General features: G+C 41.8%; 4 protein-coding genes and 1 long non-coding RNA gene across 7 annotated transcripts; 3 read left to right on the top strand and 2 right to left on the bottom strand.

Annotated features, from left to right (window-relative positions):
- Positions 1–18944: 18944 nt before the first annotated feature.
- On the bottom strand, positions 18945–26129 carry MAIP1 (matrix AAA peptidase interacting protein 1). Its single transcript, XM_064717766.1, has 5 exons — positions 25748–26129; positions 23708–23779; positions 21797–21923; positions 20641–20791; positions 18945–19372 (listed from the first exon to the last, which is right to left on the bottom strand). Exons 1-5 carry the CDS (start codon positions 26063–26065, stop codon positions 19294–19296), a joined length of 747 nt encoding a protein of 248 aa, XP_064573836.1. The 5' UTR covers positions 26066–26129; the 3' UTR covers positions 18945–19293.
- A 22-nt stretch (positions 26130–26151) lies between these two features.
- TYW5 (tRNA-yW synthesizing protein 5) lies at positions 26152–36180 on the top strand. 2 transcript variants are annotated; one of them, XM_064717764.1, is made up of 8 exons: positions 26153–26930; positions 27787–27941; positions 30901–30970; positions 32169–32213; positions 32689–32826; positions 33435–33522; positions 33990–34106; positions 35788–36180. In XM_064717764.1, the coding sequence occupies exons 1-8, from the start codon at positions 26853–26855 to the stop codon at positions 36042–36044; spliced, it is 948 nt and encodes a 315-aa protein (XP_064573834.1). In that variant the 5' UTR covers positions 26153–26852; the 3' UTR covers positions 36045–36180. The 2 variants fall into 2 exon arrangements, with proteins under 2 accessions (XP_064573835.1, XP_064573834.1); XM_064717765.1 differs by lacking the exon at positions 32689–32826 and having other exon boundaries at positions 26152–26930.
- A 2197-nt stretch (positions 36181–38377) lies between these two features.
- C7H2orf69 (chromosome 7 C2orf69 homolog) lies at positions 38378–43813 on the bottom strand. The gene is made up of 2 exons (XM_064718865.1): positions 43477–43813; positions 38378–41831 (listed from the first exon to the last, which is right to left on the bottom strand). Exons 1-2 carry the CDS (start codon positions 43795–43797, stop codon positions 40992–40994), a joined length of 1161 nt encoding a protein of 386 aa, XP_064574935.1. The 5' UTR covers positions 43798–43813; the 3' UTR covers positions 38378–40991.
- Positions 43814–44063: 250 nt separating this feature from the next.
- On the top strand, positions 44064–53956 carry LOC135450494 (uncharacterized). Its single transcript, XR_010441080.1, has 3 exons — positions 44064–44198; positions 45246–45415; positions 53858–53956. It is a non-coding gene; the product is annotated as an uncharacterized LOC135450494 (long non-coding RNA).
- Positions 53957–131990: 78034 nt separating this feature from the next.
- Positions 131991–259673, top strand: SATB2 (SATB homeobox 2). Of its 2 annotated transcripts, XM_064718735.1 has the most exons (11): positions 131991–132114; positions 132594–132812; positions 152205–152381; positions 187441–187567; positions 189619–189742; positions 194424–194526; positions 206917–207389; positions 218212–218424; positions 222947–223102; positions 234756–234953; positions 256713–259673. In XM_064718735.1, exons 2-11 carry the CDS (start codon positions 132644–132646, stop codon positions 257166–257168), a joined length of 2196 nt encoding a protein of 731 aa, XP_064574805.1. In that variant the 5' UTR covers positions 131991–132114; positions 132594–132643; the 3' UTR covers positions 257169–259673. The 2 variants fall into 2 exon arrangements, with proteins under 2 accessions (XP_064574805.1, XP_064574804.1); XM_064718734.1 differs by lacking the exons at positions 131991–132114; positions 132594–132812 and adding an exon at positions 144796–144870.
- The last annotated feature ends 28685 nt before the right edge of the window (positions 259674–288358 follow it).

The raw sequence follows: 288358 nt of genomic DNA, 5'->3' as shown, positions 1-288358 counted from the left end.
AACCAGTGTCCCAGTTATACTAAACCTATTCAAACCATCTGTGACCCACAAACTTCTGTGCTCCCACAAAGGTGCACAAGTATATCTCAAGCAGACAGGCTCATTCTTGCACTCTGAGGTCCAAGGTGCAGTAGGCAGTGAAAAAAAAGTGATGTCACAGAAGTATCAGCAAAGCAATATTTATGCTTGAGATGGGCAACTGCTAAAGACTGGAACAACCTCCTGTTAGAATTATTGGGAAAAATAAAAAAGCCAAACAAAACCCACACTCCCCTTTCAACTAGTTTAATAAGAGAGTTCCATAAGGTTACAACACATACCCTTAGCTGGTGCCAGAGATGAAGTGATTATTCAGGGGACAACTTCCAGCTCCAGGTCAATAGTCTAAGCCATCCCCTCAGTGTCCTAAAGGTATCTGAGATGAAGAAAATTAATTCTGGGAGCACATTTGGCAACTCACTTAGCACAGGTTGTGCCACAGCTGCTCTCTGCCCAGCTTTGTCACTGAAATGGGAGATGCCCCCAGAGCTCTCTGCACGCTCTCCTGCAGGAGGAGCCAGCCAGGCTGACCTGCACTGCTACTCAGAGCACAGGCACTACAAACAGCATGGCCAGAACCACATCCTGGACATCTGCATTTTCCCCTTGCTAGCCCACCTCCATAATGTGCTCTACCATCAGTCTTGAGCTCCCATTACTAACCCCTGTTTTATTTAACTGCTCAGAGCAGAGATCAGAAAGGAAAAATTCCCTGTAGGGAGTATTACTAATTTAGTGAAATCCTGCAGGGACTCAAAAAATCTGCACTAAAATGAAGCATGCCCTGGAGTTTTCAAAAGACTAGCAGAGTTTGAGAGAAAACAGGTACTCTCAAGCTGTCACTGCTTTTCTTTGCAGAGATCCAGCTTTGTGGAAAAATGCAACATTTTGATTTGTGAATCTGATCCAATTTTCTTAACTGGGCTGCTGTTCAAAGTAATGTATTAAAGAACTTCCTCACTTCAAATTATTTTCCCATTTTAGCTTTCTGGAAGTAGATGCTCTCCACTGACTAGATTTGTTATTTTGGTTATTCACTATTTCCAAAAGCAATGACATGTTATTCATTTAAGGGGCTCAGTTCTCAACTCACTATTATGCAGTCACGATTAAATCAGTCAATCATTGGTGTGAACTTGAAAACCTCAATTTTATTTTTAAAATGCTGGTCCCAACTGCAGTATAGGCAGGTTTTGGTGTGTAACAGGACATTGCATTGGAAGGATGGCAGAATTTAGCCAGAAGCTTTTTGGCACAGAGCCTCTCACACCTCTTGCCCTTTTCCTGGATTAGGCATATTTCCTGGATGATTTTTAGGCACATATAACTAATCTCAGTAGCCATCTATCAAGAACTGAAAGCACTGAGCTGGCTGATACACATAGATTACTTCATAAATCACACCAGTCTCAAAGGCATTGCTTGCTGAGCAGTTTTAGAAAATACATCCTGAGTAGTTACACGTGGCTTTTGGAAGCTAATGCAGTATTTACAGAACTGAACTAATAAGACTAACAGCTTCACTTTGTGCATCAAAATGCTGAAAACTGACACATCAATTCTCAACATAACAGCTAAAGAAAAAAAAAAAAGCCACTTCACAGAAGCTAAATTCTGAAGTCCCAGATAACATCATGATATCTCTTAAAGGCCAAGCCCAGGATCACAGAACACAGAAGCACAAGTCCCTTTTGCCCCACCCAGAGATCAGAGGCCTGGACATGCAAAGTTGTTCAGACATCTTCTGAGACTTCCAACAGCACCTAGCCCAGTTTTGTACTTAAGTGAAAAAAAAAAAGGATTTTAAGATCCCATCCTCTTTGAGCCCAATCTGAAATATTTGCTAGCAAATATCAGCTTCAGTGACCTGTACTGTGTAAGACCAATTTCTGGTCTCACAGCTAAAAGCTGATCTGAGTGTTGATACATACCCGTTTCTGTCCAAAACAGGTGGCAGACAACCACACTCTATTTTCCAGCATGGGCCAGTCATGTAGAGTCTAAGGGTCTGAGTACCTATTTGGTGCAGAGAAAGCCTATTATTTTTTATTGCTTTTCACTGTATATAACATGGACAGAGATCATCTTGAAGAACAGTTGCATGTCAGAAGCAATACAGACTCAAATCCTAGCATTCCCCTAAAAACCTCATCCTAGAAACCTCATAGATGTGATCAGAACACCCTTCCAGGAAATGGTCCCACTAGACTGCCCCTGGTAACTTCAGAAGACAGCTCATGGGAGCTCTGCCCTGTTCTGGCACAGCAGCTCATGTAAGGACATGCTTTGTGTTTGTATCAACACAGCTTTAAAAGACACTAAGTTAATGTACTGGGGATTTCTGTACCTCCAAAAAAGCCAGGACTAAAAGCAGAAACGATAGTCCAAAACACTTCTGTTTTTTTCCAAAGCCTAAAGTTGCAAGTCAGCTACAATTTCCCTGAGGAGGTAATATCATGTTTGCACTGCAAGTTTTGTCTAGAAGAGATAAGTGATGGTTACGCAACAGTGCAAGAAATCGCTCTAATCTACCTGATGCCTCTAAAATTGCTTCCCTTGCAGCCAGCCTCCAAGACAGAAATAAACACTGTTGCCACAACCATGAAGAAAAAAAAGTGCAGCAGCAATAGTTATAGAGGGTTGAAAATCCCTCTGAAGGTCCCAAAGCTCTGTCCCATGCCCAGAACTGCTCTTCAGGCTCTGTGTGGGGGCCATGGGCTACTGCCCAGAGCCCAGCACAGTCCACTTGCTCTGTGCTGCTCACACTGCACAGTGAGAGAGAGCTGGTGCTTCATAAACTGTCTGCTTTCATGCTGAGCAGGCAAAGGAAGAGCTTGCTTTGTGCTTAAAGAAACAACAAAATTTGGTATTATTAAGTTACTAAGGTTAACTATGCTTTCAGTGAGCCACTGTCTAGCTTCTTATAAAACACAGCAAAAAATATAACCAGAAAAAGGGAACTCTCTTCAAGATGGCATTGTGTGATTTTATACTTTAAGATTAAAGAGGCACATTGCTAGAGATATAAAATACATAAACACAGTCATAAAACCCTTCTTCTGCTTGTACCTCTAAATCTTTCTCTGGGTTTTAAAATGGAGGACTCCTCCTTTGTTTTGAGCACATTTCCTCTGCATTTCATAAGGTGGGGGGCTCCCTTTTGCTTGAGAAGGTTCCCTTTATAGAAAGTTAAACAATGAGTTTGGAAAAGTTTTGATTGATAATAGCTTACATATGGTGCTACAGAAAAGGAGTCTATTTTAAGGATCCTTCTTCTCCAAGAAGGGATTCTAAAGAGGCACCATGTGTTCCGAACTTGCTGGCAACACTTGAGCCTGTTCTCAGAGCCTGCCTCTGGAACTGCTCCCTGGCTTGTGATGGAAACCATAATCCTAAGAGCAGTACATTTTATTTCCTATGCTTGTGAGGCTTTGAGAATACAGCAGGAGTGGTGTGTAACACATGCTGTTCTGGAGGAGATTCCTAGGAAACATTCATCCACTGGTCTCAGGTACATGAATACAGAGCCACAGATGTATTTCTTCCACACATAAACCCAGAGAAAAGGGAGGGACACTTCGTTGTCTACTTTCCTCCCCAGTGTTTGCTTGAAAAAAATTTATTTAGAATATATTATTACAAGGAAATACATTTTAGCTAAAGAGACATTTTGCAATCTATTTGACTCAACTATCTGAGAAATAAAACTGCATGAAACCTTATATATTAAGATGAGTCTTCAGGTCTTTCTCACTTTTCATCAAGATCTAATCCTAAACCATAATGTTAAGGGCATCAGGCACAGTGGCTTCCAGATAAGAAGCTTGTGTTTCTGGCCATAATCAAGAATTCCAGGAATTCTTCTTTCAGCAAATAACAGGCAGGAAGGACATAGTGACCTTGCAACATTCAACCTGCATCAAGAGCTCTCTGCCAACTTAAATCTTGCCTATGATTTCTATGATGACACAGCATTTCCTTTTCTAAACAGTTGCATTGCTTTGTGTAACTGTTTAGGATGTTATTTACAGAAGGGTGAAATAATTCCTATCGACTATTCCTATTTGTAAGTGATTACAAAACTTGCCAAGAACAAAGTAAGATTATCCTAATAAAATTTTGTAAGAAAAGAAGTACTAGCTTATAATCATTTAAAAACACTTTTGTAATGTCTACGGCTATGACAAGTCATTTGAAACAAAACTGGAAAACATGCAGAAGGGGGTTTTTGCTTATAAATCCTCTGAATTAAATATGCCTTCTATAAATATATTATCAGCATTGTTCATGTACAAAACCATTTGATCATGGTAACAAGAGTCCTAATAATTATCTGTCATCTGTGACATGTCACTTGATAATGCAGATCATAGTGTTTCTGTTTTCTGGGTATCTGCAACTATGTATAATGGAAGCAGAACTATGCATACAAAGAGTTAAAGTTTAAAACATTATCAGTTACCCTTTTCCATTTTCAGTATAAGCTGAGATATAAGAAAGCACTAAAAAAAGCTGTCTGCCTTACTTACCCCAAAAGGCTTTTGACATAATGATCATCAAATGTCAGAGGTTCATAAGATGACCTTCACTGTGATGGAAAAAGATAGTGGTTATCAAAACAGCAAACCACGCTGCCTGGTTTTGGTTAAATTACTTCAGTGCTTGCCTACTTCTTCCTAGCAGCAGCATGAATTAACTGCCATGGAATTTCATAAATATACAAGGCCAAAGTTACCTCTAAGGTACAACAAAGATTACTTTGGTGTAAATTAAAACCACCTGAATTTGAATGCAAAATAATGAAAGTGTCATGTGCAAATCCACTCATCCAAAGTTCAATATTTTTGAAATTTCAAATCAAAGACTGGATTGGAGCTTTCTGTCTGACTCAAAGAAATGTTTTACTAAGGATATTAACTTCATTGACTTCACAATGCATGTAAGTGAACAAAACAACTTGTCATTGGGCAGTTCATAATTCAGCACCACCGTTCACATCAGTAACTAGAGACATTCATGTTCCTCAGTCTTTTAAGTGAAGAGGTGACTGTGCAGTATTTATAGCAAGAGCTTGTACTGGGAACATCAAATACATTAGGCAACAAGCTTGGTAGAAGGGCACCCTTCACATCATAATCCTGGGCAATTAATGCTGGCATTGTGCAGGATTGTGAGATCAATGTCTCGCTGCCAGGTCTTGTCATTTTAGAGATATTTAACATTGTGATATTGCTCTCACCCATGTGAGAGCTTGTCCTAGGTAAACTGTGACAGAGCTCTTCCTTGCTCCTCAGTAAAGCTTCCCTTTTCCCTTATGGCACAAAGGTATTTTGCAGATCCAGGCGATTTCCAAGTGCCCACCCACAACTCCTATCCCTTGATACTTCCAGCTCCAGGAGTGATGTTTACTACAAAGGCAATTCATCTCCCTCGAAGAAAGCAGGGAGTGGATAAATGCCACCACTAGGGAGCATTTCACACTCTTCATAAACAGTTAATTCTAGTCAGTGCATGCAGACCCACAAAATGCAACTGCTAAGGAAGAACATATGCTTTCCATACATAAACAATAAAAACTTTCCAAAACTGTCTTTCAAGATTGTCTTTCTTCTTCAGCCGGAGCCAATGCATTCTAATCCCAGGGAGGTGTCTGCCACAAGTGATGCTGCATGGTTCCTTGCAGCCTTCTGAAGCAGTTTCCTCCTCTGTGAGCTTTGCTCATCACATCCTGTGCCTCATTATGTTTCCAGGAAAGGTTCCCTAGCACAAGCCAGTTTCTCTGAAGCCCTTTTGCTCCATTCCTTTCCTCTGCTGCTTCATCACATGAAGGAAGTACAATCACCTCAGGGAGGAGAGATACACCATGGCTGCTCTGCCCCCCTTTATTACAACCCCAGCTGGTAGAGAGGCCAGAAGAGAGTCTGGGTCTTGCACAGCTTGAAACTTCACATCTCAAAACCTAGGACTTCAGCTGACTGATAGCTTCAAATCAACACTTCCATCCAACTGTTTCTCTGCAACATCCTTCCTAAAGCACTTTAAATGCATAATGTCCATGTAATTATTGTACATACACCCCCCCTGTGTCTGCCCCGTGGAAAATAGGTGGTTTTATTTTTTAAGGAAATAAAGAGAGTAAGGTAACTTTCACAGAGAGACACCATTTGTCACCTGAGAAAGCAGCACATGGAGCTCCATACAGAGATGTTTACTTACTCAGGCAGCCAGGAGCACAGTGTTATGGTCATCAAGATAACCCCCTTCCAAATCTTCTAACAGTCACATTAACCAACAGTAACATTCTAACAGTTTGATCCCTGTTACCTTAAGCTATTCAAAATGCACAACTTCTCAGCTTGGAGCCTGGCTCTCTCAGTCAAAACTCCAGAAGTGCTAACAAATTCTAGGTAACAGACTGGCTGAGGGTTAGGAATTTATTCTTAAAAATTCCCTAGATTACTTTTATTAATTTCCTCAACCTTCCACAGATGTATGCAAGCATGTATGAGTAGAAGTAAAGCCCACAGATTATATTCTAGGGCAGGAACTAAACTGGTCAAGAGGATTTCCTGTTCGTTGAAAAGAAGTTGAAAAGATCCAGTTTCATTTGTAGCTACTTCTTTGTCTAGTGAGAAGTAAATTTCATAATTGTCATTAGAAGTGTAATACTCTAGACAGGGAAATACAAACTGAGTTAAGTTAAATACAAAGATATCCTTTTTTTTATTTGGACACAGATCAAACATTCAGGGGAACAGCCTGCCATAAAAGAACACACTTCTACACTCCTTTCTTTCTAACAGAAAAAGTAATGGCTGGGTGCTGATCTTGCTTATACTCAAGGGACTATTATGAATTCTGGCCTTGTTTTATGGAAGATGCAGTGTTAGTAAATAGTGGGAAGATTTGTTAATAGTTATATATATATATATATATATATATATATATGGGGAATACTGAGAGACTGTCAGTGTTCCCAGTGCATTAAAATTCTCCTGAGTTGGAAGGATTAGAAATGTTTTCCCTTCCTAAGTCTGAAAAATGCACACAGGTAAACTACTTTCAAGACTATAAAACAGAAAAGGTGGACAAGTTTAAGCCTCAGGAGACAGCAACCTGTAGAATTGCATTTAGATGGTTTTGACTTACAAAGTATAGTTTGGGCAAGAATATCACCACCTCCTTGAAGAGGTATGTGCTGCTTAAGAAAAGAGAATCTCAGCTGCCAACACACAGATGGAAAGATCTGAGGATTTCTTTTTTCTTTCCACAGGCAGGGTTGGTCAGCTGGCTCATGCTTGTGTATTGTCCCCATCTGCAAACAAAAGTAAACCCTGCTATCAACTCCTGGGATTCTCATCATACCTCACATGGATCCTAAATGCTGATTTCCTACAAGCATCTGAACTAGGGACAGTCTTGGTGGCACTGGAAGACACCATCCTTGTCTTCAATATCCCAGAGAAAAGCGTTCCCAAATGTGCCTTTAATGAACATATAAACTCAGAAAGTCAGAATCAAACAAACTGAAAGCAGTCAGATCTCAGTTTAATTCATTAAACAAATATTAAGCCACTGCTATAATTTTTACTGTTTGTACTCAGGAACACTGGATCAGAACAACAACAAAAAACGAAAGGGGAAGATGAGTATCTAATTTCAGGATGCCAGCAGCTATGCAGGTGATGGTCTGATGTAACAAGACTCATTTGAGGACAGGAGGCTGCCTAAGCACTGGTTCAACTGCAGAGACAGGCTCCACAAGGGAGAACTGCTGCTGAAACAAGGCAACCCAGTACTGCAGGGCTGATCACATGCAGAGATGCAATAAAACTGGTTTCTCACATTTTCACAACATGAACAACTGATGAGCCAGGGCAGTATCTGAGCAAAGAACCCAATAGCCTCTGAGCATTTGTACTTGAAGTCCAGCCTAGCAGTTCTTTAAAAACTAAAAACAACAAAGAAGTAATAGAGGCAATATGTAGCCAACGGTGAGGCAAGGAGGATGAGTAAGCCTTTCTTTGGCCACAATAAAAGTTTTCAGCAAGCTGCACTTGAGAGCACTGTAGTGAGTGCTGCTATGGGAGGATCCTGGGGAGAGGCAGCTCACACTGCAGCAGTGCTCCCAACAAGGGCGAGCAGGGTGAGCTTTTATCACTACTGGCTATTTTCTCCTTCCTCTAAGAGGCACAGCTGTTAACCAGATACATGAAGCAGGAAGTCCTTCTACTTTCCTTTTCTAGTGCTTTGGGAACACTTAATGAGAAGTCTGGGTCAGAGCTTATAAATAATATGAAACTTAAAGTAAACTAACAAATTCCTGCAGGAGAGAGCTTTCAAGAGAATGAGAGCTGTGTTTCTTCTTTTTTGGCAAATAGTACAGTACACAATTTGATTGCTGAACCAAAATACTCTGTGAGTTGCATGGCAATTCAAGCTCTGCCTCTTTTCATAAACGTCCTTCATGTGCTTTTCCCTGCTCTCATCCTGGCTGCTAGGAAGGCCTCACTATGGCCCTCTGCATATCCCAGGGAACTGGTAAATAAGAAAGAGAATGATAATGTAAAAAAATAAGCCACTGATACTTAAGTCTTAAATCAATATTAGAACAGGAAGCTTTAGTCTAGTGTATAGGTCAGGGCAGTATTTGAAATACAAACACTGGACAGCTTAGTTCATGGAGAGGGCTGGCTCAGAGAGCTCTGCTGCTCTGAGGAAAGCAGGATACAGCTGCTCTGGCTGTAGATACAGCTCTGCTCCAGGCTGCTCCCCACAGAACACCAGAGAGACTATTTTACTGCTCCAAGACCACGATAGGGTAGAACAGGCCAGGTTTCATGCAAAGCTGGGGTTTGGACTGCACTCAGAGAAAAGAGGAAAATCATTGCTCCTGCTCTGAGACAAAACCCACATGGACAGTAAGGCTCGAAAACATGTTCCTAGCAGTACTTAAGAAAACTTATCAACCTGGGAAATTAAGGCTCTGATTTATAAAAGGAATCTGAAACTGGAATTATAAAGTCAGCAATGTGACAAGCACTGTGGTCATAATTTTGATTTAAAAACCCCAAACAAACAAAAAGCCAAACCCAACACAAACAAGGAATTCCTAGGAACTCCCAGAACTTAAAAGCAGAAGTGAAACCTGTAATCCATGGTACTTCTATGGAATATTGGTAGCATTGGGGCTAGTACATGCAGCAGCACCTTACCTTGTTGAGTGCCCAGGTTTATCAGTGAATTGCAGAATATTCTGAAGCACACTGAAATCAGTCATTTAGAGTCATTTTTTTTTCACAAGCTGTCTTCAGTGAATGGTATTGGGCAGCTGCAGTGCTGAAGTCACTGCAAAACTTCAGGTACTGAGGCTTTTGGAAACAGTCCTCAGGCCTCAAACAAGCAAAACTCACACTTTAAAGGCACAAATACTGTCAGGGAGGCTCTGACCCCACAGAAACTGTATTAACCTGAGACTGGAGAACTGTATTCTCCCATGGACATCAGCAAATGAACCTGGATATAGTCAAGAACTCCTCCACCCAACCCCATTTCCATCTGTAAATAAACATAATAAAATGCTCTGAAAGTTGCACATGAAAAACAGGTTTTTCCTTTCTCAGTGGTTTAGAAAGACCAGTTACCATGGCTAGCTTGCAGGGCAGACATACATAAACATTTCTGTATGAACACAACACCTTTTTAGGGGTGATATATATGTTAGGTGTCTGTTGCATATCCTCACTGAAAATACACTAAAGTGTTGGTGCATGAGATGCACTGTTAAACCACTCTCTGTGATCTGGTTAAGCAGTCATAACCAGGAAAACTCCAAGTTGTGTAGAAAGCAAAAAGGGTAATTGTTCTCATTACATCCAAGAACTAAGCATGAGAAAGATGAGCAAAACTGAAACAATACTTTAAACACCAGGATTATTGTGCCATTATTATGTCATATCTTTACATGTGCTTTCTGACCCCTCTGAAGTGTTTAAGCCTTATACCCCATGGGGATTTACTTTGGTACCTTTTATTTTAAAAACTGCCTAAGGATGCCCACACACAGCTCTACAGTCCATGGTTTAAGAATTCTGGCAGACCCATCCCAGGATATTCTTAACTGTGCAGTAGCTTGCACAGTGCCTGAAGAAACTCCAGGCAGCACAATCTGCTCTTTCCTGGGAAGACAAAACAAAACAAAACAAATCCCTATCTCTCATCAGCACTCTCTGACCAAGGACAGTATTTCTACATTTCCAAAGTGACTTTTCTTCCACGTTTATTTGATTTTGCTTGTTTGCATTGGTAGAAATTGCCATTAATAATATTAGGAAGGAATATGGCATTGAGAATAACAGGATGTGAATAATGGAAAGCTATTCAAGCAAATTATAGTAACCATGCTACATCTAATCCCTTAACACATACAGTGTACTCTTTTTTGGAATTTTGATCTCCATTTAGGACCAGTATCTACTGAAAAGTATCTACTGAAAAGACAATCTTTCTAGACAATTTCTTGGGGAAAAAACAAAAACAGAAGAAGAGAAAGTGAAGCATGGAAAACACAGAAGCTAAAACTCAAAACCAGAGCTGTTTCACAAACTAACAAGCATAAGAAATTAATCCAAGTTAAGCTGCTACAGCAGACTGTACAACTAATGTGCAAGTGTTTGATGCATACCAGAGAACCTTGAAAGAGAAAAGGCATGTGAATAAAATATGATTCAATAAAATAATTCATGCTGAAATGACAGGATTTTAATTATGTGCAACTTCAGCCCTGTGAATATGAAACAGGAAGCACCTCAGGCATTTAAGGCTCCAATGACAGAAGTTTACATTTATTCAGTTATTTACTTTATGAAATACGATGTTGGATGCAGCATTCGGAAAAAAGAAACAAAAATCATAACCAGCAAATCCAAACCAAAACATAAAAACCAATACACAAGCAAATCCACAAAGACACTATACTTAGATCTGGTCTTCATCAATAATCAGGACTACCAGTCAGAGAATAACTGAAGTGACAGCATAAAGCCACTTCCCTCAGATACCTGTGTGTTCCAAACAGCTGCAGCATCAGCACAGACACTGCAATAGTGCTGTCAAGACTCCACAAGGAAATGCAACAGAAAGGCAGGCCAGAAAAAACAAAATATGTGAAAGTGCATACGCGGACTTCAAAACAGTCTTGTTCAGGACTAACCTGGGAACATAAGAGAGCTCACACTTGGGAAAGGGATGTATATCTGGATAAAGGCTCCAAAATAGTTCCCAAATCATTCAGGAAGAAAGCAAGAATGGTAAAGCAATTACATATGGTGATGTTCACAAAGAAAACAGGAAATATAGTCCACTGGGGAGAAATATAAAAGACTACTAAAACAGGCAGCCTGTTGTGAATGCAAACATGAAATTAGAAGAGAAAGCGATTCAAAACTCCCACACAACAGCTCTTCCAAACCACAAAGCCCAGCAAACCAGCTAAGAAGCAAGCAGGCAACATTATGTATCTAAATGAATCCTTCTAAAATCCTCTTTGCTTTGTAGCTCATACTACGCCCAAATGGTACTGAGAGGGTTTTTTAAGTAAATGTCTAGTGAAAGTTCAAGAAAAATTCAAGCAAAAAGTAACGCTCATGTAAATACAAGTTAAAGGGTAACTGCTTTAGTAAAGCAGCAGGGAAGCTACAGCAAACAATTAGGTCTTTTGTGCTCAAACAATTGGCTGGATTAGTGCTTGAATGGACACAGAAATTTTGCGTATCAAATAAACTGTACTGAGAGTTGGGGTATCAATTTACATATGAAGAATATGACAAGAGATCAGTGCAGGAAGGGGTACACAACTGTGACATGGTACACTGGGCAATTTTCAGAATCACTGGCATCTAGACAGGCCTTGACTTCAAGAGACACAGCTCTGCCTGTCCCAGCAGAGACATGCAGACAGGGAGCAAGATAAGAGCCCATGAAAATCTGAGTACAGGAAACTAGAGCTGGCCTTTCTCTGGCATTTTTTGGATGTCTGAATCACCAAATCTTTTTTTAAGTAGCTTTGGGCATAATCTTTGAAACACAGATTTTATCTTTTTTCTGGGCACAGGATGAAAGAAATAATCACTTAATGAACCATAAAGAAAGCAAAAGCAACAAGAAAGAAAGGAGAGCATACTGAATATAGTAGAAAGAGTAGGAATGCACAAGGTTAATAACAAGGGGAGAACAAATCTATGGTGGTAACGTATGATTGGACAAAAGAACCCCAGCTAACTAAACAAGGAAAGAAATCCCTACTGGTCGTGCAAAGGGTCAGAAATAATGTTGGGGAGAAATCTCAAGCACTCTGCTACTACGCTTAACAGAAGAAATTTGATCCTGCAAACTAAGCTTGAGAACTCTTAAATATGAAATTAGAGGAAATTATTCCAACACACTGGATAAATACAGTTGGCTCATCTGCAGCAGCATGCTCAGCTTTGGGTAGCCTGTTAGAGATACTGAGAGTTTTGAGAAAAGACAAACAACTGATTCTGAGACTGCAATGGCAATAATGTGTCTGTGAATGAGTGTCAGCAGCTCATCTTCTCAAATACCCCCTGCCAGATCTACAAGGAAAGAAGAGGGCTGTGTGACAGTAAGTCACAAAGGCCGTTTGACTACAGCCTGAATGGATCAGACAGTCTCATGAGAAGGCAGTGACTACTGTGGAGAGAATTAATCCCTGGTTTTTGCAAGTGAAGGTTTCATGTGTATTCATTTTATAAAGTGTTCTAAAGACCTTTCTCACAACTGAGGAAAGTCACTATAAATCCACCAGAATTTGCTTCCTCCTGATACCCAGGACACTACATCAGAATCCTACAAGAAATTCTCCCTGCCTTAGGTACAAGGGAGTTCTCTTGCCTTTTATCTGAGAGAACAACCTCCAGTCAGAACACCAACCTTCTCATAATTTTTCTCAAGTTTTCTAAACTTTCTTGAATTTCGGGGCTGTTTCAGCTTCTGCTCTAGAGACAGAATACATAGAGCTTCCCTCTTATATGAATCCTGCATTACCACCCACCTTTGATCCCCTTCCTCTCTCTACTTCTGCTATTTTAATTTCACAGACTTTGCCAGGAGGAACCATTAGATCACTTAAGCAGACCTCCAGTATAATGCAGGCACTAACTTTCACCCAGCTACCCCTGCTGAAATCCATATACTTCAGTGAAATAAAAGCAAGAGATTAAATTGTACACTGCAGGAGACCCTGCAGCACAAGCTGCACTGGCAGAAAACTGGGCAAAAACATATGCAAATGATTCCATCAGGAAACAACAGACTTCACTGCAGAGAAAGTCAGTCAATGTTACCAATTTGGCATTAAACCCCCACTTCTTTCCAACACAGAATCTAAAAGTAGAACATGAAATATGTAAAAATGACTGAAAATCTAATTTTCCCTTAGACGTCTATGCTATGTCTTATGCAATGAACACTTTTTCTAGCCTTGACTAACTGCTGGTGTTTAGGAGAGAATAAAAAACAAAATACAAACAAAAACCACCATAGAACAACATGAACAAAGGAAAACGCCCTCCCTTATTCACAACAGAAATTATGCAAAGATTTTGTTATAATTACTGTCTTAATGCAGCTGATACAAATTCAGACTTAACATCTGATCTGTAGATTTGCTTCTGAAACTTTTAAGTATATTCACAGTAAGTTTACAATTCAAGCCACAGTGGTCCTACCATATTTACAAGTATTGGTACAAATGCTTTATTACCTTCTCAGATGGAGGGCTGGAACCTTATGGCAAGATGGAAATCATCTTGCCTTCATCCTTGGTGAAATGGCACCTCCTCTGCACTTCTCTCTGCTGTCTTGCCCCCTTCCCTCACGGTGCCTCTTGGCACTACAGTACCAAGCTCACTGTGCAAAGCCTTGTGCAGAGGAGGGCTGAAATGGCACACAAGAAAATACAGCATATCTAACTTCAGCTTCCCTCTATTTCTGATGGAGTAACTTCAAAGGCAGCAAAGAAGTCTGCTGCCATTAAAATGCAGAACAGTTTCCCCTGAACAACTTCAATAGGAGAACTTTATATTAGGAAAAGCCACTGAAATCAGACAAAACACACATTAAGAGAAGCACTGTGATTAAGGGAGTGTTTTCAATAGTGTTGCACAAGTTCACAGGAACTTACCCAACCCCTATCCTATGGCAATACTACAAATATCAAAAGGCTGGCACACCAGCAATGGAAAATGAAGGTAAAAGACAAGGAGGGGAACTCCTATGACTTAGGGTAGCCAGTACTCACTGTGCAACAGCATTTGCCCCAGGTGCTTTTCCCTTAGAAGAACAAAAGCACAGCTGTGTAGGCAATGCTTGCTTTTTTAACAGCTCTTAAATACCTCTTCCTGTGTCTACATGTGGTCAGTGCCTAGAGATCAGCTATCACACCCATGTACAAGGGAGAAATGAAACTAAAAGCATTTTAAATGAAATCACACCCATTTACAAGGGAGAAATGAAACTAAAAGCACTACACACTCTTGTATCCCATCTCTTTTAAGCTGTGAGCCATCATGTCACTACAGCCTAGGAGGAATCTCAAAGCCCCCAGCTGCAGCCAATAGGGCACATGAGGCAGAAATTAAGCTTAATCACACAACAAACAAAAAAAGCAGGAGAGCTGTGAAGTTTTGAAGGAGTATGATCACTACTGTGATAAACAATATGATTTCTACTACTAAACAGATTTCCAGCCATAAGACCTCAAAATAATTAACTAAATATAACCTGTAGTGATGATAAGGTCAGGCTTGAACATGTCTTGAAAACTGGGGAAAGCTGGATGTGTCCCTTGAAGTAATCAGACACTGCTGGGACAGGAGGCAAAGGACCCACAATCAACATAACAAACATATTTTAAAATTTAAATATTAAAAATTAGCTTTGCCACTGTCAGCCACAGAGGTGCCTGTGTAAATTCACACATACAGCACATCTTTCCCACATTAAGAATGTAGATAAATTGCCACCTTAAAAAGGGCAGGCACTTTAGAGAGAACACAAGACACTATCGTTGACTCACAATGCAAGTCAGGGAAAATATCAAGACTTTTTAATAAGACAAATCTGAATTATTGAAATAGCATTTAATGCTTCTACCATTTTATCCTTTACCCTGCTTACAGTTTCCTTAATATCACTTACTTCCCAGCCACAACAGCTTTGTGACCAAGGCCATCTACTGGTGAGTGGGGTGTGTGAATTAATGGGAGGTTTGTTGGCCTGATTTAATTAGTGCTTGTCAAGATTTAGGCACATGTATCGAAATTTTGCCAGGCAACTGTCAGGAATTATTAAATATGATCACAGTTTTGGATGAACAAATAAAAAACTCCCAACTCCACACGGACCTAAAGAACCATGACGTTGCCCAGGGGAGAAGAGTGTGGAACTTTGAATCTGCATCGTGTTGTAGTCCAGAGACCATGTCACCTCACTGCTCTGTGTAAAGTCAATCAGACATGTCAGTGTTGCTAACAGAGATATGAATTTTACCCCCAAAATCACTACCAAACTGGTAACATTGTTTTCAAGAATTAATGGGGTCTGAATGGAAACATTTGTAGGCTAAAACTGCAAACATTTGAAATGGGGATTTATTTATTATGGCTGCACACCATAGTTACAATTGTACTTGTCCCCAGGCATTAGGCAACAGAAATGGACACCAGGCAAGGAAACTGAAGGGAAATGAAGCTCACCCTTATCCTTACACACTGTCATTTCCAAGGTGATGTCTGAAACTGATCAGCAAGGGAAACTGGGAGCAATAGCAAGCTATGACACAGAGCTCCCCACACTGCTCTGTTGTTACCTGCTGAGCATCATTATTCCCAAATCAGCCAGATGTTTTTAATAAGACACTTTCTTTAGGTCTTTTTTTCAAATTCTGTAACACTTAAGATAGCATTATGATTTTTAGAGTAAGGTATTTGAGTGGCAGCTCTGGAAATCCCCAAATTACAAGACAATATTCTCTCCATCTTTGAGATGAAGTAAAGTTAACCCTTTACTCATCCTTTTTGCCATAAGAATTTCTGGCCACCTCGATAGCATAGAGAAATATATTCACTAGGAGCCAGCTTGAAGGAACTAAAATAACTGCTTATTGCTACTTTTTGATAGCAATATAGAAACCAAAAGTTCTTGTTTTGCTAGAACAAATGACACAGAAGAAAGTATTTCCACAAAAGAAAATGTGGATGCCATAAAACGACAAATGCCCTTCAGTGGCCATCACTTCAGTCTGATTAATAGCTATGATGATCAAATTTATGACAGAGAATTTATGGATGGCAGGTAAAATGAGGCAAACCTTCCACATTTGTCCATTAAAAGTTGGGTTTGGGGCTGGTTTGTGAAGGTTTTTCTGGGGTAGGGTGGTGTTTTTTTCTACTGGCACCAGTGTGAGACTACAAATCCAGTTTAACTACACCAGTTTTATTCAGTGGGGGAGAATGCCATTTTCCAATACAGCAAGCTTAGTAATTTATATGCCTTTCTGATTTATTTATGGTGCAATAAATCAATGGGTAGTTCTGTGTCTGTTGGAGATTTGCAGTGTCCAGGATAAGTTTTTAACTGAAGATCAGAAGCAGGGAAAAAACCCCAAACCTCAAACTGCTGCCCCCTTTGGCTCCAACCCACAAGACATAAACAACTTCAAAAGAATAAAATGGTGCATGTAAATTTCCAATCACATCTTTCACAGCAAAAGTATGTTATCAACTAGTTGATAAGCTTTAGATGTTCCTCTCATTAAGTCACTGGATCAAAAGAGCTGAACTATGGAAAATTTAATTTATACCTTCAATTACAATTACTATGAATCTTAGTAATTACACTTAACACTTTCAAAACACTGCACTAATGTCTACAACATGCCTTGGCAGAAAGTTAGCTTTATATTTGAAGATGATATAGGGGATGAAGAAACCTGTTATGATTTCCTGTTGATCTGCATAGAAAAGCCTCCAGCTACTTACACCAGGATTCTCATGTTCCAGAAACCAGAGAGAAAGTGGCAACTAGGAAATTGTTCAGTTGCAACATCTCATTGTAAGGATTTGATAATTTCTTTAACATACATTTCAAACAGAGGACTTAACTTCACTGTCAGGTCCCCTTTAAATTAATGTTTTCAACTGATCTTTCTTCCATAATTCTCTAAACTTGGAATTGCCCATTGTGGTAGTTTGACCAGGAAGAAGTGGGAATTCTGAGATGCTGTGGTCAAACTAATGGATGTTCTGAGTTTGAGACTGGCACTTGGTTTAGCTAGTGGGGTTTGGACACACCTCCGAGAATACACAGGGGTTAAAAAGCAGAGCTCTGGCCCTAAGAGGTTCTCTTAAGACGTGGAGGAGAAGAGGTCAGATCTCCCTCCCCTGTCCAGCCGCTGCTGCTGGGCGGGGGAGGGGCAGCCATGCGATAGGCCCGGGGCCTGGACAGAGATGGGGGTGAGAAGGCCCTCAAGGATGGAAGGGTGGAGGGGCAGCCCCAAGAGACATCGGGCAGACATTTCCCCCCCCAGGAGGGAGAGTCGGCGAGATAGAATGTGATAGCAGCCGGCCCAGGAGGAGAAAGGGAGGAGAAGGGTGCAGCCCGGCCGGCCGCAGCAGCAGCACGTGTGGGAGTATCGTCGTTCTGAGACAGGCAGAGACTGAGATTTTTAACCCCCTTTCTTTCATGATTAAGACCTTGCAAAAATGCTGATCCTCCTCAGAGCTGACTAAGAAGAGAGATAAAAGATAAGATGAAACAAAGACCTAGCCCGAAAGACGTAAAGAAGACTGGCTGAGTGAAGAGAGAGATGCTTGGAGTGGCCTTGTGGCTGGACTTTTCTTGTAGCCATAGACTCAGTTTGTTCCTGTGACACAGAGACTGCACTTAGGGGGAGGCAGTGCCTCAGAACCAGGAGGGTTCATCATAGAGACCCCTCAGCCCCAGGGGGTTAGAAAAATATGAGGGGGACAGATGTCCCAAAGCAGAGACTGTGCCTTTTTAGAGTGAGACAAAGCATCCTTAAAAGACAACCCTAAAAGCAGCTCTAGTCCATGCACAGTGGTGAAAGCACTGAGCATGGAAGGAAGATGTCACAAGCGGCAAAAGAACTTTCCGAGCAGTGCCGAAGTAACATAGAAACACACGAAGTTTCAGCGTGTTTCCAGGGGAAGCCTATAGAACAAAAAAGACTCCTCTCCTCTTCATAAACTGAAGTTTGAGTATACTAAAGTGTAGTGCCAAGCTGAGCAGTTAGTGATTTTGAGAGAATGTATCAGATTGAGAAATTCAGGTAGTGGGGAGGAGGAAAGTAAGTTTTTTTTGTAAGGTTTTCAATTTTTTTTTTCCTTTTCCTTATAGTTTTTCCCTATTTTCCTGTAGTTTAAGTAATAAAGTGTTCTTTATGTTTAAGCTAGAGCCTGTTTTGCTTATTCCTAGTCACATCTCACAGCAGACACCAGAGTGAAAACATTTTTATGGAAGCACTAGCTCTGTGCCAAGCTCAAACCATGACACCCATATATTACTGAATTGAAAGGAATGGTTTTTTTAAATTTTCCAAAACATACATATGTTTGATCCATTTTCCCAGTGCAATGCTAAAAGCTTTTTCTTTCTCCAATCCTGTAGCGAATACAAATAGCAGCTCTAACTTTCTTAACCTCAAATATATTCAAAAGCAAGATTACCTCAAAAGGAACTGCTGAGGCTAGACAAGCTAAGAAGTCCATCTACCTCTATTTCATCTTGCATATTATTCAGTTATATATTGTACAGTCCCTAGGGAAAAAAAAGAAACATAGGAAAGTAACTCAGAAAGGCCATCAGTCATTTAAGTGTTGTTTATTTTCAAATAGTACCATTTCTTGTCAGAATGTAAGAAATTGATATCCATCACATATCCATTACACCTGCCTCAATGAAACTGTGCTGTCTAAATGCCTTGGATGAGCACTGGAACCAATTAAATTTCTACCAGCCTGTTCCAGAGAAAAGGCTTTGCTGTAACACTGCAGCACAGTGCAAGCTTCAGAAAGAATTTTTGGAGATCATACATAGAAAATTTATCCCTCTTTTGGAGGAAAGGGCAGGAAGGGAAAAAAAGACCCCCAAAAGCCTGGTATTTGTTACATCAAAACAATTACAGTGGTACATAAAAAGGCTGTAAGAAGGCATTTATTCTAATAGCCTTGGATGTTCAATCCGTGTAATAGTCCAGTCTGGTTTTGCTCCTTCTGTAAACTCCCTTTGGAACCTGAAAAGGGAAAGATAATAAGGGAAGAGTTGTTAAGATTTACTTGACCTTAAGGAGCTACAGGGCATGATGAAGAAATATTTTACTTCAAACTTATTGCTGTAAAAGCTACTTAAACTTTAATGCTTATGCTCCAAAATGGAAGATAAAAATTATTCCCATAGTAAGAAACAGAATTCACTGACTTCAGAGCATTTTGGTTCAGATCCCACAGCATCAAGCAGCAACTGCAAAGACCCTGATACCAAGAAAACACTCAGCTCTCACAGCAGGAATATGAGTAAACTTTAGAGAAGATCTTGATCTGTAAGTAAAGGGTCTCATTTAATGGGATGGTAAGTGAAAGAAAATCATGTGCTCCACATTTTACTTGAAAATTTTCCTCTTTCCTGAAGTGTAGTTTAAAAGATAATACATTTTCAGAATTACATCAAAGATTGAGCTAACAGTAGCACTGAGTCTCCCCTGTGTAGAGACAAGTCTGAGCTTCAAGGTGATTCTCATGTTCTCAAATGATCTGCATGTCATGGACAAGAGCAGTATAATACCACTGCTTTGCAATCCTGTGCAAATCCACTCTTGCAAAGTGGGATTGGGAAGATATTTAGGCTTAAATGGAAGGCTCTCAAGGTTAATGGAACTTCAGAAACCTCCAACTCTAAGGAAGATGCTGAATTCAGCTGAGGGATGGATCCACAACAATCCAGGCAAAAAGCACTGGTCTCCTCATGAGTGTTACCTTTGTTTCAGAGCTCCTCATCACCTAGACTCCAAGTTTTCAATTTCAAATGTGGGTGTAGAAATCCTTGATCATACCACATTTGTCACACAAAAATCCTCACTTCTCCCAGCTTCTGAGAATCTTATTTTCAATACATTTTGCCAACTGTGTAGACATTTTTTGCACTACTCTGACATCAGTACCCCAACACAGACATTACTTATAAGCATTCCTATGAAAATCCATCTTCCTAATGTGTGCTTTGAGGATCAGAAATCTCATTCAGTGCTCCAACTCTTCCTTACAGAGGAAGAGTTCTCATTAATATCAACCCAGAAGCAAGGAAAAAACATAATGATATTAGGGGTATTTAAAAAAACTGGCCCTAAAACCAAAACTGAAAAGCTGGATGAGAATTAACTTAGACTAGAATCAGAGTAAATGAAAAATAGTGGGGTCTGCAGCAGCACAGTGGGAGTGCTTGCAGAACTGCCTACCCCACAGGTACCTCATGGACACGGGAAAAGAAAGGGACAAGCAAGCTTACTCATAGTTAGCCGTTAAAAGATGTTTCTTTTCTTTTGTGTTTTCATCTCCAAACACAATCTGGAAGACTTTGGCTTCACCTGGTACTTCGTCAGGTAGATTAGCACCATTCAGATACCAGAAGCACATCAGGATGCTAACAAACTTTCTTCCTGTTGGAAATAAATCAAAACTCAAGTTAGATCTCGTGCTTCTCAGCAGTCAAATGCTCCTATTTGCTACCCAGCATATATTCTAGTGAGACCCTGGAAGGACAGCTGACTTCAGCCATAAAGAATACAGGTTAGAATAATGAGTGATCAAGCTATTTTATGCCATACTTATGCTGTTTAGCAGTAATAAAAATACACTCTTTAAAAAAAACACGTATTTTATTGTGAACGTGGTGTGACAGTGTATATAATGAAACTGTATTAAAAAATTTGGTTCCCACAAATTCCAAAGCTAACTACTAATACAACAAATGTGTGCAGAGTAGTTCAAACATGGGAGCAATCTAAGAGGGGAAAAAAGAAATTCCTATTTCCCAAACCAGGAAAAATGCTTACTGGGTCTGACAACTTGAAGTGCTCAACTTCAAGTTGAAGACCCAGGATTAGATCCACACATCATCTCCCCTGTGTCTGATAGTGAACAGAGCACACAATGCAGGTATCCAACCAAAATAAAAACATACCTGAGCTCAGCATGAGCTTAAAAAATCCCAAACCAATCAAGGAGTCCTAGAACAAAGTGTATTTCATGACAGAAAGACTAAACCAGCAAAATTTACTTAATTATGCAGCCTTCACTATTCCTCTTGCAGGATGCAATTCAGGATGCATTTTCAGTGTTGAAGCAAACAGCTTTCCGCATATATTAGAATAATTGTTTTTGAATAATTTTTTCACATTACTGAGGACTAATAATATAAAATTCTGTTCAAAAGAAGGGAACACTCAGACAGAAGTCAAAACAGTACCATGATGTATTAACAATAATCTCTGTCTCTGATTAAAAAGGAAATAAAGAAATTTTATATGGATGAATTACTAATTGAGAAATAAGGGATGAGAAACAGTACTCAAAATCACATCTGCATGGAAAATGTCTGTTTAGTAGCAAAACCAGGAAATAAGACTGCTCACTGCTGGAATGTTTTAGGGTTCTAAACATACCATCATCATCATAGTAAATGCGAACATCTCCTTCAGTTGTGTACATGATTGCATCAATGTCAGCTGCTAAAGCATCCCTGTGGCTGTCAGGGAGCAAAGAAATCTTTTCCTTCAGCACCTGAAGTACCTAAATTCAGAAAAACTGTCACTTAGTTTTTCATTAGGAAATGTAAGTAACAATCCATTTCTACTGCAGTTAATAAAATGAGCTGTATTGCTAAAACATTTGTCTAACACATGTAACAGCTAAAGTGAAAAAGCACTGGGAATTTTGGGCACTCCTAAAACCTAATTCAGCAGCATCGAAGAAGCTCCATTTACTGCTCAAAACAAATGAAAACCAAGCATCTCAAAAAATGTTTAGGAAAGGTACTGTCAAAACAGCAGCAGCAACACAATCCATGTGAGCCCAGAAGAGGCCAGTGAAGCTGGCTCCACAGTCACACTCTGCCTTCTCACTGCTGAATCCTCGCTGTGTGCAGGTTCCTAAGCTTTGGATTCCGTATCTTTGAGCTATCTCTCACAAATTTCCTTGAAAATCAGTTTCATTACCAATGAGATTATCTTTGCCATTTTGTGATCCATATTCCATTTAGAAAAAGCTTAAACACTTGCAAATCAGTCCTGGCTGAAAATTGTTCCCCTGGTAATTAATGTCCTTATGACACTCACATCCATATTATCTAAGTGTCCTGCGATCTACAATGCTGTGTAAGTAGAAAATGGTGGGGTGCAAAAACTGCACAGAGGTAGCACCCAAACACCACATGAGAAAGTCAAGTCACAAGAAAGGATGAAACTACAGAACTTATTTTTAACTAATACTAATTTTTTTACCCTAATTTGATCTGCTATTTTTGAATAACAAACAAATGCAGAGGTTACATGGAAGCAAGCAAGAGGCAATCTTCACAAGGAGACATTGATTTCTAGTACATTTTGCAGGTACAAAATTCACTGGCCAAAGAAATGAACAAGTAGCCTGGGATCACAGCCTCATCTACTGCACCCTTGGCTCACATGAAATCTCTGCATCAATGTAAACCTGAAAAATTTACAGCCACCACAGCAAGTTCTTTCAAGAGGGAGCAGAGGAGATGCCCTTTCAGAACAACTGCAAGAAACAAACTCACGTTTTATTGCTATCTGTGTTCAGAGAGAGGAGACAACACTGTTCAGAGGGGATGCACTAGAACAGCACCAGAGTTTTTGCTGCAAAGGCATGGGTGGCAATAGGACAGGCCATGCTGACATCCTGTAACAAGGCAGACAGACCTGGAGTGTCTCCTCCACTTGACTCTGATGCATCTGTTACCCCCATGCCCTGAGAAGGCCAAGACAACTTCAGCAATTAAAAATTCATAAAAACACAGAAAACACAGCACTGATGTTTAACCAGGTCAGTCACATCCCTGAGACCATGACACAAGACTGAGGCCTTCCAGCCAAAACCAGTAATCAGCTCTATGATCTGATGGGGGAGGGAATGTATCATTGCAGCAGGGATGAGCACAAACCAGTTTCCTTCTTCACATGAATTCTGGTGCACACACTGAGTCAGCTTCAGCCACCTGCCTACACCTAGAGACACACAATTCCACCTGCCATCCAGAGCCTGCAGCCTTTCAATCCTTCCTGGTACACCAGCAATCCTTCTGGCATTTGGGCCTTATGCTCAACAGCTAAAATATATTTTATTTTAAGTACAATAACTTCAAATTAAGTTTCATGCCTTGAAATTAAACACAAAAAAAGCTGCAGGACAAAAATTTGCCCACCCTATGTCGCATTATGCTGTTTTTCACAAATTGAACCAAACTGGCAACTTGTAGGTAATGCCAGGCTGAATGCATCCATGTTAACTTTGTAACAGACAATCAACTGCTAGGATAGGAGATGGAAAGCATTTACCTCTGCTGATACAAGTTCTTCCAGCAGGTCAAGTTTACGCTGAGACAGCAGCTTTGAAACAACAGAAAAGGCCTACCAAAATAAAACAGAATCAAAAACCAAACATGAACAAGTAACTCTAGGTTGGCTTACTTTTCAGACAAATCCATAAATATATGACAAGCTACCCAAATATTCTGTGATTTAAGATTTCAATACTTGCAGAGGGTATCGCCATTGAAATGTAACCCCTAAAGCATTACAAGAGTGATTTAATGAATTGATGAAAATCTGAGTTCTTTTCTATTTCTTATTTAAAACATCAAAGCTTCCAATAGGTGAATTCACAGTTTACAAAAGAAAAAAAAAGCTTTGCAGTATTTTGCATGTTGCTTTTACTCATTCAAACACTCTATGTCTTTCCCTGTAGATATTTTGTTCCCCTGCCCTCTCTTCTCATTCATCTTCTGGTTTCAATCAAAACTGATGCTGCAATTTACAAATTTTCTTTAAAAATCTGGTTTAGTCTCTAGACTTCAGGAAGCTCAGCTCTCCTTTCTCCCCTCAATTTTGCAGGCATATTTACATACAATTATGCCTCTACACATTCAAGTAGTGCACTTGTGAAGGACAGTGTATTTAGGACTCTACACCAAGTAAAAACAAACACCAAAACAAAACCTCAAAAAAACAGACCAAGGTAAAACAGGTGGTATCACACATGTGTCAAATTATTTGTTGTGGGTTTTTTCCTCTCTTGAACTGACCCTAATCATTTTAACATTTTTTCCCCCAAGGTGTTATTTCGAGCTGTTTTTTTTTTTTTTGTAAATGTAAACATAATAATAAAATGTTTCCCAACAGATAACTCTGTAATTTTGATATGACTAACTTTGAGATACTTACCTCTCTGACACATTCTGTTGACAAGGCTTACTGGGCTCATAAATTTGGAGAAATAAATATATATACACCAGCTCTATCTGTCTAAGCTTGATCATTTCAGAAAAACCTGCTAAGTGGAGACACACTGCTCCTTAAAGTCTCTACAACATTTGGAAGCACCTTCCTTTGTGCTACTTTGGGGGATGGCTTAACCAGTTCATTTTAATTGTGGAATCTGGGAAAACAAGAAATTCCTGAGGGAAAGTAAAGCTCTGCTTATATCATTTGCCTTGAAGTGTGGTGCTTGGAGCCGGCAGGGGAGAACTCCATGTATTTTACACACAGGAGCACATTTGTGCTATGATGTCCACACATAATAAATAACATCAGGCTGGACAACAGGAGGAATTTCTTCATGGAAAAGGTTGTCAAACATTGAAATGAGCTGCCCAGGGAGGTGGTGGAGTCATCATCCCTGGAAATGTTTAAAGAAAGAGTGGACATGGCACTGATGCCAGAAACTGGCGGATAAAGTGGTGTTTGGTGATACGTTGGACTCAATGTACAACACAGCCACAGAGCTCCTGGAGTGGGTCCAGCAGCAAGGATTGGGGACTGGAGCATCTCTCCTCCAGGAAAAGCTTATGGGACTTGTTCAGCCTCAAGAGGAGATGGCTGAGAGAGACCTCATCAATGTGTATAAATATTTAAAGGGGGGGAGTGCCACGAGTATGGACCAGGATCTGCTCCGTGGTGCCAAGCAACAGGATGAGAGGCAATGGGCAGAAACTGATGCACAGAAGTTCCACCTGAACACAAGGAAGGACTTTACTGTGAGTGTGACCAAGCACTGGAACAGATTGCCCAGAGGTTGCAGAGTGTTCCCACTGCAGACATTCTAGACCTGTCTGGACACAATCCAGGGCCATGTGCTCTAGGACGACCTTGCTGGAGCAGGGAGGATGGAGCAGATGACCCACTGCGACCCATTTCTACCTCACCTGTTCTGTGAATCTGTGACTACCCCAGGAACCTTCTCCAGCCTAACTGATTCTATAACTCCACGAAATTAAAGAACCAGGGGCTGCACTGGCAGCCCCTGTGGAGGGTCAGCAGGACCCTTCCTTCCCCTCGGGCCGGCCGCGCTCCTCGCCCCGAGACCCCAGGCCCGCTCACCTGCTTGGCTCCCCGCGTGAACTCCTCGATGCTGAATTCGTGGTCGAAGTAGAGGCGGATGAGCAGGTAGTAGAAGCGGGTGCGGAGCCAGGCGAAGGGGCTGGTGATCCTCACTACCACAACACGCCGCTGAGGGCCCTCGGTCCCAGACCCGGCGCTGCTGGCGAACCGAGCCTGGGCGCTGAGCTGGGGCGGACGGGTGCGGGCGGGGCCCAGCGGGCCCGGTGCGGCTGCAGCCGGCGGCAGGAGCCGGGCGGAGCCCGCCAGCGCCCGCGCCAGCCAGCGGACACGGCCCGGAGCCGCGCAGCGCAGCGCCATGATGGCCCGGCGCGGCCCCGCCCTGTCCGCAGCAACTCCGGCTCCCCGGAAACGCGGCTGCGGCCACCGCTGTTCCGGTGCAGGCGGAGCGGTCCCGGCTGCCGGCGGCTGCGGCCGAACCGGGTCAGGGGACCCGAGCCCCGGTCACCGCCGGAGAGGGGCGGCCTCCCCTCTGCTGGCCCTACTGGGACCGCGTCTGGGTGCGGTGTCCAGTCCTGGGCTTCTCAGTACAAAGAGACAAGAAGCAGCTGGGGAGAGGCCAGCGGATGGCACAACGATGCCGAAGGGGCTGCAGCATCTCTGCTCATGAGGAGAGATTGCGGGAGCTGGGCCCGTTCAGTCTGAGGAGATTATGAGCGGATCTCATGGATGCACAGAAATACCTCAAAGACGGGTGCCGAGAGATGTTGCCAGACACTTCTCAGAGGTGCTCAGTGACAGGACGAAGAGTTACGGCCATAAACTAAAGCATAATAAGCTCCACCTCAGCCTGAGAAAGAACTTACTTACATTGAGGGTGGCAGAACACTAGAATAGGCTGCCCAGGAAAGCCATGGAGTCTCTGTATCTGGAGACATTCAAACCCCACCTGGACATGTTCCTGTGTCACCTGCTGCAGGTGACCCTGCCATGGCAGGGGTTGGACTCGGTGCTCCAGAGATCCCTTCCAACCCTGACAATTCCTTGATCCGCGGGTCCCGGCCCTTGCCCAGGGGGCGAGGCAGGAACGCTTCTGCGCGGCTCTTCTTTCCGGGGGAAGCGGCGGGGCGGACGCGGTGCCGGCGCCATGGAGCGGCGGGCGGAGGCCGTGGAGCGGCTGGAGGGGGTGACACGGGAGCGCTTCCTGCGGGACATCTACCCGCGGGTACGGAGCGGCCGGGCCTCCACGGCGACACAGGGCAAGGCAGGCGGTGTCCGGAGACTCCCCCTCAGCGGGCTCTGCTGGGGCAGGCCAACCCCAGGGTTTGCGTTTGGGTGTTCCCGGAAAGGTGCCCTGATCTATTGAAGGAGTTTAGGAGCAAGGAGCTTCTGTAGGCAGGTCCTGTCTGAGCTGCTGGCAAGTTCTGACTGGTGATCTCTGTAAGAGTGCAGTACGTTTGGCAGTGGTTAAAAAGTGTGATCGTTAGTTTTGTTGCTTTGTCATCTCTTGTTTTATCCTCCCCACCCTCCGAGGATCCAATTAAAAGCAAAAGTGTCTTTCTGCTTTTTCTGTGCGGGCTGGATCAAACCTGTTTGTGGTTGTGAGCAGCGAGGAACCTGGTACAGGTAGAAAGAACTTCTTTCTCTCATGAGAACATAACAGCATCACCACAGCTCACAGGCTGCACCTTCACTGTGTCAGCTTTTACATGTTTTGTGCTAAGCCTTGGCTAGAAGGATTAAATCTAGTTCTTCATCTGGATGGATTCCTAAATGGCCCCAGCACAAAGTGTGGGCTATAATTGTCTCTGCCTCTCCATATCCTTCCTTGCCCAACTAGGAAAGAACATGTAGTTAATAGAGAAACAGTTCCATAATTTGCTGCATTTTGTTTCAACCTTCAGCATTTGGTTCACACTGCTTGTGAACAGATTAGTTGTAACCTTGTGTAAGAAACATTTACAACAATTACAAAGAAACATTTCCTTCGATGTAATTTGAAAGATTCATTCTGTTTTTTTTTTTTTTTTTCTGTTGGATGCTGTGGTAATTCACCACTGAATTTTGTTGTTGTTCCTTAGAGAAAGCCAGTAGTGCTGACAGGACTGGAACTGGGCACTTGCACCACCAAATGGACAACTGATTACTTGAGCCAAGCTGAAGGATCTAAAGAAGTAAAGATTCATGTTTCTGCAGTGCCACAGATGGATTTCCTCAGTAAGAACTTTGTGTATAGGTACTTCACTCCAAAGCCTCTTACATTTTAAAGGCATGTGCTTGTAACTTACAGACACAATGCATCTGTTTGGAGCTGAGGGTGGGAATGGGAAGATAGTTTGTGAAAACATTACATTATGTGTCAAAGGGTTGTCCTGGGTTTCTCCCTCTTCTGTTAATTCTACAGCCTGAATAAACACAATGAGGGTGAAATGAGGGGCCAAACAGCACCTTTAAAATGGTGTCATGAAGTGTTGCAAAGGTATTTTGTCAGAGCACTGTTTTAGGAAATTTGAGTATGGCATTTGCAGATGTTCATTAAAAACAAACCAAACCACCCTTGATATCTATGCTTGATAGCCTGGTATTTGTTGTAGTTATGTGGTGCATTCTCAGTGTTATTGAATAGTGGCAATTTCTGACTCACTGTGTGTCTGATCCCCTTTGAATGCTGGTGTGTGTGTGCCAGCCATGGTATTCCACTCCAGAAAGGGTGTAACTAGTTAAATCCAAGCTCCTTTCAAAGTTACCATATGCAGCTTTCAGAATGCTCAGACCACTGGATACCACACATTTCACCAGCTCTTCAATCTTGATGTGGGCCACAAAAAACCTTGATCTCCTCTGGAGCTTCTCTTATGTAACTGCCAGAACATTTCTTCAGAGTTCATCTAGTCTGAGTCATTGGATTGTCTTCAAGGGTAAACGCCTTAATTTTAGCAGTTTTTGTTTTCCCCAGGTGGGAACAGGATGCACTCAGTGTGTTAAACTTCTAAGCAGGTGGGAGCATATGCTGTAAACAAGCCACAAGTCAGAGTGGAGCCTGTTGTTCAGGGAATAAACACCAATTACAACCATGATGCATTCTGCTCACTGCATAATGAACTACTGAATCTCTGAAATTAGGGAGAACTTGAATAACTTTGCCTTATCTCCATTCTTCATACTCCCTGCTCTGTTCTGGGTTTTTTTAAGTATACCTTGCTGTGAGTTCACATACAGTTGTTCTGAAGTCTTAGCTTTAGCAAGTTTGTAGACAACCAAATGGACTCTCTGATGCTCTGATCGTGTTTCATTAAAGCAGGTGTCAGGACTTTCACATACTTCACTTGAAATTCAGGAAACTTTGACTTTTTCCACAGCAAGTCCCTCATGCTAATCTGAAGGGACAGTAAGTAGAAACGAAAGAATAGAAACTCTGAGGACTCAACATGCAGTTCCATTAGATTAAACTGGTGAACATTAGTACTACTGCAGTTCTGTTGTGAGTTGCATGCTCCTAGCCCTGTTTTTGTGTTGGTTCTGGAACTCATCCAGCCAGGTTGTGATGTGCTGCAGAAATCTGAATGGTTTTTTGCTGTTTTAGCTTTGTAAGCAGGTTCACATGGGGGTCAGATGAGTGCCAGTGCTATTGTAAGGGGGGAGATGGGGTGATGAGGGCAGATAGCAAGGGCAGAGCTGTGGTAGCACCAAAATGCATCAGTTTAAGCTGTAGTGAAAGCTGTGCTCTTTCTTCAGCAGCAGACATGATAGAACAGTTTGCCTGAAGTCAGAGCACTGGGTTTTGTTTGGTTTTCCATTGACTTCAGTGGGTTTTGTATTTGCCTATTCCAAGCAAGCCTAAAATGTTTAGAGAACTGGTTTAAGTATTGTCAGATGCAGGTTCACATTCTAGTAGAAAAGATAACAGCATCAAGAAAAATCTTGCTTGAGAATGGTTTCTTCTTAACCCTGGGTACTTGGTGGTTGCTGTGAAATGATATTTACGTGCAATAGTTAATTATCCTACACTTAGTGTGAGATGGTGAGCTGCATGAATGTAACATTGAATTCATAATAATGAATGCATGTCCTGTTGCTGATTGTGTTTGGTTTGCCATTCAGCTATCAATTGATACCAAAATCTGTAATCTGCATGAAAAGCCCCCATTATGTAGATAAATATGTAACACACTTGCTGACTTCAAAGGAACCAGCTCTAAATGCCCAGTTACTCTTCTTGAATCTTCTGAAGCTGTGTTTAGTACATTTAAGGAAAACTGCAAAGAAACATTAGAAATATTGAGATGCCTGTGTTTTGAGGAGCTGAGAAAGCATATATTTTAAAAAAATCCATATAACTGAAATAAATTTTATAGATGTACAAATGAAGGTAATTACCTGTATTCCTGCACAAATTCATAGCAGAAAATGCATAGATACAAACATGCATCTTCCCTGCTAGAGTTTTCTTGATGCTGAGCTTTAATAAAATTTATGAAAAGGTACAGTAAACAAGCCTAAAAATGACACACCTAAACAGTTAAGCAAGTATTGCCACAGTTTGAGTCTTAATTTGACTGTGGAAAATGTTTTGTTCTGTGACTCAGACCATTCAGAACTCCTAAACTCAAGAGGGGATCTCAACAAAGTGAATGAACAGTTGATGGAGCCAGATTCTCTGTGGTCCATGGTGACAGGACAAGAGGCCATGGGCACAAGCTGAAATACAGGAAGTTCTGTCAACCCCTTTAACACACACAGACACACTTTTACAACCAGGTTACTCAAACAGTGGGACAAATGCAACATGTTTCCTAGAGAGATTATGGAGTCTCCATCCTTGGAGATCCATGAAACAGAACTGGATGCTGCCCTGTGCAAGCTGCTGTAGTGAACCCTGCTCTTTGCAAGGGGCTTGGGCTGGAGGAGCTCCAAGGGTGCTTCCAGCCTCAGCTACTACAGGATTGTTCGGATATATACTGGAACAAGTCACTAAAACAGAAGTTTCTAAGAGTAGGATTTCTGTCTTGGGAGAACTCTTCAAACACCTGCTGCAAACACTGATTAGTCATCATATTATTTTAAAAAAATAAGAGAGCAGCCTATTGCATCTGCCATTGCACTTGATATGGTAAGGGAGCTTATTATAAATGTAGAGTTTAGACTGCGTGTTGTTACACTGACTCATGATATAAATTCAAATATTTCTATTTCAGAACTCTGCCTTTTGATTCATTTGTGCGAAGAGCAGCTGAAGTCAAGCATAAAGAGTACTTTCTTACTGAGGTAATTTCCTTAGTGTCACAGTTTCTTCTGTTGGTTATTTTGCTGGTATTTGGAGAAAAGTGATGAACTGTAATTTAAAGTCTTACTTCAGGAAAAGACTTGATCTTAAATTTAACTTTCTTGCGTGTGGATGCCAAAGGAAAACACATGAGAAGTAATTCTCAGAAGTTTTTTTGCATGTCTACAGTGTGGTTAACTTCAGTCATCCTGTTTCTCTTAACAAAAAACTGCTTACGTGAGCAAAAATTCCAGTATGAAATTTAGAAATCAAACCTTGCTTTAGAATAATAACCATATAATTTGTGTGGTTTGCAAGAAAATGTCATGAAGATATTTAGAATTTGATGACTATTAAAATACAAATCCAGATATATTGTAACATAATTTGTGAGTAGCAAATGTGTGATTATCTCTACTTATCATTGTTCAGCCTAAGTATTTTTCAGATAACTGTGATTAGGAAGCAAATAGTTTTGAATAGAGACATGCTTTTTTACCTTTTATGCTGCATAGGTTGCTGTAAATTTTGAAGGCAATAAAATAATTTTCTGCATCAATATGTTGAAGAACTTAAATTATAATCAGCATTTACTTTGAGTCTGCTCAGTAATAGCAATACTGAAGCAGTTAACCAGTCTCCCCACACTTTATTTACTCTTCTCTTTTCAGTTAATTTATTTTTCCCTTTTGTCAAGATGAGCTGCAGGGATCTGTTGTCATTATATTACAAAGGTTTATTGTCATTACAGTGCAAGGGTTCCATATTGCTAGAGTTTCATACCTGATTGATGTTTCTGGTAGGCAGCTCCTCTAAGTACTGACTCTTCCTTGTCCTGACAGTAGCCAAAGGACTCAAGGTCTCCCCAATCCACTCTTTTATACCACTCTTCTTACTGGCTACAGGTGTGGCCTGTTAAAATTAGGCCTGCTCCTAAGCCTAATAATTGACCCAGCTGCAACTCTTTAGGGGGTAAGATTACATTCTATACCACCTTTATTTACTCATCCTGTATCCCTCTACAGGGATCAGTAAATGGCAGTATAACAAAGTAGCTGAATTTGTAAATGACCTTTATTTGTACCATATTTTCATGAAATTCTGCATTAGATAAATGAGAAAATATAAGCTCTCTATTTATGTATTTTGGTAATTCTTATTAAAAAACCCCAAATAATTCTCTTTTTGTGTTCACTTAAGGATGAAAAGTACTATTTGCGATCAGTGGGTGAAGATGTTAGGAAGGTAAGTTACTGGAGATTACAGGTCTAATATTGTAAAGTTGCAGTTTAGAAATATTTTTTAAAGTCTGTTGTCATACAACTTACTTAGGGTCACATGGTTTGTGAATCTGACTGGATTTAGGTCAGAGTACTTTAATGTGTCTAGAATAGTTGCTGTTGCATGGGAGCTGAGCTGGCCACTGAAGAGTACATTGCTAAACTGCCTTTCTTTAGCTTTTGTTGTAAACTAATGTAAAAGGATTTATGCTGATCAATTGCTCCTGCAGTGTGAATCCTAGCAGCCATGGTTAAGAGAAGCTCTCTGGCTGTTCTTATTAATGGCATTTGGCAAGTCAGTGCTGAAAAACATTGCTGATTTCAGGTTTTTGCCAATGCTGAAGTTCTAACTCCATTTCATGTGATTGGAAATGATTGTGAAGTGCTCCCCCATTTAAATGCGCATAGATGGTTCTCTCTCTATGCCCTTTCTGTTTCAGGATATTGCAGATATCAGGAAGCAGTTTCCTAATTTAGCAGAAGATGTTCATATTCCAGAGTATTTTGAGAAGGAACAGTTTTTCTCTAGTGTCTTCCGCATCAGCTCAGCTGGATTACAGTTATGGACACATTATGATGTAGGTAATACATGGGTTTAGCATAAAATGTTGCAGATGGCATTACAGAATTGAGAGGATAAGGTGAAAATCTCTGTCAAAGATTAGAGAATAATAACAAACTTCGCATATTTTGAAACAGTAAAATGAACCACATTCTGTGGTGAGTTTTAAATGTTGCATTGCTTAGGCATAATATCTTAACTGGGTTTATGTCAAATGCCAGATTTGCAAGATTAAAGGATGTTTTATTTTGTTTCCCTTTTTTAAACTGTTTTGAGTTTTAGTAGAAAATCTGAAATACAGTAACTTTAAACACTTTTGTCTTCAACATTGCTTTCCTTTTTTTTTTCACTGTAATGGCCAGATTAGGATAAATTCTAGTTGTACAATACATTGCCAACTGTGCAATGCTTGTAGTGGTTTCTGGCTCCAATGCAATAGATTCCAAATAAGGTTGTCTTCTAACACTGTGCAGTGAGTTCTGAATAAATTTATTTATAAGATAATTCTTAACATGTGAAGGTTTTATTAATATTCTTTTTTAAGCTAATAATTACATCAGTTGAAGTCTGTATATTTATTCAATCAACTTTTGGCTGACATCTCTATTATTACACTCATCCCAGGTGATGGACAACTTCTTAATCCAAGTCACAGGGAGAAAAAGAGTTGTTTTGTACAGTCCTCGAGATGCACCGTATTTATATTTATCAGGTATGCATGTCACGGGTATCTAGATTGGAGTTTGGTGATCTTAGCTTTTCAGCTCACAACTGTTGCACTGTAGAAAATAATCACTAACAGATGACTCGCTATAAAAGAATATAATTTGTTCCTTTAACTCTGATTCTTTGTGCTTTAGTCAAAGCTAAGGAAAACAGCAGCTTTGCCTGATTATTTTCAACACCTAACTGAAGGAGTAAAATGTTCTGTCTGGGTTCAAAATAGTTTTTTAGATTTCAGGAAAAGAGGGTTTTAGTGTTAATAAGGTTGCAGTTACAGAACAAGTACAGACAAGAGGAGAACACCTTTTCAATAAATGAGGGCTGCCATCAGGTTTTCTTGGTTTTGAGAAATAAACCAGGACTAAATTTGATTCAAGAACTGCCATCTCCAGCAATATGATAATGCTTTGTTACTATTGGAAGAGTGGGACTATTTATTCACTGAAATTTTCCTAGGTACTAAATCAGAGGTACTGGATGTGGATAACCCAGACATGGAGAAATATCCCCTTTTTGTGAAAGCCAAGCGCTATGAGTGTGTTTTGGAAGCAGGAGATGTGTTATTTATTCCAGGTAAGCAGTAAATAGTTCCTGACCATGGCATGGTATTAAACAGTCTTGTTTCTAATTTATGATTTCTGGAGATGGTAAGAGATTGTTAAAGCATTTCTCTGTTATAAGTAGGAGCATTGAAAGCCAATGTTGGCAAAACTAATTTACTTCTTCCAACTGTTCAATTAACCTGAAAAACAGTATTATTATATCTACCTACAAATCTTGCTTTCCCTCAAGTGTATGCTCTATGCTCCTGAATTTGTGTCTTAATAGATTAATACTATAAACTTAACTTCTGAAATCTGAAATTACTTCAGTGACCTGAGTTTTTTAGTGACAGAATTTGAGTGAAATAAAATTTCTGTTCTTCTGTAGCTCTGGCACTTGAGGCACATGGTCTGATGAGAATTATGGATGATAAAGTTATTGGACCTTCTAAAGGTTAATAATCATCTTTGGGGAATGGAAACACAAGTCTTAATAATTTTTCTGCACAAGCAGAAAGCTGCTTCCTGGGCTGACATGACAAATTCTGGTAGTCAGGAAAAGGCGTTTGAATTACTCCTACTGACTCCTCCTTGTTACTGATTTTATTTTAACTCCTTGTGAGCTTGCAGCAGATATGACTTACCCTGTCACTTTTACATCATCAGGTCAGTCAACAAGAAGGTAGTAAGTTTTTAGGAAGTTATTTTATAATAGTTTCTTAGCCTTTGACTTGTTACTTAATTTTGAACTTACCTTTGTTTCTTCCTGAATAAACTTTTGGTTACAGTTAGACAGTTAGATGTCACTCTGCTGCTGATGTCAGCGTCCCTGTTTTCTGTTTATGAAGTCCAGATACACGTTTGCCTTTGCCAGTGGGTGAGCGGAGTCAAACTTGAGTCACATTCAGCTCTCTTAAGACTGACTGGGGAGTATTGGGGTTTTTGAGTCCAGAGAATGGTGCTTTGTCAGCATCCTGCAGTGCATATCACTGAAAAATAACATGTTTTTGGAGGAATGTGTGTGGTTATTATGAAGAAGGTAGAAGCAGTTTCTCTTCCTAACCTGGAAGAAACTTCATGTTTATTTCTCAGAATAAACTTTTCTATGTCTTCAGCACCTACAGCCAATAAGATGCAATAAACACAGCATTCAGACTTTTACCTTAAAATACACATATCCTAAATATACCATATTAAACTGATTCTTTAAATGTACTCAATGAAGCAAAGATATCTTGGCTTCCTTACCACAGTCACGATGATTCAGCTGAACAACCTCATGCCTTCATTATGAGAAGATTAGCAACTTTGCCTGGGTGAGCTGGCTGATGCTGGTGGTTTAGATTAATGCCTGGACAGCATGTGCAAGGTTAGGGACTAAGTGAAAATAGATACCTGCATTTAGAGTGGAGGAGAGCAAGGGAAGGTGTCTTTCTTTCACCCTATGCTTATCTTTTGCTTACATTTGAGTACCTGTGTGCTTCAGCAACTGTTACTTTTATAAGAAGTTATGGATCAGCATAAATGTCCTGAAAAACTTCTTAAATTTGGTACAATGCAATACATTCATATGGATGTTTATAAATAAAGAAAAATACAGTAGTTGAGGCTTTTCCTTAACTAGATTTAGTTTGGGCAATTCTGACACTTGTTTGGAGTCACATGGAAGTTTTGGACAGTAATTTTTATTTTAGGCACTGTTCTTTCTACAGCTTTGTGGTTCCATAATGTAATTTCTGAGGAATTTGGAGTGGCACTGAATGTCTTTTGGAAGCACCTTCCTGCTGAGTCCTATGATAAGACTGACACTTATGGAAATAAAGATCCCATGGCAGCCTCTAGAGCTATACAGATCTTGGACAGAGCCTTGAAAACACTTGAAGAACTACCTGAGGAATACAGGGATTTTTATGCTCGGAGAATGGTGTTACGGATCCAAGAAAAGGCCTACAGGAATGATTATGGATAAAGCAACACACTGCAATTCAGCAAGGTTCCTTGCAAGTAAAAAATTGTATGTTAGTATGGAAACTCTCCATCTGTACTTACATCCACTTGTTGTGAGACCAATAAAAACTGTCAATAAACATTCTTTTATAACAAAATTCCTCTTGTAGATTTTGTTCCTAGTTTTTCATGTGCAATCACAGTCTGCTTGATCTGGAGATGGTCTCTTTTCTATAACGAGACAGACATTTGCAGTGCCTCTACTTATAACTGTACTTTTTTGGAACACTCTACTTAAATTTTTCCGAACAAAAGTTTTGGTATGTGGGCTGACAGCATGTATGCTTAGAAGTAACTGCACGTATTTGTGAATGCAGCCTCATTAAATTTTAGCAAAGCCATAGTGGTTTCTGAGGAGGTCCAAGCAAGCCATTGGTGGTAGCTGTAATGCTCATGGTTTCTTTTTAAGTGATAACCTGGCAATTAGTGTAGGGAGTTTCTTCTCCCCCTTGTAGTGAGACAGAGTGCGTATGAGAAAAAAAGCAAAAACTAGCCATGCCAGATTACACTTAGAATTGTGCAGCAGCTTGAGTGCAATGTAAATGATTTACCCTTTTCCTAGCTCAGTAGTGTGTCACTGGGGGGAATATCTTCTTTGTCACTGCCTGAGTGCAGTCAGACAGCATTGCTGTTCCTGCAGCTGTGAAACACTTGGCACTAATGAGCCCACAAATCCATTCAGACACAGTCCTGCTATCTGCAATGGAGTTCATAGTTGTGGAGTAGACACAAAACCTGTTTGGGCTGTTTTGTTATCATATGAAAGGGGGTTTGCATAGCACCTTTTGGGATGGAGCCTGCTGTTTAGGCATGGTAGGTTACTTTTTCAGCAGATGGTAGTGCTTACAAAAGCCCTGTGAAATAAAGGTGGGGATCTGACAAAGAGGATAGGCTAGGCATTGTTTCTTTGAAACACCTATGATGTTACTACTTGTGCTGTTTGGGGAATGCAGCATTTATCTGACTTAGGTCAGTCTGTTACTTCTAGCAACGTTTTTTGAGAATTGTAACTTGTCAAAAGCTCTTAGACAAAATAAATGTGTAGTGTTAAAAAAGTGCTGGAAAAAAGCTTTCTTCAGAAGAGCAGGAGCTTGAACACTGTGCAGATTATTCTTCTAAACCTGTTCCTCTTGGCAGTTCAACACAGTGAAAATAGTCTGGTACCATGTGAATGGGCACCCGGCCACCTCAATGAATAAGCATGAATGGAACCAGCCAAGCGATTCTGACGGGCATCATTGTACGTTCTGAGGGTAGAATTTCAATTTGGGATCACAAATAGGTCTCCCAAAATTTTTGTTCAGAAAGGAACAAGGATTGCTTGTGCATACTGCTGAGACAGAATCTCTCTGCCCGTTAGGCTGGGGTAACCTCTTGGCTTTGTTGGCTTGGTAATGTCGAGGGCCCAGTCTGAATTGCAGAGGTGAACAGAGCATATTCTTTGTGTGTTAGGACTGAATTGAGAGGTTCAGAGAGCCTGCAGGGCTCAAGAAAGCTGTGTTCCAGCATTGTGCCTGCACAGCCATCATTCTAGCTGCCAGCAGCCTCTCAAGGTACTGGTACAGAGAATTACTGTGCTGATTGTGTGCCTCCTGCCATTCCTTGGGTCTCCATTCACAAAAGGGAGGTGGGCAGCTTGGTATTCTCAAGCCCCCTCTACACTCAAGTGTAAATTTTATCTTCATGCTGCCAACTTTTGCATTTGCAGAGATCTGACTAAATCAGTCTCAGATGGAAAGAAGTTTATCAAACTTTTTAGTATTTTAGACTCATACAAAATAAAATTATTTCAGTCATCTGGACAAGTTCATAGACTCAAGCCTTGCTTTAAAAGAATTTAGCAGCTTACAGTTTAGTACATGTTAGCATGTCTCAAAATGTACCAGAAATAAGGATGTAATACAAGAACACCAGTCATTACTAGGTTGTGCTATGGATTGTGTAAAGTTGCTCACTCCATTAGAAAACAGAAGTGTCTTGAACTACAGCACTATTAGCAGGAGAGCCACCTAACTCTAGGCACTTACATCTAAGCTTATTAAAAACTGCCTTTAAAGTTAATGTTGAAAAATGGGCATATGCAAACTATGACCCATTTTATCCTAACACAGAAATGTCCCACCCTTGACTGCTTCATGCCAGCTTTCCTGTGTTTGTGAGATGCCAGAAAGCTGTTTTAAAATTATGGATGCTGACTACACAAATACAAAGCTTCCTTGAAGACAAGTCATCAAATAAATCTGATTTTTAAAACTAGGTCTCCACAAACACCTGCTAAAACTTAATCCACAAAACTGCACATTCCTTGTTTAATGGTTTTATACTCACATCAAAGTGGTTTCACCCATTAGAAATAGTTTATTTTCTACATAGTTTGCAAAATTTATTTTTAGCATGCATTGTAATGAATGACAGAGGCACATTCCAACAGAGTACTACAGCTGTTTAAAGAATGAAAAACAACCAGTCAGTTTTCCCTCCACAACACGAGGTCTCATAACAAGATTAGTTTTACAACAAAGTGCCTATTCTTCAAAGTAATGCAGCAACACTTGAGCCTATTTAACAGTTATTGTAGGCAGCCTCCATCAAACAGGTTAGTATTATTTTAACAGGACAGCCATCCAGAAACTTTTGAAGACAATGTCAATATTTTAATAGCTATTTCCAAAAGCTTGCAGCAACGTAGTTTTGATGTTTTGGCAGGCACAGAATTGTTTAGAAATTGGTCTGTGATCTGCAGTGTTATTAGATTGGGCAAGTGTTAGCACACCCAACTTAGCCTAGTCAGTCTAAAACTGAGGGAGCAAAAGCAATAGAAAATTCTGGGGTTTTTGTTGGTTTACTTTTAAAAATACTATTTTGTAAGGGGATGGTTAAATATATTTCAAGACATTTGCAGGCTTTCTATTAAAACCACTTCTTTAGGTGACCCATATTTCCTTTACAGAAAAATTCCTCACATATGCTGTATGCTGCAAATATTATCAAAAGGACCATAAAGGGAAAAAATGTTCCTTGAAACAAATTAAGAAGTTGTTATAAGCCTATTAAGATGGTAATCAACAAATAGGATTGAATGTAATCTCCAAGAAACAGCCTAAAATAAAAAAGCAGATGGAACTAAATTTCAGGTTCTTTAGAGTTTGTTCGCATATTGCACTTTTCTCCATCAATTAAAACAGATTTCTTTTGATGAACTAGGTACATTAATCTAATTATTAGTGATAGAGTTCTCTTTCAAATTGTAAGGTGCACACTGCATGCATAATCCTTTGTATCACCCTTAATCTTTTGAGTGTTAAGAAAATTTTCTTAGGAGTACAACACACTTTTCTCATTATTCAGTGATCACTGATGTGCACAATTTCTGCCAAAAGATGTCTACAGGGAACCTTATAAGTTTTAATGATGCCAATAGAAGAAACTTCCTTTCCACAGTGTAAGAGTCATGGGAAACAAGGAGCAGGGCAGAGATGTCACTAAGCCATCAAACATACAGCCAAAGTTGAATAAAATGCCTTTTTTCAGAACTTAGCCACAATTGTTTGTGTAATCTTCACAGAGGTTTGCTAACTTGCTTTTGTATTCCTATACTTCCAGGAAATCCAAAACCATTTGGAGTTACTGGTTCATTGTTAATAGTTGCAGTTGTCTTTAAGGATGATTTTAAGCTTTGTAGCTAAATGGGAAATTACTTGCAACAGTAGAAAAGTTCCATTAATACCATCATTGTCCATCTTTCAGTATATCTTTCTTAAGTACACTCAGGTTTGGTGTCTGAACCAGATGACATATTTTGTATCAAATCTGGCTGGCTTTTTATTTAGAGGGGCTTTTTTCTGCAGGAAAAAATAGGCTCCAAAAAGGTTTTTGGATGGCTCTAGAAGCAACTACTACAGTACATTTAAAGGAGATAACAGATTTTAAAACTGAGGCATTTTGAAAGAGCTACACTCAAGACAGTCTGAATTTTTTTTACTGCAACTTGTAACAGATTATGTGCTTATGGTTTGATTAAGAGCAACATCAATGCAGCAATTACCAAGTACAACCTTGCCATCCCAAGGTAGGGACATCACCCCTTGAAGTGATAACAAAGGTATCACTGCTGGTCCTTACAGAAGTTAGCAAAGCAACAGCAAGGCATCTTGAAGCACGGAACAAGCTACACCCTAATCAACATTCCTGGTTACTTAACATAGCTACATCACAATTTTCAAACCCCCAGGTGAAATGGCTGTTCACTAGCAGATACTACACAATTCATTCATCAAACTTCAGAGTGACAGAAATGGCGAGGCGCACATAAGGAAGAGAAATGTATTGGCACTATTATTCCAAAGGTGAGTATTTGTGACTTTGTTTCAAACAGGAAAAATGTTACAAAACTGGAAGATTTAATTACCTAATAAAACAAGTCTCCACAAAATATATAACTAACATTCTTCTTACAATCAAGTTCCTTAAGCCAAAAAACTAACCTTACATCTGTTATTGACAAAGAGCAATAATTTTAGCCCTGGAAGCACTCAACTGAAGTATCGACACATCTGAAATTCCCAAGTACTTTATAGTCCCATTAAATGCAGTATATATTAGACATCCAGGACTAAAAATTCTGCCAACAGTTTAGGAATAAATATTCACATTTAACAAAAAAACATGCATAGGATTGTTCTTCATAACACTTTTTCCCAGGAATCATAAATCAACATCTGTTATAGTTATGGGATCCCAATAAGCCTTTTTATGCTACAGAAATTTATATATAGCATCTATTAGCAACACAGAACTGATTTAGTATTCTGTTTAGAAAGCATCTGCTCAAAGCTGAAAATCTAGATGACAACATTTACAGTGTTAAAAGTGGTTCTACAAAGAATATATTGTTCATATATATACAGTCTCAAAATACTTCATGAACTCTGAAGTGGTTGTCTAAGGAGGGAACTTCATCAGCAAAATGCAGTTGATCATTTATTTCCACACCAAATTCTTCAAGTATGTGTACAAATTTCTCATGCTCTCTCCCAATCCATGACCTCATTGTGTCAAACACTTGGTAAGGTGTAACGTGAGCATGAACTTTAATTCCTGTTTCTGCAAGTTCTTTCAGCATTTCAGGGTGAGTAACCCAAGTGTTGCTTCCTCCCGAGTGACCACCATCCAGCCAGTAAATTGCTTTTATGTTTTTTAAGAAGGCATCTGTATTCTTGTCTGTTTTGGCTTCCTTCAGCTCATAAAGCAGCTGGTTCAAAACCACACAGCCTTTACTGAAGCCAATCAAAGTAAAGGATGCTGCACCTACAGCAGAGGGGACCATGACGTTGGCAGCAGAATTATTAGAGCATTCACAATCTCTCTCCCTTTCTTTGGAGGAGCAGCCATTTGTTGTAGGAACAGACTGTGGCTGTGATTTACAAGCAGCTATTTTTGCATCCTTGCTGACACCGTGCACACTTTTCTGGGACAGCAGAATATTCTGAGAGAGTCTGAATGCATTAACCAGCAAAGCACTGAGATGCTTGAAAGCTCCAAAGTCAGTGCTGTGCTCTGGTGCTCCAAACATGTTACTTGTCACAAAATTGTCATAACAGCTGAATTTGTGCAGGTGCATTCGAGAACATTTTATGACCCAAATAAAGCTATTGGGGAACCGGCGAGCCAGTATGGTAGCAACATTTTCAAAACTCCAGTGCTCCCACTGAAAGTTTTCTGGGTGGCAAGACATGATGTCATGATAGTTCTGAAAAATTAAAAAAAAAAAGCATTACTACATTGTGAAAAGATTCAGCTTCAATGTACTCCTGTTCATAAAGGAGAAAGGAGTACTTTTTTACAGAAAGGACTGTAAAAAAACCCCATGCATTAGAGGCTCCTACTTTCTAAGTTTGCACAACAAGAAACACATAAAAGAAACTGGTATATTTTGACTTGCTTACTTTTATATTTTTACAACATATTTTTAATACCCCCAAGATCAATACAATAAAGTCAGCACATGAAAATATTAATAATTTTTGTTGACTTCACACCAAAAGAAAATTAAAGTATTATTCAACTTAGTATGACACAGAATACATAATTTTACTGTATTATCTCTATCTACAGAAATACTGATTATCTTACTACAAAATAAAAACAGACTTAAAACTTTGTAGCAAGTTTTCTGGATTTTTATACAGAAACAAAAATATCCCCTCTCATTCAGCTGTAGGAAATTTTTGCTGCCTTATTCACATGCATAGAGGGCATTTTTGGAAAGAAATTAAACCCCAGGTCTTGAATGAACCTCATGTCTGAAATCTTAATGGCAAAGAATACCAGTTCATTTATTTTACTAAGGAATAATGAAGCCATATGCAAGAATGGCAAACAGACAAGTCTTCATAGGCCATCCCAATCCTTAAAATAAAAACCCACAAAATGCTGCCTCTTTACCTGGCAGAAGGGAAAGCCATTTTCCCTTGAAGAAGAAGGCACTACCCCTGCTTTTGAGAAGCAGTAATGACAATAGAGATTAGCTGGCCACCAGAACATGTTATGTTAGAGATAACACATAACCACATGCTCGGGGACAGCACTTCAGTCTCTGCAATTTCTCGCCAACTCCAGAGACCACAGGTGCCTTCTCAGGACAGGCTGAGAAAGTGTCAGTGCCTGTCGAATTCCCAAAGGGCAGGGTCTGGGATGTCCATACACCTGCACGGTGCTCTGCCTGGGGAGAATAACCGGGCATTGACACTCTCTGCCACGCTTCCAGACACTGCCATCCCTGTCACTGTCACCCTCAGGCAGCGCTCCAGGGCTGGAGCGAGCCCAGAGAAGGGCAGTGGGGCTGGTGACGGGGCTGGAGCACAAGTCCTGTGAGGAGCAGCTGGGGGCGTTCAGCCTGGACAAGAGCAGCTCAGGGGGAGCCCTTGCTGCTCGCTCTAAGTCCCTGAAAGGAACTGTAGCCAGACGGGGTCGGTGTCTTCTTTCAGGCGTCGAGAGGACACAGTTTTAGGTTGTGCCAGGGGAAGTTTAGGTTGGACATTAGGAAGCACCCTTCACAGACAGGATGGATTGCCCAGGAGGTGGTGGAGGAAAGACCGGACATGGCACTCGGCGCCAGGGTAGCAGGTGTGGTGGTGTTGGTCATAGGCTGGACTCGGTGATCTCCAACCTAAGTGATTCTGTGAGGACGACTCTCCTCTCCTCCCCTCCCCTACTGCTCCAGCCGAGGTTTTTCGAAGGGCCCGTTCCCGCTCCCCGTGCCCGACCGTGCGGAGCAGCGAGATGCTCCGACGGCCGCGGCGGGAGCCGGGCACTGCCCACCCGCACAGCCCTTCCGGCGCCGCTTCCCCGCTCCCGCTCCGCCACCCGGGCCCCCATCGCCCCGCGCCCCGTACCTGCACGTCCCCCGGGAAGTACACGACGTGGTGCTGCGGCGCCGCGGCCGGGCCGCGCGGGGCCGGCGGCAGCAGCAGCAGCAGCTCGTTGGTGCGGTGCGGCTCAGCGCCCGGCACCTCGGGCAGCCGCAGCCACGGCGGGCTCAGCCGCGCCGCGGAGGATCCCCCGCCGCTGCTGCTGCCGCCGCCGCCGCCCGCAGGCCCCGCGGCGCAGGCGGCCGGCGCCCCGCAGAGGCTCATGGCGCTGCCTAGGCACAGCGCGGCAGGGCCGGTAAGCCCCCGCAGCAGCACGGCGGCGGCCGAGCGGCAGCGCCGGCTCATGGGAGCACCGCTCCGCGCGCCGCCCGCCCGCGCGCCGCGCCTGCGCACCGCCCCAGCCCCGCCCCTCGAACGGGCCCGTCCCCGGCCCCGCCCATCGGACCCGCCCATGGGCTCCCCGGGAGGGACCCGGCAGGGGGCGTAGCACGTGCGCCCGCCCCTCGATGACGTCACGAAGCTGTTCAAAAGGCGGCGGCGGGAAGCGCGTGGGGCCGCGAGGGAGAGGGTGCGCTCGTGCTTCCCGCGGGGCGGTGCCTGAGCCGGCAGCCCTGAGGGAGCCTCGGGATGGGGCAGCGGCCGCGGAGCCTCCTCCGCAGGGCAGCGACGCCGCGGGGTGTGGGGCTGTGGAACTTACAGAAAGGATCTAGTGCTCCACGTGGAGCAGTTAATTTCCTAACTGGAAGGTATGTGCCTCCTAAAGGTGCTCGTTGTGTGAGAAAAAGTAAATAAAAAGATAGCTTTGAAATACTGGGTTTGGATACACTAGTTCTGCTGCGTTGGAAGAAAAGCTTTCACGTGTGCTGGTGAGAACTCTTGTATTTTACAAGGCAAACAAAGCAAGGAAACAGAGCCTTTGGTTTCTTTTAAGCATTTAAGTTTCCTTTTTCTAGAATTTTGATATTTCACGTGTTTTTTCTGTTAATCTGTTTTCCTAGTCCACTTAAAAACACTTTTATGCAAGCCTACAAAACAGCCAAACACAAAACCGGTCTCCTGTCAGCTGAGGCACTCAAAAAAGGAGAGTTAATTAAGCACTAATTGCTTAATCAAGTAATCAAACTATCGACTGGTTTCTTCTTGTCGGAAAATTCAACAAAGACATATGGTGACGTTAAGGTTATTTGTTAGTGTAGCAAGCTAGAAAGCAGCAGAATACTTCAGAGTGGCTTTTTCACGTTTATATGAATAGCAGAGATTAATTAAATTTTTTGGTGATTTAGGTTTTTTATTAAAACAGCTTTTTTTTTTTTTTTTAATCCTAGCTCTCCCGACGTTTTTGTATGAAAGGTATTTTTTATGCGATTACAGCTTTTTTCTCAAAGACTAGGAAAAAAATCCAATATTTGGTGACCAGCAGGTGGCGCAGTGCGGCGCGGTTTGGAGAGCCCGTGTCGGAACAGAAACACTCAGGTGCTCGCTTCGGCGTTTTCCCAAGCACATCCTCTTTCGCCTGGTTTGAATTCTGGACGTATTGTTGTAGGATGTTTTCCAGATTTTTTTTTCTCTGTGAGTATGCCCTAAGGCTATGATCCGAGTGGAAACTTTCACAATCCTTCTGCTAATGAAGCAAAATTTTTTAAGAAAACATCTCTAGCTCCTTCACTCAACTGTTTGTTTCAGTTCGTGGAGACAGATTTTCTCAGTCCAATTTTGAGCTGTTCAAGTCCATGCTGACACTAAAACTGAATTAGGTGGGCTAATGGAACCTTCTCACTTCTGTTCTCTACTAGGTACTCTGCTGAAGAAATACTGGATAAGATCTTTGAAATGCATGTGCATAAGAAGAAACTAGTGCTCTGCTTTTCTCATATGAGGCAGATAATTTCCAAAAAATGCCTACAGAAATAGAGGAAAATGGCTGTGCTCCGAAAATCTGGATATGTGGACCTTGATTTCTAAGGTTTGTTTGCACAGGCACAGCTCTATTATGATTATTGATAACTGATGAAAAAGCAGGGATCCACTAGAGAGAAGTGGTCAGGCAGAAGAAAGTTTTAAATTTGGTAATTATTGTTGAGAAACATGAATAATTACTGTCAGCACTGTGGAGAAAAATCTGTGCTCTTCTCCTCTGGTGGCCTGTGTTCTCTCCAGTGGTTTCTGCAGATGAGAGATTAGCTTGCCCAGAAGAGTTTTACAGGCATTATTCACATTGTGGGGGTAGTTACAGTAACCAAAAGGGCATGCTGGTACTTCTGCCCAGAAATACTTATTTAACCATGGTGTATTCATGATGCAACTGGGACCAAGCAACTAAAGCTAATGCATAAGGTTGTAGACAGGCTTTCATCTTCATCCAAAATGCTACATGAGCCTTATGGGAGAGCATGGAAATAAGTCCCTATCTTAGTCAGAATTCAGACATAGACCATGTCCAAAATTGTGAAATGGACTCGCTTTTGATTATAGGAAATAATGATGTACATCACCTGTTTTTCCCACTTAAAATAGAAATCACCGATTTATTCCTACTCTCAAGAAGATCCAAGAAATCTTTTGTGACATATTATAAATTATAATGGTGACTGGTTGCTCTGAGTTTGCTTCCAATCTTTGTCATGTGGCTGTTGTAGTATGCAAGTAGATTCAATAACTGAGTGTATTAATCCTTACACATATCACCCAATGGAGGCACAAAATACTGTATTTTTGATAGGCCTTTGTCAGCCTTCATGTTTGTCCTTTTTCTGTGATGCTTCATGTCTCCATTTTTCTATTTACTAATTGTTTGCTTGTTATGCTCTCTATTATTGTAAGAAGGACCTTTTCTTTTTACATGCTACTTCACTTACCACATCTGCTCTTCTTTGCCCACAGCAGCCCTCACAGTTCTCATACACAGGATCAGTCACTGACCTCTGGGCTGCCAGTAGAACAGCCTGTCCTGCATGTGCAGTTCAGTGCCCATTTCCCCCTCCTGTAGGTAGGACAGGGATGTGAAGTATATAGCATTTTTTTAGACTTTGGAGATGTTTACACCTCAGGGAGTTTGGCAGAAAGCATGTCTATCATGGTTGATTAGCAGTGATGAGAGACATGCATATAATAAATAATTCCTCTGGAGTGAGCTAATGGCTTTTTCACCTCTTCAGTGTCTGAGTTCCCATATAGACCCTTGGGGCTGCCTGCAGGGTGGTTAATTCGTTTAACCTGTCAGAGACAGCCAAATCTGCAGTTTCTGAGTAGAAAGGATACACAGCAAAAGTTGTCTTTGCTATACTCAAGGCAATTTTTCTGAAATTGCCTTTATAGCATGTATTCTAATCCTGAGCTTCCATTCAGGGCATATGTAAACAACATAGAATAGAATTCAGGTTGTATACTTTTTTTAGACTAAGAAAACAACCTGTAGTTTGTTTTAATCATAGCACTTAAGTGAAACCACTTTAATATTTGCTTCACCAAAAGTCTAGGTGAAGAACAGCTACCTGCTGATGTGATACCTTTAGCCAAGTATTTAAGGTATTTGAATTTCTATGCCTTCATATGTAGGACATGCAATATTTCAGAGGAACATGCTGCAGAAAAACATTCTTCCTGCCCAACTAATGTGCAGTGTATATATGCACATATTTGCATACCTGTGTACTTTATTTTAGTTTCCTTTTAAACATTTTCCAGTGCATATGTGTTGAAATTGCTAGTTTGCGTTTTGGCAGAGGATGGGAATAGCTGTGAAAACACCTGCTAAATCCTGATGGGAAACTCCTTAGCAGTTGATATCCACCTGTGTCTTTCAGTAGTGAGAGAAAGTGCCAGGCCTGGCTTGTCACTCTCTCAGGTACAGTAGCACTTCAGGACTGAGCTCCCTGCATCTGTGGTGAAGCGTGCACAGAGGGATTCTCAGTGGCTGCACAGTGATGAATGCCCAGGTCTTGGCTTGTAGCTCTATTAATGGCAACAGTTCAAATGAAATTACAGCTATTATGCTGCATTGTAAGTACTAGACAATTTACTTCTGCTGAAATTCCTACTGCCAGCTCTGCCTGCCAGCACCCATCTTTTGTGTAGGTATAAGATATTCAGGAGATCATAGCAGAGAATAAATCACTCTCTGGGCAATTTACTGAGTTGTATGAAAGTGGGAATAAAAGCTTTTGAGCCTGACAAGTAAATCTGTGTTTCTTCTGTGTCAGCTGCATGGAGAAGCTGCTAAAAAACAGGATATAGGGTCTTGGGTTTTTTAGTGCTGAAAAAATTGGCATGTATAAAGTATTTGGAAACTACTGTACTGTTTAAAACAGTACCTTTTTTTTTCTTTTCCCTGTGGAAATTGGTTTTGTTTAATCTTGATTCTGTCCATATTTCCAATACCTTTCTATCAGTCATTTTTCATGTCTCTGTTGGCTGCTGTTAGTGAAGAGTAGGACTTGCAGAACAGTTAATCTGGAAGAACTGGGAAAATTGATGAATTAATAGATTAGGATTATTCAAATGAATGCCTCTACTGAAGGAAAGCTGGGGGAATTCAGCTTTTATGCAGTGTGTTTGAGCATAGGCTGGAAGTTCAGTGTGGTGACTACACACTGGAACCTGCCTGTGCTGTCTCTGTCCTGCTCAGAAGACACAATGAGTAGGAAGCACTGGAGTTACTTTAATAGAAAAAATAAGAGCAAAGGGCAGGAGTTCCTAAAAAAAAAAAAAATTGGTAGTTCTGCTGTTCATGGAACAATGACAAGTTTCTGTGCTTTGCTTTTTATCTAAGTGTACAAAAACCTTAGGATTTAAGGAAGCTCTGTGTTGCCTGGTGTAAATCAATATAAATAGGAAATCTGTTTGGGATTTAAAAGAATGCACAGTGGCCCAAGGAGTGTAATAAAAGGGGATTTTTTTGCTTAAAGAATTGGATGAAGCTCAGTCCCCAATAATTTCTGCAGTCTGAGGTTTGTCAGTGAAAGTTTGAAATTTCGGCTTGTGTGTGCTTGTATCCCAATTTCCCTTCTTTCTTCTTTTCCTTAGAATATTCTGGCTTTGTAGATGGGTATATTTGCAATGTATTCAACATGAGACTTATTTCTGCCATTCCTTTTTTTAACTTGGATTGCCACATGCACAGAAATAAGGTCAGAATTTGGCCAAAGACAGTATTCTTGCACCATGGGTTTCTGGAATTTATATCACATCCACTCTAGTTTTTCCTTCCAAAAATGGTTTGAGATGCTGGTTGCATGGTACGTTACACAAATAGTAGGCAAGTAGATCCTCAACTTGAAATGATTTGTTTGTCAGAGCACAGTATTCTCTTAGGAAGAATACTGCATAAGCTCAGGACTCTGTGCTAGCCCATTTGTTTATGGGATGCTGATAGTAAAAAAATATTATTTAAATATAATATGTTTATATCAAATAATGGACTTAGCCATATGATATCCAGTGGATACTGATTCTTCAACTTCCAGTTATATTCTCCAATATGTAGTGACAATGGAAAGTATGTAACAGGCAATGTTTGTTACTTTAGAGTATCAAGCAATTCTTCATTGTTCTTAATGCAAATAATCCTGTTACAGTTAGTACTTTACATGGATGAGAAATTTCCCTTTTATTTGTAGAAAGACTTGGAATATTTCAGCACATATAATACATATAAAGCTGCAAGTAAAGGTATCTCTAAGTTAGGTATCTCTAAGTTAAGTTATTAATCGAAGTATTTATGCTCATGCTTCTGATCAACTTTATCAAAAGACTTGTTTTTAAATGCAGACAGAAAATTATGTATATGCTTGTGCAGTATGGTGAATTGAAGTTTTTGCTATTTACTGCATACTAGAAATCTCAAATTTTTATCTTCCTCTAGAGCATGAAAGTAGTCAAGCAGCAGTGGTAAGTACATCTCCAGGTGATGCCCATAACAATCTGTTTTTATTAAAGCAACTCCTTTTGATTTAAGACTGTATCTATTTTTTTTAATGTTCTTCAAGGGGTTTTTAAGTCTTGTCCCAAAAGAATTTTCTGTGATTAGAAGATGAGGCTTATTTCCCACTTGTCTGATGTAAAAGAAGCTATATTTAAATATAAGGAAATATTTCTTTCCTGTAAGGGCGATGATACACTGGGCTGGGTCTCCAAATGTGGAGACATTCAGATGTCCTGAGCCATCTGCCCAAGCTCAACCTGCTAGCAGAAGATGCCTTGGTCTAGATGTCTCAGGATGCCCCAGGATGCTACAGCTTCAGCCATTCTGTAATTCTCTAATTCATTTCAAGCAAGCACATGTGACACCTGAGACTGGAAAAGCAAATTGCAGGCCATGTTGACCTAAAGCCAAATCTACCTGTGATAGGAAACTTCTTTAGTCCTCTTGTTGTTCTAAGGCCTTGTGAAGTACATGCAGAATGATGTTTTGTTCTGTTAGGAGGTTCCTATGCAGACATCACTCAGCTGCATTTGGAATAAAAGTCCATCTTCAGAATACCCAGTGACATTCAGTGTTGCTAGCTGGTATAGGTTTGCCCTTTTGTGTTTTTCTGAGGGAAAAGAGCCCACTAAAACCACAAATCAAACAAGCATTTAAAAAATCCCATATCACCAAACAAAAAACTCTCCTTAACTTACCAAGACTTATTTAGTGCTACCTTGGGAGAACTTGTTTTTGTTAAATCTAGCAGTGGAAGCAATGTGAGTGAATTGCAATTGACTGAAAAGGAAGCAATTGACTAAAAAACAATATGAATTGAAAAATTTTGGCAGGATGCTTTGGCTTTCCAAAGCCTCTGCTTTAGCTGTGTTCAGCCTTGTATGGCCTGAAAAGCTCAGAACAACAATTGCCAGAATATTTTTGTGTGCATATCTCACAGAAAAGACTAAGCTGTAGCATGCTTTTATACTACATTAGCAAACACTACAGAGGGCTTCAATAGGAACAGGTGAGAGGACAATTTCACATAGTCCTGCTATAGCCACTTGCAACAGACAGCTGGAATCCATGGATCCTCAATGAAAGGATGCACCTTCAGATACTGATTTAGAGCCAGAAGTCATTTTGGGAGGCTGTCATCTTATTCTTGAGCAACAGACGTTGATGACTTGGAGAGAGAAGTGCTCATTAATTGTATTTCAAAGTTTTGGAGCTAAAATCTTGAACATGGATTCGGTTTTGATCATTCTAAAACACAGTGATACTAGTAAATGAATGCCTCAGTTTAGTGTGAAATGCTTCTTCAAGCTGCATACAGTTTTCATTGTGTCCCTTACTGAAGTTACGAAGCCTCAGTTCTGTGATGTATTTTTTTTGAGCTACAAATTCTTAAACCTGAGTTAATAAATGAAGCCATAAGTTCATCTAGGTTCCTGGACCCTTTAGTACCAATTTATTTAAACTGAAAAATGCTTGAGGAAAATAAGCAAGAAGGGTACTGAACTGTATTTCTCCCTTTTAATAAAACAAGGATTCCCATATACTTTAAAAATATATCCTCTCAGAAATTTAATTTTTATTGAGAATGGCAGTGTTTGGATCCATTTTAAGAAATGTTATACATAAATAACTTTCTGACAGGAGAATACATGATTTTCTTCTGTAATCACTGCTTTTAATTTTCTTAATGCACTTTTCACTGTTGCTTTGTCTGAATACATTTTATTTTTGTTCCTCTAGACAGGATTCTGCCACAAGCATTTTTAAATCAGACATTAATAGCACAGTTCACAGTTGTTACTGCCAGTGCTCAAACACAAATACTGCATTTGTGTTTGGAGGAAAAAGCAAACATCAGATCTTAATTATGTGCATTTGTGCTTCTGTGCTTAAGTAAGCTGGCATAAGGAGTTTACATCACTATCAGTTAACTGTAGTCTGTAGCTATCAGGATCACCAGCTGGATGGTTTGCAGTGGTGGGGGGATTTGTCCTATTTTTTTGCCTGTTTTTAAGTGGCAGCATTGCCAGGGAAACTTGAAGCTTTGTGTTTACTTTATCCGTAAGGAAATTAGTAGGACTTTAGCACTGAATAACTAACTAAAATAATTTGATTTATTTGCAAACTGTTTTCAAACAATTTTTGTTTCTCTGTGGGATTTATTAGGAGTGAGTAGGCCACGAATTAGATATCAGAATTGTGTCAATCTGCAATACAATGTCTTGTGTTTTTCATGAACAGACAAATAATGAGTGGATCTTCAGCCCTTTGCAGCATGGATTAAGTTTGTCTGTTGCGATAGGACTCTCCTCCTGGCACTTTTAGGCACATTTCTAGTGATAAGCTTTAAAACATGAAAAGTGTACATTAGTCATTCAAGCTTTGGATTGCTGGTCAGTTATTAAAACCATTATTGTGATTCATCAGTCTTTGATGGATCACTAGAATCACATAATAATTATTCCCCCTTCCATTTTGTAAGGTGTGGGAGGTGCTGAATGTCAGCATAAGTAAACTCTCTTATAAAGACATTTATTCTTTGCAAAGCAATAGAAATACAAAATCTTTATCTGCTGAAGAAAAGTTACACAAAAGGTTCTAGTGTAGATCTTGGCCAGATGTCATTTGTAGAAAAAGAAGAGAATTGGGCCCAGTAAGAGTTAAGTGCTGGGGATGCTTAGAGAACCTCCAACAAGGACTTCTGATCAAACCAGAACAAAAGAAATATCAGCTACACCTAGGAAGGATTGCCTGACATACAGGACCACAGGCCTTTTTCAATAGAATTATGGCAAATAAATCAGGAATGCAGTGTATGCTTTTGGGTCCATATAATGTTCACTTTGTTTTTCTCTCATTTTAAAATCTGGTCTTCTAAGGTACTGGTATTTTGGTTTGGATTGATACTGTAAACAGTTGAAAATATTTTAATTGTTTTTTATATATTTAATTCAGAAGATGAATTTGATCTAGTTGGCAGTGAATAGCAGAACATTTAGAATTGGTTGACTTATCCCACTTTTCTTATAAATAGGACTCAGCATTTATTCTTTCGGTTAGAAGCTTGATTATAATCTGGAGACTCTTGTTGAAGTGCTTGCTAAAAGGAATGTTACAAGCAAGATGTTTTCATTTTGTGTGCAGCTAGGAAACTTTTGTTAAATGTGCTGTTGTCCCAAAGCCATAAGAATAGTTCCTTTTTTTCTGCAGTGTGAAGTTGAGTCCAGGAGACTGAACTTTAACATCTTATTCTTGAGCAACAGACGTTGGTGACTTGGAGAGAGAAGTGCTCATTAATTGTATTTCAAAGTTTTGGAGCTAAAATCTTGAACATGGATTCGGTTTTGATCATTCTAAAACACAGTGATACATTAATTTAATTGTTCTTGCCTGAAGAAAAGTATATGCCAATCATTACTTGCTGCTGAAAGAAATTTGTGTAGTTATCTCTTAGGCTCCTTTTTGAGTAGTGGAAAGTTTAGTCTTTCTGAAATTAGCTCATTTTTCTTGCTCTTTCATGCAGAACGCTCAACAGGAAGGCCAAGAGGCCCATCTTTGGAACATGAATTATTATTTAGGTGTTACTTTGTAACATGGACAATGAATCTGATGTGGGTGGATAAAAGGGAGCTAATGAAGTACATCTTGTCTGTTTTCAATAAAGACCCGCATTTGTAAAAGGTCTTCATTTTTAGCAACTGCAATAAAGGAAAAGAAATTAAGCATGACTATATTGGATATTTGTGATTAAGATGTCACCTGGAGTCAAAGAAACTAGACTGACTTTGCATGAAGACTGAATATTTTTAATACTGTGTTCTTGAAGATACCTCCCATATGTCTGTCCTCAGTCAGCAGAGCTGTACTTTAAAGAGCAGCTCCTGACCATGGAGAGAAGACTGCTTGGATGGCTCTAGCTGGAGTCACTCTGAAGGACTGTAAGCATAGTGTGCCTTAGTGAAAGGCACTAGGTAGTTTTGCAAAAGGAGAGCAATTTCCATCTCCCTTTATAAGATGCATGTATGTGTAATCATATATTTTTAACATATGGATTTTAAATCTTGGCATTGAAAGCTTTCCTTTATTGAATTGTGAAGTGTATGAACATAAATAGTCCTAAATTGCTGTGTTCGTGGAAGCACAAATGAACCGTGTGAATCCAGAATAATTTCTTGTTAATTACTGTGTTTTATTCCAATGGTTTAATTAGGGAATGGTGTCACATATTGCCATAGAATATCACAATTTACCTGCCCCCATCTGACAATCTTTTGGCTTTAGTAACAAATGAATGCATAGCCCTTTTTGGAATGGCTTTGAAGAGGAGATGAAAATCTTATTTAAAGATGGATAAAATTAATATATCCTTTTGGAAATTCACAATGAAGTTAACTGACCTTCTCAAGATAGATTAGCAAAGTGTGTCAGTAGTCAAGAGCATTTAAATTCCTGACTGTGTCCCTCTTTTTAAATCATTCTTTCCAGATCAGTCTACAGAATGGCACTCTCACCAGTGACTGAGGCAATCAACAGAACTGAATTACTGGGTAGATATGTTTTCCTACAATGAGCTTTCTTCATGTAAGTAATTTACCTCCTTAGTGTTTTGGTTTACTTTTCTTCTGAGAGGAAGAGGATTGGGGTAGATAAAAAGGGTGACAAATCTGAAAAAAATTTTTTTTTCATTTCTTATTGATATTTCAGAAGGAAATGGATGTCTCTGCAAGCTAACAAAAGGGAAATGCATGTATATTAAAAGGATTTTTTTTGTTGTTCTTGCCAGGAATAGAATGCCTTGACTAGCCATAAATGGCTTCATGTCTTGGAATTGGGGTCAGTGGTTCAGGAAGAGTTCTTATAAAAGATTTGTAAGAAATTTCATGTTTCTTCTGGGTGTCTAAAGCAGGACACCATAAGTTACACCTTCTTCAAATAAGCTCCATTGATGATTTACTTTGTGGGATGGAAGATTCTCAGTCTGTGCCTTAAATCCATACTTTTTGGAAAGGTTTTTGAACCTTTGTTAGTTATAGTTTGTGTAGCAGTGCTGAATTATTTGCTGCACAGCAGATTCAAACTGCAGTCTAAAAATTAGGCTTTGAATTCTGGATGAATATCTGTGAAAGTAGGCCCCAAATGACCTGAAGTTCTTTCAAATGATCTTATTTGCCTAAAATTACATGAAAGAATATGGTTTTGCTTTTAAGACTTTATGCTATGTTGCTGTCATTGAGCTATTGCAGGAGATGTTCTTGAATGTACTGTTGAAAAAAAATTTGTTATAAATAATCCTGTGTTTTGTAGTCCTCTAAGCCAGAGAAGGATTATGGTAAATCAGGTGAACTGGATGCTGTATTAGCAAGGATACAATGACCCAAATTACATTTTCTATTGAAATGCTGTTAAGGATTACTCTGTTTTCATCTGTACACCAAACTTCAGACTCATTGAATTTGTAGGTACTGATTCCAGTAGTAAAAAATAGAGTCTGCAGCATGGCTGGGAATTCTGCTGGCTTTTCCTTTGAGTACCTGCTATGCTTTTTAGTACGCCTGCTATTGATAACTTTAGTTTCTTCTGGTTGTGAATGTGTACTTGTTAAATGTATTTTGATGTTAAACACATCCCAGCAGAAAAACAGCAAGTGGAGCTAGTCCACGTAACAGGCATGGAGCAAACCTCCCAGCACACCTTGGTGCCCGGCCAAGTTAGTGCATGCCTTGGAAAAGAATTCATCGATCCCATTCGTGCTGATCTCTGTGGTGCTGGACCTCATGTGGGGTACCCCAGTTCCTTACTATTTCACAACAGTTGATCTTACCTACTTGAGTATTGTTTCTGTGCCACAGGTACTTTTTTTTTACTTGTCTGGGTGTTTGAAATAAGAACCAAATAAAGGCTAAAGTAAGAAACATGTTTGCTAACTTGATTTTGGCTTGCAGTTTGCTTTTGTTTTCTGACACAAGTATTTTTCCTGAAGTCCATTCTGTTTAAATGTAGCCATTGCTCGTATTTTCCACTGTAAACTTGCATAGCCACTGTGGAACAAGCCACAAAAAGTGTGGGTTTCATGACAAAATTGAAGACCAAGAATTTTAAAGTTCAGGAGTCATCTTGAGCACTTAATTAGCATTTATTGATGAGCCAGATTTCCAAATATTATTCTTGTCTGGTAGGTCTGGCACTTCTCATACAGCATTATATGTTTGCTGTAAAACTGATCTGTGAAAAAGCACCAGAAATATTGAAAAGCTAGGGTTGTAAAATGGATCTAAGTCAGGGAACTGAAGTTTTACTTCTGAATTCAAAATTCATTGAGGCAAATATAATCTTCTCAGGACAAATAAACCTCTTAGAGAAATCATACTCTTTAGAAAAGCACTGCCTTGAACAATATTATGCAGCTTCATGTACTTCATGGTTTTCATCTCCATGTGTTTAATAGTTAACAGGCTAACACAGATGAACAAAGGCTGATATGTGCTTTTTGACACCTTGGGATGAAGTGAGTGAAAAGCAGCATAATTCATATGAACAGCTTACAGGGAGACTTTGCGTATTGTCATAGCTGTTACCACTTGGCTGATCCCAAGAGTTTTATCTCCCTAACTTCAAGGGCTGGATGCGTTTTGTGTCAGACATTCTTATTCTAGTAGTAACATGCAGGATAGTTGGGTTCTCAGAGGAAATGAAATTAAAGTATGAGGGAAGAGCAGAGGAGTTTTTGTTGATTACATTTGATGTACAGCTCCTAAATTTCTAATAATACAATTTGTTAAAGGGCTGGTCCCTTCTGGTAGTGCTACATTTTCTGAATCTTTATTGCATGCATGAAAGTTGTCATGTTTGCAGGTCATGTTAATTTCAGTAATCTTTCAGTTTATACCTGGAGCATGGATCTCTTAATTGGATTAATAACCAGTCTAACTTTCTAAATCTAACCTGGCCAAAAGCAGAATTTATTGCTGTGAGCTCCTGAGCAGTTAAGCTTTTCTGCCCCTTCAGTAAGGGAAGCAGAGCCTGGCTTTTACCCTCTTATTGACTAGCTTAATCAAATCTACAGAGAAAAGCCAAGGAGGTGGTGACACTCACCCTAAGTGTGTGCTGATAACTGCTCCAGGATCTTTTCCCAGTACCCTGGCCTGTGTGGTTTTCTCTAAACCAGCATTGTCAGAGTTCCAGTCATGAAAAATTGCTTCTATTTTTTCCAGTTTCTACAGCAGGATGTGGTTCTTTAGCAATACATAAGTTAAAGGTGGTATAGTCCTGTGCTCCTATTTCCATTATTTTACCCTTTCCTGCCAGTGCTCCTGGCCTTTGTGTGGTTAGGGCCTCATTCTGCTCAAGAGTAGTCACTCTTTTGTTGGTTAGTTTTCTCCATTAAAGTTGAGCATGTTTCCTGTGGTGGAGAAATGTGTGGGGCAGCAGCAGCTGAGATTGAACTGCTATGGTACCTCTCACTGAGAACACACTGATGTTATAACCATGGGAGGAACTCTTCTGTCTATTGCAGCATGGTATGGCTCGAACTTTAGAAGTTTTATAAGATCATCTTTCACTTGCACTGAAAAGAACTCTATTAAATTTGTACTGAGTAGCTTAGAACTCCCAAATTTTGCGGAAAGAAGACTAAAAATAATAATAATCAAGATACGCAGATGGCAAAGCTGCAATTTGGAGAAAGGGATTTAGCTATTCCCTCTCTTGCCATTCTGTGAGAAATTTACTTTCTATGGCTTAGTATTCAGAACTGTTAATCAAATAGCTGTAGGCATTTGTTTGTGGTAGGTATTTTGCACATGGGCAACACATGCATTTGATAACTCAGATTCTGAGCTGGTATTTTTTATTGGGTGTTTTGGTCACTGAATGTATTCCTTTCTCAGACTGAATGACTTTCATTTATTTTAAAGATTAAAGTTTCTTGGGTAAATGTTTGGTTATTAAATTATCTATAAATAATTCTTCATACTTCATAAAATGCCCTGTTAATCACTTGGTGACAATTGAAATTACAGCTAAGTATCTATAAACAATGGTTGTGACTGACAGTCTGAGACAAATTTGAGTAAATTTGTGGGTGAAAAAGGAAAACAGATTTTCACTTGTCTCCACATTAAAGTGTGCTGTAGTGTTGCAGTGCATTTTTAGGCAAACTATTTGTTTTTCTGTCCATGGAAAATCTGTGGATTGTAACAATTTAATCTGAACCTTTCAGCTTAGTATTGATTTAAGATTAAAATATTATTGTTGTGACATTTTGTATAAATCATACTGTTATGCAGTCTGTTACATATATGCCTTGTGCATCTGCAGAGCTGCCACTGGAGAGCTGTCTGCTAAAACCAAGCTCAGATATGAAAGGTGAGGAATGTTCACAGCTCCTCCTGACTTCAGCTGGAGCTGACAGTACTTGTGCTTTTGTAGACCACTGCAGGATGATCAGTGCCAAGCAAATCACCATTCTGTGTCTCACTGAAAGTCATCACTGTTTCACTGATTTCATAGACTTCAAAGTAAAGAAAATTTTAGTCAAGTGTTTAACAATGTACTGACTTAAAAAAAAGAAAATCTAAATTTCTTATACAGCGTTCAATTTGATATCAGTGGAATAAATAATTTCTAAAAAGGAAGAAGTGCCAAAGTGCATACACAATATTCTGCAGAAGCTGTAACTACAGGCCTAAATTTTTACCTCTCTTGCAGAAAGCATTTTGCACTATTTAGTAAATGTTTAAAAACCAAATTAGACTAATGTTTCAATTTTATTCTGACATTGATGGGTACATGCTGACATGTATGTCCAAGCAGGAGAGAATGCAAAGTCTCCATCTTATGATGACCTTTCCAGTGAAATCTGGTCATACAAGCAGTTACTGTGACTCTTTGTTGTCTGAGGACATGGCAAACTGCTGCAAACTTATTTTCTGCATATGTGGATGAAAGCAAACACTTATTTTCACATGGTATTTGATTTTGCTTGAAGTTTTACTTTATTTTGATATTGAAGTCTGTAGTACTTGCAGGGCTAACATGGCTTAAAGCAGAAAACACTGTGGTAGAAAGGATCACTGTGTATTCCATATAATATGGCATATTTTCTTCTTCTTCAGGAAAGGGGTTTTTTTTCCTCATTTGTATCTTATCAGCATGGGATCAGATGCACGCAGCTTTGCAACTCTACCTATTACTCTGATTACTAATTGTGAGGTTTGCGGAGTAAGGAGCAAAGAGATGAAAAGCACTGGGCACAGCCCTGTACTTTATGAAATCACTAGAATATTTCATGTGGATTAGACCAAGAGTTGGAGCAGTTTTGCAGAGGTTAAAGGAAATGTAATGGCAATGTCTGAATTAAACATGGCTCTATTTGCTTTTGCAGCAAATTGTTTACCATGTTGCGCTGCAAAAAATGCTTGAGCCTTATGGAAGAAATCAAGGGTTTAAGGAACAAGAGGATGCCAGTCATGTTTGTATTCTATGTAGTGGTTACTTGGAACACTATGGCCTGTGAGGGTAGTGCATCTAGCTTGAACTGCAAGAATTAAACGTTTTTCTAAGAGGAAGAAGTAGAAGCATATATGCTTAGCTTAAACATTTTAACACTGAGCTCTAGGAAGAGGCTTGGTTATAATAAATCTTGTGTATAGGCACTCCTTTTATTGTTATTCAGTTTACAGGTCCTTCAGATTTTCTCTGCTGAATCTTTCTTTTCTTTTATAGATATTTAAGTCTCATCCACATGTTGCACATTGTTATGCTTAATGGCATTGTAGAGCTGTTTCCAATGTTACAATAGTGCAACTTGAATGATTTCTGCTTTACAGGTTTGTGCAGTGGGATCAGACCTGGGTCACTTCTCAGTGTTGTTTCTCACTGTGCTGCCTGACTTAGTATAGAATAGGTTACTGCAAGTAGCTCTTTAGCATCTCTTTGGAGGGAGGTTCATCAGTTTGCCCTCTTTTTGTTCTTCCATTCTATTTGCAGGTAGACTTTGACCAAAAGCATCTAAAACCCAATATAATTTACTTTTTGTAAAGACTTCTTTCTGGATTTGTGACCTCAATTAGTTGTACCTTACAGAACAATGCTGGTAGCAGGGGTCTTGGAGTTGTTTTTTTGGTACAGTACATTGCAGTTCTGGGAAGCGGAGGAGTAGGTGAAGAGGTAGCCCTCTAGACCAGAAACATTGTATTTTAGAATTTTTATTGAAATAATTTCCCAAAATTATTAGTAAGAAATATCTTAAAGTTTTCAGTAGCAAGAGGGGTTTTGTTTTTCTTTTAAAACAGATAATCTCCTTTATAATGAAAATTAATCCTTTCTTATGTTTTACTTAAAATAGGAGCCCATGGTCATGGGTTTCATATAAAATTCCACATTCTAGGAGTAAGCATTTAGACAAGTTCAGCAAGGATTCGTTGGTGATTTTTTCCTTTAACTTGAACTTTGGCTTCTGTTTTGTCACCTGTGTTTTTATTTACCTGTTCTTGCTCTACTTCTGTAATTGAATTGACTTCAATGCCTCCTCATTTATATCTTTATAAATGAGTATTGGGACAGACTTTGAAATATTTTTGCATACGTTAGACTTCATTAAGATCCTAAAAATTAGGGTTTGCTCCTTCTAATTTTTCTCATTTGTTGTGTCTTTTCTGGAGCTGAGTAGCACTGAGGACTTGACTCGCTATGTGGGAAGAGAGTAGTGTGCAACTTGAATTGCAATGCAGACTGCAGTATGAAACCCTTGCTGGTTTGTCAGTCATTTTTTGAATTGGTTTGTAGAGCTATGTGCAACTATAATTACTTTCAGCTTCTCAGCATTTAGTGGATCTAGAAAATGTCATTATTCTGGGGTCTCAGCGTTTACAGAGCTGCTTCTCCTTTCGTTACACCAGAAGGCAGCAGCTGGCTCCTCTTGTGCGGCTCGCACGGGTTTAGCAATCCTGTCTCTCCTTGCCACCTGCTGGCGAAAGGGGGAAGCCTGCAGCGTGTAGAAATAGACTTCTGCTTTTAGGGAAAGCTCTCTCCTGCTTACATTGGGTTCAGTGGACTGAGTCCTACCTCTTTTCCAGCAAATCCAAGCTCTTTGTCTCAAAAAACCCCCGAATTTAAAATCTACAAGGATTTCCAGAGGGATTCAAAGCTGTTAAACCTTCAGCTTGAAAGAAAAAAAAAAAGCTTTCCTACTTATTTTCTCAATATCAGCTTAAAATGATTTTCTGTTCTATGTTTGAGGGATGAGTCTATTTGCTGATATAAAGAGTAAACCTTATGCTTTTGAGCAGTTTGCATGTCTTAGAAGTAAATAGTAAGTTTGCTTCTAACAACTTCAATGTTGTTCAGTAAAGTGGGCACAGGAAATCTTTTCTGTTAATTTTTTTAATGTTGCCACATGTTGAAAAGCATTGAAAGAGTTTCTCTGAATTGAAACAGACAACAGTGCTGTGTGTTGGATACTGTATGCTGAGTTTGGAAGTGTTTTTTTTTTTAATGGCAACCACCATAATACTTTAATACTCATAACTATTTCTAAACTAGTTTTAAATGCAGCCTTCAGTTTGCCTTCAGTTCTTTATAGTGTAGTAGTGAATTGGTTCCTTCACACAGTTGGAACAAATTTTGTAAATGCAGAATAACTGTTCCAACATCTCATGACATTAAAAACTTAATGTTTGTAAAATTTTGTACTTTTTTTGGTTTTTTTTTAAATTACATCATCCTATTTTCACATAATTTTAATTGCTGTTGATACAGGAAAATAAGCTGTATTATTTTAATAGTCTATTTGCTATACTACATAACTAACACAAGCCTTATTGCTTCCCTAAGGATGCTGTAACCAAGGTAGTTATAGGATATTTGTTAGTGACTACAGTAGTAAATATGTACTTATCTGATGCAATGTAAAAATAAAGCATGATGCAGCATCTCAACACTTTCCCATAAGCAAGGCTGCATTCTTTGAAATTTGTAATCTAATGAAATGGATGGTGCAGTGTAAGTGGAACTTTTGAGTTTGTGTATGTATAAACACAAAGCATATGGCTATGCATACAAATATTCAAGCATACCTCCTTCAGTGAAAACTATTACTTCATCATATGCTCAGAAATGCTGCCTTTAGTTAATGCTGTTTTGCTGTTGGTTCTGTTATGATGCTTAATTTTTAATGAAATTTAAATGTAAGTTTCTTTATTCTTGGACTATTTCACATTGAATTCCTCAAGGAACCGTGCAAGGGCAACATTAGGTTTGCATTAGTGTTATTTTTCAGATCATGCACATTTTGCAGTCATTGAGGGTTCAAAGCCCATGACACTTGAAATAAGGTGGCCATTTAAATTGTAGACCTGAGAGGTTTTCAATTTTTAATGTTTGGTTTCTGACTAAGAAGATGCTGATATAATTTGAGTTATTGTGTGGAACACAGTGAACCGCTCATGATGAAGTAGGTTTCACTGAGGTAACCTTGGCAGTGGGGCTGACAGGATTCATGCCAGGTAATCAGTCTAAGTATGTGAATTGGATTCCCCAGTTGTGTGCTGAAACCTGGACATTGGCTTTGGATAATTGTGTCCAAGATCAGATAACTGGATAACAATTATCAGATAGACTGGTTTTCTAATGACAAACAATTACTGCCAGAAGGACATTCATTCTTTCAAAGTATATAGCCATGCTGTTAATCTGTTTCATTTGTTTGAACAAGGCTTTGGTGGCTTCTCAAAGTACTAAAAACATCTTCATACTGCAAAGTAACTTTGTAATTCCACAAACTGCTTAAGCTGGCAAGAAGCAATGCTGCTGCTCAGAGGTAATTATACTCTCATTCCAACCATCTGATCACTCCAATCATTTTTCTCTCCCTTGCTCTATTTCTAACCAACTGTTTATGCACGTAGTTCTCTCTGAACTGATTTGCTATCTTTAGAAAGAGTGAACTGGCTGATCCTGGTATAAAAGGAGCTGGAGAATTTAGAGCTTGTAGCATGAATGAGGAGTTGCTTTCATTATGTGAAAACAGTGACATGGCCAATTTTTGAGTCATTTGTGTAATCAACAACTCCTAAGAAGATGGTATGATGATAAAACAATATTTGTGCTGCTCTTAAGGAGACACTTATTGGATAAATCACCTCAAAATGAGTTTTCAGTTAATGCATAAAGCTAAAGAAGCAAAAGTGAGTTGGTGTGGTTGACCTTTGCAAGGTTAAAAATAGAAACCCTTTGTAAGGTCTGTAATGGAAACCCTGCACACTTGCCTATTTGTAGACTTGTTTGTTGTTGGGCTTTTTGGAGTTAAGATGCATTTTATCTGTAAAACTTATCTGCAGTGCACACTCAGTGTTTTTCTGGAGGCTAATGGTACAGATGTGTAGTGTTGTAAATATCAGTGATACAAAAATAAACAAGCAAGGAACTAATTTCAAGAGAACCATATGTACATTACTCTAGCAAGAATCACATGTATAGGATGGGTCCTCTTTTTGTTGATGGCATTTAAGAGAGAAATGGGCTCCAGCTGGAAGCATGTGAGTAGTCATCTTAGCAAGTTATGTCTGACAATATTTGGTTTACAAATAAGGCACATGCTTCTTTTCTAGCATTAAGAGTGATGATCAGCACCAAAAAAAGGGGTAATTTAACTACTGAATTTTCTTTAAGAGTAAAACTGCTCTTTTCTGTCAGAATGAAGAAATTTCCCCACGGCAATGCCAGAGAGAAATTATTTTCTGATGCATGGGAAGTGGCAGTCAGCAGCTCAAAACTGTGCTTCCATCATGTGGCCACTACTTTTGCCATGCAGCTCAGAAGCGCCTCTTGTCGACGGAAGGAGACCAGGACATCAGGTTGATCATCACAGGCCCCATTTTATTGATCAGCACAGCGGGTTAAATACAGTTCGTAATTAACTTCATGCATATTGCAAAAGTTGAGCTCAGGATTGGTTAGTTACATATCAGCAGTTACACCTACTTTTACATTCCTATGGTCCTACTTTTGATACTTTCTACATATTCTTAGGAGATATTCAGGACTAATCTCTACTCCCTTTCTCCATGTTGCAGCAAGGCCACTGATTGCAAGCTGCTGACATCTCCTTTCAGCTTGCTGACTGCTGATTTCTCAGCTTGACCAGTGGCAATATGTCAGCATGGCCTTTCTCAGCTAACCAACTATTAATAAAGCTCTCCACATTAAAGCTCTCCACAGCCTCTTGCCGGCCTCTTCCAGAAAATGGCTTAGCAGCTTTCCTCAGCTTGGCCTAAGCATAGCTGGGGTTGCAGTCCTTGCCTGGCAGGCCTTCAGCCAAGATATGAAACAGCAAAACTGGTCTGTAAAAGTGGAATACCCTGTTAGCAGAAACCAGAATAGTTACGGGACATCTTATCAAAATAACATTCTTTTAATAAAATATCTCTACTGAACAGAGAAAAATTCTTTGCATAAAGTTTGGTTTTGGGCAGGTCCTAGACAGCTGAAGAGCCCATATACCTGAGCATTGTATATTGCTCATGTGTGCATGATTGTACACAGACTTACATGTGTGCCTGTATATGCACATACGTGCAGAACCAGATATAAATCACCATGTGTATGTACTTAGGCATCATCCCAATCTGTTTTCCCAGACTTTTTCTGGGAAGGAGTGGGAACTCAGTATGATTCTGATACTGATGGTTTGGAGGAGCCATCTGTTGGCTCCAATCCATTTTGTAAACACTTTTGTATTGTTGCTGTGCCAAATGTAAACTATGTGTTAGGAGAGTGACAATTGATGCATTTACAGTAAGGACATTATGTGTAAACTCTGCTTACAGTTTAATTTTGAAATAGAAGACTATGTCTTTGCAGTCATCCAGTACAATTTTCTTAATCCAAATGAGAATTCATGTACTCCTCTATTTATACAGACTGTCAAAGGGCAGCTGATACTGTAGCACAAAGCTGATGGAGATGAGAGGTGTTATATTGGCTGAGGACCTTGTCTTCAGTTTGATGCCATGCTAAATACTTGGGTTGTTGCTCACAAAATAACTCTTGTGCAGAGATGCAAGCTCCAAGAAATGTCTCACATAATAATCTTAGGTATTAACTTGTGTATATACAGTTTATCTCTGCACTGTAGAGAGACCATCAGTAGTCAGTGCATTGGAAGTGACAAAAAAACCCACAAAAAAAAAAAACTCAAAAAAAACCACCAAAAAATTTCTGTTGCAATATCCTTTCAGAAGTAAGAGCAAGTCTGGCTTTTCAGAACACAGGAGTAGGCAAACAACAGGCAGTAGCTTCCCTGAGCTAATCAAACCTTCTTTCAGCTGCCACCTAAGGAAACAATTTTTCCCCTTCAGAATCATGAAGCTAGTGGTTATTGAGACTACACTTGTCTCTAGGTCTCTTTCCTCCTTTTTCATGCTTTGCTTGTCCTATACCTTTATTCACAATTCAAATTTTGGTTCAATTTTTTGGTTGCTCTTGCACAATATGGTACCATGCACGAAAGTTTGAAAACAATTTTCAAAGTAAAATGTAAAGGAATTCCATTTAAACTCAAATGTAATAAACATTACAGTTTCATGAGAGCAGCAGTTTTAACTTCACCACTGTTGCACGTCTCTCACAATGGCAATGTATTTTTGCAGGAATTTCTCAGGAGTGATGTGAAATAGAATGGGAGATTTAATGGTTTTGAGGGGTTTGCCTTGATTCACTTTAGACTGCAATGCGCTTCTGTATATGAAATCAAGGCTTTGTTTTAAGGAAAAGCCTGCTGAAGTCCTTGATTTGAGGCACAATCCAAAGCCACATAGCTTGAAGAAGTAACACTTGTCTGCAAAAGGCTTTGGGTCATGCACTTGACTATCTTGGAAGGGTGAAACTCGGTACAAATTCTTAATTTGGGATGTCTGGTTTCTACGGATTCTTAAGATCTCCTTGTCCTTCCTTTGTGCTAGTGTAACTAAGTTGTGCTTTACAGTATGCATTTTGTATTTATAGCATTATTTTTCCAAATGGAAGCTTAACAGCAAGCCAGTGTTGTATCCTTTAATGCACAGTACCGTAATTATTATTTTCAAGCTATTTTTCTGTGTTACTGCACAGTTCAGTAATGTGAAGCTAGAAATAGTTGTTGCTGGCTGTAGAATCTGTGGTGGTGTGCTACAGACAGCAGTGCCTTCAGCACCCTGTGCCTCTGAAGTGCCTTGTTGTTAGACTGGAACTGTCATCTCCATTGAGCAGCTACTTCACTGTGATTAACAGCCACTGCTGGAGATGTGTTGTTAACTATATCCTGTTGGACTTGTGACTGGCACTCTATTTATACTGAATAAGCAAGTCTATAGCAAAGCTGTCATGGCTGATTTAATAATGTTTCTCCCAGTGAAGCTTGTACTCTTTTCAGTAAGCAGAATCAGGTGTTTAATGATGTGGAATGTAGGAATGAGTAATTTTTTAAGGCAAGCAACCTTGGATTGCTAAAATATCATGGGCTGCTTATGCTGTCAGAGTACTAGGGAGTTTTGTGGTGGTGTATTCTGCAAGGTTGGTTCACATGCTTGAAAGTCTTTTATAAGTAAGCTTTATCTCCACAGCAGAGTGAGGAGAGAATAAAAATGATATGAATGATGATGCATTCATAGCTGGTATTGAGATGGGACTGGAGCAGTATCAGTGGCCTGATCTGACAGTAGCTTCAGAAAGAGATAATGTGCTTGGTTGTTCTACGGCTTGGGCCAAAGGAATTCTTGATTTGTCATTCTGCAGCAACAAAAGCGATCTCCCAGTGACCTGTTTTCAGAGAGTATTAGTTCAGATTTTTGAAATTCTTTATTAGTAAAATAGATATAATAATGTCAGTCCTGAAATGCTGAGAACTGAAGATAGAAATGAATATTGCCTTCTTTTTAAACACAATCGGTTTCAAACCAAAAGATATTATTTCTCCATTCAAGTTGTTCAGAAAAAGAGAATGCCTGGTCATTCTCCACTACCATATTTTGGCCCAGTTTAAACAGCTGAAGGACTTTCAACATAAAGAACTACTGTTTTCTATAACATCCACAATGCCCTTTGTTCTTCAGAATTTACTTTTCTTCATCTATGTGATGAATGGTAATTTTCAAAGTTGGCTGAGAGATGGGAGCACTATAGGAAACCCACTTGTGTTGTCTGGTGCAATGTAGCTCTTCCTGTCACACAGTCCATCAGGCACTGGCCTCTGGTGGTTTAACCTCAGCTGGCAACTAAGTACTGTGCAAGCAGTGGCCACCCACCATGGGGAGGGGAATCAGGAAAAATTTTTAACTTGTAGATTCCATAAAGTTTAATACCTGAAACAAAACAAAACTAATCTAAAGATAATAATAATAATAGTAATGAAAAGGAGAGAAGAATAAAACCCAAAAAAGCCAAGTGATGCCAAACACAGTTGCTTACCATCTGCTGGCTGATGCCCAGCCCATCCCTGAGCAGGGGTCAGACCCTCCTAGCCAGCCCCCACAGTTTCTATACCAGTCATGGTGTTCTATGATATGGAATACCCCACTGGCCAGTCAGCTGTCTCAGCCATGCTCCCTCCCGGCTTCTTGCACATCTCCTCACAGGCAGAGCGTGGGGAACTGAAGTGGCCTTGATTTGGGTAAGCACTACCTAGCAACAACCAAAACATTGGTGTGTTATCAGTTTTATTGTCATACTGAGTTCAAAACACAGCTCTGTGCCAGCTAAGGAGAAAATTAACTCTCTTGTAGCCCAAATCAGGATGCCTGTCCTAGTGGCTTGCCCTTCTAGGGGCTGTTTTCTTTTTAATTTGAAAACTACCAATTATAACCTGCTTTTTCTCTATTATTTCACACTGCAAGTAGGGAAACTTCAGCAGGACAGATCTTTGTACAGTATATGCAGTTGAAAACAAGCACTATAGTTGTAGATGGATCTATTAACTTGTAGATCATAATCTGTGAATAGTACAGGATTAACCTGTTCTTCCACATGTGTGTTATGGAAGGGTTAACAGTGATAAAGAACTGTAGGACTTTTTCCTGAGGGCCAGTAAAGCTTTCAGCATCTAAGCATTGCTTGGATGAAAGTGGCTTCAGAACTGTCAGAAAGAAGTCCCTAAATAAGCGTCCTTGTAAGTCACTTTCATATCGGTTTATTCACTTTTGAAGCATTATAAATAATGCAAATTTAGTGTCCATCTGGACACTAGGTTTTTGCCAACTGCTACCAGACCAGCTGCAAAACTCACTGACTACAAGCTTTGCAGCTGCCATGTGCAGTCAGTGCCAAGAAGGAGCACACTTCAAATTCTCCTTTGAGTGATTGGACTGCTATGCTGGGCTGGAAAACAGGTTAACAAGGAGTGAGACATCGAACAGGAAGAGCAAGGCTTTTTATGTATGGGTGTTCACCTTTGTTTTAAAAAGGCTGCTTGCAGAGAGAAGCCAGCTGAGACCTAATCACCTTTGTTTGCAGTGGCCTTTGTGATTCTTGTTTACTTGTCTCCTACTGTAATGCATATTATCTGCACTGGCACGTTGTGACTATAACAGCTACAAAAATGCATAGAATCTCTGCATACCTGTGATTTTGATGCCTACATCTGGATGCTTTTGTTTTTCAGTTTTTTTTAGTCTTTCCTGACTTGTAGGCTGCTTTCTGAATTTACTGGTAGACATTCTGTCTTAGGGACAGTTTCTTGTCAACATCTTGAGACTGTTTTGGCCTCTATGGTTTTGGATATATATGGCTCTCTTAAATGTTGAGGAAAGCCCCTATTTCCTTGACCAACTGGTCTGCTTTGTCACTCAGGATTTGTTAATTTTGATTTGTTCTTCCAACGCTCAGTATTTTGGAATGCGTGTCCCAGTAGACCTGAAGATGCTGATGAGGAGCCTGGGGCTAATGCTCTGTAAATTGAAACCCAGAGCTCATAGCAAAGGCGATTGAAACTCTGACAACAGGGGAAAATACAAGGTCTAAATTGAAGATGGATCTAAGATTATTGCAAGTTTTTTTTCATTAAGATGGTGTTCTTTACCTTCAGGGAGAGTCCATGCTTTTTGACCATTGATATTAAGTTGGCTAATATGTTTAGATCTCTCCAAACACAAAGCTTATGCTTTGACAACCGCTGTATAGATCAGTTTTATAAAACAGTGTTCAGTTAGTCAAGGAGTACAGCTGTCTAATAAAGAGCTTAGCTGGACAATGGTAGGTACTATAAATTTAAGGCATCTGATATTTAGCCATGTTCTCAAGCTACTTTAGGGTTCAGAGCAGTTTTCTGGTGGCGAAAATCAATGTCAACTTTTTCTACTATATCAGATCTCTGCAGGTTAACAAGAGCTGAGAAGCAAAGCATTACTTTGTTCTCTTGGGGTGTGTGTGTTTGGGTGATTGTACTGCTCTGTTCATGTGGTTCAGCACTCCTAGCATACCACTGGGGAGTTTTCCAGAGCAGGGGGAGCAAGGATCTTGATTACTTATTTTGCCTTCTTCCAGACCACGGTGCATGGTCTGATGGGAATTGAGATTGCTCTTCTCTGCTACAGAAAAGAGCATCACAGAACATCAGTGGGGAGGCTTGCATAAATAGATATACTTAACTGTGACTTAACTAGTTATATTCATAACTAGCCTCTTCAGCATTAAACTTTTTTAGAAGTCTGGATTCTGGGAAGTTGGTATGTTACTGGTGAGTGATTCACAATTTTTCTTAATGTCACTCACATACTTCATGAAAAGAGGGATTTTATGAAGATAATTAGGATAGGAGAGCATAAAGCTCACGATATTTCAGATTTTATGTTCATCTCTCAGTTGCAGTGCTCTGGCTTTTCACACACAGGTTATGAGGGCTACCCTGAATGCTAGACTAATCCTAAACACAGATCATTACCTCATGTTCATGGCTTGCCTCATTTTCACATTTTTTTTTCTTTAGAAGGGCATTAATATTTCAGCATGTAAGTGCTTTACTGTGCTGCAATACTATTAATCAAATAATTTTTGGTCTTATCTGGGAAATTTGCCGTATAATGAATCTGGGTTTATTAATTTTAATAGATCTCTTATAGCTAGAGTTGTATCCTGAATGTTTGTAATTGAATTAAATATTTTATCTTAGTCTGATAGCAGATGTCACTCAGGAGAGCTCAGGTGTTTATGCAGTGTCAGTTGATAAGCAGAGATGTAGAACAAATCTGACTTTACCAATGCACAGAGCAAGGGGAAACTATGGGAATAGATGAGCTGTGTCAGTGTGAGTGCCCTTGGCTTTAAGACTCAGGGTGTGTTTGCCTGCTGTATTGAATGGGAGCCCCAGTTCTGCCATGGAGCTCAGACTGAAGGATGTTGATTTCTCATTTGTAAGCTCAGTGAGGAGAGCATATGAAGTATAGTCTGGGTAATACAAAACATGCATGTCACAATGGAAACCAACAGGCATGAGCAGAAGTGATCTGTTGATACTCCAAATAGTGCAATATGGAAGTATTAAGAAATCATTTCAGTCAAGGCAAATCTTTTATTAACTCTCTATAAACATAACTGTAATGTTTATTTATGTGAGCAGAAAAAAGGAAGGTGGAAAAGTTTTCTTTATGCAAACTAAATTAGACTGTTTCAGATGAACATAAGTCTCCTGCAATATGTATTATATTTGCCTATTGTTGTAACACAAGTGACTATAGGGAGAAGATTACTTTCTAATTGAGACATTATAAAATTTTAGTTCTTCTATTATAGTAATATTCCATTATAGTCAAGTAAAAGCACCATATAGAAAATCAACAGAATTGAATATAGAATTCTTTCAAAACCTAACTCAGCTTGGAAGCATTTACCCCAAGAGATAGGTGCTGCAGCTGACTGCCTTTAAAGACTGGGAACTTCAGCTACCTCCAGTATTATGGCATTCATACTTACCTGTCTAGTGCATTTGGAGACTGAAATGTACTTTGGGCTGTCATTGAAGCAATTTGTTAAGTGAAGTTCAGTCACAAAGCTACTAAACCCTGGGATCTGTGCATACTGAGATTTTACAAAGCCTTCCCAGGTTTATGAGGGACTCAGCCAGCTCTCAGAGCTGAGCTTCCCCAGATGCATTTGTCTTGGCCCTATTTCTATTAAAATCCATTTTGTGAGAACAGGTGCTAATATCAGCTTGTTACTAGGTACAGCTAATTAGTTGGACACCCATCATGATGATGGGGTGAGTGCTGAAGTCCAGTCATGTGCCATTATGGCCTCTAATATGTGCCCTAGAGGACTTTATTGCAGCTGTAAAAATAGGACTTTTAAAATCTGAATTTTATTTCTAAGAATTTACAATTAGTCAAAGATTGCTTTAGAAGAAAAAACTGCAATATAAAATAGCTAATTGAGCAATATAAGCCATAAACACCTCAGGGAAGCTCTTAAAGGACACTTTTAAAGCTGACTTTAGAAATCTGTTGGGCTTTTTAAAAGTATTCCTCCCTCTAGCAACACTTCTTTGAAAACTTGACAGGCAATGAGGGGACTGGAGACAGAACTTTATTTCCGTGAAAGGAAGTGGTAAATTCCTCTGGTTCCTGCTGCCGGTCCACTTTCATAAAAATAAGGAGATGAGGAGAAGGACTGACTGGTACTGGTGGAGTGGGGAATAGCTTTGGGAGCCTCAGGAGGCTCCTTTTTTATGACTTCATAAAATGACTTTTATAAAGTTATTTTCACGAGTGGCGTGGCGAGGACAAAGGATGTATTTTTCACTCCTCATTTTTGGGTCTCAGTCTATATGGCAATAGGACCAGAGATGATAATGAGATTTATACATAAATTTGAGGAAATCTTACCTTCATTGCAGTCATTGATGAAACAGGCTCTTCATGTCTGTAGAGCCAAAGCTTCAACTTCAGTGTTTGTACCTTTTATCAACTTGCCTAATGTCTGCCTGCAGCACATGCAAAATGGAACAATATTTATGTAGATCCCATGAACTGAGTTTTGCTGGCAGCATGCTCTGCAGTCAGTAGGTTGAAGATGTTACATTGTTTGCGTTGGGGAGGTTTTGCCAAACAGATCATTAATCCAAATCAGTGAATTCTAAAACTGCTCCAGGTTACCTCCTGTTGTCCTCACACTATCTGTTCAACAGATTATATTGCAAAAATTAATCCAAGCTTGTAACATGTTCTTGTTTTTAAAAGTATTTCAGAGCTGACTTCACAACTTTGAAAGTATGTTTGCTAAAATTTTGCACTGTTCTCACTGTGTTTTTATTACTTTAAAGTTTCTTAATTTTATATATTATTCCTTAACTACAGTAGGCTTTTAAAGCATATTTGCAAAGCAGTTTTGAACACATTTGAGTTTTTGAGTCTAGTTAGCACTGAATGAATATTTTTGGACCAAATTTATTCTGTTTTCATGTAATGTATAAAAAAATAGCACTTCTACATCAAATAATTTTTATGATACTGAAACATGATGGGCAAAAGCATATTTTGAAAATGTTGACTGACATTGTTCTTTTCATTGAAAATCTTGTTCATTGTAGTGTGCCAAAGTGGTCACTTTGACCTGGTTGCTTTTCAGGTGCTCAGTGTGGCTCCTCACAGGGACTTGTAAGATCATGGCATTCCCTGGTGAAGCAATTCTTCCGATGGTGATTATTATCTCTCAAGGCTGAGATGTGAAAATCATAGAACACCCAGTTTGCTTGCATTCTTCCAGTTTTTGCTCAGTACAGGAAGGCAAAGAAGGTCTCTATGGAAATCATTATTCTCACTTTAACAGCTGCTACATGGGCATATTCAGAACACAAATGGAAGCTGTTGAAGCCCCTGTGATATGCCAGCTCTGGTGTGGTGGTTAAATAACTCACCATCAGTTTAAAGACCTGATTTGATGAACTTGAGGAACTATAGGGAACTGGCTGAGAAATTGCCAGTGTAATTTGACCCATGCCATAGGATTAATTATAAATCCCAATCAAGGTCTCTTTGGCGAGGAAGCAAGTTTCAAATGGGCCTAAAATGAGGATTTGAGCTGAGATTTCCAATGCTACTTAAAGTATTTCTGAATTCAAATCCCATTGAGATGAACAGAAACTGGGCACCAAACACTGTAGGTGGCTTGCAAATCGGAGTCTTGAATATTAACAGTGATCTTTCATTCCTATTAAGACTTATAATAGCAGGTATTATAAAGGAAATAAACAGCTTCTGCCCCGAGTCTGGCATCTTTGTTAAGATAGGCTATGCCACAACACATGTGCAAAACTGCAGGCTCTGCAATGCACGTACTCTGCCTAATGGGTCAGCCCTTTTGAGTTCCAGTGATGTACTGTCTTTATTACAAAGTTACTGCTTGGGCAAGGAGCTTTAATATATTAATAATCAGTGCCTTAGGCCAGGTTATCAGGTGGCTTTTATTATGGCAGTCTGTGTGGTCCCACATCTAACTCCATGGGTAAAGATGCAGGGAAATCGCTCCTACCTTCATTTATTTCTCATATCAGATAGCTGAACAATTTCAGATCTCTGCTCCATTTCTTTTGGTAAGCAATTCCCTTCTGTGTTATTTTAACAAATTTCCAGTTGCAGATGGCTAACTATTTGAATGCACACAATCCTGTTGTTAGCATCAAAGAATTGCAATTATTCTGTCTTTATTCTCTTTTTATTTAATTTCCCAAAGCAACTTAGCAATGTTTGGGTTTAGTGCCTCTTAGCATTGGAGGGGACTTCAAGAATTTATATTAATTATTACTATATATATATATGATGAATTTGTATCCTGAAGAAAGCAGATAATGCTTCATCCTGAAATATTTAATTAGGAAAAGCAGTAAACACAAATTGTGATTCACATTCATACAAGTCTGCTTCAATTTAAATTATTGTACTGGGTGAACAAGAAACTCAGATTCTGGATTGACATTCCAACTGCAAATTGGACTAAAAATAGTTGCTTAGCCTAGTCCTTTCTAATAACTGCTGGTTACATTTACATGAGATTAAAAAAGAGATTTTTGGTTTTTTCTTATTTGTTCTATAACTAATCACCTTCTTTCTGAGTCCTGAAGTTTCTGGGTAGTGAATGTCATGATCTGTTATGTTCAGAAGAGGGCAGCATCAACCTAAACAAGTGGGAACACATCTAATTTAAGGATTTCAACATGAACGGGAGAAGCTCCAAAAGGTGACAAATAGAGTTGTTATGTTTAAAAGCAGAATTTAGTTTATATTCTGATATTATAATAAATCATATCCTTAATTCAGAATTATTTGAGCGTTATAGTGTCTCTGCAATAATGTTTGTTGTCCTCCAATAGTAACACATTTCTCAGAATATTGGTTACCACACCTTAGTTATTATGACACCTGCAGCCTTGTACTTACAGGCATTTAGAAATAAAAATGGAACAAAACGAAAAAAAGGATCAGAACAGTGAGAATTTGTGACTGAAATGCTGCTGAAGTCACAGCTTATATGAACTAGGTATTGATACAGGTGATGGCACAGTGGTCCTGAGGATCTCAGTTAATAGAAAAACTCAAGGATGTCAGTTTGGCTTTGGATATAGGACTGAGTCAGATGCAAGATTTGGACTATAATGGGCAAGTACTTGTGTAATTACATTATGGCCTAAGGCTTAAGGGAATTAACTTGACGTTTTGACTGACCAAGGCTGCTCTGAGTGCAGAGTTATTAGCTTAGCTATTCCTCACCTAGCTGCCTGTGACTAAATGCTGTCCCAATGGAATGGGCCCATGTCAGATTTAGCCATTTTACCACATGATTCTGCTTAAACAAAATGCTTGCAAATTTATGCACAAGTGCCACCGATATCAGTGATGTTTCTGTGAATGCTGGCTTGTTTTGCTGAGAGGAGAGCTGCAAGAGGAATTGCAAATTGTTTGGTCATCAGTACAGGCAGGCTGTCAGCCTGGCAAAAGGTGACCCAGGTAAAACATGTGCTTTTCATGTAAGAGTTAACAAATTGTGTTCTGAATCGGGGCACCAGGAGATAAAATTGGATATTGCATACACTAGTTCTTTTCTGGCTGGCAACATTTTTAAAGTATCTGGGTGATTACAGCTTTTATCCCTGGATGTATTTAAAGTTCCTTGGCTAAGGAAGATGCATTATATTTCACTTGATTCCTTTCTTACAGTCTAAAATAACTAGAACATGTAAGCTCTTCTATTTTTTTTGAATCTCAAGGTGGATTATTTAACTTTGTATCATAATCCTGTTTCAGCATAAAGTCTATGTGTGCATATGCTTAATGAATAAGACCCTAAAGATTTGTAAAGAGCCTAAGTTTATATACTCCATTAAATATGATCTTCACAGGCTAATTAGTTAGAAATTTTACCCTTGCTTATAGTATACAACATTTTATGGTCAATAACAGTAAAATCTATGTAAAGCATGCTCTCTATTAATAAACATTATATGCTTCTGGCTTTCAAATAAGGAAATTGATTACTTGTTTTTCTCTAGTGATTGGACTGCAGGCAGAGTAAAATCCAAGCAGTTAACATTATGGATAGATTGCTTCATGTGAGACATGAAGGCATTACAGATAATTTTGCTTTCTATTAAAATAAATATACTAGTACTGTGAAGAAAAGGTAGATCAGCAATATCCAAACTCCAACAAGATATTTCAGGGAGGTTCCAAAGTCTCTGGGAGTTGATATTGCATGGAATTATTATTAATATTATGTTACAGGTTTGTATCCAACAAAGATTAGTACTAGCTAGAACTGGTTATTAGGTACTTGTAGTTGGATAGCTCTGTCCTGGTTTTAGCAGTAATGTGTATACCCCTAAAAGCTCCCCTGTAAATGGCACTGTTGACCTTTTTAAAGAAGGCATTGAAATGGAGTGATCTGGGATGTGCACCACCCTCCTCATCCCTGCAGGGGCCTCTCTGGGTTAGCATTTGAAATACAAAGGCAGAATGAATGATCTCTGTGGAGCTGTAAGCTTATGTGATAAACTGCTGTTCTGCCAACACACACAGACATAATCATCTTCTGTTCCAGTCCAAGAGCTCCCCAGATGATGAGTACTTTGAGGATGTATATAAATGAGCAGCTCATTTTGACTTTTCAGCTAATAGGATTTGCAGTATAAGCCAGGAGAAAATACCTGTGCTCTAACCTTTACACCCTTTACTTTGCCACAGAGGGACATTGCTGAAACAAAACAGCCTCTCATCCAAGAGTGACATGTTTGATATGTGCACCGTTGTACACAGAAGCCTAAAAGCCCAGGACAGAGAGCAAATATAATAAATAAAAGTCTGCTGTGATAGAGGTCTCTTCATTGACCTCATTCAATGAACAGATGCTGAAAATATTTTAGTAATTTAGTTAGAAAAGTCAGTCTAGTGGGTCTTACCTTTGTACTTTAAAAATGTAGTTGTTTGGCTCCAGAGGAAAACCTTGGACTGAATGAAAAATTGTTTTTTATAAAGGGCATATCATATTGGTCCTGTTTGAAGAAGGCAGAATTTTCAACTGATTTTGTTTAAAACAGTCAGGCTAGCACACAGTGCTGTTCCCTTGTCCTTCCAAAGGTGTTCCCTGAGCACCAAATGCAGTTCATAAATACCTGAAAATTATCTGACCCAATATCCAGTTGAAAACGAATAACTTCAATGCTTAGAAATGGAGCTGTTACATACAGAAGACTTCCCTCTCTCCTGTATTTTATTCTTCTATTTAAGTTTTTATCAAGCATAAGGTATATTTAGAAGCATAGCAGTTTAGGAAGATTTTCCTACCTTTTTCTGTCCTCTAGAAGTTCGTGCAAAATACCTATGCTGAATGTCATTCACAGGTCACAATTATTACTGAGCTGAGAATCTTGATGAGTATGAAGGATAAATAAACTTTTTCCATGAGTGCTTTTCCCTAAACAATTTTTTTCAGTCCCTGGAGCATCTGAGGATAACTTTTTGCATTACTTTATTACTAGGCTATACAGTGGTCTGACCAAGGCAGATCTGACTCAGGTAGAAATGGAGATTTTGCTCCTGGGTGCTTAGAGCAGTGCCTAGTTGTGAAACCAAAGTCTTGTTCTTGTATTATCTGTTCCCAAACAGGAGTGAGTCATTAACCAAGCTGATTTGGTACTCATCAGTTTTAAGGAAAGCTGCTGATTCTGAAAACTTGTTTCCATAAGTAAATCACTTTTTCTCTAAAGAAGTAAAAGGAAGTGTTCAGCTCATGGAGTTGAACTTCCATTGACAATGGAAGCTCTCTCAGTGTGCTAAAACATGAGGGTTGGAAGCTTGAGTGAATGATTTTTCTTCTGAACATGAAAGCAAAAATCCTATTGCTACTTGGATGGTGGAGTTCCCTTAGTAGGTGGCCACCATCTTATTTACAAGGAAATCTCAACCATTAGGGTTTGAGCATTATTGGCTTTTAGCAGGAATGACACAAAGAACAAATGAGGCATATATTGGATTGAGGTAAGCAGTCTCTGTTACCACAACTGTATTATTAACTTATGTTTAATTGCTCAGCATTTATGAGGTTCATAGTTTATTGTCTTTCTTGCCACACAATAGGTTGGGCAAGTCAAAAAAGCTCCAAGTTTCAAAGGCTAGAGTTTTGGGTGCCTGCCAGCACTGATCTGTTTAGCAAACAGGCAGCAGGGTGCTTATTAGTAGGTTGTGGCTTGCAAACCCTGAAGCCTGTGGAGCCAGATGCACTGATCAAATAGTGAATCTATAGATCAGTAAGCTCATTAGATGGAAAAGGGGAGCACCACTGAGTATAAATATAGTTTTCATAGGCTTCAATTAGCTACCATAAATGAATTTTCTCACTCTTTCTGTTTACCCAGCAGTCTAAATATTAAACATTAGTTTAAGCAACATTTGTTCCAAATTGCTTCTCTTAGAATTTCCCAATGACTTATAATTATATACTACTTCATAGTAAAAAAAAAGGTGCCAAATTGCTCTTATTATTTCTATTTATTTCAGTGTAACATATAGTGACTACTTGTAACTCAAGTGCTTATATATTATTCATAAAAACACAATAAAAATTGGCAGTGAATCAACTTCTGTGTAAGATTAGGTGATTAGCTGGTCTGAATCTGTGTGGTTCAGTGGAAGCCAAGATAACTCTGGGAGTTCCCTGAAGTTACTGGGGTTATGAACATTTTCCAGTTGTTAGGGATCTGACAAAAAGACTCTGCAAATGGCATTTCACCCTTTGAATTTTCCTGCTTCAGTTGGAACAAGTGAAACATCAGTTTCTGTAACTTCAGTTTGAAGTTTCTAAGAGCAGACTTTACTGTTTTAATTAGTTCCCTGGCTGATTTTTTAAAAATATGCTTCAGCCTGTGAATCACTTGTTAATTTCCTGGGATGCCTGATGTTAAAAGGAGTTGAAATTTATTGTGTACCTCATCACTTAAGTCATGTAGCAGGATTCTCTCTTCCTCGCCATTTACCTGCTGAACCCTGGAGTGACTTGAGCATTCCTAGTCCTCTTGTTTTCTAGCAATGTACTTGTGAGCACAGTTTTACTTCTATAAATATCTGCAAGGAAGAAGTGAGAGATACTGTAGTGCCACTAAACCATCACTTTTGTTATGAAAAGTCCTGTGAATTCTTTTTGTAGAGAGGCCCCAATTCTGGTTTCAGTTCCCTCCTCCAGGAAAGATCAATAAGAGAAAAATACCTGAAAGAGTATTTTGAAGATCAATCTGGGATTACTTACATAATAAATAGGAAAAAGAAATTAATTTCTACAGCTGAGAATCTTCTGTTGATAATTCTTGGAAGCATAGAGCAAAACTAAAGTACTCTCGTCTCAGCTTCTTTCCACGCTGTTGTCAGCATCTTCTCTTTGTTTCTTTTCTGTTGAGTAACTCAGTGCTGCTCTAAATTTTGAGAGAAAACCACAAAAGAAAACATGATGGCAGTATTTTTTCAGTCATTGTCTCAAGCTTTGCTTAGTTGATGTGAATTAAATTAGTTTGAAGGTACTAGTCATTGACAAAAAAGTCTTCCTCATCTGTGCTTTCAGTGTGGACAAAAGTGATATACTACACCAGTTTGTAAAGGAATTGTTATAAATTGTTATTGGTAAGCTACCTGGTTTCAGGTGTTTGCACACTGTAAGAGAAGCATATCCACATAGTAGAAAAAGTAATAGGAACCCATGAATTGATTTTGCAACTTATCAGGTTGAATCTGTTTCAAAGTCTGTAATGATTTTAGTGCCATGCAGCTTTATTTTGGGTCTTGCACTGGCAAGATGCTGAAGAGCATAGCAAGTGTTACGGATTTCAGTAGTTCCTGCTGGCATGCTGAAGTAAATGATGTGTATAAAATTCAGTGTGTCCTTATATTGCTTAGGCTAGTGCAAACTGAAGCTTTGCACTAGTGGAAGTGAGAGCATGTTTAGCCCCAACTCAGCAAAATTTGGAAGAAAAAGTCAGGTTGGCATTTTCAGAGTGTGTGATTTATTTGGATGTTTCTTACCCTTCAGTCACCAGTCATTTCATCTAAGGGCTACGTTAGCTCTTTTTAGGTGGGAAACCAGAGTCTATTGTTCTGAGACTAAATTAGGACTAGAGGCCAGATTAATAAATAATATGATTCACTTTCTGGAATTCCTAAATGTCACTAGGCAAGCATGCATCTGTGAGATTTATTAGCCTCATTATTCTTGTGCAGAACTGACATCTAAGAGCACAGACAAGAACAAAGACTAACTGAAAGAGACTAATGCTAACGCAGGAATCTTACATACCGTTGAATGTAGGGCAATGTAGAACCCACGAATCTACATTACAAGCATCTTTATTTTTCAAGCAGTAGCATTCCAGGAAAACACAGTCTGTGACACTTACATGAAGCTGGTCCTTAAATTGAGGTATTTTGATTCCATTTTCTCCTTTTGAGGGCCAAGGTTCTATAACCTAGCCAAAGCAAGCACTCCCTCATCCACGTGCTTGAAGCTTGACAATCCTGTATCCCAGTCCAGTTTACAAGAAATCTGTTTTGGAAGCCTGTGAAGTTTCAGATGCATTCAGTGGGAGAAGGGTAAGAGCCAACTGGCCTCACTGTGTGATATCCCTTCTTACAATATTCCCAAACAGAACTGGAGGAAACAGCATTCTCTTTTGTTTATATCAAAGAGTATCTGCAGATGGAAAGACTTTCTGCTTGTACAGCTGGAGTAATAGAAAATCCTTACAAAATGGCTCTGCAGGAGTTAATGTTTTTCAGTTATTCTGGCCCACCAAAAAGTATCCTAAAGAAAAAGCAGTAGTGGTTTTTCTTTGCTGGAATATCTCTGCAATGAATGAATGGGAGAACTTTAGTCCCACACTCTTCATGCTCACCTCTATACCTTCGGCTGCGGCCAGCAGTTAGTCCAGTATGAGAACCTCAGGTTCGCTAAGAAAGCGATGCAGAAATGAACTCGACCCATAGTGTCTCTCCTGTCCTCAGGCTTTGTTTGCAAGACCCCACACCAGAAAAGGGACAGAACTATTGTGAGTGCTTGGATAGAAAAGACTAACACTCTAACACTTGTAAAATCTGCTGTAGCCTATGCTAACTCAGACTTGCTCAGCCAGGTTAACTACCTTGATTTAAAGCGCCAGAGAAAGAAGGCATCTTGGTTTTTATCTTGGGACAGTGCTTGCTTTGAGCTGCTCAATTATCTGTAGTTGAACTGATAACCTCAGTTTAAATCTTAGCTGTCTTGTTTTTGCTGCTGTTGTAGTCTCAGGTAGGAAGCTATTATAGCCTCAGGCAGGAAGCTCCAGCAACCTTAGATAACAACCTTTTTTATTCCCCAACCCTAAGTTGTTTGAGTTTTTTTTTCCTTCTGGTTAGACATATCATTTCAACCAAATTTGCTAAGGGGTAAGTGTTTGCAGCTCCCAGGCATTTTTGCTAGGTTGGAGATGCACAAGATTTCTGAGCTTCAAATCTTTAATGATGCATGGGAAAACCAAGGAAAACATTGACACTCTGAGAATGCCACATGCTGCATGTCTATAGAGAAAGAAAGATGAAAACTGTTTTCTTCTACTAAACCAGTGGATTATAGCTAATGCCATGAAACTGGACCAATGTTTTCTTGAAAACAAGTATTCTTCTTTGAATTCACGCCATCTTGCTTTGCCTCAAATGCTCTGTTTGGCTGAAGTTCAGCAGGGGTATTAAGAACTGCTGCTAGCTGAATGCAGAGCAAACTCTCACAGCCAAAATTAAGAACAGTGCTGTCTTCTGCAGGGTTTTTAAAACTTAATTAAAGTAAATACTTTGGAATGATTAAAAGGCACACACCATTTTAAGATAAAAGTTTATTATAGTTGAAAAAGGAAGCTCTGTAATTTAAAATGGAAAGTTTATGAAGCTTCAGGATAAACCTCAGCTAGGAAAAATAACAGGTTTCAGATGTTCCGAATATCATACGTTAACCCCAAATGATCGCTCTATAACACCAGTTTCCTTAGTCCATGCTGGCTGGAATTAGAACACCCACTCTGCTTAAAGGCACAATGCTCACTGCCACCAGCCATTAATCACCCTGCTTCTGCCCCATATCAAGGCTCCAGGCATCATGATTTAAAAATGGGAGACTGTGAATCTATCCCAACTAGATCTGATTTCATCATATCTAGGCTTGCTTTGAGCAGGAGGTTGGAGTAGAGACCTCCCAAAGTCCTTTCCAGCCCCAAATGATCATAGGGGTCTAATAATAAAACAAATGGCTGCTGGAACAGTATCTAGTGAGACAAACAGCTAGGAAATGGCATGTTGTGCAAGGTTTTTAGTATTCCAAGTAATGCTTATGTATGACAGAGAAAGGGGGAGGATATTCAAATGTTATTTACTTAAGAGTAGCTGTTATTTAATCTACAGAATCAGATTTATTTGGATAGTTGCTATAATTAAATTCCAGCTGACTACTAGAAGCATTGAAAGTTAACAACTATGTAATAAACTTTCTAGGCAACAATTAAGGGTGTTGGGGAGACAAGTCTGCAAATCTTTTAAAGGTACTATGAGAAAGGAGATGGAAAAAATTATATCAGAAAGCAGGATAGTTTAAATTATGATTTAAATTCTAAACATCAGCCCTTGGTTTGTCCTTATGGGAACATCTTCCTGATAGTATGCAACAAAAGACAGTGCAGGAGGATGGAAAGGGAGGAACCTGCTACCACTGTTTGAGGCAATTGTGCTGTGATTGAAATCTCCTGACACATGTCACTACTTGCTGTAAACAAAAAGGAGTAGTTAACAGCAAATTTCTATTAGGTAGCCTACTCAAGCTATTTCCTGGCTCAGAATTTACTCCATTGGTTTAGACCACTAGTGCCTGGCACTTCAGGTTGCAGGAATATGCATACCCCATTTCTCTTTCTCCCTCTCCTCTTCACACTGCTTGAGTGAAAACCCCATCTCTGCTTTTAGCATCCTGCAGAACCTGCTGTTCTGTTGGGCCTGAGCTCTTCTGATTCTACAACAGCACTCTATCAACAGCTCTAAGGAGGTCTTCTGGTGACAGCCATTTGGTTTACCTTGCTTCGAGAAAATCTGGTAAGATAAGTAATTTGTTTCTCTTCCCATATACTGCTGGGATAACACTTGGCTGCCTAAATCACTTGGAAATTCTTGGTGTTTCTGTATGGTCTGATGATTGCCACAAGGGGGTTTTTGTCTCTACTTTTGAAGTGGAGAAAATTGCCTATGCTAAGAGAAGCTTTTGCAAGAGTGGGATTTTATGAGTAGCATGCCAATTTACAGTACTTTTTTGCACTCATCTTTATTGTCCTTCATCATTGGTCCTTCCATTGACTATGCCTAACTTAATCCTGTGACTGCTTGGCATTGGGTATTGTACTAACTGTTGTGAGGGTCTGTATGAGTTGGCCTTCAAAATGTGATGTCCTTGCGGCTGCAAGGTTGTTCCATCTTTTGCTCATTACACTGTGCTGCTTTTTTAAGCAGTAACTCACAGCAACCCTTTGCAGCTACAGAATTCAATGACAGATAGTTGGTAATCAATTACAAAATATTCAAGCATACTATTTATGTCGTTATTAAAGTACAATAAGCTCTCTTGCTAAGAAGGTAGGAACAGTAATGACTTCTTTTTAGTCCAGTCATTGCATTCCTACAGCCCTGCTGTATTTCTTTTGTGCTGCAGTCCCTGGAAAATATGCTGCAAATCCATCATCTTGAAGAAAGGGTGTGCACTGTGCCAATACGAACTTTTTTTTCAGGATCAGGCTTTAGTCACCTGAAATTCCTCATTCAAACATTTAATTAAATGACCCCATTTTTGTCTACTGTTTTAAACAATTAGTTAAGATCCTTAAGCCAGTGTATCCTGACCTATTGTAGCCACCTCCCAACTGAACTTTATGATGAGTATTTGTTAAATGTGGATATCAAAACACTGTCCAGCATATGGAACTTGTGTGATGTACCCTGGAGGTCATATAATCACTCCACAACAGACTCTTTTAACCTGATGAAATTACCTCTTAAAAGAACATTACTGTTTCTTGGCTAAAACTGATAACTAGCTTAAGCTTTTTTAAATATACAATAATACAATGAGCTGCTATAAGGCAATTCTGTGATTATCCAACAAGGCTACTCATCATTTGACACTGAAAATTATCCCTACTCAGAAAAAAATAATCTTATAAAGCAAAGGAGCAAGCAGGCTATCAGATGTTTTACATATATTTATGGATTATTTATTTTACAAATAAAATTTTCTATTTTCAAAATATTTTATCGTGGAAAGATGTTCTGATCATTGTTGGTATACATAGTGAATGGTATAGTGAAGGCTAGTACTGTGTGAATGAATCTATACAAAACAGTGAAAAAAGGATTATCTGCTTTAATTACAATTTAAATTAGTTCCTTATCAGTTAGAGAACCCTGCAAACTTGTCTCATGTACTCTTGTTTCACAACTGGCATACTTACATTTAAATGTTAGACATAGTACAGGGAAAGATTTAATCCTCTGCTTTGCTGAAAAACAATGCAATATTATGACTTCCTGTTTTCTCTCTGCATAAAGGTTATACTGGTATCAGAATTTGGATGTGCCTGTCAGAAGAAATGACACTGAGGGAACTTTTATTATTCTGTTTTTTAATTTGACCATTCTCAGTTAAAGTAGTGTCTTTGGAAAATTGCCTGCTTGTCACTCAGCTGCATTTCTTAGGAGGCAGAAAGTTAATAATTTTCAATACAGATTTGTAAGCTCCGCTCTGAGGCTGTGCATAAGCATATTTAGAACAACTGATAGGTTAGATGAAATTTGGAAGTAGCTTTCAATTTCTCCCATTCACAACAAAGCAGGAAGAATTCACATGGAAGCATTTTCCAGCTTATGAAATGTAATCAGTTTACTGTTCAGTACTTATCACTATGTATTTCTGTAGGCTACTGACTTGAATTCTAAAATCAGCCTCTGCATTTTTTTTGTCCTAAAAAAAAGTCAAACTTCTCTGTCTCTTGAAAATCCACTTACAGACAAAAAGCCCCTGAATTTTCTTTCAAGAGCAGCTGCTCTTCTTTTTTTAGTACTCAAGGAAATAACTAAAAACTAGAGGGAAAAAAAAATTCTAGCTAGCCTACTTTGGCCTAACCAGACCTTCCCACAATTGCTTGCTTAGCACACAGTTTAGCTGTACGGGATCTAGTTTAATGAAAATATGAGGAATAGGGGTTCCTTGAAAATTGTTTTAGAAAGCCAGTATTGTTTGATGGAAAGTCAATATAACTGTCTCCCCTTATTGTTTAATTTCCTGAAGTGTTTGTCTTGCTAATGGTAACTTCTGTATTTGTAGTTGTTGGTATGAGATTTTTGGCTACAGCATTTCTTTTCAAGAAGATCACCTATCAGCACATGCTGCATGAGGATATCACCAGTCAGTTATGATTCTCTTAGGGATGATTAAATTTTGGTACTTTGACACTATAATGCATCTTTGGTGAAATAGCCTAATAAATAAGATGTGATATAAAAACTATCCACATTAATGAAAACAGAGCTTTTCTAGGTTTATTCTAATGCTTGCTGAAGATGGGCTCGATTGGCTTTTTGGACTATAACAATCATAGTATTCTTTATGAATTATCTTCCTGAGCAGTTCAACATCATTTATGCAGAATTAAATAATGAAGTGTAATTTTCTCTGCATGCAATTTTGTATAATCTGATTAAAGGCACAGTTAAAAAAATTGGCACGTGCATCATGATTCCAGGGGTGCAAGTAGTTTTAACAGCACTTCATGACCTGCTGTGAATTCCTGTGTGTCTGAATGGGACTGAGGCCCGTTTTATTCACAGGATCTCAAAACACTCTACAGTGCAGCACATTTTTTTTAAAGTAACTTGATATGAACTGGGAACAGAACGCTAATCAACAGGCTTCTGAGTGCTCAGCTTTATCCACTTGACTTCTGTGTCTCCATGGCCTTAAGTATAAGGAAGTTTATTGATTTCTGGCTAACAGCTTTGACACAGTTTGTGTTGTCAGTAGCGCTCACTGTGTTTGGAGTGGACATCAAAGTATTGACCTGCAGCAGAATGAGTGGAAAAGGACACACAGATTCATAAAGAGAGCTTAGGTTAACGCTTGCAAAGTCTTTCTTCCCTTCTTGTTGGAATCCTGGGGTTTGTTCTAATGGCAGAAAAAGAGGCAGTGTTTCTGCCTCAGAATAAGATCCTAGGCAGCCTGCCCTGTTGGCCCTGCTTTGAGATGCAGTGTTGGACTAGGTGATATCCTGAGGTGCCTCCCAACCTCACCCATTCTGTCACTCCTTACCAGGCAGTAGGAGTAATCAGTCAAGAAAAAGAACTTTGAACAAGCAATGATCAGGCTTTTGAGAAATGCAAAGAGAACATTTTACTGCTTGCAGCCCTCAAGACTACCAGATAATGCAAGTAGAATCCTTTCTTCACACAGAAATGCTGCTTTTCTTCCTCTCATTAATTTACTAGTTTTCTGGCGCAAGGTTTCTTAAGATGTTTTTATTCAGTTTATACTACAAAGTGCCAGAAGTTCATTTGAGATTTAATTAAACTTCAAGTGGCTAGAGAAAAGTGAACCCTGAGGAGCAGCAACCTTATGTTGCTTTGTTTTCTCTATAGGAAGATAACCCTTGCAAAGGCTGAACTTGACAGCCTCAGGAGCATTAGAAGTCAAAAGCAGAAACTCTTGTCTGCCACTGCTGACAAGGAGTATCAGCCATTATTATGATGATGTCTTGTGTGGTAGAAGCTGTGTAGCAATGGTGAGATGGCAGCTTTTGTGCTTTGCTGCCACAGAAAGCTCCATTTAAACACCCATCATTATGTAGACCAGTGTCTGAAGGGTGTCATGAGAGGCTTGCCATTTTTGTACTAGTTTTATGAGCTAAATATATGTCCTTTTATTATAAATCTGTGCTTTTATTTCTACAGATTTATCTGTATTTATCAGGAAGCAACAAAACAAGTAAAATAGGTCAGAGGAGGAAAAGGAAGCATTCCTAATCCCAAAAGGAAAATAATTAAGGTTTAAGAAAGTCTAGGTCATAAGATAGTTATTTGTTTGGGGATGTTTTTTTAGGGACTTCAAAGTTTGAGAGAATTCTACTTTGAAAATTTTGTGTTTTTCCACAGCAGACCTCAGCACAAATGTGACTATGGAAAATTTGAAAAACAAAATACTTCCACCGCATTTGTGGAGTGAGAATGAATATAAATATATTCAATATAATGAATATAAGACAGAAATGACTGGACTACTTTAACTAATTTAGAGAACCTCCTCAATTATGAGTAAGGGGAATTATGAACTTAATGGTGAGGAGGGCAATCCTAAGTGCTGATAAATCAACAATAGTTACAAGTTTCCTTCTGTCTGTAGTCCTCTGTAATATTATGCAGCTTATTCCATCGGAATTATCTATTTACTCCCGAACACTAACAGTAGGGGGACATGATCTATTCCCTTCTTATTTCCAAGTGGCACAGGTGAGACCAGCAGTGAAAATGTATCTAGCTTGGCCTATAGAGTTGTGCTGGTGATTTTGATTTGAATAGAAGTTGGTTAACTGACCTCAAAAAGTAGCCACAAGGTTACATCTATGGAAGCTTATGGTTTCTGCCTTAAATACTGGTTATTACTGCTAGCTTATCAGTAGTTGTTTTTTTGCTGTGAGTCTGGGAGGTTGTGAAGTTTTAAAAGTGTGAATAGCTACACCCTTGGAACTCCTTGAAGCAGGTTATTGTTTTCTTCTGTAGCAGTTCAAGACCTAACACAACAGTGATCTCATACTTTGAGATCCTTGGTGACATGGCCATACAAATGAATAGTTGACAACAGCTGGCTTGCTTGCATTTGGAATTAGTAGTTAGACTTAGTGGGTGGGGAGTTAGTATGTATGTTTGTCTTTTTGAAAATACAGGGCAGGCAAGATGAACAGCTGTTCATACTGCATTTACAAGTATTTTTTGGATTATATTTGGTATGAAGGCATAAGAAGACTGAGCAAAGCCATATACTCAAATTTCTGATGCAAGTATGCATGAACCTTGCCTCTATCTTTTGTATGTAACAGCATTTGGATTTTCCATCTGCTAATGCTCTTAGTTCATTTGAACGAGTAGTTCTTAACTGTGCTGTTGTTGAAAAATGTAGGTTTTTTTAAAGGAAAGGTTATAGTTATGAGGCTGTGGTTAAAATGTTGCTAGCTACTAGTATAGAACTGTTTATCTGGATGGTAGGAGAACTGGTAGTACAGGCTGTTTGCTCTTACTGGAAACCCTCCAAAATCCATGGTCAACATTTTATGACCTTGGGCCTATGTGCAGTCAGCGGACTTCAGCTAATATGGAGATCATGTTTTTGGCAGAATGGTTTTGTACTGCTCCCCTGGTGTCACAGAACCTATGTAGCTCCTCCCTAACTCAACTTGGCAGGAAAGTCACAGTGGTTTTAAAATGCTTTCCACAGTTAGTTTTCTTACTGTGTAAAGCGAGCTGTTGGTAGCCATCAGAGCAGCTACAAAAGATGCAGCTGCAGTCTTTGGCCAGAATGCACCCAGTTCAGCCTCATTCACTCCTTTTTCTGTCAGTAAGGGTTTATTGCAGGTCTGTGCTTACGCTTATCAGCCTTTGATCTGTGGACCCTTGGGGAGGGTCTTTATATACATATATATATATATAAAAGAAAGACCTGCACAGATAACACTGCTCACAAGCAAAAAAAAATTAAATGGGAAAAGAGAGACAAAGAGTGAACCCTTTGCAGTTTGCATCACTTTGTAACCAGGAACAGAGTAACTTTACACAGGATAATTCTTGCTATTCCCACACCCCTGCCACAAGGGTTATAAGATCTCTACATTTTGAGAAACCATGTGCTAGAGTTTGCTGATATTTAAACATACCTTTCCATCTGTGCATACTTTGCCAGAGAGATGGTATTTTAAAACAGGTGTACACATGCTAGAAGGCACAGAGATTGATCTGTTGAAGACCACCTTACAACTCAGTGGCAGAGAGAGATTTCCTAATGCTTGCCACTAAAATGCCCCATTTTTCCAAAGAAGACCTGTTGATGCTCTGTCTTTTGATTGATCACTCAGTAGATCCTTAATCTCTCTTCAGACTGGACAGGTGAAGAAACTGCAGCTCTCTGCCTGCCTCAACAAACAAAAGCATTTCCTTACTCTCAGCATGCACTTAACCCTGGTGTGGAGGGGCCATTAAGGGCAATTCGATCTACATTGTGGATTTGATTTTTGGTTTCTCAGATGAGGCTGCCGAAGCAGGGAACAGTTAATGCCAATTAGAGTAGTGGCTTTTGTGTGAAGAACATCAGTCCAGGAAGAGCTGTCCCAGGACCACCAAGCTCTTTTACAAGCAAAACAAGCTACCCAATGGAAATAGCTTTTAGTTTTGAAAGTACAGCATCATGCCAGAGTCTTTGAAAAAGCTGTCAAAAGCAAGAAATTCCTTGGTAATGTCTCCACCTTGAAATTTTTCCTCATAATGCACTTCTGTTTTTTACATGTACTTTAACACGATCTTCTAAAATGTGATTAACTTGTGTCTGTGCTTGAGGCTGTCATGAACAAAACATATTTTAATGTGACTATTCCTGTTAACATAAAATTACATCTAACTAAGAGGCTGCCACAGCATATTGTGTGAAAGCTTCTGTGCCAGGTATGGTCACATTTCACCAGGGTAGCACTGATTTCTTTTCACTCCTCAGTTTACATTTCCAAACATATCAATACACAAGTACTGGAGGATTAACTTTACATCTTGTAAAGGGATTGGCATTGTTTATGATAATGCACAGCCTTTGGTATAATTACAGCAAGTCATGAGAAGGTTCAACTGCTTCATTAGCTGACTGGAAACAACAAAGTCTTGTGTTTCATTAAAATCAGATGTAATACTTGTGTTCCAAGATCAGTTGGAAACTAATAGGAATAATCCGTCCCAACTAAGGCTGAGCTGTGCTAATCACATTGGGATCATACCACATTGATTCTGTGTTAAAATGTTGTATCATAAGCCCAGCTTCTGCATGTTATCTCCTGGAGACATGAAGAGTGAATGCAGGATGGTGTGGGCTTTGCTTATGAAAGCATGGATGTGGAGCTCTTTGCTGCCTGCCAGATTACCTGAAGAATCACCAGCAGTTTGTGGGCTCCTTAATTTGGAGGCTGCACAGAACTGATGCAGCTTTAATCCCATGAGAGAGAGGGAATCCCTGCATCAGCTCTTTATGTTTGAACGTCTGGACCTCAGTAGCAACTCCTGATGCTAAAGAGGATGAGGGGTCTGATTACTGTTACCCAAAAAAGCCAGGGTCACTTAAACAGCAGCAGTGCTCAGCACTAAGCTTGTAGTTCCCCTTGCTGGACCTTGCTGGGAGTCATATCCTTCACACTAGACAGGGAGAGGGATGCACAACTGAATGGTTATAATGGGCTTTTTCAACTCTGTCAATGTCTACTAAACTGAGGCAAGAAATAAGCTTAGGGGTTAAGCCAAAAATTTAAAAATATAGCTTTTAGCTGCTTGCTAGAGAAGAGAGAGCAAGGTCCAGTTTCCCCATAGTCCAAGCAATATTTATTCTCCCTTATAGGAGGCTTTGCCCATGAAAAGGCAAGATTTTAAAGTAAAGAAAGCAAAAAGTTGTGGTTTTGTTCCTTATATTTAAGGAAAAAAAGGTCTTACCCAGCCTGAAGGCAAGGCTATAATTGTGAAATGAATAAAATAATTACATATAATCTAAGGGGTAAAAAGAAGGAGCCCTTTGAATGTTTTCCTTGGGGTTTTTTTTGAATATTTATTTAGCTTTAGTAGCTAACACAGGGGAGAAAAGAAGGCCTTGTTAGAGAGTGGAGAACCATTATCTCTTGAGCTAAGTTGTGAAAGCTTTCATTTTATATGTTCTGAGGAAATTCAGAGAAATAGGGAATCCTAGGCAATATGCACCTTTAAAATGAAACATTCTGATAGGAAACTCAACAGCCATAGCAACAATGCAATAACATTTGAAACACAACAAAAATCAAGCTTATGACCAACTTGTAGCTGCTCCTCTCAAAAGGTTTGTGTGATTTAAGGGTTTGGCCTTTATAATCTGTTTTCTATTAAGTCTCTAATGCTGGAGCAATGGAGGACAACATAATTTATTGGCTTTTTCTAGAAATAGATTGAAAATTCAGAAAACTGTCTGAAATCAAGAGAAAAAATTCCGAGAAACTGCAGAGGCTTGAATCAGGTGCAAAATCACTTGGGGTCTTTTGTCCCAAATGTAGGAGTTGGAATTTTTTCTTTTCCTTAGCTCCTGCTAGGAAAAAGTCTGCAGTGAAGTGGAATGAAACACAAGAACAAGCTGTGTCTGAACTTCAGCCAGACACCTCCTTTTGGATCCCAAGGGAACTTTGATGTGCTGGTGCAAAACTGATTTGTTAAAAAGTGTGGCTGTGATAAAGGTATTTACATAGTGAAAGAGGTCTGACTGTGTTGGGAGAGAGCTGAGAATATAAAAGCAATGCAATGTAACCTGTGTTTTGATTCAAGACCCCTCTCACGGAATGAGCTGAAGGAATTAAATTTCACAAAGTGTTACAGCCTTAGTTGTGTCTTGGTACCTTTCATCACGCAAAATTATATTCAACCCTGAACTAAAACATTAAATTTGGAGATATGAAATGAAAAAGATAAGCAGCAGAAAACATGACTTTTGACTAAATGAATTGGCTGTAAAAACAGGGGTGAAAATGTGGCATAAAATTATCAAAGCTCTCTGCAATTTTTGCAGCACTTTCTCAGCCACAAATATGCTTTCCCACATAAGACAGTAAGTTGTTTCTTTGTAGAGCTATCATTAAGTACAGCAGAATGCCAAGTCAATGTCAAAGCTTTGAAAGCAAACTATTAGTGTTTTCTTTCGTCCTTCCTTCCTTTGGAAAAAAATGAGAGATTTGTTTCAATTATGCATTTTTAACAGATTCAGATTACAAAACAATATCTTCTACACACATATGAAAATGAAAATGCCAAGGATTTCTTTCAATAAGATCTTTCCAAAAGATCTGTTCTTTCCTTCAGAATTATTATATGAGACCTTTGGAAAGGTGAGGAATATTTTCAGCATACAGATGGCAGTCTGCTTTCTAATTCCATTTTGCCTGACTGGCCTGGCTGAACTTTCTTACTGATCAGTACTGACTGGATCACGCTTGAAAGCGTGCTAATGCACAGTGCTGAAGCAATGGTAGCTGACTGAGAACAGGGATTACAACTGTATGTCTGAGGTGTCTTTCAGTCTGCTATTTTTTGGCCTTGTCAGGTTTCTTCTTCATAATTAGATTGTTGTGAGCAGCATGATTGCTGAAACCTAATTATCATAACTCTATCTAGGAGTGAGGTTGCATTACCAGAAATGTGAGTTATGTTGACATGACACAGTGCAGCGTTGTGTAGCTATAGCAAGTTAGCTCTGAGGACCAGAAATATACCCCTGGTGCTGTGCAGCAGGGAAAGCTCAGGAATGCAGGCTGGTGGCAAGGCAGCTAGAGGGAGGTACAGTGAGTGGGCACTCTGTGTAGCCATGACCTTCCTCCCTCCTGCTGCTCTGTTGACCTGCACAAGGATTTGCTCTAATGTTTGCAATCAGAGACAATGGCAGACACGCATGTGTGTTCTTTCCACACTGAAGGTAAACACTAATGCTGGGCATGCACTGTAAGGAGGTCTTCAAAAAGGTTACATGACATAGTGCTCAAGAAGAGGATTCTCTGGATTCATGGCCTGTGTTCCTCATGGTTTCTTTGTGTTACCTGGCCTCTAGGAATTGGCCTGGGTGTTTCATTACCTCTTAAGCTCACTGAAAAGTTCAGCAAAATGTGATGATTTCAGTGTCTGCCACTGTCATATCTTTAGGAAACACATAAGGTGAAATCTTTTATTAATGTAGTGTTCTATTGGAACTGAAAAATCTAGCAGCCTTATTCACTGCTGCATGTACAGTTTCAGCCATTAAACAAGGAATCTGGAGAGTAACCACTTTGGAACTGGGGTTTTTTATGCATTAGGTCTCATCTGGAATATTTTAGAAGAGGATTAATCACTTCCCAGTTTTGTTGAACCTGAAACAAGACTTTCTGACTAAAATTCACATAACTTAATTTTCCTGCGGCTGCCTATAAAAACCACCAAGAAATCATGCCATCCAGCAAGGATACTTTAATTTGGTTTTCGGGAGAAAGAGACACAGTTTGGCACAGAATCATGGTGCAGTGGAAATACACAAAAATAATAGACAATTTTTTTCTATACCATGTGCCCCTTATGCAGTAAGCTTATTTTCACTTGCATGGACACTCTCCTTGTTCTGAGGGAAGGTGGAATCAGTTGGCAACAATAAGAATCTTGCTTTTTAAGTTCCATGTTTCTTGCAAAGGAAGAAAAGCAACACTGATTCAGCACTAGAGTGAAGTAAGTGATTAGAATCTGAAAATAAGGTATAGAAAAGAGAAAGTAATTATCTGAATTTGGGAGTGGAGCCTGAGTAACATGACAAAATGCTGTGGGGAAAAGGATGTTTTTCCACAGATTATTTGCTGGAGCCTGTCCTATTGCATGTTCGCTGAGGAAAATGAGGGTCTGTCTGAATATGCCATTAGTTGCTGTAATCCAGCTGCAGTGGAACTGATTTACCCTCCATCCCCTCCATGGAGATGCACCAGCACACACAATAAGTCACACACACTAAGAGGCACATTAGTAAGTTGACTCTTACCTCTTGTTTTAGCGTAGTTAGGGTTTTGTTTCCTCAGGGTGCAGTGCAGAGGCACAGCCTCTTCTAAGGTGTCCTTCAATGGGCAGAGCACAATTAGTGCAGGTCCCTGAAACCCAGTGTCCCATGAGCATTGCCCTTGGAGTTGTGGTGCAGGAGAGAGGAGCAAAGCTCTCCGATGTCTGAGGCTGGAGCCAAGTGTCAGACTCTGTACCCACAAGGTGTACTGACTAATCCAATGGCCTTTCCTTTGTTACATGAACTAATGTGTCAGAGGTAGTAATCAGTTCAACAGGATGTGGCACTGTCTTGTGGTTGGAAAAGAATTTACCTTCTTTCTAAAGAGGAATTCGAAATCTGCTCTTGTTAAGAGCCATCATAATTTCATCAGGTAAATTAGGCTTATTTGTTTATCCCAGAGCTCCTCTTGTGATGCAAAGGGGAAAAGCATATCAGAAGCATCAAAACAATCTCTCACTTCTGAAATGCTCAACTTGGGGCAGATATTATTGCTGAAATGTGCTGAGATACTCATTAGGCAATGAAGCACACTACGATTTGCTGTCAGCTCTCAGGCAGCTAATTCTTCACAAATAAAGGATCAATAAGCTTCTAGGAATAGGATTGGCCAACAGTTTCCTGTCAAGAGATTTTTAAACCTAGTATGTTCTATTTTTTCTTAACAAGAATTTTCAGTTTCTGTTAAATGTCTATTTTTTTACTAAAGTGATGTGGGTTTAAGGAAAAAAAAAGATCCTTGTTTTTCTAAAACAAGTGAGTACAGAATGTCAAAATGTTTTCAGGGGAAAAAATGAAATAAATAAAAAAGACAAATTGGATACTTTGGTTTCCCCTAAAATATAGAAGTGAAAACCCTGAGAAAACTGATTCTTCAAGTAATGCAAAAAATATTTTCCATGTTTGAACTTTTCCTATTACTCTGCGTTGAGAGCAAGTCTTTATTTCATCATAAAAATCATCAGCAGCCACATTTATGATAACCCAAGTGCCTTAAAAGCAAATGATAGTTTTTACATCTGGATGATATGTCATTAACAAAACATTATTTTAAAAATTAATTCTTTTCCAATAGTTTTCCGTAATGTACCTGCTTCCATAAAACCCCAATAACATGTCAGCAACTCAGTTTCCACCTCTTAAACTGCTGGGGCATTTGTGGTTTAGTGTTAATAGCTTTATAGGCATAGAATTCTGACTCAAGCAAAGTATCATGTTAAAGGATTTATGCATTTAGTGTACTATCAAGTGCAAATACTGGCATTTAAACTTAGCATTTTCCAGACTGCCAGCCAAACCCGTGTTTAAGATGTCTGGATATAGTCATGTTAGGGTTTTCCGACTATTCTGTCACAGATTGGCTTCTATGACTGACTCTTCAGCTTCGTATGGCACTATGAACATTGTTCTTGAATTTTGGAATATTTGAAATAATTTTCTTGTTTTAACCAAGCTGGATTTTAGACATCTGAAATAGGTGGGTTCACAGTGTGATGCATACGGTGTGATTCTGAGTGTCACAACACTTATTTTAAATTTCGTCAGATTAGGCATGTTTCAAATTGGCCACCACAAAACTGAAACATTAAATTCACTTCATACACTTTCCATATAAACTTTGCCTTGGTCTACTATGCCTTGCTTTAGAAAGTCCACCTGGAATGAAAAGATTAAAGTGGAGCCCTGACAGGCAAAGGGCACATTCCAAATATAAACTCCTGTGGCTCAGGATAATCATGGTTGAAACAGGGACATTTGAAGAGAGCACTTCATGAGAAGTGAGCCCAAAACACAGATATGTTAAGAATTATATATAAATGTAAATGTTCTTCCTTGTGTGTGTCCCATTGGTAATGAGGGCTTTCCCAGCTTTCCTGGTGCTGATCCCTTTCCAGAAATCCAGAATGTGGAGAGGAGGGGTGTCCTGTGAATGCATCTATGTTGATCACTGCATCAGTATCAACTGAAAATTCCTGCTTTTCCTATATCAGGTATTTAGGTACGTAGGCAGTTTTAAGCTATGCAAGCAGATCATGATGCTAAAATAGGATGCATTTCTTGATCTTCTCTCTTTCCTAGAACAATGCAGTGTATTCTCTGTGGTCATGGGTCCTCCCTCTAGAGGGATAGTTCCATCAGACTCCCATCTACCCTCTGACTTTGCATAGATTATTTGAGATACAGATATATGTGCAAAAGTATGGTAAATATTATTTTTAATTTCATGAAAACTTATGCTTCTGCACAAAAATAATAATATAAGTTTCTGTGGGACGTACCATATGCTTGCTTTGTTTCTGCCCAAGTTCCTGGACTGTAGGGGTTGACTGTATTCAAGAATGCAACAGATGATACTTGGAAAAAAAAAGTTATAGCAGTTTTAATACTCAAGGATCTCAGTATGTATGCAAATACACAGCACTTTGCTTGTTCTCTGCCCTTTTCCCAAAGTTTGTAAGAGCTGCTCTTTTAATAAGTGTTCTATTAGTAGTGTTGTAGATGGAAACCAGCATCAGAAGAGCATTATTTATCTCTTTACACAATATGTCATGAACATGATTCTCAAATGCCTTGATGTAGAGCCTTAGCATGTGGCTTCCTTACTGTGTTACACCAAACCCTTGCATTTCTAATCCATTGTGAAGCCAAGCAGGAGCAGGACTGTGTGACTGCCTAAGCCATGATCACAGCCACTGCAGGGAGGGAGAAAGCACCCCTGCCATGCTCTCAGCTGTAATAGCACAAGTGTGAGTTTGCTCATCAAATTCCTCCTGCAGCTGGTTCCTCAGGGGTAAGTGTGGCCCCCTCCAAGTTCGCTTGTACTGACACAGCTGCTTTGAAAGTGGCAAATTAAAATATCTGCATGGAATGGAGATGGCTGCCACCAGGGCACATGGCCTGCATATGATGTTGTGGTGGTCTTGGGACCCCAGAGCCTTCTCTATGGGATGGTAACATGGGCAGTCCTCTTTAGGGCTGATGTGAGAAGGAGTTTCTAATGCTTGCCAGACAGCTAAAAGGCTACAGAGAAATAAAAATGTCTGTGGCTTCCTGGAAAGTTTTCTGCATTGCCCCTAGCTGGTCTGACAGACCTCCAATTGCTCCCTGGGAGGAATGGCAATGTTCTCCTAGCATCCAGCCTGCCTCTGTGCTTGTAAACTTGTGCTAGAGCCATTAGCTGAATAGGAGGCCTCTAGAAAGTGCCAAAACCATGATTTAAAAAAATCCCCTTGGTTGCAGATATTTCTTCCTGCTGGAGGACTTGAGACACTTGTGATACTAATTCAGTGACACAAAAATACTTTAGCACCTAGAAAATATCTCTGTCAATTGCTTGTTGGAAATGTGTTTAGTATCAAATTAACTATTTATGACAGTTCACCACAGGTTATTATATGTTATTTGCTGCCTCTGCTACATTGCAAAAGCCTTACTGGTGGCAGAGTAACATGAATTCATAGCATTTGATACAGAGAGTCTTTCAGAAGAAAGACATGCAAAGAGTTTTAGCTTTAAATTATTTAATTCCTGTCATTTTCTTAAACAGATATGTGAGATTAATTAATCCATCATTTCTCATCAAATCATTCCTTGCTGTTCAGCTGTGGAATTTTAGGATATTAAGAAGCTTGTGAGACAGGGGTGTTGATTGCCAAGCCAGCAGAAACTTTAGAAGTCTATGTCAAAACTAAGCTTGTTTGACATGGAGGACCAAAACATTTGCAGTTGTATAATGATGAGGAGGCTTTGGCTTTTGTTTTCCGTTTGTTTCTAAGTAGTTCTGGATAGCAGTTGAAGTCCTGTTTTGCAAGGCACTAATATTAGACGTCTCTTTGATGTGGGGAGGAGACTGCACTATTTCTTGGGCTGAAACACTAGAGGTTGCTTCATGATGATGAACAAAAAAGAATGAAAGCTGTAGCAATCAGTGTGCTGGGATAGAGGTCTCAGACATATACAGCTCACAAACCAGCATGTGCTGCTTTGAACATTGCTTGTTATTGTATGTGCACTGACTCACACATTCCATGTGTGCGCAGCTGACCCTGGAGGGTGGAAGCTGGCACTAACACATGGGCATGCCATTTCCTTGATTAGATTGCCTAGGCTGTAGGTTTTTAGTAAGCGGCCATGAGGTGTTTTCAGTATGCTAAGCCATGAAGGCTCCTAGTGACTGACATCACTAGGAGATAGAAGGCTAGAAACTAGTCTGGCAATGGCACAAGAAACTCTGGTTTTGGAAATTTTGGCTTGATTTGTTTTAAAATGAATGCTTTTTAAAATTAATTTAAAATTCATAAATGGTTATGAAATTGTTTATCATAGCAGCTACTCATGAGATGCTACCTGGACTCCTGCATCTCAGGTAGGACATCAAGATGTTGGAGAGAGTCCAGAGGAGATCATCACGATGATCAGAGGAATGGAGCATCTCTCCTTCGAGGAAAGACTGGGAGTTTGGTTTGTTCAACTTGGAGAAGAGAAGGCTTTGGGGTGACCTAAATGCAGCCTTCCAGTACCTGAAGGGAGCCTACAAGAGAGCTGGAGAGGGACTTTTTTATGTGAGCATGTAGTGACAGGAGAAGGGGAAATGGCTGTAAACTGAAAGACTGTACGTTTATATTAGATATTAGGAGGCAATTTTTTTACAGTGAGATGATGAGGCACTGGCACAGGTTGTTCAGAGATGCTGTGGATGCCCCACAGGGCTGTCCCTGAAAGTGCTCAAGGCCAAATTGTATGAGGCTTTGAGCAACCTGGTCTAGTTGAAAGTGCCCCTGCCAAAGGGAGAGGAGCTGAAACTAGATGATTTTTAAGGTCCCTTGCAACTCTGATTCTACTATGGTATGTGCTCCAACACTACCTGCAACAGCAATCAGGCCTGACACTTATTCCAGGTGACTCATGTATTCCAAGGGGAAGATGTTCTGGGAAAAGGAAATGAGTAGAGGTGGGTGTTATCCTGTCTGTTTTCATTGTTTCAAACAATGCTATCTTCAGACATATGATTAGTGGGATTGTGCTGCTGTTTTTATCTTCTGCATCACCCTCTCTTCCCTCTCTCCCACCTCCTAAGGAGCCTTCTCCTGGTGAGAGGCTTATATGAGGAAATAGGAAAATCTATACCCAGTATTTGTTCCCCTTGGCAGCCATCAGCTGTCAATCCAAGGAAGCCACAGTCTCCTGCAGGGCTCTGCTTGATGATGCTAGGAATAGAAAATACTGTCTACAGTCTTTCAAATGTCAGTCACAGATCCATGGCTTCTGGGGTTGAGCTCTGTGTTGTTCTGGGTAGGGGTAAATCTTATCACTGCTGGCATCAAGCTGATTAAAACTGTACAAAACAACATGGCAGAGAGATCCCCAGAAATGGTATTTCATCCACCAGAAAATTTATGGTCTTATATAAGCACTTTAGTTAGTTTGTAAAAGGATAAAAAGTCATGCTGGTTAAACTGCTTCTGATTGCTTGAACAGAAAAAAAGCTTTGTAGTTAAATTGCTCAGGTAGAATTTTGAAGATCTGTGTCCATTTTGTTGCACTGCAGAATTCCTAGGTGACCTGAACACATTCTTTAATCTCTGTTCCCATCTAAAAAGGTACAGTGATAAGGCTCTTTTTATTTAAGTTTTCGTGTATGAGGTTTGACAGCAGGTATTTGCCTCACCCTATGGGGATACAAGGCATTCTTTAGGAGGGAATGTCATTTCAGCTGAGCCATACAGGTGTCCTTCTTTGCTATGCAGCTAATAATGGTAGCTGTGAAATACAGCTGTCCTATTATATAGGCTTAGTTTTAAAAGAAAAGGGTACGTACTGACCCCAAGGCTTTTCACACTGGCAGGGGATTTATTACACAATTCAGAAACTTGTATTTTTTACAAAACTGGCCAGAGCTGGAGCCTGAGAACCTGGAACTGCCCAACAGGGAAAATGGGAGAATAGATTCTTGGATTGAAATAAATCCCATCATCTTGTCTGTGGGAGAAGAAGGGAACTGCTGTGCATATCAGAGCAGGTGGGTTACTGAATTTGCTGCACAAAGAGTGGAGATACTGCTGGAAAAAACAAGCTCCCTTTCATGTTTTAGGTGGTAAATGCAGATGTAATTTGAGAGTCAGTGCATGGCTTTTGATTGAACACAAAGGGGCAGACGGTTCCACTTAGTTCTGAAATGAGATGCAATCATATCTGTGGATTGCATGGTGGCAAATCACAGTAATCTGCCTCAGAGTGCATCAAGCTGCCCAGAGTGCAGAGCCCTGCAGCAGAAATCCTCCTCACTGCCCTGGCCTGTCTGTCCAACGCATAGTGCTGTACTGGAGTAGTAACACACAAAAGGGAACTCTTTCTGCCACACAGCAAAAAGTGGTCTTACCAGAGTCAAATCTCACTAATCCAGGACTAGCACTGTTTTAATCAGTTTGCATGGCTGCAGCTCTGAATAGCTGTTATTATTGCTGTTGTTGTTCCAAAAACAGCCCAGCATTTCCTAAGTTGGCTGTTTGAACATTAGTGGGGTACACTTCCAGTGTAAATTGCACTTCTCCTGTATTAGCTGCCACTTCTGATGTCTGGAGACACTGTGAGAACAAATGGTTAATGAATCCTATGTGATCAAGTAGGAATAGGATCAGAGAATACCCCTACAGTTATCTTTTTAGTTCCTTCCTCTTCTCAGAGCATTTATTCTTATTTAAATCATTAAAATAGTAAATCCCGTAAGCAGAATGTCACTAACATGAAAGCCAAGAGATGGCTAATGAAGATGACAGCCCTAAGTACCTGCCCTTCTCACCACTTCCACTAACTCTTTTAAAATAGGAGAATGATATGTAAGTATTAGAGCACTGAAAGACTGGTCACCTGATTTCAAAACCTTGAACTCTTTAAATAAGGAAGTTGAGTATATAGCAGGTAGAGAATAAGTCATAGAAATCTAGAAGAAATCTGTTCTTTTCTGATTCTTTTAACTCTGAAATTTAAGATTATAGATCCTTAGAAGAAAGATATTGGTAGTAGTTTGTCTTTTCTCTGGACTGAAGATTGGTTAGAAAATTTTTCTATTGCAATAGAATTTAAAATTATTCTGCTTGGTGGAGTTTGTTGGAAGATCAGGAATTTTTATTCTCTGGATTTTTTACCAAGTGTTGTGCAGAAAAGTAACTTTTGTGCAGAAGATTCTCATTTCAAAAATAGCCATGCATAGGAATAGTGTGTAAGCAAACCTGAATTTTTATAATAAAAAAACAGATGGAATTTTTTTTTAGTTTTTGAGCAAACACTTCATTGTGAAGTAACTACATAAATTTTTTCATTTGGCTTGATAGTGGCTATTTAAGACAAAGAAATACACGGCTTAATGTTGTAGGAAACATTCCTGGGGCAAAGAGTACAGAAGATTTGTTTCCCTATGGGTCTGTGTGCCTAAATAAATGGCTAACATTTTTAGAAATAGACATTGTAGTCATCAATAATTCTGATAATTAGCACTTGATCTCCTGCCTTCAAACTCCCCTCCTGTCTACTGTTTAAGCAAAAGCAGACATTGCTGTCCAGCCTGGAGGCTTTATATTTCTAGTCTTTGGTCTTAATGCATGATCACATTTCCGAGTCACTCTATTAGAGAGGAGTGTACTTAGCACAATAAGACACCAAGGTCTCCTATGTGTACATTCTTTTATGTTCTAAGCACAGCCAAACAATTTGAAACTAGACATTAGAAAGGTGGACATTTTATTACTACTTCTTCATTTGTATTAAAAAGATGCAAGTTATTTAACAGCAAAAATATTTAAAGGCTCTAGGATATTAGGATAAAATAAGAAGCAGTTGAAAATCTGCATGGAAGTGTGAGAGAAGGTGCGATCCATTGAAGAGTACATTCATATGTAATTCTAGATCCATGGCAGTTGCCTCAGCCTGTTTGGCTTCACAGTGGAAAAAAGTGCTATAAATCCCATTCCAGCCCAATCAAAAAGCCTGTTGATTAATCATCTTTGACCAAAGGTATCTCCTACCTGAGAGGGGAGAGGGTTGGAGAAGAGGGAGGGCACATGACTGTGGGTTTGAAAGGAAGTCTGCAGGACTGGCTTCTGACCCCAAGACCAAAATAAAGCTGAATCTTAAAATGCTGAATCGAAGTTTGTGGAACTTGGTGATTGGTCCACATACCTGCAATGTCCAAACAAAACCAGACCATTGCTGCCAAACTGACCTGTCTGTGCTGCAGTGACAGGAGCAGCCTCCCTGGGAGCCACAGATGGCATTTCATGGAGGCCACAGACTGTATGGACTGAGGCTTGCCTGCTTCACAGTGTTGGTATCGAAGCAGTAACCTGCAGGTCCTGTTTTCTCCAGTGGGAGATATAAGGGAAGGTGTAAGGAATAAGAAGTGACTGAGAAAGTTCTGTTCTTGATGAATTCAGGATTTTAAATTAAGATCTTTCAAAAAGGAAGTTTTCTGTGGGGTGTAATAGAAATACACTCCCCTGGAGAGGATTCTGAAGGCTCTTTCTGATGGTGAGGGAGCCTGTGGCCCTGGGATGCTCATTAAGTATCAGACAACCACACTGTAATTCTCTGGTCAACTGTTTTCTTATTTCTAAATTACTGGCTGGGATGAGTAATAGGCAGAAGCTTCATTACTGTGACTTTCTTTTTGTCCTTCCTTCCTTTCTTGAATGCTGACATGCACTTTTAGTGAGTGCTAGCAGTGCTGCTTTTTTGAGATGATGTGAAGTACTTTCTGATCCTGAAAGAAAAAGCAAGGTGTGCCAAGCCAGCTGTGTTGGATAAACTTTAGACATGTGCTCCTCACTCAGATCAGAGGAAGAGTCTGTGGCAAAGCCTTGTGTAACTCTCTGAAGGTGCAGTGTTGACTGCTGGTAGGAAAGCAAATGGAGAGTGGATGCATCTACTGCAGCTGATAGGCATTGAGGCTTTCTGGCTCTTGGAGTGCAACGCTGCAAACTCATAGCCAGTGGTGTCAGGCCACTGCAAGGCATGTTCTGTGGGGATGGGGAGCATTTGGAGCTGTAGCTGCTGGAGTAGCAGCCTGATTAGAGATGCTGTCAGCTGGGAGGGAGGGCTGCACACTGCCTCTGCTGAGAATTTTTCTATAACGAGGCAAGCAACTATTTTATCTGTTTAACTACACAATGCAAGTGCCTCTTGCCAAGAGCCTGTCTTCTCAGTTTAAAGATGTGTTAATTGAGTAATAGACAATATTTGTCATGAGGGGACTAACTGTATGTCTCAGGAGTGTCTGCCACTGAAACACGACAAGTTCTGCAAAGCTGTATTTTTTCAAGTAGCACATCCTTGCTGCACTGTGTGGGTTCTGCTGTGGCTATTGTTCCAGACAGGACTGGCCATAACCCCTGGAATAGATCAGCAGTGTGAGCTTTATTTTGCTTTTGTGGTAACCCTTGTAACCTAAGAAGTCAATAGCTGACTTTTTTGTTTTAATTTATCTTATAATAAAGAAATAGCAATGTGCTTCTGGTAAAGAAACCCAATTCTGTTTCTTTCTTCCAGTCCATAAAGAAACATTGTGTTCACCAGATCTCACTTCTTCAATAACTTTGAGACTACGGTCTTGAGATTATGTCCCTCAAAACTTTTATGAAAGGTTGCTCAGTCTAAATTTTCACAGAATCTCAAAGTAATTATTGTATGTTTTTAGTGCCTGTCTAAATCTAGGATATCAGTTCACTAATGTTCAAGAACTTTTGGAAATCAGATTGCAAAAGACTGTCTTGAGATGTCTTAAGCAAGTTTGCCTCTCTGATGATAGATACTAAAACATAATACAATCAGTCTCAGATATATCAGATACTCAAAATGACTAGTCAGTTTTGAGAGCTAGAGACCCTCAGTGAGTGCTTTTCCATGATGTATCGTGTTGAAATATTGCTTCCTCAAGCTCATAATAATTTAAGACATCTAGAATTATATGAGCCAATAGTTCATAAAAATGTACTTTAAAAAGTTGAATTTAAATTAAAATCAGACTACTTTTGCTCCTGACATTTTAAAAGCATTATACTGAATTTCTATGAGCATAAGAAGTCTCAGCTGATTTTGATGTTAGCTTCCTATCTGCTGTCTGCAGACACTGATGTGTGTTTACTCACTAAAAACCACCTTGATTAGCCCAAATAGCAAACTACCAACAAATTAGTAGATTTCTAAACCAAACTGGACACACAGGCACAGTTCTGAAGACCTGTGAGGAGACAGAAACAGAGAGCAGACTTGGCTTTGCCTACAGCAGGAGCATTGGTCAAACTTCTCATTGTTGTCACTGCTTCAGTCATGAGGAGCTCATGGGGCAAAGTCCCTGTTACTGACAGTGCCCTAATTTCTGCAGGGATGTATCACTTGACCTTGGGTAAAGTTTGATGACAGGAAGTTGAAGTAGAAGCCTGTTGCTGGAAACAATGAAGGCAAACTCAATTACAATCCAGACTTTCTTCTACATGGCTGATTGTAAAACTGATTTGTTATTATGTGCCTTTGATTTTACCTTTTACCTAATGGATATTGTCCTGGAGGATGTAAGGTATTCTCATCTCTGAGTTCATGGCGTCTCTAACTAAGGGAAAGTTTTTATGCAGATGTTTAAATGTGGTTTTACAGAAGAAAAAACCCACAGTGCATGTCTTTTAAAACACAGGAAAAGGAAGTCCCACACTCATGTAGTTGGGTCAGCCATTGAAATGATTCGTGAGAATTGCCCAAAATCACAAACTTAGAGGTTCGCCCATCTCTAATATTAAAGCTCTGGTTGGTCCAGGCTGAGGGTGTTCCTGGTTTGTGTCCTGGCTGACAAATTGAGCAAGAGCTTCCTAAAGAAACAGCTTTACTAGATGACAATGTACAATGCATTTCAGTAGTGCATGTTTTATATCTCCTCGTTTTGAGACACACTGTTTTTCTTAAGAGTTGTCCAAAGGCCATAAATATTCAGTTAAAATAATTAAGTCTAGAATGTGCTGATTATTTCTAGACTGTTCATAACTGGACCACTCAGTTAAACAATTATAAATTTGACAGTGTGTAACCTCTCCCATTTGGTGTACCTGAAAAGTGTACATATTGGTCCTAATAACAGGGTCTCCTTTCTACTCACTTATACCTTTCTTGTGCCTTTGACCAAATGGCTTTTGTAATGCAACACAGATTATGAAATAACATCAGGGCAGTACTGAGGAATATTTTTATGTCCTTTCATTTTTACTGCTCATTATTTTCTTTATTCCTAATTAAGGTCTTCACTTGAAAATAACTGATATTTTTAATCAGCTTATCATGGAGGTGACAAAAAGGTTTCTGTTGCCCAATAAAATGTTAGCAGTATCATCTACTAAGATCTGGTGTAACAGCACAAGCTTCTTGTCTTTCAAAGGAAATTTCCTGCAAAGGTGAATTCAACTTTTTTTTGTGGGAATGCAAGCCAACAGATCTCATGGCAATGAACACAGTGTCAAGTGAAGGGCTGGATTGGTTGACTGTGGTTGGGAATGCATTTTATGAAAGGAAAAAATATATAGGGAAATAGTTTTGTGCCAAGTCAGCAAGGTGAAAGGAGTTCACCAAAGGGTCCTTGGCCAAGAGGGAGAAAATCTCTGGTCAAGAGCAGTGGCAGAAGGAAGCCTGGTGGGTGTAGGATGAACAGTATCTTTCCTTTTCAGTGATGCAGAGCAACCAGAATGGCACAGCTTTACTGTAGCCCTTTACACTGGTAAAACATAAGGAAAATAATACCTGATGGGAATCAATCCTCATGGAAAAACAATGACTGGAAGTGTTAAGATGCTGGGAAAGCAGTGTTTCCTAAGTGGCCATGGAAGATTCTTCCTGGTTCAGAATGCGTAAGGTCCCTGAAACCAGTGAATGGAAACTGGATCTACAGCCACTTCTCCCTTGATGGACTTTTTATTGCCATCTTGATTATAGATATGAAAAATTATGTGGTTACAGATACAAATCTGGCACATAGAGGAAGCAGCTTTAACTCCCTCTTGCCCCACATGGTTCCAGTGCTGCCTTGAAGAATTCTCACTTGTTCTTTACTTCTTCCCTTGGCAAAGGGTCACTAGAAACCATGAAAATCCCCTATTTTGTATAGTGTTCTGAAAATAAATGCATGAGAAGTGGAAGGTACTCAGGCCCTGTGCAAACAGTGGCCATACTAGGACAGTAGATAGCTGGCATTATGCATAAATTTCTGCTCAGCAATGATGAAGAGGATTTATTTCTCTAATTCTTTTAGTGTTTTACTTGAGTATTGTGTTGTCTCAAAAATATGCATTTCTTTCCATCAAGATTTTCTAAGCTAAGTGATTCATGGAGGAGAGGAACAAAACCCCATATTTTAATATGATTATAGATAATTCAATTTCCATGCTGGTGATCAGCAATTAATTAGTAGCTGAAAACATTAATCCAGTCTGTGAACCACAAAGCTACAGTCTATTCCAATGGCTCCAAGATATAGCAAATCTTTGGAGCCAGTTTAGTAATATAAGTAGACCATAAATCTGACCAAAGCGATCTAATGAAAAGTTGAAGCACGACCCAATGGTCTCTAGAAAGTTAGAATTCCAGAATAATTGAATTCAGAGTAATTTTATCCATTTGTGTGGGCTTCTGTGAAGTGGGAGATGGACAAGAGTTTTATTTCATTCTGGCTCTTCTAAAGAAATCTTAGACGTTTCCTTACTGATCAGATTACTTTTAGTTTTCTGTATGACATTTTATTAGGGTTTGTTGGGATTGTCTGCTATTGTTCCTCACGTAATCTTATGGAAATTCTGGGCAGCGGTAAGCACAATGGTTTTACCACCATGATTGGTGCACATTTTCCACACATGATAAATGCAAGTGATTTGCTAAATGCCTGCCAATTAAATACTGTAACTTTCCCCTTTTACACAATTATTCATATAAGCTAGAGACTTCAATCATCACTAGTTCACGATTCTGCCTTTATAACAATTAAACTAGTTATGGTATTGAAATGGGTTCTTGTATCTTCTACTGGCAGCAACAATCTTGGTTAAAAGGATGGCGAATATAATCTACAACAGCTCCAAAAGCAGGAAATACTTCAAGCAAATTCCAGTGTAGTTTTTTTGTCTGGTTATTTGTGAACTTCCCAGTAACTTCCATCTGTCTCCCCTGGCTTCCATGTAGTAAGTTAATAGTGCAATAATAGCTGATGAACAGAGAGGGAGCCGAGGAAACAGCAGAGTTGTGCTAAGAATGGAACGATGTGCCCTTATGATGATAAACTGATCCCATTCCATTAAATCACAAAGCTGTCTCCACTCTTCTCTTCATCCCACATGAGCGGCTGAAGAAAAAATCATGGAATTGCTATCGCTCACTGCAGCTGTCAGGAAACGATACTAATTAGTTTAATTTGCAATAACACAAGCACTTAACTCTCCAAATAATCTAAGTTAGTAAGTCAGTTTTTATATTATGACAATGACATGTTTAAGAGCCTCTGGAGCAGTGATTTCTTTAACCTCTGACTCAAATGTCTTTCAAAGGAACACAACAAAACTCTTTGTCCCATGTTATTCCAGTACCTGCTTGTGAGGGCAATTACTTGATAGGAAATTGTGGCAGCATTGCTTGAAGAGGAGAAAACCTGACAGCTGGTACACACTGTTATTTGGCAAGGCAATGTAATGAAACATTATTTTTTTAAAAAGAGCCTATCCTTTGGAATTAATTGCCAGAGGATAATGTCAAAAAAAGATGGTCAAACTGCCTTGGTTTCCTCTTTTCATGGCTTTGTGATGTTCCTTGATTCAGTAATTATTTCTTTCATTTTCTGGTGTTCACACTGTTCTGGTATTGTGTATGGATTCCTAATGCTTCTGGACAAGGCAGAAAATGTTGATGAAACATGTTGATGAAAAATCCTAGTCAATTACAAAGGGAAGAAATATCACTCCATGGGCTTGAAAATAATGAAATTTTAAATGCCCACACCTGTAAATAAAGTTGAGTTTGCTTGCTTTAGATGTCTCATATTTCACTCTGGACAGTGGAGGAACAACCTCCACTGGGAGGTTGATTGCCCTTCTGAAATTCTCTGATACAATTACCAATTTAATGTAACATCAACATGTAACTTAAAAGTTGTGGAGTAATCAAACATTGGAAATGAATGGGGCATTTGTACATCTCCAAGCTTGTGTTTCAGGCCCTATGCAAACTCAAATAGTACCTTAAGGCACTGCTTCTGTTTTTGGTGATCATTTTGCATTGGCTTAATATATTGATGATAGTGCTGTTGAGAAAGCCATGACAGTGTATGCCCTTTCCTCCTCTATCTTCATCTTTAAATAATGACTTACGTTCTGAAGCAGAGTTTTTTACAATAAGAAAAATTCAGTGATAACTTCTTCAGTGAAGGAATTGTGACAATAGGTGTTTCCTGAAAACAAGCATGTTAACCTGACTGAAAAGGCCTGGCTGAATTTTCTTTCAAAGGCTTCAGTCAGACCTTGGATTTTAAGACCTTTGTGTAATCAGCACAGTTCCATTGTACAGAATCAATCATCTCAGGATCTCTGCTGCTTCCTAGACTTTATTTCAAGACATCACTTAGAGGCATACTCATCCCAGACTTTACAGTCCAGTGAGAGTCTGAAAATCCTGAATGCCAGGAAAAATCATAAGTTTTAAAAGTGTATCAGTCTAGTAAAGAGGAAAAAAAGGCTCTGTAATCAGGGCCAGGGGGAAAAGCAAGAAAACAAAAGCTCATTTACTTAAAGAAAAAAAAAACATAGAACTCCTTGTTTCTTCAAACCTCATAATAGAGTTTATCAACTGTCAATAACCAAATGCATGTTTCTCTTTTCCCAAGAGCTGATTAAAGCTGTGGTCGCCTCCTATAATTCAGGGCATTCCATTGTGTTTGTTTCTCCTGGAATTTTCAGGCTGAATTACTGTAACTAATATACCACTAACTCTGTACTGCAAGAGCCCTGACCTTTTGAATCTCTGCTTCTTAGCAGAAAATTGGCATAGAAAATTTCAACACAATAAATGCTTTTAATGCTTTACTTTATTTTGATCCACAAATACATATACAACATCTTATTACGTTAGTTTGCCACCAGTATCAGATTGGGTTGGAGAGTTCTAAAGGACAGGAGATGGGAAAAGATGAACTATTCCATTTGCAGTGGATTAGCAATAACCAGGAAAAGACCAAAAACTTCTTTTGGCTTCACTCTGAAATGGGACCATACTTGTGTAGAAGTATCCATACATACTGATCACAAGTCCTTCCAAAAGTTCCTTCCCTTTGGAAATATTCAAATTTTCATGTATTCTTCAGAAATGGGGAGAAAGGTTTTGTAGCTTGAAAAATTATTATCTGAAATAATGGTTCTGATTATTCCTTGAATTCAAATCATTACATTAGCTCACTAGACCCTGCACAAAATGAGAAAGTATTCAAATGACAGGAGCTAAATACCTTTGCCAGGCAAACAGATACCATCTTCTTGTGTTCACTGGTACCATTCAAGCCTTCTGCTTACTCAGAGCCTCAGCAATACAATGCTGCATGATATGAAATGGAGGCACTGGAGGTGGCAGAGAAGAGACTGTGTGTGGTAACTGGAGGGTTCTTAAATGCCAATCATTTCAGGATGCTCATGTGCTGGCTGGATCAGTTTAGGAAGTCTATGTCTCTTGAGGTTGCTTTCTTTTTTTCCTAGGTGTGAGATAAATATTGGTAGTTTTCAAGTAGTTCTGTAGTACTTTGCTTTTGCAGACACGTCCTACACTGAGACAAACACAATAAACTTTTGATAAGGGTGGAAAACACACAAAGTGAAATTTCCCTTGGCCAGGGACTTCTGTGCTTCTTTCAGGCACAATGACACATATTTTCCTGTGACTTTTGGATAGACTGCAGGCATGGTGTGTGGAGGAATAACCAAATGATCTCTGTATGAAAAGGCAATAGCCAGATGACTCTGACGCTCTGTGGCAGCATGGAACCACAAGATCCCCATGAAGAGTAAAACCTGGCTCATCGTGTGACATGGAGCCTTCAAACTAAAGGTGAGTTGCCCCTGGAGAACTTCACTGCACAGGACCAAGAATAACAATATGCCACATTTTTCCTAAAGAAATAATTTCTGACACTATCCTCTTTAAGCTGAAGCTAGTAATTTCGCACAGTCATATGGATAGAATTGTTAGTTTTCCCTCATATCTCTTCTTACCCATTGTTGCCGATCCTCATTTTCAATATACCTATTTGCCATTGCTGATTCAAAGTCATAAAATATTTAGCTTTTTGTTGCTAGATCAAATAGAACAAATAAAACACAGCTACTTTACAGCTAGACTATACAAATTCCTGTATAGATGGATGTTATGAAAGTAAGCAGATAAATCACTCAACAAAACTAAAAATAATAAGATTGTTAATCAACATTGAAAAAAATCATTATTTAAAAAGGTTTCCAAAATGCTACATTAAGCAGAGTTGTGTATTTCAAGGGAAAAGCTTTTAGTAGCCTTTGCATTGTTTGTACATTTAGTTGGAGCCAAAGTAAAAAGCAGATTTTTTTAAATTCATCTGCTCTCTGAGGACAGCAATGTAGCTGAATTGAAATACCCACATTCTTTCTGCTGTTTTTTTTTTTAAATAGGTTGTTATGTTCTAAAACCACAATGAAAAAATCTTCTTCTAAAGTGTGTAATTACACTCTGTCACTCTCAAATCTCCTCTGGTTTCTGAGCTCATTTAATAATAGTGAACAGATGAGCAAAAGTTACAAATGAAGGTACTATCAATTTGATGCTCAGCACATAAATACCTATAATGATAGTGTGCTTGTCAGCATCCATTGTTTCCAGTTCTGCCCATTTTCTATTTCTACAGGGATTTCCATCCTCTTATGCAGACAGTAAGAGACAAACAGGGATTTCAGAATAGGCAAAAAGGGCCCCAAGAATCAGAGAGTATGTATTTTATTGTCTGTATTCCGTGAGGTTTTAGATTGCTAAATCAAAAAGTTTTACCTTGGAGATTCACATCTGCAGAGATCCAAGTCTGGCAAGTCCAGATTGATTTATCTGCTAACAACAAGTTTGTTGAGTGAACTGGGGCAAAAGGTATGGGCTTACTATGGGCTTACCTTTACTTTGTCAAAAGCAGAAGTCCATTTTGTAAATCACATTCCACTTAAACGATTTTGTATCTAAATGGACACACTATGAGGAAATGTTTGTAGAAGTGCAGTGGAAACCTCTAAGATGACTGTGGGGAGATTCATGGACAGCATTATATTGTATGGAAGGAGGCAATGGAAAGATTTCAGTCAAAGGGTATAAAACAAATAATCCCTCATTTACTGATATTTTGACCTATGACTATTGCCTTGTTCTTGCCACCTCTCAAAGCCCTCCTGGCAGCCACTATGCAATTGTAGCAAGCAGTCAATTGTAAATATTAGAATAGAGGTTTTGCTCTAGTAGGCTGCTCCTCTGATAACTGTGGGCATGTTTGGCTTGTTAAGTGCCACTACAAATTAGAAAGTTTCATGGCATGTGGGTTTTTTCTGTATGCCCAGTGCAGGGCTGGGACACTGTGGTGGAGGGAACCATGCTGCCTTGCAGATTATATGAAGGAGTAATGCTTTAGCCAATAGATAGACCTGGAAGGTTTTGTCAGGACATGGTTTCCCATATGCCACTTCAAGGCCTCTCTCGGTCTAAGAGGGAGGCCTGCTGAGGATCTTGGCCTCTCATGTCATCCTGGGAGTGCTGTACAGCTTTGAGTTTATTCTCTTTTTCAGACATACTAAATTTGCATCCATATCCTACAGTCTGCTCCAAGAGGAAGCCTTAAGCTGCACTCCAGCGCTTGCTGGAAGACACATCACAGACCCAAACTTTTTTTGCTCTTACACTTTAAATCCAGTGGGTTTTGTGACAGAGGGACCATGGAGCACACATGTAGGTGTGCCTGGACCCTACCACATCCTAGACTTCTCTCACTGGAAGTACTTCTTGTGCCAAACTTCAGATCTCCCTACATCCAGTAAGGAAACAAGGTGGGCCAGGCAGGGCAGAGTTATTGGCTGCAATTCTAGTACAAGCTGTGTGGTTTGTGTGCAAAGTACGCTCATAATTTCTCCTGTCGATTCCCTGTTCTCCTGAACCTTCCCCTTCAAATGAAGACAGGCTCTGAATCTTTGCTGATCTGGCCCTGCTACGTTTTTATTGGTAAAACACCATGTTGTGCTCAGCTTTTAATATATTCATTTCTTAACATTTTAAGTGGGAAAAAAAAATTGCCACTGTTCTGTGTAACATTTAAACATCACTATTTACAGCACAGGCTTCTCCAAATGGGTTGCACTGATGTTGCCCTGAGAAAGCACAGTACAGATGGGACAAGGCTAGGCTGTGACATTTTTTATGAGCAGTGGGAAAATCCCCTCAGGGCAATCATTTGCTTTGCTACACAAAGGCATTCCAGGGCAGACTCAACAGCAGTCTCTAGAATACCTTCCTCTGGAATGCACCCTGGTTATTGGGATGTAAAATGGAGGCCTTCATCTGTGCTATATAGGCAGTTCTTCCATAAAAATATTTATCCATTTTTTGTTTCTATAGGGAGATACCTCATGCATCATAGTTCTGAAAGGAAATCCAGATTGTCTTGGGTTGTTTGCCCTATTGTATTTTCCAGAATTGAAGATACTTTTCTCTTGCTTTAACTAATAGCTCCTTAAAATGTTTGCTATAAAGCCAAAACTCCTGGAAATTAAAAAAGGGCATGCTGCCTTCTGCTTGAACCTGATCTTCCCATTGAAACCTGCTCTTATTCCCTACTCATCCTTTCTTTGGGCATCAGAACTTCAAGATTCTGATTTACATTGCAGGATCAAAGAAAGGTGTCTCAAAGAATCAGGCTTTGAGTAAATACTTGAATTTTGGTAAGAGTGAGGACAAGGATGACCCCTGCCCAGTAGGAGTCCTGCTCACAGCCCTTGCTTCTCCCCCTTCCCTGTGAGGGCTTCTGTGTGTGGGAATGTCCACTCTGGTATGTACATGCATGCACCTTCACAGGAAAGTGAAGCTGTTGAGTTCTTCATTCTCTGTATTCTACCAACTTGAATTTCATTTCATGAGGTGCACACAAGTGATATGAATAATAAACGATAAGCTATATTCACAAAAGAGAAGGAGGAATGGCAGCCTTTATTCTGTTTCTCTGTCTTTTATATCTTCTCTCATTTTGTATCTTTCTTCATTTTGTTCAGATCAAGTGTACTTTGTAAAAGCACCCTCTGCTTTTTTTGTGTTTGTGTTAGTTTTATAAGAGAGTTCTTTGGACACTTAAGTGAGTAGGAGTGAAGGTAAAAAAATTAGTACTTTGTTTGCCTAATTAAATAAAGACCTTTTTTCATACTGTTTGGATTATCATGCATATCTAATTAGCCTGCTGGGGCTAAATCCAAATTCAGGGTCCTGTCATGCAATCCAAAATCAGGCCAGGTTGCAAATTCCTGGTCCCAAGGCCCAAAAGCCAGAGATGTTGAGTTCTTGCTGCTTTGCAAATATTCCTTACTGGTGCTGTTTCCCCCACCCCCTTTTGTTGCAAGTTTTGACTAAGAGGAAAATGCTTGTCACAGGCTTTTATCAGAAGAATTTCTCATCCAGCATCTGTCCCTGCTGGTTAGCACTGCAGCACCAGTGTGGAAAAGGTGGTAGAACCACACTATTCTTTGTGTATTGAGTCATTCCTGCTGCAAACAGCATAGGCTGCAGTTTATTCAGATGTAATGTGTGGGACAGCAGACTCTGAGACTAGATGAAATAAAGGAATGGGTTATGGTTTTATATTGATTGAATAGATGTTCAATCAATATCAACCTGAGGCCAGATTTGTGTTGTAGCTGAGCTCACCGATTAGTATCACAGCTGTGAATGCCACAATCAAATTCTCACTGATTTTAGACAGTCCTTAAAAATAACTTGTGAAACTACAAGGTGATATTAGCTTCCTATAGATCTTTCACCTTATTAGTTTTTAGGTGTAATTATATTCCTACTTGTTCTATATCTCTCCCAGGCCTGCCTCCTCCATCTCACAAACATGTGTACAAATGATGTACACAGTATATTGAAGACCCAAAGGTGCTTTGCAAGTTGTGAATTTTTATTCTCTCTTTTAAGCCATTATCTTCTCACCTGTGAAGGAATGTAATGAGCCAGCTAAGCCAGTTATCTGGCTGTGTCATGTAACTGCAGCAATTCAAAGCCTTTGAAAGCAAGAGAAGGTTTGCTGCCTCAAATCTTGATATCGTTTTCTCCAACAAAAAGGTCTTTTCCATCCCCATCCCAGAAATGTGCCTAAAGAAACAGCTAGAGTTAGCGGCCTTTATATGTACGCACACATGGGAGAACAGATGCCAGGTTAAAAAAATAAAAAAGCAACTGTGAAAAATGATGGGAAAAGTAATCTGTTTCAGTGACCTTCTAATTCTGCTGTACTGGTCCTCCTGAGGACATTGCTGTCAGTGGCATTTGCATCTCTGAACTGAAGGGGGTGTGTGGCCATGAGATGAGGGTGTTCATCTCCTCCTCAAAAGTGTTGACTCAGTTCCCCCAGTTCCTGTTTGCAACAGAGGAATATTGGTTTCCCAGAGCATTTGTAAGAGCTAGCTTTTGTTTTCTGTAAAATATAAATGCATGAGAGACAACTGTCAGGCTTCATCGTGGTCTTACAATTAGCAACTGACCAGCAGCTCTGGGAGGAAAACAAATCAGTTCAAACGAGGGTGGGGAGAGCAGGACAAGACTGTCCTGACTGCATTGCATGACACACTCATGTCCCAGGCTGGCCAGTGCTCAGCGAGAAATAAAACCTCATCCTGCCCTTGGTAAAACTGTTGTCAGGTCCTAGCCAAGACAATGTACAACTAGATTTTCCATCATTAAGAAAGGAAAAGCAAAAGGTAGAATTACCTTTTACATGCAGTTTCAGCAGTGAATGAAATCTCTTTCTACTGATGTATTTTATTTTTCTTATAATTATCCCACAGTTCTTTTGTTATCTATCCCTGTCTTCTGTTGTGCCACAACAAATTTCTAGCATTCTCTCTTAGATCAATCTTTCAGAAATTGTGTTTTCCCATATAAACAAATCAATATAGACATCTTCTGAGGTGGAAAGTCCAAACTCATCATACAACTCCAGCTAAGGTTTGCTTTGTAACAATGACCAGATTTTGCCAACTGAAGCTTGTTCGTGTTCAGTATATCTGAAAAGAACAGTTCTTGCTATTTGAGCTGATACTTTGACATCCCATTTTACTCCAGAAAGAAAAATAGTTGAAGTATTATTTGAAAAACTCTTGAAATGTGATTTATCAACTAGGAAAGCACTCAGTTATAATTTGAGATTATAAGGTTTGTGCAAGTTTGCATATTAATAAATAATAATACATCTGCCATGCAGGTCTTGTTTCTGGGAGTTGGAGTGGAAGAGCAGATATTGTAACCTCTGCAGTTTTGCTTTTGCCTGAGGCAAGATCTTGGCTGCATGGAAAGCAGTGGCAAATCTTGCATGAATGTAGGGACACAGGATTTCATCTCAGATTTTCAGTATTATAGTGGGCATCATGCATCACTGACCAAAATCTCAGCCTCCATAGTATTTACAATTGTTATCTATTGGGATGAAGTTCCAGTGCTCACATTACCAAAGAAAATCCTTCAGGTAAATTTATTAACACTGAGGCTAAAGATAAATCGTACTATGCCTTTCAACCCAAGCACAACATGGGTATGCACAGGTACTCCACATCTCACCTGGTCTAAGCACCCCATGAATGCAACAGTACACATTGTTTCCAGGACACCAAAATTTCTTTTCCAACTTTACTTTTCAGTTTCTTTCTACAGTTTAGTGCCAGATCAATAATTGCCAGGGCCCTGAGTGCCAAAAGGGTTTGGGGACTGTGATAAGCTTCACCTGGGGCTTCCCCTTACATGCCCTGCCCCTAGAGGCACAGAAGCATAGGCCAGGGGCTCTATTTAAGCTCAGCCCTTGCTGGTTCAGGCTGCTTCTTGAGAATAATTAATTTTGTGATTAAGGAAGCAAACATTTCCACCCAGGAAAAGAAGTGCTTAAGGTCAGATTAAAAGATTTTTGTGGTGGTTAAAGAAATAGAATAAAACTTATGGAGAATGTTAGCCTAATGTATTACAAATGAGATATATACTGAAATAAAAGAGTAAATATTTTTGTGGGGTTTTTTGGCTTGGTTTGTTTGGTGGGGTTTTCCCTCTTTGTAGCTGTTAGCCTCACTTTTAAATAATTTGGATTTTAATTTGGTTACATTTTAACTGAAAAAATTCATAGCAGAATGAAAAGTGATGCCTAGAATATACTGTGAAGAGACAGTTGTTTCTAGAATGGTATTTGTCTACAAACACATCATCTGGCTGGGGGAATATGGGGAAAATGCCAGTAGTGCAAAGATCTCTTTACCTTCCCTATTGTTCCTACCTACAGTAGGAGCTGTGTGGGAAGTTGATGGCTCCTGACCTGCACACTGCAGGTTATTGCCTTTTCTTTTTCAAGGTTTTTTTAACTAAAGGCTAAATTCAGCCCACTTCTTTACAAGTTCAAGAATTCAGTGTATTATGCATTCTGAATAATGGTTTCTCTATGTGTATTTTAGCTTCTGTTGTTCTTCTTATTTCTTCATACTGTTGCTTGTAAGAACAATACTTTGCAGCACCCTCGTCTGTTGACTCCCTAATTATTTTTTAATAATCTTCTTGACCTTTTTCCACTAGCAACCAAGTATTTGTTAAAGACCCACTGAGAATGGAAAGAAGATGAGAGTATAAATACTTTCTTGAAGTAAGTATATTTCCATTTTTCACATGACTGCTTTAGCGGATGTTGTTCTTAAAATATACAACTGACATAAACCCAAAGCAGCTACAAGAAATAAATTTCTCACAAAGAATGCCAGCCTACAGAAACATTACAATGAGCTAGAGCATGTTTTTTTAATCACAAATACCCAAAACAGCATGCAATTGCCTTATTTTTGTACAATGCCTAGAACTAATGCACTGTCAGGAAAAAGAATCCAAATTCCTAAAAATAATTTTGAATAATTAATTATAGCCACCTGTTTAAACGGAATGTCTCAAACACCTAAGGCAGCAGGATCTGCAAGAGAATAATTCAGCAAAACAATAGTATCCATCTAAAGTCAAGGTGAACACAAGCTGGCAAGTTGCAAATGCTGGGGAGTTTATCCAAGATTTGCAGCTTGGCCAGTGGGACAAAAAAGAAAATTGGTGATATCTTCAAGGCAGGTACCACGGTGAGACAGTGCTGTCTGAATGGTGGCTGAGTTGCTTCACTTATTACCCTACTGAATAGTCCAGGGGAATAAAACTCTGCATGTGTCTGCCAAAGTGCCACTCTTTTGAAGGGTTACGTACTTGCAGGCTGAGCTCCTTCATAGCGGAACATTATTCACCTTGAGGTAGAGACTGGTAAATAAGTGGGAGTTTCTTCGTTGTGTGGAAGATGCCCTTTCCTCCCCCCGTCCCCCCAATACTTTATATGTAGTCAGGGTTACCTGATTTTTATTTTTTATTTTCTTTTGCAGTGATAATCGTTGTTTGGTGTCTTTGTAGTTTATGAGCTGAGGGAAGGAAGGATGGACACAGCAGTCAATGTGCCTGCAAATGTTGCTTAAAACCTCTTTGATTTTTGGCTACTGCTATTCCCTGTGTAGAAAGGGATGCAGATTATAAAACCTACAGCTCATTAATTCCTTTGATTTAGTAACAGCAAAAGTACTTTTGTGTTCGACAGAAATGACTCATTAAGTTAAGGAGGCCTGATGGAGTAACCCAAAATACAACAGAAGACAGAAAATTTTGCAAAATTTTTTGGTAGTGTTCCTTATTCTAAATTCTAGCTGACTTTATCAACAAGTTTGTTTTCATTTGTATCAGGCTGCAAAAATTCCGGATTTTGGAAACAGAACAGATGAGAAGGGAATCATCTGAATGCTTATTCAAAGTTTGAATGCACTCTACAGCAACAATTGTCAATGTAGGAAAGGAAATACGACTATATTTATTGTCAATAAACCTTCAGTAAATTGGGTCTTAAAATCATTGAAAGGCAAAGTTTAGCCTAGTTACTTGTGTTACACTGCAGAAGCTGCTCCTAATGCAACTGTAGGAATGGGATTTTTGGCATTGATACATGTAAGATTCAGCCCTGATTTTGAAGCTTCTTTCCTGTGTTGACTTGATCACTGATTCTAACCAGGTGATAGGACGAATGAAGTTTTTAAATATTTGAAATGTGTGAAAAAAGAGATAATAAGCACATATGATTTTTCCTAGGGAATTTCTATATGTTGCATATTTTATCAGTCTTCTTTTATAGTAATCCAAATATTGTGTCCCAAGGAACAGTTGAAAAGGATCCTAAATACAGAAAGTTTGCAGATCATTCAAAGTGTTCTGAGAGTGAATTCTGCCCTGCATTTTGGAAATGTTCTCCCAGACTGGGAGGCAGACTGGTCTGGAAGAATGCACAGAACAGGGAATCAGGAATGACCGGGGAACCTTCCAGTGACCTGCTGCACAGCCTTGGGCACTCACTTGGCTCCTCACCTCTTTTCCTTCTCACACTGAATGACCTTGGGTGCATGTCAGGGCAAGAAGCTGGGAAGCAGCAGAGCAGGATCCTTGGTGACTTTCTCAAGTCTGCCTTCATGCAGAACAGAAGTGTGACCATTCTGCAGGCACTTTGCTCCTCCTTAGGCAGGGAAAGGGTAAGAGCTGCCTTAGCAAGTTCAGTGTCAAGACTACAATTTCCAGCAAACAAACCCTCTCTGATTGCTAAGTGGGTTAGGTTTGTTTCCTTTTACAGATGTAAAAAACAAGAGGTGACTTTAGAGGTTCTCAGTTGTGCTTTTGTGTAGTAGGAGGATGTGTCTGGTATACTGTTAGTCAGTCTCGTTCTCCCAGATCAGTAGCATCCTTCTAAAATGCCACTCAAGAAATTTCTCTATAGAAAGAGAACTAGAGCAAAACTATGAATGTAGTCCAAGCTTCTAAATTTCCAGGTTGTGTACTGACCTTTACTGTGTACCATATCTTTAAAATAGGAGCTAATGAGGCTTGAGCTCCACCAGACATTAATAAGTGCTCATGTGAAAGCTGTCAAATATCACTACTGCATCTCAGAGGATAAGTTCTGTTATTTGTTTTGTAGCTTCACCCCTACTAAGCCACAACCCAACCAGGCACAGAAAAGGTTGGCATCAATTTGCAAGAAAAGAAAGTCTTCGTGGCTTTAGAAGTGATGAAAGATAGCTGAGCAGAGGCTCAAGGAGCTGTGTCTGCAGCAAAGGAAGTGGGTGGACAGATCCCTGTATACAATAGTGCTATGAGATGTGAAATTGCTAAAATAGCCCCTGCCTAATGTAATCACCTTTCAAAGAATATTTGAGAGGCATTTTGTCAGTGACATATAAACAAAGGCTATGTTTGAAATTCGAAACTTGTCCAAAGTAATTTTTCTTTCAAAGGCTGTTTCCCCTGCTTATGCTTGTTCTAGTGCTTTGAAAGGGCATGTTTTTAGAGGACAAGCTAGTTTTAATTGTTTATTTAAAAAAACCAACAACCAAACAAAAACCTTTTACAAAGCAGTAAGGAACACCAAATGCATCTTTGAACAACTTTACTTTTCTAACACAATAGAAACTTCATAAAGGCAGCCATTACCCAAGAACTTTTAGGCACTTTTTCTAGAGCAGAGATCTCATGAGAATATAGAGAGAACAGCAGGCATGGTACCAATAAGACTTTTGCCATTTACAAATAGTCTGTATCAAGACAATAACTTCAGATCTTAGATAATTTCTCATTCTAAGACATTCCAGCTTGCATTACAAGCTAGTAGCATGATCCCTTAACTGTGCCTGTGTAAGACTCCTGTTTGCTTCAAAGGCAGTGCTGTGTTCAGGCTGACACAGGATCATGACCTTGACCCAGAGACAAATTATTTACTGTGGTAACTGCAACTTGTGCTGAACAGGAATTACTGAGAGAAAAGGGAGCAAACTGCCTAGTATTGTCTATCTTAGCTGTTGCTTAAGGCAGTAAAGTAAAAACCATAAACCACAAAAAAACCTTACCTCTTTCTGCAACTAAAATTTTGTTGGGTGTTGAATTATGGAGGACATAAGTCAACAGTTGAGCTGGGATTCTGAATACAGTTAAATCTGGGATATCTCAAGTATCCCCTGATATCTCTTACAATCACTAATGATCACTTTTGGCATCTTGAACACTGAAGTTTATGAACACCAGGAATAGTGACACGTGGTTTCTCATGGCTTTTGTCTGGTGTTGGACTATGAGTCATGACAGGTTTTTTGCTGCAGGTGGCCCATTTCTATCTGCTTTCCTTCTCAGTTGGTTCTTATCTAATGAGACAGTAAATCTTGCCGCGTTTCTTATGGCAGGTCACACTGGGGGAGAAATGACAGGACTTCCCTCCTCTACCCTTCTCCTTATTGTTCATTGCTGGCAGGAACTTACTGATCCCTTTTACCTCTGTACTTCAGGTCTTTTTTGTAAATTTTAAACAATTGCTTGTTTGAGCCATCACCCACAAGTTTTTAGAGGGAGTCATGAATGTATCATGACTGTGTGAGATTTGATTTACAGGAAACTGAGGGGACAGAAAAAGTCACTGGTGCTATTTGCAGGCATTGGTGGAAATTATCTCAGAAAGAAACCTGTTAATTTGTGGGCACTAGCATAGTTTTTCTTTGTGGCAATGGGAATCACCAAAAGGTTTCTAGTGTGTATTCTACTCTTTTTGTGCTTGGAGAGTAAAAAAATGTTGGAGTCTTATTCCCCCTGAGGGGGCACATACCACAGATCTCCTCAGACCCTTTACCATCTTCCTAGGAAATTCTTGATTATACAGAACTGGGGGGGCAGGGACTGAATTATAAGCTACCAGGGGCTCCCACTACCATCTCCAAGAAAAAAGTCACCCCACTGCCACTTGATGGCTTTATCCTGCTGCACATGCCCACTCAGATGGCCAGCTGCAGCCTGGGCTAAATCTTTAAGAACTAGTGGAAATGAATTGCGTGTTATTCATCAGTCATGAATATATGAAAGAGAAATCCAGCCTGGCAGTTGCACAGTTACTTTACATGCCTTGTGTCCCATGAAGCCTACCTCCTATTTTGATTCTGTGTTAGCTGTTGTTTCTAATTTTTGTAAAGGCTTCAGGAAGCTTGTTTTAGCTAGAGGGAGTGAATTGTCTTGGCAGAAATGAGGGAAAAGTTAAGAGGAAGGGCCTGCTACATTGTGCAGGCATTGTACATTGACTTAATTGAAAATATATTAATATAAATAGACTTCAGACTTCCTCTCCTCTCTCTTTCCAAGCTGAAAGCCACCCACGGTCACAGTGATGCCGAGGGCTGTTGGGCAGCAGAGGGGAGATGGCGGCGCTCAGGGTGATGCCTTGAGAGGCTACCTGGAACAGAGGCTTGACAGTGTTAAAGGAATAAAGTAGGTATTTATTAAAAAGGCCTTCAAGGAATACACCTTGGGCAGTACAAGAGCATGGCCAAGGCTACAGGAGGAGGTACCACACGTTTTCACAATTTTATAAGTTTTGATTCATTTACATATTGGGGTTAATTGTCCAATTACGGCTTCAGGTATGAAGTCCCATCTTCCCAGATTGCTCTCCTCAGCTCGTTGTTGTTTATGTTGTTTATACTTTTTGGGCCTGAAGCTGCAATGGTGTCCTTAGTCCTTGGGCTGGATTGTTTTGTCTAACTAAACTGTAATGAGAACTTGCTAACACTTTATATGAAGTTCAGAGTTGTTTTCTAATGCAGTACAAAATCTGGAAAATATGAGAGTTAAAACTTGGGGCACCAAGGGTGCAGCCCGCGGGGCCAGGCTGGCCCGGCCAGTGCTGCACTCCTCTGTTTGCTTTGTGGGAGTGGACAGGCGCTGGGAGTTCGTTGGGGTTTTACTGTCGAAGCTTTCTAAAGTGGTGTAAATGTGTGTGCACAAGCTGCCGGGGAGGCCTATAAATGCAGGGCCATATAATCAAGGTGAAAATTGAGAAAGTTATTTATTTGGTTCTCGTCCTCGTCAGTGAGGACGAGAACCCCCTGTCCCGGCCGGCCGGCCGGCTCTCGGCTTCTCACGGCCGTGGCGGGGCTGAGCGCTGGAGGAGGCGGGGAGCAGAGGTTATCCCCTGTCCGCGGGAGCTGGGGCTGGACCCTCTCCCGTGGCCCTGCCTTGTGGCGGCGTGGGCGGGGAACGTGCGGCAGGCCCGGCCCGTCCAGGGGAAATGGCGGAGGAAACAAGCGGCGCTCAGCGGGCCGTGTCTGGCCCTGGCCCACACGCTTGGGCCACTCCCGACCCTCTCGATCTGCCTGAGAGGTGACGCCAAGTGCAAGCGGGGCGGAGGGTCAGGTCACCGCCGGCACCGAAAGCACAGGAGTGGCCTCCAGCCCTGTGTATGGCCGTGCTGGCCTCCGGCCGCGCCTCGTTCCGCGGCACCTGCCGCCCTGCCCTGCTCCGCTCCCCTCCCCGCGGGCACTCGTGTCGCGCCGGTGCCGCCGAGAGTCGCCGAGACCAAAAGTATCAAAATCTGGATGCTACTAACACTTCCCTTCCGGGGTGTCCATCCTCTCCCCATATCGTAGGAGTCGAATTCCGGCTCCACTTGCGTGGAGGCTTCCCCGTCAGTCCTGCCTGACGAGGCTCGGTGTCCCCTCCTTTAGATTGCGGCGAGCCAGCAGGGCTGTGCCAGCAGGAGCAGCTGTGACTGCCTGGGAAGGGATCGCTGCCCGTCTCACCGCCCGGCTGTCGAGCACTCGGCTCGGCTTGAGACTGGCCCGCATGGGTGCCTGGAGCTCTGGCAGTGGATAGAGCAGGGCTGCAGCCGCTGGGGCGCGGGATGCCATCAGCTCGCCCCTCAGAGGCGTGCGCTTCGCTCGCGTCTGGGCGCCCACTTGCGGTCCCTCAATCGGATCGAGTCAGCTCTGTGAAATTCCTCGGGGCTGACCGTCAGGGAGCCAGGGCTCTCTTGAAAGCGACTTAGGAAAAGCACAGGGCTGAGAAACTTTGAGAAAGTTGGGCAATTCGTCCCGTTTGTGTGAGGGGAGACTAAAAAGCCGCACGCTATGATCCCCTCTTGAGTGAGGGCACGCACGGGATCCGCTGCAACTCCGCCTTGTCCTGGCTGCGGAGGGAGATGCTGCAGCCCCAGAAATCCCGCCGTATCTCGTTCAAAATAGGTTGATACAAAGTCAAGATGCTAACAAACAGGCATTCCCCGGTAAACGCGCGCAAAGACGCCTCAGAAATCGGGAGGCTGCCGTTGTTTATGTCCGTCTTAGCGAGGAGGGATGTACAGAACTATTCCCAGGGACAGAACAAATACCTGCTAAGAACCAAAGGCGCCATGGGTTGTCGCACAAATGAATTGATCCAGTAATCGCTAGGGCTATAACACCCTTATTTATGCTAAAGCATGTGACATAATCTTCAAAATGTAGTAGCTCCAAGTTACCACCTCTTTATTACTTATACAAGCTAATAGGTAAAGTGACTTTTACCTTCTTTACTTGAAGGAGACGCAAAGAAGCAGACAGGTAATTCCGCGCTGCTAATTATTGTGATGTGATGGGTAGGGAAGGGAGAGGTTGTAGTGGAAATGGGAAGACCGGTTATGAAATCTCGCAGTTTAGCTAGTAGTGACCATCTCAGACCTCATGATTATTTTTTTCTTAAACTGCGGATGCCAATATGTTAGAAAATCTGGCACCTTATCTGCCAGCGAGTGAACCCGTTTATTCTGTCCGAAAGCGTGTTTTGATAACAGGCATATTTTTTTTTCTGTGACTGATTTGAATTCTCGCCTAAATGTTAGCGTTTTAAATTGAGTGTTTAGCTGTTGCGCTTAAGGGTGTGGAGAGAGGGAAGCGGTAGCTCTCTCGCTCGCTCCTGGGTTCTGCGGTACCGAGAAAGATCGCGCTCAGTGCCGAGAGCGGAGCGCGGAATGTGCCGCCTGCCGCGGTGAAGTTGCGGTAGTGTTGCAGTTCCGCTCGTGTGAGGCTTGCCAGGCTTAAGGCAAAAAGTGTCCCGTATACAAAACGATCAGAATATTTACAGGTAATTGTGACTGTCAAATACTTCGTTGCGTTGACAAAGCGCAGAGATCTTGGAGCGTTTCGTCTTTCGGGGGGTGGGAGGTTGCGGGGGCTTGGGACCCCTGCGAGGGGCAGCGGCGCGGGCCCGTTCGGCCGGGGAACTGGGGGGCTGCTGGATCCCAGCGAAAAGCTGGCAAGGAGGAAATAACAGTGTCTTCCCGCAGAGACGGTGCGGCTGAAGGGCTCTTCCCGGGGCAGAAGTGCAGCGGTTCACGGAACAGAGTAAGTGAGAGCTGCTGTCCCCACTGGGGACAAACTCTCTTGTTAGATGCTGATTTAGTTGGAGCGACTCCGTGACGGGGAGCACACGAACACTGCGTCTGCTCTGGTTTTATAATGGGATTTCAAACGGTGGATAACTCTCACCCGTCCTTTTACGAACCTGAAATTTGTCACGGGAGCGCGCAGGCTGCGCGCAGGCCGGCGGCCCCTGCGGCGGAGGGGGGCGGGGGGGAGAGGGGGCAGGGCGGCCGGGGGAGACGCAAGGGCTGGAGGAAGAAGAGACTTTAGGTGGAATCGCTCTCGCTGCTTGACAGCGGTGCTTGGCGACAGCGGTGCCTTGCCTGGGCACGGTGGCCGCGCAGCTGCCGAGGCCAGGCGGCTCCAGCGGCTGAGGCCGTGCTGCGGGGCTGGGAGGTGGCAGCCCCCGCCGGCCGCCGAGCACTTGCTTCCGGCCCCCTCCGCGCGCTGCCTGCTTCTCAGGAACGGGGCAGGGGGGGCATGGAGACAGCCTCGTCAGAGACTGTGAAGCACAGGGGCATCAGCTCCGCGGAGCCCAGCGGGCGAAAGGCGGGCAGGCTCAGGGTAGTGTCCTCAGTTCCCAGCTGCCCCGGTATCTGCTTCTTAGGCTTCTGCCTCGTTCCGCTGCTTCGAGAAGCCACGTACAGGTTGAAGCCCTCGGCAAAGCTACCGGGGCTGCCTCGGGCGGCGGGCCACATTTTGGCCACCCTTTAAGGTGCTGGGAGCCGGTAGACAGCCCCGAACCCCGAAGGGGCCCTTTCCCGGGCCGAGTACGAACTCAAGCCCCGAAAATATTTTTAAGTGTTGGCACATATTGCCTGGCAAAGTTTTGAGGTCGCAGGAAAAGACGATAGGTTTGTTTGCAGGAGGAAAAGCGATAGGATTTGGCCCTTTGCTGCCCCTGGGCCCCATGTGTGACCCCTCTGCAGACAGTGCCTTGCTGTGTCCCGTAGGTAGCAGTGCAGGGATCGCGAAAGCCAAAAAAGACTGAGCACTACCCTGTCAGCTTTCCATTTGCGGTGATTCCGCCAGGGACAAGCCAGGCTCGTGGTGCAGCCGGGAGGATCTGAGCTACCTTCTTGCAGGAGCCAGGCTGCGGGATATTTGCGGCTCATGTGTATTAGGATGCATTTCCCCGTGTTGCTCAAAGGCGTTTTCAGCCTTTATAGTTCAATAAACCCTGTTGTTTATTTTCACTAGAAATCCCCTTCACTGTCTGCCCTTTTTTTTTTTCCAAGCAGATCCGCAGCCTTCAGTTACTTGCACAGAAAACTCTAAGCCTTCAGCCGGGACCGCAGCTGCCGGCCGGGCTGTTTTGTCACAGGCTGCCCTGGTTTCAGCCTAACAGGGGGGAGCGAGGGCGAGAGGTGGGGGCCGGCACCAGTCTTTTCCCTGAGCACCATTTCGCGTGGCAGGAGCCGGCGGGAACTGCTGCCTTGTGCCGCAGAGCAGAGGGTTCTCCCTACGCATTTACTGGAGTTTCAATTAAAACGGGCGTAAGCAGATAAGAGTATCTGTTGAGAGGCAAAGTTTGGATTTAGGAGGAAAACAGCATCCTACTCTGTCCAAAGGACAGTCGCTAGTGAGCACCGCGTCCTGAGGGCGGCGGGGCTGGGGCTGAGCTCAGCTCGTTGGGAAGCTCACGGGGAGGGGGCTCGGAACCGGCTCTGTCCTGGCTCTGTTGAGGTCCGTACTCTCATGTGCTCTCCGCCGGCCGTAGGAACTCGAAGAGCGCTTGAGCCCTTGTGAGGCGATGGTGTCCAACCTGGGCGGGTGATGTTTTGCTTCTAGGTCGGAGCCTGGCGGGGCAGCAAGGATGCTATCTTGCTAATTTGTATAAATCATTGTAATTAAAACGATTCGTGCCTCGGGGTACGAGTCCTCAGCCCAGCACGCCCGGCATGTCCTGCAGAGCTCCGCAGTCACTCGTTCTCACGCCGGGCGAGAGCGCGGTGGGAAGGGAAGAGCGGGCTTCCCCGGAGCCCTGCGCCCCGTAGGCACATGAGGGGTGTAAAGGCAGGCGCTGGGCTGGCTCCCGCGCCGAGGGTGGCGGCTCTGTGCTGCAGCCCCTTCCCGCATTCGTTCACGCCGCGGCTCGGGCAGTGCGCGGCAGACGGAACGCTCGTTTCCCGTCCCGGCGCCGCTCGGAGCGGCCACCTCGGGGTGAAGCGGGGAACACCGCCCGGCCCGGGGCAAACGGCACCGGAGTGGCCTTCGGCTGCGGCGAAGGAGCAGCCGCAGTTGGCGCTCGGGTGGAGGGGCTTGTTAGTTACTTCTCTCTCGGATCTAGGGAACTTTCTTTAGTTGCAACGAAGGTGGGAAAACTCTTCCTTCATTTCCAGCCATAAGCTGCTAATTTGAAGGAAAAGACCCACAGGGCACAAAAGCTTCGTTCTGTGCTCTCTGCTCCTGACAGTTTACAAATCTAAACAGAAGTATTTTAAAGAAGCCATGCAATACTGAGGAATTTCGAAGTCTGTTAAGGTGAGGTCGATGAGCTTGATATCTCACGGAGGAAATCCCTTGCGGTTAGCATTGCAGCGTTGATTGTGGGAAAACGCAAGCCCAGGGCCAGGGGGAAAGCCAAGATCTGGAGACGGATGAGGAACACGGGAAGCTGCAGATCGCAGTGGGGAGCCGGAGGGCAGGAGAGAGCCTAGCACGACTCCGGCAGCGGCCAGCTCAACCCCGCAGCAGGCGTCCAGCCGGCCCGGCCTGCCGGTGAGCCCCGCTCCCCGCGCCCGCCTCGGCCGGAGCTGCGCTGCCTCCTGGGCACCGAAATACGGTGTAATGGCGTTTTACGTGCTGCTCGGCTCCGGCCGAGTCGTTCCCTTCCCTGTGTACGTCTGGCTGCAGAGATTGCTTCTCTGTTGTCCGCAGCTCTTTCTCCATATAAACCAGCGTTAACAGCAAAAGGCTCATTAATAAAACCGCTGGGGGGAAGGATGGAAGCGCGGGTAGGTCTGCAGAGATACTGCTATCCCGAAACCCTTTGATCGGAGCTCGGACGCCGTGAAGACGCTTTGGGTTTGGTTTTTTAAAAATTATTTTAGTTATTCCATTGGCACAGCACGAACGAGCCGCGTGGATCCCGAAGGGGCTGGAGGCAGCCGGCGGTGCTCAGGGGATGCAGAGCCGGCTCCCGAGGGCCGAGGCGTTATGCCGCGGAGCAGGGGGACTTGCCAGCCGGCCCGGCGGCCGCCGCGCTCCCCCTCTGGACAGCCGCCGTTTTAGGCTTGGGTTGCAGGGGGAAAGCGGAGGATTGTGTCAGGGAAAGCACGATGGCCGGCGCCGTGCTCCCGCCGACACTGTCGGCTGGAGCCAGAGCTTTCCCCTCGAAGTGATGCGGGAAGAGTCGAGCTCCTCCCGCCACTCAAGGACATTTTCGTTTCATTTCGGCTTTCCCTCGTGAACCTGCCGCCGAAAGAGGGATCGCGGTTGTGCGGAGGGACGAGAACCCCTCCTACGGCGGCAGGGTTAGATGGCTCGTCCGCGACAGCGAGCGCTCGATGGCGGGGCCACTCCGCAGCGGCGGCTCCTCGGCTGCCCAGTGCCTTTCCCAGGCCGCGAGGGGAGCGCGAAGAAGGCGCGGCTGGGCAGGAGGTCGGTCCTGACGCGCTGCCCATCGCCGGTTTGCCTGGGCCGCCGCTCTGCCCGGGCCGGGCCGCGGGACAGGAGAGGTGTTGGAGCCTCGACGGCATGTGGAGCGGCGGGCAAGGTGGCAGGGCGGAGCGGCGCTGCAAGGGCCGAGGGCGCAGCGGAGGGCGGCGGGAGGGGCCCGCTCGGCCCGCGGCAGGTGCTGCGCCGTCCCCGCACCGCCAGGGCCGCGGGCGGGCGGGAGCTGCGGCCGCCTCGGGCTGCGCCGGCGCCAGTGCCCGCGCGATGGCGCTGTGCAAAGGCGAAGGCAGGGGGACGGGTCGGGCGGGTGGTCCCGGCCGCGGCCCGCAGGAGCTGCCGGGGTCTCGGGTCTCGCCGTGATGGAGCCTGGGCCAAGCGGAGAGACCGGAACCCTCACCTGTGGGATCCGCTTTCCCCTCTCCTCCTGACCCTGCGTCCTGGCAGTGGGGACTACAGCCGCCACCCCGAAGGGACTCAGAGCTGCTTCGCTGGTGCTGGGGGCCATCCCTCTCCCAGCCCGCCGGCCCCTGGGCCCCCGTGGCAGCCCGGGACCTCTGCGCTTCGAAGCAGTGCCCGCGGGCGGTGGGCCGGTGTCCCCCGGGACCCCAGCGCGCGGCGCCGGGGACCTCGCCTGGGCCCGGGCCACAGCGCTCAGCCCCGGCCGAGCCTCGCGGGGAGGCTGTCGTCCCGCGGGCGCCGGGGAAATACCGGGTGGAAGGGAGAGAAAGCAGCAGGGAGGAGGAGAGCGCCCGGCGGATCCTGCCACGGGGAGAGCCACGGGGGCCGGCTCTCGGCCCGGCTGCGTGGGGCAAGAGCCGCCCCGGCCCGGGGGGCGGCATCGCGGGCAGCGGAGGCCCCGGAGGTGGCGGCAGCCCCGGCTCCAGCCGCCCGCCTCTGAAGCCTGTGTGGGCACTGAGCCGCGATCGCTTCCATGCGTTTTGGCTTTAAAAGCGGTAGTTAATGAAAACCAAACCTTTCCAAGGAGGTGTTTTTGTTCAAAATTTTTTGGTAATCAACGACTGAAGGGGTCCGCAAACTTCAGTAACAAGGAGCGCTGGGCACTCGGAGCTCATCCACTCCTGCTCCCATCATAGTGAGAGAGCAGAAAATTCGCGTACCGGAGTTCGTGTTAGAAAAAGAAAAATATGTTATTAATATTATTCATATTTTTTCAAATAGTTGTTTTTTTAATTGCGACATTGAAGACGGGAGAGGAAAGCAATGGGAAATAATCACCTTTTCTTTCCAGTGGAAATAAGGACATGTGAAAATCATGCAATGGGGGAAGAAAAGCGTTTGTAATGCGAAACAGAGAGAAAAGTCTTTTATTGGGAAAAAATATGTAAAAGAAAAATAAGCATCATACTTCATAAAATCCGTATAAATTAAGTGGATGTTTACAAAACAGAAGTTACCAAACAACATTTATACGAATTCGGTTACGTTTCCCCCGGTTTCACTAAAAAGCCCTTTTGCTTTCACGTCAAAATTTTCAAATTATTACGCCTCCCGATTTCAAAGTTATTTTCTTAGAATATTTTATGTAAACATTCAGTTTATACATACGGACTAAACACATATTCGGTAATCCTGATATTCCAGTGAACGCGGAAATGAGAAACCAGCTGCCGGTGGAGAAAAAAACGAAAGCAAGAGAAAGGTGCAGGGGATTCATTGCAAATAAAGCAATCGCTACATATATATTTAAATGTATTTAATTGTATGCATTATTCAAATGCCCTTCTGACTAGTTTAATAATTTAGAATCAATAGTTTTCCTAAAAACTTTATAAAATATTTACACTTAATAAAATATTAATCGATTAACAAGCCAGTTGTACTCTTATAGGAGCTTTAGTAAAAGTCCTGTAATCGCGCTGTCGCCACACGTCTCCGCTGTTAAGGAAAGGATCACTGACAAAATGTAAATGAAGATCTTCAGACGGTGGTGTTTATAAAATACCTCATTAATGGGCTTGGATTGAGTCTCTCCATCCATCCACATCATCAGATATAATAATAGTAACGAATCAGACAGGGAAGATCCTGGCTAAACCATTGGCATTTTTTTTTTTCCAGAAGTACTGAAGTCCTAAATCACCAATTCTTCTAACTTTCTGGCCATTGATCCTCGGGCATTCGTAGTTCAACATCAAAGGTAAGAACAAAACATTATTCAATTATTCAATAGCTGGTGGAAAACGTTAAGTTCCATGTAAGAACTTTAACTTCCATTACTGCTAAGCTTTATCAAATAGGGAGAGGGGGAAGGGAGAAAAGTTAGATCGGGTTATTTAAAAAGAAAACAGAGTTCTCCAAACTTTGAGGCTCGTTTCTGAGAGGGAAAGCAGACCTGCCTGGCGGCAGCCGCCGCGCTCTCTCCTCCGCAGCCTGCGCGTTCCCGGCATCGCGGCTCGTTTCTCCGACCGCTCCCGGAGACCGGCCCTGGCCGTATCCCGGCCCCCCGCCCTCGGCCTTCCGCGGCTCCCCGTATCTTCTCTGGCTCCCCCCGACTTCAGCCGGCGATGGGACGCGGCTCCCACCCGCGTTCACGGCTTGCTGTCCCGGGGCAAGGCTGGCACCGCGTCCAGACTTCGGCGGCGGGTCCCGCTGCCCCTGCCGAGGCGGGGAGAGACACGAGTGCCTCGGCCGAGGCGGGGACAGCCGCACTTGGCACTGCTTTTTGGGGCCGGCCCGGAGGTCGGATGTGGAATGAAGGGATGATTTCTCTTACCCTGCCCGGGGATCCTCTGCGTCTCCCGGTACTATTTTCACAGGGGCTGCCCGGAGCTCACCGGGACACCCGAGCGCTCGGGTGGGCCGTCACTGCCACTCGGAGGGAAAGAGGGGAGCAGCGGGACCGGCGGCAGCCGATCTCCTGTGGGGACCTGACCCTCCTGCAAACCCCGAGGCATCACAGGGACGGCTGCATGCGGGCTCGAGGCAACCACCGCTGCCCGCCCTACTGTTCCCGGGTGCTTACGGGGAGAGCGAAGATCTGTCACCAGGGCTGCCCGGTGGCCGTGATGCTCCCGCAGGTTCCCAGTGTCGCCGTGCCCGGGACGGGGGGCTCCGCTCCCCACTAACCCCCCTTTTTTTTGACCCTCCGGCGCCACCGTAAAAGACAGAACTCTTAAGGGAGCACGGCGGGGAGGGCGGCGCCGCGCACGGAGCCAGCCGCGGACGGGCGGCGGGGGAGGCGACGGAGGGGGGGTGTCGGGGCACTTTGGGTGCCCGCCGGCGGCGGCTCATTCCTCGCCGCCCGTCCGCCGCCCGCCTCCCCCGCCAGAAGGGATTCCCTCGGTCCACCTTAACGTGGGTCTCGTTCCGCCGCCGGGCGGGCGGCGAGGGCTCGGCGGCGCGGGGCCGCCGGCTCATTCCCCCGCGCCCCCCGGGCCGGGCAGGGGGCGCTGCGGGTCCTCGGGGCGCCCGCGGGGCATGGCCCCGCCGGGAGACGCGGCCACGCCGCCGCCGGCCCCAGGGAGCGGCGCGCTGCACCTTGCATTAGAGAGAGAGGGGACTGCCTGCCTGCCGGGTGACCGCTCGCTGCCCCGGGACTGGTGAGGGGCTCGATCCCGCCGCGCTGCGACTTCCCGGCCGGAGCTTTGCCCGCACCACTGGCTGCACTTAGGTAGCGCTGTCATACCCTACCCAGAGCTCCGCTATTAAATAATTTAGCGGCGGCGGCAGCAGCGCTTTCCTGCCCGCTTGTCACCTTCTCCCGGCCCCCGCTATCAATTATTCAGGACCATCCCGGTAACTGCCTGGAGCCGGGCACGGAGAACAGGGCGACGGCGAGGCCCTACCTGGGGCCGGTCGCTGGCTCTTGGAGGCCTGGAGGAAGCGCGACCGGCCCTCGGGGCGGCAGCCCCCACCGCACCGCGAAAAGTTACTGTCGCCTCGCCCCGGCGGAGAGAGGTTGCGGGAGGATCCCCGCCGTCGGTCGGTTCCTAGGGGGACGGGGGTGGGGCGCGGGTGGCAGGACGCGGCGAGGCCGCACGGGCTGCTTCGGACCAACTCGGGCGTCTGGACTGAATGCCGGTGGCAGCTTTGCTCCTCCTCGATCGGTCCGGTGTCCCCAACTCCCACTTCCCCACCATCCGCCCTCCCGCCCTTCCCCTTCTCCCAGCTCCTCCTCCTCTCCTTCCCTCTCAGCCCTCCCCCAGCCCGACTGCCCCTGCCCTTGCGCCTTTCTGCCCTGGGTCTCTCCTGTCACCGCCGCGTCGTCCTGCCACGCTTCCCCTTCCCCACCCAGCCTGCCCTACGCTCTTCCTTCTCGCGGCACTGCGCTCCTTTTTCGCGTGTGAGATGTATTATTTATTTATTGGTGTTTAATTTCCTGCCAGGTGGGTTTCTGCCTCCCACCCGTGCGCGCAGCGGGGCCGGGGCTCCGCGGGGCGGGCCGGGCCGGGAGGAGGTGGGCTGCTGCGTGCCCGTCTGTGCCCGATTCCGAGGTAGCAGCGAGACTTGATTTTTGCGGGGGGGCGGGGAGGGGGAGGGGTGTCAAGGCGAGGAGGGGTGGCGATGTTTGGGATGCACAGCCCTGGGACGGGAACGCCGCGCAGACAGACAGGCAGACACACACACAGGCGTGCACATACACCAAACCCGAAAGCAAGGACAACCCCAAAAAGGACTCACTTTGCCTCGATGACTCAACGCAACTAATAACCGTTTCTCTGCTCTCTGTGGCGAGTCCCTCCTGCCGCTGCTGTCGTTGGCAGAGGAGGGAGCGATTGAAAGTGACACACGGGGGGCCGCCGCCGCCACTTCTCCGCGCCGCCAGGCACTCGCCGCCGCCGCGGAGCCCGGGAGAGCGGCGCTCCCTCCTCTTCTCCTCCCCCTGTTTCCCCCGGTATTGATTTTCTCCGCTGAAGGTGTGAGAAGTCGGCTCCCTCTCCCTTCTCTTCTGCGCCGCAGCCGACGGCCCCACGCCTCCCCGCCCCCTCGTCCCGACCTCTCTGCTCCGCTCGCCACCCGGGACCCTCCGGGACGGGGCTCTATCCTTGCCGCCCCGGCCCCGCCGCCTCAGCACCCCCGGAGGAGGGCGAGGAGGGGGCTGGGGGTGGGGGGAAGGAGTAGAAGCGAAGAACGCGGCGTGGGAGAAGGAAACAGGAAAACTTTCCACCCTGGATTCTCTACTTCTGATCCATGGACAGAGCCCAACTCAGCCAACTTACAGACAGGCTATAAGCAGTAAGTACAGCGGCAGTTCGCGGGAGCCGCTCGCTAGAGGCTTCCTCGCCAGCAGCCGGCTACTCCGTGGCTGCACAGCTGGCCGCCGCGGGGGGGCCGTGCCAGCGGGGCCGTCTGGACTGGCAGCCTTTTCCCCACGGCCCCCGGGGGTGGGCCGGGACTGTGGCCGGACCCGGGGCGCAGCACCTGGCTGCGGCAGGCGGCTGGGCTACTTGCCTGCCGGGTGCGATGGGAACCGGGGCGCAGCACTGCCTGCCCCCGCCCGCGGCAGGTTGGCGCCGGGCGGGTGAGGCGAACCGCTCGCTTCCAGCGGGGCTGGCTCCGGCGGCGGGAGCGGGGCGGCATCGCACCCGGCCGCTACTCGCCTGGTTTCACGGAACTGAACCGCTCTGGAGACGGGCATCGGGGGCCCGGCCGGGTGAGCGGGGCCCAGTACTGGCCAGCGGCCACTGAAGCGCCCCTTGTTTCTCTCGCCCTAGGTCCGTGCTCCTTCTACTGCGACCTGCCAGCGGGAGCAGCGTCCCCGAGCATGGAGCGGAGGAGCGAGAGCCCCTGCCTGCGGGACAGCCCCGACAGAGGCAGCGGCAGCCCCGATGTCAAAGGCCCCCCCCCCGGGAAGGTGGCCAGGCTGGAGCAGAACGGCAGCCCCATGGGCACCCGCGGGAGGCCCAACGGCGCCGTCACCAAGCCCGTGGGAGGTAACCGTGCGGCCGCGCTCGCGGCGGCTCCGCCGCCCGGGGCACGCAGGGCGGCGGGCCCGGGGGAAGCGTGTGGCGGGCGGGTCGGCACCGCGCGCGGAGGGGCCGGCAGGTCCGAGTGGCGGCTGGAGGGCTGCTGCCCGCTTTCCTGGGCAAGCATCTGGCTGCTCGGCACCGCTGCGGTGATGGGGATCCACGGGAAGACTTGGACCGGGAGTGCGGCGCGCAGCCCTCCGGCGTTGGAAGGCCGCCTGCCGCAAGAGGCCACCGCGGGCCGGGCTCTGGCCGGGCGGCTCTCAAAAGGCGAGAGCTGAGCCTGCCGGAGGGTAACGGGGTGAAAGCGTGTCCTGCGCTCGGCGTTTTCTTGGTGCGGATTGCGCTGGGGCAGCCCACGGGCATCCCCCGGCCCTCCCGCAGGGCACGGCAGCGGCCGGGCGGCGGGCCTGGGCAGCGCCTGCAGCGGAGGGCAGCGCCTCCGGCTCGGGTGCGGGCGGTCGGGCTGCCTTCGCGGATGTAGGTGACACCAGTTAGGTACGTTAACACCCACCGTCACAGCTTTAAGAAAAGGGTCACCAGGGTGGGAAAAACGGTGGCGTTTATGGTTGGATTTTGGGGTTTTATTTTTCTTTCGGTAAGTAGGATTTTGTAGAAGTTGTTGTAAAAGAGAATAGGGCATGTGTAAGGTTTAGCTCTTTCAGCAAATATATTGAGCATTAGTTTTGCTGTTTTCCTGCGTTTCTCTAGAATACTTAATCTTTCCTACTTTGCTATCAAGTTGCTGGTCAGTTTTATGTTAAGAGCATGTTAAGTGCGTAGTTGCTTTTTCCCCTCCTTTTGTTCCAAGCAGGTAAACTTTCCAGTCACTTCTTTTAAATGCCTTCTTTTTTCCTCTTAACTCTGATGCTGTCGTGTTTAAGACAGTGCAGCCTCGTGTTAGGAAAAGTATATTTAAAAATCTTGAAATTAACCAGGTGTTGTGAGCAGAATTCTGCAGGAAAGGCCACCAATAACTACGTTAAAAAATCCTCTGTATTTGTGTTTTAAAATGAGCAGAGCGGTGACACATAATTGTAGTTGTTTATACACAAGGAGTTTGTGTAGCTGGCATTTCGAGAGATACATTGAAATGGTCGTCACATGACTCTCTATTACGTGAGGTTTATTTAGCGATTTTACCATTAGATGCTTGTTTTAGACCTCTTTGGCTCAATAGGCATCCTAATTGCTGAAGTTTGCTAAGGAGCTGCAGATTTTGTTTTAAAAGCGTAGGATTCATTTATATACCTAATGAAGGGTAAGAGAGCTCACTAGTTTTTAAGTTTCTTTATATCTAGTTTTTAACCTCTTCTCTGTGTTCTTCCAATGTATGAAGAAGAAGCAGCTTTGCAGTGAAAGACTTGTAATGCTATTCCACTTAGAAATTGATGAAGAAATAATTTGTTGAATAATTGTAAAAAGGAACTAGTTAATCATATAAAAAGTAGTGTATGTAGTTTTACGTGCCTTTTTCAAGACTTGGTCAATAAAGCTGCTTGATTTTTAAAGGAATGTTAGAATTAGAGCTGAAATATTTTTCCTTGGGGCATTTATAGAAATGTACTTTAAGAAAACTCTTTTAAATGTTTTGGAATATATGTTTGCTTTCTAGTTGCAGCTGTATTATCCAAGAGAAATTCAGCAGCTTTTATAGTTATATTGGTGGTTCAGCCTGAATCTGGCCTGTTAAGCTGTGGAAGATCTCTTCCACTTAAGAAAAATACTTTCATTTCTGAAAGCAAACTTTTAAGAGCCTGAGTTTTCATTCATTACTCTTCAGCTCATTTATAAAGGTGTTGTAGACTGGAGTGTATAAGTGCGGGAGAATAAGAAATGCAGGAGTAATTTTTTTTTCTTGTTCCTTAGCTGACGTTCTTTAAACAGTCTCAGTCTCTTTGAGTTTAGGCTGTTCATAATAAAGGTTATTCATTACTCCTTATTGATACTGAAAGCAAGAAAAAAATTATTCCTTTCTGAATACTTACCTAGGTTCTATAATATTCAATACTAAGTTAGTTAAGGCAGATTTTTTTTAATAACATAATGGTGCTGTTTAAAATTGATTTTTTTTTTCTCCTGGCAATGCTCTTACAATAAATCAACATAGCTAATTTCCAGATATTTTCCTTCTGCTCTTTTTCAAGTTTGAACTTTAAGAGCCTGTTACAATCAAGTGATCTTTTCCTGAATGCAGATCACACCTGTTTCAGGTATTTTTGGAAGTCTGTGTCTTTGCAGTGAATCCTGTGGTCTTAGTAATTTTTTCACTGGAGTTGTGAAATGCATCTGTAGACATTTGTGCATGGGCTTACTTTAAATTTACTGGCAAGTTAGTATAAAAATTATTTGAAGTAAATACTGATAGGTACTCTCCTACTATTATGCCTAGAGTCTGACAAAAAGGAAACTATTGAAAGTCATAGTGAAGTGACATCCAGGGCTTCAGTTGCCAGTGTTTCTGTTTATTCTTATTTCTTAGGCTCTAACAAGTGATAATGCTTACTGAACGTGAATTGTATTTAGGACGAAAATGGAAATGCTTTACCGAAAACTAGAGACCATTTCAGTTTGGTTTTTTTTTATTTTAAATTCCATAATGTGTATCTAAAGATTTTGAAAGCAACGCCAAATGCTAGCAATTCTTTTTCTCATCTCATTTTGGGCCTTAGATATGTAAGTGCTGAAATTTCTTCCTATTTGTCAAGTGGCTTTTTGTTGTAGTAATATCTGTTTCTGAAGTTAATCGTGAGAACAGAGCAATAAGCTCTCAAACTATCTGCAGCTATGATGAGTGTGATGACCTTTGGTAACCAGTTTTATAATCGTACTGTTTGCTGCAATTATTTTTCTAGTGACTTCCCTGAGAAATAGAGAAATATAATGCTATAGGTGTTTCTAGCTTTCTCACTAGTTTTATGAGTAAAAAAGTGTTTTAAAATAAGCTTATGTAATGCAGACAGAAAATCAATTGTTCTCATGAGAAATTTTGCGTTATGATTTTCCTAGTTTTTTATTCCCAACATGAATGTCCTTAATTCAGAGGGCCATTACAGCAGCTATAATAATCTAGTGAAGGTCACTAAGAAGATAAACGAGGTCTTAAAGGTTGTGTTTAATAGGGGATTTAAAAGTTTTGGTACTGTTTACAATGTTGTTAGCGTCAGTCCAATGTATTAGAGTCCAGTTTTGGTTTGCCTGACTAACCCAGTGCTTCTGAAATTTTTCAACAGTTGTCTGACCAGTCTGTTTTAAAACCTGTATGTAATAAAACACAAGTGCTCAGATTTTAAGGAGAGTAAGGTTCCTTGGAAAAAAAGACTAATATCGCTTTAAAAAACATATGAAGCCTGGGAGAGAGTTTAGAGCAAGCAAGAGCACTGTGGTGTTGACAGCTTTATATCCCTGTTGGGTAACATTCACTTACTAGAATTGGCGTCTCCTCTCAGTTAGTAATTCACTCCATAAGGATTAAAAAAAAGAGGGATGATTAATGACTAGGAAACTTATATTTACAGAATTGTTGATTGCAGTTCGTGAACCTGTTTGTGTAAGAGTGGATGTACATATATATATGTGCGTGTTGATTTGAAGAGTGTAGAAAATAAGCATCAAAAGCTTCTGAAAGCAGCTTAAAATGCCAGTATGCAGAGTGAGCTGTTCTGAAGTTTGATTTTGCTGACGAAGAGGCATAGAACCAAATGATAGCCAAGGGAGCATGTTCAAATTTGAAACAGGAAATGATGGCAAAACATTTTTTGTTTAGATTAGTTTGATGCAGTCTGATAATATGTTCATATTAATTTAACTGTTAAAAACTGTGATTCAATTTACAAAATATTAATGGAGGGAAAAGCTTTTGGGCAATTCAAACCAAAGTATATGATCAGGATGTTAATCAGTAGCTGTAGTTAGGGAGCTTGTATGAAGTCAGATTAACAGAAATGTGGATGCAGTGACTCTTCGGAGCGCTGCTGCTGGTTGCTGTGAGCCCCCTGAAGTTCAGTGTATCGTGGTTGTATCTGCTTAAGTGTAGTTAGAAATCAGTTTTAATATATCTCTGGGGTGACAGAAACACAGGCTGATGGTTAAAGAGCTGTTTGTCAAAGTCCATTCTACATATTTCTGTAAAAATATGGTAGAGTTTGTACTACCTTGTATATCTTTATAAGGATTTTAAGACACTTGATTGGAGCAAAAATTCACTTCTGTGCAGACGGAAGAATACAGCCTGATCAAATTTGCTCCTGTGTTCTAAATGGTTAGCTAACATGGCGTCCTGAGCACAGTAAGGAAGTGTGTTTCACTTGTCCTTAGGAACTGAGCAAAGTGAAAGGTTTAAGTTTTTGATTCCTGCCCAGATCCTAGATGAAGAATACCTTCCTGCTGCCTGAAAGAAATATGTGGCTGTTGGAAAGAATTAAGTGCGCTGAAATACAGAAGCGTGAAAGCCGCAAACCCTTGTTAGTTTCAGGAACCAGCATAGATGTATGTTTTATGTTTTACGTTTATATTTTATGTTTTATCTGTGGCTGCATAGTGGGAAAATGTTGCTTTTAATTTTATATGATTCAGTAGGGATTTGGAAGAAATGTAAAATCTTGCATTTTACATGTTTCTGATATATAATGAGGAAGAAACCTGTAACAGGAACAGTAAGAAAAGCAAGACAGTGATTATTTTTTTTTTCGTGACGGATTGTTAAAAATGATTTTCTGGTATTTTTGCTGATCTTCATCCCTCTCTCCCTTTTCCAGTCAGGCTATATCATGTAAATAGAACAAACAGAGCAGTAATTCCTGAAGGGTCATGCAGTGTATCAGCTGTATTTTTGCCAAAGTAGAAAAATAGTCTTTCTTTATGTGTTTTCAGTACTTGGTCTGTTATTAAAATAAAGACACAGTTGGTTGAAGTGCGTGTGCAATTGAACATACACATTAAACAGAATATAGGGTATCCACCCATTCAATGACCTAGACATAATTTGATGTTTAGGGTAATTTTGGAATCCTTAAGTTGCATCTGCAGAAAGACACCAACAATTTTGAATTCAAGATTTAAGATTAGTGGTAGTAAGATTTTTTTTCTTTCCCCTGCAACAGTTCCTGAGTGTTTCAAGTCATCTCCGTGCTTCTTTTCCACACCCATGGCCATGTTAGTTAAATGCATGCTGTTATTCTTATCATAAACCAAAGCAAAGAAAAAGCAACCAACATAATTGAAATTATCCATATTAATTCTCTGTTTACTCCTCCCTTTTTAAGTTGGGTCCTGCTTTTTCTTGATCTCACTGGGATAGAACATGATATATTTACTGTCAATTATTTATAGGGCAATTCTTTGGCAAACTTTAACAGGAGGTTTCAGTGAATCCCTAGAACTGTTTTATGTGCCTAAAGAAGATGGCAAAATCATATTAAAAACTAAAAGGACGCCAATGAGGTAACATATTTTCAAGAAATTAAATAGTGAATTATCTGCCACTTAGAATTTAGATGAAGAGTTTGGACATCAAAGGAAGGCCAACAGTATTAACCTTTTAGTATTATGAAGAAACACTTAGAGGTAAAGCTTGCAGATTCCTTTCTCAAATACCTAGTTTTGTGGAATCCTTTTATTTTATTTAAATACTCTTCCGATGCTGGATATTTTATCTTGATTTAAAAATAGAAAAAACCTGGCATAATGTAAGTGTAATCAAGTCATCATTTCAATAGACAGCTATGTCATACCGAAACGCTCTAGTTTGTAGCACAGACTTTCAGATGGTATCACTTACTTTAGGATTCCTTTAAAAGTATTTGAGTTTAGTTTTGTTCATGGAGAGGCTAGCCTGAATATTTATTTTTGCAGTTACTTTCTATTATTGATGTTTTCTTTAGAGCTGTCTGTGTGGAATGGGGAGGAAAAGGGCCACAATGGTGGTCTGGAGCTTAAGTAAAATACTTGAACCGGTAAGATTTTTGTCACTTGCATTGACACAGAACATGGTAATACAATATGACAACTATGGTGCTGTAAAATGAAGAGTTTTATTGCAGTCATGTATTTATATTCACCAAACATCTGTGTGACCTGTTTAGGAAAATTCTTATTTTTGTGCTTGAGCAGTCCTCAACCTGCTTTTAAATCTTATTTTTAAACTTTTCAAAATAGCTGAAAATCTGTAAAACTTGGGAAGATTTTCTTTTGAATCCCAAATTGCAAGGCATAGCTAAGTTAGGCCTTTAATTACTGCCCCTCATAATTTAGTTAAATTAGTAACTACTGCTGTGTTTTTCAGATTAAAGGCTCAGTTTTTCAAGGTATAAAGTATTACCAAGTCCCTTTGAATTGATAGGACGGGGATTTGTTGGAGATAACCTGTGCCTGATTCATAGTCTGTAACTACCAGAGGAGCGTGCTCTCTGTTTAAAGCTCGCAGTGGCTTTGAAACGAGCCTGCTGTGTTGAACAAGGAGCCAGAGCCTTTCTAGCTCTGAAAAAATCTCCTTGTGGTAATTGGTTCCTACTGTACCAAATGTCCGGGGTCAGCTGCATCAGTCCCCACGGTGGCATGTGTCACTAATGCAGATGTAAGAAATAGTCACAGCAGACAAAAGGCAGCTGAGTATTTGATGGCTTTTGAGAAATGTTTTCTAGCCTCTAGCGATACTAAGAAAAATTGCCCTCCAAGAAGCTTTGTACTTGTTGCAGAATGCTCATCAGCAGCGTCTCTGCTGCGGGGCTGCAGACAAATGAGTTTACATTGATTAGTGCTATTAAAGACACAAAATACTCTCTGCCATTTCATTTGGGGGCACTTGTTAGCCCACCTAGTTGAGGTTCTCATGGCCTTTCCCAAGTGTTGACTGCTTTTAATGTGTGATATGTTCTCAGCCAGCAAGGCATGTTGTTCATATTGTCACTATTCTATATAGTTAGGGATTTTTTTTTCATCCAGAGTCCCTGCGCTTTGTATGAAAGTACGTACTGCATCTGTTGAGTATATTTTGTCCCAGTCTTCATTTGCATTGATCTGAATATTGGTAAAGGAAAAAATATTTTATATTTCCAGTGTTATTTCTTCTATTTCAGGGAACTGTAGAAAAAACATGAAACAGTATTTTTAGTTGTTTGGTTTTTTAAAAATTTTTAAAAATATTTGATAGCTCTGTGAGTGTCCCCTGAAGATTTACAAATATACAAGATTTTGGCATTTGTCTATTTTCAGTTTAGAGCTAATGATATTAAAAAACTCTTACAAAAGATGTTCAAAAGGTTTTGTTTGTTTGTTTTATTGGTTGGTTAGTGCAGCGTTTTGCTTTGGCTTTTTTAAGTGCAATTCTTACTCTGATTTTTAAAGGTGTGAATGTTGACGTTGCTAGTGTCTGAGTACTTACGTGAAACCTCCTTCCCGGAGGCACTTCTACTTAGAATAAAACTACTCAAATAACTTACAGATTGTTTAAAAAATGGTGTGCGAGCTCTGCATCGATGTTCTGGTAAACTGGATGCTAGGGCAGGAATACTGTGTCTGAACTCAAGATATATTTTCAATTTCTTGTTGAATGCTGAATGATCATTGGTGTTTCATGCAGTGATGTTTGGAAAAAGAAGATTGTCATTATTTGTAGAAATTGTATGAAGGGAACAGAAAGAACTTGAAGAAAAAGGACAGGTAGCGCTAGATAAGAGTCTAAGCATATGACTTGTTTTCTAAACAGAAAATTATCTGGCTAATTATCTGGCTAGAAATGTTTAGTCATTGTGCTCTAACTGCTGTCCTTGTATCAGATGGACATGCAATATTAAACAATTTAAGCACAACTGTACCTTGTTAGTAGCTATGTCAGCAAGGGAAAGAAGGTCAGAAAAATCTTAATACCTGTCAGACACTATTTTATATGAAGCTGCGGCATCTTATAACCATATACCCTCTGCATTTTCAGAATGCAGTAGGAATGTCTTCCACTTAAACATGCTCCCTCATGTTTTCCCCAGAGACAAACACTGAGATGAAAAGACGCACTATTGACAGCAGATCTTTTCAAAGGTACTAAACCTGGCACGAAATGTCGAAATGTCGGGAGGGGAGTTTGTTATATCAAAAGCATGATTTGTATGGCTGCATACAGCCACAAGGTTACTTTGTCCCTCTCTCAGCTGTTCCATTCTATTTGTAATGTTGAGAAGGGGCTGCATTAGTCTGTCTTTACTTGGGTATCACCAACACTTCACTGTTGAGAAGTTGCTGACTTTTGTCAGCATTTGGACGGAAGCTTCAGATAAGTGAGGAAACTCACAAAGAAGTATTTACCATCTTGGTAATCTAAACTCACGGAGAATGTTTTGCCATAAATTTAACTGACAGGCTTATATTGGAAATGAAGCATGTTATTTTCAAAACTACCAGCCTATTTTTTGGAGAGTAATATAAATTCATATTTTGAGCATATTTTGGTTTATGTGCATTTCCATTATTTATATATTAAAATTAGATGTGCACAATTTCCAGCCTTATTATTTTGAATGGTTATTAAGAAATGTAGTTATAAATTATGAGTTATACAATACTTTGGAGTAAAAGGTGATTTTCATAATGTCTTTTCCCAACTTACAAATAACTTCTTTGCCATAATACAAACATGTTAGCGGAGCAACATGATAGATGTTTCTTTAAGTATCGTAGTAAAAGAAAATGACTTGTATTCTGAGGCTGTGGATAGTTTATGTTGTTTTGGACCCATTTCCCAAGCAGTGATCGAAAACAGATTACAATAACAATTATACAGTCAGAAGATGCAATATCCATTTCTGTTTTAATTGAGTGAAAGAATAATAAAAACATCATTAAGAAAAATGAGGTGGACCTGTCATACATGCTACCAATTTTTAGATGTAGAGAAAATGCAGAGTAACAGAAGTGTGAGGGTTTTTTTTTTATTTTCCTTTTTTCTTTTTTTCAAGTAGTTTGTTTCTCAAGCTAGAAATCTGGATAGTAGACTTCATATGAGCTCCTGTGAGCAAGTATGCAGTAAGTAGGTGTATTGCTTGACAATAATGCTCAAGTTAGGCATTATCTGAGTGTCTGGGTCTGGCATAATAATGAATGTATTGAGCCTTTGTGATGACATTAATATGATCACAGTGTCATATTGACCTGCCAGCTACATGAGCTTTGAGAATGCCATGGACAGGTAGAAAGTAGTAAAAACTACTTCCTTCTCTTTCAAAATGAAAAGCTGTGCTACTTCATGTAGGGAGAGTGTTTTGGTTTTTTGTGCCTTCCTCAAATGTGTGGACCTGAATGCAAATAAGAGTACTTGGTCTCTTAAGCCATTGCTCCTTGGGACAGACTCTCCTATGGCCCTTCAGCTACCTTGGCATCTCAGGGTTCAGATTAAAACCCAAAAGGCAGAAGGGCCCTGTGCCGAGGGGCCGTGCATCTGCGTGCCTCTTGCAAAGGGATCAGACTGTAGTTGAAGGCCTGAGGTTGAGGGATCCTGGCTCTCCATTTTCTCTGACTCCTAGAGCTGTAAGCAGAAGTGTCCTTTCTGCTGTACCCTACATGGGAAGAGAGAACCTTGCTACAGTAGCCTTGGCTCTAGTCCTGTATCGTACAGCTTTATAAATCAACATTTGGAATGGCATCCGAAAGTGAAGTGGGAGCCAGTTCGGCCTTTGGAGCACAGATGTAATCTGCTTTCTTTGGCTAACACCTCTCAGTGAGCACATGCATTTGCACTAGCAGAAGTATCTAATTCTTTGGTGTAGTTCTGTGTACATAATAATGTAGCAATTCAGATTGTTGAGCCCCAAAAGCATTGCTGACTCATCACAAGTGAATCCACACGCTGAAGGTCAGCCTATAGGCAGGTCTTTTCTATCCTTGCTCCAAAATATTCCTAACCAGATGAAGTGTACTGTGCACATCTGAGAAAGAGAATGTATATTACTTTTGTTCCTTGACCTCATAACTTGTTTGATCAAGATCTGGTAGTTATTAAACCCATTAGATTAATGTGACCTGCTGGCAGATAAATGTAAATATTCCTAAAGGTCTAATATTCAAACTGATAGCTGTTAAATGTGTGATCTTACGTTTGTAGAGTGGTTCCCCCACAATTCTGCAGTGAGACAATACAAGAGAAGGCTGCTCAGAAGTTGCCCAGGGTGTGAAAGATTGGAGTTGGAAGTAAGGGGCAAACCCCAGAGGGCAGCTGCTGACCCATAATGGGCTGTAGGTGCAGACTGTCTGAAGACTCTGTATTGACGAGTGGAAAGGGAGGCAGAAGGGGAAGCTGGCTGCCTTCTGGAGGACAGAATGGCTTCTACATTTTCTCATTTGTGATTCTCTCCTTCACTTATTTTCGCGCTGAAGATTTGATGAAGATTTCTGTGGTCTCCTTCTACCAGAAAAATACCATCTAGTAATGATACCATTGAGTTTGACAGCATTTATTCAGAGTGATTTTAATGTGGCCTGTCCTCTTGCGTGTGTACTTGTAACTTTTGCCCATAGCCACTTCTGCCATATCTGTTGGCATTGTCACTTAGAAATTAGGTTTTCTAGTGCTGCCATTATCTATAAGATACGAGGAAAGAGGCAGTGGTTACAGTGGTTACAGATAATTCAGTTTGTCTCGATGTTGGAGCCTGCAAGTGGTTTTGAAGGCAGAGATATAGGTTGGCAGACATTTATCTTGTAACATGGTGAAGAGGTGATAAGATTTCTTCTTTTTCTTGCCAGGGAGTGATTCACAGAGGAATGGACATGATGGAGAAAAGAACTTGCTGGTGGGTCCCAGTGGAGACCCCAAAATAGGCCCGAATGTGGTCTGCAGCACTTCTCCAGAAATAAAACCTCAAGCCAGCTATGAAGGCTTTTCTGTTGCATTCCAGGGGACTTATCCCAGTACCAGGAGACTAGTTAATAGAACCTTCATTAAAATGCTTTTGCTAGAAGATGTTTTTTTGCTTCAAAAATTACATAATATGGTGGCATCTGCTAGCACCACTGAATTTAAGGGCTTATTAGTGGTTCCAGTTTTCAGGGTTTAAAAATGTTGGTCATTAAAAATAATTTTGGGTGGAATTTGGCTTAGAGAGTCTTAACCCCTTAGGCAAGTTCTGTTACATTTTCGAGAGAAAAGAAACAGAAAGTAGTTCCCCAAACAAAAAGCCCCTCACAAACCCTATACTTGTTTTTAAGTTAAAGAAACCAAAACCTAAAACTAACAGGAAATTTATGCCTTAAGATGATTTTTTAACAAAAAGTCATCTGATTTTAGAAGTGTTCATTCCACTGATTTTGAGTGAAAGGAGTATATTTTCCATTTAATTAATATTATGAAGTATGGCTGTGGAGTATTTTTTCTTCTTTTGTAACTGGGAAGCAAGTTGAAACAACTGAGCTGTTTTATTTAGGAAACACGTAGCTGTAGTGTCTTCACCTTTTTCCTTTCAATTGGAATAGCCAGACTTCATTATTTTAAGTGTTCTTTTCCAACGTAGCTGATTCTATGGTTCTGTTCCATGGCTTGGAGGGCTTGTGTGTGATTCTGGTGGGCAGCATGGTGCTGGTACCCCTCAGGATTCCTGCATGCCGGGGGTGCTGCCGCACAGGGGGGCTGAGCTTTCTGCTGGAGGAACCTAGGAAGCTGTTTGTGCTGCCTTCTCACTCAGGCTCCCTCAAAGCAGTATTTTGAGCTCTGGGTTATCGTTGCTCTCAGTTTTGCTTGTTTAATTGGAGAGGTGGGAGTGCTTTATTCTCCTGTTTAATTGCTCTTGCCTCCTGGCTGCCCCGTGCGTGGCTGTCCCTGGGCTAACAGGGTGGCACAAAGCCCCAGTGGGGCTGCTCCTGTTCCCACTCAGTGAACTCAACAGGTGTGACAGATTCAAACTTAGGGCTGAGTCAGTGCAGCTGGTTTAGCAAAGGGGATTTGTTACCAGAAACAGCTGATTCTCTTTGACTAAGAAAAGGTCTCATCTCCTGCGAGCAGCACTTCTGTCCCAGACATACTACAAGAGAGGCTGTGCCAGAGGTAAACCCTTGGTGTTTTTCTATTTCTCATTTCTTGTTTGTCACAGAATGTGCTCTAAATGTGGCTTTTATTTTTTACCATTTTTTAAGAAATTCAAGCATTATCGAATCAAGTTAAGAGTTCCATAGTATGTTTCTGTGGTGGGAAAGTGGCATGAAATATTTTGTGTTAAATAAATAACAGTAAGGCTGTTATTTCAGCTAGGAGAAGGATTCTTTGGGTAGTTAAGCTGTCAGAAGCAGAGGACATCTGCAGAGACGGTAGTGACTTATTTATAATACTTCCTGAGATCTGGGATAGCTGCGATGGCTGGGAGACTGAAGCCACAGAAAGGACTGGAAGCTGAAGAAAGATGTAAATAATACCTTGTGGTTTGCATTTGCCATTGGCTAAAATATAAAATGTAGAAATGCATTTCCTGCCTACAGATTTATTGAATATGTAAAGCCAGAAAAAATAGCCGAGGAGGAGTAGAAAGATATTGTCCTTAGTTTTACTTCCTCTGGCCCTCCTAAGAAGAAAAATTCTACAATATAATGTTATTTAACATAATTTTGTTCCTTTGGCAAACACTGTATTAAAATCAGCTGTGGACTGAGCTCTTCTTTACTAAATTGCATCCTGGAACAAATTATTTGCAGCGGGCTTATAAAGCCATGAAGAGTAGGAGTTTAACAGCATCACATTACTGCTTATATGCAAAATCAGATATCTTGCATTTTGTCTAGAACACACTGGAGTGCAGAGGATTAGCAGAAAGTAGGGTACTTGGTTTTAAACAAAACCTTTTGCTGTAATGAGGTGCGTGATGCTGCGCAGGATTGTACAGTTGCAGAGGTCTGGGTACAGTCTCCTGTATTTGACACAGCGATTTCCCGCTGGCCGCCTGTCAGTGCGTGCACACAGCTTTCTGCACGTGGTTCCGAGTGGTTAGTGACAAACAACTGCAGAGTCATTCCTTCAGTCCCTATTAAAAAAGATTTACAGTGGAAGAATTCTCAGCTTCATAATGACTGTTGTAAGCTGGTGTTTGATAAGTAAAAGGCTGAAACACAGTCCATTTACCCAAACCAAGCATTTATTGTAAATAAGTTAAGTGCCAACAACTTATATTCTGTCTGATTTAATTGTATTCATAATTTATGGTGTAACTTGAAAGTGAGCCTTAATGGACATGCCTAAAGCTTGCTGAAATGAGGGAGCTCTGTCTCTTCCACCTTACCACAGATTTGCACTGCCATAGGCTGAACCTGGGATCTGCTTCAAGCCAGATCCTTCTTGAGCATGAACAGTTGTGTATGTGTGGGCCTGTGGAAACGACGTGATTGTGTTTGTTTAGCCTGTCCTTGTATCTCCTGCATCTGCAGCCCTCAGCTGGACTCTGCAGGATTTTCTGGAGAAGGTCTCACATCACCATCAGCTGCAGATCTATGCTGTGATCTAAACAGAAGTGGTGTTGAGATAAAAAAAAACACCTTTTTTTTCCCAAATACTATTTGGCATCTTTCCTCTTGAAAAAGCCCCAGCCAACTGGACAAAGTACCCCACATTTTGGCGTGCAGTTAATTTTCCTAATTATGAATTTATCTTTTGTTGTTACATGTGATCTTAAAGGTCTTTTCCAACCAAAATGATTCTTTGATTTTACGTTTGTTCAACTAATAAAGTCTTTAGTAGAAACCTCCTGATTTTTAACATATTAACTAGTTTTTAATTTCTGATCACTTTAGGATTTGCAGTTTACACCTTTTTGAAGAAGTGGCACACTGAGGCTTTAGAGCTTCCCTTTTTCTATTTTTTTTTTAATGAAATTAGTAGTGGGTTTAAGTTTTTGAAAAAGGAAATTACGGATTTGTGTTACACTTCAGGATGCAGGATGGCATCTTTGCTGCAGAAATTCAGGTATTTCTGCATAATGAAAATGGTCAAACTGAATTGGCCTCTGCCCTTGCAATTAGAGCTGCAGGATGTGAAAAGGAGAACTGGCAAACCTCTCCTATGCCCACTTCTGCCTTTTAAAGCATTTTTCTCAGTTTAGCTTCTTTTTCAAATTTGTTTAGAAGAAAGGGAAAGACAGTTAAAATACCAAATCTGTATATGTAAGGTCAGCTCTACTGCAGTGCAGAGAGAAATAAATAAATGGACTGCTTTCCCCATGACTGCCTTTGCTGGATAGAGGTCTCTCTCTAAAGAAAAAACAGAAGCAGATTAGGTTTAGGAAATGTTTGTAGTTTGATTGCTTCCTGTGGTTACTGCCAGTTATGGAAGCATGTTTTATTGTTAACTGTACAGAATCTCCATCTAGATAATTTTCTTAAGGCAATCCATGCTTTGCTAATTGGGCTTCTTAATTTCTCTTGTAGAGTAAGGGTCTCATCTTAGAAGTCCAACCAAAGTTACTTGTACTTCAGTGTTTTTTAGTTGTGTTTGGAAATCAGCATTTGTGGATTCTGCTCTTGCTATTACCTGGCTTTTTTTTTTTTTTCTCTGATGGAAAGGCCAGCTTAGAGAATGGCCCATGTTGCAGTCTCTGCTAGGCAAAATGTTTTCTACATAAAGTAATGAAGAATTTTCAGTAGTTTATGAATTTTCAAGTAGATGTCCTGGTTTCTGAACTCCAAACCATAGAAATTTGCTTTGTCTTTGAGGAAGATTACTCTGCATGTGTGTCTGTTCTGTTTAAAACAAAACAAAAAAATAGCCAACAAACAAAGCCTAAAAACCCAAAGCATAACAGCAACAACAAAAACTTTATTTTCCACTTTCTTCACTTGATAAAAATCTCTCCACTGTAGAATGATTTCCTTTGGGTTTGACACCACCATTTGATCTCCGTTTTTAATAATTTTGGTGGGTTTTACTCCCAGAAGAAAACATGCTTGTGCTGTGAAGTATTCCCACTAGAAATCTGGGAAGTCTTAAAACCTCATGTTACTCAGGGCAAATAACTGGCTTTTTTATTAATTCCCTGCTAGACAACCCCTGTACAGTAAATCTTTCCATAACACCATGCTGTTGAAATTAATCAACTTGATGTTTGGAAATTGTTCAAATTAGATAAAATTAAATAACACCTAGATGGGACTCAAAACTTGTCCTGATGGAAGGAGATTTTAATCTAAAAAGACATGAATTTTATTGGTGCTTTTTCTTTCTAGTTGATCTTCATTTTATACTTATTAGGATGCACAAGCCCTGCTCCCTATTTAATGGCTGGAGAGGTGGGTGGCTGTAAGAGCTCTCAGCTTTCTGCTCTGCCTGTGATGCTGCTGTGCAAGCAGACCATGCATAGAAATTAAGTGCCACTAGTATCATATCTATTACTTAAAAAAGCGTGTGCTGGACCAAGTATTATTTGTAAATAAACAAAAGAAACAGTGCAGTAGCTTTTAATACTTGCTTTCTTCTCTTCCTTCTAGTTTGTCATTAGAAATCTGCAGCATTTACTTGGAAGTCTTAGAGCTGAAAATGTTTTCCAGGAAGCTATATGATTGCAGGTTGATAATACTTTTAACTGGCTCTAAGTCCGTTCTTGTAAAAATGAATACTATATGCAGCAGACTGTCTTGGATTTTCACTTCTTTAATGAAATATCAATTTCTCTTTCCTTAATTTTTAAAGATTTTATTACTCTCCAGTGAAACAAAACTATAGATTAAAATGGGCAAGGAGGAAAAATGTGCATTTGGTCTCTTTGATACATATTTATTTTCTTCTTAATTTCTCTGGTCTTTAGAAGAATCTTGGGGAAAAGTGCAAGTGTGTGTACAGATCCTCTGTACATTGCAACTTTTCCGTGAAAGCAATAGCAGAGCTTAAATCTCATCTCTGATGTGCTTTAAATATGTATGTTATACAGAGGTACTGGTTGCTGCTAACCATTCTCTTCTTCTGGGTAATGTTGGGAAGTTTTTCACTGCTCTCTTTCGTTGGTTAGATGGAATTCTTGCTGTGTATGGATGTCCTTATAAAAGCTTTTCTGTAGATCTTGGTTTATGCTCCCCTGACATTTTAAGCTGATGCCATCTCTGTGGCGTCATAGCTCTGTGGGAAGCACGAAAGAGCTGTTCATGATTCAGTTACGTTAATCAAAATCCAGGAGTAAAAGCCTGTAGTGCGATTTGCTATTGCTGGTGATGTTTTGTGTGCATACTAGCTTTGTGTTTGTCCTTGAAGGAAACAAACTCTTTCCTTTTTAGCCCTCGGAAAACTGCTGGCTTTCTCCCTGTGTGAGAAGCAGTGCGGTGTGTCGTGCAGCATCGCTGCCTGCAGCCTGTCTGGAGCTGGGGGAGCGGCTGTGCCGCTCCAGTGCCGGGCCCAGCCTGCTCGCTGTGTGTGTGTGTGCACGGGCGAGGGAGGGTGACAGCGGTTCTGGCGGATCCCTCCTCAGGGAAAGAGCTCAGGAGCTCCAGCATTTATGAGTAAGGCTGGCTTGCACTGCAGTAGCGCTGCATTTGAGACTGTTATGGATGCTTGGTCTCCAGCTCTCTGAGTACTGCTCCAAGTTCTTCAGGTGGAATGACAGTGAGTAGTGACTAACTTGTATTGCTCTCTAAGGGCCCTGTAGAGAGCTGGAGGTGTAATATATGCCTGTAGGAGCAAGCCATGATGTATATCTGCATGTAAAGAGCATGTTGGCATCTTCAGAAGTTTTTCCTTTTGATCCCAAAGTACTGAAATATATTCATTTTCAGATAACATTAAGAAACAGAGAAGTTTGAGGTAGTGAGTTCGTTGGAGATACAACAGTTTAACTCTCTCATGCGAAATAGAGAGCAAAGCAGTTGAAACTTCCTTGGAGTGAGATTGACTTGGAAATAAGTTTGATTACTGTTGCTTTTTATTTTATTTTTTAAATCAGTATTAAGATTCCAGGTGCTATAGTGAGAGGCATGAGAATAGGTCAGTATCAGATCACATCAGACAGATGTGGTAAGCTGCCCTTTGCTCTCTGTTTTTAAGGTACTAATAGTACTTTATCATCAGTTACTCTGGGTCACTGAGTTCAGAGATGTTTTTCCAAAAGCTGTTTCTTTAGCAGGGTTCCTGCAAGCATGGGCAGCAGGAAGGGGCAGGAAAGTCATCATGGGCAGGAGTTGTGTGGGGTCCTTAGTGCTGTCCATAAAGTGATATAATGTATGGCATCCATTCTGGCCTTTGAGATCCTGTTTGTACTCAGACAGTAAGGAATGAGTGCAGAGAATAGGTGCTACTCCTGTGCTGAAGAGGAGAGACTGTTGTATGACAAGGAAAGCTTCCAGCAGGAGCATAAAAGACAGTGTGACATTCCTCTCATCAGTTTGCTTCACCACCTTTTCTGTCTTGCCAAAATGTAATTTACACAACTGATATTACACAGCCTCAGCATTTGGCCAATTATCTTAATCTTTTGCTAAGACATTAATAGCCCCATCAAAAGTGCTGTGACAGCCTGTATGTTCGACAGGACTGGAAGTTTGTCACTTAAAGAGACTTATTTTTATTTTAACTAGTTAAATGGTGTATGGACAAATAGAATTCAAATTTTAACCTTTGATAGGAAAAGAAATTTTGTCACTTATTTCATAGGAACGTGATCACCCATGTGCTGTCTCTTCAGGAAAGCACCTAGAGGGTTTTTTTTCACTGAGATTTTTTTTTTTTAGCACTATGTGTTAGAATTTGGCTGCTTGAACTTGCAAAATGCATCAATTTAACCCAGAATCAAGTAGTGAAGAGGGAGCGGTATCAATGTGATGCTGTAACCTTCTTTCATGTTACTTTGAGATTTGTTTTAAAACAAAGAGCTGAAACACGTCAAGTGGATATTGTAGTGTGTAGCTTCTGCAGTTAGGATGTCAAATTGAGAGCCACTCTGTGCTAGATAAGTCACTAACTGAGAATTGTGTATCTAAAATATATTTTAAAGTAGATCTACTTTCTCAAAATTCAAGACAAGGAGTATTTAAGTTCCTTAGCAGATACTAATATGATGTATTTATTCCAGGGCAGAGTGACTCCTCTGAAGGGATACATAGCTATTGGTTTGTAGGTATTAGGTTTTGAAGCTGGTGACCGTAGCTCAAAAATATTTAATAGACTTTGTGAAGGAAAACTGAAATGTGGCTTTTTCTTCTTTTTCCCTTAAAGAAGTGTCTGGTCCAGGAATACAGTGATTTGTGTCCAAAATTCACAAATACACTCAGATTTTTTTGTAATTGTTGTCTACTGGAAATGATTATATTTCATTCTGAAGAACAGGATTTAGAGGTGAACTTGCTGGTGACAACGAGCCTTAAATGGCACATTTGGAAAACTGCTTCAGGCTGAGATTTTTCTCTGCACCAATATTTTCTAGCTTATCTAGGGACTAACAAGTTATGTGTAACCGGTTAAAAAAATGTCTGTGACTGGAGGTAGACTGGCCTGTAGCAGGTGGTGGAAATGGCTGTGCAGTGCTGAAGGTTTTCAGTCTGTTCCCTCTTCCTTCTGGGAATGCACTGTGGGGCTGTTTCCTGCAAATTGGCACGCTTCTATACTGCCTGCAGTGTTGAATCCCTTCAAGTTCATGCCTCACAATTTATCTAATGCCATAGATAACTTGATCCTGTAACCACAAAAGTAGATTTGCAATAAAACACAACAAAATTGAATCCAGACCACCCCCTGAGTTTTTCACTTCTGTGGTTCCTCCTCATCCTTGATTCTTTTTCCAAAAGAGGTGTTCTCACACTCCTCATGGATGCATTGGAAAGGCAGCTGTGGGTCTCTCTGGGTCTGAGTGACCATCAGCTGCCAACACAAGATTATAATTTTCAACAAAATCAATTCAAAAGTATTTTCCTTGTACAGTGAGAATGTACCATGGTCTTAAAATGCTCAGCTATCCCAGGGTCCCTCAAGGGGACCACCCTCTGCTGATTTCTCCATACATTCACTGTGTAGAGAGAAGCAGAAATGGCATTTGTGGGTCAGGCTTTCATATGGTTGAATATGGAGAAATGACTTGAAAGAAATAGGTACATTCATGGAACTGTAGCAGACTTCTGCAATGTTGAAAAAGTGTTACTAGGAAGTCTTGTTCATCTTTGTGCTGGCTATGATTCTGTTCCTGAACTGTATTCTCTAGAGCTTTTAGTGTGGTTTTTAAATGAGTCGAGTGATGAGACTTTAGTATTTTCCTTGGAAAGCAAACAAAACTTATCCCACAAGGAAGAAAGGCAGATTTCCATTTACGATGAGTCTTCTAGGAGGTGTGTTAATTTACGACTTTAATTAGACATGTATGACACAGTTCATGTTCCTCTTATTGATGCTTTGTTGGTTTTTTTTTTTTGGTGTTTTTTTCCATGTAGGTTTGATGATTCCAGTCTTTTGTGTGGTGGAGCAGTCAGACGCCTCTCTTGAATACGATAATCGAGAAGAGCATGCTGAGTTCGTTCTGGTTCGCAAAGATGTGCTCTTTAGCCAGCTGGTGGAGACAGCGCTCCTGGCTCTGGGGTATTCCCACAGTTCTGCAGCTCAGGCACAAGGTATTCAATAGTTTTTTCCCACTTCTCTGCACTGCAGAAGACAGCACCTGGGGTTGTTTGATGTAAGGAAAAAGTAAGAAAATTGGTAGCAAAACTTGGAAGTGTTTATTTCAGTTGTGTTAATTGCTTAATCCTAAACTAGGTGTATAACAAGCCCTACGTTTTTAGCCTGTCTAGAAAGCATTAGCTAGATCTTGCTGAAGTGTGAAATCTGTTGATAATGATCAGTCAGGATATTCATGACACACTTGTTCTGCACCAGGAGGCAGGTTGCTGCTTCGAGGAAGTCAGCACAGAAGATACAACCTTTAGCTGTACAGCCAGATGGTATGTAGTATTCCTCTTTGTATCAGGGCAGTTTTGAACAGCTCATTGTAGTCTTTAATTTTTTAAATTATGCATTTTAGCTAATGGTTTCATATATATGCATGCTGTCTTTATGGCAAATAGTTGTAGGACTAAGTGTGCAGGCTGATTTTTGTTTTCACTTACCTACTTTATTGCTGTAAAACCCTTTGTAAAGCACTATAGTCCCTTCCACTCAGATTATTCTCTGTTAGCAGCAAAATCTTAAAATAAAGCTTCTCTCTCTCTGCCCAAAATATAAGCCTAAAAAACCCAAACCTAAAATCATAATGTTGAGAGAGATGGGCAGGAGGTGGTAGGTTGTGAAAAATCTTTTCAGAATGAACTTCAAATTTGAAGAGGGTTTTTAATACTAAAACAAGTGATTTCAGTGCTTATTCTTTTGGATGAGAAGCCTGTAAGTTTCTCTCCATATCACCAATAAAACCTGTGCACATTTAGAGTAGTTTAAAAGCAATTTGCCTGAGGATTTGAATTTTGTCTGTTGATTTTAGTTGCTTTGTATAGCTAGGCATTTGAATGTGGGAACAGGAGGAGCAGTGGTGGTGTTGAATCCAGGAGTTCCAGGCAGTGGTTAATCGCATGGGCTCCTTGTGCAAACTTCTGTCCAAGCAGGGCGATAATGATTCATTTCCTCTGTCAGACTCTGCTCTGTGAGAGAGGCTCAGATTCTTCATATAGGCAGAGTTTATGTACATGTGTTTATTTACACAATATGGTAGTAAAAGCCCTGCAAGAAGGCAGTTGTTTTGGTTTTCAATACAAAATGCTTTGTGTCATCTTAGGGACTCTTTTTTTCCTGAATGTAGAAGGTCAGCATATCCCACTGTTTCCATCCTGGTGAGCCAGCTTTCTGTTTGACAGCACTATCCATCTCAGTTAACACAGTTGCTCATCGTGTTGCGAGCTAACATGTGGAACATGCTGCATTAGGTGGCCAAGATTTGATTCTTGGCACTCGCAAAGGGGAATGGGCTTTGCAGAAAACCTGCTCCAAGGGGGCATGTCATCCAGTGCAGTGACCCACGCAGGCTGAGCATCTCACTTGGGGGAACCTTGCTTTTGTGGCACTGCTCTGTTGTGGGAATAGAGGGAAGGAGACAGATTGACTCATGAAGGAAATTAGTCACTGTGCAGGGAGGAAATGGCCACTGCGTTTTTGAGCTTTAACAGTGAGCAGGTTCAGATACTGATCTGTCACTTGATGTGCTGCTCCAGTAACTCCACTAGAAAATAGAAGTTGAATCTCTAATTTTTGCAATTAGTCTAAAAGAAAAGACTAAGGTATTTTCGTCTTTAAGGCAGCTATTACATTCCTCTAACATCTCATGGTGTAATATTGAGAATAATAGAAAATACCTTAAACATCCATCAGCTAACAAATCTCTTGGTCAGGTTATTTACCTTCACACTGAAGGGCCAGTCCATCAATATCTTTTAGACATCTTCGACAAATACTGCAGGCCATGCTGATCTTAAGGTATGAAGCTGAAGTATGCAGCATGTCCTGCAGTATCTTGGCTCTGTGATAGCTGTCTATAAGCTGAGGGGTGAGGTACAGGTGGGGACAGCCAATAGATTTGTGAGATTGTTTTGTTTAATGTGAAAATTTATAGAATGTAGGGCCCTAATTCATTACCTAGAGTTGACAGAACCATGCTAGTAAATTGCTGTTATAACAATCTGTTTGGGAACACAACTCTCTGATATTAAAAAGGTGGGAAAAATAAAGCTATTTACTTTATTCATTATAGTTGTAGGACAAGTCTGCTTCTGTTCTAGTGCTTGGAATTGATTTCCATTAGCAAAACATTCATAAACGGTCACTTAGTTCTTTTTTATGATCAACTGAATTACAGGATCTGCATGAGAGGTTGAAGGTCCTCAGGTAGGTGCATTTTTCAAAATGCTCTGAGCATCATGCTCTGCAAAACAGTGACATGAGTAGGTGTCCCTATGTCCTCCAGGGACAAAGTAAACGAGTTTGTCCAAGCTTTGGTATTGTGAAAGCTGTCTAAGCTGTAACTTGGCATGTAACAATTGTCACCTTTTGAGTTGGGAAAGCGCTTTATTTCGGTCCCATGACACTGAGGGGAATAGCAATTTCACTTCATCCTGCAAGAAGCCTTTGCCTGTTCTTTTAGAACAGGGTCTTCTGTGGCAGATTGAAGAACTGGTTGGAGGGGAAAGTAAAGCTGTGGCAGAGGAGAGAATTGCTGTAGGATTTCACTCTGCCTTTTCTGCAGTTCCCCATGGCAGCCCTGCAGAGCTGCCGAGGCTGGAGTTGGTGTGTGCCTCGTGTGCAGGGCCCTGCCTCGCCCTTCCCAGCTGTACAGCAGCACAGCAGAGCCTGGCTGGCAGAAGGGAAACATGGCACAGAGTGGTAGGTGGTATGTGCCTCCCTGAGGGGCCCTGCTGTTGGGCTGCAGCCTGGAGCTGCAGAGCTCCCCCAAGAGTGATGCTGTGTCCGAACATTTGAGCTGTAACATGCACACAGTGGTCGCCTGGCCTGAGCCTCTTGTACTGGCTTGTGGTCACTTGGCTTATTATGGATCAGTTTTATTCCTGGCTGCTCAGTAAATTGGTAAGTCTTAGCACAAACAGTGTTGGGACAAAAATAGATCAGGAGGTATACATGAAGGTGGTCCCATGCCTCCCTGGAAGAAGCTCTTTATCCCCACACAGTTTGGGCAGAACACATTTATTCCACAAACAGCTGGTTGTGATTTTTTGTTGATGGTGGTGGGAGCAGAGACTTTTCCAGCGAGTGCTGCCCTTGTGAAACTTCCCTTTTCTGACAGGAGCTGTGAAATGTCTTCTGGAACAGCATGGGAATTCGTTAACAGCTTGGCGCTGGGGTGTGAAAGTTGGTGGTGTAAATGGCAACAAAGGTTTAATAAACATTTATGTATTTTTCTTTCATCACTTGAGTCTACACCTGACAGTAGGGAACCTGCTACATGTGCCTTTTAGAGAGGAAAAGAGTCATGCTTTAAAGGGACTCCTGTTCTCTGTGTAGTTTAATAAAGTTTACGTGCCCTGATGAATTTTTTTCTTGTGGGTGAGGTATTCTAATGGGGCCATGCAAGAGAAGGGAGCTGGTAGGGGGTACATGGAATATACAGCGCTGAGTGCTGAGGCCAAAGTATGAAAGTAGCTGCAATCTGGTGTACCCTGCCTGCATGCTCTCCTGTGGCTTTGGGACCTGCTGTGAAAGCTGATTCCCTCCTCTGTGGGGTGGAAGAAGAACAGTGTTAGTTTGATGCTTTTAGTATTTACCTTCTTAGAATCCGTGTGAAAAAGAAAATAGTGTGATTTCCTGTGGATGCACATTTTTTTCTTTTGACCAGTTCCTTGTTAGCTGATGTGAGTGCGTACAGGGAACTGATGTGCATTGTTGGCAGAAGTTAGCAGAGCTGAATGGGCCATTGAAATGGAGTTTGCCTTCTCAGGTACTGGAGCTGGGTGTGTTGGCAGCGCAGTGTGGAGTGCCTGCCCTGGCTGCTCTCTGGGGGTGGCTTTAGCCAGGCACTGGCGGGATGGTTGACTGGGTTACCTGCTGTGTGTGGCCATGGCAAGGAAAGGGGTGAAGAAGAGTGAAATCATGCTCAGATGTCAAGTTGAAGAGGAAGAGGAGTGAGAAAACAGCGGAGGGAAGTTATCACAAGGCAAGAGATCCTTCCCATCCCTGTCACTATAGAGATTGTCAAGCTCTGGTTCTTAAGCAGTGCATTACCTTGAGCAGGGCCGTTGCTAGAGGCAGTGCCTTGCATTTATGCCTCAGAGACCTCTCTTGTGCCCAGTTTCTTCTAGTGCTGTCTATAGGCTGGAGAGGGAGGAAGATTTGTGCTTGCATAGAGCTGTGTGTGGGTGGTTGGAGTGAAAGGCTGGAAGGAGAGGCTAGCAGTGGTTGGTGGGGAAGGTGTAGCACAAGAATAAGGCAGGAAGAAGGTTTTAAGTATCTTGTTGTGCCATGTGGAATTGCAATAGCTGGACTCAGAGGTGAGTGATGCTCTCTGGGGGTTGTGGCTTAGTGAGCAGAGATCAGACACTTCAGCCCTGTCAGCCTTGCATCACTGGAGTGCAAAGGAGGAGAATTCTTTGGGGCCAATCAGTGCCTGGCCAGAGTAGCTGACATCCAGAGGTACCTGAGGACCTACTCCAGCTGCCTGACTGTGAAGCTCTGATATTGCTTGCAGCCACAAGGTCAGCTTGGCTTTGGTGCTTCTACAGAGAGCTGTGTTGTGGAGCACTGGGGGAGCTGTCTTTACAGTCAGCTGCAGTAGGAGAGAAAGGTGGCTCTCCTGACTGTGTAGGAAGGAAACCAAGGCACAGACACATTGAGAACTCTCCTCTGGATTGTTAGTGCACATAGCTGGGGCAGGAAATAACCCAGGCTGCAAGTGTGTTCATTTCCTTCAAGGGTTTAAATGTGTGTGCTCGGCCCTGCTCGCTGCTGTTAATTGGAAGCCCCTTGCACTTGTGGCCTGCTTTTCAGTATTACTTCAAAGCACAGACCAGATCTGTGTGACACGGTGTTGTTCAGCCAATCATTCCAAGCCCCAGGCTGCTGTGTGTAAGAATGTGGCAGCCAGAGTGCTGTGCTCCTTCTCTCAGATTAGCCTTTGTGTGAGCAGCATGACCATCTTGCCCCTTATGGGATTATAACCATGTGTACAAATATTTGAAGGGTGTAAATACCGATGAGAGAATGGATTTGCCTAAGCTGGTACAAGAGGGTAGGGCTCTGAGGCAATTGGAAGGACCTGAGCAGATGATTAGTAGGGAAAGATCCTGTGAAATATTCCCATCTGTGCTGTCTCCAGAACCACAATAGCTTCCAACTGAATGTCAGGTAAAGGGAGAACATGCCAGCTGGGTACTGTATTGAACACACACGCACAAGCTGGTTTTATATTTCTGTATCAAGAAAGGTATGGTAAAAGTGTGGTGAAACCCTGCTGAACTGTGCTTGATGAATACAGCCAAGTTTGCTGTAGCTGGGAAGACCAGATAAGCTATATTCTACTCAAGTGCAAGGTAGCAGTACAGGAAAAAATGAGAGGAAACCTGAGTTCAGGTTTCTTATGTGAGTAATGTGCAATGAATTACAAGACTGCTGTAATCTGGGATCTTCTGACCCCTCAGCCCACTGTCACTCATGTCTGAGTCATGGTTCCCTATTCATGTGATCAAAGATTTTCTAATGAGAAGAGTTTAATAAATTGGAGTGACATTGGTGATATAATACCTTAAATAACAAGATGATACAGTGATCAGTCAGATAACATTGGGTCACTTCCTGACTGTCACTCCTTACTGCCACTTTTTACTTTTTCATTTTAATAGAGACAGCATGTTGGTCTGAGTAACTGAGTTGTCAGTCTGTCGAAAGCTGCTGTACTTCTCTAAGCTCAAACTCTTTTGGCACGGACTATTCTCACCCTGCTAAATCAAGATTTAAAACAAACCACCCCAAAAGAAATGAAAGAAACCCACCCGACCCTCTTCACACCTCTTTTAATCAGTTCCATTTTACACCATCTCTAATTAACAGCTCCTTACCTTTAGTAATCCCCTTTGTCCCCCTCGCCTCTACTGCAGATATTTATAATGGGTAAACTCTTCTTTCTTCTCTCCAGTTTTGCAGTGGCTTTATAAAAGGCCCAAATCAAATAATTTAGCAGTAGTATGTGTGAGGGGTGCAGCTCGTACTGACATCTTGCAGTAAACTGCTGTGCAATTCCATGACAACTTGTCTGAGATTGCTAAGCAGACTGGATTTCTTGCAATGTTACTCAGCCATCCAGATCAAAGTTTTCTTTGTAAAAGCTGCTCCTTCTTGAACTGTTCATTGCTTGAGTTGTATTCTTTGTCTTTCTCCCTGATGTCTGAAAAAAGAGGGCTAAGAACTTCTCAAATATTTATTTCTCTCCCTATATACATCATTTACCAGCAAATCACTGTTTTGTCTACCCTACAAAACTTCATGACAACTGTAAGTGAAATTCAGTTAGCTGGAACTGTGAGACAAAGTCACATTTTAATGAGAATATTGAAAATGTCTTCGTTCTTTGTGGGTTTTGATAGGCATTTCTGTGCATAATGGACACAGGGGTTGAAAGACACTGTTGTTAACGATTCAGCATCTCATGCCATTTCAATTAAAGCCCTAGAATTCTCTTTGAGAGTTCTTCAGAACTCTTAAGAAATCTTATGTAAAAACTAAAAGAAGCAACAAAGATTGAGCCTCCTTGTATTTGTAGGCTTTGCTAAAATTAGTGTTGCATTTTTTATGGAAAATGTGACATATAAAGAAATGTTAGAATGTCATATTTATAGATACATAAATGGAATATATTTTAAGTTTTACTTTGGTTTATATATAAAAACACTTATATGGTATATTTATAATTTAGTACACACACATTTTATACATATACGTGCATTCAAATATATATTTATATAAAAGTGTAATATATATGTGGAAGCAAAAGCTCAGAATTAAATTAATGAATTAATATCAGATTACTTGTCATCCTTATTCTCCATTTCATTATACCAGCAGCATGATCTCCAGTGAATATTTTAGTTTTTGATAAGCTCTGTGTGAAAGTTCTTAACTTCTGACTAGTGGTCGGGAAGTGTCTGTCTTTCCTTTTCTTCCTGCCACCCCTCCCCAAACTGGCATACAGAAGTTAGCATGTAGATCAGGCGTTCTGATCCCAATATATTATTTACAGGATTCTTGTATTGGAACAAAACCTTCTACAAATAATAATCTATTTTTCTAGATGGCAAACATCTGGGTAGTATAAGTAAATGGGTAATTTATTAGTGTTTGAACAGCTTAAAGGAGGGTAAGTAAAGGTAGCCCTGAACAGCTTAGCACTTGTGACGCTGCTTTCCGTCTCATTTGCGGTCTGTGACTGAGCACAGCAGGCTCGTAAGCAGGAGAGGGGGCAGGGGGGAAAGGAGGGAGCAGAGGGGACACAATGGGCTTTGGTTGTTCCAGTGAGACTCTTTCATCCCTCTCTCTGTGAGATCCCACATACCTGCAAAGGGACTTCAGCGTTGAGTGCTTTGGAGCACATCACGTTTTGGTGGCAGCTCTGCCGGTTCCAGTGAACCTGTTGCGGTGGTGTGTGTGTCATTTGTTTGTTCCATGGTGACAATGGATCAAACTCGGGCTATGCTCTGGGAAGAAATCATTAAACCTTTTGTTCTTGTCTCCTTTGTTTCTGAGCCATATTGCTCGGGCTGAACAGTGCATCAGTGCTTTAGTTCGGTGAGGGCCACGTTCTTTAATGCTTTCCATTCACTTTATGTTGCAGGCTGCGTGCAAAAAGGTAACACTGCAGGACAGAGGCTTATTGAAGCTTTGTACTCTTCAGGAAAAGATTTGGCTGTACTCTGTCAGTTTTATAAACCAGTGAAGAAATGCTGGGGAAGTGGAGCCACAGGCTTTTTTGTGTAACAGCAACCATTACAGTAGTTTGAGGTGAAAAGAAAATCAAGTTCACTCTGAAAGGTCTGTGTGTACTTGATTTAAAACTTAGACCAGTATATAATAAATTTAGATTTGTCCTGTTTCCCTTCCCAGCCTCTCAGCTGAACCTATCCTCTTCTAGTCTGAGAAACACTACTGGCTTTGACTAAAACTGAGAAATGGTCTTGATTAGTTTTAATTAAAATTTTGTTGTCTCATTTTTTTTTCTTCTTCATGAATCTGATAATGAAGCAGTGCTCTATTTAAAAGTGGGAATAAATTAGGTTAGGCTAGGTCTTCCCCTGTCCCGAAGAGGAAAATGAGGTGCAGTTAACAGTCTGCTAGCTAACAAGCTAAATATTTAAACATTCAGTAGGATGAGCAAAGCTTGGTGCTGGTTAACATGTTAGAGTAGCTCTTTTTTTTTTCCTTCCTTCCTTGTTTTTTCTCTTTTCTTTTTTAGATTTTTAAGAATATTCTTATCTGCTGAATTTTTTTTCCATTCCCTCCTCTAGATAAGGAAAGCAGCCGTTTAACCCAGTGGCATGAAGAGCTTGTTTTTTTTGTTCCAGCTGCAGACTGCCCTGCCCCGTCTGCCTTCCCCACAGGCACACAAAACCGAGCCCACCCTCAGCTGCTTCTTCTTTCTTTAACCTAACAGAGGTAGGGCACGTGCCCCAAATCAGCTTCTGCTTATTTAGAAGTAAATCCCACCTTTCAGAGTTCCTGGTTTGCCTTGGGTGCAGGTTCCCTGTGCAGCATTTGTGATGGCTGTACTGCTGGAGAGAAAGCAGAGCTCTTTCTGCTGGCTGGTGTCTGGTCTGACACATTTATCATCAGTGCCCCATTCTGAATCTTGCTGCTCGTGTTTGGGGCAATTGGTTTGGACATGTGGAGAACAAAGCTGCTTGGCTCCACGGAAGCTTGTGGTGTAAAGCAATACTTCTCAGTCCCCTTTAAACATGTAGGCAAACTAAGTGTGAAAACCATTTTGGTTTTAAACTGAAAAACCTAACAAAGTAGGTGTAGAAAATCTGAGGAGGCTAAACAGATGGTTTAAAATGGCAAAAGAGAGGCCAGCACACTGACCCCCCTGCTCAGTGTCTTCTGTCTCTTCAGGAGAGATCCTCCTGGCAGTGACAGCAAAGGGTCAGTTCAGACAATTTCTCACTGCTGTACATGAGCATTGTGGAGAGGACCTGGCTTTAATCCTCCTGGTCCTTGCTGGAATATAAATGAAGCTGTCAATCAGCTGCTGTGTTTGACATTTGGGTCCTTTCATACCGGTTGAATTTTACAAGGGCAATCTGCCCTCCTGCATTGTTTGTCATCAGGGGTCTGCAGCAGATTAAATGGCTGCATTTAATGGAATGGAATGGGAAAGGATGAGCAGAAGACAATGCTATTAGTGACCTCCTTTTACCTACTATCCTGCTCACTGGAAACCCACTCAGAGTACTGGTGAAGGTTCAAATTCAAGCTATGTCTGGGAGAAATGGGTGTGTGTACCCTCCTCATCCACTGAGCTACCTGATTGTTCAGGCTACGTGTCTCTTCCTTTACTGGTGGAGTGCTTATGGAGGATTGCTCATACTCTGTCTTTTGGCCAGTAAATACCTTTGATTTATCCAGACAATTTAAAATAATACATATTTATACAGGTGTGATTAAAAAAAAAGGCATTGCATGAGGTTGGATGAGATGAGGTTGGGGCATTTTTCACTGTGTATTTATGGGCAATTTTACTTTCGACCTTATTCCAAATGAAAAATAATTCTTCTAGAATGAAGTAACTGTCAATAAAGCTAGAATAGCCCTGGGATCTGGGGTCTGTATTTTATTCTGTTTTTACTTCCCATACTGTTTTGTATGCATAGCACCTTTGTCTTCACCTGGCTGTTTCCGAGTTACCAACAAAGAGTTAAATTCAAACAAGCTAGGAGGAGGATGCATGTGCCAGTCAGGATTCGCAGCTAAATTGCTTTCATACTTTGTTTTTATAATATATTTACTGCTTAGCCACATTTTGGCCTTTTTCCTTTTTCTAACAAAAATCATTATGTGGTGTAACTAGTAGATAATTCCTACTTTTACAGAGACAACACCATGCTAAAAATGTCCCTTGGCATAGGGATTGTTAACTGATGGCAGTTTGTCTGCCTTTCTGAGTATGTTTTTCTTCGGTACCAGCTATAGAATCTATGAAATAATCTGTGGGGGAAAAATGTGTTTATCTTGTGTTGAAACTGAGATGGACCAAATGCTTGAAGAAAAAATTCTATCAAATAATGAGCTATAGATAATACTGTATTTTTTCAAGATCGTGGAAGGAGATGCTTAGGCAGTGTTATGTGGCAGTCAGCATGAGAAAATTGGCATTTCGTGAAATGCTACCACAGAATGTGCTTCAAACATCACTATTTATGGATTATAGACATGAATTTATATATCCATGTATATAGATAAGATCAATTACATAGTTTTAAGCGCTGATGATGTGTCTAAAAGCTACATGCATTACAAACATAAAAGTTTCCTTTTCTGTGGCATAACTATGGAGAACGAGTCTTGCTTTTCTCAATGTGAAAGCTGTATTTGTTTGAATAATGAAATGAAGAGTAGTATTTTGTTTGTGATTATTAATAGAGTATTATTAATATTTTATTGTGATGCTTTCAAATAAAAGACTACACCTACTAGGGTTCTTTTAGGGGGTGAGGTTGGTTTTTTTTTTTTCTTGATATATCTATTAAAAGAGCAGAGCAACACCATATATTTGCATTTTCTGATCACTAAAAATCCTCCCTGCCATAAATGTGTATGTGAAATTGAGAACCTAATTAAAAGATTAACAGCATGTACAGTAATTTACCCAAAAGGCATGTGTTAATTTGTTAAAACACTAAAGATCTTTATGCTTTCTTTTTTGATGCTATCAAAATATTTTCCATGGAACTGGTTGAACCTGGTCTCTTCATTATAAATTCTTCTGCAGAGTAAGACAATTTCATATCTAATTGCATAAGGAATTATAAATTATCTTTTCTAAGAGACCTATGACACTAAAGCACAGAATGAACAAATAAAATGGGTTTGTTCTAGTACAAATGAAGATATATGGCAGTATTTTTATTACAGACAACATTTGTTTGGGCTGAGTGTATGAATATTTTACAATAAGATGCAAAGTGCTATTTGTCGAGCAGTCATTCTAGCAATGCATCTTATGGTGTTTTTCAAGTAATTGCCATGAAGAAACCCAAATCAACAATATCCAGGCCCACCCATAAAATAAAATCCTATGCAGAATGAGATAAATCTGTTCCAAGGGAAATACATTTTATGTGCATATATAAAAGTGGGATCTGCTTCTTGGATCAAACATATAACTTTTCTTTTGTTCCCAGAGGAAAGACCTGTTGATTCCAAAAGTGTGCTTTAGCTCAACAAAAAAGTGACTTGCTGCAAGTAAAATGATTTCCAGAGGTACTGCAGTGTAGACTGGAGCACACTGGTGAAGGATTTCGTGTCTGGTTTCTCTTGGGCATGATGTATAGAACAGTTTACTGGATGTGGGGCATTTTCCTGATGCAAAAGGAAATGTAGGTCCTGTCCTGGCTCCACTGGTGTCACACAACCCGAGGGGTTGCCATTCTGCTGCACAGTTAGGGTGTCCCTCCCTCCTGGGGGACTTGTGATGGAATCCTGAGCAACTCTGGCCTTGAAAACACAGGAGGTTGTCCTTTGGAAACAACAGGGTGTCAAACAGTACCAAGTGACATCGTAATCTGAGAACTAAATATTAACATTATGGCAGAATTCAGTAGAAACTGGTATTTATTAAAGATTTGTCTTTTGTAGCTTCTTATAGAATTGTGTTCTGGCATTGAAAGTTTAAAATATTTTATAGTACATTTACTATTTTGTACCGCCCTGTGTCAGTGTTGGTGCCAAGGCTGTTTGAATGTTACTGAACATCTGTTTAGCCAACTTAGATTAAACCGTAATAATTATTTAGTGCAAGGAACAAATTAATATTACACTGATCTTTGGAGGGTTGAATTATTAAATATATCACAAGGATTAGTTTGAAATTGCATAATAGAGATGTTTGTTTTATTTATTTATCCAGAAGTACTTTTGTTGTGAAGTTTACTAATACAGAGCTGCCTCTGTCAAGCTGTTATTCCTAGATACTAAAAGATCAATGCCAAGTTGTCTAAATCCCAATGTATTGATGGATTTGTGAGTTTTCTAGAAGGGGGACAAAAGAGTAGTATGTCACCTCATAAAGGTGAGTAGGAAAGAAATGTAATAAATTTAGCTAGAGAGCTTCTGTAGTCTCTTTTGAGTGGTATGAGACAAAAAATTCAGCATTTATGGTGAAATGTGGATTACCATTTAAAAAAAAATTACGCCTGATAATCCAAAGTGGTTTCAATAACAAGGTTAAGGAACACTTTTGTAATCATACAAACATGAGATTTTTTTTCCCCTTAGCTTTCTGTAGCTCTGTATTAAAACTTTATTTTGCAAGAACTTCTTATGCTACACAGTTTCGAGTGTGTATGGGTACAGGAAAGTAGGGAGAGAGAAAGCAAAAAGGAAGAGAGACAGAGAGGTTTTTCTACACTGTGTGTAATAGCAATATCATGACTTTGTGAGGGACAGCAGTGTGATTTTTGGTAGTGTAGTAAGCACCAGCACCAGGTCACTGAGGTCCAGCAAATCTCTGTGCCACTCTTCTCCTTGCTGTCCAAAGTTGGGGTGCAGTTGCAGGTACAGCTGTAGCACTGGCATGGCTCTGTGATGCCCCAGGGCACAATGTATTGTGCCGTTCCACAATACATTGTGGAAGGAGGGACTGCTACAGAACAAAATTGCCATCATGCATCTTCAGGGCTTCTCCTGAATCCTTATCTTTTTTTAACTGGGTCTCTTGTGCACAAACTCACATTTTGCATGTAAATGTGAAGGAGATGCAGAAATCTTAGCTGCAGATGGGGAAAAAAAAGCCTCCAGTGTCTTCATATTTTAAAAAAATCCAGAATTAGAAGGAGATAAATTTATGTAACCTTTGCACCATAATAATATGGCAAGACCTGACACAAAGCCATAAGGCTTTTTTCACAGATTCAGTTGTCTGGAAATTGTGCAATGCTGTTTAAATAGAATGTCTTTTAATAGCTCACAAGAAATTAAAAAAATACATTAAAAAAGTCATGTTTTCACCAAGGATTACATGATGGCAGTGTTAACTCCAGTGCAATTAATAGACAGCATGTACTTTGTTTTCCTTTGAGTACTTAGCATTTTCTCTAGATTTTATCTGGTCACGTATCCAGGAACTGGATAGGGATGCAAGCTGCTGTTAATTGAACTGTATTTAGGACTGTTAAAGCCCTTGTATGTGCAGTATGGCAGGATGTGTATCTCAATGTGCATTTGCAGCAATGTCACCGTGGCATGGTGTATCCTGTAGTAGATAGGCAGCCCCTTGTCCACATATTTTTAGATACAAAACCTAATTGGTTTATGACAAAGTAACTTCTTTTATTGGCAGAGCATTTATCTTTTACAAAACCTGCAGTTATTTTCTCAGAACAGTTGGGAGGTGCAGTTTGTCACTTAACAGGGAGAAAGATGGAATATGTTCTAATTTTGTCGTGGAGCATGGGCCCATTGAGTCAGGCCTTGTCGTAGAAATTTCTCTGTATAAATGGAGGCTGGTTTCCCTGGAGGTCCTGGTTCCCCCCATCTCAAACACCTACTGAATGTCTTTTTACATCCAGCTAGTTGTATGACGTAGTATTTGGGGAGAAGAAGACGCTGTCTTATAGGAGAACTGATCAGTTTACATCTGGAAGCAAAAAGAAAATACCCCTTACTTGTGTGCTTGATAGATTAAGTCTTATATATAACATGCTTTATAGCAAAAGGGCTATGTTTGTACAGAAGGAGGTGCCAGAACGCTAATAGAACTATAGTAACTCATCTGATGGGTGGGACAGATTTCTGTTTGGAAAAAAAAATTAACCCCGTGTGGGAGTGTAATCTTTGGCATTGTTAATTCTTGACATTTTGTTTCCCATACTTCTGGGGCTCTTGATGAGGGGAGCTTCATCTTCTCTGTAAAAATTTAATTTGTAAAGATAAAAAATAAATTCTAGGAGGATTCCATCAGAAGCTTGTTAGCATGATCCTGTCTTTGGCATGAGAATATGGAAGAGAAAAGAATCCAAGCATTTTATCCAATATTTAATTTGCTGGGAACAAAAAGAAGCTGGTTGGTAACTTTGGGATGCAGTCTTGCTCTCTGAAGCACATTTCTTTGCGGGCGTGCAGGCATGTGACAGTGGGATCCTACATAGGGCTTGGTTGGTTTCAAACATGCCTGGGGCCTCCTGTGGCCCTTTTGTTATTTCTCAGCCTTTGGCACTGAGTGCTGTTGGGGGATGTGTGGAGATGGGGAAACAAGAGAAATGGATATTAGAATTCAGTAGCAGATTTAAATTAAGCAGAAACCTCAGTATGTTATAAACTTGTAAGGCTATATATACACTATGGCATGTGGCTGGACCATAGTTATGCTCAGCAAACCACTGAGCATTGCAGGACAGTTCATACATTTTCTAGCTCTTCCCAGAAAAAAAGAGGATTTCAGTACTAAGTAATACCTTGTTATCGTATTTCTAACTGTTGGCAGCAAAGCAATTTGAACTTTCAAAAATAGCAGATTAGATATTTCCCTAAAACTATACATACCATTTGGCATCTTACAGATGTTCTGGGAGAACAGCACAGGGATTGACAGAAACTGGAGGTGACTTAGGGAGCCAACAGAGTTTAGGGAAAGTTATGGAAAAGCAGTGCTTTCCAACAGATATACTGTGAGGGCGGATGGGAAAGGACCAGCAATGCCAAAGCAGGAACTGCTCATCACAAACATGACTTTTTCAGCCAAGAGGAGTCCAGGCTGACAATGTCATTTGGAACTTTGCATCCTTAATAGGAAGAGTTAAGAACAGGAGTGAAAAAGCTGATAGTAGTAGAGATAATGTCCTGACCTCTTAAAAACGTAATGTCCTGGCCTCTTAAAACATAAACATGAAGTGCCTATGTCAGAAGAAAATACTCCTCAAAATGGTGGAAACTGAAATCAGGGTTCTGCTACTATTGTAATGAGGCCAAAAATTAAACTAGAAAGTTTTGACTTTGTGTGAAGACTAAGTGAAATAGAAAACTTAAATAGGCATCCAGTGCTGTGATCTAGGGTCCAAAATCAGCTCACACACTGCTGATTAGTTCATAGTTGTTAGTTCATAGTTGTTAATGCTGCAGCTTCAATAAGGGATCCTTTACCAGAAAATTAAGCCATGTTTTGAGTTACAGAACTGTAAATAAAGTCAAATGCTTCTGAAGTCAGTGGAGTTTTTGGTTTCCACTGATGCAGTGGAGGGCAGAGGTTAAAATGTGATTTATGTTTCCAGTTGTATTTCAAACTTGTTTTATATGAAGAAGTAAATAATGTGTTGTGAGGTGGATTGGGATCATAGGCAGCCCAAGTTGACATAATTTTATATATATAAAGTATGTGGTTACTGATCCTATACTCGATTGTTTACGAAGAGCTTATTTGAGGTGTTCCATCCATGTAAGTTTTCATCTGTATCCTAATATGGAAAGCCAAACACAATACAGCTATTCTTGAGTAAGTTATTTAGCTACAGGAGATATAGGCCAAAGCCATTTTACTACAGAACATTTTTCCTTCTATGAAAGCCATCCTTTTGCAGGATACTTTCTGTTTAATTATGTTTGGAGTAATTTGATTGTTATTTCTAGTCTATCATCAAAGTTTGGGTTTTTGCTTGCTTATGTGAATATCTGAGACACAGTGACTAAGACTGGGATAACAAAATAGGGATTGCCTGTAGGAATGCTCTTACCACTTCAGAGTCATGGAGGAAGACAACCTATGTCCTCAGAGGCCAGAAGTGTGGGAACTCCAAGACTGAAAGTAGGAGCCATATGTGTCTTAATATATGTAAGATGTTACTTGGTTTCAAGTGCTTTCTTTAAGATTGGAGGAAGGAGAAAGCTGCAGAGGGTAGGGAGACACATGAAACTTGGGGTTAAGAGCCTTAAAGTAGGGTAAAGTGTTGCTTTAGTTGTGTGTGTATGTCTGACTGAAGGTAGGGATAGCAGATAACCACTGTTCTGGCAAGGACTAAGAAGTTGGTCTTTAACTTGACTAATATGTATGTGTATGTAGGAAGGTTTTAAAAGAAGGGGAAAATAGTTGTTAATTTGGGCTATTTTTGGTTGAAACAAGGAGAAATACAGTAACTTTTTGTTTCCAGAGAACTTTTTAGAAATATTAATTCAAATTCGGATTCATATATTTTGTGAGGTTTTTATGTAGGGTGGAAAGCAGGGTACCTTGTCTGACTGCATCTATAAAACAAGATGGTGCCTTCTTTTCTATGAAGCTTAAGGTAAAAGAGTTTTAAAGCCCAGGGTGGTTAGTACTTGTCTTTAGACTTCTAAATAATATAAAAATGCAAGAGATTTTTATTTGATTAACTCTTTTCTAAAAAAAATTATTAACAAGGTGCTTATGGATAAACAGTCATCAGAAGCTTTAGAAATTGTGGGAGATTTATGATGTCATATGATGTCATTACAGCAATACGCTGCATTGTAAAACTTCAGAGCAACCACTGCTGTACCACCAGGGTGAATAATGGAGCATTCATTCACTCCTACTAAATCCCAACATCAAATATTCCACAGGCTCTCTTAAAACAGAAATTGTGCCTGTAGGAGCATGTACTGAGAAGTAATGTTTTGCAGGGTATAATCAGAGTACCTCAAGAAGAGTGGTAGATATTTTAATTCCCAGAATTTGCTGTGTTAAAACTGTAGAAAAGAGATTCTTCGAGGTGAAGGCTCTTCATATGGAAGCAGCTGGAAAAAATCTTGGCTATCTTGTGAGGAACTGGTGAGAAGGAGCGCTAGAGGCCAAATGCTGCTCGCTTACACCATCCTGTGTTTGGGGTAGTGCCAAAGACGAGTGCTTTCCCTGCTGTGACTGGGCTGGGGGAGTGCAGCTCTGAGGGGCCTGAGCTACCAGTGACTCTACTCTAAACCACACATAAAACAAGTTTAGCAATCTTGGACTGTTGAACAATGATTCATTTTATAATATGACCGCAAAATGTAGCTGTGTTGGTAATGATTACTTCAAACAGCTTGAGAAGCGGAATGAGCAAAGAGGGGTTGGGATTACCCTTAGCCCTACTGAGTGTCCTTGTTGGGCTGGAGGTCAAGGCTTCCTGGTATAGCTTTTGCCCTGGGCTGCACAGACAGGCAGGGCAGAGCTCTGCTTGCAATAGACAAACAAAGGTCTCATTCTTTAGTGGTAAATGTGCTTTAATAGCCACCACTGTATACTAATACTTAAAATGAAAGGAAATGTTAAGTCTGCTGCATGTTACTTGTTCAGGATGTTAACAGCTGTATGGCAAATACATCTAGAGTAGAGAAGGGAGAGGAAGATACAAGCAACTTTCATATCTGTAATTACATCCAGACTTAGCAGCAGTGTCATTTCATTTTGCAAAGGAGCGTGGCGGCCCTTGAAGTGAGATTTGTTGGTGTTCAATCCCACACGGTAGAAAAGGTCCATTGTGCTCTGACCTGCTTTAAAACAAACCATACTAAACCATGCATGCATATTCAAAGAGTCCCCCCTTTTTATAGACAACTGCCATTTGTTGCAAGGGTTGCTATGGCAAACCAGGGCAGAAAATCCTGTCTTGATGTTAAAGTGAAATACTCAGAAATTGTAAGAAGACAGATTTTGAGAATATAAATTAATTAAATGGCAGTAATTGCATTATTGCACTATCTTGCCAGCGAAATAGCTATTCCTGTGAGAGTCTATTACTGTGTTAGGTCTTGGAGCAGAGTGTAATTATTTGAATGTGCTCTAGGTTTTCAAAATCTGTCTTTGTGCTTTTATTTATTTCTAACTAATGATAAATAGTAGCTTAGCCTTGCAAAGGTGGTCATCATCCAGTGTGATTGAGTTGTCAAATCTGTAAGAAGACTAAGCATTTGCAGTTTGGGCTTTAAACTGACAGAAATAGCTAACTATAACTTCACCAGTCTGGCCTACACAGCTGCTGGATAGTTTGCTGGTTTGAGATCATTGTGTTTGGATTTGGACAGGAAATGTTGTGTTTCTCCAGATAGAAGTACTACAGTGTCTAGTGTGCCTTTTGCTCCCTGGCTGCTGGAGGTGCAAAGCGTCAAGCAAGAAGGAGACTTCCATGGTACATTACTTCATTTGAGAGAAAAAGGAAAAAAACAAGGCTTTTTTTGTTGGTTGTCTTATTCAGCCCCCCATGTCCTGAGTACTTAACAGGTCTGACCTTACTGCAGTTGTACCCTTCTTCAAATCAGCAATGAAATGACGAAAAATAAATGTCAGAAACAGAACTGATAAAATGGATGCTGCCTAGTGTCTTTTTAGTGCAATTAGAAAAGCTGCTTGGACTTCTTTTTTTCACTTTAAATTCTGAAAACAAAACAGTTTTGTCTCCTTATATCTATAAGAGTTACTCACCTAAGTATTTCCTTACATTTTTAAGTGGGTCTGTGTTATTGTCCTTTGATAGTATTTGGGGAGAAATGAAGATGAAAATGCTTGTTTCCCACATCTGACATGGGAGATTGAGATTGAAAAGGAGAAAGAAACAAACCACTATATAGAAGAAGAAATGAACAATGCTTTTTTGTAGATGCCTTACCTTGGACCATGAGGAACCTCACTCAGGGTGCCCTGGTGAGTGAAGTCCTTTCTGTAGGTGTTCTCCAAGCGTCTCTGGTCTTCGCTCTGTTGATCTCCGTTGGTCAGTCAGCCTCTGCTTGGCTGAATGCGGGCACATGCCAGTGGCTCTGCGTTGATGATGCCAATATTGCCAGCCTTATGAATTGACCATCTGCTGTTTGCTTTTGTGTGCACTTAAGAATCAGGCAGGAAGAGCACTGGCAGTAGCCTGGGATTAGTACCTACATCAAAGTTCAGGAACTCTAGAATCTTCTAAGTTTTGCCACTGCCTATTTGTCTTCAAAATGTCATCTTTAGCTGTACTACTAGCACAGCTTGCTGTAGGTGGTTCTGCTGGTTAACAGAGGTAAATACGTGCCGCTGACAAACTTCCAGAGTTCATTTTATTACCCTGAGAGTGTCATTCCCCTTGGAATGCCTGGTCCCCTTGGTCCCTTTGGTTCCTGAGTAGGCAGTAGACTGGCCAATGAATCCAAAGAATGGAATGTGGCAAAGCTTCTGTGTTGTGGATTGAATTTTATAACTTTGGAAGAGGGACCAGCAGGTTCCCAAATGGGAATTTGAAAAAAGAGGAATGTAAAAATGTTTCTAACTAGTTCATGTCAGCATCTTAATCTGGAACTGGCCGTGTCTAATGCAAGATGCTTTTCATGCCATTGTGTTTGCCAGCTACCTCTAAGACTAAGGCATCTGTAGTGATTCAAGAGTTCAACTTTGTGTTAGAAAAAGAAAGGCACTTGTGCAATATCATTAAAAGCTGAGCCAGTTTTTTTTTAATATTACTTACTTGAATCTACTGTCTTTCCTAGTATTTTATGAGGCATTTTTCTTCCTTGTTGCATTTGTTGTTATTCAATGGAGAGATTTTCCACTGTGTTAGCTACCTTAAAATGATCTCATTTTCAAGGATAAAATTAAGGAGTTCTGAAAACCTGGATATTCTAATGGTCACTAGTGCAGAGATTAGTTGTAGGTGGCTGTGTGCTTTGAAAAGGAATTTTGTATCCACTTAACAACTTTTCTTAAAAAAGACAACTAAATAATTAAAAAAATACAAAAATGGTTAATTGAGAACTACTTTTTAATATCTGTTTCAGTCATTCCTTACTGGTAAAAATATGCATAAAATGTTGTGGGTACAACCACAACATTCATGTTTATTAGATATGTTTTTATACTGTCTCTGCATTGTAAATGAATAATAGTTATCTTAAATCCTGTATTTTTCCTCTACGGTTGCAACCACAATTAAACAGATTCCCTGTGTGGGATTTTATCCCCAGCTACTTCCTCCCAAGGTATTTTTAAACTTTTTGCTTGAATGATATGCATTATTTTAATTACAGCACATAATAATTATCTGGAAGATATTGGTTATTATGTCAGTCCGAGGTGGCACTAAGTCCTTTCCTTCTCACAATTAACAGAATAATACTTGTGTCAGAGGTGGGCAGGGATATGGACCCCAGCTAAATCCTAGCAGACACGTCATTATTGTAGCAGGGGAAAGCAAAGGAGCAGGTCCCTCCCTGGGTGAAAGCACCGGGAACAAACGGGTGGCTGTATTTGTTTTGGCAGGCTGAGGCTGTTGTGAGCCTGCAGTCCCAGCCAAAACCAAGTGAGCTTGGACTTGACTTGAGCTGTTTCTCAAATGTTTTTGTGAACTCTCACTTTTTTTTTTAATTCCCCATGTTGTTTTAATTATATTTCTCAGTGCTGGGAACATCACACTAGACCTTCCATGTTTCGGGATTATTTGTGAGAAGATTTCTCATCAGCTAATACCAATTGTTTAACAAAAAATCTTCATTGGTTAGGGTAAAATCTGAGCTCAGATGTGTGATCACATAAGGGAAAATTCCATTGAGACTTGGAGTGGAATGAAGCCCCCTCCTTAATACTTTTGTCTAACATATGTCGCTGTATTAAAAATAATTACTTTGGTTCCTTAGAGGGGAAGAAGAAGGGCTTTTTTTAAAACCTGGAATTCTATATTGAGTAGGCAAATAAACTCCTGAGATTGCTTTCATTGGAAAAGGATATTTTAAATGGTACCTTTTACTTGAACATTGGCCAGTTTAATTTAGATTATTGCTTCTGACAATTAACCTCGTGTTGGGCTGCACTTGTCTCATTAGCAACGTGGTGAGTGATGAACTTGGATCCATGAGGGCTCAGCTCTCACCTGGGAAACTCCCCCGCCAAGGCTGTGCCACTGCTTATTAACAAAGTATTAACAATTTATTAACAAATCCACCTCAAAGCTGTCTCTGGAGGGCTGGGACTGGGGGATTAAACAAATATATTAGTAGTCTTTTAAAATTCTTAGAATATTTTTGCCAAGAGAGAATTTAAACAGCAGAGGAGGCACGGACATAAGTTTAAAAAATACATTGTTTCGAGATGATTTGGTTTTGGTGTTTTCCTTTTCAAACTTTTTTGTAGTTTGAGACAGAGTTCCACCTTCAAAATTTATCTGCTTAAAAACGAGTTTTTAAATAAAAAGGGAATGGTGTGTGAGAGAGTAAGAATATGGCTAAATAATTAAAGATTAAAATTCTTAAATTCTGTTTGACTGTAATGCTTCATCTGCCAGGAAATGATCAGTTGATTTGTTTTTCATTTAAGCAAACCAGTTACGCAAGTTGTGGTTTTATGAACTGATTCTCTCTTTTTCTCCCCTGATTTTTATCCACCAAAGCAAGATATCTGTTACTTTTCACGATCTGCTGCTCTGCATTATACAGGGAATATTCTGAAATAATGTCATCTTTTGGTGGTGGTTTAGCAAAAAAAAAGGATTGAACATAATTTTGTGCAATAGGAATAATGACTTAACCAACTTTGTATAGCTTGAAAGCTTCTCATATTAATATTGTCAGAGAATGTCCATACCCCAAGATGAAATACAAAGAATTTTCTGGCATTTCTTGGAGAAACAGCTGAAAAAACTTGTTTGCTTTTCAGTTTTTTTTTTTTTTACTTCTTATGTGCTTTATTTCTGAGTTATAACAACAGGCTGTGTACTTGTGTCTAATTTTACAACATACATATCAAATTTGTAGTGTCCAGAGTTAACACAACAACACATATCTTTATGTGCAGGAAGGGGGAAAAGTGTTAATTCCTGAAGTAAGTTGTTGTTTTTTTCCTTTTAATGTTGATTCACTTTGTGTTATATTGTATCATCTCCCTACAAATACTTCTACTGTGAAAATCAGTAAAGGAAGCAGGATTTAAAGTGGCTGCTGTGTTTTCTCCCTTTACTGTGGCTATGCACATAATATTTGCATTCACTTAAAATATATCACACTTGCTATTTGGAAATACTTATTCCATTGAATATCTGATAATAATGCGTACATGACAGCAGATCCAAAGAGAATCTATCAAAAATGAGTTGTTGTGGCAGTAAGGTGGGTCATTTTAGTGGAAAAATGGCGTGTTTTCCTGTCCTTGGCTGCAGCGAGGGAGGGGTGTGTGCAGCTGGCCCATTGACTGTGCAGCCCATATGTGTGCAGTGAAGAGGGCTAATGCCGAGGTGTGAATTGACTGGCAGCCATCGCCGTGCCTGCCTGCCCTGCTCCTTCCTCATCTGCCACTGCAGCTTTCCCTGCCCTGGCAGCTGCACCTTGTTGTTTTCTGGGCTGCCCCACTCTGGATGGGCTGAGCAGGCACCCTTGGACATGGCTCTTGTGGAGCAGGCATCCCTGGCTGATCTTCTTGTGGCACCTCTAGTGCTCTCTTCCTCTGTTTATAGATTTGAGTAAAAGGCATGGGAAGAAGATGGGAAGAAAAGTCATGACTCAAGCCAAACAGAGTGTAACTTGTGTCCTTGGGGGTAGGAGGAAGGGATATTGGGGTTTGTGGTCTGTAGAGCTGGGAGGTGCTGGCTGTCATTCAGAGACGGGAGCAGCGAGGCGTGGGTGGGAAGAGGAAGGTGACAGTGATGTGGCCCTGGGTGGATGGGTGAGCAGGCACTGACCAGCAGAGCTGCTTGCCATGAGGGATTCTCAAACAGGGTTGTTTCATCTTATTCACTATGACAAATCTGAGGTTTGCTTTAGCAAGAAAGAAAACCTATTCATTGATTTTCAAGCTCAAAATTTAAATTGTTTTCTTTGTACCCAAGAAGGGCTGTTAACAAGGTTGAGACCATTTTCTGGCATGGGGCAGTGGCTGGTGGGGAGTTCTGCTGTCTCACTAAGGCTGAGGGAGAGTGTGCATTGTTCTTGCCCATCAACCTGTCAAGCCTTCCTGTCTTTTGTGAGACACAGCAAATTCCTTTTCCTCTGCTGGCAGAAAACCCCTCAGTCATAATAGTAGTATGATATTGCGGTTCTACTAAGATTGCTCAAAAGTTTTAGTTGTGATACTTAGTTACATTGGCTAATATTTTCTTTCAAGATAAAAATTACTCAAAAGACACTTTGGGTATGACATTCCTTTTGTTTATGTAGGGCATATGGAGGTACTCACCACAGTTAATGGAATATGAAGTTTTTTGTGCACTGCATACCTGGATAAAAGCTGGCTTAAGTCCCTAAGTGCCCCCATTTCATTTGTAAAGAGCTTTTTAGCTTAGCCTTAACACAGTGTATGTAGGTTTCAAACTCTTACCTTACTTTTTCTAAATGAAGAGCATTCTTTAGACATGTCCAGATGAGGGGCTTCTGTATCTTGAGTTCACTTCTTTGAACATGTGGCAAAAAACATTTCACCTGAAAAGGAGGTAAAGGAGGTAACAATTTGAGCCTCCAGCAATGAAATTATTCCTGATTATGAAGATTGGGTGGACCTTAATTTTCTGGCTTGACTGGACAACCTCTTGAATTTCATCAATCCAACATGTTTAGTCTAGAGCAGTTTACCTAGACTAAGCCATTTCTCACAAAATCCTATAGATTCATCTCTAATTTATCAATTTTGTTTAATATTTAATTTTACTCTCTAGATTGCAGTTTTAATGGTCGGACTGTGATCTTTTCCATTCACACTACAGTGATGACTGGTCACACTGATTGGGACCTTTACTGTATGAGCTTTTCAAATGGGTTAATCTGTGATAAACTGTAAACCAGGGTCATCATGAGAAAATGAGAGCTGTTTTAGTGCTGATAGGCCCCCCTGATTAGATTTTCATCCATCATGAACTCAGATTTCAAATGAAGAAAAGAGGGTATTTTTTTTGCTGATTAGAAAGACGTACAAATAGTTTTAAGTGTCAATTACTATAGTATTTTAGGCAGCTCAGATTTTTAGGATAATTCTATAGTTCCAAAGTTTTTTCTTACTCGAAGTTTTTATTTCTTTGGTGTGCATACCTGTCTTAAGACCTCCAATATGAAACAACCAGTAACACTCCATGCCTCCAAATGAACAATAGGCTTTGGGGGAGTGAAATAGACTTTCATTAAGATGCAGATACCCACAGTGCAACCCACGTCCCACCACCTGAGTGAGTGCCAAGAGCAGAGAATAGATCCCGGCTGTGGGAAACGGCTGTGTCGGCAGGAACCAGATTGAGGCTTTTCCTCCAGGGTGACCTTTGAAATCAATCAGATAGTGAAAACGATAGACTTCCCAAAGCTGCCTTGGTGTGTTGGGCCAGTAATGCTCCCTCAGTGCTGAGGTCTGCTCTGGTTCCCTGTGCCAGTAAGGAAAAGAGAATATATCTGGATTATATGAGGGCTGTTCAGCCTGTTCTTTGAGAAGATGTATGCAGAGTCTTCATCTTCCTACATAAGACTTTGTGAAGTAGGTATTTATATCTTGTTTTCTCCTATGGCACGATACTATTAGTTGAAATCCCTAGTCAGATACTCTGTATTTGTGGTACAGAGAAGATTGCTGGCAGCAGTATAGGTTGTGCCTTATGGTGAAATGGTATCTCTGGTAGATTCCAGGGATTTTCCAGTGCTGATGCCATGTTCTGAATAAGGCATCATCCCACTGTATCTTTCTTTAATTATATTCCCCCAAACTGGGAATGGGCTTCTAGATTCCTTTTCTGCTTTTGCACATAGAAGCTGTGCGTACGTGGGCCCAAGACACCTGGGGCTTTGGAAGATGATTAGAAATGACAGTCTTTCCTCCCTTTTCTCTTGAAATATCACCCTGCAGCATTTTTTATCTCTTTGATTTGAACATGAGATAGAGTTTAGGAAAGAGAAAGAACTGGTGAGAGGAGGTACTAGAACTCTACACCATCTCACAAGGGTGTTCGCAGTGCCACCAATGCTTGAGGCTTGGAGAGTCTGTCCATGAAATCCTCACACTGGTTTTGCCTGGGATAGAGATACTTTTCTACATAGCAGATCCACAATTTCTATGTGTGGTGATTACATGAGAATCTTAGCTGCTCCTAAAGAAGTGGGGAACTGGAAGTGCTTCTGAGCATGATTGTGTGTGCAGCAAACTTCCAGATCCAAAATGTTAATAACTCTTTCCAGTCTTTACCATGTGCACAGAAATTTATAATTTAAATTAAAAAAATAGTTATTTCTGTCTTTCTATTTTTCGGTCTCTTCTTCACAAAATGACTAACGTGAAGTTAAAATGCTAACAGGATCCAAAAAGGATCTGGTGGCTTTGTAAGAAAATAGGTTCAGTTCTAGGAAGATGTGGGCTAAGAAAACAAATCTAGGTTCATTTCAGCATTAATGTGGGCTCATCAACGGTACAAGGGAAAACTGTTTTTTCTGAGTCTGGTAACAGTTCCTGCTTGCTCTGAGTCATCTCCTCTAGTGGTGAACTAGTCTTTTTTTTTCCGCTTTTGTTTTCTGTTGATAGGAAATATAACATAGTTCAGTAACCAGCAGAGCTTTATTTAGACTTGTCAGAAATGCAGAATTTTTTGGTCTTCCTGGGAATAAAAGAAAGAGATGGGGAACTTGAGATCAGATTATCAACTGAAATAAGTATCAGTAAAGGAAAATTTCTTCTTTAATTTAATCAAATTCATCTAAATTTGCAATGCTGTGCAAACTAAGAACTAGGGTTATTAAAATGTATTTTGAAAAGAAATATTATAACCTTAAAGATACTATTTTCTGTCTCTCTCCAGCTGATCAGTTTGTAAGGCAAGGGAGAGTTTTAGTCCCTTACCTTCTAACGTGTTTGTGCAATGAGTGAGACCTGAGCCTGAGTATCAACAAACAGTGCCTGTTCTTAAATATACATGTGCATGCAGATTTTCATGGATACTTCTGCTTCCATAAAAATTTTTCTTATAAAAATGCTAAAATAGAAGTGTTACTACCTCCCTTGTTAACTGCTTCGTGGTGGAATTAGTTCTTAACTGAATGTCATTAGAGACACTGGGATTAAGCTTGTGGATATTTTTTGGTCCTGTATGGATCTGGCTATACTCTTACAGTAAGGCAGCTACAAAGAGCAGAGGGCTTCAGAGTTGAATGGCAAAAATTACAGCAACTGTGCCTTCACTTACTGCATTCATGTTGAATTAGTGGAAGCAGTCATTTGAGATTATCAGTAAAGTCCTCAATCCCTCTATTTCCTCAGCAATACTTGCTTTTCTGTCCTGATAGTTAGATGCTGCCCTACTAGTTTTTCAGTTGTTCATGTTGTTTTTTTCTCATGGAAGTCAAGAACTGAATGTCTGGTGGGAGGAAAGAAAAGACAGAAGGCAAACCAAAAGTAGTAATTTAGTGAAAAAACATTCTGCTAGTCTTTATACAGAGTAAGGAAAACCCCAAGACACAAATCTTATACTAAAGAGATTAAGCTGTTAAACTACATAGGCCAGAATATGAAACTGCATTAGTTTAGGGGTTTGTTTGTGCAGCACAGCGTGCTGTATGCCCTTATTTTTCTTTGGACTTGAGACCCATGAATTTTCAAATCTACTTGTAGTTGACTCAACACAAAGATAGTTGGCTACTGTAGGTTTGCAGTCTGAGCCAGACTTTCTGTGCTCTCTGTAGCTGTTGCTGTGAGTGGGCAGGATATTCAGATTCATACAAGGCCAGATAATGTCTGTAGGCTTAATTCTAAGCTTATTATCCTCTACAATGTCCTGTTGGCAATGCTCTTTTATAACCTTTAAAAGGTGTTTTATGTATTCAGCTGCAATGCCATGTTATTGTGCTGTTTCCTCTGCTCAGTAGACTGATTTTCCTTGTGAAGCTTATAGGCAAGCATTGAAGCTGGGTGAATTTGAGGAGGTTTGGGGCATTGGCATCTTTTAAAAAAACAGATGCAGGGCTTTCCCCAAAGAGGGAGAATGTCTTCTACCTCTCCTCTTCTCCATTGGGAAATATAATATAAAATTCAAGAAAGGCTTCAGGGAGGTAGGGACCAAAGGCTGTCTGCCCAGATACCCTGTTTTTGCTGAATGTGTCGTGAGGCAGATTGTCTTGGTGGCAATGGGCTGGCAGAAAGCTGACAAAAACGGCTGGACAGCAAATGTTTGTGTAAAACTCTGGTCCTTTCACTCATGTGCAGCCCTTTATAGGTGGTGAGGTGGCTGGCAGTATGGTCACCTGGTCCAAATTTGTGGTGAGATGATCCCAGCATTGTTTATGGCCATTCAGGAACATGTGCAGTGGAGAAAAGCACCACCTGTTGAGTACACTTGCATTCATGTTTCTTAGCAACTGAGGCAACTGCACTAAAGCCCCAGTTGTCAGTCTGCAAGGCTGAGCTGGAAGCCCACTGCAGGTCCCCACTAGCTGCGTCTGCTTATGTTGGCTCTCTGGGAGGCCCTGAATTAGAGACAAGTCCTGGTGCTGTGCTGGGATGGCAGATTAGCAGCACATTTTGCCTGAGACTCAAGGAGAGACAGCTGATGTCCAAAGCAAGAGGAACAGCTATGATTTAAGATGGCAAAGCAAACCTCTACTCATGGCAGCAGCTAAAGAAGCTCTTTGATCAAGGAATAAGCTGAGTTGTGACTCTCTGGATTTCCAGGGTGTTCAGCAGGCACTGCTCCCTGGGAGGAGGCACAGCCTGTGCTCCTGGTGTCCCAGGGCTAAGCTGGGAACGATTTTACCATACACAGATTGCCCAAAATGCAGTAATTTCATGCAGAACTGGGTGGGGTGCCCTGCTCTGGGCATTATGTGGGGATGATGTTGGTGACATGCAGCGGGTGCCACAATCCTGTGGGCATTGGGTCTACTGAGTATTACCTCTGAGACTGCCCTGGTGTGAGGGTGCCTCTCAGGAAGGGCAGCCTGGTGGAGGGTGAAACTGAACTCTAGACTGGCAGGGTTATGAAAGACACCTGGAAGCAGTAGCCTTTCTGTCATGAGTTGTCATGATTTGAAAGACTTTGTATTCTGCCCTGGAAATGGTACTTAGAGGAGTGGTTCTCTGTCTCAGATGAGAGAAGTGGGCTTCTCTCTCTTTATGCATTTTCTTGCTGTCCAAGGCAAGTGCACACTTAGCCCAAAAATGACAAAAGACAGATATTATGCAGGACTGAATGTGGTTTTCCTCAGTGGAGGTGGTAGTTTTATAAGTAATACGGGAAATGTAAGAAATACTTCAGAATCACAGAACATTCTGAGTTGGAAGAGACTCACAAAGATCATTGAATCCACTCTGGAAACTTAAGTGAATGCCCCGTTGTCTTGGTTTTTTTTTTTTTTAATAGTACTTCCTGTGCTTCCTTGCCCTTCTGTTTATTTGTGGTATTCCTGTTCTATCATATAACAGTTTTAAAAATAATCCCCTGAAGTAAATAACATCAATTTTTTTTTTCTGTTTCCTTACCAATTATTGACTGTTTTGTCATACTGAATAGAGGTTGGAAAATTAAATAAAGACTTCCAAAATAACAAGCTCCAGAAAATTTTATTTAATTTGTGGGTTCATTCTGTTCACTCTCTCTCCCCCCACCTCATTTTTTCTTTTTTTAAGAATATCTTTATTAATTTAGTCTAGTAACTTAGTGCCTATATTAAATTAATCTAATAAAAGTCAGGGTCCTCACATAATGTTTCCCAAATGTGAAGCAGCATCTATTACATGAGGCACAATCTTTTTACTGTAAAATGTAAACCCGATATGTGGCATTACAAGCCATTAAACTGTTTAGTGTACGTTATTTAAGTCAAATACTTCAATATAGTCATGCTGGAGGAAAGGAAGGGGCAATGCTAGCATTCAGAAAATTAAAAACGCAAAACCAAGCTTCATGTATCAAAATGATTTTCATCTATGAATGTACTCTGAAGTTTGGCATGAAATCTTGTAACACTAACAGTCTTTCTATTGATGGTTACATCCATAATTCCATAAAACTTTTAATATATAATCATATAAATATCATATGTAATAATGTAATTGCATAGTCTATATTAAAGTCTGTATACTGAAAGAGATGTGCAAGCCAGAAAGTGTTTAAATTGAAAGGCTCATAGATGTGTTGTTTTGTGCTCTAAGCCATCACTGGTAGGTAGAGTTTATGAGAGCATTTTTAAACAGCGAGAGCCAAGACTTCCAGCAGCAGCAGTTCAGGGGGTTTTGTGTTTGCAGAGCTTTGTGTGGCTTGGCTGTGTTTTCCCCTTGGGTGAAGGTCACCCTTTTGTGCAGAGCCCTGAAGTTGCACAAGTCTCATGAGCTGGGGTGGAGCATTTGTCATTCGGGGGTTGTGGGTGTTCCTGTTGATTTGTGGATGTGTACATCACAGTGTAATCACATGGTTTATTCCTGTTCTCTCACTGAATTATTTATTAGGGGCTGAAATGAGGAAGGAGGGGGATTCTTTTGTATTGACATAAGCATGGGATTATGTTCATTATGTGCTTTCAATCACTACATCACCGATCTGACAATTGGCAGAATACAGTCTACCTCACATGTTGGGATGTTGCAAAGTTCAATTAATTAATATTTTTAAAGTGCGTTGGGACCCTCTTTAGAAGTATGGGAGACTATTCTGATGACTGTTTTCCATCTATTACCCCAATGTGTCATTGATTGAAGTTCAATAGAATGATATTGGTACCCTTATAACAATGGGCAAAGTATTGCATTTTCTTAGATTTTCCAAAAAGCTAGAAAAGATGGCTCAATAATATAATACAAAAATTAATATAATCAGTTTATCTTCTGGTAATTTTTCCTGTTGCTTTTTCATCCTTTCTGCTTGAAAAGTTGTTCACTTTGCTGGATTAACAGTAATAACTACACATTATTGCTTTATGTTGTTACAGTGTGATGATATAGTACAGCCAGTGTAGAGGTAAGAAACACAAGTTGAATTGTCATGTACTGCAGGGTAGTGATTTTCTGCAACTGGTTTATGAATAAATAATTCTTTGTAGTTATTACATGGGACAGGCAGTTTTTGATTTCTGTAAGTAAACACAGTTCAACAAAAGAAAGTTTCATGCTAAAGCATAGGGATAAGATTCCTTTGAAGGGGATAAACAGATGCAGTCACTATCACAGGAGGCTGCCCATTTTGGAAGGAAGTTCTGCAATAGTGGCTGATAAAGAAATTACTTGGTCCCAGAAGTGGGGCTTTTATTGGGTATCTCTTTGAGGTCTTTCATTTGGAGCTGTAAATGAAATCAGAAGTGCTTGGGTGTTAATGCTAACCTGCAATTTCTCCTGATTGTCTGTTGTTTTGATAAGAGCTGCTGTTAAAAAGCACGATGTTTGATCAAAACTACTTGACTGAATTCACAAGGCAGCAGCAAATGGTGGTTGTGTTATTCTACCAGCCTTGTGTTTGCAGTCCACAACTCTGGGTTGTGGTCCTGGGATCCCCGAGATGCAAGGAAACAAATTCTAGGACACTTGACTAGCTTTTAACCATGGCAGATTAGCATTTTTAAAAAAATACATTAATGCTTTATATGCATTTGCATTAATACTACAAGTATCCATTTAAGTTGTAATTCAGGTGTGCTCATAATTTGAAATCAAGAGTATAGCCATGGTGGGAGCAGGGGATGGCTTGAAGGGAGCCAGTGACAGGGTATGCTCTGGTACTGTTTGCTCTGTTTAGCCACAACAAGGAATTTGGAAAATGCCCCATTTGAAGAGTTTAATTTTACAGCAGTGATGTATTGGAAGGTACCTGAGATGCTCCAGTAATTGTTATGGGGTTGTCCAGATTAAAAGTTACCTGTGAGTGGCAGATGCAGGACCTGGTCTTCATTCCATTTAGGACCTATTCCATAGTCATAGCTAGACTGTGATATGTATATTCTAAAGCTCAGATGTGGCAATCTTAGAATGAGTGTGCTGTGTGGCTACCGTTCCATTTGCAATGACAGATGAGGTTTCTAGCCTATATAGATAAATAATTTTCATGGCACTAGAAAGCAGCTTTCTGCTTTTAGTCATTTTGTAGTCCTGATCAAAGTGGTTATTCTGGAAGTATGCTTTAGCCCCAGCCTTGCATCCATTCATTTCAAATTTCAGTAGGGTGATGTCCTAGGAATAATCCCAGTGCTTTAGGTGCATCATCTTTTCAGGTGATAAAATAAAGCTCATGATGATCCTGTGACGGATTCTGCTGGATATAGAATGGGTCAGCTGTGATATAGCAGGGCAAGGCTTCTGTTCAGTGTAGAGTTCTGCTCTCACTTGTGTAGTTATCACTTTCTTCTCCAAAGGAGCTGCTTTTTGGATGAAACTCAATTGGAAACATGCTGGCAGGGTGGCACATCATTGGTCTGAGTGGAGGGACAGCAGTGAATTCAGTGGTTGTTATGTACAAACTTGACACTTGAGCTCACAGAAGTTTGCCACTGGTGTGTTCTGCCATTCTTGTGGGTAAAGGGAGTTACACCCATTTTACACAAAGCTACTCTGCCTTTTTTCCCTGTCTGCATTTTGATGAAGCTGAGGCTTAAAGTTAATAAAAGACCTGGCTGTAGAAGTACATGGCATTCAAGAACCAACAACCAGTGTGGATAGAGAATCTCTTCTAACATAAGTTTTGAAAAAAAATCTTTTGAGAAAACCGATGCCTTTATTGTCTTTAATGGCCTAACTGGCCTGGGCTGCGTTCAGTCATTTCTTGGTGAGGTGAGAGCTGTTCTAGTGTATGGCCATTTCTTCAGTCTGTGCAAGCATTGAAATCTGTTAGCTCTCCCTTCAAAACCTTTCACAGGAGAAAAGACCCAACAGATACAGGAAAGAGAGCCAGATTTGTTAATAGAAGAGTTTTGGGACTCAAGGAAGACGTATTTTTGTATTTCCTGAGCTTTCTGATCTGCTGTGCGTTATTCACACATAATTTTGAGAAGATCTGGAGCTGACAGAGAAGCGATACTCCCAGAGAAGTAGTATGTTCATTAATAACACAGTGACCTTTCCTCATTCCTGTCTCCTGTCCCAAGTGTCAGTTGTGGTAGGATAAAAGCTTAGCCAGGCCTGTTAAAGTGATTTTTTAAAGGCCTGAGCTGTACCATTTAAAGTCAATGAGAGGAACAATAAAAAAATGTGTATGTGGAAGTGACCCCTTGCTGCCAGGCTCTTTTCATCTTGGGATTGCTGTTAGGCTAGAAACATCCAATCTGGATAAGAAGGGACCTTTTTAGGGGGAAAATTTTGGCCTGCTCAGTTTTTACTGAGTCATCATTCAGAGATGTCTTAGTATGCCGAGAACACATTTGCCCAACAAGCTGGCATAATCTTCCCAAACATAGCCCAAGAGTTGCCTTAAGTACAGTGTTGGTGCCATGAAATAAGCACCTGTGAAGTCTGCTGAGGAGCTGAATGGAAACCATGGCTTCTGGCTATGGTTTGGACCAGCTTAAAGTGCTCTGGAAAAAAATATTTCACACGTCATATCACACCGGCTGAAAAAATAGCGTGCATCAGCAGTGCTGTAACACAGAGTAAAGGACTCTCAGCAGGTGTTAACGTGCAGAGGCACTGAGCATTATGGTAACACCTGTGTTTGTTTAAATCCAGCCAAAACAATTTCCTCTCCAGTGGTAGAGGAGGATTAAAAAAAAATAAAAAATCTCCTAACTTCCAGTAGTAGCAGACATTCCTGTAAAACAATTTGCATAGTATTTCCCATGGTGCACTCTAGCTGCACTGTTTTTTTTTTTTCTTTAAACCCTTTTAGTCTGGATACACCTTTGGTAACTTCAGTGCTTCCCGACCATCTCTTTGTCCTTTGCCAGCATTGCCAGGCCCAAGCAGTTGCAGATGGTGTGCTTTCCTTAATTGAATGAAAAATAAAGCCTCTTGTAAAATATTACCAATTTAGATGTGACTTATGGGGCACATATGATGCTTATTTTTTCAATTACATGAAAACTTGGCGGGGTTAAACATAGGAAGCCAAGTGTTCTGTGAAGCTGGTATAGATTTCTGGATTTTTAGGTGATTTTGCTTTAAATTATTATATAGCAAGAGGAGGTAAAGGAAGTCAGCAGCTAAACGGTGTTTTTCCAGCATATATTTTACGCAGTGGACCCTTGATGCTCATTTAATGACTAATATATGCTGTACTATATGCATTTCTTGTTGTCACCAGAGATAACATTAAGTAAACTATCCCCTTAAGAAAAACAGCTTTTCTTGGCAAGTGGAATATGACTCAAGGAGCCAGCACTGGAGACATACGGCGCTGTGAATGAGTGCTGTGTGTTACTCTACTGGATCTGAGTCCAGGCACTATTTATACTGCAGCATATTCAGCACCAGATTGTTAAATCTTAATACTGAAACAGTGCATCATTGAAATGTTTTTGTTCTGTTTATGTCCCATTTTCAAGCATTGGATATCAAGCAACACTTAGTAACTTTTTGTTTCATTTGGACACTATATCTCTTTGCCAAAAGCTTCTTAATCTGCTTTTGAAGTATTAGCCTGTCTGTACCAGTATGTTACAGTGAAACTTTGTGCCACTGAGGATGAACTAGGTCACTTCCAGCTTCTTTCAGTGTGTGGTGACAGAATGCCTTGCAAAGCATGTCAGTGGTAAATGCAAAGATTTAAGTGCTACAGAGAAAGAGTACTAAAATTATTTCCTCTTCAATCTGTGTAGGAATGGGGAAAAATACTTTATAGTAGGTACTTCATGGGCTCCTTGTATTCTGTTATTGTCTCTGTGAGAAGCTTTGTTTCACTGTTTCAGTGTGGTGTTATCTTAGGATCATTTCTGGGAGATCAGGATAAAAGGTTTTTGTCATTTACTGCAGTTCAATTAGTTCCAGAACTGGTGAAGAACTGGGAGTGGAAAGTGATGAGGAGACGGTTGAAGTTTCTTGGCACCACAGCATCCTTCCAGATACCCAGGAGGAGTTTTTGGCGTGCCTGTTATCTCAGAAGAAGTAGTCTTCTCATGTATTAGTGTATTAATTTTTTTCTGACAGTCGAGTTCCTGGATGTCTTTTCAAAGATCACACAGTATATAAAGAAACCTCAGAAGGCATCAGTTTGAATGGGAGAATGGTGTCTTGTAGGGCTGAGCTGAGGAGAGTTAAGTGAGCTGAACAGTGGGGCAATAGGAGCACAATGAAGGAGGGAATAAAAGCAGTAGTGGCAATAGTGCAGAACAAGACTGAACTGCTTTGCTGTCATGTAAGATGGCACTGTGGCTTTCTTTGTTTGGTGTCTTCCTGGAAGTCATTCCCGGGATTAGTCATTGTTTTTGGTGTGGGTGGGCCCTCTGTAATTGTCTAAACAGAAATAATACCTCTGTACCAAATGGTTTACCATCCAAGTTTACAGTCTTTGTGACAAGCTCATCCAGAAGAGGTGATGATCCCTATTAAAGAATGAACAGAAGTAGAAATAGAACATACAGCATTCTCTCCCGCCTCCAAAAAGCTATTTTGGATCTGTGGTCAGCAGCTTGCAGTTGTTTGGTTGGTTTTTTTTTCCCCACAAAATCAACTGTCTGCATAGTGCAACTTGTATCTGGGAGTGAACTCTTCCTGCTTGGTGGGTTTCCATCCACACTGGGAATCATACCATGCTTAGATTGTAACAGTGCTGGAGGCCCATGCAAAGGAATTTTCCTGATCAAGTCAAAAACAATGCATTTATTTACTGAAGAGTTTTTGTAGACTGCAAAATCAGGACTAGAAAGTACTTAAAGCTTATTCTAACTTAAAGAACTAGGCTTCAGAGCTATGATGAAGGATGTGAAGGAAATCTTCTGTGTTTCCTTGCAGTAATTTAAGAGTCAGGAACACGTCAGCAACTGTCTGCTTAAGATTTTGAATCTATTCCTGCTCTTCTCCACTGTTTCCTCAGGAGTGAGCAGAACATGTCTTTCTGGGCAAGACTGCAATAAACCTCAAGGCAGATCTTGGATTGCAGGAGCAATCAGCCTTGCTGAAGGGTTTAATAAATGGCTGATAAAATATAAAGCATATATTTTTTGTTTTCTTTTCAGGAATAATCAAGCTTGGGAGGTGGAATCCCCTCCCTCTCAGTTATGTGACTGATGCACCAGATGCGACAGTAGCCGACATGCTGCAAGATGTCTATCATGTTGTGACATTGAAAATCCAATTACAAAGGTGGGTGTTTCTGAACATCTGTCCTTCCCTATTCTCTGAGCTGCTCTGTTGGTTACAGCATTACTACAGAGATTAGCACATCCTGTCTTCATTAATTTCTGGGCTTTTGATGAAATGAAAAGAAAATGGAGAGAAGGGTGGGTCACCTGGCAGCTTTTTGGTGCATGTTCCAACTGATACTGTATGTTTTCTGAAGTAGCAATATGGTAACAGAGCAGGGAAGGGCAGAAACTCAATCAAGTAAAGATATGGGGCTTTTAGAGGCAGACCTTTCTACAGTCTATGATTTAATGGATTCTTAAGTTCTAATTTTATCAAATAATAAACTCCTTGCCTTTTTCTAGAGGCTGCATTATGAAAATCCAGGTCTTCTGCAGCCAGTTGCTGAGATGTGGAAAAGGGGATCTTTTTTTACTTTCATTTTTTTTCTCCAGTGGTCTTTCCAGCAAATAGAAGACAAGGAAGGAGAGTGTCACTGCAGCTCCATTTGGTGTTTGGAAAATATTTTCTTTCCCTGAGGGCTAGTTCTGATTAGCAAAGCAAGAGCTCCCAACATTTTTACACTTATTTACCCTCCTTTCCTCCCACTCTTCCCTCCTTTTTTCTTCTCCTTTCTCTCTTGGCCCACTAAAGAGTCCTCAAATGCAAGGTCCCTGGCAGTGCCTGGCATATGCCAGAGCTGCAGATAAGCCTGCATTGCACAGCCTCCTGTAGCTATATGGCCAGAACATGACAGTGGAAAGAGTAAAAAGTAACAGACAGTTTGGAATAACTTACTGACAGTTCTTTGAAGCTTTGGCTTGAACAGAAGAGGGGCCCACAGGGATCTGTGCATGTCCTTTGGTGACAGGTACATACCCTCCAACTGTTCTGTTCAGTTTAGAATTTGGAAATAGTTGATGCCTCACTCTCATTATACTTCCAAACAGCAACATGTCTTTCTTGTTGAATCATCTGATGGTGCTTGGGTTTTCGGATTTCCATTAACAGGTCTTTCCTTGGTTTTATATACTGTGAAAATTTTTCAGCTGGGCTGCATCTCTGCTATGTAGTTGTAAAAGAGTGTCTGGACCCATTGGTGCTATAGAGCTACCAGGAGTCCGTGTAGTCTGTTGTCACATCTGAGTTAGCAAAGGGTATGAACCTGACATTAAGGTCTCATTCTTTATCTTCAAAGTGCCTGGATGCCACATAAATAAAAGACAGTCCATGACTTTGGCATAAAGGTGATCTCTGACTACTTGAACTCCTCAAGCACAACTCAGGGTTCAGCTCTGAGGCAGGCTGTAAGGGCAGAAGGCAGAACCACCTTCTGGGGCCATTGGAGAGCATGCCTTAAGGCTCTGCAGCAGAAATGGCAGTGACAAGCTTCTCCCACCTTTTTGATGTGCTTCTTGGGTCTGTCCCCATGCATGTAGACACAAACCATAAGCTTGTTAAATTAAAAGAGGCACAAGTCATATGAAGACAAAAGCTTCGCTACATATGCAGTTCTTGTGGAATGAAAGTGAGAATGAACTGCACGTGACAGATGTTGGGCATATGGCTTGATGTGTTTCTGAAAGGCTCTCAGATACTTCAGTGATAAGGGCAGTATAAGAGCCTGTATAAAATGAAACTAATTTTTTGAAGTCTCACCTCCACACAATGAGGGCCCTCGCTGTTCAGGGAGTTTGTTGGTGGCAGTGCATGCAGCATATATGTTTATTTTTCTACCCCAGCAGGAGTATCTTTGTCTGGTGAGGAGGGCTTTACTCAGCCATTCCTGGGGCTCACTTTATGCAGTTTCTTTGCTCTCCATCAGGCCCCAGCAGGAATGGTTATGCACACATGTGCTGTAGGAGGATCAGCAGCTGTGTGTTGAACTGCACATCTTCTGGTGGTCGTGCTTGGTGGGAGAGGGATAGAGGGGAGAAACACCTTGATGGACTGGCCAAGCAGGAAGCTCCAGGGTTGTGCTTGTTGCTTAAAGGTCTATAGCACTTGCATGCAGAAAGTAAGCATCTGTGAAGGTGATGTTTCTATCTGCTTTTTGCTTTCTGTTTTAACAGTTGTTCAAAGTTGGAAGATTTGCCAGCAGAGCAGTGGAACCATGCCACAGTTCGCAATGCCTTAAAGGAACTGCTCAAAGAGATGAATCAGAGCACATTAGCCAAAGAATGCCCTCTCTCACAGGTCAGTGCTTTCAGCAGGCTTAGGGAAAGAAAGATTTGCAAGAAGTAAAACTCATATTTCTTCTGTAAAGAGCCTACACTAAACAATTCTATAAATACCAAATAAATGTCTTGTTTTCTTTAGAAAGGAGAAATACTAATTAAATAGTAGTGTCTTTACACCATGTTTTCACCAGGTGAAAATTATGAATTAATTGATTTCATAGAGATGTAAATGCATTATTTTTATTTTTATCTGAACCTATTGCAATAGGACTAATGATCCTCAAATATAAGATTCGAGTGGCTTCTTCCCACTAGCAGAGGCTTCCCTTCCCCCCCCCAACCCATGGGTAGCTCTCATCAGCCTGCAACCATGATAAAAAGTATGCAGTTTTAACAGTTGTGGCCCAATTTCTAGGAAGCAGCAACAAAGAAATGTATATGTAATTATGTTAAAAAAAGAACAAAAACTCAGCCTCATTCTCCATGACTGCTTTTTAAATGCCACTGATGTCATGTCTCAGACACAGGTTCCTACAGATGTCATGAGCTCTATTTGTACTTCAGATTGTCATAATGAGACATAAATAAAATTTTTATGACTTTTCCTTGCCTCTCAGAAAAAAACAGAATAACACTTTAACACCCAGACCAGGTAACTTTGCTAGGCATGAAAAATATATTGCCTTCTAAAATGTGTACTAGAATCAGGTTAATCTGTCCATTGTTTCTTTGAAAAGTCAAAACATGGGTAATTCCAGCTTCCTAAAAATCCAGTGCTTTGCTTGCTCATATCCAACATTTTTTTCTCCTTTGATTGTGTCTTCCATTGCAATCTATGTTCATCCTGCAATTCATGATCCAAAGCCTCCATGAACCACGATAATTCTCTCTGTTCACCACAAATTTGCCTCGCTGTATTATGATTACAACTCTAGGGAAAGCACAGAGGTAAAAAATGGAGCTGGTAGGAATCATATTCTTCACTTTATTTAGCTGTGTGGGATCTGCAGAGCTAACAGGAATGGAAGGGTTTTGTGAGGAAAAGCCACAGAACTTGCTGATTTAGTAAAGGAATAAGAGACACTGTAGATATGTGCAGTGTGGAATACGCGTTGAATACGAAAGTGTTTTCATTTTCACACAGTTTAAGTGTCATTTTTTAAAATAGAATTATCTGTGGAATCTGGTCAGCTAATGATGATTGCAGCATATGGTTGTCTCTGCCCAGTCTTCTTCAATATCCAGCATAACTAAACTATGCATCATTTCATATGCAGAATTCATTTGTTGTCTAGGTCTGTTTCCTCCCACTTCAGTTTCAAAGCCTACCAGGTGGAAACACTGCAGTTGGTTTACTCCTTCTATAGGCTTAGTCTGACATATATTTACAAAATTACTGATGGCAGAAGTGTAGCAGCCAAAATCCTTGCCCCAGTATTTATTTAGTGGAAAAAAACCTAAGAGGAGGTCCTTTTGTAGGAAATTGAGCTTCCTTACTTTTAAGCATAGGTATAAATGACCTTGAGTAGTGACTAGCTCTTGAATTAAGACTGCAGAATGCAGCTTGTATCGTTATTATTATTGCCATAAAAAGTTTCAGTCTCTTTTGGTTTAGCTCACAAAATGCAGAAGATACAATGGAAGGTTGTATAGAAGCTGTCTATTACCATCATCTGAATATGCCTCTAATACAATTCCTTCTCCCAAATCAGTTTTAAAAAAATATCGTGCCAAATGTGAAATGTCATTACAACCCCCTTGTGGTTAATATATTATTGACAGCAGCAAATTGCAGAGTGGTCTCTTAGGAGTGAAACTGCAGAGTAAATGCTGCTGTTTATTAATGTGTTCGCAGTGCCTCAAGTACAGAAGCAGAGAGGGGCAGCGTGGGGAGCTACCGCTCCCACCAGCCACGGTGCTCTGTCTCTGGTTCTCAGTGCCCCAGCTCTCCGAGCAGCCCAGATGGGGATTCTGATTGCTGCTAATGGGAAATGTAATCATTCACTTTGATTTAAAATTGTTCTGGTTTTTTTCTGCTAGGTGTATTACATGTCTGCAGCTTAGCTACCCTTATACGGCTCCTGTTCAAACAAATAAATCCCAGTTAACCAAGTTGGGGGGAAGAAGGGTAGGTAGGGGGAGTGTGTGTGGCAGAAAGAAATCCAATTATTTCAATATTTCCATCTTTCCATAGAGATTTCAGTCTTTCCTGTGTTGTATCACTCATTTCAGCACTGACCATGCATTTTTGTCTCTTTGCTGGAGCAAGCTTTATTAGGACATGAGTGTGTCCCATGTTTTTCTCCTTAAACTTACTGCACAGATTTTCTTTGTGTGGGTGTTTCTTAGCTCCTGGTCTAAGTAGTATTCATTCCACATGGCTGTCATGGCCATGCACATACCGAACATATCTGCTGCTTTATTCCTTTGTTAAGAATTATTGCAGAAATATTATGCATTATTTAGAACTATTTAGAACATTATTTGCAACTAGTGAGTGATTATTTTTCCCACTCTGTTTTAAATGGATATTTCCTTTCTCCAGACTTATCAGGATTCCTAAGGCAAATACCCCTAGTTTTACTTTACATATAGTAGTGAGGATATGTGGTCTGAAAATTGTTATAGTTCTTTCCCTAGCAGAAGAGAATCTGTCCTGTGATTTTTTTTATTGTTTGATTTTACTTTGTTTATTTATTTTAAGTTTTGCTTTCTCAAATAAAGGTTAATGGATTCATATATTCTGTGATATTTAATAGCCTCATGATTTCAGTAGTGTTGATTTCTTGTAGAGCTAGGTGATTTGGAGAAGGAATCTTCCCCTCCCCCCTCCAAAATAAAACAAACTTAAGAGAACCAAATTGGTATGTAGACGGAGTTCAACAATTTCCCCACCCTTCTTTAGTGAATGGAAATTTAACTGAAGTGATGCAAAAAACCACTGGGTTTGCTCAACTTTGTTCAAAAACCCTCTTCAGCAGAGGCTATCGCCATGCCAGGCTTTCAGAATTCTATTGCTTGTTAAAATGCTGTAGAGCAAGGGAGGATTTATGGGCAGGGAATTGCTGCTGACTGCCACAATGCTAGGTTTATGTCTCAAAATATTGATTTTAATTAGAAAATTGAATCTCAGTTTTAGAAATTGGAGCAGCTACTTAAGGCTCTTACTTCATAGCCTGCAAACTCTACTGCACTGCACCATGGCACTCTTTGAGTGGAAAAGGCAGAAGGGCCTCTTGAGTGAAAGTGAAATTACCTGTTGAAGGCTGAAAGTAATCTGTATCACCCAGTTATCTGAGGTTGTTCCGTTTTGCTCACGTTTTCTAAGTTTCTAAAACTCAGGAGTTAGGGACAGAGTCCTGTGATACTGCAGTGAACAGGACAGGAGACTGGGTAGATCTGACAGAGGGCTGGGATGATTTTGTTTTTAAAGCATGGTTAAATTCAGTGAGCCAGTGCATAAGCCTTATAGCTTTCCAGAGATGGCCAAGAGCCTGCAGGAGCTCATAGGCCAGAGCTTGAAGCCACGGTTTGAGCTGTGAGATCATCCTTGCTCTCTCCTCTTGGTGCAGAAAGGTTGCACAAGGTGCCCCAGCTTTCTCTGAGCTTTGACATAAGTGCAGAAGGAGGGCATGAGGAAAATAAGATAGAGTTTGTGGAGAAGGTGCATTGCCTCCTATGTCTTGGTGCTGTTAGATTGCATTTCCTTGCTGACAGTGTACACGTGCTGGGAACAGTTTGACCCTGGAAGGGTTCAGAAAGGAGAAAAGAGGACAGTGAAATGTAATTAAAGGGATGCCTCCTCTATAGCATGGAGGAAGGGAAGAACTACCGCTAACGAGGCTGTTTGGGCAGAAGCACCCCAGATATAAAATACCCTTTTTATTAGTGTCAGGTGCTGGAAAAGCAGTCTGCAGCTATCTCTTCATTCAGCTTGTATGGAGTTGCTTAGGGGGAATTTGCAGAGTAGGGAGGGGTGCTGGTTAGGCAAGTGGTATTTCAGTTTTGTTGAGCTTTCTTGTGGGTTTTGACTGCTCTGTGTTGTAGTATGTGTAGTTCCCTGTGCTCTGAATGGCACTGCTAATTTCTCTTCTGGGTGATTCTTCACACAAGGGCTAATCACACGTTTCTATAAATTAAATTAATTTAACTTATTTGTCTAACTGTTGTTCTGCACCGAGAAGCACGGATGTTCTCCAGTTCTTGGCTGTGCAGTCTTGCTGCATTTGGAAGCAGAACAGAGACATCTGAAAAGCATTATTGGGATAATGCATGCTGGAGCATCTAATCTTACCTTTAGGATCTGGTTCCTAAATTGTGCTTGGTGCAGCGAGCATGTGTTACTCAGCCCAGCTCTGCCTGTTGTTATGCAACTGAAGTTTGGCTATTGCAGTACCACAAGCACAAAGCAAAGCAGAACTTCCCCCCCCAGCCTGAGCAGCAGGTCTCTGTAGGTTTGTACTGCATTTTTTTTACATGATTGTGCAAAATAAGTATTATTGTGATTTTATTCATGGCTGGGCATATAGACTGGAGAATAAAACCAATGTTTTGTACTCATCAGATGGTTCTTTTGGGTTTAAAGTCACACATGGATGATCATTATGCACTCGTGTGTCATTTGCTTTCCCTGGAAAAGATTTCTAATCATGGAAGATATTTTAAATCCTTTTTGTTTTTTCTTTCTATACTTCCAGAGTATGATTTCATCCATTGTAAATAGTACATACTATGCCAATGTGTCAGCAACCAAGTGCCAGGAGTTTGGGAGATGGTACAAAAAGTACAAGAAGATTAAAGGTAAATTGATTTTTTTTGTTGCTTTCCAAGTTCTTGAAATTCTGCTGACAGTTGGAGATTATTTGATTTAAATAACAGTAATAATCAATAATAATATTTGTGAATTTGTCTACAAAGAGGACACAGTCACAGCACATTTGAAATTAAATCTGATACTTTACAAACCAGGCTGGCATGAAAACACAGGACACAAAACATGCTTAAAATATCCCATTTCACTGTGCTGAAAGATCAACTGTGTTTTGAATTAAGCAAAAACATTTTGGAAAGAAAACATTCTAGTATGTCAGGATTTAAAAGTTAAATTACTATGTAAGTTGCCCTAGTTTTGTTTTGTTCCTGAAAGCTAAAAACCTGACTTTTTAAGTTTACATGTGCCCTTGTTCTCTGTTCTCAATACTGCAAGGTCTTCTGGCATTCCTGCTGTATTTTATTCCTCTGGATACAGAGGATTTAGTACTGCTTGTTGGGAGACACTTATAAATAGCAAGGTGCTGCACCTGCTGAAGTCATGAGAAAAATAGCCCATTGTATGTATTTTTTCTATAATGAAATGGTATTAGTAGGTCCATAGTGCCTGAGGTAGTAAAATTATTCTAAGTTCATCTCATTCTCACCACTGAACAGTCTGATCACCTGTCAGTGGTGCACAAAATGATGTGACAAGCATCTATCGTGTGTGGTTTGTTCTTTTATTGTTCCTTTCCTTTGGGAAGGGACTTGCCAAGTGTGCACCAGACTGTTTGTTTTAGTAGGTAGTTGGGTTTTGGGGTTTTTTTAACACTCATGTGCTTTAAATGCTCAGGACTTAGAGGATAGTCAAAAGCTTTTTCATAATTCGACCTGGGACCTCTCTCCCCAAATCTCCATCACCCTTGGAGATTAGCTGTATGCTGGCGTAGGATTTTTCCATAGTTTTTCTCTCTGTTACACCACTGAACTGAAGGTTCATTGTCTGAAAAAAGGCATGGACTCTTATTGTCATTTCTGTCTGTGATTCTTTCAGTAGCCAGGAAAATCATAACAGAATTCACAAAAACACCATGAAGAAATAGAGTAATGTCATGTCCTTTGTGAGAAACTGTTGTATTTTCAGTTGTGTGAAGATTAGCACCTTTCAAAAATAGTGTGCTGTCTTTTCCTCTTAAAAGGCTGGAAGCATAAGCCACGAAGGGTTGCTTGTTTGGTTTCCTTAGGACAGACTAGAAATCTGCATAATAATACCATAAAAAGTCTGCTGCTTGAGCTAGGAACACATGAAACAAAATTGCATGAAACATCAGAGCAAGTTCTGAGGCATCTGTTTTTTCTCTGCACATCTGGCTTGTGCAGAACATACCTGTAAGACACTCATGCCTGGCCTCTGCAATGATTAGATTTTCAGTAGGGGAAAAAAGAAAGAATGTTCTGTGGTGAAATTATTTGTGTCTAGAAGGAAAATTGTCCAGGCAGGATTGGGGTAACAGTGCGGGCAAGGAAATGGAGATGTTGGTTTTCACCTACTAAAAAGGTTTAGGCTAGAAGTAAAAATGTTGATTGGACATTTTAGTATGTGGTGACCCTCGTGCCAAATAAACTGGATATTTTCTTTTCTCTGTAAATTGCCATTGTGTGACTCAGAAGTGTTTCTTTTCTCTAAATGGTGTCTCTTAATAACAGAATTTTATTCCAAGTACTTTAACATATCCTCTTGGTTAAAAAGCAGTCAAAAGGATCAAACAGCTTCAAGGTCATCAAACAGCTTGAAGGTCATTCATTTGCTTTTACTTGCTGTTCTGGGAAAACAGAAATAGGCTTTTTTTTTCATTTTTCTTTTTTTTTTTTTTTTTTTTTTCCAAAACTGGGCAAGGGTGCCAGTTGCAGAGGCACTGGAAACCCTTAACTGTAGTGTTCTTTACTGTAGAGACCCTACTACAGTTTCTGAGTATTTCTAGTACACTGTTGTCTTCTACTTTCTACTCTTGGAGCTTATGCTCTTAAATTTTCTTTACTGAGTAAGTGCACAGTTAAATTTTTAAGTGCAGTAAAAGCAGAATGAAACCTCAGTCAAAAGGTCAAGGATCCAAACCCGAAGAGTTTGCCAGATAACTCTGTATCTGTGCTATTCAGAGACACAGCCAGTCGTTGCTGCTTGGAAGTTTATGTGTGTGTTAGTAGGAGGAGAAAAAGGAAGGTTAAGGTATGTGTGAAGTAAACACAAGCTGCTATAAAGCAGTTCAAGTAGTGTTGATTCATCAACCATATGAGTGGGAGAGAAAACAAAGAGTCTGTGGCAGGTACAGTGGTGCATGGAGAATAAACAGCAACTTCAGAGCAGTAATCTTAACTGCTTGCAAGCAGGAAGACTTCTGCGCTTAATTGGTTTCATTTTCTCATCGTCTCTCATTTAAGGTTGTTTTGTTTCTTTTCTATAGCCAGATAGTCCTGCAGGACAGCTCAGTTAGTGTGCAAAATCAGTGACTCGAGTTACATGCACCAGTCATCGCATACTCCTTTAATAATATTTTAAAAAAGACTTTCCATGAAGGTGAATGGATGATGTAGTGATTTGTTTTTTGGGCTGTAGCTGGATAAATTAGGTAAAACTATGGTTTAGAGTTCTTGGAACCTGCACCCATATCCTTGTGTAACTCTAGAGCTGGTTACTAGAAAGTAAAAGCAAAAAATGATTCACATGAGCTGTGGTAAATACAAAATAGGAAGGGGCTTCAAAATAACTTTATTGACGTTGCAAACTAAATACAGCCTACAGTGTTAAATGTGTTTCCTATTATCTGCTAATGTCTGTTTTAATAAAACAGTGGGAACTAAATGGTTGCTTCTTAATCAAAACCATGATTTCCTAAACATAAGCTATGTGATTCTATTACAAATTGCCACATATAGATCTACTATAGGTCAAACTTTTTTCCCTTCTCATAGAAATAAATAAACAGTAAATTAAGTATACTCTCTGGAAGATCAAAGTAATTACAACCAAAGACAGACAGAAATAAAAAGTTCCCTGGGAAAAAAAAAAAAAAGAAAAGCATCAGGTTGCTGAGTGCATAGCTAATGTTTAAATAATATAAGAAAGTGAACAATCAATAATTTGATATCATTAGCAACAGATGTAAAAGCTGTATACAAATGGAATTGTATCAAATCTCAAGTAAACATTCTCAGTGTGCATTCTGTTGAACTCACTGAAAAGACAGCTAATCTACTTATGCTCATAATTCTAAAAAAGTTTTCAGTTAGTTCAGCTCAGCATGTCAATTTTGTCTTGTGTCAGATGATGCTAGATTAAAATTCTGCTTTAATGTTTTTTCTCCCACCCTGTCCCATCCTCTCAAGGTTTTAAAACATTCACAGTTTACTCAGCAGCATGAGAGTTAGTGTACAGCCAGATTTGGGAATTGGCAGGTAGGAGGATGGAGGCTTTTTGTCTCCTCCTGGCCCTGGATCTGCCCCTTGTGTGTGAAGATGTGAGGGAGGTTATAATGGGATGTCCAGTCTTCCCAGTGTCTCTGGCACACACGTATATATTTGAAGAAGAGCTTATATTAAAACCTGTTATAATGGAATGTGTACAGTGTGGTTGGGAAACAAAAGGCTTAACAGTTCCACTGTGGGCCTTTTGCCTTTAGGGTGTTTGTAATCACTTGAGGTGGTAATTAAGCTATTTAGTATGTGTTTAATTATGTTCAAAATATGCACCATGAATTAATCTAAGATTGCTATGTGAAGCCTCTTTTCCCCTTTTTATTTAATTTTTTTTTGAGGGATGCAAGACCTTATAGTACAAAGTTGTGCATACTTGACAAGACTTAATTATGTTTATACCTGCCTCAGTGAAGAATCAGAGATCCCTCTTTTTTACTAAAGAATACATACTAATAAATGACAACTATAGACCAATGGCTTATTCCAGTGGTTCTCAAGCTGCCTTTTTTCCTGCCCAGTCCCACGGGGATGCTTCTGTCAGTCTGAGAAATGCTCATCCAGAAGCATTTCTCTAGAAGTTGAACTTGCTGAAGCTGGGAGAAGGCATTTAACGTTGTTGAAATGCAGGATTTTAATAATGGCTTGAAAGGTTTGCATTGGTTTTAAATTTGATTTACAAATAGATACAGGAATAAAAACAACACTTCGTAAGTATATACATGTGTGTATATATGTGTGTGTATGTATGGAGAGAGGTATTTCAGAACTTAGTCATGCAATTCAGGTAATTCTTAAGGGATCAAACTTGTACCAGTTACCTATTTGTGTCCCAGTGTTTTGTGTTCATAGCATTTAAAATATTTTTTAGCTTTCTTTCTCAATAGATATTTCACTTCAAAGTGTCATGCTTTCTATTTTTATCAGAAGGACTATCACGGTATCACAATTCTTTCACAACTGAAAATCTTAACTGGTGTGAATATTTTCTTTTTGCCTGATGACACAACTTAGCTCAGTGGGAGGAAGTTAGAAAGGCAGCAGGAAAAAATAAATACATTGTGGACTTAAAATTAAAAAGACATACTTTTTTGTGTGTGTATGAAGAACATGTCATCTTTGCTCCTGCCATCAGTGTCTGTCAAAATATAGCTTTCTGTGGATGTGAGTTTTGAGACTGTGGCTGTCTCAAAGTTTTTGTGGAATGATGAGGCTTTTCAGTTTAAAGGAGGAGGCCTCAATTATTTCTGTTTCAACAGATGAAGAATGTAAGAAAAAGCTTTCATAGCTTCCTTAAATTGAGAATCTGCTTTGGCTCCTCTTTGATTTTTCCAATATTACTGATTTGTTGCTTATGTGCTCTTTTATTATTGAAAGTTTGTTTGCTTACTTCCAATAATGGATAGACTGAGCAATCTGTTTCTCTTTTAATGTGTTCCTAGAGGCCAGTGTAGGTTCAGAGAGGTTAGAAACATGATTCAGAAAGGCTCCCCGCTTTCTTATTTCCAAGCTGAAGGAACTGAGGATTGCAGCGCAGTGATAATGCCAGTGTGAGCCTAGGGAAAACTGTCATTATGTGCTTTGAGGAAGAGTTTTTAATTGTTCCTCTGAAGCAGATGTTGTGGAAGCTTCATGAAGAGGCACACCAGATCTTTCCTGAACAGAGTTTCTGACTTTTAAAAATACCTTTTTTACTGATACATGCATGGGTATTTACCTTTCTCTGTGTAAGTAGACGGGTTTACGTATAGTATGTATTTACATGCATATATCTTGACCTTTTGCAGAAATGTTAAGTTTTTTAGGGAAGTACGTTTCATATCTTGTTTGGATATTAGTTGTGGCTCTGGAACCAAAGCATTTAGGGTCAGCTGTGAGGCTTTTGACATTACTGTAACTTCTCCTTTGCTTACTTTTATACACTTTACTGAGTATTCGTTTCCCTAAAAACAGGACTTTTCTCGCTTTCTTAAATAAAAAGGAAGGAAAGTAACATCAGTCACAATAAACTTGTCAGCATCTAGGTAACATACATGACCTGAAGATCAGCTCTTGACTCGGGGACATTGTCTTAGTCAGTAGCCTGCTGTGCTGTTTTATGAGGAGAGTAGTTCATCAGTTGTCACTAATTATGAGGAAAAAGTGGCCTCTCTCTTTAAATATAAGTTAAAAGTGTCAAGATTCAGCAAGAATTATAGACCCCTTGACTGCTGTTTTCCCCACCTGTATATTAACATTTTGCATTTTGTCATTGTCTGTGATGTTCAGTGCCAGTTTGGGGGTTTGTGCATGTGTGTTGTTAAAAGCCAGTTTAGCTGCTGCTCTGTGTTGCAGGGGTGTATGAATTGTGGCCCTCTTGGCTATTCCTCTCTGTAAAGAGAATTAAAACACACCCTTTGGGTTTATTTCTTCAATTAAGAGTAATTTTTGTCTAAGGTAAATGCATATATGAATCTCAGCTTTGCAGAATGTCTTCCTTGGCTTGTGCCTGTTTTGGGGCAGTGACTGTCACTGTTCACAGTGCCTGTGCTGTGGCAGAGGATACGTGAGATTTGCTGAGTGGCATCTCCTGTGCCTGTGTGTGGCTGGAGCTGCAGCCAGTGCTGCTGTAGGCAACACAGGCCACACAGTAAAGACTGGAAACCCTTCTGTGGAAAAGCTGTCCAGCCACTTGTCCCATGTCTTGCTCAAATTATGTCACTGAACTTTTTTTAAATGTCTCCTATTCCAGTACTGTGCTTTTTTCAGTGAGGCCCAGTTGTGTGCTGCAGCTGGGACATCTGCCCTTTTGAATTCTTAATAAAGAATGGTCATCTCCATTTCCTAAAAGGAAAACATGTTTTTGTTTTAACCTTTGGAATCTCAGAATTAATTTTCTTTCATATTTAAAAATTGTGTGCTTCCAAACAACGACATGTTAGCTTAGATGAAAAGTTATTTTCCCAGAGTAAGCATTAGTGGAGATAAGTTTCAAACAGGAGGATAACTTGAAGTTTATGTACAGGCATAAGCTTTCCTATGTGAAAAGCTGCAAAGTGTCTCTCTGATCCTGTGGATTTCATAGAATATGTAACTCCAAGAGCAGAAGGGCATTCTGTTCACTTGAAATACCTGATGAGTTTGTATCTCTACATTGTGATGTTTGTGTTCTGTCTCCCTCCCTTCCCCATCTCTGGTGGTATGAATCAGGAATACACATGTATGTATCTCCCAGAGGAATTGCACGATTGCCTGGGTCATCTAGGAGGTTTGTACCTCTCACAAAAGATTGAATCTACTGTTACAATAGTTTGACAGGAAGGGAGATACTTTTATATCAAATGGTAACATCAGCCCATCTAAACAAGTGCTGCCTGTGTTTCTGTCAGAGTGTTCTAACTAATGATTCTGCTGCTTCTCCTTTTCCATTTCACCTGACCAGTATTCATGGGTTAGAGCAGGTGGTCACTAGAATACCTTCAGTATCATGGTTTTCTCTGCCAGATGGATCTGGCATGTCCTTTTGACAAAATATTAACATGACTATGAAGAACTGACTTCATACTTCTGTGTGCCTCTTGAACTTCTACAAAAACCCAAAAACCTAAAAATAGATGATGATACTTGTCTTCTGACAGGCATCTTTGGAAGCAGTGCAGTCCAGGGAAAGCTCATGTAAAGCATATGACTTCTTATGCTTAAGCACTGGCAGAAGACATGTTAGCATCCCTGTGTCCCAAGGGATGACTTGGAGCTAGTCTTGAGGATAAGGAGTGAGCAGGTCAGCTGCACAAAGAGACTCAGCAATGTCAGTACACCCTGCTAAGTTTACCTCAGATTGGTGGTTAAAGGCTCACTTTTAATGATGATTCTAAATTTTAAAAATAGTGATTTGTGCTTTGGTGGGAACTGAATGGTTTGCAACTCAACAAAGAACAGACAATGGCCTTTCCTGTCTGTTTTCCATTAGGCTTGGATAAAGGCCTTTGCTACCCACAGCCAGCGGCCAAACAATTTCTGTATGTGCTCTATAGCTATTTTGAGGTTCTGTGCTGTCCTGCAGGAGTAGGGGGAAAGGTTTTTAAAGCTTCTTATCATGTCTGCCCCTCTGGTCAGCCTGCTTTTCCTCCAGTCCTGAATGCAGGAACAAGTGGCCTAGGCAGAGATCAGGCACCGAAGCCAGTGAATGACTATGGGTAAATACAAAGATTAGATACTGACTGAAATGAGACTCCTCAGATCAGCCCTTTGCACTGAAGTGGTTAAGTGGGCTGTGATTAAAAGAAATGAGTAATTATCCCAATTACAGATAAAAAGATAGGGAATTACCACTTTAAAAGCACCTCCTGTGCTCTGGAGTGGTTCTGTTATTTACAAAGTGGTAGTTCATACTTATGCAGCAGAAGCAAGAGGGCACCCTCTGGGTGTAGTGCAGCAGCCCTGTCTCTCCGAGGTGAAGCTGGTGCTGTGCTTTGTGCCCCAAGCATGGCTCCAAAGTTCAGGTCTTGCTCCAGTGAGCAGGATGGTGCCAAGCCAGGAGAAATTGTGGGAACCTTTCTGTCTCACGCTTAGTGCAGGGTATACCAGAGTTCACAGAGCTCTCCCGGCTTGGCTGTGACCACTGCTAGAAATGGCTTTTATGATCACCAGGTTTTAAATAATAAATAAAACAAAGAAGCAAACTGAAGCACTGGAGAACAGCCCTGGGTGGTGACATACTGTCACAATTGAAGCATGGCAATTCTGCCGGCTAGTAACTTATTACAAAACGTTTCTTTACCAGCTTCTTCTTACTCTGGGGCAAAGTGCCTGTGTGCCTGTGGGACTGAAAAGTTCCGGACACGCTGGGTCATGGGCGCTGGCGGGTCCTCTGTGTCCCTGCTTGCAGTGCAGTGCTGGGAGACGTGTCACACTCTTGCTCTCCCTGCTGCATCCCTCATTGTGCACAGGAATTTGGTTTCCAGTGCTGTCAGTCAATTCAGTGCCACGCATAAGCCCTAAATGCCCCACGGGCTGTTTGTCAGAATGTTCCTATTAACAACTCAGTGCAAATAAAGTGTGAGGGGAAGGGAAGGTGGAGAAATAAATCTTATTTTAAATCTTTTGAGCTGGTTTTATTTTAAATGGAAAGTTGCATGCAGACCACCCCAAGCTATTGTGCTGTGGTCTGCGTCAGCTGCTTGACTGTGCAAGGAAGACTGGGCTAGAGGTTAAGAGCATCACACTGGGGAAGGGTGCACTGAATTCCTTTTGTGCTGGATCCAGGAAGTTTTAACTCAATATGGAGTTGAAATACATTGACACACATGGTAATCGTTACAGGATGAGAACGGAATATTCAAATACAATAATTTGCTGCTCCCAATTTGGGGATTATGTTGGTTTCTGACTCTTGTACAGGTAGTGACATGTTGTAGGGAGGTATAGAAAAAAGAAGGGCAGATGCTATTCTAGAGTGCTCTCAGGGCTAATTGCTGAACTTAGCACAGTACCTGTTGTCCAGACACAAGTCTCTGCCTACCTAGTGATGGGCTTCAGAAGAGTGGGTGGCTCTGCAATATGACAGTGCTGTTGTACTTGGTTTAAATAAGCTCTTCAAGCAAAGAACTGCAGAATTGTATACCAAGTGAGTGATGCAGAGAGAAAATGAAAACACTGCAATGCCTTTTGCTGTGGTCACACCACAGATGGAGGTGGGTAACAGCCTCCTGAACCAGCTTTTATTTAACTACCACAGGCATTGCTAGCAGAAGTAGTTTATGAGCAGTACTTGAATATAGACAGTACATATCCATGGAACCCCTTCCTTCCCAGTGAGGTCTTGCTGTTCTGTCCTCACATGTTTATATTCAATCAGTACAGCTTTGTATTCCAATCAGTACAGGACTACAGGAGCTCTGGACGTATCCCCTGTAATTGGGTATGAGCATGGAAAATGGAGGATGCAAATGTAAAAGCTCTGTCTCGGGAAGATCTGAGGCTGAATGCTGGTGGCAAAGAAGCCTTGTGGCTTCTGTATCCCTTCCTTCTTAGAGCATTGCTGGGAAGCTGGCCTGTGTCTCAGGACAGTGCCACTCTCCATCTCCAGGGTGTCTCAGTCTTGTTCTTGTTCAGCCCTGCAGATTTGGTAACCAATCCATAGTTACCAAAGAACAACAGGGAATCAGATACAGGCAGTTTGTTAAAGAAGGAAAGAGTCTTGAGTAGTTGAGTAATGCACATTTTTTCCATCCAGCGTAACTGCTAATGGTAGCCTTTTATTACTGAAGTGGTCGAAGTGACTAGAATCTGGTTTGTTTATAGGCAGTACATGCATGGCTGTGTAGTCTAATGTGATCAAAAAAGGAAACTGATAATAAGGGAAAAATATACCTATGGAAGCAAGTCAGGTGATGTTTCTGTGTAATTCCAAGTAGCACTGCAGAGATTAACAGCCTGGCAGCCTTTTCATCTTAAACTTTATTTTTATAGGGGTTTATAACTTGGCATTGAAGTCAAGAGTGGGTGGAAACTTGGCAAATGTGGTTCAGCCCAGAAAGTGAATGTTATTTATATTTATTTCTCACCAAGTTTTCAAAAACACTTGGTTACTGTTTTTATGTTCTAACAAGTAATAATTTGCTGGTTTCAGTGACTTATTCTCTGTGTGCTCCTTAAACTACAAATAGTTCAGAACTTTTTCAGCTCTTCTGAAACTTCTAGCGGAAGGACTCTTATTTTTAGGGTTGTCAGTGATGTAGTAGGATGCTCCAGTTATTTCATTACACTGAGCAACAGCTTTATGCTACTTACACCTGCCAAGTAGCTATTGTACCTTTGGACTAATTGCACTTGGCTAGCAACAGTGTGTATTTAATGGCATTACTCAGGTGCAGGCTTAGTGCAGAGAGGCTGAGGAGGTGATGGTATGGCCATGTTGGCTCTGAATCGTCTGTGTTACAGAACGTGGTCTGAGGCTGTGACAAAGCAGCCCCTCCTCACTGCCCTGCCCACACCTCTGTATTGATGATGGGTCCATCCCTGGAATTAGCACTACTCCTGTTGCGTATTTCACATTGATTTAGTGTCCCTGAATACAGAACTGGTACAGAACTCCTGGTGTAGAGCTTTCTGTGCCTCATTTCAGGGACACCTTCTGACGTCATGAAGAGCAGCTTCTGAATAGGGACTTTCAGTATTTTCAGAAAGATGAAATATTGCATTATGTATCTGAGAGCGTGTGAGTAACACAGCAAAGTGGTCATTTGCTGACAATAATATTTGTGTATCACACATTTTGCATTGCCTTTCATAGTTGAAATACAAGTAAACACTTACTTAGAAATTCAGTTGGGTTAAACATTAGGTTTTGTGAGAAAGTGGAATTCATAGCTTTCTTAGTAATTAGTTTTTTTTTTAACTTTTAAAAGCAATTATTTAATAGACCACTAAAGATGTTACAGTATTTTCCTTTTAAAGAATGGGAAGAATGAGTTAAAATTTCTTACAAGGAAATTCTGGGTATTAATTCACCTAGCTGTAAAATTCAGTACTTGTGATGTTCCAGAGTGACAGTTCTAAAAATAGTAACTCTGTGTATGTATGTGTTCAGGGCATGACCCTCTCTGCCTTAGATTAACTCTGGCAGGAGAAAAGAGCTCTCTTTCTATTTAGAAGAGAGCAAGTCATCAGTAAGCTATCATTCTGAGTATTAACTGTGTAAAGCTTTATATAGATTAGGTTTTTAAAAAGAGTTCAAAACCTCGTACAGTTGTTAATCATTACACAAGTTATAACAGTATTACGACCTTTCTGAAATAAATCCTATCTTGTTACTTGCTGAGACTAGTACAGGGATGAGGTAGTGGTTTTCTGTGATGACATGTTTTTAAACACATATATCAGATCAATATAAAAATGCCTATTCGATTGCACATAGGGAGGCTTATGGAATCTGCAACCTACTGTAGAAGGACTTCTGATTGCTTAAAATTACCTAGGTAGGAATAATATTTATGCACTTGCTAAACTCCATTTCTTATTTCAAATGGTACTTTTAGAGAAAATTTTATTTTGTGATGTGTGTGTTTAGTTTTGCAGTTACCTGAAAAGGTACTGTGGTATTGCTGACATAAGATATTTAGCAGGGACAATGCACATCAGTATATAAAACTCAAGTATATGCATTTAGTGTGTACTGTTTTAATTTTTTTTGTAATGTGATATCACTTAGAGATCGCTGTTGTGTTACACATAGTTTTTTTTTTTTAATAGAGTGAACCACTTTATTTCAAGTGGGCATTTGTGCAAAGTTCTTTAAAAGTTTCTGGACAAACTCATGGCAATGAGGCTTTGGCTATAGGAACCATAGCTTCAAACTTTTCTCATGTGTAAATTTCACTGTTTTGTACTATGCTTTCACACAACCAACATGAGTCTGCTGTGGTGCACCTGGGTGAGCTGATGGTACCAGAAAGGTTTATCCACACACAGTGCAAGGTAGAGTTTATGTGGAAAAGATAATAGTTACCAAGTTAGTAATGAGAAGCAGTGCCATGAGCTGCACTGGGAATGGCCTTGTTTCCATTCAGTTTGTGTGAGTAGATACCAGTTTGCGTTTCTTTCGTTTACCTAGATTCCAGGGATTCTGAAATGCTGACCACTTTTAAAGGTTAATCAATTTGCTGTGACAGATTCAAATGTTAGTAATTGTATAAATGGAAGTGTCCAAGCTTTTTTCTTTTAGGAAAGGAGGCTGGGGAGGATACCTGCTGTTGGTTTGTAGGGAGTCTTCATGGGCCAGGATGAAGCCTGGGAAGTCCAAGAGAATGTTAATTATTCTTGTTGCTTTTACTTTGTGTTTCTTTTGCTTATGTTTCTGTGATACTTCTATGCAACTGTAGACTTAAAAAGTAAAGCAGGTGCTGTTGTGTGCAGTCACCTGCAATATAATCCTTTGCCCTAAGTGCAAACTGAAATGACTACAAGCTAATTTTTCTCTTTTAACAGTGGAAAGAGTGGAAAGAGAAAACCTTTCAGACTATTGTGTTCTTGGTCAACGTCCCATGCACTTACCAAATATCAACCAGCTGGCAACTTTGGGAAAATCTAATGAACAGTCTCCTCATGGCCAAATTCACCACAGTACTCCAATCCGAAACCAAGTGCCAACGATGCAAACCATGATCAACCCTGGGCTCCTGTCTCCTCAGCTCAGTCCACAGCTGGTGAGGCAGCAGATAGCCATGGCCCATCTGATAAACCAGCAGATTGCTGTCAGCCGACTCTTGGCTCACCAGCACCCACAGGCTATCAACCAGCAGTTCTTGAATCATCCACCCATCCCTAGAGCTGTCAAACCAGAGCCATCAAATTCATCGGTGGAAGTCTCTCCAGATATTTACCAGCAAGTCAGAGATGAGCTGAAGAGAGCCAGTGTGTCTCAAGCTGTCTTTGCAAGAGTAGCATTCAACCGCACACAGGTACCAATTTCTGTTCTATAACCAAGAAGGGGCAAAGCTGTGGCTCTTGTGGGGCTGTGTGGTTGCTGCAAGTTAGGGCAGGGTGCATGCCATAGAAATAGGTCAAACCACTCTCAGTCTTTTCTGCAGTCTCTCTGTCAGTTTTGAACAAGACTGTTTCTTCCTGGAATAGCTGTTTGTTTGCGTTTGGCCACTCCTGTGCCATTACTTGAGCTTTGTTCTCTAGCAGTCATTCTGCTCATGGGAGTTCTTCCCTGGGCTCCTCTCTGTGGTTATAAACTTCCACATTTGCCCCTGCCTGGTTGCCAGGAGGAGGTAATGAGAGACTGAGAATCAGAGGTGTTTTTGGGATTCCTTCTGATGCTTCCTCAATTCCTTCCTGTGGTACCACTGATGCCACAACTAGTGCCAGAGGCTGCTCCCACAAGAAATGTGTAATGCAAGTGTGCTGGGAAAAGTGTCTGCCTTTTGTAGCAGATTGTGTTTGCTTTCATACATCTGACACAGGTTTTCTCACTCACCTAGTGAAATGCAGATGTTGAAATGATTGCATGGTAGTGTCAGCTTAAGCCTGGCATATGGAGTACCCAGGGTCAATATGTGCTCAGAAAGACAGACCATTTGCATTTATCATACAGGATACAGCATGTGATCTCTCAATTGTGATATTCTAGCAAGGCTTAAGAAATGGAAAGTGGCTTAATACTCAATATTGGTACAAATTCCTTTTGTGCAGCTGGAGTTGTTATTTGAGGTAAGATTCACCCACAAGAGAAGAAAAAGGGGAGTATATATCTCTATGTCCCATGCCCTATACAGTGCCTTCGTCTGTTCTCCTAGATTAATGATTTTCTTTGGCACTGCCATTTTGGAAATGCCATGTTATGAGGGAACTAATTAAAGTATGGAGCGCATTTTATTACTTCCCTTCTTCCATTAAATTCATAAGATGGCTGCACTCAGAAAAAAAACACTTGAGTTCTGGGGTTAGCCTTGAGGATATCAAATGAAAACTACATAGGAATGCATGAGTATTTCCTCTTTAAAATGCTGCTTTTAATTTGGAAAAGCTTTTCATCCCTCTGGGATCATAACCTGTTGTATATAAAGCCTGGTATAATAAAGGTGGATGGTATTGACAGAATGACATATTCTGAACTGGAGCGAGAGGTCGGCAATAACATTGCCAAGTGAGGGTTTTGTCACTGTCAAGGAACATGAAGCCCTCCTTCAGCCACGCCGGGAGACCTGGGCTGGTAATGCCCAAGCATGCTATTAAATCAGAGGCTTATTCCCCAGCAAATAAGATACTACTTGCTTCTTAGCCCTCCATGATAAGTAAATCAATGTACATTCTGATTCCAGACAAGGCAAGTCTTACAGCATCCACAGAAGATTTGCACATCGCACAAGTGTTTTGTTAGTCAACAGTGCCCTAATACAGAAGACCAGTGGTCTTACATGCAGTGCATCATGTCCCCAGGAGCCATCCCTGCAGCAGAAGAGTGTAGATACACACTCAAGTTTCCATGTCGTCAGCTGTTCATTCCAACTCAAATCAAGCTCCCTTCACATGAGGAACTGTTCAGGGTATTAAGAAGAGGGGCTCAGGCAGTCAGTATTGCACTGCATAATAGAAGGTGTGGGATATTCCCACACATCTCTGGTGGAGAAGCAAACTCTGTAAAAGGCACTTGGAGTGGAAATTTAAGTCTACTCTCACTCACCTCCTTGCATCCCCCGTGCTGCCTCTGAGGTACAGAGAGGTGTGTGTTTCTCTCTGGAAAGGTTTGGGTTTGTTGTATTTTACAGAAGTGCCAGCATTGGAAACTGGAGGTCTGTTGTTTCTCCTGATGGTACCAAATAATAGATGCTGTGTGCCAGCCAGCTAATAATGGCATTAATCACTGCATTATGGGCCACTGCTTAATCTTGCTTCATGGTAGCTCTGTGGTGCACATTAGCCTATAATTAAGTATAGCTTCATGAAATATGTACTGTGAGGCTTGTTTAATAGATAAACTATTCTCTAATTTATTTTAAAGTCCAATGACCTACATACTCAATGCTGAAAAGCCCCTTCTTACTAACATTATTTCTCCCCTGAGACCTTCCATCTGAGCAAATCTGTTAAATGAAGTAGAGGAAGCTTTGATCCAAACTAGGCTAAATCCATCGGAACAAGTGGCTGACACTTGTGTGTGTGTGGGAGGGAGAATGTGAGGAGGGTCAGAAGATGGAGAGGTGAAATTGTATGGTTTGTGATACATCTAGATCTTCTCTTGAAGCTGGAAATACATACCTGAAGAGAGCAATATTTGCTTATACCTGTGGCCATGTTGTCTGCACACATGAAAACAAGCACTTCAGGCTGTGTGACAAGTTCTGTACATTTCTTACATACACAGACTATAGAGGGGGAGGAGGTTTTAGTGCACAGAGGGAGCTGATGTCTCTCCTTGGTCTCAAATGGTGCAGTGAAGTCAAAAGCTGTCAGTGCAGTGCAGTCCTGGTCCGGTACAGGCTGGAGTTCTCAAAAATGCCTGCCTGGCTGAAGCCTGCATTGTCTTTACATGAGGATAACTTCTAGGTGATGGGTGGCCCCTGAAAGCATGCATTGGCTAGTGGAGATACTCTGAAATGGGAGGCAGGACAAGGGGGCCTGACGGCCAAGGCTATGAACTTCTTCCTGGAGGAGAATACACACATGGAGTTTGGCCCATCTTCGGGGCAAAGTCCTTGTACCATCATGCAGTTTATTGTTTCCTAATATAGCATTCAGATTGCAACTAAAAGGTTGTAATAACCAGAACTTGCTTATTGCAGGTTGTAATGTTTTGATAAATTGGTAGGTGATGTTGGTTATAGGAAAAACTAGGCCTGAGAGGTCTATTTTAAAGGAAATGCATGAAAATGCACCTTGTCCTTTGCTGGAAAGCTTTTCAGCATATCTGGAGCGGCTGAAGTGATCCCACTGTTGAAAATGCAACCTGGAAGATAGGTAATTTGAATCCTATTCTGCATAAAGAAAATGAACATACTATTCTTGTCCTCGTTTGCTCAGCATTCCTCTTTGCTGCAGGCTCTTGGAGCTGTAGTCAGGATAGTTTGTTGGGCTGTTTGTAAAGAATCCAGACAATTTTAAATCACTTGATCAGTGAATTGCTGCTCTCCTTGGGAGTGCGCAGTGGACTGCAAAGCCTACAGACTGGAGGAGTGTTTCAGTTTGTATCTTTCTCTTTTATCAAGCATATTTTTTTTGCCAATGTTGTGATACAATAGCCAAAACTAGTAAAATGTTTGGGCGAGTGGCCAGTGCTTGTTTAACTGAACAGCCTCTGAAACTGGAAATATTCTTGAATCTGAGCTTTTTAAATCAAGTTGTTGTGGGGCCAGATACAAAGAGATCTGGATAAAAACACCATCGTGTCCAGGCTGCTTGTAACTTTCTTCCCAAAGAGCACTGCTCCCTCCTTCCTGCCCTGAGTAGCTCCATGTGGGAGTGTTGGCTTCCCAGCCTGCAGATGGGAAAGCTGCGCACACCCAGCTCAGCTCCTGCCTGGGTAGCTGGTGCCACCCACTTTCTTTGGATGAAAGGAAGTAACAGCCTGAAGAGGAGGAAACTCCACCAGCTTCAGATGTCATGACGTTTATGATGAAATAAGCAGCACTGATCCTCCATGGTCAAGGGATTTGGTCACACCTTGGCTGCAAGGTGTGGTTTGAGGCATAGGGGAACACAGGATTGATGCTGGGTGTTGCCCCAACTTCTGGTGGAACTGCAGGCAAGTCCAGGGTTCCACAATGAGGAAGAGGGAAATAGCTCTTATAGGTGCTATAAACCTTCTTATACGTGCTCCAAACCCTCTTATAGGTGACCAGTGACACCCCTGTTGGCATACAAAGGTGTCACTGGTCACCTCTAAGAGGGTTTGGGGGCTCTGACTGCAGGAGTGTGGTTGCTAAGGAAGTAAGGCTGTGGGTTGTGACTCCTTGTTTTAATTCTGCTTTCTTTGGCAAAATTCCCCCAACAGGAATGGGTTCAGAAAAGAGTCCTCTACAAGGCATTAAGACCAGAAATATGGTTTGTTGAAATAACTGACTCTTCCACCTCTATTTGCTTGTGAGCCAAATCCTGGGCAGAATTCCTTTTGCAAATAATTTTCCCTTTAACTCAAATGAGAGGAACACAAGGAGCTTTAATTCTCTGCCTGGTATCTAGTGAGACAGTCATGCTGCATTCATTGCTGTGGTGTCTGCCCCATTGTGCACAGACTTTCAATTAGCCAGGCTTCTGGTTTGGGTTTTTGGGGGGAGTTTTTGTTGGTTTTTATCCTCATAGAAAACTCTCTCTTATAGCATGAAACCCTTTCATGCTGCCTGCTTGTTTTATTCTTGGGTGTGATGTGGCACAAGCAGTGTTCTGTTGTACTTGTAGGAAGGAGGGCAGTCTGTAAGGGAAGTGCTTACTTTAATAAATTGCAGATTTTTGGTACATGGGATATTTGTTCCAACAGTGGGTTTTGCACTGCCCAAAATTTCAGTTTCAATTAACTTAATTGTATTCAATAGGCTGAATGAAAAGATCTTAAGTAGCATGTGAGTCAGGCTTTCAGAACGAGTGCTTGTAGGAGGTGGCTGCTGCCTGCTCAGCTGATGCACAGGAGTCCTGAGCCTTGGAAGCAAAGGCACAGATCTACAGTGTGCACAAGCTGTGTGCCTTTGCTCATTTCCCAGCTTATTTCAGGATAAAGGTCTGACATGCATGTCATATAAATGATGACACTTTGTGACTGCAGGTGGTTGGTCTTTCTCTGCCTCCTTTTCCTCATGCATCCACATTTAGATCCGCATGCATATCCTGTCTTCCCTCATAAAAACAGATACTATAATAAAAAAGAGGCTTTATTAAACTAATGCAATAAAGCCGTTTTCTTTGAGGACTTAAACACTTCATTTTTAATAATAAAAATCAAATTGTCATTGTTGCACCCTGTATAAGTTTTATTCAAATCAGCCTCTAAATGCTTTGTGCCTAAGCAGCTCTCTCCTGAGATGTATGCATTTTAGCATTAGTTAAATGAGTTTAAGAGCAAGGCTCATACTCTGGCTGTAGGCACTGAATCTGGAGATCAGAAGATTTCTTCTAAATGAAGGATTGATGAAGTGTATGGTGTGTTTGACTGTTGGTCTCCCATTCATGAAGAGTTAGTCTCAGTCAGAGTCCTTCGAGTTCTGAAGAAGAGCTGGTCAGGGAACAGGATACAAAACCCCTTTTTTCCTGATGGAAATGATGACAGAATGGATATGAAGGTGCTTGGTTTGGCTAACCACTCAAATTTTTCCACTGATTATCTAAAGCAATTTTGTTCAGCAAAATTGGACTGGACACATTGCCAGGATAAGCATTTCTGATAGACTTCCAGCACTTCTGCTTCATATCCTAGCTGGAATTAGAAAAAGATGCAAAGGAATGGAAACAAAGCAGTGAGCATTGGAAAAGGAGCGCGAGTCCTAAGAAGCCTACAGGTACTTCATATAGAGGCTCTTGGTGAGTGCTGTATACTTAGAGGCAAAGAGAAGTATTTCAGAATTGCTGAATGTATCTTGTTCTTAAGGTGAGACCTGGAGTAAATGCAGAGAGGCAGAGAGATGTCATGGTAAAATCCTGCCTTGAAATGAGAAAAACACAGCAGATGGAAATGCTTTATTCCTTGAAGGGTTGTGAGAAGTCAGTGCTTCTGCTGCAGAGCTCCTGGACTGGCCTGCTGCCTCCCGATTGCAACTGCAAGTAGCAGACAGCTGTAAATATAAATGGTCATTTTAACCTGGCAAAATCAAGTTTGTTGGTACAATTATGATGTAGTTTGGTAGAAACGTGTAGCTAACCAGTGTTTCCCTGGGTGCTGCCTTCCATGCTGGAAACAGGCCTTGTGTGCTGAGAATGGACAGGTTGACATCACTGACCTCTAAGATCCAGATGTTGAAATATAATAAATCTCTATGTTTTCTGATCCTGCTGAGGGTCACATCTATCCCTGATGGAAAGCAGAATAGCTTTTCTATTGAGACTTGTCAGTATAAGTGCAGGGCTTAAAAATACTTGGAACTTTAAGCACTGCAGAAGCAATATTTTTCTGGTATTTCAGCATTTTCTCTGTTGCTCTTGGCCATAGCTGAAGTATGGAGAGGCACAAATAGACTGAAAGTCTGAAAAAGTGTTTATGCTTTTTCAGTCTTTCATATATATAATTTCCTTATACAGAACATATAAACTGAGGTTTAGCACATTAGTTGGGTTTATTTAAATTTTTGCCTTGGCCAGTGTTTTGATTGTCCAAAGCCTATTCTGAACCTCTTTAACATTAGTGCCTGGTTTTGTAGTCAGATGGCTTAGGTCAGTAAGAGGGAGAGCATGACTTCCATGCATGTCATGGAACGTGATGTGTGTGAGGCCCTGTCCAGTGCTTGGGAATCTCCTGCTGCCCCATGGCCCTGGACGTCGAGGACACGAGTGCCTGGGCTGCACTCCAGCAGCACGGCCTCGCCCCCAGCCAGATTGCTTTTCCAAAGTTCCACTGCAAAATTGTCCTGCCTTTGGTCACTGGTAGTGCAGTCTGCTGTCCCACTGAGCTCTCCCTGCCACCCTTTCCAGGCCTGAGCAGGAGCCCCTTGGGAGGAGGGCACCGAGGCTTTGCTCACCTTCTGTGTGCTTTGGTCAAGCCTGTGTTTGCCTCAGAGGTTGGTCAGTTTGGTCCTCTGGGTGTTGGAGTCACATGGAATAACATTTGCTCTACATTGCACTGCATCGTCTCTCAGAAACTGCTTAAAAAAAGATTAGGTGCCAGTGAGGTTTGGATTGTTTGTCCTGGAAATGCTGTAGTTAATAAAAATAAAAGAAGTTCACAAATGGGGTTTCATAGAAAAATGCAAAGTGACAGTGACTTTGCTGGCCCGAGGGGACTGCGTTTCAGCTAGTTTGAGAAAACATGGTCAGAATTACTCCTGCCTTAAATAGATGGAGTGACTTTTTTGTTTTGATTGGAAATGTGCTTTTTACTCCACCACAGGTATTATTTTCTTAAAGTCAATTATGGATCCAGTGTGTAATTTTAAAAATAGCGCAAGTTCCAAGGGTAAACCAGGCTGTGCAGAGCCCTTGTCTTAGGGCGATCACACCCCTCGTTTGCAAGCACAGCCTGTGTGAACATTAAACTTCATCAGTTGCCTCTTCAGCAGCCGGTTTAAAAATGATGCAGAGGAGTGGAAAAGCAAAGATATTATCAAGCTACATGTCCTAAAATGTATCCTGGGAGCTATGTTCTATGTAGAAGATCTGTTTAGCTATTTAAAGTTATACTGACACTTTCTAGTCCCTGAAGATGATCTTTTAGGTTTGCAGAATTGGTTACTCTGCAAACTGCCAATTTTTTTATTTTTTAATACGTGAGATGTAAGTAAGTCGGAATGAGTTAATTTAGCCAATGGAATTTTATAAGAAATCCATGAATGCTGTGGGTTTCCCTCCCTCACCCCCTCCAGTAGAAACATAATTTGGAGAAATGAAAACAGTCTCTGGCTGGCTTTAGGGCTTTCTCAAAAATAGAAACAGTAGGGTTTGTCTGGCTGGGCCAGTTTCCTCACCACACACCTGGTGTATATCACTTTAAAAAATACATTATGCCTCATTAAATTACAATTAAATGAAATCATGATCATTTGTTTTTCTGGAAGGAAGATGTTTTGCATATTGAAAGCCTAATTTGTTGCAGGTGACAAAAAGGCTGAACAGATTATTTAATATCACTTTATTTTTTATAATGTTGCTCGCTGGTTAGTTTGCGTATACTTCAGTAGCTCAGAATTATATTATTGTCAACGCTATTGCTCTCAAGACACTTTATTTTATTATCCTCCCCTATCACTCAGCTATCTGCTGCTGCTGTTTACCACTGTTGTTGTTTATCTTCGCTTGCAGGAGGACACGAGATTTGTCCCTCATGAGTCAGTTTTCTTATTAGCTCTCCTGCTGTTTACATGGTTCCTAAGCTGCCAAAGGACTTAGAGGAGCTGCAGAAAAACCCTCTTGGCAGCCAGATTTCCTACCTGTGGGCCTGGAGCAGGGCATGGGGAGCAGGGCTGCTGGGGAAGCAGCAAGTCAGTCCGCCCTGGAGCAGATGCCTGCCTTAGGAGGAGAGGCTCCCAGCCTGCTGATGGAACAGGCGTGCTGCAAAATGCTGCTGTGTCCCTCTAGCAGCTCAGGCTGAGACCCTCGTGGGAGCAGCAGCGCAGGCACCGAATCTAGAGCGTGAAAAGTTGTTGGTGGTAATAAATCAGAGCCTGCAAGCACAAGGGTTGGTATCTCAGGCACTGAGATACATCTTAGTGCCATGAGCAAGCCACTTGTACCTGTGAGCCTCTGATTTACATGCAGAGTCTATGACTGCATGGAAAAGTAATTGCTGGCATGCTTTCACGTATGTTTCTGCTCTCCATTTTTGAAATTGGACCATAAATTTAGTGAGGCTAAAACAGGAGGTAGAAAAAAACTGTTTCAGAGTCAGCTCCATTAGCTTTCAGGTCCCTTTCTTTCATACTGAACTCATCAATTTTTGAAGTTCTGGTTTTCTTTTAAAAAGAAGTTTTACATACATTTCCTTTCAAAGACATAGGGAATTAGAAATTTAGAGAATTAGTGGAACCAATACTCCCTTTATTTACTTCATTTAAAGAATTTTTCACTGACTTTAGGGGAAATTTTAATAAGGACTTGCATCGGTCTTGGAATCACACAGGTTGTCGCTTCAAGCTCCTGTGTGTACTTTTTTTGTTAACCTCTCCCAGCCTATGAGCCTTTAAACTTTAGAAAGCTTTTCAAAATGGCTTGGCTTTCAAAAAGTCCTTGGCTTCTCTAAGAAGACCTTTTTCACCGGCCAGCTTCTCTCTCACATCCCACTTCTGAGTGGTGATAACCATGCTTCCATTCCCAGCTCCAGTCCTTCTGGTGCCCACACTGATCATTGCAGAAAAACGTAATTGGGAGTGTCTCAGCTTGATTATATAGATGAGAAGCTGAAAATATGGAGCCTACCTTCAGGTTGTGTGTGGAACTTGCTTAGAGCACTTGTGGTAGAAACTCTGCTGAAGTAGAGGTTTCAACATGTGTATTTTAGTATAGGTGTTGAATAGCAGATAAATGCAGGTACAGGTATATCATATATTTGTCAGTTGGTTTTGTCAGGAAGACTGGTAAATAAGGTCAGTTTATACTAAAAATGTTGTTGTTTGGTTAATTGGCCAACTGTAGTGACAGTGCTTTTAGCCAGGCCTTTTGAAGGAGGCTGTCTGATATGGAAGAAAATAAATGAAAACTAAATACTACAGGGCTTGGGGTATGTGACTGCTTTCTAGTAACATTTTTCTGACAAGAAAGGAGTAAGCCTTGCCTGTCCTTGGACCCTTGCCTGGGTCCTGGCTGTGAAGTAACTGCAAACACTCATGTCAGCAGCCACAGCGGGGCCGTGTCGGGGCCTGCAGGGTCCCTGTGCTGCTGAAGTGCTCCTCTCCCAGAGCAGAGGAGCCCTCCAAGGGTAGCCCTCCAGCTCCCACTGGGATCTCACAGGGCTTCTGTGGCCGGCCTTGCTGGGAGCAGCGGCGCAGCCTGCGGGTGACAGGGGAGCAGGAGCAGTGTCACCTGGCTCAGGGAAGCAGATTGGCAGAATAGCGTTTTGGAATAATGAGCACAATTGCATGTTAACAGTAAGATATCATTTTGATATGTTACCTTAAGATGTAAGTAGCCTTGATGGACAGAAATGCTCCCTCTCTCCTTCCTTGCACTCCAGTACATTAAAACAGGAATAGTTCAGAAATTCGCTGTTCTTGCTGTTTGGAATGAAGTCCCAATTGTGAAGTGGGGATATGAGGGGGTGCCTGGGGGAAGCTGGTGGCACACGCTGTGTCCTTGGTAGTTTCTGTGTGCCCTGATCCAGACTTGTGTGCTGTGCCTTTAACTTTTAGATAATCCATGGAACCATTGAGTGTGAGTGCATACTCTTACACATAATTTAATCCCATCATTAGATGTAAGCCTCTTTTAATGGCATTTTCATCTCTCCAATTCTTTTATTTTTTTTACTCTTTAATTTTTAGAAATACTGTGTAATGGCTTTTGTAAAACCTAGATTAATATGGTGTTCATTCACAGTTGCAATGTGAAGCCTGTGGTATTTTAAAATGAGGCATGAAAGAATGGGTTAAATCCCTGAAGCTAGATTCGAAGGTTTTATTATTGCTTCATTTTTCTCCTTTCAGAAATGACTGTCCAAACTGAAATGAGCGGACTGTAACATCAAAACCCAGCCAAACATTTTTCTTTATAAACCTCCTGCACTGTTTAAATGTCGAAACTAAATTTACCAACCTTGGCAGATTTGTCAAAAATGAACAGGATTGCCAAGCGTTCCCAGCTTCAAGTAAAAAGAGAAAAAGAGAGAGAGATCTAACAGCTCCTAAAATATTTGCAGCAAGCACCTGGTGATAGCTGCAATTTCTTCTAACCAGTGCACCTACCTTCCTATCCAGTATCTCCGTACTCAGAAGCTTATTACTGTGCCAGAATAGGACAGTCCCAAAATAAACCCCAGCCCCCAGAAGACAAACACTTTCCTACAAAATATCCCCTCAGGGAGAGCCCATGAGATTCTGATGTAGATTCTCAGTATTGCAACCCAGCTGGTTACACTAAACAAATTTTTAAAAACCAAAGAAACCCATCAACGCATGACTGGCTTTTTTTTTTTTTTTTTTTTTTTTAAACCAGGGTTTGTTGTCAGAGATCCTGCGTAAAGAAGAAGACCCTAGGACAGCTTCCCAGTCCCTCCTGGTAAACTTACGGGCAATGCAGAATTTCCTCAACTTGCCTGACGCGGAGCGGGATCGTATCTATCAGGATGAGAGAGAGAGGAGTATGAACCCAAACGTGAGCATGGTGTCTTCAGCTGCCAGCAGCCCAAGCTCCTCCAGAACACCCCAGGTAAGGTGCAATCCCTTCCTGCCTGTTTGTTGTCCAGATAATTCCAGGAGTTTCTTTCCATCCTTGCCCTGTCTGTTGCTCCCCTTGCCCAGATGAGTTGTGGAAAATCTTTTGTAAGGTTTTGGAGTGGCTGTTAAGAGACATTTAGTGGATGTCAGCAAGACACTGTGATGATCATTCTATCTTTAATCAACGCCATAAGGCAAAATAGTATGTAATGTTAGTGCATGTGGGCATTACATACAGGCTGTTGATATATGTCCATTAAATGGCTATTATGGAATATATTATGGAAAGACAGTGCATGTAGCTTTTTACCTGTGTTGATTACCTTCTTTAGAGCACAGGGAATTTCTGGGCTTCTGGTTCATATATGTTGCCATAAAAGTGTCTAGTGAACAGAGGTCGATAGTGCATTAGATAGATGTTAGAAAATACTGTGCTCCATATTCTGCATAGGAAATCATGGTCCCTGTGTTAGAGGTTTTTACAAGTAAATATTTAGGTACAGAAAGTGGAGATGGATGGCGTGCTGGGAAGGAAGATGATGCTTACAGCTCCCAAGCAGCTGTTATCTCATTCACTTAACTGCATGTGTTTATTAATGTGCTGTTGCTGCCCACTCTTCCCTGGGTAGGTTGCACTAAGAGGGAGCATCCACAAACTACACTGTAATAGTCACCCCACCTTGTACCAGGCTGATGCAGTCCTACACATGTACTCTGCAAAGTGAGGGTGCTTGCACAGGGCTGCTGATGAATTCCTGTCATGACATTTGATTAACTTGAGTCTGAAGTTTCTAACAGTACAGACATGATGTGTCAGCTCTAGCACTTAACTGATCTTTAGTAAATAGGCCTGTTTAACCCTTCTAATAATATCAATGATCACTTCTCATTGAATTCTCTAGTCACAGCTGCTAAAAGTAAGCAAACAAGCACTGTTGGGAGAGTGAAATGTTACACTCAAACAGACCATCCTTACAGAAGGTGTGTTGATTTTGTAGAAACTGTTGAGGTGGTTCAGTTTAACCCAGACATGTAGGTGCACTTCACCGAATATGTGATATAAAGAACTGTTTTCACTGAAAGCAAGCTTATCCTGCCATCCCAAATTTGGCACTGAATTTTCATTACATGGGAAACTCATTGTATTCTCCTTATCTTTTTTAGTTACCTTTAGGTGAAAATAAATATATATAGAGGGGTACACTATTTTACTATTTAAATAGTGTAGCCACTTTTTGCATTGGTATCGATTCATTAAAGAAATAGCTTACTCCTGCATACATTTATTGCAGTAGGTTTTGTACTAGAATCAAGCACCAAAAGAAAATTGAGAGATTAGATGCAATCTGGTGAAAAAAAAAATGGGATCTCTTGCCCCATTTTGTTCCTGCGTTGAAATATGCCATTTTCCCATGCTCTAGCCGCAGCTAGGGCATGATTTAAAGTAATGGATTTTTTTGCCTGCCTTTGTAAGAGCTAAATGTTGCTAGAAAACCATAGTCTAGAAGTATAAACCAGCGTATATTTGCCTTATTTCAGCTCAAAGAATCCAACAGAATTTTGTGAGGTTTTTGATCAGCAAAAGCAGCACACAAAGGTTTGTGTACCCAGTGCTTGCCTTGTGCCCGCTGTGTAACATTTCCCCAGCCCTCAGAGGGCCAGCACCAGTCAGCACAGGTGCTGTTTTGACAACTTGGACACCTCTGCAAATGAGGCTCTTCCCAGCTCCCGGGCAGGCAGCACGGTTCCTGCGCTTCCCCATATGCCTGCTCTGAGTTCTGAGAGACAAACGCCGTCCTCGCAGGCAGCAGCAGCTCCCCAGGCAGCTCCCTAGCCTGCCCTGCAGCTCTGGGGTGCTCTGGGGCAGCAGGGGTAGGAGCTGAAGCAGCCTTGCAGGAACTGTGTCAGTGTGCCAGGGAGGTGATGGAATGGCAATTGGAAGCATGGTTTCCATAGATACCAATACCCTGCAGCAAGGCTTTTGGGATTGAGCGTGCTGGGTGGGAGAGGAATGGCAGATACCTGTGGAAGTGCTCGTGCTGGGGCTGGCATACAGGCAGCTGTAAGGGCGTGCAGAGTTACCTAGCTCAGCTCTCCCTGACTCTGAGCCAGCCCCAAGCCACCCTTTTGTGGTAGCCCTGGCTCAGGACCTGCCTCAAGGGGAGAATGAGAGATGAATCCAGAAAATGGAGTCCAGTTGCTGTGGGGAAGATGCTCTGAGCTGTTGGGAGTTGTTGTATGCACACAGAACCCCAGCAGTAAGGGGCTGGGTTGCAGTGCTCTTAGCACTGTGGTTTGCAAACACTTTTTTTTTCCCCGCTGTTGGCAATAAGATGTTTCAATAGTGTCAAACTCCTTCTAAATATCAAGACCAGCTTTGAATCTAGACTTCTAACATTAAATACTTTATTTTACTGACTTTTGGTTGGTATTTGCCCTTCCTATTTTGGTGATTAAATAAAAAAGCTGCTTTCAGGGTGTGCAGGGCAGGCTTTTTCCTGACATGTGCCTGTGGACCTAGAAGTGTGTAGGAGACCCATGCAGGATGGACTTATATTTTAAATCTTTCTTTTACATGCTAATTTGTTCTTCTCAGGATCTCAGACATCCATAACGGCCTTTGAGGCCATGGTGACCTCAGCTGCTGGGCTAGCCAAAGGCTCCAGGGCCTGGGAAGACTTTTATACCCGACAAATCTCCATTAAATCAGTCCTGACAGACTTGGACAGTCCTTTTCCTTTCCATGAACTCTTTGTTGTTTTCTTACATTTCCCACAATTGCCCTAACTCTCACCTATCTGTAAGCATTGGATTTCAGAGCAGGGTGTCCCTGTGGGTCCCTGTGTTGCACATCCCAGCTCATGGCCTGTGGATGGCAGTGGTTTGGCCCTGGCCTCCTGGGCCATGGTGGCCCTGCTCTGCCCCAGCTGCTGTCCAGCTGTCTCTGCCTGCACACGGGGCTGGCCTCAGGGAACAGGGAAATCTCACACCCTTTCTGTGTGCGTCCTGCCTGCGACAGGCAGGGAGCAAGCCCAGAGCAGTGCCTGCTGAGCTTGGAAGGGGAGAAGACACAGGTTGGTTAAGGCTTTATCTCAAAGTCGTAAGGAAGAGTGATTAGTCTAGTGTGTTATCTTGACTGACTTTGGCTCAATTATTAATGTGGCCTCCATGCAGAAGACATGTCAGGAAGAAGAAGATTTGGAGGACAACAAAACAGAAGAAGTTCTGAAGGTTTGGTTTTGCCTAGTTAACCTCCCTATTAACAAATAAACATTTGAGCATGTCTGCCTAGTTAAAAATTAGCATTAGACATATTCTAGCAGACTTCCACTCTGACACAAAAATGGGATCCATCTGAAAAGGTTCAAAATTGGGCCAAATATGAGGGTCACTGGGATGTACGGGTGATTTGGGTCTGTTGGGAGCTGTGAGCTTTGCATTTAGGTTGTGTGCTTTCCTAAGACCTCTATGTTTCAAGACAGAACAGAGATTTTGTATCAGTAACCCATGTTTCCCTTAAAAGGTTAAGGGGTGCAGTGATCAGCCCTGGTATCTTTCTTCTTTGAGCCCAGGAAAGTAAATGAGATCTGTCTCCAAGGGAGACACACTCAGTGAGCAGCACGCTGCCGCCACTCCCTCTCCTGCCAGTGCATTCTGGGGACCACCAGTCCAGGGGGCTTGAAAATGGACATCCTGTAGCAGTCTTCTGAGCTGTATTGACAGGAGCCTTGCAGGGGTAGTCCAGCCCAGGGAAAGCACTGGCAGCGTCCGTTATTGTCCTTCATTTGTCACAGAAGCTGATGGGAAATCATTCAATTAAAAGGAGTGCAGTGGAATACACAAAATCTCAATATGAGTTTAGGAGAATGAGGGCAGCACATCAAAGGCATGCCAAAGCCCAGCTTTATGAAATGATTTTTTTTTTCATTTCCACTGATTTCCTAGGTGAAATTAGGTGACGGTCTGGCTAGCATAATGATGATAAGGCTGGGAAACCATACATACTCAAATGACATATGTATAGTTTTAATAAAGGATGAGGGAGACTTGAGGGAGTGCATTAAATTGAGTAATAATTTATTATTTAGAGACCTCTACCCATTTACTCATTTTTTCTGGGAGAATTGGCTCTTCTTCCAAGGTGTAGGCCCATTCTAGAGAGAGGGGGAGAAGGTAGAGCCTGGTGGCTGTGCTGCAGTAGCTGGCTGGCAAAGCCAATGTCAGTGTGTGCCTGCAGCCCAGTGCCCCAGCTACCTATCCTGTTGTTGAGCTGCTCAATAAACATGCTGGGAGAGGGAGAGGGGGAGGCTTGACAGGGCCTTGCATGTCCTATAGGAATGCACTGCAATTATTTCCAATCACAATTAACCTGATTAGAATAATGGACAGGAAGTGTCCCTCTGTAGCTAATGCAGTTTGGCATCAGCTGACTGAAATCCTTTGATAATTTCTGCACAGATGGCTGGGCTGAAAGCAGCACTTTTTTAATTATTATTTTCATGGTCTCTTGGTAGGCCAAAACCTCGACACCAACAACAGACCTCCCCATTAAGGCGGACAGCGCCAACGTCAACATCACAGCTGCCATTTATGATGAGATCCAACAGGAGATGAAAAGGGCCAAGGTATCTCAAGCTCTGTTTGCCAAAGTGGCTGCCAATAAAAGTCAGGTGAGTGGTATAGGGGATTTCATTGTTGTGGGGCTTTGTGGGGTTTTGTTTTTAAAGCAGGCTCTGGGTTTGGGACTAGATCCATCTCTTCCTCCTACCAATAAAATTACATCTGTTCCTACCATAATAATAATTTTCATCTCTGGGGAACCTGTCATGTTTGGCTTTTGCCTGCTTAAGTGGTTTCCTTTTCCCTTTTAAAAGTGGCTGAGGAAAGGGTCAGTTCACAGCCAAGCTTTTTCTCCCTTTTTGTACAAACATGTCTGTCTTTTCCCATGTGTGGTATATAACTTACACCTCTGCTAGCAGGACAAGGAACTTCCAAAATGGTGGTATCCTACTCATTCAGCAGGTAATGAAATTGCTTTCTCAAGTGGTTAACTGAGGGAAGGCAATATTAGGCAGGTGTTTCCTTTTTAGCATGTTGTATGTGCTGCATACGGTATTGCCATGTGAATAATTCACATTGGATCCAATCATTTTTACAAAAAGGCATGAGAAGGCACTGCAGTGAGTTCTGCTGGATTCATTTCTACCTTGGGTGTAAAAAATACATGCGAGCATACCTAGGTTGGGGTGAAATTCTTGAAGAGAATCCATTAATTTAAAAATTTCATCCAGCTCTTTAAAAAAATATAATGCACCAGAAGGGATTTTGTGGAAAGGAGGACAGATTTTTTTGAAGGGCAGCAAGTGGATTGGAGGTTGTTGGAAGGAATTGTTTACTCAGTGAAAATAGCTGCTTCTGATCCTGGATGAAGTGATTCAGTTCAGCAAGGAGAGGGCATCAATATGCACACAAAAAATGCACAAATGTGCACATGACAATGAGAAAGTGGGATAGAAGTATCTAGGTGCATGCACTCTGAAAAACACACACTTCCCTCTATTCAGGGAAACAACATTATAGTCATTAAAGCAGATGTAAAATAAGCAGTTGAAAGGCATATAAAGAAAGCATCAAAGGCTATCAAAGCACATGGGAAAGCCTTGTCCTTCTTACAGGTATTTGTGTCCTGACTCATGGAGATCTGATTAATTTTTCCTTCTTAATGTAATCATTTATTTTCTTTGCATGTTGCTTTCTCTTGTCAGGATAAAGGGGTTACAGTCCTTCTACTCCCCAAACTAAATCCCAGGCTCAGTATGAAATACATAAAAGGAAAATACCATGGAACCCTCTTAAACTGTTAAATGCATAAAAATCTCATGTACCACATGGCAAAATATAATGAGAACTGGAGCTGTTAAACGAATAAAGCTGTTAAAAGCATAATGCCACTTGGCACAACTACTGTGCATTTAACGGTTTTCCACTGTGTAATAAATGACATATGTGGTAAACGTGCAGTAAATATAAAAACTGCACAATTGATTTTGCAAACGTGCCCCTTATTCTTTGCTCCATGCAGATATCAAAGTTCCACCCAGAATCCGGACTGGACAGCTTTTAATAAGGAGTGTTTTAACACAGACCGAATGCCAGCCTCTCTGAGGTTTGGCTTAAAATTGCCTGCAAGCTTCCTGTCATTATACCCAGAGGCTTCTTGAAATAGAGAGGGACTGAACCACCCAACAATAATTTGGGTGGCTCACCAGCTTTGGTCTGTGCCAGCTTGAGTGCACTTCTCTGGCAGCATTGCACACCAGCGCCAAAACAAAAATAAGATCTGTAGTCTTTCACGTGGAAAAAAAGCAGGGCAGATTTTGAACACCAGATGCAAAAGGTTAAGAGCAGGATCTACAAATGTTACTGTTTAAAGCAGAGTTACTGCACATAAAGGTTTTGTTCCTTCAGCAGCAGCGAATAAAGAAGTGTTTCTGAGGCTGATGTTTCTTTTGTTTCTCAGCCTTGCTAAAGCAGTTCTGGCTCCCTGGGATGGCCCAGAATTCGCCATGCTGAGATGTCATAGCGCTCTGCTGGAGCATGAAAGTGGTTTATGGCCACACTGGAAGGCAGGGACAGAGGAAGCCACAGCCAAGAACCACAGTGGTTCAGGGCCACCCCCTGCCTCAAAGCCCACCTGTGTGCCTGCCCCTGACCTGGCTTGGTGTGCCTGTGATGTCCTGCCGCTGGCTGGGGAGCTCTGTGGCCCTGAGGAGTGCCAGAAAGCAAGGACACGGCTGCCTGCATGGGGGAGAGCCACGATGGCATGGTCAGCCTTAGGTCTGGCTTGTGTGCAAACTAGCAGTTGGGTGTTCCCAGTGCTTTGCACAGGCCAGCTGTGCCAGTTGTGGGAATTTCTGGTGAAAATGCTGCTGATTTCAGCAGCTGAGTTACATGGTGGGAAGCGCTCATTGAAAACTGCCCATGTTTGCAGAAGAGAGAGTTTGAAAGGGGGGAAAAAAGAGCTAGTCTGAGGCTTTGCTTGGACTCTCCGCCAAGGTTCGTTCACTTGCTATTCTCCACAGGCCTGGCTTGTGTTGTGTTGGCTTCCTCTATTATTCCCTCACCCCAGACTACTGAGAGGCTTCCAGTTTGCTAACAAGGCATGTGTTATGTTGGGCGCTGCTGTTCTGTCAACAGCAATCCACGGTGCTGTGAGATCGTCACAGTTTTAGCAGGCACTGAATCTCCGACAGGGATGTTTTGACATTTTATACACAGGGCTGTGTGTCATGTACCCGAGAGAACATCCAGAGGCTACGGAGACCTCGTTTCCTCTTCTGTCTCTGTACAGGAAGAGTGGTACCCACTGAGAACAGTTATTGCAAGAGGCATCATCTACTGGTGGAGTTAATTGATCTCTAATTTAACAAGTAACCATCTTCATTCTTAAGTCATGGCAGTGTCTCAGCAACTGAAGAGAAAGGCAGTTTCTAGAAACTGAGGTTGCAAATCACAGAGCTCACGAGTCAACATAAAGGCAAATTTCAGGGCTTTATGGAGGTACGAAGGTGGTATGGTGAGAATTCTCTAGGGGAATACATCTTCATAAAGATTTCAAGCCATTAATTTTAGACATTGACTTATTCATCACCTATTCACCTCAATATGCATTTTATTCCTTGCAAGTTATATCTAGATCTTTTTAGCCTTTTTGAAGTGCTGTGCATCCCTTTGTATTTTTTAAGCCAGCAAGAGCTGAGAGCTCAGTGCCCTCACAACACATCCTTCAAAGCTGCCCTCCTATTTTAGTTGTCAGCTGTTAGGGATGTACCAATGGACCGCAGGATTGTCCGAGGATACTGTCTGCTAGTGCCCTTTTAGTGGCTAAAGCTGGGAGCTGTACTAGCACATTGGGAATGTTTCTGAGTGTGGCTGAAACACCACGGTTTACTCTCTGGTCTACACTTCAGGCTGCCCTGGTTATATTTAATTCACAAGACAGGTTTCTGGTGTGCTCTTTCAGAGAGGTTTAGTGGCCTGTGTGTATGCAGAGCTGGGCAGTGGGACAGGCAGAGACTTTGGATTGTGTTTGGATTGTTGGTTTTACAGCTGGCTTCTACATTCAATTCCTCAACTGCTCTAGAGTACAACTCCAGGAAAACCATTTCCCCATGACCGTGTGACTCTGATGCAGCATCACCCCTTTGACCTCTGCTAATGAGGGTCCTGTCAGGGGCTGTGCTGTGCTCAACAGATTTTTTTTTTCTTAGTCTTTGCAAAATGGGTTTAGGAATGTAGTTCTGTTTGTAGTAAACAATTACTATCAAAATAAATAAATAAACAGTGGGCACTGCTGGCCAGAGCCATTGTTGACAGTCTGAGGGAGGGCAGAGTTTGTATGAAAATGGAGATCAAACTTCCCACAGCTCTGCCAGGGCAAGAGACTCTTAATCAGGCTGGGGTGGCATGGGGAACCATGTTGCTGGGGATCAGCCCTGGGAAGGGCAAATGGAACTTCCACCAGTCCAGTGAAAACAAAAAGTATGGCCTTGAAACTGAAATTCTTTTCAAGAGACTGGAGTCTATTCCAATTGAACTACAGTAAAGCAAGAGAGACCCCTTGGAGCAACCTTTGAAAAAATGTTAAGCTACCAAGGATCAGTCTCTGTATTATATTTTTATCCTATTGAGAAGAAAGCAAACAAACAATAAACTTGGTGAGGGTTAAGAGTTTGGGGGTAGAAAAGCCCTTCAGTTGAGGCCAGCGTGGTGCAAAAAAATCCCCAGGCCTGTGAATGATAATCACTGTGATAGTTCTTTGCCTTTCCTCTGACTTTGCTTTTTCATGTCAAGATTCCTGCCTCATTTCCAGTTCTCTGGCCAAGGAAAGTGTTAGCCCACAGCAGGATCCCAGGCTAGGTGGGACTCCACACCATGGCTACCTTCCCATGCCCTTATCTCCTGCTCATCCTCCAAAAGGGAGGTACGGGAGCTGCAAGAGGAATGAGCAGCGGCACTTTGAGGAAGGATTAGCTTTAGAAACCCTTAATTTCATCCCTTACTCTGTTTCCTTCCCAACTTACATTCCCTTGTATTCATTTGATAGGATGGGATGCCTTCTCTCTCCCATTTAGCTTATAATAGGTGTTTTCTTTGGCCTTAAACTAATTAGCTTCCAGTGATGATGAACAGCAGCTAGAAAAAGCAGCTGGTGGTGAAGATGTGGAGTGTGTACAGTGTGTGCATACAGGGCACTTCTTACAGCCTTATCTCAGTTCCTTCTTTATGATGCTTTTAATCTCTTCAGGTGGGGCATATCTGTTGTGCTGATATGTTGATGTTCTTGTCACATATGGAGGAAATGCAGAAAGACATTTCTTTCCTTGACTGAGCTTAGAATTTCTTCTATGTATCTTTAGACTAGAGCTTCTTTTTCACAGACTTGTATATCACAGTGTGACCCCATCCAGGACAAGAGAAGTGGGCCCATATGAACCTCATGGGATTTGACAAGGCCAAGTACAGTCATCTGCACCTGGGTCAGGGCAATCCCGGTATCAGCACAGGCTGAGGGATTAAGGGATTGAGAAGGGCCCTGCCAAGAAAGACCTGGGGATGCTGGTAGGTGAAAAGCTGGTAAGGAGCTACAGAAGTACATTCTTAGCCCAAAAGGCCAACTCTGTCCTGGGCTGCAGTCAAAGCAGCTTGACCAGCAGGTTGAGGAAGGTGATTCTGATTCTGGTCTGGTGAGACCCCACCTGGAGCACTGGATCCAGCTGTGGGGTCCCCAGCCCAGGAGGGACTTCAGCTTGTTGGGGCAAGTCCAGAAGGGGCCACAAAAATGATGAAACGGCTGAAGCACCTCTCCTGTGAAGTCAGGCAGAGAGAATTGGGGCTGTTTAGCCTGGACATGGAAGGGTCAAGGGAGCCTTTATTGCAGCTTTTCAGTACTTAAATGGGGCTTATTTAGCCAGGCCTGCTGTGACCGGTCAAGAGTAAATGGTTTGAAACTAAAATAGAGTAAATTCAGACTAGATATATAAGGAAGAAACTTTTTGCAATGAGGGTGGTGAAACGCTGGGACAGGCTGCCCACAGAAATGGCAGATGCCCCATCCCTTTAAACATTCAGGTTGCTCAGAGTCCAGCCTGATCTATCGAAAATGACCCTACTCATTGTAAGGGGGTTGGACTAGAGACCTTTAAAGGTCCTTTCCAACCTAAACTATCTGTGATTCTGTGACAGCATCTGCAGCAGTGCATTAGCCTCTCAGCAGCTGAATGAATAAGGGACAGTTGTGGAGCTGGGACTTTGCTCACAGAGTCCTTGGCAGACCCAGGAGCTGCTGGTGGGCTGCTTGCCCTAACCACAAGCCCACACTTCCTCTCTAGTGTGGGGAGAAGCCAGTTTGAACTTGGAATGCTGGATATTTCCTCAGTGCACAGCATCCTTCCCTCTGAGGCCAGGAGCTCTAAGCAGACTTGGTGTTCCCATGAATCTAAGGTACTTCAGGACTCGTGTCTCATTCCTTTTTTTTTTTTTTTTTTTCAATCATTTCATGCTTTATGAGGCTAGTGAGAAACTGGCCCTCATGAAAGTGCTTTGCACTTTCTGGGGAGGAAAGGTACCAAGCATTTCAGAAAATCCAGACTGTTGAGTGATTAACCTTGAACTATATCAAAATTCTCCAAGTAAAGCTTCTCAGGTTCAATCCCCCTCCCCCGGCCTCATCAAGAATTCATTGAAGCCATGACAGAACTCTCCATTACAGTTAGTCTTTTATCCATTCCAGCTTTCTTGATTAGGTTATCTTGAATCATTAGGGGGTTTATTTATTTTAATAGACACTTATTGGATTCATGGTAAGAGAGTTTGGTGACTAAGGAACAAGAGCTGAATATTATCTAGCTCATTTTGCACTGTGGAGTCCCAAACTAAGCAGAGAGAAGAGATGCTGGGGAAGTTTGGCCAGAGGACTCCTGTGATCCCATGTGGGAAGGGAGCCTTCTCTGAAGAGTGCATTTCTTTACTAATCTTTCAAGACTTGCGTCAATCATTGCTGCTTTTTTTTCCTTTTGTCACATATGTTGACATTTTCTGCACTGATGATGTGGGTGGGGAAACGGCCTTTTACATTTCTTTTTGAGATTTATTCCTGAATCACTCTTACTAAAAACCTCTTCATTTGCCTACTCATGCTTTCACTGGAGACCCTAGAAAATGTCAGTGCGGGCAACTAACTGTATTGTTATTATTGTCATTATTATTGTTATTAATTTTAATGTAAGTGCAGGGAAACACAAGGTCAGTTAAGCTGCAGGTTTATCCATGCTCAGAGCAGAACAGCTGCCTGTGGCTAAGTCACCGTGGACACCCAACTGCCACCTCCTGCAGTGGCTTTTGGCAAAGTGTAAACATGGACCTGTACCCCAGCGTGACTGTGAGCCTGAGCTCTTCCCATGTGCCTTCTTTGTCCTTGGTCAGAAATGTGGTCCTTGGCAGGCTGCAGGGCAGCAGTTCTGCAGGAAGCAGTTTTGGGGGTCAGTGTGTTTGTGCACATCTATACTGCATGCTGGAAAACTGACCTTACTGTAGTCTGGTACGTCTGGCTGCCTGCTCCAGGGTAAGCCCAGCAAAAGTGAAAGGGTCAAGCTGCCAACAGGGCTCTGGGATAAGTGACAGAGATATGGCTCAGGACTGCTGCCCCAGCTCGCTGTCCTTGAGGGAGTTTGAGGGCGCCAAGCCTCACACTTTGCTGTTCTAAGCATGCTTTTTCTTTAGCAGCATAAAAGCACAATGGGAATGGCTGGCTTTCTGCAGATTTTTGTTGTTGTTTGCTTAGCTATGTGGAAATGTATTTGATTGGAAGACAGAGAGGTTAAAAATAGGACATTAATATGATATTATTTTTTAAATCAAACAAAATGCTTAGAAAATGTTTATCTTGTCTCATGAGAAAAACAAAAATAGAGGCCACCACTTCTCTGCAGCTCTCTTTAATGAGCTAAATTGGGCTGCATTCTTGATGCCTCTAGAAGTTTTGGGGTGAAATAAAGGAAGTTCTTAGCAGAATTCCTTGAAACCACAAGCCCTGGGTGTGCCTGAATGTAGAGCCAAAAGCATCTTTTAATTGTGCTGTTTTTCCTCCTCTTATTTTTAATGGAGGACATTGCCATTTGAGAACCTTAGAAGCTGACATTAAGGGCTGGATTCTGCCACCCATATTGACACTGGTGTGTATCAAGCTCTCTGGTAGCTCTGGCAGCCAAGGGGGCTGTTTGTGTGGTGGAGTGAGACCTGTGATGTGCAGAAGAGGCAGGACCAGAAACAGAGTGTATTATGGGTCTGGGGAGGGGTGTGGTATTAGTTTGATTTTTCAGAATATGTTCACAGAAGTTGTATTTACTTGCAGTGCAGTGAGCTCAGACGCTGTGGGTGAGTGGGGGAAAAGGTGGTGAGATAGTGTCTCCTTCACTTTTCCTTCTTCATGCCAATAAATGTAGCTATAGATGAAAATCACTGTGAATGGCTGTAGCTCCAAAAGTTTCTGTATGTTAGCATTTCTTAAACGAAATAATTCTCCTGGAAAGCTCTGTGTAATATACACAGACCCCAAAGAAATAAATAAAACAAAATTTAAAAATTGTAACCAAAAAACGCCAAGTTGAGATTTTTAACAGTAAAAGGAGATTTTGTGTATTAATAATTCATGAGTTCTCATTGAACATGCACGAAGAAACGGTGCTATTCAATAGAGAATACTGTCATCTGTCACTGTTTTATTTGACATTTACACTTTTTTTTTTTTTTGCTTGGTACTGCAAAACTTTCTTGGATGGCGTGCTAAGATTATTTAAATAAATAATTAAAAAAAGCCGATGCAGACTTTTCATCTGTGCATGGGGAAGGCGGTTACTTGCAGCCATAAAGAACGTGTGAGTAAGCTGCAGCACGCTGTGTTTTCTCACGTATTAGTCAAAGCTATTGCCTAATAAACAGCCCCAGAGATGGATAGAGAGGGTCTTGAATGAATGCTTGAATAAAGAGAGGAAGGGATAGAAAAAGAGTAGCGAAAGTACAGAGTTGATGCAGATAAGTGTACACATGCAGGCAGTGGGTATGCGTGTGTATGTGTGGGGGTGAGCGAATAATGGCTCTTGTGAAGAAAGCTGACACAAATACATTGAAAAAATAAATATTTATAAATGGTGTTGGGGGAGATCCAGTCTCGCGCAACGTGAGAGAAGACAGGGCATTTAGCACAATGACAATTCAGTTAGGCGCACCTTGCAATTTCTTGCTAATATTAGGCTCGTGGAAATCTTTCTGCTCTGTAGGTTAGTTATTATTTATAAAAATCACAGAACCAGCTGATACATTCATAAGCTAATTATTGTAGCAGCTGGGTACACATGGTGCAATATGTCTGAGGCTGTGAAGTATCACAGATTTCTTGGGGCCTGCTGTGGTGGGGGTGTGCTGTTGAAGGCTAGATCCCTTAATCTGATCAGCCAAGCAAATACTTTGTGGGGAAACTGGATTAATATCTCTCTAAATACCACGGATGTGCTTCACCTTCAGAACCAGGCTCCTTTAAACGTGCCATTAGCTTATCTCCTTTGGGGAATGGAGAAGTTCTCAGGTGTCCTCAGGATGGCGCGGTCCTTGCCTGGTGCCTCCCTTTGCCAGAAATTAATTTGGTTTGCTCGTGTCTGCACACATGGTCACACTGCAGTCTAATCTTTTCCCTAATAGCTCCAAGGTCAGGACCTCGCATGTTGCCAGGCAAATTGAGCGCTATCCTTCTTAAAGACTAATGGCAACGAGTGCCTAGTCCGTAATGAGGCCTGTAGTGTTGCTCTAAGTGATTGTAATGAGCGCTGATTATAACGGGACAGATAAATCAAAGCGCCGCAGTCACCGTCGGCCGGCCTGGTCCTGCCCTGGGAAGGGAGCTGGCCCTGCCAAGCTGGGCCTGGGTTCTGCCAGAGCCAGGCACCCCATCTTCTCACAGGTCTGCCCAGCAATGGGCTCCAGCTCCACCAGGTGCAGGGCTTATCCTGTATTTTTTGCTACATGATGGGTCTTCATGCTGCAGCATCTCCCAGGAGGTGGTAAACATACCTGCTTGAAACAGCTTGAAAGAGTTCAGTTGGAGACTTATTCAGATCACTGAAAACAGGGAACAACAGGAATTGTTTTTTTCTACAGATGGTATATTTTCTGTTTCAAAAATTATTTCCTCGATATGGAGGAACCCCTGAGAAAACACTGCAGAGCTGGGAGATTTTCTTCTTGTATTTTCTTTAAAAGAGACCAAGTTTGGGGGGATTTCTGAGCTGTGGAAGGAGGACAATTGAGGGTAAGGGATGTGGCCAAACCACATTAAAATGCAGACTTCACCTGGCTGAGAGATTGCCCAAATACCAATCAAAACACTTTGAAAATACAGCACAGAGGGTTTTTTTCCTTAAGTAAATTATTATATATCTTGTTTTCATCCTTGCCCCCCCACCCCCCGGCCCTCCAAGTTTATTGCAAGAAAAGATCAGGTCTGCACAAATGTGGCCTCTCACTTGTAAAAACAAGGCAGTGTTGTGTTACAGATTAGTTTATAAATCCCTGGTGGCTTCACAGTTCAGTGCCTACAGCTGCTGCAGATGGGCCTGGGTTTTTGTCTCTTCGCTGTGCTGCAGCCGGCAGTTGAAGGAGAAAATGGAATGATCAGGTTATTAACATGTAGGCCGTGAGGAAGAGGCTGCACAATGAGAACAGCTGGTGTTGCTGTCTTGGCTGATGCAGCGGAGATAATCAAATCTTGCCTTTTTTGGGGGGGGTGAAGGCAGAAGACACAGTGGAGAGTAACACAAACAACGGCTTATGATATTATACGTGGGGTTTAGAGTGCATGGTAGAAGTTGTCAATGCCTTACAAGTTGTTACACAAAAAGGCAATACCAAAACCCCCCCCCGTGGGCTGGTAATGAACCCGGCTGTTCATCTTGCTCTGGTCACTCACTGTTCAGAAAAACACAATTTTGGCTACTTCTTGTACCAAACATTTTTAACATTGATCAAGCTATCTTTTAGGTATTGTAAGGTGCCTGTCAAAATGGTGTCAGAATGCTGAGCTGTAGCTTGAAAATGATGGGTTATAAAGCTACTAGGTAAAATATTTTGACAGGAGTCAGTAAGGCGCGTTGACAGCATCCTCGGCATTATCTTCGCATCTTCTGTCATTTGCATTGCGTCTCCCGTGCAGGCACAGGAGGGGAGCCACTGTCCCCGGCCCCCGGTGGGCCGGCTGCTGGCAGGCAGGACGGGGCTGGCTGTGTCCCCAGGCCCTGCAGGAGCGGCAGCAGCCGCCATCCCTGGCTCACCTGCTGGGCACTCCGGGTCATGCTCGGCACACGCCGGGGGCTGTCTTCACCCCAACAGCTCTTGCCCTTTGGCTGTCCTTGCCCCTGGGGTTCAGGGATATTTCCTCTTCCTGGAGTGCAGATGCTTTCACCTCAGAGGTCTGAGCAGTCGGTGCCTGTGGAGAGGTCCTACAGCTCCTTCCAAAGCAGTAGCCTTTTAAAGGCATTTCAAACTAACCCTAAACAAGACAGCACAAATAAAATATGCTATTACTATTATGTGTAGTTGGGTTTAGAGTTACCTCTGCCTAATGTCTCAACATCTTTAGTAACTTCTGTATGACCCTGTTTTCTGCTTTTGTGCTAGATGCTCCAGGGTTCCCTTTATGTAAGGCTGCATTTTCTCTTAGATTTTATTATTTAAAGATGTAAAATTTTAGTGGGGTTCAGAGCTGGGGAATCAGTGCAACACAGTGTCAGCAAATCAGATGTCTTGCTACTATATTCTGCTAGCCATTTGGAGTAGTGTTGAATTTCTGGTTCTGTGGCTGCAGGTTGCAGTGAGGATTGTTAGCAAGGCTCAGGAGTTATGTCTCCTTTTCTTTTGCTTGGATGAAGAAATGAAGGGGCTCTGAAATGGAAGTGAAGAGCATTTCTGTTTCATCTTTGCTTTTCTGTAGGAAAAATACTTATATCTGAGCATTTTGAACATGCTGTGTATATGAAGAGGACGAGACACTGGTTTTTGCTAAGCACTGTTGCTTGTTCAGTTTTTCCAACTTGCAGGAAATAGAATATATCACAGATTTGTCGAGACCAAATGGCAGCTTGGGGTGGTGGGGTTTTATGTGTGAGATGAGACCAGCAAAACTTTGAGCCCAGAGCTTTAGGTCTTGCTGACCTCCTGTTCACATCTGGTTCCTTGGTGCTTGGTGAATTGACTGTGCTGACTCTGCCCTTGCAGGGCTGGCTGTGTGAACTGCTGCGCTGGAAGGAAAACCCAAGCCCAGAAAACCGCACCCTCTGGGAGAACCTGTGCACCATTCGCCGCTTCCTGAACCTGCCCCAGCACGAGAGGGATGTGATCTATGAGGAGGAGTCCAGGCACCACCACAGCGAGCGCATGCAGCACGTGGTGCAGCTCACCCCCGAGCCTGTGCAGGTCAGAGCCCTTCTGTCTCCTCAGGGTGTCTCTGTGGGAGGACTGGGGTAACACGGGGGGGGCAAGAGTGCAGCATGGAGATGGGCTTTTTATGGATTGACTGAAACTTAAAAGTACTTCTGAAATTAACATGCTGAGCATTTTCACAGCCTCATTGGGATTGTTTTGCTCCTCTCTACGTTTCTGACTAGTATGAATTTTTGGTTGTACACCCTTGTTCTAGTCTTGTCTCAGGTATTAGTAGAATGAGAAAAAAATACAAGTATGTGTACAAAAAAACCAAGTGCAAAAAACAGACTTTCTTCTTTGCAATTCCAGCTTCAGTCAGGAGAAAAAATCAGATTAATGTGTGTTCCTAATAACTAGTAATGCATGTCACAAACTCAAACATCTACAGATGGTTAAGAGAGGCTCAGGAGACATTTCTTCAATCTAAAAAGCTGAGGCAACACCTTCCACAGCAGCCCTGCTTCCCTTCAGCCCTCCAATTCAGCCCCTGGCACTCAGTACCATTCACTTGCTGCCAGATTATATGACCACTCTGAGGGTTGTTGGTACTGTGCATTTCTCTGATGATCTTGCAGTTCCTCCTCCCACCTTCACTCTCCCCATTGTTTGATGGTGGATTGCACTGCTTTGCTGCTCTTGCTGTGAATCTTGGCGTTCAGCCTCTATTCTTTGTTGCTGCTCTTATGCTGCTACCGTGGCTACCAGCTATCTTGCACCCTCTTTCCTAAAGGTGGGAGGTTTCTCTGTCTTGTCCTGCCCATCTGAAACATGTAGGTCTCACTCAGATTAGTTATTGCCTAGTTCAGTCCCTTTTGTCTCTTCTGCTAACTTCTTTCTCCTTGCTTTGCCTAAAAGAAAAAAAAAAACGTTTCCTTGGGTTCAGCTTCTCAGGGCTGTAAATAAGGGGAAGCCCTGCAAGTAATAAATTTAGCAAGTTTTGTCTTCCATGTCCCAAAAAGTTTATAGGATCTTGGAACCAAGAAGCTGCAAATAGGTAAAGAAAGGGCCAAGCTAACATGTGGGAAGACAATTAGACCTCTGTAGACTTAAACAACCCAGTTCTGATGCCCACAGCAAGTGGGAATATCCTCTAAGGGGCACAAAAAGTTTCCCCGGGATCTTGTGAGTGACCTTGATGATTAGCCTACTTCCCAAAGCCTTCTGCACATCACTTTTCTGCATCATGCAGGTTGGCTCTTGTGAGTGACATGTTACAGTGTGTTGGAATGTTGTGCATTTGTATTTGTCAGCAAGTTACAAAGCCATGGATTAATTATTTATTACAGTCAAAATATGAAAAATGAAGAAAAATTAATGGAACCAGCTGGCAACTTCATACAACAAAACTCTGGAGACTAGTATGCAGTTGGTACAGTAGGCTTGTGTTTTGGGGGTTCTGCCTTTTAAAGCTATGCTTGCCCATCCAAAAACCCCAGTAGGTTTCTGAGTGACATGCTACCAGTGCCAGGCACAGGAGGTCTGCTGTCCACCTGCTCCCTACTGTCAAAAGATACCCAAGACTAAGTAATTTTTGCATAGTTTTCAGTCTCTGGGACTTGAATTGTTTTGAGAAGAAAGGTTTGATTTTTTAGCTTTGCTGCAAGGGTCGCTATTAGGTAATTAGCCATGAAGAACCAATGACAGCAGCCAGAGATGTAAAGCTGACGTCCTCACACTTGCAGTCATTGGAGATTTTGTGACACTTTACATAAGGGTAGGGGTCTTGGGCCCTGCTCCTGGCTGAACTCCAGGCCAAGTAATTACATTCTGCCTATCTGAAATTCCCCCTGTAGTGTCAAGTGGGAAAGCAACTCTCATTTCCTTCTCAAAGCAGTGGCGGGTGCAGAATGTCTGCCACAGTGCCTGGCTGCATTTTAGCAGGGGGTGAGAACATCCAAGAGCTGCAGTCACCGACCTACTTTGCTTTGCAGGTTTGCTGGTGAGAAGTGTGCTGTAAGTCAAGCCCTTACCTGCAACCTTGGTAGCAAAATGACAGCCCTTTGAAGGAGATACAAGCAGCAGTGCTGTGAATAACAGCAGGCGCAGACCTGTAACATAGAAGCAGGCAGGATCTTACCCTCTGTTCTCTCTCTCTGCCCAGCCCATCTTTCTTTTTGCTCTGATGGCTTAGGTGTGTGTATGATAACTTCTCTCTGATGCTTGAGTGTCCTGCTCCTTCAGCTGAGAGACTGGGAGAGCCTGAAAACAGAGAGGCTGTCCCACACTGCTGCCAGACTTAGCAGCCCCCATGACTTAATCCTGTCTGGGCTGGGGACATCCCCCTGTCAGACTTGGAACAATATCCTAGCTATCATCACAAGAGGCATGACCAGGCAAAAGATGTGGCTATATTGCAGTCTTTTCATCAGTATGGCTTCTTGGAAATGGCAAAGATATCATTGTGATGAATTTTGTGTAGTTCGCTTGCTGCTTACAGGGTTGGGGACACTTCAAGTGAGGGAATTACCCCAAGGCCTGGGTATGGTTTCTGTCTTCTGTAAGGCAGGGTGTGTTCAGTGGGGCAGTTGTGCTGTAGGAGATCAGCTGGACACAGGCTGGTTCTTCATGTTTTAAGGGATTGTTGTTTCCTTTGTGAGAGATTCTTGTTCTCACTGGTTTGGTATTACTAGCCTGCACCTCACTGTTTAGCTTTAGCTTCAGAGTTTTAACACATGTTTATTTTTCCCTCTTCCATTACATTTTTTCCATTGGACATATATTAATCCATTTAATCAATTATTTTAATTGTTTCTGAAATGAAATAACATCTGTAGTGGAAGCTGAATGTTTAAAAAATTCCTCCCTGTATACTTGATTTGTTTGTTATTGTGCTGAAGAGTCAAAAAATGTGAGCCCTGTGGAGCTCTGTGTCGTGGCTGTGTTCTCTGGCAGCACTGGGTGTGGCCGTATGGACGTGTCAGAGTGTGGATTTTCCTTCACACGCTGGTTATGGGGCATCCATGCTACACCTACATGTTGCTGTGCATGCAGGCTGAGCTTGGAACAGCCTCTCTCTTGGTTTTTAAGGAAATTGAGGTGTCCATTAAGAGGCTCTCCCTCCATTCCATGCAGTGTGGTGTAATAGCAAAGTGCTGGTAGGAAGAAGAGCAGTGAGGTTGTTGCTAGCTGAGTACCATAAGGACATCACCTCTGAATTACACAGTGCCTGAGCCACAGGTTCCTGGAGGGTGGGAGGGTATCCTGGAAAGCATTATTACATTTTTGCAGTGTTCTCATCCTCTCCCACCACTACCAGCAGGAGTGGGATCCTGGCTGGCCCTTTGATCTGGCCTGGCCTTTAGCAATGTGCCAAGTAGTCCCTTTGCAGCAAGCAGTCCTCCGGCTTCTGTGTTTAGCTCCCTGCTCTGCAGAGGTGAGCCTTCCTTCCCTGTCTTCCTTTCCATCCCTTGCTAAATCCCACCATTCCCTGGCTGTTTGCTGGCACTGGACCTTTCTGGAGTGTTAATGCTGACAAGTGCCTACAGCTGCTTCCCATTGCCAGCCAGGGATTCCGTGTTTGTTACAGACATGCTGGGACACAGTAAATCTAATTTCTCTCCCTTCTCCCACTGTTTGTCTGCTGTGTCCAAGGTGACCACTCCAGAGAGTAACCATCTTGCCTGGCACTTTAATATAGTGCTAATTCATTGTTAATTGCTGGGGCAGAGAAACCTGACTCCATTGGGAGGGCCATGAATCAGGCTGTTGTCTCTGGAGTGTCCCGGTGGGTAAGCTGGTTCTCTGGAGTAATGAGCCACCACTGCAGCAAAGGACCTTCTATTCAGAGAATGTGGGAGCCTTGCCTCTCATTTTCTCTAAGTTGACAAGTAGATCTGAAGCTAGTAGGTATATACGTATTTAAGAGCAATCAAATGTTGCTTTCTGATACACTATTACTTTTGTCACTTTTTAAAAATGACATCCCTTCACCCTTTTATTTCTCAGAAGCTTTGATTTAGACAAATCTGGCAGTATATAATTGTTCACATCATAAATTGTGGAGGAACATTAGTAAATAAAAGAAGGCATAGTAAAAAGCTCTAGGAAAGCTCTTCTGTATTGTGTGTTCACTGCAAACATTGTAATCTCTCTTTAAATATGCAGAAAATAACACAGCACAGAAGTAAATGAAATACTAATTTTATAATTTTGCGAGGGATAGAAGGGAGTGAGTACTTTAGAAATAACAATGAAATACAAAAGAGCGGAACATGGAGCCCTCATAAAAATGGGTCAAGGCAAGTGGCGATGGCAATCCAATGAAACTAATTTCATATTCTCTTTCTAGAAGTAATGAAGAGGGGGATGAACACCACAGTAGTGCTTCCTAATGAAATATCTGATTCTAAATAATGTCTTGGAGTTCATGGGTCACATAATGCATAGCACACAGATGGAAAAACCAGTGAGACTTGAAATTTCTTTAAAAATAATATTAATTAATAATACTTAGGAAATCTTAGATCATAAGTGAAGCAAAGCTGTGTTATTCCATAGGGTAACATGGTGGGCTTAATGATCCATAGGATGATGTGCACAGTGAGGTTTTGCTGTGTTTGTCTGAGTTACATCAGGGGATTTTGCATGCTGGAAATTAGGACTGAGTTGTTTGTGAGACTTGGACAAAAATTGCTTTCCCAAACCGTGCTAGCTCTCTGACTCTGGTCCTTACTGTTTTGATACACATTTTTTGCGGGGATGCTGTGCCCTGTGATTCATTCTTAATGGCTGCACCGTGATAGTTTTGTTTTTGATCATTTCTCTGCTCCCAAAATACAGACCATAGATTGATACCCACTGCTGTTTGACTCCCCAGTTCTTTAATGCATGGCTGGATGTGATGTCTGCTCAGACAGGAGTGGCCAAGACTGGTGACATAACTTGTATTCAGCAAATCCAGATGGACTTCAAGAGAAACTTGTATTGTAGGTTATTCATTGCACTCAAAATGCTCAGAGCTTTGGTTTGGGAGGGTTGCACTTTGATTTTTTTTCTTAGATTGAGAATTACAGAGGGAAATGTGTGTCAGAATGAGGTCCATGAATTTTGTGAGTAGAGAATATCTCTCTTTTTTAGTTGTTAGGTACTTGGAGTTTTATTCTTTCTCTCATCAAAATTAGACAACAGTCAATTTCAGTATCTCCTTTCAGTCTAAACTATTAAAAACCACTAAAAAAAGTCTCAAACTATGTTAAAGCTGAAAGTAATATTTATTGCAAACACCACTCACACTTCATTTATCTCTACTGTGTGTGTGATTGCTTTTGGGTCAGGGTAAAGGAACTGTCTTTAAAACATGTGGTACACGCAAAAAAAAAAAAAAATCTCAGGCATCTTCCACTTCTGAGCTGCTTTCTCATGCTTCTCCAGTACCTATGCCCTATAGCCAGAGATGATGCATTCTGAAACACCAGCTGTGGCTGCATGCTCTGGTTCTCCATCCTCTTGGTGCACACCATTTTCCTGATGGGTCACAGTAGTTCAGGAGTCTTGCACAAGTTTAACAGAGGCACAAATCAGACAACAGCCCCCTTACATTTGGCTCTGAAGTATCCAGTGGATGCTCTTATGATTGATAGTTGCCACAGTTGCAGGGAACAGCACTGAGCTGTGACTGCTACAGCCAAACCTGCCTACTGCACCATCTCAGCTGTTTCTGCTTAGTGTGGATATCTAATGTGGCTGAAAATGCTGCTGATTTTTATTAACATTAGGCCTGTTATTCCCCTTGAATGATAGCTGGGAGTGTACTTGCAATTAAAGCCAAACTGCCTCTGTTCTAAAATTAGTTTAGGTTTAGTACTGCTCCATTTAGCCCTAGAAATGGGAGATCAAGTAAACTGCAGAGTTTCAAGTTTTCCTGTGGTGGCAAGTTGAGTCTAGTCAGAATAGTACATCCTTTTCACATTTGTACAGAACCTGAAACCATGAGGCCACTTCAGTGACACCTGTTCCCAGACAGCTTTTGTTTAGTCCAGAATCAGCTGAGGACAGGGCAGGAATGAGGTGGGACATGGAGCTCTGAGAATATGAGCAGTGCTTTTCTTCAGCAGCATCTTACAATGAAGATGACTCTGAGGGTACATCTTCTGTGAGGCTGTCCCAGAGCAGCTCTGCTTGGGTTGCCCTGGCTCCCATGGCAAAATGCTCCAGGCAGAAGCTTCCCCTAAAATCTGAATGTGCAGATTTAGCGCTGCTGAGACTTGGCAGTGAGCAGCAGGGTGGTGGTTTGTGTTGGTGTTGCTCTGACAAGTTGTCGTTTTAGCAAATGACATCACTGTAGCTCTGGCCCCTGTTGTCTCACCCTTTTGCCTTTCACACACAATCTGACCAGATTTAGTCCTCATTTCTTACAGTCCTGGCCCCGTTGTAAATGCTAAGCTGCTAGTGTTGTAAGGAGCTGTAGTAGGTTGAGGATGAGCAAACATAGAGAGCAACATCACTAAATAAAGCTCTTTAAATTCACATAACCTTTGAAGCTTGCCAGCAGGCAAACCTTGAAGGCTGAAAAGCCACTAGATGAGCCTCTGTTCCATTTACATTTGAAAATTTTTGCATTTAAAAATACTGCTCTTTTTAATTTAATTTTAATGCTTCCTAATTACTCTCTGCCCCCCACACTTGTTCATAAATTATAGTATCAGGCTTCAGATATGTGTAAATGTTTATAGATTATTGGCTGTATGCAGCATTTTATTCTCAGGCTCTCTACACAAATCTTAGGATAAAGTTAGAGGCCTGGATCATTGCAGCTGGTCTTTTTCTGCAGATAGGCAATTATAAAAATTACATGGGGAGAGAAACCATTGAGAATAGTGCTACCAGAGCACTTAGCACTGCTTCACCCTCAAGGAGCTACTCTTCCTTCCGTGTTGCACAGCATCCTCCAGGGAAATGGTGCAGCTTCTAGGCAGTGCTGGGAATGAATTAGGCTGTGATAGAGCAGGACAGAGATGGTCAGTCTCCTTGCCCAGGGCTAGTTTTTTTTTGGAAATTCTTTGGTGTGTTCTTTTTTTTTCCTTTTTATTTTCTTTTTTTTGGTCCTCCAAATGGTTGGAAATACCCAGAGATGGTAATGTGTGCAGAGATAAGGTTTTTTTTCAGGGCCAGTATATTGTGTATGTTGTTCCATGTTTGTATGGACTTTTATAGGAATTGCAGATTGAAAGGAGAAGTGTTTTCGTGTGCATGCACTATTCTCACACATGAAGTATCCAGAAGTACAGTAGCACATATTTTTTCTCACAGTCATCTATGCTTACAGTGTTTCAAAGAATATTCCAAAATATCTTGGCACAGACAAAGTGAAGCTGTTTGCAAGATCCCTAGCTGTGGAACAACAAAGGCTACATTCTCAACACACATCACACATGACTTTAATAAAAGTCTTAAACAAAAATCAGATAATGTATTTAGAAAATTAAACTTCATCATTTATGATGCTTTTCACATTGTGAAAGGAAGTTGGTATCCCCTTGTGCCTCCTTTTCAATGACTTCTCTCCCAGTTCTACTCACTTCTTCACGTTGCAAATGAGAAGATGAAAATCTTTACTACAAACAAGTACATTTAAAAACGAGTAATTTAGGACTAACTCCCATTGTGGTGCCTAACTTAAAAAGGATTTGGTGTTCAGAAATAAAGGAATACAAGCATTTATAAGGTGCCTGTAGTGGAACATTTGGAAGTTTGAATCGTCTAAAATCATTATTAACCTTTTACCATTACATATGGCAGAAAGGATGTGGTAAATCACAGAACACATTCTGGATATTACAGATGCAGCCATCTCATTTAATTTTTGTTAAAAACATTTTCTGTTTCCAGTTGAGGCTAAATTTTGTTTTATACTATTGTGCCATTATAGTCCAAAATAATGTTGACACCCTTGAATTTTCTAGCTGCTTTTTCCTCAGATTATTAAGCCATGCCCGTTTGATGTGCCACACTTGAATCCAAGGCACATGGGCACAGAGAGCTGTGAAGAGCCCCTTCCTTCCTGCTACAAGTTCCATCATGTGGATGTTGAGGAAAGTGAGCACATTGTGCACAAAGTGTTAGTGCTGAGCCATAGTTGTTCTGCCTTTTTATGAGCAGTATGTGGCTAAGTCTCATGGTTAGATCTGAAAAAACTTGGTATTCTCAGTCTTGCTTGCAAAAGCTTCACAGCCAGGATTTATTTTGTTGGGATTTGGTACCTTAGAGTTGAACCATACAGGGTGTCACAGAAGGCCCTTGTACCCACGAGAGGGAAGAGCTGTCTCCTCTTTCTGTGCTGTGTTGAGGGAAGCTGTGGTAGCAACTGCAAATCCATCCAGTTGTAGCAGAAAGAAAGAGACACACTAAAATTTCAGGACTCAACAAGCCCCATAAAAAGATCTGTCTGGACAGCACTTTACTAGTTAAGTGCTAAGTTATTATTATTATTTATTATTTATTTCCTCTCCTATTTTTCCTCTTACTGAACAAGGAGGAAATATCTTTGTTCTTTCATTTGAGAAGTGAAATAAATGTATTCCCTGCAGCATTTGAAATTTTAATAATCCATAATAAATAAAATCATATCTAATAACATAACTGCTTTCAATTGGCAACACGATCTCCTAGATGCATTGCAATGGCAGAAACATAAATAGTTGCAGCCTCTGAAAGCCTACTTCCTATTTGCTAAATATACTTGGCTTGCTTTAAATTCCTTTGTGTGCAGTCATTAATACAATCCTCTTTGACAGCATTTAATTAAAGTGCTTTTCTCTATTAAATTCATTAAAACTTTTTTTTTATATACAACTGTTTCCCAGACACTGAATGTTAAGGACCTGTAGGCCTGTCTTTAAATAACTTCTCTCTCCTTGTTGTAAATTGTTAATTAAATTTAACTTAGACTGTTTAAAGATGTCTTGGAAAAGAAAGCCAGATTTCAGGATATGGTCTCAATCATGGCTGATTTTTTTAACACAATTTTTTCCATGTAGTTATAGACTGCGTGTTATATTGTTTATGAATGTTGCTGTACTTTCAGCTGGAACCAAGCAAAGAAATCCCCTAAAAAGCTAATTTCCATCTCACTTCAAAAATTTCCATCTTTTTAGTGCAGTTTCTTAGCCTAAGAGGATTTGCAAGGGGGGAGTGCAGAGGGAGGAGCTGTTTAGTATTAATAGATTATTGACAGCTTAATGTCTTGGCACCTAGACAGCCCATAAGGTATAATAAACAGGAAGCTGTCTGATGTGAGCGCAGTCAATAGCGTATTCAATCAGAACCTTTCAGTTAATTGCTGGTTGACCTCAGACATTTCCTTTAAGTGAAACTGTCCTTCGCTCAGATCTCATCTGGGTTTCAGGGTTTAATTTGAGAATGCCCTTTCCATATGGTAGCTTGTGCATACATTCCTGGTGGAGTTTTGCTTTGCTCCCATGCACAGCATTACGAGAGGCAGTGTGTGCCCGGAGCTTTGCAAATCTCGTAGCCGTGCGCTGGCCTGGGAATACAGCATGGAGCTGGGCTGGGAATGCAGCATGCAGCAGGGCTGGGAGTACACCATGGAGCAGGGCTGGGAATACGCCGTGGAGCTGGGCTGGGAGTACGCCATGGGGCTGGGCTGGGAATACGCCATGGAGTTGGGCTGGGAGTACGCCGTGGAGCTGGACTGCTGCCGGGCAGCAGCACCACAGTTAAAGCAGGCAGGGTTGTAAACTGACGTCAGGGGTACTTTGAAAGCAGCTGGGCTGTTGCCGAGGGTGCTTTGGATGGAGTCAGGCACGGCTTTGGTGCCTGGAGAGGCACTGCAGCATTAACGAGCCCTGACCTGGCACCTGCAGATGTGCAGGGCTGCAGCCCAGCGTGGCTGCCCTGGCAGAGGGGTTGGCACCGCTGCCTCCATCCCACCCGCGGGCACACATTTTCCTGCTCCTCTGCACAAGTGCAGACCAGAGCTCATTTGTATTTAGTTTCCCTAATTCCTGTACTTAGCCATTCTAATTTTTTCGGACTGCATATCTTGATGAGGCCCAGATAAGCTACAAAGGCAAGCAGGCAGGAAACCACACGGGCAGTCCCTGACCCTGACTAACTGGAAACCATCTGCTTATTTGGGGAGGAAACCTCCATGGAAATCTCTTCTAGCAAGTCTGCCGCATTTGGGTTTTTCTTCCTTTCCCTCCAACTGTTGACTCGGAGCGTGTGTGTTTTCCACAGGCTGGATCAGGGAGGGTCAGCTGTGGCAGTTCTCGTTTGCAGCAAAGGGTCTGGATTTCCCGATGGCAGTGAGTAACTGCCATGTGAAAGAAATACTTCTGTATCAGAGCAGATTTAATTTACACTTCATGCAGTCAGGAGACATGTTTTTGTCTCTAGATCTGCAGTGATTGTGTCTTTTAGCCACTTATGATGCATTCAGACTGTGGTTTGCTGGAAGGAGCATTATTACTTTTAATCTCTAATTTTTCCCTGGTTTTTGATTCACTTCTGTGGTTCTCTTTGTCCCTCTGCATCAAACAAACTGCTTATGCCTTTTTAATGGCCTGATTAGCACCAGGGAAGCACTGCTGACTTGGAGTATTGTTATTCCTGGTATTCCCTTGTTTAAATGAGATGAGGAGTAATAATGCTGCATTGCTGTGTTTGGGATCCATTAAAGTCCAGTCTGGACCCCTGCCTGAATCAGGCCGTAAATCTTCTGTCTTCATTCATGCATGTTGGAAGGGTGAGGGGGAATAGTTTTGAGATAATACTCCCTTTTTAGGAAGGTTGAAGGATAAGAGAGGTTTGGAATAGTTATTTCTGGAGAGAATGGAACAAAACCATAGCCAGACAGGACAGAACAAGTGAAGAAATCCCAAGGTACTTGTGTGACCCTGGGGCCATCAGCTGCAACACTCACACTTTGCTCCCAAGTGTCTCTGGCCAGAATATATTTGGAAGTACTTCGTGGTTTTATCAGACTTACTGGCCAAGCTGCTAATCAGTGTTACATTGACCAAAGGACTCCCACATGCAATAAAAATCGTAAGCTTTATTGGATTTTGAGATAGAAAAGATTCTCATCCATCTCCTTTTATAAACTGCATTACATTTTGTTGCTCTTTCAGAGCTCCCATCAGTACAGTAAATACGATGGTGAAGGAGGTAGGTGGGTAGTGAGCTGCTCTTTCTTGGGTGGTACAGCCTAGAGCTATAGAACTGCTTGAGCTGAGTTAAAGGGGTTGCTGACATTTTTGAAATGCTGAAAGAAAAAAATATGTTGGTCCTTTCTAAATTATTATTTTCAGTTCAAATAAAAAAAAAAAAGGTTTGCGGCAGTTTAGAGCAGCAAGCAACATAATGCTTTGACGGAAAATAGGAAGAACTTGAAGAGCAAAAATTTTTCTGAATAAAAGCAACCAGAATATGCTGTTTCATGAAAAATGCCTAAACAACTGCTTGAACTTTGTCAGAATATTCACCATTCTGCTGCCCCAGGCATAGAGTTTGGCAAAGTAGACTTTACTTAGTCAATACTTAGTATTGACTAAGTCGAAATTTTTGACCAAAAGATTTTTGACTGAAAAATGCCACACAATCCCAACCTTATTGAAGCAAAGAATAGTGTTTTGCATTTCTAGCAAAAGCCTGTGCTCCTTGCACTCAGACCTACAGTAGCTGCAGGCTTGTGTTAAGCGTGAGCTTTACCCCTGCGATTACATGTGTGCAGCCAGCCATGGACAGAGCAGTCCATGGAGTTCCCCACAGCAGTCAGCAGCAAAGCTGGATGGATCCCAGGGCCATAACAATATCATCTTCTGCTTTGTCCTAATACTGCCCCTTTGGCCTTACATTAAACTGTTTTATTTTAAACGAACTAAAAAACTGTGACTATAAACTGCATGTGCTGTTGACTTTCTATAAAGTAATTTTCTACCAGCATCCAGAGTCTGTAAAATAGGTACAGGTCAGAGTAGTGAGACATGGAGCTCAACAGCATGGGGCTGAGATGCCAGGGTAGCTTCCTCTGTTTTCTGCACATGCCCACCTTTTCTAGAGCTTAACGAGGAAGACAAAGGATTTCAGATCTAATTCTCTGAGGCGTCCTGTCTTCAATGACCTAATCTGTGCAGGAGACTGTACTTTGGTCATTTAATTTTTATTTATCCAGTTTCAAGCTAAGGGTATAATAAAGCACATTATGCCAGTTGTGTGTGTGGTAATACTGGATATTTTGCTTTTACCATGGTAGTTGATTATAATGCACTTTTTAAGACTTGCTTTCTAAAAAAAGGAATATTTATACTTTTATGTGTTTGATTCACACAGTATAGTTTGCACAAGTCCTGTTATTAAGTGCATTGGTGGTTACATCTCAAAAGCCAAAAAACATGCTGAGTAGTGTTTTATCAGCGCAAATCTGCTATTTTCACTAACCATAACAGTCAGGTTCTCCTGACTTCTAACTGCTCCCATTGTAAAAATTAGCAGTACAGTTGGGTATTCTTGAAACCCCAAATAGCCATCTGTAAGGACCTAAAACAGTTTGATGGGACAAATAATTACCCCCCACCAGAATCCAGTGTCTAATCCAAACATATCCGTCCTGAAATAATGCAGTGCCTACTCCTGGTCTGAGTAACTGGAAAACAACATGATTATAGTGGCGCCATTCGTGCCACCATAGTTAGGGGTTTAGGGCTTGACCTTAAGCATGGCTGTAGGTTGGGGTTTGTGAGTGAAGATCTTGCTCTCACTGCCCACAAATACTCTTCTGATTTTCTAAAGAAAAGGAGAATGTGTGTAGTGTTAATTAAAAAAGAAAGCATAGAGGACACCCGAAGTGTTTTGTCTGCAGAAAACTAAACTAAAAGCCCTTTTGTTGCGTCCTTAGTTCCTGTAGCATTCTGCCAGTTCCTCATTAGGATTATCAGGGCTGGGATGGGGAAATGCAGAATTGACCAGACATCTTCGGCAGACCCTCCCTTTAGCCATAACCAAGCTCAGGCTCTGTGTGTAAAGTGCTAAGCAAAGCTCTGCACACCATAGCACCTCAGGGAGCCTTGCTGGGGCTGTGAGAGAAAGCACAGAAGAGGCAAGTCAGAGGCCCACAGAGCTTATGGTCTTGTTTTGGAGAAGGTGAGTGTTAACTGGAATGTTTGTGGCCCTCAAGGTGCACACAGATGTGAAAAGTCCCCCTTAAGGGGACTTAGCATCACCTTGAAGAAGGGCAGTGTTTCTGGGGCTGTTGCTTTCTCCCGTGCGGATGAGGTTGCCTCGCTACCACGGGTTACAGTCAAGAGAGACTCGCATGGCTTCTCCAGGGCCAGCAGAGTGCTGCCTGCCTGCCAGGGGTGCAGCAAACTGGCCCCTGTGCCAGCTGTGCTGGCTGTGCCCCATCCCCAGACAATGGAGCCATCCATCAGCGATGCCTTCAGGAGAGAGTCTGCAGCGAGGTTGTGCAACACTTCCTGACCGCATCGGCCGCTCTGTCCCCAGCGCCCTGGTTTGTGCCAGCAGCAGCCGGAGCGGATCTGGCCGCTCCACTGTGGGCACAGGAGGGACGTGCCAGCTCCACCTGAGGGCTGGGCAGGAGCTGCTGGCAGCTCTCCCAGGCTGCAGCCAGGTATTAGAGAAAGAGGTACCCAGTGCTGGTTGCAGTTACTCTGCAGCGAACCTAAGGATCTGGCTTGAACCAGCCCAAGATGGGAAATTCGGAGCTAATGCATGAATGTTCATCAGCATGAGCTCATTTATGCTGCCCCATAAAATCAGCCAGTTCTCAGGCACTTGCACAGCAATGAAAGTTGTGCCTGAGCTTTTGTGGGAAGAGTTGAGTTAGCATTCGAGGGAGAGCAGTTACCCCAGGAAACACCGGGACACTGTTCTGCATTGTCAGAGTTTTGTGATTTATTTTTTTAACATTATACAGACAAAATAGTGGCTATTGTGTAGGCACGTGCTGTCTATTAACAGAGATCAGGAAAGGGAAATAAACCACGCATTACTGAAGAATAAGATCATGATTGTGGTCAAGTGGTGGCAGAAGTTTTTTTTCTCTTTGTCAAGCTGATTTGTAAACATTCTTCAAACAACTGTGCAGACAGCAGTGCCACAGCTTCTTGAAAGGAAAGCAAAGACAAGGAAAGATTCCTCTGCACAGATGTTTTACAGTAACCTCTTAGACCTGTCCCAGAGTTATCTGGTCATCTGAAGTTGTCATTGCAAGCTATGATGCACATGTGGCCTCTTAGCAATGCAGTGTAATCAGGCTGTAATTTATATTTTATCTTCAGTGATGATAGCACTTGAAAATGTTTTGTGGTGGATTTGCTCTTTGATGCATGGTAAGCTCCTGTTAGCATTAATGGGAGCAGTGTGTGTTGGGGAGGGGGAGAGACACCTTCCCCCTGCCTTCAAGTCAAGATTAATTATGTTTTGCTTATGCTTATCACTGTGTGGGATGCCAAAGCAATGTACAACTGAAAATTTTGTGGGTTTTTAAAATTCGTGTTGCCTTTTTTGTCACCTTTTTGACCATTTGTGATAGTTTGGTCCTGGAGAATTGCAGGATGGGGCTGCTCTTTCAGAGGCTGTGTGTTCAGTGTCTTGCCATGCTTTCAAATCCCTGCCTATTTCCTGCCCTTGAGCAAGGCAGCCGCCATAAAGCAAAGGGAAGCATGTGGCGAGTGTGCTCCAAAGATGTTGGAATGAATCACTTCAACCAGCTTACATTCCAGCCTGGAAACCAAACTTGCCTTTGACTTTGGGTTCCCTGTGGAACTCATTTCTCTCCTCAAGAGTCCTCTCTAAGTCCCTTTTTGTGTAGCTCGGCGTGACTTGTACCTCGGAGCCGATAGTTTTAGGATGCAGTTTGTCTGATCCAATATTGTGTCTCCGCTGGTGGTCAGGAACAGATGAAGAGTGATAGAAAAGGCTTGAATATTTGGGGGTTTTTTTAGTGTGTGACTGCTTTGTCTTTGCAGACAAAATGAATGGCACCCAGGGCTGCTGGCTTACAAGGTGGTGTGTAGCCACCAGTTCTCCTTGGCTGGTTTGGTCTGGCGTTCATGAGAAGGGGTCCATCACATCACAGACAAGTGTTATAATTACCTCTAATAAGGGTGTTTGCTCTCATGAAGCAATTACTAAGCTGCACTGGAAAATGCACAGGATGTGCAGCCAGCACAAAATTTTTGAGCTACAAAATTAAAAGAAGCTCAGACTGAAGTTAGATGAAAGTGAACATATTTATCCATGTCAGACTTCCTACCATTTTGCACGCTCATATTGATTTCTTTTGACACGGTCTTCTTTTATTGAGTACCATATATTTTTTTAAATCCCTTACCGATACCAGTACCTGCTAAGAGCAATTGTAAAAGGAAACTAAAGTATATTAAACCTGCCTGGAGTCAAAATGTAATCTAACACCTGTAGTCTGCAATTTGTCATCACTTCATAGATACTTTTTCTTTTTTAATAACAGTTTTGGATTTCCCTGAGTTTTGACCTTAGGATACTGTATAATCCAAGAAAAGCAAGGAAACTAAACCACAGTCTTTAACACAGCTTTACGGTGTCAAGGTGTGAAATCACTCTGTGAATGAGCCCAAAGAAAATACTTCCTTTGGTGCTGCGACTAGTGCTGCAGTGTTTACCCAAATGAATGTATTTTTGCAAAGGAAGAAAAAAGAGTAGTCTTAAGAACCACACTTTTAATAGGAAAGAAATGAACACAGGTGCAAATTGTAACTTCTGCTACAATTTCTTGTACAGACATTCCTAGAAACCTGTAAAGAGTCTTGGCTGTGTAATCAATGTTCTTACCCCTGTGAGCCCCAGCCTGGGAGGCTGAGGGTGGAGGCCTGGTTATGGCAGCTGCTGCCTCTCTTCTCTTCTTGCACATTTCTGTATTTGAAGAGACCAGGGCTAGGTAGTGTAAGCCTGTTTATTTGAATAGATAATCTCCTGCCGATTATTCCTGTAAACTCTGGTGAGAGAGACAGCGTCTCCTTCTCAGTGTGAGATTTTGTTGCAACAAAATGGAGTTTGTCTCTTCAGTAAAGTCTTACCAGGATAGCTGGGTGCTGCATGGGAGCTCTCAGCTTACAGAGGTGAGGTGCTGCTCAGTAAAATGCAGCTGAAGACCTTGTTCAGGCCTGTCTTCTGCTCTGCCTTTGAGCTCAGCTGGCCATGGGGAAGGAGCATTTCCAGTGGCTTGCTGTCAGGAGGGATGTGGTGAGTTGTTTTTGCTTGGAGTCAAACTGCTGGTGGCAGCTCCTGCTCATGAGCCGTGATCAGTTGTAAGGGCAGTAACAGATCACTGGTGTTAGGTGCATGAAATGAAGGTTCTGCACCTATGTTTTGTACTGTGTGTCTGTTCTCTCTGCCTTTATTTTGGGGTCCTTAAGCAGGCTAAAGTCTTGCTGTCTTTGGCACAGAAGTCCTTGATGTGATACAGTGTTATGGCTGGCTATGAGAATAATGTAAAGGTGAAGAAAAGCTGAAAGGTGAGACCCCACCACTGAGACTAGATTGGTAGAATTATTTGGTTTGGAGAAAGACCTGTAAGATTATCGAGTCCAACTGTTAATCCACCAATGCCAAGTCCACCACTAAATCATGTCTTAAGTGCCACATCTGCGCATATTTTAAGTACCTCTAGGGATGGTGCCTCCACCACTTCCGTGGGTAACTTGTTCCAATGCTTTACAACCCTTTCACTAATATCCAACTTAAACCTCCTCTGGCAAAGAGAAGGCCAGTCCATTGAACTTTGCTCCTTGTGGGTTTGGGTTATCAAAGTTGATGTTGACTATCGCATGCCATCAAGGTACCTGGCAGTGCTCACACTGACTGCACAGAGGCAGATGGTGCCTTTTCAGCAAGGGCAGTTTCTGTTGCAAATGCACAGTCTTTCAAGAATGTAACGTTTTTGGTGTTTCTCTTAGCAAGGGGCACCTCATCATCTCAGCAAATCCCAGCAGAAGGGAGCTCTTACGACTGATCCTCTCTGCAAAGGGAAGGGCAGAACCACACTAGGAAACAAAAGAGCTTGGGGTTTTCACATAGAAATGCAGTTCCTGATTTCAGTGTGCTCAAAAGGCTGTCCAGGCAATGGAGGGTGATGTGTCCCAGAGCCAGTGTTTTCAGCTGGTGCCTCTCTGCTGGTGGTGCCCGGGTCTGTGTGTGTGTTCCTGCTTGGCTCCCTTAGCCTCTCACCACTGTCATGTGTGTAGCTCCAGCTAGAAAGTGGGTGGAAATGGAAACAAACATCAGTGGCATAGTGAATCCAGCCAAAATTAAATACAGTACAGGCACAGACTGCAATTGCTTGACGTTCATCTTACAGCTGGGTTTGCTCACCTCTCTTTTCTGTGGGAACGCCAAAGTCAGCTTTCTCCTGAGGGAGCACATGGAAACATGGGGAGTGGATACATGTAAAACAGTGCAACAGTCCCTTCCCCCGATAATTCTTGGCTTTGGATTTTAGATAGACCACAAACCCTTAGCTTATTACAAATAATCCTGATCACTCCCGTAATGATACACTACATTATATACTCTCCTAAATTCAATCATTCAATATCTCACTTCCTTCCCTGTAGGCATGTACTATTATATTTTACACATGGCTTCCAGCTGCTTTTCATTGTGGCCTTCAAATCATATTTCAGTACAGTGCGATCTAAGACCAGTCACTTTATCATTTAAAGTCAACTTCCATCACAGTCATTTTCTTGCAAGTTTTCTGCCGGGGTTGGTGAATTTGTTTCAGAAAGATAAGTAGAATGTCTACCTGAATGAACCTTCGTGAAGCAGCATCTGCCAGAGATACTTTGTTCTGAAATGTTGAAAGGCAGCCATGCCTATCTGTAGAGTTTAAGAATTAAATCTCTTGAAGGAATGAAAAGAATAAATCCTCTGGGCATGGAAGGAAATCTGTATCTTCACATTTGATTTGAAAGTAGATGAGAAGTCAGGAAGAGGAAGGGAAGTCAGCTCCAGATGGTGCTGGCTGTGGAGGAGGAGGAGGAGGCTGCCCCACCTGTGGCTGGGGAGCAGTGGGGAAGGGCATGTGGGGTGGAAATGGGAGTGGGGAAGGGGGGTGTGGGGCCTCTTTGCCATAAGGTGCACCCTTCTGAGCCCAGCAGCAGCTTTGCTGGGAAAGGGAAAGCTGAGCAGGGCCGTTGTTGTTACCCATCCTGTACATGGTGCTTCGGGGTAGGTCTGGCCACCACCGAGGGGTCACTGGGAAATGCACCCTGTACATGGAGGATCAGGGATGTTTCCTTCTTGGCAGTGCAGAGGCAGAGCAGCACTGACCCAAAACCCAAAGAGATGTGGCAGGGTGGGCACAGCAGTGTGTGAAGCTGCTGGAAATTTTACCTGCAGATGTAGGAGCCTATTAATGACCCTGGATCTAAAAATCTGTGACTCCAGGAATAGTCCATTTCCTCTGTGAGGCTGTGGCATGCAGAGCCAGACATGAAGTAAGCCAATCACTCAAACTGCCCAGCATACTCATCAATCAAGGGTAGTTTAAAGCAAATATTTAGCATAAAGGTAATCTGGGCTTCATATTGTACTGTGTGCTCAGCAGTTGATCTGGTTTGCATAGAGTGCTCTCTGTCCTGTCAGAAGGGATTGTAAAACTGACCACAGCCCAGATCTGAAGGACATCCTGTGCATTTATCCATCTCTCTGTATATGGCTAAAGTTCTGTTGCTGAAAAATACAATGTTGCTGAAATCCTTTGTTAATGATACTGGCAATCTAGAGGAGACCCCCAGAAGTTAGTAAAATAATAAATTTTATCTGTTATAAGAGCAGATTTAGTTTTTTCATTTCCTAATATAACAGAAGGTGAAATAAAATACAACCTTTTTCTAGTGTTTTACACTGATAACACCCAGGTTTTGCATTTTCCCTTTTGGAGAAGGTGGAGAGGTCACTCTGGAAAAGGAAGGGTTAATTGAAATTATTCTTCCCTCCCGCACTCAGCCCTCTCTTTGGTTGATTGCTTTATAGATGCTGTAGGCATCTCTTCATCTCCTTCAAATTAAACATTTTACTGCTGCTGATCCCGTATTTTGTTGGATTTTTTCATCATTATATTTGATTGGAAGTCTTGTAACATTTTTCAAGCTGGATCATTTCTCATGCTATTTGTCAACTGAAAAAGAAAAAAAAAGCCCCTTTCCAACTCCAACAAGAATGAACTGAGTAATTCACACCCTTTCTGGATGTGTTTCTATCTCTGTTAGATGCTACTTGAATCCAGCTTCTGATTAGCAATGCTGCTTGCAGCGTTCTGCGTGACGCTGTCTCTAAGTTCCCTGGCAGTTTATTTGTGCTGTTAAATCCTCTCGATTTTGGCTGCTCTGGGCCGTACTTTGTCAGGGGACGGGGCCAGAAGCCACAACAGGGGAGGCTAGGTAGGGTCTGTGTGACACATTTATGGGGCTTGGTCCCTGGCTAGAGACAGCGATCCTGGCTCTGCTGCCTTCAGCGCTCCCCGCTGACGTAGGTACGGATCCCACCCTCATCTGTAACCCTCTGTTTGGAAACGTCAGCCCTTCCCTTTGAAAGCAATCCATGGGCAAAAAAGAAATCCTCAAAGAGCAGCTGAGCGATTCCATTCATTGGAACATTATGCTCTTTTATTGCAAGAGATGTAATAAAACATAAACCAGATTATCTGTCATTTCTATTTGAGCTCCCCCTTTCCCCCCGCTCCTTGGTTAGCCATTTCTGTGGCACCCTCAGTATTTACGTGCTTGGGAGGAAAATGTTCACGTTGGCACCGAAACAAGTTTGTGGTGTTTCTGCCCTGCCTCAGCTCTCGCCCGCGGGTGGCAAGTCCTGTGCTGGCAGCTGCTCTCGGCTGTCCGTGTGGGGCTGCTCCGTGTTGGGCTGTTCCTGCCACTGTCCTGGCACGGCTGTGCCCGTGGGGACAGCAGGATGTGCAGCTGTGTCCCTGCACGGCCAGCCCTCGCTCGCCCCCGCTGCTCAGCGAGGCACCGGGACGTGGTGCCGGCTCTGCCTCCGTGCCCGGGGAGCCGCAACCCCGCCGGGAGCAAACCCGGGCCGGTCACAGCATCCCCGGGGAGCAGAGCCCTGGCCAGCTGCATCCCCGGGCCCGTCACAGCATCCCCGGGGAGCAGAGCCCGGGCCGGTCACAGCAGCCCCGGGCCGGTCACAGCATCCCCGGGGAGCAGAGCCCTGGCCGGCTGCATCCCCGGGCCCGTCACAGCATCCCCGGCAGGCTCAGCTCCTCGGCAGTGGGCAGCGCCTGCGGGCTGCGAACTGCTTCCCAAAAGCTGTGACTGGAGATGGCTGATGTTACAGATTGTTATGGCAGGAACGTTTGATGGAGGAAGTGAATAAAGGGCTCTTCGGCACAGAGCTTTTTCGTTTATTTGCATAACAGGCTGATATTCCACAGTGGACTTCCCTCTTGCGGTAATAACTTGACTAGTGTAGGATTTTACTGGGGGTTCGGTATGTGTGTAAAATTCAGTGCAAGTTCTCAGCATATTTCCAATATTTATCCTTCTGTTTTTGGTTGTTTTTCTTTAGAGAGCATTAATGTAAGGTTGATTCTCTGGATGTTACAGTTTGCAGCAAAGCCATTTTCTTCTTGGATAAAGAGCCAGAATTCCCTCTTACTTGTGGAAGAAAATAGTTATCCATATTGATTTTGTTAGCTTTGAGTGTCAAGCTCTAATAATTATTTCCCTGCATCTGAAGAAACCCCTGGGCAAATACAGCCCTCAATCCTGTAGGGGTTTTTTTCTGTTAATCTCCCTTGTATAGATTTAGTTTTAAGGAAAGCGTATGGAGCTCCTCTGTGTTTTGAACAATTCAGAGCAGGTATTTTTCCCCTGGAATCAAAGGGCTGCACGAGGCCCTTTCTTAGTCATTTTAAGTGGCTGTTAGGAAGATTAAGAGCTACATATGCTTTCTTTAAACTTGCCGAAAAGGAGATACTGTGGGTGAAAACCTGTTACGAGACTGCAAAGTGTGTTTGCCCAGAGGGTGTTTCAGAATGGAGGGCTATTATTATTTGAACTCAGAACTCCTCCACTAGTGAAATTACTATAGAGAAAGTAATACAGAGAAATCTGTTCAGGAGACACATTAAAGCCGCCTATGTCAAGCAACTGAATTGACTCTGCTGTCTTTCTTGAGAGAAGGGAAATCTTAACAAATCTCTGCACTTGTATTTTTTTTCTTCCATAAGTAGTTGTGATGGATTTTAATGCAAAAGCATTATTCATAAAGTAGAACTTGACAATCCCACATGTGCCTAGGCCTTTTTGGTACTTGAAATCTTGAAGAAATCGTCAAAGTGTCTAGCCTGAAAAGATGGGAGGAAACAAGGATGGGTAGAAGAGGGGCAAAGCAGGAGAATGACTTTTCTGGTATGGGACAACTGGCCAATCATCATGACAATGAGACTGGAATACCTTTTGACTTAATTTTTATTTTGGCTATTTTATATTTTTTATTACTTATATTTTGTATTTCTTACTTATTTTTTGGGTTTGCATTTATTTTATATAATTTGCCTTTTATATCACTTCCTCCTTTCAGTCTGTGGTTGTGCAGACAGGTATAGCTGTTGTAGTCTTACAGGTGAGAAGGGCAGTGGAAAATGCACATTAATTGTACTTTTCTTGACCAGAACAAAGGAGGTTCTGTGTACAGACCTGTACAAGTGCCCTTATGTCAAGCACCGTGGGGTCAGCATGTGAAGTGTGTGTCTGTTTGATCTTATAGGTGCTGCACAGACAGCAGTCCCAGCCTGCCAAGGAGAATTCCCCACCTAGAGAAGAGGCTCCTCCTCCACCTGCTGAGGACAGTTGTGCCAAAAAGCCAAGATCCCGCACCAAGATCTCCTTGGAAGCTCTGGGTATCCTTCAAAGCTTTATTCACGACGTGGGTCTGTACCCCGATCAGGAAGCCATCCACACGCTCTCTGCTCAGCTGGATCTCCCCAAACACACCATCATCAAATTCTTCCAGAACCAGCGCTACCACGTAAAGCACCACGGGAAGCTAAAAGAGCACTTGGGAACGGTGGTTGACGTGGCAGAGTACAAGGATGAGGAGCTGCTGACGGAGTCGGAGGAGAACGACAGCGAGGAAGGCTCTGAGGAAATGTACAAAGTGGAGGCTGAGGAGGAGAATCCCGACAAAAGCAAGGCGGCTCCAGCAGACATCGACCAGAGATAATGTGAGATAGGAGTGCAGAAAGCAATACATTGATCCAAGGATTTTCTGGTTTTATTTTTGATTTTTTTCCTCGTTTTCCTTTTTGTTTGTTTGTTTCCGTTGTGCACGATCCATGTGCAAACCGAATGAATTCAGCATTGCCCGATCAGACTCCGCCTTGACACAGACACTCGAGTGTTACACTTGCAACATCTGACTGAAGCAATCGTTGTAGTCACATAGGATTATGCCTTCATCAATCTTGCACTTATGAAAGGGACAGCTAGCAAGTAAATGGGAAGAAAAAGTCCTATGAAATCAGTGAAGGGAAATTTACAACTTTGTGTGTGTATATATATATTTACATAATATATATATATATATATTAAATTGCATGGGATGGAACTTTACAACCTGAAGTATAGACTGTGAAATTAGTTCTTTAAAGATGAGACTTGTTTATGTTTTAAAACCACTTCACAATGAGTTGCTTTGGCTTTTTGATAAACTGCCGCCTGCTCTCAGGGTGTGGTGACTATTTTTGAATTCCTATTTATTTTCTATGTTTATCCCTGATTTTTTTTTTTCATTATTATATGGCTTCCTATCTGGCAACTTGATGGGTAATTTTTGAGGTATTTAAAGATATAAATCAACACTGCCAAAAAAAGAAAAGAGGAAAAAAAGAGAGAAAATAGAAAAACAAATCAGGGCACCTTAAAAAGAAAACTAGTAAGTTGAAAGTACTTTGAACACAATGCACACTTAAAAGGATACAGCATGTTCCACTCTCCAGATAGTCCTTTCTGTAGTGAACGGATGAGTTTTCATGGGATTCAGAATGACTAAAGCAGAAGTGCAGTGCATAGAAGACTTGTCCATTAACGAGGTCTTTATGGAAAGAGAAAAAAAGATAAATGTGTTGAGATTTGATGTATGGAATTCATACTATCAACCACATTTTACCATGGATTTTATTTACCTGTTCTCTGTTTCAGATCTTAAAATTTATAAGCTTCCTTCTTGTTGTTGCTTTTTGTTTATACTGAAGTGAAACACACGCACACACACACACACACACACACACACATATGTAAAGTTACATTGCGACACAAAATGCCACAATCCCGAGAACCCTGGCCAGGTAAATCGTTGACAGCCCGAGGGTTTGCGTTGCTGCCTTGCCACTCGCCCTCCTCGCAGCCTCCCCGAGCTCCTGTTGTAGCTGGGCTTGCTCGTGTCCCGCGTTCCGTGCCAGGCAATGAAGTGTTTTCAGCCGCAGGTCCCCGCCCGGGCCGGGGCTCGCAGCTGCCCCGGTAGCAGCCACAGAGCAGAGCCCGTCCCGACTGACTCTTGGATGGCCCGAGCGCTAAAGCTGCAGCTGCCATAGCATCCTCCCGCTCTGAGGCACCCCGTGAGAGAGACGCCAAGTAGCATTTACTTTTCACTTCGTGCAATGATTTCCGAGACAAAGACCTCACCTTGCAGCTGGATTGATTTCAGACGCCTGTAAACTGCAGCCATAACGGTACCGACAAGGCTTCTGGCTTTTTTCTTCCTTTTTTCACATGGGCTTTTCATGTAATCTTGACAAAGACCTCATGCAATATCACTTTGAAAGTTACTTTCTGTTTACTACACCAGGCAATGTAATATAACTGTTAATACTATTTATATATTTGAAAGGTATAAAAGGTAGGAGTTAACGAAAAACAAACCTCTACGTGTAGATATTTACTCAGAACAGACAATATACAGGGAGAAGACGTTGCAATACAAGCTAATTCTAGCTGCTCAGTAACCTCTGGAGTTTTTATGAGATTTTTTCAGAGCTAATGTTTGAAACATGAGTATCTCTGCATAAATTTCATATACCTTTGCAAAATTATGGTGGGTTGCTTACCTAATGCCCCTTTTGCTCTTCATCCTTTAGTTCTGTAGTATGCTGCAGCTTTAATCAGAATTTCGATGGTTGCTGCTTTATGTTTCTCTCAGAGCTACGCTTTCAAAACTGTCTTCTTATCCTGTAGCTGAAATCACTCCATACATTTGAAAGGAAACTGAATTTTGCCAAGCTATGTAAGTTGTTCATCTGATGATGGCATCGGCATTTGGTATCTTTTACACTTCAACCAAAAATTTTATTAGGTATTTTTTCAATGCTGAGTCTTGCCTTTTTATTTTTAATTTCACTGCCAATTTTGCAGTGGTTCTAAGTGAATCTGTGGGCATTTTAGCCTGTGGTCTTGCCAGAACTTTGCGAATTACAATGCATATATGTCTATTTATTCAATATCCATCATATAATATCTATTTGGAGAAAGAAACTTTTCTTGTAGTGCCTCTTAACAAAGCACAATTTTCCGCCTTTTTTGTGAAATAAAAAATAAAAAAAAACAAATTGTGTTTTATTGCGGTATCAACAATGTGAATAAGGATTAACATATTGTAAATGTTCATTTTTCCATGTAAATCAACTTTATCTTCGTTATCACTAAGTGATAATTAATTTTTAACTTATGTGCATTGTTAGGCTGTTAGAATTTTTTGGTTGTTGAAATAAAACGCATTCAATAAATATGACTTAATTTGTCAAGTAATTTACTGGGCCTTTTTTCTTTTCTCCTGAGTTCAAGTGGAAGAAGGACTGCAAGATGGAGGGGGCATATTTTTGCCTGTTGGAAAAAGCTTTGATCAATATTATTGGATCTTGAAAACCTGCATAAGGTTTTCAGAACCTGGAGCTGGCACAGGTGACAGATGTGTACGAGCAGGACTAACCTGCTGTGCCAGTGGCTCTCTGCACTCGTAGGTGCCTGCACTGGGTGTTTCTGGTGGGCTCAGAAGGAGGGTGGGGGTGCCTTCAGCCTGTCGGAGAATGTACTCAAAACACACACTTAAAGATCCACTCCCAGTCTGCTGTCTTCTTTCACTGGTAGATTTTTTTTCTGTTTATAATTAAAAAGCCACAAATGACTGCGTGTCAGGAAACTTTTGGAGCACACATGTCCATGGTTAATGGACATAATAAAAGGCTTTATTATATTTATAGCAGGGCATCCTACTGAGTGCGTAGAGGAATGCCGGAAGGATTGATGTATCTGAGAAATGTGTGAAATGTTTTTGGGGAGAATACAGATAAATGGAAAAAATTGCTCAAAATTCTTAAGCTAACAAAGTGGTAAGTATCTGGATTCAATCCTAGCAGACAAATCATATACTGCACATTAGACTTGAGTTGTCTAGGAATTGAGGTACAGCAATTTTTAAAACCATTTTTTATTTTTTCTGTAGTTCCAATACAATAGTTCTTCCTTTTTTGGTGTCTTATTTATATTCTATATTAAATGTCTGTGTGCTCTCTTGAGAAAATAAGAGGAGGTTCAGGAGTAACCACATCTCTGGGTACCCAGCCACCTGCGTGCCACTTGTATTTAATCTGAGACCAGGGAAAACCAAGCATCTTTGTGTGTGCTCGGGGACCTGAAGCTGTGCACAGCAGCCTTTGTGGGGTGCTGTGCTGTTCTCTGGGGCGCACAGCTGCTGTCCCTGCACTCACCCCTGAGGATTCCGGGGCTGCCCGTGCCCTTCCCATGGGAGCGCTCGGCTGGCACGGCCGGATCTGGTGCCTGGCTCTGCCGCCTCTGCTCTGAACTCTGGGCAGTCTTTTGCTGGTAGTGGCCCAAGGCTGGGGCTCTGCTGGCCTTCACGGGCATGGGAGGTGACAGAGGGCACGAACTGGCCTTGAAAGCTGCTCCTGCAGGCGCTATGAGGGTGCTGATGGTGTTGGATGGGGTGTCTGTCCTTTCTGCCTGCCAGCAGGACAAGAAACTGAAGGAGAAGCAACACGCACTTCACTGGGAGAGAATTTTATACATGAGCCCTCTGTGTGTGTAGTTAAATAATATTTAGAGAAAGACACACTCATATACAAATACTTTAATTGGGGGGAAAATCCTATAAACATATGGGTTCTTCTTCCAAACCGTAAAAAAAAAGAAAACCAACATTTAATAGCTGCTATAGCAGAAATATTTCTATTAATGCTTCTATTTCTCCATACTTTACATGCTGCTTCTCCTATTTGTTGTTCATGTTTTAGTCATCCAGACATATGTATTTCCAATTTCAAACCTGTGTCAGTGAAAAATAAACATACTAAGATTAGTTTAAAATGTTTTAAGGTGATGAACATACTGACTAGTGTCTCAAGTTCATTGTTGCTTAGATGAAAGTATCCACTCAATCTCTTTCCACTTAGTTAATTACCAATTATTTGCTCTAGACTAAACGGATTAAAATCCCTCAAAGATGAAATTTTGTTTCTATCCTGAACCTGTTAAACATAGAGGGATAAAAGCTGGATACATTTGACAGGGAGCAAATGGCATCTTAAAATCATAAACGAATCATTACAAAAAATCTCCACTTACAATATAAAGTGCAGTGATTAATTAAAGATGCAGTTTTAACTTATTTATAGCCATTAAAAAAACATACTGGTTTTAACACAAAATAACACAAGCCAAGTCATCCAGGGGAGAGACACTGGCAGCCTGAGACCTGGGGAGCAGGCAATGTGACAAAGCCAAGAGGGAACAGCAAATGCAGGCCACACCCTTGAAACCTCTGGGAAAGTTGACAGAAGCAAGGATGGAGAGAGGTGGCTCTGGCATCCCTGCCAAGACCCCCTTGTTTGTTGCTCGCTTACAGGCAGTGCAGAAGTGAGAGCCCCATCTCTGGGATCCAGGAACCTGCGTGCTCCCTCCTTGGCGGCGGTGCGAGCGCTGGGAGCTTGCCAGAGGCAGAGCGTGCTCGGGGTGAGTCAGCCAGACAGACAGCAGTGCATCAAGTGCAGATTTCTGCAGGCTTTCCTCTCCTTCCAAAATTTTTGGTTGTTGTTGGTGAACACTGGTCCTGCTTGACTGGGAGGGGTGACTCGCTAGAGCCAGGGGGAGGGAAGGTGGTGGGAGGCAAAGTGAAGCTCACCTGCTGGGCTGTGAGTTGTGGCTGCTGCTCCCTGGCAGGTGTGTCTTTGGAAGGCTCTACTGAGCCCTCCCCTCTGCCAGGGTCAGGGACACACAGCAGGCACACCACGCTCCAGCCCCGCCACTGCTGCCTCTGTCTGCAAGGCAGCGCTCGCTCAAGGAGAGAGTCATCCCCTCTGTCCCGTGGAACTCTTTCAGGAGCTACAGCTGGTTCCTCCTCAGAGGAGTGGTGTAATTTACCCTTCAGAAGGGATCTGGTCTTGATTTGAAGACCTCAGGAGCTGGGAAATCACTGTTGCCCTCAGTAGTTTGTTTGAATGGTGGTTTCTCTCCCTGCTAAATCTTAACCATATTCTAAGGGGGATTTGGCTTTCCCTTCCTGGTTTTGTCTTTTGTCAGGCTTTTCTCTTCTGGGTCAAAGTTCCTGGTAATGAAGGATATTTTTTTCCCTCAGAAGTAGCTGTCCTGATCAAATTAATTTTCCTGAACTGAGGCCTTATTGTTCAGCTGTGGCTGTTTAACAGAAAAATTTGCTTTGGCTGGTGAGGAAATTCCCCCTTGTACTCCTTTTGAGAGTCCATCGAGATAATGACAGAAAGAAAAGCTTTAGGAAAAAAAGGCTATTTGCTGCTAGTGAGCCTGGAATGCTCACAGATACTATCTGTCACATCTAAGGTATCCTTAGTTCTATTCTGCATAAATGCTACATAATTGTAGATTTTCATCTCATAGCCATGAAGAATGACATTCCTTGGCATGGGGTGAAGATCTCCAACAAAATGTACACAGAAAAGAGACTTTTTTTTTATGACCAATCTTAACAGTTGATTTGCAAGAGCAGAAATGCAGGTGGTGTTCACTCCGGTCACAGCACCAGACTAAACGTGCCACCAGCCAATGTCTCCTCCTGAGTGACTCTGGGCACGACTTTCAGCCTGGGGCTTTCTGGGGAGCTGGCTTCCTTCAGGGTGGGAAGGGACAGCCAAACACAAACTCAGTGCACATGCATGGACCACAATCCTTCTGAGACAGAAAGTTCTGTCGACCCCTGCAGAGGCGACACCCGTCTGAGCCCTGTTTGAGGTGTTGTCAGCAGGCCAGTGCCTGCCTGTTCCTTAAGCCGTGTGCTGCACGTCTGTGGTCTCATGTTTAAAAATGGATGTGCTCCATGCCACAACAGGACTGCAAGTACCAAGTTAACTGCTGCCATTGCCCCAAAGCACAACCAATCACACAAAAGCTGTTTTCCATCGCAGTGTTCATCCGTTTCCTGTCACACTTCTCTGTGCACTGCAGAGCTGTGGAGGTGGCAGGACCCAGAGCTGGAGGTGATGCTCAGCCTCGGGACATCTGCTCTTGAGGAGAAATATTCGAGTAGCCTGAGCATCAACCATGATGCCTGAGCAGCAACAACCACCATGATGTCCCCTAGCAGCTTCCTTACAAGAACACTTAGGAGGTGACATCTCCATGGCCCCAGTTTGAGCAGGTCAGTGGGACCACATTCCCTTGGCTTTCAGAGGGAAGAGAGAGAGCGCTATTCCATGCCTTAACAGACTGTTCCCTCCTTGTCCAGCCTTGGTCCCCCTTTACCTTATGATGAAGTACATGCTACACTCATCACAGACTCAGCTATTTATGATCAGACATGACCAGAGAAGAGTTTGGAATGTGTTAGCCCTCGAGAGGAAAAAATGCAGCAGATTGGTCTCATTGACATGAAGGAGACTCTTGCAAGGGAAGTGGAGCAGGACATGACCAGCAAATGCAGTCCTTCACCACAGGGTTCAGCCTTTGGTTTCTCAAACCCACCAAGTCTCCTCTGTTTGTATTTAAAGGCCATTTGTCTCCCCTATTTGTATTTAAAGGCTGTTGCAGAATATCATTGCCTTAATGGATCTATTTTCACAAGCCATTTAGCATCATTTGTTCTGTGTCAACATTGTCCTTTCATTTAATTTCCCCCACCCAGCGTCCCTTCCTGACCTCTGGCCACCCACCACCCAGTATATTCATAGACAGCAACTGCACCCCCTGCAAGCTGGGTGTCCCCGCGCCGAGCCAGCCCAGCCCTGTCCCAGCCGTCACGGCCGCGGTGCCAGGCTCGGCTGCGCTCCCGGCGCTGCTGCCCCGGCCCCGGGCTGTGCTGGGGCTGCCTGCGGGCAGGAGGCTGCCGGGCCCCGGGGGGATGCAGAGCTGCCCCGGCCCACCGAGAGCCCTTCGGAGCTCTGGCAGAGCCCTTCGGAGGAGATGCTCAGCCCCAGGAGAGAGAGAAGTGCTTGCAGCTGCCCTGGTAATGAATGGCTGGGACATAGTCCAGGCAAGCCCGTGTTCCAGTACACAAGGGAAAACCAGGAGTGTCCCATGCAAGAGAGGGAATGAAAGACCACAGCGAGTAGCTACCAGCAAGAGAGGCACGTGGATTGACCACCAAGGACTGGGAAGGTATCTGGAGCCATTAGCTTCTCTCTGAATGCTGGGAGATGACAAAGCACGGGCTGTGAGCACACAGGACACAGAGCATGGCGCAGTTCCCCAGTGGAAGCCAGCTGCTCTGGGAGGAAATGAGCCCAGTGCAATGCAGGCAGAGGAACAGCATTCTCAGCCCTACATGACACAGCTGCTGGGTGCCCTGCCCAGGCGGTTGTGGCTCCCACACCAGTGAGCCTGGAGCTAAGGAGTTTCCATGCTGGAGAGTGAGCAGGACTGTGGGGCTGAGAGAAATAATTGGGATCTTTTCCTCTTTTTTCTTGTCTTTCAAAATACTTGCATGGCAGTCGGGTGAATGCTGGTTTCATAACTGATGGACATGGTCTTGGCAATCTCCTTTTGAAGAGCCATTCCTTGTCACATAAATATCATCTATCAGTGCCCATTGTCTTTATAGTGATCTTGAGCAAACAGTTTTATTTTCAATCAGGACATCACACATTGATCTAAACACTCATCTGTAATGGATCAATTTACATTAGGAGAGCAGTATTGTAGCATTGTTGTTCATTATATTGAAAGAAGTATATGTTTAGTTACAGGCTAAAATCAATTAAACAGCCTTGTGCCTTTTGCTGTGAGAAAGTCAACAAGCCAGTCTATCTTGGACAATTATCCAGCTACAGCTCCTGTAAAAGAGGCCTCCAGCATCATCCCCTTCCTCCCGAGTTCTCAGTTTGTCACTCAGAGACTTATTTTGCAATGTTTTTCCTATTGTGCAGTCTAGTAAAACACTCTCGGCTAAAATGCATGTGAGAGAAATGAAAGCAGTCTTGCACTGCTGTTGTGGAGGGGACTTTCCCAGGGCCAGGCAAAACCATGTAGCCAAAAGGGAAACCTGCGTTCTCACCAGAAGGCTCCCTGATAACACACAATGGAATATATTGGAGATGCTGAAAAATGTAATGATTTGTAGGTGAGATCATTATCTCCAAGGAGCCCTGATTTCACCGGAGGAAAAAAGGAGGGAGTGGGAGGCAGGGGAGGAATACTTCTTCTTGCCCTACTGCAAGAGAGAAGACTATTGAGTGCTAGAGACTTTCTGACAAAGGGAACATGATTTGAGCTGGTGGTGTATCTGCAGAGAGAATTGGAACCTGCAGTTTCAAAAGCAAAACACATAGGGGAACTGCAGGGCAATGCAATGATGGGGTTTGAGGAGCACAGTTCCTGGGGCTCCGGTGGATGTGATGGAAACAGAGGAAGGCATTACCTGCCCCAGCCCCCTGTCAGAGGCCTGTGGCAGAAGAGAGCAGGCCCTTGTGCCCTGCCTGCTGTGCTGTCACTGACACAGGGCCGGGAGCCGCCGGACTCTGGGCTGCCATGCAATTCCCAGCTGGCTCCCACAGCTTTCTGCCTGCTGGCAGCGACTGGCCAGGCCCATGGCACAGGGCAGCATGCTGGGACAGCCAGGCTAACCATGACACTGCAACACTTGATGAATGTAATCAAGGTTTTTGCTTTTCCTTGTGCAAAACCTGATGAACTGGCAAAAGTTATCAGCAGGGGTAGACTCGTAATTTGTGGTCGAAATCCCCTTATGACCTGACCTGTGCTATAAAGGGCTTGTACAGCATTCCTGATTTTACATATGTGTGTGGATGTGTATATGTTTTTTTGGCTTGAGACTTCACCCACTCCTTTCCTACCACTGAGGTCACTCCAACTCATCTCACTCTTTCATTATATGCACAAAGCACTGCTGCAAAGCTAATAATAATAATGAGAAGGAATAGCAGATATTACAAAGCTTATTAGGAAATTGATCTTTGATTTGCTCTTGAATAAAAAGGCAGACCTCAAAACTGCTGGAGCCATTCAGTTAATTGGTTATTGGCTCTCTTGAGTGATTATATCTACCCTGGTTCCACCAAGTTCAGCAGGTCTCGTGCTGGTCAATTAGCCTTTGGCATCCATAAAGGGAAAGGCTTCATTCAGGTTTTCTCAGACATTGCTTGTGTAGCATAAGGTGGACTGAGCAGGAGAGGTTCCCCATGGTCTGAATCCTGCTCTTGAACTGGCACCAAAAGAGTATTTTTGTTGTACCCCAGCCCTCTGAAAGGGTGGAAGGTGTTGAGTGGGAGGCTCTGCCCTGGAGAAGGGCAGCACAAGGCAGAGGGTTTGGGAGGAGCACTGCACTTTCCTCCAGGGTGCCCTTCCCGCAGTGTGCCCACGGCCTCTCTCCCGCGGGATGAGCAGTGCTGGCTCTGTGCATGGATGGATGCCCTGGTGCTTGGTCACACTGGGCCTGCAGCTCACCAGTCACTGCTGCTCTGATTCCCTCAGCATTCCCAGGGCTCTGCAGAGCTACACAGCTGACGCCATTTAGTGGCTTTTCCTCCAGAGTGCTCCATCCTGCCCTCAGCGCTGTGCCTTGCCAAAGGGCTCCAGCACTTGCATTGCTATGATGCAGACCCTGTAATAATAGTGGTTACATCCAGAGAATTCAGTTCAGATTTTAAAACCTCATCAAATAGTTAATGACTGACTATTTCAACACAGCAGCTCCTGCAAAGAGAAGAGAGAGGGAGAGGGAAAAGTTATTCATGTCCCATCTGTCTGGAATGCTTGTCCCCTCCCTCCCACCCACTGAGTCACTTCCTCCCTTTATATATCACTTAAAATTTTTCCTTTCCCCTTTAGCTTATGATTAACAGGCATTTACCCTCTGCAAATGGTTCTTTTTTTATAATGCATGATCAATGTTAGTTAAGGCTCTAAGGAAAAAAAGAATGTATTGTCTTGCAAATGCATGTATGTGGTAAAATACAGCATATACTGCATGTATGGTGTGTAAAGGAACACATCAAGCACTACAATATCCAGCTGCTGATCCAGCCTTCCCACCTGAGCTCCAGAACTTGCAGTGCAGTGCCCTGGCTATTTTGTCCCCCAGCCCAAAGAACAGCGGTGTGCAGGGAGAGGTACATGGCTTGAGGTGGAGGTGTTTCAAAGCAGCAACTCAGCCCAGGGAGGGGTGCACTCAGCTCTAGGACCTGACCCAGGTGGGTGTGTGGGATGGGGCCACTCAAATGCTTCCAGGTGTGTTTGTGAGGAGGTTTGGCTAGCTCAGCCCCCTGCCTCGCTGCCAGGGCTTGAGGCAGCTCTTTTACTGAGCAGGTGGTGAAGGGTTCAGAGGAGAGTGGCAGGCAAGAGAAAGAGGTGGTCTCCTGGGATCTCTGCAGCCTGTGGGTATGTGCTGACCTGCCATCCCAAGCAGGGGAAACCTACCCACAGCATCTTGAAGGAGGAGCAGGAAGGACTACAGAAGGTGAGAATGCTGGTGGGTTCATTCTGAAAGCAAACAGGATAAAGAAGAGGAGCCTGGATGCCTTCTGAGCAGGGATGAGAGATGGTGGAGATGAGTCTCTAAGCTAGAAGAAGGAAACTTGAACCTCCTTGGGCAGGTTCTTTGAGTTACTTGAAGTTTCCCAGTGAATGGAGAGAACACAAGGTCCTACGTTATGTAGTGCAAAACCTTGTATGTGTTCACTTGCTTCAGCCTTTTTTGCACATGGCTCAAAGGGTGGGTGTTTATCTACTTGGCACTTGTTACTCTGATGATACAGGAAAGTTTTGTTATTCAGGGATGTCAGGTTGACACAGCTCATTAAAAAAAAAAGTTTCAAAAGCAAACACTTGAGCAGCTCTCTGTGACTGGGGGGAATCCCCACCCCAGGGAGACACCAGCATAATTTTGTCCAGCTGTCAGTTGCTGTTCTCTTTTTATGATCATCTGCAATAAGGTTCCAGCAACTTTTCTGGTTTCTGTCAACTGCCCATAAGCCGGTGGCTGATGCAGTAACCTAGGTAGTACATCCACTCTGGGATGCACTGAAGGATGGGGCACAGATGTGTCACAGACCCTCTGTAAAGAGCCAGCTTGGCTCCTGCTGGAGGCTTTGGCTGTGTGTGGGTCCTGCTGGTTCTGCGCCCGCCTTCCACTTCAAGAAGCTCCCTGCAGGGATGCTCCATGCTGGGCTGGCACTGATCCTTCAGTGCCTCTGTTTTTTTTTTTTGGCTCTGACTCTGTGTCCTGTGGAAGTAGCTGTCCTGGCCTGTGTGTTCTGTGGTGCTGGGACTGGGCTCATGAACTACGGCCAGGCCTCTGGATATTTGGTATCTGAGAAGTGACTTTATTTTATACACGAGGGTGATGCTGCAGGTGGGCTGAGGCAGATCCAGGGGCTGAGGGTGGACCTGTATTTGCTGTAACTTCACAAATCATGAGCTGAGTGCTCTAAAACCCCAGCAGTTTCCCTTGAAGAGCAGCACCTGAGAGGAATATGTGGGTCTTGTAGCTTTTATGACACCTAATAGACTGTAAAATGGCCATTGAATTTTATTGCATTTGTGGGAGACTTGATGAGTCCAAGGATGGCGTGCTGTGTTACTGGAAGTCAAATAACCACTGATGCTCCTGTTGCTGGGTGGCTTTTAAAAAGGGAAGTTTGTTAGTTTATTCTCCCATGCCTTTGCTCCAATGGGTAGCTATACATTTTCAGAAATTTTTTCTTCCACTTTATCTATTCTTTTTTTTATTTTTGGAAACAATTTTACATGTATGAATGTGGGGACAGCATAGCTACTCTTGTATTATGTGGCAAATTAACTATTTCATTAGCCCCAGGGCAACCTTAGGAAATAAGACAATAACCTCAGTTGTTTATTTCCCTGAGAGATGTTAATGATTAACTCAGAAAAGTAATTCTTCTATCTGGCCTACATAAACTTCCATAGTTCCATGCAACAGCAAGATAGCTTTAGGTAGTTTATGGCATGCAAAAAGCTAAGCTCTGTAACCTTACTGTGCAGATTGGCTCCTGGAGAACAACTTTAGCCTAAGACTTTAGTACTGCCAGCTGGCAGAAGTGATCCTATATGTGAAACTTTAGGCTGAGCCAGAAAAACCTGAGTTCAAATCTCCTGCCAGGGATTGTAGGATAGAATGGTTAACCTGATTTTATATTTTTGGATAACTATCAAGTGCCCGAATATTTATAGCAATAAATGTCTTCCATATGTGCTGATAGTGCATCCATGGAGTGCAATAGCATGATATGGTTATTGTCTTACTTGAAGACACTAATTATAACTAATCCTATAGGCATGTGAATCATTAAATGCTGGCCCAATTTCTGCCAGCTTCTGTGAGATGCATCTGACTTTGTTCATGTGAGCAATGCAGGTCAGCAGAGAGCTCAAGGCAAAATTCCAAGAGTGCTGGGGATCCTGAGGTCTCTTCTCAGAAGAAATACATGCACTTGATATTTAAGCAGTTAAAGCTGCAGGTGGCCACTTTACCATCTTATACCTTCTGAGACTTCCTTGTAGGTGTCACAAAGTCTCAAGATGCCACTGAAAATAAAATCCTCATCCTACAAGCCACTGTCACGTAGCCCTGTGATCTGCCAAGTCAAAATTGGCAAGGGGCTCTCAGGTTCCTGAATTTGTTTGGTGCCTGCTAGAATGGCACGATAACCAGGCTTGGAGCACTGCTGGTGCCCATTGGGGTTTGTGGTACTGAGGATGCTCAACTACTGCAGGGACAGTGTTCCTCCAGGGATGTAATGTCTTCCCAGGTCAAGCTCTGAAACACACATTAGTGTAAAAACCTCTCCAGTGGATGACTGTAGAGCTACTTCTTTCTGATTAGTAAGAAAAAGCAACATGAAGGCTATAATGTTGTAATAAGAAGGCTATAAAAACAGAGAAAGAGAGACTAGACCAGCGTTCCAGCAGTTTTCTCTTGCCCTGAAAGAGGTAAGCCCGCCCAGACGTCTTGCTTTTAAATACTGGCTACTGCATCTGTTTTAAACCAAAAATAATACCTTGTGATTGGAAATGTTTCAGTAACATCATTTGTGCATTTTATTGAGGTGGAGGTTACAATTATTAGAGTCACCAGGAATTTCAGACATTTAAACACAGCCTCTGTTTCTCCAGAATAAACCACATCTCTGTGTGATTATTCTTCTATCTAAATGCCTTCAAACCAAGTCTTAACCCAGATCTGACATTTGTTGCTGGTGGTCCCTCATACAAATTGGCCCTTGAAATGAACATATGGGGTTAAACAAGTGCCAAGGGGATGGGACTGGTTGCTGAGGGATCCCCGTGAGTCTGAGGGAGGCAGAGCCAATGCAGCAGGCAGCCCTGGGTAGATCATTTGGCTCTGAGCAAGCTGCTGCCAGTCTGGTCAGGTACTGTAGTCTGGGCCCTGCAGATTTTGAGAGAATAAGGAGAAGGGTTTGTTTGGTCATAGAAACTGCTCCTTCAGCCATGCAATCTCTTGATGGCTTTTCTTTCAGCTGGCTTCTCCCCAGGAAGCCAGAAACTGCATCTGTGGCAGAGAAGGGACTTGGCTCAACAACCAGAATGTCCCACCTAGCATGCTCTGTGTTTCCTCCTAATCATTTCAGCAAATGTTTTTGGAACTTCAGTTTAAAAATTGACTCTTAAAGGGCTTCTAAGGCCTAAATCGCCTTTGTTTTCTGGCCTTTCTACATCCTCTATTGGCAGCAGGGAGGCAGGTGTTTAAGCACTTTCAGTTTCAATTTTTTGATGCTTCCAGGAGAGCACAAGAAAGAATTTGGAGCTAAAAGACCATTAAAATTCTGATATCAATGATGACAACAAACTTTGAAGCCAAAGGAAGTGTCCCTCTTACAACCTAGGTTGAGACATAAGGAGGTGAGATTTGTTATTACTGCTTTTGAGATGGCAATCATAAGAGGAATCCTCTTCACCTGGCCAAGGAAGTTTCAGCACCTGACTATTTAAATCTCTAGCAAATGCTTGCTGATCTGGAGGGAGCAGGATTAGGCTCAGGTGGAGTGTAAGGATGACAATTAAGCCTTCTGTCCTCTGCTGTCTGGATGTGTTTTTCCCTGTGTACTCTGTAAGAAAAGATGCTATGAAACCTGAATTGGGATGTTGGTATCCCCAGAGAGAGAGAGGGCATTGTCATCTCACTCCATGGGTCTTGTCCTATAGCACTTTGATACTGGTTGTGCACTTCTCCAGGGTCTGGGCTTTCTGATCCTGTCTGAAGTGTGTGTGTGTGTGTCTCCTTTTCCCCAATAGAGTAGCACATTGACTGCTCAATCCCTAACCTCCTCTTCCTCCCTAAACCCCCAGCAATTTTTAGGAGAAACATTGTTCTTGCTTAATCTTGCAGTGCTGATGAGCCTGCGATAATGAAGGAGCAGAGCACAATACAGAGCTCTTGCTGTAGTGAAAAAGGTGGGTCTGTAGCCATTGCTCATCAAAGGGCAAGCAGGTTTCTGGCAAGACTGTGTGTATACTCGTACTTAGAGTTTTGTCTACATAGTGGGCCAGGTCTTGAGTGCACTGTCAATTAAGGGCAACGATTCAAAGTGATTCACAGCAGATTACACCAGCCTGTCTCTTGATGGAGCACACTCTGGTCCTGCACCTGCAGGTGCTGCACAGACTGCCAAGCCTGGAGCTAGCCTGCAGTTATGCTGTCAGCCTTGCTTAGATCTAATGCTTTATGACAACTGTCTACCTGTAATGTGATAATGGGCTGAAAACCTCTGCAAAATTGATAGGGTCTCTCGCAAAGAAGGAGAAACTTATCATGTGGCAGGCCTTCCTTAAGGTCCACATGAACTGCAAAGATTTCTTTGCAGCTGGCAAGTCTGATTGCTCTTCTGTTCCTGACAAGAGGATGACCATATTGCTGTCTGTGAAGCTGCTGACCTCCTACTTACTCCCAGTCCAGGGAGAATTGACCTGTTGCATTTTCAGGTGCTTTAAATCTGTTTTTCACTTTGAATCCTACAATGTTGTTGGTGTCTACCTGCTAGGGCTTCATCTATTCTGTACCTGTACTTTTCATATGCTAGATAAAATCATCTGCCTGCAAAATGTTTCCAGGATTTATACAATAAGTTCATTATGTTTAATCCCTAAAATACAAGTCATTATCTAGAACAATTAACAAGTAATGTTCTAAAAGAAATCTTTATAGAAGAAGCCAGATTCCTACCCACGTTTTTCTGTTATGTGTGTGATCTAGGAACTGCAGCCATGACTTTGTGCTAGATCAGTGCTAAGTGAGAGTTGGGCCTAAAACATCCTGCTGCAGTTTCAAACCCTCCAAACTTCCTATCCAGGTAAAAGCACTGCAGCTAGGACCCTGCAGCCAAGGGAGAGGTTGTCCTCCCGGCTCTGGAGATGCCCAGGTGTGTTCCCTGTGAGTTGTGCAGCTGAAGACCAAGACAGTGACAACACTGCCTAGCTCCTTGTGCAGGGCAACCCAAAGCTCTTTATGTAGCTGAAGCTACATTGTCATTTACGCTGGTACAAGCACCTGCAGCCGGTCCCATTCCAGCTGCTTGGTTCCACCCCGGCTCAAACAGGCCCAGGACAGGCACGAGGCGCGGGCAAGGCAGGCATTGTGTGAGGAGAACAGAGCAGCCGTGGGCTCCTGAGGCACTGTGGCGGTGTGGGGGATGGCCAGCAGAGGTGGGGGTGGCTGCTAGGGCTCCATGTTCAGATCAGGGTTCCGGGCCCTCAGGGCTCCATGTGGGACCAGGGCTCCGCGCCCTCAGGGCTCCATGTGGGATAAGGGCTGCGGGCCCTCAGCCCTCAGGGCTGCCCCCACACCAGCGCTCCGGCCCTGTGCCTGGATGTGCTGCCGCAAAGCTAGGAAGCGGCTCTGGAGGCTGTGGACTGTGCTCTGCAGATCAGAGTCCCCTCCAGAGAAAACAGGGATGTTTACACAGAACACAGCTATCCTAACGGCCATGTGATAATTAGAGGCTGGAGACTGCTGGATAAAGCCTTCCCTATGACCTCCTCATCCTCCAGAGTGTAGGCCCCCACAGCGGCTCTGACCCCCATGCCATTCCCTGCCACATCTGTGGGCTTATCATGCTCCTTAAAGAGCCTGTAAACCCATTAGCTCTGGGTAAACGATCCCTGGGCTGTCTTTAGAATAATTAAAACCACAAGGCAAACAGTTACTCTGGACTATCAGCAGCGTATCAACAAAACTTGTGTCTTGAAATGTGTGTTCAATTTCTGTTATTAAAAGGCACAGAGCCATATGTGAAACATTATCATGCATCTTTGTGAAATTAGCGCAAGTATTTGAACAACCATTTTGTCTCTATCAAAACAGTGCCTTATTATTTTTTTCATACTGTGTAGGAAGGTGATAGAGCCTTATGAAAGCAGGAGGGCTCAGGCAGGCAGCCCAGCTTCAGTAGCCCCCGACCAGGTCTGCTGGCTGCACAGAGGCACACGCTGTCTGAGGAGCCTAGATGGTACTGGCCATGAATGGAGAAGAGGAGCAACATGAAGAGTTGCTGCCTTTAATCCTGAAACCCAGGACTGCAGGTTTTATCAAACTCCTTAACTGCTTTACTTTGAGTGAGGCTTTTACAGTATTTGCTGAATTTAATTACCATTAGGGTCAATAGAAGTTTGACTGTTGATTCAGTTGGAAAAGAAAAAAGACCAATGCTGAATGGGCTTTGAAATTCCCACCAGTTATGCTCAAGAACATATGTTAGAAAAGTGATGTCACTTCTGACTGTTTATAAACTTTCAAAATAGCACTAGACCTTAAAAAAAAAATCTAGTCCTTAGTTTTTTGAACTGCCTTTCTGAAAATGACACCAAAACTGCTTGAGAGCAAGGTTTCCTGAACAAAGGGGAAAAGGAAGAGGAGCTGTTTCTGATTAATAGTGACCAATAAGTGTGGGCAAGGTCAACATGTGTCATGCAGCCAGGCTTGAAGAATAACATGGTGTGAAGTGTTTTGGCATTTAATGAACACTTTAAAAAACACTTATGAAACAGAAAAAACCCCAAATTGTTGATCTGTTTGGCAGTGCATTTCACAACTGACACTAGCATACAAATCCTTCCTGTGAACCAAGTGTCTTTAATTCTGGTTTTGTGTGACATAAAGAGGACATCATTGGAGTCTTTCTTGCATGTGTCTGGTTTCAAGGGTGGTGAAGACAAGCAAGATCAGATTTGGAGAAGATGATCTTTAAAGAAAATGCTGGTGCTTCTTGTCAGGCCTAGTTATCAGCCAAATGGACTGAGATAAGGCAAACAAAACTGTCTGCTTAGTCAGATTGAGCAACAACATCCCTTGATTGTCAGGGCTGAATCAGCAAATACAAAAAAGCTAAATACAGCCAACCCTACACTTACAACCCACTTGTGGTTTTCACGCTGACAACCTAGTCACTAAGTATAAATGGTCCTCCCACTACTGGTTTGTCTGCATCTCAGGTTATATTCAGGGATATGACTGCATCTCTAGCCTTGCAATCTTAGCTCGTTTTTTTTTAAACTGAACAAGTACATTGGAGCTTTCTAACAGTGCCAAGTATTTCTGCTAGAATATATTCTGGAGGATTCATGTAATAACAAACATGTGAAGGATTTCTGATATGAAAGACTCTTGCCTATAATAGTTTTTTAGCTCCAAAGTAGAATTAGTTTTGTTCTATAAATGCTTAAAATCTAAACCTATATATTGCCAAACATGCAGTGGCCAGAACTACAGGCTCTTGTCTATATTTTAGACAGTAGGTTAAGCATACATGATAATATGTGATATGAGCCCTGATTACACAGGCTCAGCTCTCCTCTTTATTAATGTCAAGCAGTCTTTCTCTGGAGAGCTGTGAATCCTGACTGAAATCTGACACTTTGCTTTTCTGAGAGAACATTTTGTGAATCCTTACTGAGCAGCTCACAAATGCATAGGGTTTCATGGACCAAAGTGAACCAAGAGAACAGAGATAAGCTTCAGAATTAGCAATTTAGCTATATTTGTGTATTAACAGCTGTTAATATGTAATTTCCACTGGTAAATGAATGTATAGTCATTGTTTTGTGCATAAAGATTCAGTCTCTGAGAGATTATGCAGCCCCAAATGCAGAGAATTTAGAATTTCTGCTATCTGGAAAGGCAACTGAACAAACGTTTTCAGAGACACCTTGCGAGTCCTGCAAATAGCACCTGAAGCTTATATGAGATGATACAATCAACTGCCAACATCACTCTAAACATCACTGCTGACAAAAGGTGGACGTTTTAGGGTGTAGAGAGAAAACCACGCTTTGTGTAAATTCTGGAGGCTCAACAGCCATTAGAAAAGACTCCTGTGCATTCCCTTGTGCGATATCAGGCTAGCTTGCCAAATGCAGCAAGATTTCTGCTCTCACAGAAAGACCTTTTCTCTGGTGCTGCCACCATAGAATTGAGAAAGGCAAACACAATCAGGGCTGTTGCAGCTGTCTACTAACCTGAAGATGCTATGGCAAGAAACATGTTTTGGTTTTTACCTGTAGGGAGACACAATATAAGAAAATAAAGGTAGTGTGGAAAGTAATCTTACCCCATTAAGGTAGCAGCACACGAGGCCCAGTGTGCTGTTGTAAGAAACCTGTAATTAGTACATGGCCACCACTCGTAGTGAATCTGAGGGCAAAAAGAACACAACAAACCTCATCTCTTCAGTTTTTGCAGGCTCTTGATCTTTAGCTTTTTACAAGGCTGTGGGTAGTCTTTTGATTAAAACTCTCAATTATGCATTTGACAGAGATTCTGAAGGCCAGCAATTTGTAGTGTTGGATGACAATTGATTATGGAATGTGTCTGCAAATGTACGGCCCTGTGATCCACCCTGTATCAATATTATATTTGGATGTCTTCTGCAGCTGTGAATAATCAGCATCTCATGAAATCCACAGCATCCCTGCACGCTGTGTGTAACAGTTTCTAGAGAGATGGATCACAGTGTAAGTGCTGCATGTATGGGGGAGTGGAGGTGACTTTTACTGGTACCATCTACAAAAGGAGTTAATCCTCACAAGGGGACACCAGGGAATCTCTCAGGCAAACAAATCCTTTGAGATACTCTAGCTGGAACAGCTCTTCTGCAGCAGGCCTGTGTTTAGTAGGAGTGAGTAACCAGGCATGTCAGGGGTGCAATGAGAACACCGTTTTCAACACAAATCAAAAATATAGCATGACAAAGCTGTGATGGAAAAAATTAACCCTATCCCAGCCAAACCCAGTACAGCCTTCTGAAGGGAGAACTTGCAGTTGTTGCCTCTGTGTTTTGCTTTGTGTGTGCTGCAGTTACAGCCCAGCTGACCTGCAGGCTGGCTGGGGTTTGAACAGATGCACAGAGCAGCATCTGTTGGAGCAAGATAGGAGTGGGACAGCAGCTGAGCTGCCTTAGTCCTTTGCAGACCAAATAATTAGCTGGGCAAAACACCCTGCTGGACTTGAGGTCCCCAGTGATCTTGGGTGTCTGCCCTGAACTGAATTGCATGATTCAGACATTCGCCACCTGTGCCAAGTGCAGCTTGGTGATGGAGAATCAAAGCTAGAAATGTTCTGTATTTCTCTGTTTGGTGTAGCTGTAGATCCTGCTTTGCATTTACAATATAGCCACCTGGAACTAAAGGGCATAGAGGCCTTCTCTGCTCTTCCTAACAAAGGGAATTTGCAGGTTCTGCCAGCCAAACCTCAGTATGAGGCAGGAGAGCCCTGGTAATGCTGCAGCTGTATCAATTTGCCTCATTTAGAACAAATCACAAAAAAGTTTGGGGGTTTAGAAAGAAAAGATGTGTCTGGAAATTATCTCTTCATTTGTGTATATTATAATATTGTGTAAAATGCATGCTCAATTGCTGCTGAATTGTTATAATTAATTACATTATACCTTGAACAACTGGAAGAAATGTATGCATGTTAGAGCTGGACGTGGAACTTCCTGTCTGAGGGTGCGTGTGTTGTCTGGGAATTCAGGCAAGGCTTTGAGGCGCTAAGTGCATTGCAGTAAAATATCCTTTGAAAGAATTTGGACTCCAGCAAAGGAGCTAATACACACTACCGCCACCCTCAAAAACACCCAGAACCCACACTGAGTGTCAGTCAGTGCTGTCAGGAATGCACTAGCAGGAGCTCTGCTTTTTTGTTGCTACTCAGAGGTATTTGTAGCTTTGTTTATAGTTCTTTCACATATTTGAAGGTGTTCCACCAACTATTGACAAGAGAACAGTGTCTCTGCTAAAGTCCTAGCCAGAATGTATTTTCTCCTCCTACACTTGTTTCTTTGGGGATTTGGCTTGTGCCAGCCTGCACAGTGATACTCCTCTGGAAGCCAAGGCTTGCACGCAGTGTCACAGCCAGCCTGGCTCTCTGTTGGGCTCTCAGGCTTTGGGAGAGAGGGGAAATGGCAACTTAGGCCTTCTTCTTCATGCTCCAGTTGGCCTTGGATCTCCTGTTTAGCAGAATAGGTACTTTTAATGTGGTTTCAAATTGAGGGTCACAAATTACTTGTCAAGCGATTTGCCTGTATTATGTTGCACTTTGGACTTCCCTCCTCAAAGGTGAACATTGGTATATTTACAATCTTCTGAGGGAGAAAACCAGAATTTAATAGGACTTGCTGGATAGAGCAAATGAGGCTGCAGTGCACTTTCCCTCTGTTATATATTAAGCTGATGTTATTAAGTGTTAACTTAACAATGTATTGTATGGACAGCTAAAAGGGGCCAGGAAAAGTCTTTGTGTAAAACATGTAAACAGCTAGCTTTTTGGGGTTTTTTATTGAAATCATTAACTACACTGTAGTTAAATACTTTGTTTTCATGGCTGGTTTAAATTAAATTAGCAACATTGTGATTTTTTTTTTAATAGTGGCTTTAATTCATATCAAAAGATTTAACAGAATAATTTATCTGTGTAAATTTTAAAGGTTTTTTTTTTTAAACACAATTTACTGAAATTTTCTCTGTTAAAAAGCTAGGATTGTCTAAGGCCAGCTCAGGACAAGCATGTTTAATATGTCAATTTCAGAGATACTCATAATATGATCCAGTGATATTTGCTCATTTTAAGTACACACATAAAGGTGGAGATGCATAGGAATTGAGAATAAGCTCTTGAGATGAGTCTTGTGGGACTTAAGGGACCAATGTCCATTAAATTTCCAATATTTGGGTATGTAATGCCACGGGTTTTCCAAGGGAGTGCTCAGCTAGTCCACACCTGATCTGCACCTAAGCAAAGAGCAGATTTAACAACGCAGGGATATGTATCATTAAAGTATGGAGTGTTACACTGAGTCCTGAGGGCATTTACTGTGGTTTTCATCCAGACCAGACTCCAGGCATTGAGTATTTATGGATTCTGTCTCAGTGCAGCTTTCCTTTTCAAGAGGAGGGGTTTTCTGCTCTGGTGTAGCCCTGCTGCCCTTGTGCACCTATCATCTTGGCTTCCTGGTCAGAGCTGAAGATACCACTTTGGAAGTTCTAACTTTCTACTTCAGCTTTAGCATGTTTCAAAAAACCTCTTTCAAACTGAAATTACATATCTAAGTCAAACTCATGAAGTAATGCTGGGGACTCTGTCCCGGCTGGTGTTCCCAGAGAAGTTTGGGGCCTGGCTGCTCTCAGGCCTGCTATAAATCTTTCTCTGGACAGGCCACTTGCATGTCAGCAGATGGCAGGGAGGAGCACCAGGATTTTTTGATAAGTTTTTTTGATATTTTCCTTCTTTTTCTGGTCTTTCAGACCTCTGTTCATTCCCAGTGAAATGCCATGGCCATCACAGCATAGGAAGCCCACAGGGCTGCCAGACACACTCAGGCGAATGCCAGGTTTGCCGAGGCCCAGCATCTTGCAGAAAGCCCTTGAGGAGGGAAGCTTGATGGTGTGGGATTGCAGGATCCCCACCCACAGCCCTGGAATTGCCTTTCCACATCAGCTTTAGCAGTAGTGACACAGGTCAGCCCCATCTGTGGCTAAGACTCAAGAGGGTCTATCTTCCTTCCTTCTCTGTATATCCTCATGTTGCACTTAGGTGTTGTTTCTGGTTTTTTCCTCCTTGCTTCATCTTTCCTTTCTCCTACGTGTGCACCTGGCCGTTGCTGCCTTCCCCATGTGCAGATGGGGCTGTTCAATAGCCTGTGTTTGTGGAATGAGCTAATTTAAACACACACATTTGCCTCTTATATAAATGTGTTTATATTGTTTTTATGTGCTTTTGCATAAAAGCTGGATCAAATAAACCTGAGCCTGGATCACATAAACCTGGGAAGGGTAGTAGCATCTGCTGGATAGGACAGGGATCCGGTCACTGGGGTTAGAGTAGAAGCTCCTCACCTGAACAGTTGCTGACTGTGGAGTAAAGTACCTGCACAACCTCATCAAAATGCTCTTAAATAAATGTAGGTCGACCTGGTGAAACTCTTTTTGGGATTGGCCAAACACTGGAGGCTGTGTTGTTCAGCAGCTGGGGGAACTCAGAGCAGTTTTGTGGCAGGATTTTTAAATGGGTGATGGTGTAAGAGGTGGCTTCTGGGCCCTTCTAGAAGCATTGGTGTGAGCTACTTCTGCCAGAGGTCATTTCTCCCCTGGCACTTCTACAGCTGCTCCTGCACATCGTCCCAAAGCAGCTGCCAGGGAGCAGTAAAGGCAGTGGTGGCAGCAGGAGCCAGGGAGTGAACATCTTCTTTCACTTGGAGAGGATATTCGAACACTTAAGAACAAATATCATAGTGGTGCAAGTGGAGGAAAGACAATATTAAAAATGTCCCTGTCCTTTCCCTGCCTTTCTGGAAACACTTCAAAAGGAATGAAATGGACAATCAGTAAATTATTCTGCAAAATACATTCCTGATCTACCAGCAAAGTCAAATGAAATTACCTAAACAATTTAGAGATTAGGAACATCGCAGAGCTCTAACCCTTCCTTGAAGGGGGCACATCCACAGTTTGTATTTACTGGAGCATGAAAATAAAATTTATTTCAGTAGGAGACAGCAGGACTTTCCAGGCAGGGCTGGGTTCCCTTCAGGAAGGTCTGAGATCCCTATGGAAGGTGTTTGATGGGTGAGTCAGCTTATCTAAGGTTGTGCTAAAGAAGGAGCCAGGACAATGGCAGTAACTGGTGCCACAGATAATTTTAGGGACTTGCTGCAGAAATATTTCCCTCACAGAGGTGTTTGCTGAGTTCCCTAGACTTTAAACAGACTTCATTTCATGCTAGAAACAACAGAATTATTTGTGCTCTGTGTTTCTTTGATATTGGGACCGTCTTTGTAGCATGTAGTTTGAGGTTCAGAAATTTACCTCTTCCCATGCAGAAATTAATCACAAAGAAACTGTTTAGGTAACAGACTTCTCAGTGCCTTCCTTCCATACTGGAGAATGTGGAAACACAACCTGGAGCTCAGGCAGGCCCTGATTGCTGCAGCAGGACATTGCAGGCAAAGCATTCTTGCATGCCCTCACTATTGAGAAGGAGCTCTCCTTGAGCAAAGCTGCTCTTTGTCTTGGTGCTCAGAGCCTTCAGTGAGGTCTGTTTGCTCCCCCTGCACACACAGCAAGTGAAACTCTGTGGTAAGCAGGACAGGCATTCAAAAGACTCTCTGGGCACTTGCAAAGCCTGAAGAGTAAAAAGTTCAAGTATTTGTGATTGGCTGGGGGGTACTCCTACTGCCTGATGCACCACTGCCTCTTTAATTCTCATTTTGTTTTCTGAAGTTGGCTCTAAAACTGGTGGAAGAAAATAGCTGAAGGTACCAGTAAATACGGTGGTAGCAATGTTCGGCTTTTTAAATTATTTTAAGAGTAACATCAAGGTACTACAGAGATATATTTAGTGACTTGTGCTGCTCTGGTCAAGAACCTCTGTGTTTTAAATGTTTCTTCCCTTATAGTGTGTACAAAAGCCTTTGTTGGCCTGTGCAGGGGAAATAACTGAAACAAATATTTCCCTAATTTTATTCCCCAATACTTTTCCTACACAAAGGAAATTTCCTACCTTCCTCTGTTCTCTCCAAGGGCTATCTAGAAAAATTTTATTGAGATATATTTGAAGAGAAAAACAGAATTTAGACTACCCTGTGCTTTGTGGATATCCCAAACTAATTTCATTTTACCTTCTTGCCTTTTTCTTTTTTTTGGTGGGAGGGGCATGTTGGGAGAAGGAGGGAACTGTGTGTTTATTTTTTCCCACTGCAGTTAGTATTTTGCTGCATGCCTTGGAGAGTGGAAGCTCTTGCCTAGAGGAAGTGTCCTTTTTTAAATGGAAATGGGGACAAATACAAAAATATTTTCTGCTTTAAATTGAGGCACGTTTTATTCCCCCCTAAAGACACTCAGATACTTTTATCAGTTACATGAGAAAAGCGAATCAAAGCGATGTGTCACAGCAAATCCTAGCTGCTGTGCTTTTCCTGTCACTTCTTGCCTCCTGCCCACGGCGAGTGTTGTGTCCCTTCAGGAGGGGTCCTGAGCAGGACAGCGAGGTGCTGTGGCCCGCTCTGTGCTGCACTTCCATCCTCTGCCCATTGGCCATGAGCGTGGGCTGAGGCCAGTTGGTAGACAAGGATTTTGCAGCTGCTTCCATCCAGCTAAGGGCCAGAAGGATGGGGTGATTATTTCATGGAATTGCAATCCTCTTGCACCATGCAAGGCCAAATTCTCCTCTTGGGCACTCAGTGTCCGTGGAGTTAATCCCAACCTACAGTGATGCTGGAAAACTCTGACCTCTACAGCTAATTTCCAATTGTAATCCTAAAAGAAGAATGGTTGGCTAGTTTTGTTTTTCTGCCCGTGCTTAAGTGCACTTTGCTTTCATTATGGGGTGTCAAGTTGTTAATATTTATGGAGGACACAAAAGAATGAAAATTCTGTTTTGTGTTCAATCTGACATCTTTTGGCACCAAAACCCTCTAGTCATGGTAGTAGTTCAGTTTCAATTCGGCAGAGCTCTTTCGAGATGAAGTGCTTTAAAAGTGTGGTTTGGCTCTGAGGAAGGATTCTATGCAAATAGTATTCAGGGGGTCTGCCTTTATTGTCTCAAATATTAATAATTTCCAGATAAAATGCAGTTTGCCTTGAGTTTGTTTCTTTGTTCGTTCTTCCTGTTCTGTCAGCTTGGTTAAACGCATCGTCACACTTTTAAAGTCAACCTGCTTCTTTCCTTGGCACGTGTTCCCCTGCACAGAGAGGTTCTGCAGGCCTCCTCCAGCTCAGTTACCCCTTTCACTCTGCCCAAGGAAGCAGAAGCAGCAAGGAGGGGCTCCTGGGAGCTGTAGCAGAGGAATGTGGGTGCACTGAGGCTCCAGGGCCATGCCGGGCTCCGTGAGCCTGCAGTGGGACAATATTCTGCCTTGCTCCTGGAAAGCTCTGCCTGACCACACACCAGCACCTGTTTAGATCCCAGTCCAGTCCAAACTTAGGAGGTTCTTCCAAGGGTTCACTGAGAGGTGATGTCATTGCTGGCATCATGCTGAAATGCCAAGCTCTGGAGGCCTTCTCTGCAGCTCCAGCAGCACAGCCATGCATACTGACATGAGTGAAGTGACACTGCCTTGGAGGTTCTTGGGTCAATGAAGCTTGTTCTTGTGGAAGACAAAAGCTGTCTTACACAGCTCTGTGTGCATTTGGCAGCAAAAAATAATCAAAAAACAACAACAAAATTCTCTAGAAGGCTCTGGGGAAGGGGAGATTATTACTGAAAAGGGTATTTAATTCTCTTGTTAAAACAGCCCACAGATTCTCTGGAAGTTAAGGAACACTGAATGCTGCAAACTGTGCCTGCAAGCACAGGTACAGAGCATGTGTTCAGAGAATGTATGTTTACAGATAAGCTACTTGCTCGTGAGCAGGCATCATTTGTGATGTGTGCTTTGCATGCAGTGCTAAATCTGTGAAGTATAGCAAGCAAGCACTATGAAGAAATGTTGACTTTTGAAGTATTTTATAATTCTAATGTTGAAATCATAGTTGTCTGCAAAAAGCTTCTTCCAGTAAATGGCCTATGTTTCCTGCTAAGACTTCATTCATTATTTGCTATACTAGCTTAGGCATACATTGCATATCCATAAGCCACTACATGTGGAATACTCATTTACCACAGACCTCTCCTGGAATAAAACCATGATAGCTCTCTGAGTATATGCTGGATAGTTTCGAATTCTCATTAATACTTTTTATAGTTTATGACTGTACTATGTTCTACTATTGATCAGATAGTCTAAATAGGTTTCTTACTCAGGATTTGTGTATGAGGAAAGAAATGCGTGTTAGTAGTAGGATGTAATCACAGATACAAATTAAATAGCAACCTTTGAGCTGGAGGCTTGGTTTGTCAGTCGCTTAGATAACCACTGCTATTGCCAGTGACCCTGTAAGTGCAGATGTTCATATTAAATGTGCTACATTCAGTACCCTCTCTGACACACTCCATGGCAGCATTTAATGCACTTCACACAAGCCGAATGGGGTGGAACATAAAAGTTAATTTGCAAACTTTCACATTTTCTGCCATATTTCAAAGTCCATCCAGACACTTTAGCTGGGGTTATTGTGCCAATGGATAGTGCCCTTTGATCCAGAGGAAGCCAGGCTTAGCTTCTGCCACACTCTCCTCCTGCTGCAGTCTGTGTGAGCCATCAAGGGCTGTGCCTATGGCCCAGGAAAAGAGAAACCGTGTCTTGATTTAGCTCAGTATTAGAATGCTGGTATAATGCTTGTGCTGAAGTGGGATGATTACACAGTAGTTGTCTCTCCACATTTTAGTGACCAAACTAAATGACAGCTGGAAGGGTCTGTCCCCCAGCATGCAGACAGGAGGGCAGTCTTCCCACTCCTCAGTGAAAAGTATCAAGAATTGAATGGATCTCAGCACCATCTTTCTTCTGCTTTCTGACATTTGATTTGGAAAATGCTTGTAAGTGTGTGATCAATGCTTGGTTTGCTGCATGGGAATGGTTATAGTTTGAGGAGAGTCTAGGGGATACTTTATGAGCTATTAAGTAACTCATTAACTGGCAGGCTGCCTACTTGACACCAGAATACCAGGTAGGCTAAGGTGTCTTCTGATATAGTATGCCAGAGTTTAAAAATGCAGCAAATAAATGTTCATCTAATAGCTCTCATCTCCTCTCCTGCAGACAGCATGTCATTTTAAATGGCAGAGACACAAATTGCCTTTGCTGCTGGACCTCTCCTAGAAAGAACACCTGTTTCTCATATCACTGACATTAATGCCGGACAAAACTTTCTGTGGAAGTGGAAGATGTATTAGAAGATGGTGTTGTTCTATAAATATTAACACCTTTCTATTTTTTCTTCCTGGGTTGGTTTTTGTTTGTTTGTTTGTTTTTTGGGTTTTTTTTGTTTTGTTTTTTTTTTTTTTTGTCTAAAGCAATGGGTCTGAATATAAGGTACTTCTTTCAATCAGTGGTGGTTCACACCTTTACCTGGAGAACCTGAGTCGGCTGTAGAACACATCACTGCTGTACTCCTACACCCCTCCATGTTCTGCTATCTCACACCTTTCAGCTGTAAATAAGGTTTAGGGAAATATTATTAGATTATTATATTTACAGATAAACTGAGGCACAGGACATCTCAGAGTATTTCTATGCTGCAGCTGAAGGAGAAGCATGAGTGTACATACCCTCATTATCAGCAGCTTCTTAGGACCTTTAACATAGTGGTAGCACATGGGAGTACAGACAGCAGGTTAAACTGAATACAGCAATTCCCTCTTCTCTCTTGTGGAAAGTTGCACCCCCGGGACTGGAGCTCCCCGAAGGAAGTCCATGCAAAGTCCCTTGATTGCTTGCTCTGCTATCTTCAGTCCACAGCTCAGCTGGATGAAGAATCAGTAGCACCTCATTTAAATCTTCCCTTTTTCATTTGTTAGGTTAAGGAATTCTTTCTGCTCCTCTGCTCAGGCCAAGCCACCTCAATGGCACAGGAGTAACTGTAAGGTCAATGCCATAGAGGACTAGCAACAACAGCGGTGTGGAGCTCATAACCATGGCAGGCCAGGGTGAGCTGCCTGAACGGGGTGCAAAAACCTTTGCTCCATCCTACACAAACACTGGCATGCATCTTCCTGGGGGAAAACAAAACATAAGCATTGCTTCACAGGGTGAGCAGGAGCAAGAAAAGCCCAAGCCCAGTGCAGCTCAATTCACCCAGTGAGTGCTGGGTGAAGCCATGTCAGTGTCTGAGGTGCTCCTTCTGCTGCCAGTGAGTGGCAACTCACTGTCTCAAATCCCTGCCATTGCATCCCATGACTGCCCATGGATGCTGGCAGGGAGCAGCTCTGTGCCAGCAGAGAGAGGGGACTGGAGAGCACCAGGTGGGGAGTACAGAGTGTATTCAAGTAACAGAGCTGTCAGCCAAAGATGCATTGGAAGTATTAAGGCCTGCTTCCTTGTAGATTGTTGTGGTTCATGGGAAGTGCAGAGGAAAAGGAAAATAATGTGCAATATGATTTCATGGTCAGGGTAGGGTGTTGCAAACAAATTCTCTTGATAAACTGACAACCTGACTGCACCCACAAGCAGCAGGGATGCCAAGGAGGGCATCTATACTGCCTGTAAGAGCATTGTCATTTTCAGAAGTGTCTAAGGTGGCATGGAGGAATTTGCAGAGTAAAAAAGGTAAACCGAAAGGTATCCTTTTCATTCCTCCCCTGAATAAAGTATCAGTAGAGACAAACAAAGCAGTAGTTGGAAAAACCTGAAAGATGTTAATCTTCACCATGGCCAAAGCAGAATTGGAATTATACATATACAGTTTGGTCAGAAGTCTCCTCTGGGTTACTAGATTTGTGGCATCTCAGCATAGACACAGTCCTTTGGTGAAGCAGGAGAAGACAGAAAAGAAGCTGTTCAAATAACCCTGCAAATACCAGGAAATAACCTGCATCTTATTCAGCCTCCTTTGAGTCTTAGGTTTCCTAATCCAGTTGAAAGATTTTTATAATGTGTACTGCATGCAATTCACAAAAATGAAAGCTATAAGGCAAAGCTATTTATTTTATACTGTGATGTTTTAAAAACATTCTCAGTTGATAATATCAATATTCTCAAGCCCAGCTATTGGTAAACTCAGGCACACCAAATAGAATAGTAAAATTTATGGGAGTTTAGAGTGAAAGACCCTCAACTGCTTCCTAGTTTCTGGTTGGTTTTTTTTTTTTTCAGGTGCACTGGGCTTCTGTTTTAAGCATGCACAACCCGCTTTAGTAAGTGGGACAGCTTCCCAATGTGTGGTTTAAACAAATGCAAAGTAAAATTCTCTCAGATTCACCTGACTCACAGTTGATACTGTAAGATGCTTGACAAATATTGCAAGACACCTGTTAAATATTTTGGCAAGATTCCCAGTTGCATCCAGCTGATAGATAATGCATCAGGTTTCAGCTGTATGAAGTATTGGGAGATATTCTGGAAAAGGCTGCAGCAGCAGGATGTGAATGAAGCAGGAAGAGCAGAGTTTTTTCCTTTGGAAGTAGCAACGTTTTATTGTTCAGATTTTTCTCCCACATTGGTTTGGTTTTGTTGTGAAGAAAAGCAGGGAAGGCTGGAAGGGCCCTCTTGAGGCCTAGTACAAGTTTCATGTGAAAAGCAGGATCAGTTGGAGCATTTCTGATGAAAAACGAGGCTGGTTATACCAGGCAGTGCACTTGGCATTTCGGAAAATTCTCAGAAGGCATGGAAGAGGAAGAAAGGGTGATGGGCTTGGAGAAAAGAAAATGTGGCTGGCTTCAAAGACTACCCTAAGCATGCTTTAAATGCCCCTAATTATGCACCTTTCCATGCCCACCATTAAGGGAGGAAGCACATACTTCTGGGATTTTATATTTTGCTAGGCTAAGTGATGACAATGGAGACAAATACCTCTTCACTTGTGCTGAGTGTGTCAGCTCTGTGCTGCAGCATCTTTGCCCTGTGACAACCTGTTTGGTGCACCACCTCCCAGTGGCTCCTGCAGGAGCAAGAGGCTGGAGGTGTATCAGGAATTCTAGTGAACTACTCTGACCTTGGGCTGTTGGTGGTGAGGAGCCAAAGTTCCTATCTGGCAGAAAGTCTAAGTGTTTAAAAATTAAAATTCACTTGTAATTGAAGCGAAAAATTAAAATCTCAGCATCTTGTGTTAAGCAAATTCAGGGAAATGTTGATTATTTCCCCAGAAATTGTTCTATTCATTTTATTGTTAAATGTAATAGTCATATTAAATATTGAATGCATGGCTACAAAAGGTCAATGTAAATATTTACTGTAGCATTAACTATATGATATGATTGCAGTGGAATGTTTGGACTCTTTTCGCCATTACAGTTTTATCATAATCGACATGTTTCCCCAAACATTTTGGCTTGAACAAAATGTTATTGATCTTTTTCAAGAAAAACTGTTTTAGTCAGTGTTTTTCCAGGCAGCTGTGGACCATGGGGTAGAAGTCAGGCTGACCTTGTCCCTTCCAGCATCCTGCAAAGAGCTCTTCTGTTGGGTTGGTCTTCCAGAGTAGAGTTTTTGATAAGCTTGGGAAGGCATTGTGCTCCAGGAGTGCTTGGGTTGAATGAAATGCTGTGAAAGGAATCTGCGACTGCTTAGCAGGAGAGGAGAGCAAAATGCTTTTGCTATGGGCATATTAATAACAGAAAGGGGAGATGCTAGACCCTGCTATTCGTAGATATTCACACTGTGGTTTTGGAGCTAAATCAATGGGAGTAGGCCCCAGGTGCCTTTAGGAATCCATCCTTCAATGTGTTGCAGTGTTGTATGGCTGTGAAGCACTAGCCCAGCCAGACGTGCTGGAGTGGGGTTGCAAACATGCTGGAAAATCCTGGACAGTGGCTCAAAAACGCTGTAGTGTCAGTTTGCCTTAAGCTGAGGCTGCTGGATC

The sequence above is a fragment of the Zonotrichia leucophrys genome, chromosome 7 (assembly GCF_028769735.1).
Source record: "Zonotrichia leucophrys gambelii isolate GWCS_2022_RI chromosome 7, RI_Zleu_2.0, whole genome shotgun sequence".
NCBI lineage: Eukaryota > Metazoa > Chordata > Aves > Passeriformes > Passerellidae > Zonotrichia > Zonotrichia leucophrys.
Note: the sequence above shows the minus strand (reverse complement) of the source record. Positions and strands in the feature narration are given on the sequence as shown.

Excerpts from the sequence above, each read along its gene's own strand:
- TYW5 (XM_064717764.1), top strand. The coding sequence starts at position 26,853 with ATGGAGCGGCGGGCGGAGGCCGTGGAGCGGCTGGAGGGGGTGACACGG. Across the intron at positions 26,931-27,786 it reads TGCGGGACATCTACCCGCGG|AGAAAGCCAGTAGTGCTGAC; the intron begins GTACGGAGCGGC and ends GTTGTTCCTTAG. Across the intron at positions 30,971-32,168 it reads AAGAGTACTTTCTTACTGAG|GATGAAAAGTACTATTTGCG; the intron begins GTAATTTCCTTA and ends TGTTCACTTAAG.
- SATB2 (XM_064718735.1), top strand. The coding sequence starts at position 132,644 with ATGGAGCGGAGGAGCGAGAGCCCCTGCCTGCGGGACAGCCCCGACAGA. Across the intron at positions 207,390-218,211 it reads TAGCATTCAACCGCACACAG|GGTTTGTTGTCAGAGATCCT; the intron begins GTACCAATTTCT and ends TTTTTAAACCAG. Across the intron at positions 218,425-222,946 it reads GCTCCTCCAGAACACCCCAG|GCCAAAACCTCGACACCAAC; the intron begins GTAAGGTGCAAT and ends GTCTCTTGGTAG.
- MAIP1 (XM_064717766.1), bottom strand. The coding sequence starts at position 26,065 with ATGGCGCTGCGCTGCGCGGCTCCGGGCCGTGTCCGCTGGCTGGCGCGG. Across the intron at positions 21,924-23,707 it reads AAGAACTTGTATCAGCAGAG|GTACTTCAGGTGCTGAAGGA; the intron begins GTAAATGCTTTC and ends TTCTGAATTTAG. Across the intron at positions 20,792-21,796 it reads CATTTACTATGATGATGATG|GAAGAAAGTTTGTTAGCATC; the intron begins GTATGTTTAGAA and ends TATTTCCAACAG.
- C7H2orf69 (XM_064718865.1), bottom strand. The coding sequence starts at position 43,797 with ATGAGCCGGCGCTGCCGCTCGGCCGCCGCCGTGCTGCTGCGGGGGCTT. Across the intron at positions 41,832-43,476 it reads ACTTCCCGGGGGACGTGCAG|AACTATCATGACATCATGTC; the intron begins GTACGGGGCGCG and ends TTAATTTTTCAG.